The 288,358-nt window shown below is 39.7% G+C and overlaps 2 protein-coding genes across 3 annotated transcripts; one reads left to right on the forward strand and one right to left on the reverse strand.

The window, feature by feature from the left end:
- Positions 1-7,775: 7,775 nt before the first annotated feature.
- Positions 7,776-30,773, reverse strand: LOC308616892 (uncharacterized protein). Of its 2 annotated transcripts, XM_081233389.1 has the most exons (3): positions 29,898-30,773; positions 16,179-16,256; positions 7,776-7,851 (listed from the first exon to the last, which is right to left on the reverse strand). In XM_081233389.1, exons 1-2 carry the CDS (start codon positions 30,578-30,580, stop codon positions 16,205-16,207), a joined length of 735 nt encoding a protein of 244 aa, XP_081089515.1. In that variant the 5' UTR covers positions 30,581-30,773; the 3' UTR covers positions 7,776-7,851; positions 16,179-16,204. The 2 variants fall into 2 exon arrangements, with proteins under 2 accessions (XP_081089515.1, XP_081089516.1); XM_081233390.1 differs by lacking the exons at positions 7,776-7,851; positions 16,179-16,256 and adding an exon at positions 28,772-28,834 and having other exon boundaries at positions 29,898-30,772.
- A 92-nt stretch (positions 30,774-30,865) lies between these two features.
- Positions 30,866-240,513, forward strand: ZSWIM6 (zinc finger SWIM-type containing 6). The gene is made up of 14 exons (XM_081233380.1): positions 30,866-31,731; positions 162,441-162,797; positions 182,525-182,673; positions 186,241-186,391; positions 215,687-215,866; positions 220,767-220,943; positions 221,213-221,359; positions 224,541-224,687; positions 225,740-226,000; positions 229,915-230,050; positions 233,126-233,283; positions 233,917-234,080; positions 236,059-236,140; positions 237,780-240,513. Exons 1-14 carry the CDS (start codon positions 30,978-30,980, stop codon positions 238,640-238,642), a joined length of 3,726 nt encoding a protein of 1,241 aa, XP_081089506.1. The 5' UTR covers positions 30,866-30,977; the 3' UTR covers positions 238,643-240,513.
- The last annotated feature ends 47,845 nt before the right edge of the window (positions 240,514-288,358 follow it).

The following is a 288,358-nucleotide window of genomic DNA, read 5'->3' on the forward strand; positions in this document are numbered from 1 at the left end:
TCAGCTTTTGGGTGGAGGCCCAGAGAGCTCCACAAGGGGTGGTGTGTGTTTAAGAAACTCAGCTAAAGAAACAAACGGATCGCAAAGAGCTCTGAACCCAGAGTGTTGGGAAAATGCTGAGCATTGTAATTGGCCTCATGTTGCTCCCGTGAGAGATGCCATCTCCCTAGGCCTCCAAAGTTCTGGCAGGAATTTTAACTTTTCTCATCCAACTGATGACAGACGAATATTCCTCACTTCAACAGTTATGTGCAACCCCCAAAATGTTTCCTTGAGTCTGTCAAACATTCACTGGAAATGCCTACCAGCTCATCTTTGAAGATGGAAAAGCAGGCATGGTGACATCAGCAAATCCGGACCGAGGGCTGTAGGTTTCATCAAAAAGATAGCCTCTTAGACAGCGCTGGCCCCTGCTCCCTGAGCCGGGCTGTTGGTCCAGTTGTGACTCAGGAAGGAATGCCCCTGACAAGCTGCGGGCATGCCAGGGAATTACTCAGCACATGCCAACAAGTAACCTCATACGATAATCAAATGCGAGCCAATCTGCGAATGCTTTGCGTAACAGCGTATTTGGATTTGGGGCTTAGCTTTCAGGGCTTGAGTTTCACGTTTGCCTGAGCACACTCCCAGGGCCCCTCCTGTGTGCCCTGCCTCTGCGTGCGAGTGCAGACAGCAGTCCCACCCAGAGCCAGAGCTTGGCTCTCCCCTCGAGGTAATGCAGAGCCCTGCCAGGGAACAGCTGTCTCTCATCTGTCTGCACTCCTCACTCCGGCCTGCACTGCTTCTCCATATGCCCTGGTTCTTACCAGTTGGCTGGCAATGTGAGTGACGATGCCTCCTTTTCCTGTTGGGACACTTAAGAGTCATTCCTGGTATTGTCCTGGCCTTTGATGTACCTTACCAACAAGAGAGAGGTTCGTTGACTGACAACTGCTGATACAACAAAATTCTATCCAGTCCTGGCTGTAGGAATCGGCAAAATATTCCTGCATCAACAGGTCTTTGGGCTGTCGGACAGCCTCCAAAAGGACAAAGAAGCTTACAGATTTTTAAGGCCCCTCACTCCTGCATCTGGCGTTTCTCCTGCAGATATCGTGAGAACTAAGAGTTTGATGGATTTAATTTAGTATCCACGTGATGGTGATATGCTCTCTGCTTTTCTGCATGAGTTTGCTACAGAATAGCAGCCACAGTCTGGGATCCCCTTCAGCCAGAGGCCAGAGCCAAATGACATGGCTGGACCACCCATCTCATCAGTACCCCCTCGATGTATGTCAGAGTTTCCTCAAGGCCTTGGGTGTTCGTGTACTCAAGGTGATATTGAACATGAAGTGTTCAAACAGCAATACCTTAAATGAGAGACAAAGGCTGGTCAATGATCCTCGTCATAACTCTCCCACTGAAGGAAGCAGTTACATCAAACTCCAAGCAAGAAAAAATTGTTCCCATGAGATAGGGCTTTTAAATTGCCCCTGCCCTGGCCACAGTACTCTCAGAGAGAGAACGCTGATCTCACCAGGAGAATGTGGTTGTGACTGGAGTGCCCAGGTTAGAGATAGGAAGAGCTGCAAGTGACTCAGAAACAGCTATATTAGAGATGCAAAGTCTCCCCCTGGAATAAGTTGATAAGGACTGAATACCTAAACACAGTACTTTAAAAAAGAAACGAATCAGTAGTTAAAGATCCTGAAGGAAGAAGCTGACATTCCAAAACACACTTAATAATAAGACCCCATGGGATGTTCAAAAGTTCTCCAGAGTAGGTGTGAACAACTAGATTTTCCTTGCCCCATTAGTTAAGGGTTCCCCGCCTCTGTTTTTTTTTTTAATTAATTTAATTTAATTTATTTCTTTTTGGCTGTGTTGGGTCTTCGTTGCTGCATGTGGGCTTTCTCTAGATGTGGCGAGCAGGGGCTACTCTTCATTGCAGTGCACAGGCTTCTCATTGCGGTGGCTTCTCTTGTTGCGGAGCATGGGCTCCAGGCGCATGGGCTTCAGTAGTTGTGGCTCGTGGACTCAGTTGTTGTGGCTCGTGGGTTCTAGAGCGCAGGCTCAGTAGTTGTGGCACACAGGCTTAATTGCTCCACGGCATGTGGGATCTTCCTGGACCAGGGCTCGACCCCGTGTCCCCTGCATTGGCAGGCGGATTCTCAGCTACTGCGCCACCAGGGAAGCCCCACCCCCCCATTTTTTAATAAGGAAAAACTGACGGTTGATATCTGAACGCATTATATAATGGACTTATTACCAAATGTGGGTTCAGTAATTCTCAAAAAAAAAATTCCCATTCCTTTCAGAATGAAAGAGAACTCCTTTAACTTCTGTTAACTCTAGATATATTGGGGCTGGTAGAATCCTTACTGTGTCTCTAATTTTAAGCATGGATGGTAGAAAGCAAAGGGTACACAACCTAGGCAGCTATCAATACTTTTTGTAGCACTGGATATACCAGCAAGCCAAGGTCATTATGAAAGTAAAATTTCTTTCAAAGTAAAAAATGTACTACTAGTCTTTTACTAGTACAAGAGTAAAGCACAGGAGTTACCAGTGCTTTATTGGTAATTATAAGCCTCCAAAAGTCTCAACAAGTTGACCATACACTACCTATGTACAAGAACATATAGTGTGGCCTCCAGTGATAATAATGAAAGGAAAGAATAAATTTTGGAAATTCTTTACATGGTTTGTCATAAAAATTTATCAGTCCAAACTCCCAAATTATAAAGACAAGTTTTGAAGGGTTAAGAGGTGTGCTTCAAAGAGCTGTTTCCTTAATATGAACTTTGTGAAGATCATTAAAAATTTTAAAGTCACACAACATGTAAGAACACCTCAGGCTCACAAGGAAGGTTGTGGAGCTTAGGGTGAAAACCTTTGCTGATGATTTTTTTTCTAATTTAATTTTTATTTTATATTGGAGTATACTTGATTTACAATGTTGTGTTAGTTTCAGGTGTACAGCAAAGTGATTCAGTTATACATATACATATATCTATTCTATTTCAGATTCTTTTCCCATATAGTTTATTACAGATTATTGGGTAGAGTTCCCTATACTCTACAGTAGGTCCTTGTTGGTTATCTATTTTATATATCGTAGTGTGTATATGTTAATCCCAAACTCATAATTTATCCCCCCACCAACCTTTTCGCTTTGGTAACCAGAAGTTTGTTTTTGAAGTCTGTGAGTCTGTTTCTGTTTTGTAAGTAAGTTCATTTGTATCATTTTTTTAGATTCCACATATAAGTGATGTCATATGATATTTGTCTTTCTCTGTCTGACTTACTTCACTCAGTATGATAATCTCTAGGTCCATCCATGTTGCTGCTAATGGCATTATTTTGTCCTTTTTGTGGCTGAGTAATATTCCATTGTATATATGTACCACATCTTCTTTATCCATTCCTCTGTTGATGGACATTTAGGTTGCTTCCATGTCTTGGCAATTGTAAACAGGGCTGCAGTGAACATTGGGGTACATGTATCTTTTTTTTTTTTTTTCTTTTTGCGGTATGCGGGCCTCTCACTGTTGTGGCCTCTCCCGTTGCGGAGCACAGGCTCTGGATGCGCAGGCCCAGCGGCCATGGCTCACGGGCCCAGCCGCTCCGCGGCATGTGGGATCCTCCCAGACCGGGGCACGAACCCGTATCCCCTGCATCGGCAGGCGGACTCTCAACCACTGCGCCACCAGGGAGGCCCCATGTATCTTTTTGAATTATGTTTTTCTCCAGATATATACCCAGGAGTGGGATTGCTGGATCATATGGTAGCTCTAGTTTTAGTTTTTTAAGGAACCTCCAAACTGTTCTCCATAGTGGTTGTACCAATTTACATTCTCACCAACAGTGTAAGAGGGTTCCCTTTTCTCCACACCCTCTCCAGCATTTACTGTTTGTAGACTTTTTAATGATGGCCATTCTGACTGGCGTGAGGTGATACCTCATTGTAGTTTTGATTTGCATTTCTCTAATCATTACTCTGCTGCTGATTTCTGATGCTGACTGGGAAAGAGCAATTCCCAGGAAGAACCCAGCAGCACCTTGGAGTAGTGCTGCCCTCATAGGCAAATCTCAGCTTTGCCACACCTGCTGAAGAACTGTCTTCCATTGGTGGCAGGGTTGTCCCTGGAGTTCCTTCTCAGAGGTCATCAGGGGCATAGGTGTCCCAGTCATGTTACTCCGTGAGCTGTACTGTGAGGGCATCCTCAAAGCAATGCACTTTCCAATCCCATGCCCTTCCACTGAACGAAACCCTGCAAACATGAGCGCCTATCGGGAGCAAAACATGGTGCTGTCCCACCGCCACTCTGCTATTTATCTGCTTTTTTCCTTTTGCTTGGTCTCCAGCTCCAGGGAGCCAATGCGTATTTTATTTTTCCAATCTAAAGATGAATAAGGAGCCTGTCTTCTCTAGTCTGATGCACAAGATGAACTTTCTCAATTCATCCTCCTCAAGGAAAAGAAGTTGTTGGGTGAGCCCTGTGTGTGTTTCAGTTTATACACGTCTTAGAAATAGCATATACACACACAGATGCAGGGCCCCCTCTCTCAGGAAGCCTTTGCTCCTTTTATGTGTATCAAGTGATATAGAGGTTGCCATGGTTAGTATCTCTGTTTTGCTCATAGTGTTGGGGAAAAAGCACCCAAAATGGGCATATTGCAATTTAGAAAATTCCCTGGGTACTTTTAAAGCACTGGATCACAATGTACATTTTTTTAAGTGTCGTCAATGACAGCATGTTGGTTGTCATTTTTTGAACACTTCTTTGTGGAAGGACTCATCCATAGCTGGATCGCTGTTTCTATTTTCTTAGATGCCTGTTTGTTTCCCACATTTAGGATTCATTTGGATTATCTCAGGTAAATCTACTGACAAGGGTGGGAGGAGAATGAAAATCGGGGAGGGGAGGCGGTCAACATGGGAAAGGGATGAGAAAGGCAAGCTTGGATATTTAAAAGTGTCCATCATTCTTACTCATTTCCTGGGTCTGCCACCTTCTGTCTGTGTGACTTTGGGACCCTCTCTTCCTCAGTTGCCTCATCTGTAAAGCTGGGATGATAACAGGGCCAACTTCGGGGAGTTGTGAGGTGTAACAAGTTACTATTTAAGTGTTTAGAGCGCTGTCTAGCACATAGAAAGCATTCACTAAATGTCCCCATCCTTATTCATACTTCAGTCATTACATAAGGTGTTGGGGGCTGGGCCTTTGGAAGGAGAATGATTCTTCATATCAACACCCCCATCACACATTATTGAAATATTTTGGTGTGAATGGGGCCAACTGACACCCAGACTTCCCCTCCACTGCTATCCCCTCTCCTCTCTCCAGGTTCAGTAAGTTCCTTTATCTACTCTAAATCACAGATAACTTATCAACGTACTGCTCCTGGGGGAATCTGTATTTTAACAAAGATCAAAACCTTAAGTGAAAAGGTGTCAATTGGTGGAATTTCAGAAGGTGAGGGTGGAAGGAGGTTTCTAAAACCCTTCCAATCACACCCCAGGTGTGGTTGCTTCAGATGTCTACCAGTAGAAGCTGACTCTGGCAGGAAGTCACTTGCACTTTTCACTAATTGAGGTCCTGCTCTCCTGAATCTTGCAATCTAAAAAAGAGAACTTTGATCCAGAGTGATAATAGACCAAGTAAGTTACCCCTCTGTCCAGGTATTGGCTGGGAGGTGGAGGGGGGACAGTCAGGTGGCGCAAGAGCTCTTGTTGGGCTTCAAGAACTTCACAGTTTATTGGAAGGGACAAAACACATCAGATGGTGATAAGGAAATGTGTGTGAGTAAAAGGAAAAGAGGTGTGTTGACAGAAGACAGCCTGAGGAGTTTATAGAACAGGAATGTTTCTCAGGAACTTGAATGAGTTGGAGGTCTTTCTAAAGGGTTAGGATTACACTGCCTGGAGGCTGAGGTATGGCTTGGAAAGTGACTTAGCCCAGCCCTTCCTAGCTGGATGATTAACTGGCTGATCTAGCACAGGGATCTTCACTGGAGAGAAATGGGAGCTCAGTTTTGATGATTCATTCTCATCTACTTGACATCATTTTCAGATTTTCATTTAACTTTTCCCTTCCACATCAGATACCCCTAATTCTTGGGTGGTCTGCCACACCACTTCCTGCCAAGTCCCAGCTACTTTACTCTAGGTGGAGGGCTGGGGTACTGGATCTTATTTCAAAAGAAGAGAGGAAATTGAAACCAGAAAGTCTTTGTGATGAACTTTAAGAGATTCTTTTTTTCCTCCAATACAGGTTTCCCAAGGCTGCTATCTCTAGCTTAGGATATGGTCCCTTCTTTCCTTCTTTCTTCCTTCCTTCCTTCCTTTCTTTTCTTTCTTTTTGTGAGAGTTAACCATTCAAAATGGAAGTCTTTTTATAATTCGATCTAGTTATGCAAACATAGCCCATTGATGTTAACAAATAGAGATTGGATGCAAATAATCCACTCAAGCATAACATGGAATAATTAGTAGGAGCTAAAGCAAACTGTGTTTCTCCCCACCACCCTATTACCTCATAAGAATTCCTTCCATTTGGAAATGAGCAAGAGGGAAAGAAAAAAAAATGGGACCATTAAGATGTTTCAAACGGTCTTAAAATGACAGCAATAAGTTGCTTAGATCACACAAGATTGCCATGTAGACAACCGAAGTAACTTCACAGTTATGTGAAATTAGGCATGCATCCCTAAGAAAGGTTCAGTATCTCCATCTCATGAAGGCTAAATTAACTACCTCAGGAAATCAGATCCCAAATGGAGGTCACTGAATCAGTGATTCATAGCCAGGTGTGCAGAAGACTAGGTTCTCTGCAATTCATTGAGTAGGGCGTCACTGAATATAGTGAAATTTTATGACATTCCCTGGGGCACTGGCTGTTTTAACTATTCTGGATAGACAGCCAAGCAGTTGCTGGGTGAGGCTAGTACAAGGAATCCTAGAATGGTAGTGGTATTGCCATTTTCTGTAGAGAAGAAAGTTTCTGTTGAGTAAAAGGAGGTAGGTAATATAAACCAGTTCACAGCAAGTCCTCACACCTCTGAACTGGCTACCATTACTGCCTGCTTTTCTCAGCATGCCATTGCCTTATGAGTGGCTGTTTGATCAAGAGGCTGAAATCTTGACTGGTGCGGTGGGTCAGATTTTCTTTTAGAATAATTCTTGATTTGTAAAGCTTTTTTTTTTTTTGCAGGGTCCAGGACTGGGCCCTGTGAACCTTCATAGGTGGCAGAGAATAAGAAGAAAAGTTGGGAAAAAAGAGATAGCAATACTTCACGTTAGGGAAACACTCCAGAGAAGCATTTTAGTGAAATCTTCCCGATTTAGCTCTGTGACTGAATTACACACAAACCAAGAAATGCCCAGAAGGTCCTCAGTAAATGTTGGTAGAATGAATGTTGACCAAAACCCTGAAGCTCCTTCCATAAGATTCTCCAGAGCTTCGATGTTATTGACATCGAAGATGAACCTCAGTCCCTTCTCCAGCAACTGCAGCTCCTTTTCTCTCTTCTTACCCTGAGGAAAAACAGGGAAGATGCTGATATTGTTGTTCTTCTTATGTCTCTGTTAAATTTGCACATATTAAACCTGCCCTCAATTTTCCATATTGTGGACTAAATAACCCCAATTTTGAAAGCTTTTCCTTCAAAAAGGCAATTTCACAAACATTGCCATGTGCCCATCTTAAGAATTACAGGTGTTTAGAAGTAACTTACATATGAACATATAGATATACCCACACTGAGATAAATAATGTGCTTCATTCATAAAGGTCCCGTTTCCTGTTGAAATCCCTGCATCCTGGGCAGTTGGTGGCAGTGCTGTAGGCTTCTGTCTCTTCTGAGAGCCTAGAAGGAGGTGGTAGCTGATGAGCTAGACTTATAAGATGCAGCCTCATATTGATTAAACATCCATTTTCTTAGGGAAATGGCTGACAGAAGCAGGATAAAGCTGTGAGGAAGCTTGTAGCAATTTCCCACATCTACCACTACCAGTGAGCTTTATTTGTGTGCTTAGAGCAATTGTTAGCAAAACAATGGCTGGAAAATGTACTAGGGAGAAAATTAAGAAATGACAGACGTGCTTCTAAAAAGTAAGAATAAAGTTTCTTTTGTTAAGTTTTTCAAAGCAGAGAGTTTCCCTTTAGCTAGATATATCATCCAGCTCTGGCACCTGGGCAAGGAAAGTGACCAGGCAGCATGGGCTCCAGTTATCTGTGTGCAGGCTCTGACCTGAGCGGCCACTGCCCAGTTGGAAGCACAAGCTTGGGGCTCTCTACTGGGGAAGAGAAGCATGGTGCTGGCCTTAAAATCCTAAAGCCACTTGTGAACCACGGTGTAGGTACTGATGGGGTAGAGAGGGTATGCAGGAGTATGGTGGTGAACAGAGAAAGCTGTTGCCTTTAAAGAGTAATGGAAAGGACTCTGGCTAGGGCTGTGCTTTCCAGCACAATGGCCGGTAGCCACATGTGGGTATTGAGCACTTGCAGTGTGGCTGGTCTGACTGAGATGTGCTCTGAGTGTAAAATACGCACCAGAGCTCAAAGAATTAGTGTGAAAAAAAGAATGCAAAGTACATCATTTATCATCTTTAAGAGGGACTACATGTTGAAATGATATTTTGGATAGATTGAACTAAATAAAGTAAATGATTAAAGTGAATGCTACAACATGAGCAAAGCTTGAAACACAATGCTAAGTGAAAGAAGTCAGACACAAAGGCCACACGTTGTACGATTCCACTTATATGAGGTGGCCAAGAGGCAAAGCAACAGAGACAGAAGGTAGATGGTTGGTTGCTTAGGGCTGGGGGTTTTGGAGGGAAATGGGAAGTGAGTGCCGATGGGTATGGAATTTCTTTAAGGGGTGATGAAAATGTTCTAAAATTGATCATGGCACTGGTTGTACAGCTCTGTGAATATACTCAGTTGTACACTTTAAATGTGTAATTGTATGGTATGTGAGTTTTATCTCGATAAAGCTGTTTTAAATAACAAATTTGGATGCAAAAAAATTTTTTTACCTGTTTAAACTTTAAAAAAGGTAGCTAGTAGAAAATTTTAAATTACATAAGTGGCTGGCATTATATTCTGTTGAACCTGCTGGGCTAAGGGGACTGAGGGTGAAGAAGCTGGGAAAACCCAGGCTAGTGGTTCCCAAAGGGATGATCATAAACACCAGGCAGAAGAGCAGCCAGACGTGGTCACCTTTGGTTCAGGGCCAAGAGGAGTGAAGGGTGACGGAGAACCTAGCCTGGAAGGTTGGGGGGTTTTGAGGATAAGGATATAACTCCAGGACTGGAGCAGGCCTCTGCACCAAGTGCCAGCACGGGACTGATGGCAGACCCCAATTTCTGGCCCCAAGGCAAACAGGGGCCGCCGAGTTTGGTCACCTCTCCAGAACTCTTATCAGCCCAGCCCTACCTTTCACGAGTGGCTGCCCTGGCTGCCTCTGACCCAGGCTGGCAGCCTCTTGGGCTGAGAGGGTCCACATCTTGACGCACCTGTAACGCATTTGCATACCTGGAACCCAGTCTTGGTGAGCTATGGCAGGCAGACTGGGAAGCTCTGGCCTTGTCCTGGGGGATGGAAACTTCTTCAAAGAATATTGCCAAAGGAGCTTGTTAGGTCTGCTTATGAAATGTCATAAACAAACCCTTGAGTTGGTCAGAGGCTTGGCTGGATGCAGCATAAAGGGAAGCCTTGGGTGCCTTCTTGGCATCCTCTCCCCAACCCAGGTTTCATTCCAATTCGGTTCCCCTCCCCCTCAAAAAAAAAGCACAACAGTATTTCAAAGGACACAGCTCGGTGCATGATGGGTAAGGAAGCTACACTTAGGGCCTCCCAAAAGGAAAGATCCCATGACTTATCTCTGGAAACCAGAAAGATGATTGGACTGAAGGGTAGATTGGAGTGAATTAGCCAGATGAATTGAAACCCCAAAGGTCTAGTTCTGAAGGAGGGGGTCAATGCCCTAGAAAGGAGAGAGAAAATTAAATACACTGTATTTGTCAGTGGCTATTTAAATTTTAAAATTGCAAAGTGAGAATTTGGCATTATCCTGTGTCCTATCTAAGCTATGTCCCGAAATTTGCTCCAGTAGTAAATTTAGTTAGTTTCTCTCATGACTGACTGTGTACCAGGCTTCAGAGGATAGGGTGGTGATCAGAGAAAATGCGGTGGACAAAGTTCATGAACCTAGGAGTATTATCTGGGCAGAGTAAGAGCTCCTGTTTTCTTGCTGTGATGAAGTAACAGAAAGTTAACTGTTCATTGAAGGCTTGGGAGACATAGAGGTGAGCATCTTCTGTATGACTGGAAGCTCCTGAAGGGCAAGGTTATAAATTACTCATGTCTATATCTCCACCATAGGGACTGGCACATAGTAAATTCTTAAGGAATACTTGTAGCGTGGATGCTTGGATGGAGGGAGGGAGGGAGGGAGGGATATGACGCAGTAGATAATTGATTAACAGTTCTGTTATGTAATGATTTAGTGTTTTGGGTGGTGGATGATGAGGAAGAAGAACTTGAAAGATTTCATTTATGTGATGGGGAAATAAATTCTGAAAGTGTTAAACGAAAACATATGATAGCATATTGCATATTTGGTTTTGTCAGCTATCTGGTTTTTCCAAACAGTGCTTAGACATGTTGAATAAGAGTGTGGGTAGAAAGGGGAAAAAAATGCCTAGAATTACAGCTCATGGGCCTCCCTCTCTGGATCTTGGAAAATGCAAACCACTTAGGAGTGGACGAATGACTTAATGATGATGCTGTGAGGGCCCTCAGAATAAATATTGCCTTTTCCATTCCCACTGTTGGTACTACATAGTGCAGCTGGTGTATCATCAAGAGGCTGAGATCTCCTCATCCTTCTCTTCTGAGTCAGGCAGCATAAGGTGGTAAAAAAGTTGCTCAAGAATCATTTGAATCCTTCATCCCTTGTCCTTGCAAGGTGAGGCAATCCTTTCTGACCAAGGATCCTGTCCTATAAGTGAGTTGGCTTTTTGTGTTTGGCAGTTAGCAACCTATATTTTAAGTCAAGGTATTTAAAAGTCAGGACACAGAAAGAGTTTCTATCTCCAGAAAGTTCTATACCAGAGCTTAAAAGGCTCGTCTGGAATATTAGAGGGCAGGGAACTTCAAAGAAAACAAAACCATGTGTTATTTTCAGATTGAACTTAGATCTCTAAAAATTCTGTGAAACTCTCTTATGTGGGTCCGAGGCACGCCACTAATCGAGGTGGATGTGACCCTGGTAGGGTGAGCTAAGAAAGCTGGATTCTTTGAAGGAAGTAACTTTCTATGATATCATGTCGGGGACGTGCAGGTGCAGCTGGGTGGAAGCCCTTGGCACCAGGACTCCCTGTAATGGGTCCAAATCCCTGGTGCCCATACTCCTTGACTCAAGTCACTTCTGCTCATGAACCTGTACTATGACCCACAAGCAGCCAGCAGCAGCTGAAAGGAAATGATGTGGCAACTGTGTCCGAAGATGATGGTTAAATGTTGGAAACAGAAAAGAAAATCCATTTAAAAATATGCCGTTGTATTTTACAAAGGCTGTGCAAGATTTAGAAAGCATGTTTAGCATTCCAAGTATGCTCCCTTCTGTGTCTTTAGAGACTGGCTCTGAGAATGATTTTTTTGTTTATTTAACATTTAATCAAAAGAGACACGGACCCCACCAGCTTTTGAAGAATAGCTTCAGTAGCACTGCCTCTTTGCATTTAGTTTGAGGACAGAAACTTCAACCATACGGAGAATTTGGTGTCTGTAATATGTACTAAAAGATCAGCTGGTCTAACTTTACAGGGCTAATAAAAGGGAAGAATTTTCCTGTGCTCAGGTCTTTTATGAATTATAAATAACCATTCACTTTGGAAGATAGCATATCATAAAATTTTTTTTCACAAATATGCACAAATCCATTTTAAGATCCAAGAAAAAGGATGTTCAGAAGTCTCAGATGTACTCAGTTTTGATTTCGTGGGGAAACATATTCTTTTACCATATGGATGCTTTTAAAGGGACCTTCAACTGGGGCTCAATAATGACACCCTAGTGGCTAAATAAGGGATTTCTTTCCTTCTAACATTATTTCCCTGTTATTAAAGGTAGAAAAACCTTCCTCAAATAGCATACTATTAGAGTGCCTTAGGGGGTGTCCTGGGAATCAAGGTTATGTGTCTGCTCCAGAAATACTGTTGTCTGTAATTATCATTCCCCAGCGGTTCTGAGGATGCAGTCTTGGTGCTTTCATTAATTTCTTGATTCTACAACTCTGAAGCACTTGCCGGCTCTTGATATTCAATATTTTACAGTAGGAGTTTTTTGTGTGTGTGGGTTTTTTTTTAGGGTCACAGGTCTCTCTCCCTCCCTTCCTCCCATAATAACCGTTTCCTGGCTTCTTTTGTCTGCTACAATAAAAGGTATGAAAGACTAGATTTAAAAAGAAAAAGAAGTCAGATGTGAGATTCTTACAAACCCAAGGCTTCATCTTCTATATTTATAATCTAATATGAATATTAAAAGATAGAGTATTTAGATCTAACAAACAACTGAAGAGGGTCCATGGGTAAGACTAGCACATTTATTTTCTTCCCCCAACACTTTACTGTGAGTGTTTCCAAATATACACAAGATTTTACACAGCATTTTACAGTGAATACCCATATACCCACCATTTAATTGTAGAGTCTACCATTAACATTGTACTACGTTGCTTTATTGCATATCTATACATCCCTCCTCCATTAATCCTTCTTATCTTTCTCATGCTTTTGAAAGTAAATGGGGGCTTCCCTGGTGGCACAGTGGTTGGGAATCCGCTTGCCAATGCAGGGGACACAGGTTTGAGTCCTGGTCCGGGAAGATCCCACATGCCGCGGAGCAACTAAGCCTGTTCACCACAACTACTGAGCCCACGCGCCTAGAGCCTGAGCTCCGCTGCAAGAGAGGCCACCGCAAGGAGAAGCCCGCGCACCGCAACGTGGAGTAGCCCTTGCTCGCCGCAACTAGAGAAAGCCCACACGCAGCAACGGAGACCCAATGTAGCCAAAAAAAAAGTAAATGGCAGGGACTTCCCTGGCAGTCCAGTGGTTAAGACTCTGTGCCTCCACTGCAGGGGGCACAGCTTCGATCCCTGATGGGGAAACTAAGATCCTGCATGCCACAGGGCATGGCCAAAAAAAAGTAAATGGCAGGCATGAACCAAATTCCACCTAAAAACTTCAGTTTGATATTTACTTTTTTCTTCTGATGTAAAATTTATATATAATGAAATATAAAACCTTAAGTGTATACTTTCTGAGTTTTGTGTACCCAAAGTCCTATTAAGACATAGAACATCACCATTGCCCCAGAAAGTTCCCTCCCAGTTTCCTGTCAATCCTCGCCCCTACTCCCCTTCCCAGAGGCAAGCACTGTTTCAATTTTTTTCACTACAGATTAGTTTTGCCTATTCTAGAATTTCATATAAAAATGGAATCAAATAAAATAAACTCTTCCGAGTAAGACCTTTTTCACTCAGCTTACTGTCTATGAGATTGAGTCACGTTATTCTGTGTGAAAGTAGTTCATTCCTTTGTATTGTTGAGTAGTATTCCACTGTGTGACTATACCACAGTTTGTATGGTCATTCATCTGTTCATGGACACCTGGGATGTATCATTTTTGGCTATTGTGAATAAAGCTGTTGGGAACATTCTTATACAAGCCTTTTTATAGACATATGCTTTCATTTCCCTTGGGAAGAACCTACTTGCATAATTGTTAAATCACAGAGTAGATGTATGTTTAGTTTTGTTTTTTTTAATTTTTATTTTATATTGGAGTATAGTTGATTAACAATTTTGTGTTAGTTTTAGGTGTACAGCAAAGTGATTCAGTTATACATATACATGTATCTATTCTTTTTCAAATTCTTTTCCCATTTAGGTTATTACAGAATACTGAGCAGAGTTCCCTGTGCTATATAGTAGGTCCTTGTTGGTTATCTATTTTAAATATAGCAGTGTGTACATGTCAATCCCTAACTCCCAGTCTATCCCTCCCCTCCACCTTCCCCCCTGGTAACCATAAGTTTGTTCTCTAAGTCTGTTTCTCTTTTGTAAATATGTTCATTTGTATCATTTTTTTTTAGGTTACGCATATAAGCGATATCATATGATATTTGTCTTTGGTGTATGTTTAGTTTTTAAAGAAACTGCTATTCCTTTTTCAAAACAGATGTTCCACTTAATATACCCACCAACAATGTATGAGAGTTCCAGTTGCTCCGCATCCTAGCTTGCATTTAGCGTTGTCATCCTGGTGAGTACGTGGTGATATCTCATTGTGGGTTTAATTTCCATTTTCCTAATGACTAAGAACATTGAACACGTTACCATGTGCTTATTTGCCATTCATACATCTTTTGTGAAATGTCTTTTCAAATCCTATATCCATTCAAGCAATTTTTTTGTCTTTATTACTGAATAGGAGTTCTCTATATATTGTGGCTATCAGTCCTCTGTCGAGTTTATGTTTCACAATTATTTTCTTCCAGTCCATGGCTTGCCTATTCATTTTCTTAATGGTCTCTTTTGATGAGAAATTTTTAATTTCAACGAAGTCCATTTTATCAGTTTTTTTCTTTTATGGTTATGGCTTTCAGTGACCAAAACAAAGCACATTGATCTTAATAAATGGTGTTCCTAAAATCTCTTGTAGGCTCAGGGAAATTCAAAGCTTCACTGGGCTCATTGTAATAGCTGTTTTTGCCTAAAGAAACATCCGCTTATGTACATATTGGGAACAATTAAGGAAAACCTGGTGATCTGTCAACACTCACTCTCCAGAACATCCCAGAGAATGAAGCAAAGTCTAGATCTCCCTTTCCACTGTGCTTTTTATAATACCAAGCCTGCTGGAAAGAGTCACAACCAATAAAACCACCTGGTCATGGCCTTGTTATGGAATCAAGTCAGCCCTTCTGCTTATGAGCATCATAAGTGGCTTTTTTTTTTTCTTTTTTTTTTTTTTGTGGTACACGGGCCTCTCACTGTTGTGGCCTCTCCCATTGCGGAGCACATGCTCTGGACACGCAGGCTCAGCGGCCATGGCTCACGGGCCCAGCCGCTCCGCGGCATGTGGGATCTTCCCAGACCGGGGCACGAACCCGTGTCCCCTGCATCGGCAGGCGAACTCTCAACCACTGAGCCACCAGGGAAGCCCCCATAAGTGGTTTTTTTAATAAGTTAATCATATGTTATTGAAAAATCACATCTTAAATGGTTTGAATGTACAGCATGAATGAATGAAGAGTCTTCCCCAGAAGGCTTTAAAAAAAAAAAGAAAAGAAATCCACAGAGAGAGCCAGGTGTGAGCGTTGGCATGGGGTAAAATTAAGAGCAGACTGAAAGGGGGAATAGTGGGCAATGAGAAAAGCAGGACTTGGGGAAACAGAGGAGCTGGAAGGACTCTTCCCATCTGTCCTTAGGCTGCACACTGAGGCTTCCCCAAGATTTTACCCCTGACTCTTTGCCAACTGTTCTGCTTGTCACTGAAGCTGTTTGATTTCTCCCTTTGTTTCTCGTTTGGACCAAAGGGACACTCAATACGGACATGACATTTTGAAAACTAAAGTCACATCTTTTTCACCCTACCTTCATTGTTGTTCTGGCCTACTTTCTCTTAGACATTTTCTTGAGGGTGCAGGCTGAATGTGGTCTTTCAAACTTCATGTCAACTCCCTTGCCTGTCTCTCCCTTTTTGGTTTCATCTTCTCCCAATGATCATTAATGTTCTACAACTGCTTATTTACTTGTGGGTTATCCCAGGCCTTTTGCTTCTACTTTTTATCATTAAACAAAATTTCCCCTTTATTAGAGATGGTGATTCAGAAAAAGAAAGGGATGTAAGTTAAATGGATGACTTTTACTCTTTGATTATAGGATGAAATTAGCAGTCAAATTTTTGTTTTTCACTGATCCAGTAGGTTTTTATAACCTACCATTTTGGTTTCTGACTATATGATTCTCACTGGAAGTTGTCTTGAAATATAAACTGTGGAGAGAGAACACCAATTTGCAAAGCCCTGGGCAGTGCTAACCCTGGAGAATATTCACCGATGACTGTGTGGGGTGTGCCTGCCAGGCCAGAACAGGATCTAGGATAACTTTCCCAGCTTACCTGCCTGTCTTCATCCAGTGACTTGATTATGAAGAGTAGATGTGGGTGGTAAGTTTTTCTGGTCTCCTGGATCTGTTCCTGAAGAGAGCAGGTAAGGTCAGAATGAGAGAAAGCTAGGTTCTGAATTAGAAAAGTCAAGTAGGACTTCAGAGCCTCTGAAATAATAAAGCTATGCCCTAAGTCATTAATACACAAACATGACTGAAATAATCGGAAGGGAGAAAGAAATAGGGTTAAAGTCACAGGGCCACATGATAAATTATGCCTGGCTATGCAGGTGGGCTAAATCACTTCCTAAGATGTTGCCAACAGCACAAATATCTGCATTTAGCCTCACATGCAACAACAACAACAAAAATGAACCCAAAATACTAAGTTTCTTCCCCTTTGGAAAAGCTAGATACTGCTATTATAGTGTCTCCATTAAGACACAGGAGGATCTTGGGTAGAGTGAGCTTGGTGGGTCCCACTGGTCTGTGTGGGTAGAGTTAAGTGAGGAGCTTGGTGGAAAGGCTTGTGAAGGTGTACTTTCTCTAAGGCAGTCCTGTTGCCAATCCTCCTCATGAATATTCTTTTTTTTTTTACAACTTTATTGAGTATAATTGCTTCACAATGGTGTGTTAGTTTCTGCTTTATAACAAAGTGAATCAGGAATATTCTTCTTTACACCAGTGGAAGTGGAAGGTGAAATTGTCCAAAACTCAGTTGTGGAAGCTTATTCTTTTTTCTCGTTTTGAGTTACTTCAAAATGTATATAAAGTAAAATGCAGAATCCTGAAACACTGTTTCAGTCTGAAACTAAGCTCAAGCTCCTTGGCTTGAATGTAGGGTCCCTCTTGAGCAGAAGAGTCTGAGTTGGAAAGGGGAAATGAATAATAGGGGATGGGACCCATGGGAAACATACACTGATGTACCTTCTTTCATTCTCTTCCTTCTTTCTTTCCTCCCTTCCTTCCTTCCTTCCCTCCCTTAGTATTCTTGCATGGCTGCTCCATCTTTCTAAGGAACAGGTCTGAGAGCAAAGGGAGAGGCATGGCATGGAATGGAAGAAGACTAAAAAAACTTTTCTTGTGACTGAATAGAAACTGACAATAAAAATGCTAAAGTCCAGGGACTTCCCTGGTGGTTCAGTGGGTAAGACTCTGTGCTCCCAATGCAGGGGGCCCAGGTTCGATCCCTGGCCAGGGAACTAGATCACGCATGCATGCCGCAACGCAACTAAGAGTCCGCATGCCGCAACTAAGAAGTCTGCATGCCAAAACTAAAAATCCCGTGTGCCGTAACTAAGACCCGGAGCAGCCAAAATAAATAAATAAACATTTTAAAAATGTTCCAGAGAATTTTTAAAAATGCTAAAATTTGGTGATTATATTGATAACTGAATGGAAAATCAGTACTATACAGAAGCTTAACTTATCTTTCAGGCAAGATAATTCTGTTTGCTTTTGATGTATTGCCAGAGTTCTGCAGGAACATCTGGCTGACTGGCAGTTATGTTTTCTAAAGGGAGGGTTCAGCTGCTGCTACCATCAAGTACACTCTAACTTCCCTTAGTACCATAAGGTTTATCTGAATCTCAGAATATCTACAATCATGCAGGATCCAAATTTCCCTTCGAGCTGATGTTTGTCTTTCACTGTTTCCTAATTAGCATTCAGGTTTCAGCCCAAGAGTTCACTGCCAGAGGCATAACGTCTCCCTTGGTGGTGACCCCTGTTGTCATCCTTCTATAGTGAATTCATAGGACTGTTCTCTGATTTTCAACTTCGCTTTGTGGTACTAGGTCTGTGAATGTTTAGTTGACAATACGTGCGCGCCTTTCTCATTTCCTGTTTTTAAGGGCTGCACTTAATTTATTTGAAAGGGTGGAATATTTTAAATTACAATTCAGCAGTTTTACTAAGGAAGGCTGTAAAACACAATGAGCAAGGAGTTTTACTTCCTCCTTACAATTGCCACTGCCCTGTTTTGAAATCTTGATATCCTCCAATCAGTGGGAATGACTTTAACTTAGGCTGTAACATTTTGAAGAGCAACCACACCATGGCTGGAGCTGTCGAGGGGCATGGGACTCCTGCACACCATCATTACATTTTTCCAGACGCCTTGTTTGTACCCGGAATGTGTCTGCCTGTGCTTGATACTGCTCTATCGTGTTGAGTCCCCCTCCCACAGGCACAGTATTTGGATTGGTTACGGAATACAGTTGCTCAGCCAATCAAGTGTAACCTTTCTCCTGCAACCCTAGCAACACCTGACAATGGTCATTGACCAATGTTGAGAGCAAACCTGACAAATCCAACCAGCCATTGACAACGGTCCCCGTCCAGGGCAAACAGGGCTAGCCCTGCCCACAGAGCACTTTGTGTGGCCAGAGGAGTTAGTGGTTTGTGCCAGACCTGCAAAAGCAGAACCTGCATGTGGGAGCACAGGCTTGCACCCAGCACCCTACCCCAATTTGCTGCTACTCTGGCCAAGCTGACATTAGTTGGTCAAAGCCAGCACTGGAGCTGGCGTCTGTGGGGTGTGGGAGGGTCTCATCATCTCTCATACTAACCTAACCCACACAGCAACCCACCCCCCATACCTACCAGAGTCTTTTCCGTGGTTGGAGAAAGAGCCCACATAAAACTTTGGCTCCTGGGTCACACTTCCGGCTCTGATGCTAATTTGGCCCTCAGGGCAGGGCCAGAGGAGCAAAATACCTGGCTGTGTCCCCAGTGGCACCTTTCCAAGCTTCCTGGCTATGTATTTTTACCTCCCAGCCTGACTCTGAACCCTGCTGGGGTACAGTTGGCCTGTCTGCCTCAGCTGCGGGCACACTGGGACACTCCTCAGGACACTGCTGGACCTGAATGAGCTCTCACTTCTCTCTGGAAGGCTCTGAGACTGAGGGACCTGTAGGCAGACCTGGCAGAGGCTGGGTGGGGTGGGCTGGGGGCTGGGAACAGGATAAGAAGGGACCTGTCAAGAACATGCACAGACAATTCATAGGCAAATGCACGTTCCCACAAAGACATAATAGCTGTGTGTGTATGATGCCCTCCTGAAGTCCCCTTACACGATCATTCCTGTTAGTCTAGCCACCTTGAAGGCATATTTCAAACTGTGGTTGTGTAATCCACTGTGTGGTGATTAGCTGTTAATGAAGCTGAAAATACCTAAATCATCCAACAAGGAATCTGAATTAATTTTTTTATGGTTACCCTGCTAGACAAGTCGGTGTCATGACAAAGACAGACCTGGGGATATATACAGACATTGGCACACGTGGATAAACCTAGGCAAGAGGAACAAAGGTGGAACAAGGTGGGAAAAAAAAATAAAGAAAAAGGAAACTTCAAGGAGAGCCATACATTGAAGAGTGTGAAACCCAAGGTAACATTGTGAAATTAGTGAAGTTCATTCAGCAACCCCCTTCTTATTAGCACCACCCTATAGGGCCTGTCCTCAATTTAATTTTCCATGAGAGGTGGCAGAGGGGTTGGGATTAAACATTGATAATGGCTTCAAGTCTTAGCCCTTGGGGGGATATCGATATTTTTCAAAGGGGGCTCAAGAACTAAATCGCTAATGGTTGAATTGTAAATTGAGAGGAATAACTTTAGAGACTTGGCCTTGCTCAAACACACTTTTTGTTTGAATTTTATTTTTTATACAGCAGGTTCTTATTAGTTATCTATTTTATACATATCAGTGTATATATGTCAATCCCAATCTCCCAGTTCATCGCACCACCACCAGCCCCCGCCACCACTTTCCCCCCTTGGTGTCCATACGTTTGTTCTCTACGTCTGTGTCTCTATTTCTGCCCTGCAAACCGGTTCATCTACCACTTTTCTAGGTTCCACATACATGCGTTAACATACGGTATTTGTTTTTCTCTTTCTGACTTACTTCACCCTGTATGACAGTCTCTCGATCCATCCATGTCTCTACAAATGACCCAATTTTGTTCCTTTTTATGGCTAAGTAATATTCCATTGTATATATGTACCACATCTTCTTTATCCATTTGTCTGTTGATGGGCATTTAGGTTGCTTCCAGGACCTGGCTATTGTAAATAGTGCTGCAATGAACATTGGGGTGCATGTGTCTTTTTGAATTATGGTTTTCTCCAGGTATATGCCCAGGAGTGCGATTGCTGGGTCATATAGTAGTTCTATTTTTAGTTTTTTAAGGGACCTCCATACTGTTCTCCATAGTGGCTGTATCAATATACATTCCCACCAACAGTGCAAGAGGGTTCCCTTTTCTCCGCACCCTCTCCAGCATTTGTTGTTTGTAGATTTTCTGATGATGCCCATTCTAACTGGTGTGAGGTGATACCTCACTGTGGTTTTGATTTGCATTCCTCTAATAATTAGTGATGTTGAGCATCTTTTCATGTGCTTCTTGGCCATCTGTATGTCTTCTTTGGAGAAATGTCTCTTTAGGTCTTCTGGCCATTTTTGGATTGCGTTGTTTTTTTTTTAAATATTGAGCCGCATGAGCTGTCAAACACACTTTTAAGATAGAAGCCTCCTCTGGATATTCCTAAAGCCAGAATTAAGGCAAGAAAAAGTAGTCGGGGTGGGATGGGGAAGTGCAGTGGGAAGCAGTCCATCAGATGGATGCTTCACAGGAGGATGACACCTTAGGTGGAGAGGGAGGGGCAGCAGGCTAGCTTCCACACAGAAATGAGGCAGGAGGTGGTGTTAGAATCACCCATACCTGTCCTTCAGGGAACCTGGAAACTTGCTGGTGACATGAGATGTGGAAAATTACAACACAGGATATTCTATAATGTGTTAAAAACCAAGTCTTATACAGCCATATATACACACAGAGGTTCTAAGTTCAAAGTCTAAAAGAAATGAAGCCATTCTTACAGGATGTAAAATTGTAGGGATATTTGCCTCTTCAGCAGACAAGTAAACTATCTTCTTCCTTTTCCAGATTTTTCAAAATTTTCAGTTATTACTGGTCAAGTTTTCTGTGAAAGACTTATTAAGACTATAACTAATCAGACTACAGCTATTAAGACTACATACAGAACAACAAAAAAGAGGCAACATCTAATGTTTATTTCTTGCTCTGAAAGTTAAGAAATTTTTATCTTCCTCTGAAATAACGAAAGAAAAAATAAAACTGACAATGTATATCGTACGGTTCTTCGTAACCTAAGTTTCCCATGTGTCAGGAAGAACTTATAAAATGTCTGAAGTGTTATGAAGATGCTTAGAGGAAAGAAGGTAAAGGTTCTCACTTAGAGCTAATAGTTCATGTTCAGCAATTTGAACTTGGCTTAAGGATAAACCTAAGAGCCCCAGGAGAGGGCATAATGAATCTTTAATGTAACAGTTTGGAGTGAATATTTTTTCCCTCTTAACCTCTAAAAGATCATTGTTTCCTCTTTCCATGGTAACCAGAACACTTGAAATTGCCAAAACTTGAGACAAAACCCAGAAAAATAGAATTAACAGAAGACAAATGTTAAAGGGAGCATGTATCACAGCATTTTGAAATTTGTTTGGAAAGATTTTCTTCTTATTTCTTTGCTTGGAGTAAGGCCACGATGTCTAGAATGTAGTAGCAATAGCTTCAATGGCATGCTGCTGCATGTTCATTGAGTAGATTTTACTCTTTTCTTGAAAGGGAAGGAGAGACCCATGGGCCTTGACAGCAATCAAGTGAAGGTAAAATGTTGGCAGCTGCTCTCCGGGCAGGTCATGATGTTAACCACAGTGAGAAAGCCAGTCTGGCTGCAGTGCCCTTGCTCCCTCCCTTCCATGGAATGAACAAATACTTATTGAGCACCTACTATTTTCTAGGTAATCTGTCCTACACACAACTAAATGAAAAATTACAATTCTAGAAGGGCTTCTAGGGGAAGTACATGAACTACAAGAGTGTGTAATAGGCAGAGCTGACCTGTCAGAGCGGCCAGGCCTTCCTAAGGAAGTATGATTACGCTGAGTAGGAGGAAACTAGGCAGTGATTGCTGGGCCTGGGGAGAGAGAGCATTCCAGGCAGTGGGAACTCTGGGGCAAAGGCCCTCTGGGGGAAGTGAGCCTCAAGTGTTCAAGGAACCGAAAGCAGGCCGGAGCAGTCTGTGTTGGCAGAACCCCAGAGAGTGAGGGGAATGAACCTGGGACAAGGCCAGCTGGAAAGGTGAGCACCAACCAGTTCATTCCTAATGCATAGCCTTGAGTCTTGCCAGGCGGGCTTGTTGAGGATTTTGTTCTCTATCCCTCCTCATTCCAGGGTGAACTCAAGCTGTAACAGGAAGGCATGACAGGCCCTTCTTGTATGTGATGTGGGAACGGCAACTTCTGGTTTATCTGAAATCCGTTAGGATATTGTCATAAATTCCAGATGTGAACCACCAAGCTTCAAAGGATTATAATTTTATAAAGACTTTAAACCTATATCATACTCAAGATATATTATTTTATGTACGATCATTCAACAGGCACCTCAGAGCCATCACCGTGAGTTTCAATTATCATCATGTATTAACCCCTCAGAAGCCAGAGTTTGACCATCTAATAACCTTCCCTTTATCTGTGACCTACCTGGAATCCAGGAAGTCTGCAAGAAGCTGAAATAAATGTGACATAGACTGTGCATATTTTAACCATAGGGGATGTCCTCATTAAGAACTTAGTTGATTTTTATTTTACACACAATTCTAACAAGTGGGTTTTCTGGGTTCCAAAGCCACAGCAAATGGGAAGCAACAATTCAGAAAGGGAGGAGGAATGGGGTTATATGACAATAATTAAAAATAACAGGGGATAGCACAACTGTAGAGGAGAAGACCAAAAAAACTGAGGGAAAAAAGACATAAAAACTAAAAACTAAATAAAAAGTGAAAGGAAGGAAGGAAGAAAGGAAAGAAAGAATGAAAGAAGTCTAGAGTTTTTAGTTGTGGACAAACTGTCTTGCATGCCTTAGTAGCTCTTGAGGTCATCATTGTGTTTATAGTGAGACCCTATGCTTAAGAAGCCAAGGAAGTGCATCACGTTAGAAGATTTCTAGCTTTCAGGGTTAAGAATTTTTTTTAAAGTTTTGGTACTTAAGAAATAAATCTTCAGTTTTTTGGGGAAAATGTCTATTCAAGATGGTTCTTATAAAGGTTCTTATAACCATGGTTTTATTGTAGTGTAGTTCTGTGGACATGTTAGTTAATATAGATTTCAGGTTGAAAAAATATCTGACATACGAGCTTTTGCTGAGACTGCTTCATTTCACAAGATATTTAATTCTGGGTTTGAACGAAGTCATTGGAAGTGACGCTTTTCACATCTGAATTGTCATGATGCTATATTCTTGACAAGGAATGAGTTCTTGAATATTTAGAATATTGTAGGTGATAAAAATGTCCTTAATAAATGCATTATAAAGTTTGGCTTTCAGATTTTTAACTTTAATTTTCATGCTTGTCTCTTAAAAGCAAATAATCTTTTTCTAGGCATAAGGTGCCCCCAAAAGTTACTTGGTTGTCTGAATTGTATGTCTTTACTTCCTCCAGATGGGAATGAGAATGAATAAAATACTGTTTGATCACTTTGGAAAATGCTCATGCTGTATGTTTATGAAATGATTTGGGGGATGACATTATTTTCTGCAAATACATCCTTCATACATGTCAGAGCACGTTTTGACTCCCTAGAGAATATGTTCATACTGTAGCATTTAATGTCTTCAATGTGTTTTTCCCCTACCATCTCACCTACCAGAGATATGTGCAAAGAGTGAACTGGTAGATTGATGCAATTTTGAGGAAATCATTAATTTTCTAAGTTAAGATTTTTCTATAGTGCTACTTTTTCAGTGTTTAAAACTGGGAGTTCTTTTTCCAGTTGACATAGGTAAATAAATATGGAAGTAAATATTTTTTACATTATTCAATTAAATAGTATTCTTGTGTCTATCTTGTGACAAGCTTAACAAAATACTTACTAAAAAGTTACAGTTACAAATAACCCAATCAAAAAATGGGCGGAAGCTCTAAATAGACATTTCTCCAAAGAAGACATACAGATGGCCAAAAAGCACATGCAAAGATGCTCAACATCACTAATTATTAGAGAAACGAAAATCAAAACTACAATGAGGTATCACTTCACACCGGTCAGAATGGCCATCATCAAAAAATCTACAAACAATAAATGCTGGAGAGTGTGGGGAGAAAAGGGAACCCTCCTACACTGCTGGTGGGAATGTAAACTGGTGCAGCCACTATAGAGAACAGTATGCAGGTTACTTAAAAAACTAAAAATAGAACTACCATATGACCCAGCAGTCCCACTCCTGGGCATATACCTGGAGAAAACCATAATTCAAAAAGATACATGCACCCCAATGTTCACTGCATCACTATTTTACAATAGCCAGGACATGGAAGCAACCTAAATGTCCATCAACAGAGGAATGGATAAAGAAGATGTGGTACATACATACAATGGAATATTACTCAGCCCTAAAAAAGAACAAAATCATTCCATTTGCAGCAACATGGATGGACCTAGAGATTGTCATATTAAGTGAAGTAAGTCAGACGGAGAAAGACAAATAGCATATGATACTGCTTATATGCGGAATCTAAAAATAAAAGGGTACAAATGAACTTATTTACAAAACAGAAGTAGAGTCATGGATGTAGAAAACAAATTTATGGTTACCGGGGGTTGGGGGGAGGGATAAACTGAGAGATTGGGATTGAAATATACATACTGCTATATATAAAATAGGTAACTAGTAAGAACCTGCTGTAGAGCACGGGGAACTCTACTGGATACTCTGTAATGGCCTATATGGGAAAAGAATCTTAAAAAAAAAAAAAAAAGAGTAGATACATCTATATGTATATGTATAGCTGATTCACTTTGCTGTGCACCTGAAACTAACACAAAATTGTAAATCAACTGTACTCCAATAAAAACTTTTTAAAAAGTTACAGTTTTTTAAAAGGGGAAGGACTAAAAGCTATGATTAAATGTGGCATTTCCTATTTCTTTTGGCTATCACTAGGTTCTAAGTCATGTTGGAGGCTTGTTAAACATTCCGGTTCTGAGATGGTTTCATTTGATGCGATCTTCACCACTGCACTTTGAATTGGAACGAATAGACTATATTTACACTAAAATATTTTTGCTAAAAATTAACAAGAGTAGATTATCTAATATTTAACAAAAGCAAACACTTTTTTTACCTCTAGAGGGGGGAATTATTGTCCAAATTACAAAACTTGAAGCAAATTAATTTATAAGCAAATTGCCAACCTGATTTTTTGTATATGTTGAGATATAATGATTTATTTTTCAAAAACCCAGATTGTAACTTTAAAGACTTTTGTCTTAACAGAATACACTGCTCTCAGAAATAGGATGGAAAAGATTGGTTGGTTGATCAGTTGTTGAACACACTTTTTTATACTTATAGAAAATTCTAGAAAACCCGTGGGTAAGTGATAATGTGGCCGCTGAATTATGAATTATGATGTTTCCCAACTTGTCTTTTCTAAAGAATTATCCGGGGCATACATTAGAACAACAACAAAAACACAGATTCCAGGTCCCACCCCAGCCCTCTCCAGGGGAGAGGTAAAGGAAATCTAAATTTTAAACAAGTACACAGGGCTATTCTTATAATCTGGGCAAGTTTGGGAACTACTGGATAATGGGAAAAGTTCTGGCTTTATCATCAGACAGCCTGAACTTGAATCCCTGCTAGGCCAGATCAGAGCTGAATAAACTTTGATGAATTTCTCTGAGCCTCAGTTCCTTCATTCATTTCTTGTGCCAGGGCAGGGTGGGGAGGGGTGCTAAGGGGCACTGGGGACCAAATGAGTTACTGTTTATAAAAGACCTAGCACTGCATCTGCACCCACTCTCTAAACAATGATAATAGTGAAATATCAGTAGTTTCATTTTCTGGAATTTAACAAAGTTGAAATGGATCAAATTTTTCCCCTCTTCAAAGATAGAGCAATGGTTTTAATGCCCACTTCTTATTTTGCCCAAGGATCTATTTGGTGGAAACGACTGACCAGGGAGATTCTTTTGGCACTTTCCCTTGTTATTGGACATTTTGTCCTGATAAGTGTCATCTCTAATATCTCATTCTTTACTCTTTTTTTGGCACATAGAATTCTCTGTCATTCCACTGAAGGGGAGAATAAGCCTGATTCATAGGCTAACTGTGCTATTTTAGGCTTTTCTTTCTCTCTAAATAATTTAATTATATCCCAGGGAACATAATTGGCTTTGGTTATAATATAAAAAGTATACCCCAATATGAGGAAAAGCATGGAAGTGGGAATAACTTTGTGTCCATCTTCAAATGACTTAAAGTTCCTTAGATCTAATCTAATTCTCACATCTTGGAGTCTTCCTATTAATGGAAAATTATTCTTTTAATTAGCTGAGATGACTAGCAGTAATGATCAGGCAAAGCCATTTTTTTTCTTCTGCAGGCCTCCTCCTAAGTGCCAGGGCTGTGTGAAGTTCTTGCCACCAAAGGGTAGTTTTCAAACTTGACTGTAAAGAAGACTCACATGGGGAGTGAGTGTCAGTTTCCCAGCTCCAAAATTGTGTGCAGTGCTCTGGGGCACTCTAAGGATCTCTCTTTGAAAACCACTGCTCCAGGAATTTGATACATCTCTACTGAATTTAATTCAAATTTTCATTCTTAAAGACAGGTAGAGATGCCATGACAGATGTCTAGACAGGACTCTACTGCTCCTTTGAAATAAGTTCCTTAGCTATCCATCTATTGATGCATCTAACTGCAACAGGCCAGGTGATTGGTAAGGTGCTGGGGAGAGGGTGTCTCTCTTCTTTGTGGCTATCAGTTTAGCTACTGAGAGTCCTGTTTATGAAGTCTGCCTAAGAGCCTAGCTCCTGACCACACTGGCCGATGTGGTGTGGTGTGATTTGATATGATGAGTCACTGCATTTGGGAAGCTGTAGACTTTTTGTACTTTCATTTCCTACCATTGCCTAATGGTAAACATTGAAGCATAACCAGAGGCCTCTAGCCCTTATGTGGTCCCTACAGTAGGGGCTTGTTTGAAAAGGGCAATTGTAAGTAATTTAGTAACGATTTCTATGAACACCAGAAAAAAAAAAAAAAAAACACTGTAAATACCTCAGAAATGAGAGTAGCACAGTACCAGCCAAAGATGACATACTGTCACTTACTTCTTGACTCATGAGGGTAGCTGACCTCTGGGGAGACAGAAGCCTTGCAGTGCAGTGCTGGGCACCTGGCACTACAGAGATGGCTGAGGCATAATCTCAACCCTCAGAGAATTTCTAACCAGGGAAGAGAGAGAAGATGAATGGCTTGAGCAGGTGTTAACATAGCTGTGACCCTCGGCAGAATGGTATAAACGTCACGAGAAAGATCCAAAGCGTTACAGTGGCTCCAGGAGAGAGAGATCACACATCCAGGTGGCTTTTCCCAGAGGAAGCGGCATTTGAGCCAGTCCTGGAAGGAAGGGTAGGAATTTGACAAGTTACAAGGGAAGAGACAGTGTCTCTCTTACAGGCCACAGGAACATCTGGAGTAAATGTGCCGAGTGGGAAAGTTGGGATGACATCTGGGGAGCTGGGAGAGGTCCTGATGGGACCTAACAAAATTTCTGTTGGGGAACTGGAAGGTCTGCTACATTTTAGTGGAAGGTTAGGCTGGAAAGTTGGGTTTGGTCAAGATCGTATCTGAATTTGGACTTTTCCTAGTAGGTGGCAGGGAGTCATTTAAAGGGACTTGAGCAGGAGGGTGACACCATCAGAATTATACTTTAGGAAGCACAGCAGCTGGGTGGAGGAGGATTTGCAGGAGGAAAGGTTATACAGACACACCAGTGAGGAGGCTGTGCAGAGTGAAGAGGAGGAATAATTGACTGAGCGAGAGGGGCTGGGATAGATAATGCAGCAAGTAAACCTATATGGGAGTTGCAGGCAAAGGCAAAGAGGAAAAACTCTTGGGGGCTTATGAACAGGTGGCAATAGTAATAACAATCTAGGGGAAGGAAGAGAGTCTGGTTTCCAGGGAAATGTGGTACTTTTTGGGTTTGAGGTGGCAATGGAAAAGGGAGCTGGCCACCAGGAAGAAATGAGTGAGCTGGAGCAGAGACCATGGTTGGGAGTTGGGAACAGTGGAAACTCTCCCAAGGGGTGGGCCACTAAAAATGGAGAACAGGACCCTCATAGTCTATAGGGCAGGGTGTACCTTCAACAGTTGGGAGGAAGAGAAACCCCACAGTAAGTCAAGGAAAGATGAGTTGGAGACACTGAAGGGACAGGAGAGTGTCAGGGAAACCAGAGAGAGGACAGTTCAAGAAGGAGGGTGTGGTCTCAATGTAAGAGACTGCAGAGAGGGAAAATGGGGTTAGGCTGAGCTGGAGGCTCTAGATTCATCTTTGAACAGACAGTTTAATGAAATCCCTCCAATGTAGGATGATGCCTTAAATCCAGTCTCTTTGGTTCAATACAAAATCAAGATCTCTAAACATTAGGCACCTCCAAAGCTGTCTACTTTCCCGTTCAGTATGAATTAACTTCTTCCACTAACACCACGTAGGACCCTGAATGAGTCACTTACCCTGTCTGGGGGTATGAGTTTTGTCATCTTTAACTTTCCAGTTCAGCGATTCTGTCTGTACCTGTATGAAAATTCTTTGTAAGCTACACATTACACAAGCCTAAGTCCTATCATGACTGTGTTTGAAGACGGAATGGAACCCAAATTTTACTTTTTGACTTACTTTCTTCTCCTATCACCTATATTTTTAAAAAATTTAAAAACTTTTATTTTTTAAGAAACCCCGAAATAGAACTGGAGGAAAAATCTTCCCTCTCCCTTTTGCCCATAAAGATAGTCTTACAGTTTTCTACCCAGGCCTTTTCCTAAGCATTGAGGAGGTGCCCAGAAAAATACCAGATGGATATACAAAAACATAATGTCACCAACATTTTCCTAACTAGTAAGGCAGCTATGGAAAGTCTGCCAGCATCAGGTCCCCTGGGGACCTGCAGCCTGGGGCTCAGTGAGGCCTGAAGAGGAGAAGAGCCAAGACCTGGAGCTCGAGGTCTTCGGCCCTGAGTGGGCGATTTTCTTTAAAACTCGGGAGCACCCTTATCCCTTTAAATCCAGGCAACAAGGCGGGCAGGTGGGTATCAGCCAATAACCTTAAAAGATGCCAAAGTGTCAAAGGAGATACGGTTTATCTTTTACAATAGCTACAGTTATCAGTGACAGGGTTTACAGTAAAAACAGAAGGCAGGGCAAAGAGTAAGGATGTCTCTAACGTGGTAATTAAGTCTGTGTTTTGGACCCAGATTCAACCGAGCTCTGGAGAGTGCGAAGAACAATGTCCGCGGCGTTCCGGGTTCAGCCGGGACTCGCTACTTCGCCTTCACCGGAGCCCTAGCCCCAGCAAGCTGCGCTCTCCGCTCGACCGCCCCCCACGCTGCCTTGTCCCGGGAGGATGGGCCGTTCGGGCGCCGCCAGGGCGGCAGAGAGCGCGGCGTGTGTCCCGAGCGCCAGGGCTCCCCGCAGCCCGGCGCCCAGGGCGGACGCGAGCCGCAAATCTAAGTGCGCACCGAGCGCGCTCGCAGCCACCGTCCGCCGCCGAGCGGCCCGGGCGCGCTGTCTGCAGACGGCTGGGCTGTGCGCGCGCGCCCGTAGGGTGTGTGTGCGCGCGCGCCCGTGGCGTGTGTACTCACAAAGGTGTGTTTGCTAAATCCACTTCCCGGGTGTGCCCTCTACCCCGAGCCGGAGCACCCCCGGGCTTGGAGCGGGATCTCGGCAGAGCGGCCGCTGGGGCCAGTTCAAGTTCCCCAGCTCTGCGCCGGCGGGCGGGCCGGCTTCTCCGCCCGCGGGGCTGAAGGAGCACGAGGGCGGGGCGGCAGCGGCCAGCTCGAGACGCGCGTCGCACAGCTGCGGGACAGGTTCTGAGCGCTCTGCGCGTTTCCGGACACTTTGGCTGGCTCGGTATCCGAGACAGAGCGCACGCGGGGCTCGGGGCTGAGTGCGCAGCAGCCAAGAGGGGCAGCGGAGCTGGTGCTCTTCTTCTCCGCCTTGGTCTGCAAAAGTGAACTGGAAAACAGCCGCCTAACGCAGCCTCCTCCCTCTTCTCCGGCACCGCAGCCCGGGCAGGCGGTGGGGGGAGCTCCTCCGGGCTGACTGGAGGGGAAGCGGGCGGCCGGACGGCCTCAGCCGCACCTCCTCCGCCTTCCTCACCACCCCAGTCCCTCGGGTTCCACGCCGCATTTCTTTGTTTTGAAAGCACCTCCTCCGCCCAGAGGCTTTTCCCCCGGCGGTCAGGCTGTGACGGCGGGGTGGGGCATCGACCCGCGGGCCCCGCCCCCCGTTTAGCCCGGACCCCTCCCCCGTGCTCACCTCCCATCTCCCCTTCCCTCCCCGCTGCGACCCACTAGGCGCGTCCTCACTTACTGGATATCAAAGGGAGGCAGGGAATTGGAGGGGGAAGTTGAGTAGGCAGGGGGCGCAGAGACCCACCCACATTAGGCCAGGCCGGGCGGCCCGCCCCCTCCCCCGGGAACCCCGCCTGAGCCCCGCCCCCCGCGTCACAGCAGTCTGACATTCTCACAACCCTTCGGGCACCCAACCCCAGCGCCCCCGCTACCCCCGTGTCCGCTGAGCGCTCTATTTATGTTTCAGCCCAGCGATTTGCATAGACCCCGCCCTTGGCCCTAGGTTCCCCTATCGGGGCCCCGCCTCAGCCTCGACGTCACAGTGAAGGCCCCACCTCTTGTGCCCCTACAAGGAGCGGCGGGCCCTAGATGGCAGCGTGGCGTCGCGGCGGCGTGTGCGTGTCGCGCTTCCTTGTGCCGTTTATAGGGTCCTGGCACTTCCGCTGTCGGGTTAGAAGCGGCGCGGTCATGGCGGAGCGCGGACAGCAGCCTCCTCCCGCGAAACGGCTCTGCTGCCGGCCGGGCGGCGGAGGCGGCGGCGGCGGCGGGGCCAGCAGCGGCGGCGGAGGAGCGGGTGGCGGTTACAGCTCTGCCTGTCGGCCGGGCCCGCGGGCGGGCGGCGCGGCGGCGGCGGCGTGCGGGGGCGGCGCAGCGCTGGGGCTGCTGCCGCCCGGCAAGACCCAGAGCCCCGAGTCGCTGCTGGACATCGCGGCGCGCAAGGTGGCTGAGAAGTGGCCGTTCCAGCGCGTGGAGGAGCGCTTCGAGCGCATCCCGGAGCCGGTGCAGCGCCGCATCGTCTACTGGTCCTTCCCCCGCAGCGAGCGGGAGATCTGCATGTACTCGTCCTTCAACACCGGCGGCGGCGCCGCGGGCGGCCCCGGCGAAGACAGCGGCGGCCCCGGCGGCGCGGGCGGCGGCGCGGGCGGCGCAGGCGGCGGCGGCTCCTCGTCCTCGCCGGCCGCCACCTCGGCCGCCGCCGCCGCTGCCGCCGCCGCCGCTGGGGCCGGGGCCCCGTCGGCGGGGGCTGCCGGGTCGGCGGACGGCGGAGACGAGACACGGCTGCCCTTCCGCCGGGGCATCGCGCTGCTGGAGAGCGGCTGCGTCGACAACGTCCTGCAAGTCGGTGAGTCACGGGGCAGTCTCGGGGCCGTCAGTCCGTCCGTCAGTCCCTCGGGGGGGGCGCCCGCCCCCTCCCCTCCCGGCAGCCCCTCAGCCCAGCGCGCGCCTGCACCCCGCCCGGTGCCCTCACCGTCCCGGACAGTCCTCCCGAGCGGAGCGCCCATTTCCTCCCCGCCCTCCCCGCCCCCTGTCTCCCCGGACGGGCCAGCGCGAGGGGGAAATGAATCAGCAGGACGTGCCCCTCCGCGGGGTCCGCGGGGTGGGTGTCGGGTGCCCCCGGCCCGTTCGGTTCCCCGCCCTTCTTCCGGGGAGCACGTACTGGAGGGCTGCTCGCCTGTTTTGGGGGGTGAATGTGGACAAAGGCGCGGGCTGACGGCCGGGCTCCGGCGGAGGGTGTCTGTGGCGGGGCCGTGCGGGGCGGGGGAGGGAGCGCGGGCCGCACAGACAATGCCGGCCGGGGCCGAAACGGCGGCCGGGCCGCGTTCTGCGCTCTCCCTCCTCTCTCCCCTTGTCTGTCGCTCGCTCGTCTTTCTTTCTCCTCTTCCCCCCACTCCCCACCCCCCGCCCCTTCCATTTGAGGGAGGGAAATACATTTTAATGCCACTCGGCTGCCTCTTTTCTCCTGGCTTCGACGGGCTGGCGGCCGCGGAGCTTCGGGGGTCTCTGCGGCGTCTGGACTGGCCGGGGCGAGCTCCGCCGGCCGCCCCGGGATTTAAATGTCCTTTCCTCCGCGCCTCTCCGTCTCGGGGCCGCGCGGACGGTGGGCGGCGGGCTGGACCCATCTCCTGAGGGACCTCTCCCCGCGAGAACGCCCCCTAATTAAAGGGCGCGAGCCGGGCCGGGAGGGGCTGGCTCTTCCCCGTTCTTTGGGGCCGCGGCGTGCCCGGGGCTCCTGCCGCCGGAGTTCGGTTTGCGCCCGGGGGACCGGGGGTCGTGCTCTGTGCGATCCGTGGGGAGCGGTGACGGGCTTGGCGCTCTCGGCCGGCGGCTGCAGGAGCGTGAGGCGGAGGGGCTCCGCGGCCGCTCCCGCGTCCCTCCCTGCGCGACCGCCTGGCAGCCGGGCACGACCCCGCACTTTGTTCTCATTTTCAGGTTTATTTGTGCCCCTTTCAGTTTTCTGTCACCCTCCGAAAAGGGGAAACCAAACAAAAGAGTCTTTTTATTTCTTTTCGGGGCATGTAAAGTAGAAGGTATTTGACAAAGGCGAGAGTAGGACTTGTGGTTTAAAGCTGCACAGCCCTTCTTTTTCTGACAGACCATGAGAGTTTTCTCAAATACCGAATTTTAAAAGCTTTCCCTGTCCTCCCCCTCCCCCCACCCTCCAGTGTGTTTTTTCTGGTCAGATATTTTTTTCAGCTGTAGCGCTGGGGATGTTTGAGCTGCACGGAAAAGAACAATGCTATAGTGAAACTCCCCTTTCCCCGTATTTTTCTCCTGATTGCAAAACGACGTATTTTCTACCCCACTTCTCGTATTGCTGTCTATTTAAACTGTGGTGGTGAGCACGGTTCCTAATGAATGGGGAGAGGTTGGGAAGCATCACTGCCTCTGATTTTTAATTTAATCTTCTCTTTCCGTAGTCAGTTCCTTTTATCCCTTCTCTTTGGGAGTCGGGTGGGGGGCTGGGTGGGGACCCAAGAGAGACTTAAAGATTTGTTTTAATCTTATCTCATTACTTTGCATTCTGATGCAATCTGCAAACGTGATTTCCAGCATGGTCATTTATTTGTAAAGGCAGCCCCCAGTGTTGCCTTTTCTAGGTTAGATACCCCTTTCCTTATGTCTAGAGGGGGGTTTAACTTCTGAGGCCATCCATTCTTTAAAAAAAAAAAATCTAATGAACAGCCTTTCAAGTTATTACCCCCCCGCCTTGTTTCCTGCCTGGTTGAAATGGATTGAAGCACATCCATGGTTTCTCAGTATAACTAGTTTGTGAGTTTTTATGGCTTGGCTGGCAATGCTGAGTTTTTTTTTTTCCCCCTTCTGTGCTTGACTCTGCTTGCAAGCAATGAGGAATGACAGGAGAGCACATAGGGAGGGTTTCTTGGCTGATTGCATTTAAGCCAGGAATTCACTGTGAAAATAAAGCCAAGGGACGATAAATAAAAGATGCAATCTTCTCTAGGAGACAGACACACAGCGTGGGCTTTGCCTGCTTTCATTGGTGAAGAGGCCGGGGTGAGTTGTAAAAGAAAATAGTAACTTTCTGAATAGTCCCAGGAGGAGAAGGAGGCCACTGAATGGAGCTGGCAGTGGTTGATGTGAAGTAGATGCTTCTTATATAGTTTGAAGAGTTGACCACCCCTTTGGAAACACTTAACATACGTGCTAAACAAGTGCTGTACAAATTGTGGAAAATATTCTTTTTTCCCTTGTGAGTTCTGCCAATTTCCTTAACTTCCAAGTTGTATTACTTGTTGTGCCAGTCAGCTTAGAGATGGAAGGCTGTTAAATGCCTGGCAGCTGGCACTGTGAGATAGAAAACTTATGACCAAGATTTTTTTTTCTTAAAGAAGAACAGAGAGAGTGGCTAGATTAACCATCTAATTTAGCTCTAAGTGGTGGTTTGAATTGGAACTAACATGAAGCTTATTTTATAATTTTGTGATTTGAGGTAGAACCCTTTCACTTCATAACCTGAAATGGAAAAGAACAGAATACTGTGTTGATAGCATCATAAGCAATTTTCTGCTATTGCAAAATTACAAGTTTGTTTGTACAGGAAGTATTCTTTGACTTTTGTAGAGATGACTAAATTATAGATACGATACAGACAATCTAGTTGTTGGACTTTATTTTACACTTTACAATGTTGAAGATTATTTAAGGTTATTTTACACTTAAAATGTTGAAGATTATTTAAGGATTGAGGGACAGAGAATTGGGATTTCCCGGAAATTAAACATACTTGCTTAGTTATTTTTCAACTCCTAGATTTTAAGAAGAAATTTAAAGGAAAAAAAAATTAAACCTTTGATATAGCAGCTGTAAGCAATATTTAATTGGTACAGAGCTGTTCATCAGTTGATTATGGGAAGTTTTGGAGGAAATGTTGTTGGCTTATTGTTGTTAACTAATGATATATTGGGTGGGAGCTATTGCTGAAGGTGCTTGTTTGTAAATATTATGGACAACATTCCAGTAATGATTTAGAAGTCACATAAATTTTTCCAAAAATTTTGCCTGGGAGAGAGCAGGCAAATCCCTAATGGGACCTGGAACTTGAATTGTTAAGGAAGAGAGAGATATAAGTTACCTGATTTAAAAAAATCTAAAAGTTTCTGTAGGATTGAAAACATGATGAACCAAGTTAAGCAACTAACTGGGGCAAATATTTACCACCTGTTTGACCAAAGGCTGGCAGATAATTCCTAAAAATCGGGGGAAAAAAAGAGATGAATAACCTGGTAGAAAAATGGACAACACATTTCAGAAAGAAATGCAAATAATTTATAAGTGTATTTATCTTCACTAAGAGAGACACAAAAATGACATGCCATTTTCATCCACCACATTGGCACACGGGTAGACATTACCCAGAATTGATTGAGGAGGTGGGAGAATGGGATGCTGCCTCCCCTGATGGTTGGCACAATCTTTTTGTGTCATTTCTAAGAACTTATTCCATAGATATATTGATATTAGTGCACAGCGATGTTCATTACGGTGAGTGATGCTCATTGCAGTGTGGTTTGCAATACTGAAAACCTGGAATCAAGCTAAATTTCTATCAGAAGGGAAGTGGCTAAGTAGTACTCAATGGAATACTATGCAACCATGAAAAAACAAAGTAGATTTTTATATACTGACAAGAAGAGGTGACCAGCAAATTTCATGTAAAAACAAGTCAACTCTCTACTACAAAGCTACAGTAATCAAGACAGTATGGTACTGGCACAAAAGCAGAAATATAGATCAATGGAATAGGATAGAAAGCCCAGAGATAAACCCACGCACATATGGTCACCTTATTTTTTATAAAGGAGGCAAGAATATGCAATGGAGAAAAGACAGCCTCTTCAGTAAGTGGTGCTTGGAAAACTGGACAGCTACATGTAAAAGAATGAAATTAGAACACTCCCTAATACCATACACAAAAATAAACTCGAAATGGATTAAAGACCTAAATGTAAGGCCAGACACTCTCAAACCCTTAGAGGAAAACATAGGCAGAACATTCTATGACATAAATCACAGCAAGATCCTTTTAGACCCACCTCCTAGAGAAATGGAAATAAAAGCAAAAATAAACAAATGGGACCTAATGAAACTTCAAAGCTTTTGCACAGCAAAGGAAACCATAAACAAGACCAAAAGACAACCCTCAGAATGGGAGAAAATATTTGCAAATGAAGCAACTGACAAAGGATTCATCTCCAGAATTTACAAGCAGCTCATGCATCTCAATATCAAAAAAACAAACAACCCAATCCAAAAATGGGGCAGAAGACCTAAATAGACATTTCTCCAAAGAAGACATACAGATTGCCAACAAACACATGAAAGGATGATCAACATCACTAATCATTAGAGAAACGCAAATCAAAACTACAGTGAGGTATCACCTCACATCAGTCAGAATAGCCATCATCAAAAAATAAATAAATGCTGGAGAGGGTGTGGAGAAAAGGGAACCCTCTTGCACTGTTGGTGGGAATGTAAATTGATACAACCACTATGGAGAACAGTATGGAGGCTCCTTAAAAAACTAAAAATAGAACTACCATATGACCCAGCAATCCCACTACTGGGCATATACCCTGAGAAAACCATAATTCAAAAAGAGTCATGTACCAAAGTGTTCATTGCAGCTCTATTTACAATAGCCAGGACATGGAAGCAACCTAAGTGTCCATTGACAGATGAATGGATAAAGAAGGTGTGGCACATGTATACAATGGGATATTACTCAGTCATAAAAAGAAACGAAATTGAGTTATTTGTAGTGAGGAGGATGAACCTAGAGTCTGTCGTACAGAGTGAAGTAAGTCTAAAAGAGAAAAACAAATACCGTATATTAACACATATATATGGCATCTAAAAATAAGGGTTTTGAACAACCTAGGGGCAGGACAGGAATAAAGACGCAGATGTAGAGAATGGACTTGAGTACATGGGGTGGGGGAAGGGTAAGCTGGGATAAAGTGAGAGTGTGACATGGACTTATATATACTACCAAATGTAAAATAGCTAGCTAGTGGGAAGCAGCCGCATAGCACAGGGAGATCAGCACAGGGAGATCAGCTCAGGTGCTTTGTGTCCACCTAGAGGGGTGGGATAGAGAAAGTGGGAGGGAGATGCAAGAGGGAGGAGATATGCGGATATATGTATATGTATAGCTGATTCACTTTGTTATAAAGCAGAAACTAACACACCATTGTAGAGCAATTATACTCCAATAGAGATGTTTAAAAATAAAATACACAAAAAAAATAAAAACAACTCAACCGTTCATGGAGTATGCTGCAATTTCTGTTTAAAACAAAAAAGATGGACTTGCATATAGGTGTGTAAAAACGTGGAAAGGGTACACAAGCAACCATTGAATAGTGAGTATCTTTGGAGGAGGGCAGTCAAATGAATGGGCAAGGTTTTGGGGGGAATTTTACTTTTCATTGTTATTATGGTTGGATTTTTCTTAAAACTAGCAACATATACTTTTCTAATAAGAAATCTTAGGATAGTTATCCTTGTGTTTTTAATTAATGCATTATTTTTTGTTTTGGGGTGTGTGTGTGTGTGTGTGTGTGTGTGTGTCCCCTTTCTGAAGAACTGGTGTACACTCAAATTTTTTTTTTTTGGAAACACCATTTCCTTATTTGTGACTAAACAATCATTTAAAAGCAAGAAATGGCTAAACAAAACTAGAAACTAGTCTTTTGTAGGAGAAGGAAGGAGCTAGGTTTTGGGGGTTTTTTTCTGGTTACTTTTGGGAGAGAAATTCTGTTTATACTTTGTTAAACATTCTCATGGTCTTTTCAGATTTGTTACTTAAAATTTTATGATTTAGGGGGTAGCAAAGCAGTAAAAGGGGATCATTATTAGATTTAAGATAGTTAAAATTTTAATCAGCTAACTTAAGGCTAATTTGTTGGCCTTTGAGTATTTTGATTTTCTTTACAGACCAGAGATTATTATATAAAGATGTGATTCTAAATGCACTTTGAGAGTTAGGTGTTTTGTTTATTGATGATAATATAGTTAATTGAATGTAATTTTGAGATTAAGGTAATGATATAGAACAAATTTGAATCAGAGTCCTATGCTCGTTCTGTCTTTTGGTTAGTGAAAAATTACACAAAAGGAAAAGAAATTGAAACTAGTTGCATGCGTTTTTTTATTGTGGTTCTATCTGAGTTGAGATGTTTGATTTGCTTACAGTTGATTTTTGAAAGTATTGAGCATCTCAGATGTACTCAGCATTGTTCTGAGGGAGTTTCAATTTTAGGTGAAGCAATCTTGGCATTTTTTATGATACTTGGTTCTCCAACGGTTAGTACTGGTCCAATGAAGAAATCTAAAGTGTTTGGGAGACAGAATACTTTTCGTAGCCAGAATATTTCAACAATACTGGAAGGTGGAATTGCAGATTTGAATTAAGCAAATATTTCTACTCTTGCTTCAGTCTTTAATTTCCTGCCCTACACACTTGTATTCTGAGTACACCCTGGGATTGAGGAGGAAAAGGCCACCCACATTATTTTAACTGTGCATTGAGTTTCATCCTTTTTGCAGATGAGGGACTCGGATACCTTTCCTTCTTAAAACATCAGGATTCTGTGGAACGTGTTGTCTAAAGAACAATTATTGCAATTAATTGAACAATTGAAGTCAGTGTTGTCTTAAGTATGTCCTGGTCAACTGTTAAGATGTTTATCTGTTTATCCTTGGCTTCTGTTCTTTTCACAATGGGTCATCAGTTACTATCAGTTCCAACTCTAAATGTTTGGTCTGGAAAGACGCAGGGCAGCATGTCTCTTTTACTCACAATCATTTTAAGAGTTTACTTAAGAATGTGTGATTTTAGCTAGTAATATGTTCAGTGAACAGGATGGCAATGAAGGAATGACTGATGCTTTCGTTTAAGAAAGCTGTCCCTTTTAAAAATTATACGAACGGTCTGTACTAATTCCAAATGCTTACGTGCTTTATATTTTTGTGTTAGAAAATCGGTTTTCTTCAGTGATGCAAAATGAGTTTGGTACCTTTATTTTAAGAAGCTTATGTATACATATGATAAGACAAACCCGTGTTAGAAATTTTTATAGGGGCCATCATTAAACTTGAACTGCTGTTGACCTTTACCTGTTATATTTAAGAGGACAAATATCCTACAAGAGAAAGCAGATTATAGGTAAGTATAAACGTCTTAGAAACAAAGCAGATTATAGGCAACTATTTTTTAAATGGTAATAAACTACATGGAGCCCACAAAACCATTTTCAGTTACCTTTCAGATTACTATTATATAGTTTGAAAAATCATGCTTTCTCCCAATAAAAATATAATTAATTTTCTTGGTTTATTAATTTTTTGATGCATGTAAATATTTGGGGATTACTGTAAATTAGAAAACATGAGCTATTTCCTCCTTATAATGAATGGAAAGACTCATCTCTTTCTGAGAAATCAGTACCAAGTGGTAATTTGGAGAAATATGTTACATAGCTTGTCCCATGGAAAGAGACTTGTTTCTCAATCCTAGCCAGAGTCTCAAAAATATAGTGTGTTAGATTTATTTGAAAAATCTGAGTGTCTTTCCACTTTTTGCTTTCAGTGCCGTGTGTTCTGCTAAGAATTTGCTTTGTACATGGTTTTCAATTCTTTAAAAATGGGATGCTTCCTTTATTTTTTTGATCTAGAAAAGGTAGCCAAAGCAAGCTTTGGAGAGAACGCAGTGCAAAATCTGCTTTTCATTTTGAACTTAAAATTGACCTTCAGCTGATAGTAAGTGAAGTCTGTTGGAAAAGGGTATGCTAAGTGTTTTATATTTGTGGAATTCTTTAGTGATAATTAGTTTTTTGTCAGCATATGTTACATATATTTATTTATGTATTTATTTGTAACAAATTTGATGTTCCCAAGTGAGAGAAAAGGAGACAGGTGAACCTAGGTATCATTTGAGTATCATTACCCCAAGCATATTTCAGTGACCTCTGTGTACAGATGCACTCTTCTGTTTCTTCTTAAATATGCGAACGGATGAGATTCTGTTTTTACACAATACTCTTGCATGATAGTTATTATCTACCTGTAGAGCTCTGAATATTTGTAGAGATCGATTCCAGCTTCTCCCATTTTGCTCATGAGAAAACTGAGGCCCAGACATGTTGAGTAATTTGTCCAGACAGGCATAGTAAATTGCAAAGTTAAACGTGGAATCTCTGTTTTTCCACTACTCAGGCTGCCTCCTAATTTGCTGGGAATGTTTGGTAAACTTCAGAAGATCTCAGAAATCAGAACAAGCATATAATGAATGTAAATTGACTATGCTGCTGGAGAGATTATTTGGCTAACATTTCATTGAATGTTATAAAAGTATTTCTAGATAACATTTTAGTTTCAGGCCAGATTCTAATGGCTTCAGTTAAGCAGTGATTCTGGCGTGCTTAGTACATGCTAGTATAAAACATTTGTAGACATTTGGAAACTGTAGAGATGTTCTCTGATGAGATTAAAGTTCAGGAAAAGTTAGTTATGATTGCTAGCTGTATGAAACTCTATTACAGTTGGTGTGAGTACACATGACTGTACGCATACCCCCTTGTAATACAGAATTTACTAAAAGTTGAAAATACTACATACACAGGACGATAGAAGTCAATACCCAGTAAGAAATTTGTCTGTTCTGAACTTAGTATGTGTATGAAAACTTATTCAGTAGTGTCTGTTTGACCTGTTTTTGTACGTTTTTCAGTGTTTCTGTCAGTGTCACCCCACCCTCATCGCTAGTAACTAGTACTATATACATAACCCTTAGGTACACTTCTTTCACGTAATTGATGTGGCCTCAAAGCTTTATTAACATCTCTTTATAAAGACCTTGTATTATTTCGGGCTTTTCTTTATTGTACTGAGCATGATTTACAGCGAGTCTCTTAATACTGCTGCAACAACATCTCCAGTCAACACTTTCAGAGCACTTAACCATGTGCCAGATACTGCTCCAAGTACTTTATATTTCTTAACGGCCCTATGAGTTAGGTACTTCTATTATTGTCATTTCACAGATGAGAAAACTGAAGCATAGGGAAAAAACGCAAGTAACTTTTGCCCAAGGTCACACAGCCTGGTAAATTATGGAGCCAGACACAGCCTCTCTGGGCTGGTACTCTTACCCCCTAAATAATATTACTGGTGATGTGTCATCGTTAACTATTCTAGAAAGTTCATCTTCATGTTTATAGTCTCTTGGTACTTTTTAGGGTGATTTTTCACAGCAGCCAGAATTTTAAAGTGTGATCAGAGCTATGATTTTTAACATGTATTTTAAAGATTTGACTTGAAAAACTGCACTTTAAAAATACCTTTTGTGGGACCTACTGTATAGCACAGGGAACTCTGCTCAGTGTTATGTAGCAGGCTGGATGGAAGGGGAGTCTGGGGGAGAATGGATACGTGTATATGTGTGGCTGAGTCGCCTTGCTGTGCACCTGAAACTATCACAACATTGTCAATCGGTTGTACTCCAATATAAAACAAAAAGTTAAAAAAAGTGCCTTTTGTGAACGAATTTCAGCTTTGGAAGATGGTTGTGTGGGGTGATTTTGATCATCATTCATCAGACATTTTTAACTTTTTTTTTTTTTTTTTTTTGCGGTACGCGGGCCTCTCACTGCTGCGGCCTCTCCCGTTGCAGAGCACAGGCTCCGGACGTACAGGCTCAGCAGCCATGGCTCACGGGCCCAGCCACTCCACGGCACGTGGGATCCTCCCGGACTGGGGCACGAACCCATGACCCCTGCATCGGCAGGCGGACTCTCAACCACTGCGCCACCAGGAAAGCCCAGACATTTTTAACTTTTGAAAGAGGAATAACTTGCATGTTAGATCTAATTGCAATATATATGTCGCATATATACATTTATCTTGTACAACTTTTTGAATGTTATGGTTGAAAATTATACTATTTCTTGTGCTGAGAAAAAGATTTAATTTTCTTTGAAAGAGATAGGTAATTGGAAGGATGTTAATTGCAAGGATACAGTAGAACCTGTCAGTACATCTAAACGCTTACTAGCTGAAAAAGCTGATCAGATAAATTGGAAGCTCATTTAATGAATTAATGCGCTTAAAGTTCAGGTGACTCACTGCCTGGTCCTACGTTATTTAACAGTCTGTTTACTTAAAGCATTTTTCATTGTTAATTGGTGTCAGATCTCTAAAGTTAGAGGTATTATATGGAAAATATGCATAAGAAGATAGTACATAGAATGAGTCTACAGAAGCAAGATTTAAATTCTCTTGATTATGTTAGTACAATTTAGAATGCTACATGTGCCGTGTTGTAGCTGTTAAATATTTGCTGACAGTGATCAGTATTTTTATAAATGAAGTATAGGTATTTTATCATTTCACTGTAAAGGGCAGAGCCTGGAGCCTCTTCTGGTGTTACTGTTAGTCTTTTGGTAAAGGCTGGCAGAAGCTGAAGGTAGCACTGTAGCATTTGGTTACGTTGAACCTTTGTTCCTGCTACTGCTTTATATTAACTCACTTCTACAAAGAAGATGGCCATGATTTTTATAAATATTTGTCATAAAATAAACTGCTAAAACACAAATACCAGAAGTTTGTAATCAGATGTATGTGAGGACTTTAAAAAAAAAATAAGTTTACCTTATTTCTTTAGGACTTTGTTTTTTAATTTAATTTAATTTTTTAATTTTTAATTTTTTTTTGTCCATGCGGTGGGATTGAACCTGGGCCTTCAGCAGTGAAAACACTGGGTCCCAACCACTGGACCTCCAGGGAAGTCCCGATCTTTGTTTTTTTAAAGCATTCTTCAAGTTTCCTTAGCACTTAGGATTTTGAACTCCTGACACCATATTCTAGTTCTCTCTTGCTTCTCTCCTACAATTATCACCTGTGTAATTTTTGTCTTATATTTTCTCCAGACCATGGTAAAGCTGAGGACTGAAATGACCAATGGCTGCTTTGTGATGATGGCAGAATCAAGTGAGACTTGAGGGTAGGAGTGAAGGGAGCCTCTGAACCTAACCTGCCTCAGAGCTCAAGTATCTTTCTTTTCCCTCCTTCTCTAATGCCCATGCTCTTTCCCTTCCTTTCTTGGGCATGGGGGAATGGAGTGGGGGAGTGAGGAAGAGTAGAGAGTGGTAGGGAGAAAGGCAAGAAATCGGAAGAGGTAGGAAATACCAACCAAGAGAGTGTGTTCCATTCCTTTCTTTCCCAGCCACTGTCCCCTTCCCTTCAACCTCCCTTGATTTAGGGAAATAAAGCTGAGGTCACAAGGACCTATGTGTTCCAGCTGCTGCTTGGCTGCTATTTTTAGCCTGGCCCTCCATCAGGCTGGCACTAGGCCATGATGGCATAGGGCCAGCACGTTGTGGGACTGCTTGGCAAATGTCAAAAACTTAACTTTTCAGTTATTAAACTGAACTAATTTTTGTATATATTCTGTGTTATGATATTCTACTTACCTCTACTTTTTCGAAATGGGATGTGCATTTTTTAAAGAAAGGATTGATTTTTGATAGTAGGCATCATACTGTGATAACTATTTTAGATAGGAGAAAGATTTAAGAATTGCCTTATCAGGTCAGACATATATCCTGCTCAATCATTTTGGTTTTGCGGTAGCACCAAGAGGTGTGAGACTTGCCTGATTAATTTAAAATGCCTTGGGCATCTTTAAAATTGCCATTCCTGTTGAAGTTGTAGAGTCTGAATTGGTTTATATAATTATAGGTGTCATTAGACATTTAAAAAAACACATGTACTGTTTTTTTCTACAGTTGTCAGTATTCTCTCTGTGTGTTTAGTTTTGCTTAATGCTGTAAGAACATATTTAGCAAATAAAAAGCTTACTATTTATTCTAGTAGGGAGTGTAGGTGGGTTTTGGTCAAAGTAGCAGTATCTGGGTCTAGATTCTGTATACCCTAGAGCCAGTATCATGTGGATTGTATTTGCAAACTGAGTTTTAAACTTTTGGATGCACGTGTGAATTTAAGAATTTACTTGATTATCAGTTGTACTCAAAATGAAAAATATGTTGGATTTGTTCTTGTATAATTTTGGAAAGAAGTGAAAAGAATGTCACAGTGTGAATCTGTAGTATGTTTGGAAGGGACTTCGGTAAGAAGAACAGTATTTATATTCTTTCCATAGTAGTACATAAAAAAGCTGAGGGTATGTTAGGGATGATTTTCAGTGTACCATGGACCACACTGAATTTGAGTAGAAACAGGAATGATGATTATTATTCACTTATTCAATGAATTGTGGTATAATGTACTTAGATCTGTTGGATGTCAGGATAACATTTAGCTAGTGCATTGATGTGATGCCCTTCTTAAGGTAACAAAATAATTGGCCAAAATAACTAGAAATAGAATCAAATTGATTTTTTTCCCACTTTGTCTTTAAGGTAGTTTATTGGACAAATTTTGTTGCATTCACTTTTTGAAAAAAAGCTTAAGGTGAGGGATTTAGTGAAAGGTGACTTGCTGGTCTAATGGCTTAGAGAAGGCAGATGTTTCAGAGTTAATTTAAATTTTTACATCTTAAAATGAGATGCTTCCATTGTGGATAAGAGCAAGTTGGGCAGCTTACTCTTGCTGATCCAAGGATATTTTGTTTCTTAGAGTGAAAACAAAAATTTCATTAGGGAATATAATCAGAATGTCTTGGGGATAGAGTACCGAGTGCATTGAACTATATCACAGTGTATTAATTATACCATGTGGTGTCTTTCTGCAGTTAGAGGTTATGGTAGGTGTATTTTCCAAAAGTGGCTTGGAGATAGATCCACTGATATATCTATGTATATTTCTATAGATAGAGGTGTGTGTGTGTGTGTGTGTATGCACACATATATATATTTATAATATGCTTAGAACATTATAATCTACTGGATGGTAGTAGGTAAGTGACTATCTTATGGATCCTTAATGTAATTTAGATTTCACTTAGGTTAGTCATGTAAATGATGTCAGCTCCAGTTTAACTAATAAGCTTGATTAAAACCAAAGCCCAGATGGTAGTTTGACTAGTGCTGTTTAAAGTCTTATAAGCAAAGTGCTCAAATGATGTTCCTTATTGGAACTTGTGAGGGCAGTTTCTTTGCAGTTTTTGTGGATCTCTCTTAGCAACTTATTAAAAAGGCATTTTGTCTAAGCTATTTCATTAAATAGCAAGAAATTCCAGAGTATTGGATAGTATTGCATTTTTGCTTTCAATAAGGACTATTGCAATGGGGAAAAATTTTTTTTGAAACTCTTTATTCATTTTAACAATTTGTGGAAAAATACTTTTATTTTAAAATGGACAGATTTTTTTAAAAATTCTGTTTCAGGGCTTCCCTGGTGGCGCAGTGGTTGAGAGTCCGCCTGCCGATGCAGGGGACACGGGTTCGTGCCCCGGTCCGGGAAAATCCCACATGCCGTGGAGCGGCTGGGCCCGTGAGCCATGGCCGCTGAGCCTGCGCGTCCGGAGCCTGTGCTCCGCAACGGGAGAGGCCACAACAGTGAGAGGCCTGCGTACCGCAAAAAAAAAAAAAAAAAAAAAAAATTCTGTTTCAACAGTAATTTAAGTTTCATCCATGATTTTTCATGCTCATTTATTTTCCAGAATTTGTTTTCATAGTTTATAATTTTAGATGTGTTAGAAAAAAATTGGTGATGTAAGAGCCAGTGACTGAGTTTATTCAAAATTCAGTGTATGTATTAGGTCTGAACGTGCATTAGCTCATAGCTTAGCAGTGACATTGTCTTTTGATTTTGATAAATCACGAGACTTCAGAGTTCTTGTGCTCTTGTATGAAATTTATTTTTTGACACATAAGGATATGGTTTGTATTTTTTAAACCCTGTAACTGTGTGTATGTGTTGTGTGTGAACGCCTGTTTGTGCGCCTGCGTGCATATGCGTGCGTATTGGGGTCTTGGGAAAGAATGGTGGTAAAGATGGGCTAAGTGGTGGTGGGTTAAGGCCAGAAAAGCACAAAAAATTCAGGTAGCCATGTTCAGATATAGAGGGTCCCTTTCCTCTTCCCTTTTCCGGAATTTATATTTCACTGGGCTGCTTATTTAATGTTACAAAAACTGTATTTTTTACTTACCCCCCCCATTCTTCCTGTTAAAGATAGTAACAATTCAGAATGTAATGTGTGCAGTGTATAATGGCCAACTTATGGTGGTTTTATGGGTGGATTGGCTATTGCATCTCTAAAAGGCTAGTTTTTAAAATTTACTCCTTGAGTTGCAGTTCCCCTCTTTGATCCTTTACAGTTGTGGAGCAACTAGTGTTCTCTTTATTTTTGATTTGCCTTTTTAATTTTTAGAATTGAGCTTTGAACCTGGCTCTTTCAAGAAGCCTAATTTATTATTTAATCTAGAAAATTCTATGTCTTGACTCTTTGAATAAGCCTTACCCAGGAAATCTAGAACCGTCATACCATTTTTAAAAACGATATAATAGTAAAGCAAGTTCATAAGTATACTCTGGTTTTTTCTCAGTGAAGGTGGGTAGACCTTCTGACATTCTGCAAGGGGTTGTTGTAAAGACTGACACTGGCCTGTCTGATTCATGGCCCTTTCCAAACTTGAGAACACAGCTGTGGAACTCATCTTTAATGTGAAAGTTGGAGAAAATGAGGGATTGTTTCTTATGAGAAATTGCAGTGTGTAGGATTGTAGATTTCTAAGCATCTTTTATAGAGGGGAGCAATAGTTAGGCTATCAGACAACTCAGAATATGAAGTGCTAACAAATAAATGTAAAAATATTCTGCTATATACTGTTCTTTTAAGTAATATTTTATTTATTTACTTTTTAATATTTATTTATTTGGCTGTACTGAGTCGTAGTTGTGGCATGCGGGATCTTCATTGCAGCATGCGGGGCTTTTAGTTGCAGCATGCGGGATCTAGTTCCCTGACCAGGGATCGAACCTGGCCCCCCTGCATTGGGAGCCACAGAGTCTTAACCACTGGACCACCAGGGAAGTCCCTGCCATATACTGTTATAGGGTCATTTTGAGTTTGCTATTGTTTAGTAGATATTTCTAGCCTTGTTTTTTGGGGTGAGAATCACAGAGTATTTAAATAAAAAGTCCCTTTTTGGAGTTGAAAGATAAATCTGCTAGAGTGAAAAAAAATACTGGTAAATTTTAAATCCAGGACAGCCAACTATTAATAGTGTCAGTGCAGTGTGTGTATAGTAGACATTGAAATGTCCCTTGAATGAATGGTAGGCTTAGATTATATGTCAGTATTTGTGTGTACCTGTATGAAATTCTCTTAGTTGAAAAAAAATAGCTCCAAGTTCCAATTTCTGTTTGATTTTCTGAATCTGAGTTGTCCCTTAGGAGGTATTTTGAATAGGAATATGACCACAAGATAGGAAGTTTGGTTTTTGAGACTTTATTTATTACCAGCAGTACATTTATACAAATACCATGAAAGGTTTCTTTCTTCTTTTTCTTATTTGAGGGAACTTTTTCCTTCGAGCTTGTTAACTTGTTAACAGCATCAGCATCAGCCAAAAAAACTGTTCTGAAATTAGTTTATTTATTAGATGATTCCAGCGTCTACACAGAAAATAATTTGGGCATTCCTGTGTAGAACAGTACTTTTGGGTTACCAAAGCAAGTAACTTTGAATTTTAAATACCTTCGAGTGATTAAGAGATTGCTTTTTCCTTTTATTTGATACTTCAAATTTTTTTTTAAACAAGGTCATTGGAACACTATTTTTTTTTTAATTAATTAATTTATTTATTTTTGGCTGTGTTGGGTCTTCGTTTCTGTGCGAGGGCTTTCTCTAGTTGCAGTGAGCGGGGGCCACTCTTCACCTCGGTGCGCGGGCCTCTCACTGTCTCGGCCTTTCTTGTTGCGGAGCACAGGCTCCAGACGCGCCTAGTTGCACGGGCCTAGTTACTCCGCGGCATGTGGGACCTTCCCGGACCAGGGCTTGAACCCGTGTACCCTGCATTGGCAGGCAGATTCTCAACCACTGCGCCACCAGGGACGCCCCTGATACTTCAATTTTTAAAGAAGTTGGCAAAAATAAATTTAACTGGTTTCTTAAAACTTTTTTCAGACGGCTTGCAAAACCACATATAACTTAAAAACACCCCACAAGATCTTATGCATTGTAAAAAGACATTCACTAATTAGGAATGTTTATTAAACTGGTCTACAAAATGCTGATGACTTTCCCTTGATGTAGAATTTCCTTAAGACCCAGTATTGCATAAAATGGGACACACCAAGCAGTTTTTTTGAACAGTAAGGGTGTACTCCCAATGCTTGTTTCATGAGAGGAGGGATCCAGATACTGGGAGACTGCATGTTCCCATTTGCCCAGTCATTCTTGGTTTATGCCTCTTTTCCTAGCATAATCAGGAATAGTCACCTCTTTCACTCTTATAAATGTTCCGGTTCAGATGATAACATATATGGTTACCTAGCCATATATCTTGTTTTTCAGGAAGAAGGGGGCAATAAATAAACCAGTTTAAAATTATACTCTGTATGTTCGCACGGGCATATGCTACAGCGTGTGTGTAGGGAGACAGGAAGGGAGGGAGAGGAGAGTTGTTTGGGACGGCAAGAGCTTTGGTCTTTATCAGTGGGCTCCACTCACTCTCTTTCAGGTAGGAAATAGCTGATGTCTCTCTGCATTTGCATTCACACCAAAAGGAAGCAGTTAATTAAGAGATTCTCCATCTCCATGGGTTTGATGTGTATTCCCCCTCCCCCCCACTTTTTCCCTTTTTGGTAACTTAAAGATATGTAAATTTTCCTATCTTTACTTGATGTTGTAGTGCTCTAGCGTATATTTGTATTAATGATATAATTCTATTGTGCACATTTTCTTGCTTTTGATCGATGTTTGCAGGTACTGCTCATTTTAGGTGCTTGGAGTTAACTACTCCTGTATCATTTGCTGATCCCATGGCCACGAGCTGGAGAAGATGCCTGACCCATCAGGAGACTAGAATCCTCTTCGATGGGTCTTGTCTTACTGCCTTTGTACCCTTAGGCAGATCACATGGTGGCTCTGAATTTCCTTGAGTCTTTATAAAATGAAAATAACTGTACGTCTGTCGCCTCTGTCATGAGGCTGTTAAGAGACCTACATGGGAACACATGAAAGTACTTGAATTCTAAATAGTTACACAAAAGGGAAATATATTATTGTTCTGCCCCAGTTTTTCCCTGATTTTCTCTATTTATTAATATTTTCTTCTAGTTTTCTATATTTTCCCCAAACCCTACAATCATCATATCTCGATTTTGTAATCAGAGAAGGGAAACATTGTTTTTTTAAAAAAAAAACAAACTTTCATTACCATTAAAACATTGAAATTCACTCTCCAGAGATTAATTTCTGTTAATATTTTATTATCATTATAATTTTGTCTGATCTAGTGCAACTAAGCAGAACATATATTATTCAACAAAGTATGCCTTGGCTTTAGTGTCTTAATGCCTTTCTTGTTTTTGACCCCAATGATTGATGAATTTTGCCTTCACTGGAACTCTAGAATTATTCTCCTGAAAGTGGAGAGGGGCATGGCTAAGATCAATTCAATTCTATTCTTGAGTAGAATGGACAGTTTATGGATTAACCTAATCACTTGTGATTTAGTTTCTAGGCTTCCCTGAATATTTGCAATGGATAAGCAGAGGATGGAAGATAAAAGACACTCATTCAGATGCATTTCTGAGTTTCTCAAGTCATAGGAATGTATGTATAAGATCTGCATTCCCATCCTCTGGGGACTTGAATCAGTGAAAAGAGTTGATTAACCTTTCTCCTGATTTAAAGATTTACAAGTAAAGTATTCAGAAAAATAGTTTCAAGTTAATTTTTTTTTTTTTTTTTTTTTGTGGTAAGCAGGCCTCTCACTGTTGTGGCCTCTCCCGTTGCGGAGCACAGACTCCGGTCGCGCAGGCTCAGCAGCCATGGCTCACGGGCCCAGCCACTCCGCGGCATGTGGGATCCTCCCGGACCTGGGGCACGAACCCGTGTCCCCTGCCTCGGCAGGCGGACTCTCAACCACTGCGCCACCAGGGAAGCCCCTCAAGTTAAATTTTAAGAACTTAATATGAACTGAAATTTTGGTTGTGTATTTTTTTCAATTCTATTTTTGGGTGATCTCATATATCATTGCCCTTGAAAGCTGTGCTGATGTGACCTGGATGACCTACTCCACACTCGTTTCTAACTGTCCAGTGAAAGACCTGTTAATGGCCTTTGTATACTTCTAATATGTACCACAGAGCTTTTCATTTTCTTGTATGTGCTCTTCTCGTGTGTACATGCATTAAGAGTAAACTTCATGTATTTGTTAAGAGTGTTATAATCAGCTTGTGAACTTTGGACAGGCAAGGATCAGCTCTTATGATATGTATTGAAGGCAGGATGATGTTGCCTGTGATCTCCCTGTGCAGAACCTTCAGTGGCTTCCCTTTGTTCAGAGGACAGAAGTCATTCATGGGTGTGCAAGGCCTAGCGTGGTCCAGCCTGGTCCCTCAGGTGCCTTTTGCACACTGTTCTCCCTTGCCCTTCACTGCCTTTGCCCATGTTCTTTTTTTCTGCTTGGAATGCTCTTCTTTGCCCGATTCATGCCTTAATTGTCAGCTTGGCTTAGAGAAAGCTCCTGGCAAAGAGTTCTCTCCTTTGTAACCCTAATCATAGTTTCCTATGTGAATTTTTTGTCTCCCCCATTAGACTGTATGTGTGTATGTCTATATGTATGTATTTTCATATTCATAGTCCCAATAAAACCCTTTGCACATAGTTGACTCTCAAAAAAAGTTTGTTGAGTAAATGGATGAAGGCAGTGGTGTTTTACTTGGGAAATGTTTTTCTGACTCTCCAGGAAGAGGCAGTGCTTTTACTCAGTGGCTCGATCTACTAGCTGTCTCTCACCTGTCCCACAAAGAATATGTCAGTTTGAAAAACGTAGTCTAGTTTTACGTTTGTGGCCTCTTTTGGCCACTCCCCGACTACCCAAAGGTACTTTTTCATTTGTTTTTGCTGTTAGAGGGACTTCCTTAGAAGAGTTTGAGAAGCTCCCTAATCAAGGCCGATTGTATTCGTATGTGGGTTTATATAACATGGATTGAGAAATTCAGTTTGTCATACATGTTACCTGGAAAAAAACAAACAGCCGAAGGTTTTGAGAGGATGGTAGGGTGTGTAGTTAGAGCAGGAGACTCACCCACGTTTGTAGGTCAGTTCTCTTCTTCAGTCTTTTTCTCAGTTCTCTTGCATGAGAAGCTGTGTTCCATCTTGGTGGGCAGGGCACTGGCCTTGAACTGAGCTCACATGCAGGGTCACTGTGGGCCACACAGCAGGTCTGCATGCAGCATCTTGCTCTATTCATTATTCTGTGCATTCTTGCCCGCGCTTGAGCTTTTTCTCTTTCAATTTTTTTTGTCCTGTTAATCTTTGATTCAGTGTGTTAATCGAACTCAGAAGGAGCAGGCTAGAATGATGCATGTAAGGAATATCAAAAAAGTATCTTGCCACTTGAAGTTATTAAAGTGATCTTAGACAAACTTGAACTTTTTTCAGTATGTTGTTTGGGGTGGGGTTGGGGGTCAACTCTTATTTGAAACTTGTGTTCATTTGCTGTTTTATGTAGTTGCAGCTCATAATGTCATCCACTTTTGAACCAGCAGTTCTGTGCTTTACAAGCATGATCTCCAGCCCTCATAACAACTTTGGGAAGAAGGTATTCTCTTCGTTCTGTGGCTGAGGAAACTGAGACATGAGATGGCTAAGTCACTTGTGCAGGAGCACCCAGTGGGTCTTTGCTAGACGTCTTCTCAAGTGGGATTTTTTTCACTGACCCACCTTCTTTCTAAGCGTTGCTAAGGGCAGCTTCTCTGCCTGTCTGTGCATGAAGGAAACCATCCAGAGACCTCCTTGGTCTGTAACACCACTCAAAATCAGCTCCGACCTTTGAAAAGTGTTCCATGACTTCTGGAATGTGCTATGTTTTATTTTTTTCTCCTTGATAGTAGTAATGGTCTGATCCATAGTATCTTCTTGCTTCTTGGAGCTGATACTATAATGAGTTAAGTACGACTTTTTTCTTTGCCGAGCTTTAAAAAAAAGAGTTTCAGTCACAGTATTTGATGACATTAATAGTTTGGCTTGAAACAGTAACATTTTCTCTTTCATCACTTCCTTGATTTTAGTGGGAGACTTGGGGGCCATGGATATAGGAGATACTTCAAAGAGAAGTTTAGTATAATAGAAGCTGTGTGAGGCTGCTGAGGTGCACACAGCAGTGTTACTAGAAGGCAGTTTCAAGTGCTGGTGGGTTGTGTTAGCAGCCCTGTTGATGGAGAGATTTAGCGGTTTGCTGAAGTACGGGGACATTCTCTTCTTACTACTAAATTGTAGCCTGAAGACCTGTGTAACTCTTAGAGCAAGCCTTAAAATTTTCTTTCCTTCTTTTGTTTTTAGGAAACTCCTCTGTTTGCAGGTGAGGAAAGATTAGATATGTCTTTCCAGGCAACATCCAGGATCTTTCCCTTCTCCTATTCCCTCCTGAGTGTAACCATGAGACTATATAAAGGAACATTTCTGGAGGCTATTTAATCCACTAGCCTGAGATGCCAAGACCTGTATTTTTTGAGTTGAGAGTAGGTAGTGTAAGGGTGTGCATCCTGACTGACTAATAGAAGATAGTAAATAAAGTCAGGACACTATCCTTCCTTGTAAGACATGGATTATTAGATTTGCCTTCTTCTGACCTCATCCTGCTGCCCCCATACCCTCTCCTTGACTTAGTGAACTGCCTGTGGGTTCAGCTTTCATTCTATAGCTGGGTGTATCTGCAGCAATTATAGCTTACTGTGTAGACTGGTCACAAGTTAAAAGTTCAGTAAATCTTATGTAACTTGTCATAGTGTTAGCACTTTAACTTATTTAAGGTATATGTTTTGATTATCTGATTTACAAAAGTACCATATAAAAGTCCACCTATGCTGTATGATTGCTGAAATACTGAGTAGCTCTGCTTAATTATGACCAAGTTATAGGATGAGTACTCTCTAGAATGAATGGTTCAAAATGAAATAACTATATGCCTAAAGTGTGATATGACACCAGATGTGTTTAAGCCCCAAAGGTATGTAATTATCTCACTACTCTTGCACAGACACACACGTATATTTATGCTTATGGAAAGAGTTTTATGTGCAAAAGAAACCACTTTCTGATAAGTGAAGGAACAGTCCATTATTTTTGAGGGGCTCAGAGATTGTTTGATATTAGAGGCACCATTTCAATCTCCCTGTATTTCTTTAGTGTATAATTTAAATTCATACATCACTGGATTCTAGAGTAAACTGGTATCAAACTGTAAATTTCAAATATTAAGGATAATTTAAGGAGTTTCTCAAAGTACCATGTTTATGATTTATAGTCTGCCTCTGTACCCAGAGACTTGTTATATACCCCATTCTTAGAGTCTTATTTTGATTATCAGTTGTAATAATTAAAGGTAATAAATGTTGTACTGTGGCTTCCTACTGAAAATAACTCTTTTGTAGTCTACTTAAATTTTTAATTTTGTATGCAGGTTATATGTCTGGTCTCTTTCGATAGATCATGAAGAATTAAAGGTAGTACCTCAAGCTGATTTGTCCTTTCTATTTTTTTTAATAAACTTATTTATTTATTTTTGGCTGCGTTGGGTCTTTATTGCTGCGCACGGGCTTTCTCTACTTGCCGCGAGCGGGGGCTACTCTTCGTTGCGGCGCGCGGGCTTCTCATTATGGTGGCTTCTCTTGTTGCGGAGCACGGGCTCTAGGCCACGGGCTTCAGTTGTTGTGGCTCGCGGGCTCTAGAGCACAGGCTTAGTAGTTGTGGTGCACGGGCTTAGTTGCTCTGCAGCATGTGGGATATTCCCGGACCAGGGCTCGAACCTGTGTCCCTTGCATTGGCAGGCGGATTCTTAACCACTGCACCACCAGGGAAGTCCTGTCCTTTCTATTTTTAACTCAGTATTAAAATAATGTTTTAATCACGTTAAAAATGTGACTTAATATTTTTTGTTTATCACAAGTCTACTGTGCTGTTATTGAATAAAGTGATCAGGTTATATTAGTTTCCCCTGTCAAAGGACCAGATACTTCAGTGTGGGGGTTTGGTTGGTAGTTATGACTTAACTTCCTGTTCACAAACACAGGAGATGACAATTCATTCCTTAGCTTCGGGACTGGTGGAGGCCCATAGTGGCTGCTAGGGTTTCCCTTGGGCTGGAGAAAGGAGAGTTGAGATACTGCCAGCTTTGGGACTCCAAGTAAAATAGCAGTGATGGTAGCTGACCTGTTTACAATGAAATTCTCGAGAGGCTTTTTTTTTTTCAATACAATATTAAGTGGCAGGAGCCAAATGTTAACATAGTTTTGTAACTGTCTGAGATCCGTACAAACATTTAAAGCTTTAACTTCTTAAAAAATATAGTTCAGGGGCTTCCCTGGTGGCGCAGTGGTTGAGAGTACGCCTGCCGATGCAGGGGACATGGGTTCGTGCCCCGGTCCGGGAAGATCCCACATGCCGTGGAGCGGCTGGGCCCGTGGGCCATGGCCGCTGAGCCTGCGCGTCCGGAGCCTGTGCTCCGCAATGGGAGAGACCACAACAGTGAGAGGCCCGCATACCAAAACAAAAAACCAAAAAGAAACAAACAAACAAACAAAATATATATATATTTCACAAGTAATTTGTGAAAACAGCGTAGTAGAACACTGCCACTATGCTAAGTATCAATATGTCCAGTAAAACGACTGGTGAATTTCTATTCATCTGTATTTGTGCTGTCTGATGTGGTAGCATTTGAAATGTGGCCTGAAGTGTGATGTGCTGGGACTGTAACACATGCAACAGAGTTTGAAGACTTAGTGCAATAGAACGAATGTCAAATATATCATTAAGGGCTTCCCTGGTGGCGCAGTGGTTGAGAGTCCACCTGCCAATGCAGGGGACGCGAGTTCGTGCCCCGGTCCGGGAGGATCCCACATGCCGCGGAGCGGCTGGGCCAGTGAGCCATGGCTGCTGAGCCTGCGCGTCCAGAGCCTGTGCTCCGCAACGGGAGAGGCCACAACAGTGAGGGGCCCGAGTACCGGAAAAAAAAATATATATATATATATCATTAATAATTCGTTGAAATGAAAATATTTTGGGTATTGTGGGTTAAATGGAGTGTATTAATTGAAATCAATTTCACCTGTTTTTACCTTTTTTAAAGTGGTTACTAGAAAATTTTAAATTACATTTGTGGCTCACATTTTTCTATTAGTGCTGGTCTGTAGACCCTTTGGTCTCATAATAAGTTTTTTTGTGTGTGCACACAGTTCGGCTATGATTTGGTTGCATACTTGATTTTAACTTTTTGCCAACATAAATCTAAACACCGTATAGTGATTCTTTTTTAATTTATTTTTGGCTGTGCCGGGTCTTCGTTTCTGTGCGAGGGCTTTCTCTAGTTGTGGCAAGCGGGGGCCGCTCTTCATCGCGGTGCGCGGGCCTCTCACTGTCGCGGCCTCTCCTGTTGCGGAGCACAGGCTCCAGACGCGCAGGCTCAGTAGTTGTGGCTCACGGGCCCAGCCGCTCCGCGGCATGTGGGATCCTCCCGGACCAGGGCTCGAACCCGTGTCCCCTGCATTAGCAGGCGGACTCTCAACCACTGCGCCACCAGGGAAGCCCCTGTATAGTGATTCTTAAACCTTGGTTCCAAGACACTGTACTTTAATTGCCCTTCAAATTATTTGGGACTGTTGTTCAGTCTTAAATTTCTAAGGTAGAAGAACCATCTGCCAACTGATTGTTTTCTAGGTTTCAGATTTCATTGGCTAAGTTATTTCCAATAATCTGAGTCTATATCGATGTTTTCTTTATAGAAAAGTTCAGTGGATTCGTTCTGATATTTATAATTGAGATTTTATTTCTTGGTAAGGTATAAAGTAAGTGCTAAAATTCTGTTTTCTTTTAAAGACCATTTCTTAGAAACCTATTGGCCTCTGTAATAATGTAAGGAAACTGTCTTAAAAGTTTATTTTTTTCATACGAAGACAGGAGGGTGGGATTTCCTTGAATTTCACAGCGTGTTTTGGATTTTATTGTCAAATGAAAAAAGGCAGTAATGGTTGCACATATCTGTGAATATAATAAAAACCATCAAATTGTATACTTTAAATGGGTGAATTGTATGTATGGTATGTGAATTATATCTCAGGAAAGGTGTTAAAAGAAAAAAACAAAGAAAAAAAAGGCAGACCAACCAAAGATGGCCAGTTCTTTGTTTTGTCTGTTGTAGAAGTTTTCAGAGTGTGGTCCCTTGTTCAGTAGTGTCAGCATCACCTGGGAATTTCTTAGAAATGCACATTCCTGGCTCCACTTCAGATATACTGACTGGGAAATTCTGGAAGTGGGGCCCAGCATCTGGGTTTTAATAAGCTCCTCAGGTGATTCTGATACATGCAGAACCACTGGCTTAATATACTCCTTAGGGTCCGCCCAAGAAAAGGGAAACCACTCTTAAGTTTTAAAAATAGGAATTCAGTTCAGGGGGTTGGTTCCAGAGATGATGGAGGAGCTGAGACAGCAGGATAGGATGGTGAGGCAGCCTAGAGATTAACAGCAAGGGGAGGAGAACAGTATCGCTAATGGTAGGGTTATGGGAGCTCGGGAGCCAGAGTTACTCTGAGGAGATTGGAATCTCCTAGTAGGAGCAAGAGCCATGAAGGAAATACAGCCACTGCTGGGAACACTTCCTGAAGTAGAGAAGGAGGGAGAGAAATATCCTGGCTCCATTGTTCCTCCCACCTGCCCATTCTCCACCAGTGTTTCCCAAAGACTGAACCCAGAGAAAAGCCAGCTGACCTAGCTAGGAGCCTGAGAAATGATGTCTGCAGCGATCAACTCTCCTGAGATAAAGAGCTCTCATTGATCTGTGGGAATAGGCCCATGACTGGCACATCTGGTATTTACACTTTAAAACAAAATCATACTTTGACACAATTTTTAAAATTTAAAGGCATTTTAATACCAAAAAACACTCTCAGGATAGAGGATAATCTTCTTAATGGAATAAATTTAGCTTTATAAAAACTAAACTGTCCTTTTGTAATTTCACTGTTGGCCAGGCAAATCTTTTCAGGGACCAGCATCTGTGAGTGTGGGAAATGTTACCTTAAATATTTGAAAGTCTTTTTATTATCTGTTTAACTCAGGAGTTACCGAGCTGTCCTCGGTTGTTAGTGCCTCCTTGTGGCAGCTGTGGGAAGTTTGTTTCCTCAATTTTTCTGCCAACTTTTCCTGGAATAGTTTGGATGTTTTCCTTTTCATATTTTTTCTTTCACTTGTTGCCTAAAGCTTAGTTCTGCCTTTTTGTATGTCCTATTTGCCTCCAGTATTTAAAAATCCACCCCCCTTAATTTAACAGTGTTCTTTCTTCTTTATTGTTTCAACTGTAATTAAACTGTGGCTGATGGGAGAAGGGTAATTACAATGAGATGTCTCTAACAAGGAAAATTCAAGTTGTAGATTTTCTAAGTATAGGTAGAAATAGTGTCTTGGACCTTTTACGCTCTTGAAAGGATCCTGAATATCCCCTCAGAATCTCTACAAAAAGTCGTGCATTTCCTCATCCTTCTAAATTAATTTTTTTCCCAGACACCAGTATTTAACTGCTATTATTTGGAACAGTATTGGTTTATAGTATTTATAACAAATGGAAGCTATGAAGCTAACAGTTTTCCCCCTTGAGGGGGACTGTGTTCTGAATTCCAGTTGACTGGCTGTCTTAGAATTCAATTGTGTTTAATGGTCCAAAATAAAATCTAATATTTATGAATGCAAATGGGTCTGGAATATATATTTTTCTTATATTTGAAAGACCTGTGCTTTCATTCACTAACCTTCTTATGTTCACATTCCAAAAATTAAGAAAAAAGTTGTAGAAAGTGAGGAACTGGTATAGTTTTCACTTCACTTGTAAGTTTTTATAATAGGGAATGCTGCCATTAAAAACTTGGAAATGGAGCAGTTCTGTTTCATGAGGTTTGATGGAAGACTGGAGCTGTATGCAAGGTGCTGATCTGGCTGCTATAGAGCAGAGCTTCCAACCTCTTCCCCCTCATACCACACAGAAAAAAATACTCTGTACGGTAGGGGCAGGAGATTTCTAACAGTAGAAAAGCTGCTGCTGGGCTGGTGGGTGAAGACCACTGGCCTGGAGGCTGGCAGCCCCACCTGCCTGCTCCAAGAGCCGAGGTATCAATATCTCACAACTTTCAGCTCTCATACTGGGAAGCTCTGCTATATGGAGGACATGCAAGGGGTAAAGAATCTTAGTCTCCTGAGGAGCTCAGTACTTGCAACTTACAACACAAGCATGTGGCGCTAGGTAATAGTATTGGGTTGGTGAAATAGTATTGGGTTGGTGAAATGCTAGGGAGGCATAGAAGAGGTTAGTTCTGGTGAGGTAGAAGGGATCTAGCAAAGGCTCCGTGGGGCATGGAGGACATTCTATCCAGAGGGATTATCCTGTGCAAAAGTATGGAGGGACCAAAGGGCAAAGAAAGTTTGGAGGAGTGCCAAGGGTTTCTGATGTGGTTGGGGTGCAGGATTTGGGGATGTAAATAGGAAAGCAGTATGTTGGGAGCTCCTGTTAAGGAAGGAGGCAGGGGTTGACTTCAGGAAGGAAGGCCTTTGTGTGGTTGAATGGACTCGTGACCTTGGGCACCTTGGGTAGTGACAAGATCTGACACCTCCCCTCCTCCCTTTTGGAAAATCCTCCTGGTACAGTGTAGAATGAACTGGAGCCTGCAAGCAGATAAATCCCTGGGGAGGGGAAGACATTGATATAGGCTCAATAAGGAGTAATAAAGGCTTGCACCTGGAGATTCGGAGGGCTCCCTGCAGTGAGAACTGGCGGATTGTGTTTATTGACGAGAAGAAAGGTGACTCCGATTTGGAGCCTGGGTGAAGGAAAGGATGATGGGACCATTTTCAGAAATAGTCTGTATGCGGGACAAGGAACTTGATTTCAGACGCGGATTTTAAGATCCTTGCAGAGTAGCAGTTGTTAACATTTATAAAGTGCCTTCTAGGGTTCAGTTACTGATCCAAGCCTTTACTTAAAAAAAAAAACCTCATTTTATTCTCACAATAGCAATAAGAAGTAGGTGTTTATCAATTAGTGTCCAATCAGGAAAATAAAAATCACTTGATGTTTTAAGCACAGAAAGATTTAACGTAAGGAATTGGTTACAGTGTTAATTGGAAGGGCTGTGTTGGGGGTTTGGATGTTGGAGCAGAAAGGAGTGTGTGTGTGTGTGGGTGTGGGTGTGGGTGTGTGCGTGAATGTTGAAGAGCAAGAAGGGGAGGGGATGGTACTCAAATATCAGACAGCTGCCGCATAAACTGCCTGCTTTGCAGATTTGCTGGAGATCTTCATTGGTTCTGCTGCTTTGGAGCCACCACAGAAGCTGCTCGAGCCTGCGGTTGTCTGCTGCTGCTTTTGGAGTTACCAGTAGAAACAGGAAACAAAAGAAGACCTTTTTCTTTCTCTCACCTTGCAGTCTCGTTTCATTGTTTCCCATGGGCAATACCCAACGGGAATCTAGTTGGCAAGGGAGTTTGGAAGATGTAGTTTATAGACTTCTAGCCCCTTTTAATACAGAGAAGAGATGAGATCCAACGAAAAACCAGCCCAGTGGGTACTATTTTTATCCTTACTGTCTTTGGTGTGGAAACTGAGGCATGGAGAGGGTAACTCATTCTCCTAAGGTCACACAGCTACAACTTGGCAGAATTGAGATGTGACTCTAGATAAGCTGGTTTCAGAGCCTGTGTTCTTAGCTGCTACACTTTGATCTTCCCTTCACACATGGTTATTGTTTGATTTTTCTCCTTATTGTCAAGCACCTCAAATGAGTAGCTGTTTCCATTGATTTTGCTTATCCTGCACTTATTTTCCTTTTGGTATCTCTAACTAGCTTTAGTTTTTCACCTCTACTTCTGGAACCTCTCCTCATGATCACCACTGATTTTATAGACAGTGCAATGGGTTATTTCAGTTGTTATTTCTCCTTAATCTGTTTCTGGCTTTTGGTACTGACACCCACTTGTATGGACTTCCACCCCTGACCTCGGTGATGCCGACTTGCCTCATTTTCCTCTTACCTCACTGAGGCTCCTTGGTTTTCTTCTTTCTCTTTCCATTCCTTAAACCATTGCCATTACTTGGCTTGAGTTTGGATTTCAGTGTGTTATAAGAAGCTACTTAATGTTAATTTCATATTTAAACCAGAACCAATTGAGGCATTAAGTACACAATTCTGTGGTCTTTTTCTTTTGTGTGTTGTGAAGTCACAGAGGAGTCTGAGTAGCATCCCAGTTTGTGATCTGCCTTGTACAAGGAGGAAAAGAGAATGGGGACCAAGGGAGGGACTCACTTTGGGTACATTCTGTGTGCCCACAGTGTGCTAAGTGCTTTAAATGCATTGTTTCACTTAAATTCTCCTGCGTGAGATTGGTTGTTGTTACCCTTATTTTCCAGATGAAGACACTGACTTCTTGTGATGAACCACTAATAGAACTGGGGTTGAAACCTTCATCTGACTTGCTCTGACAGCCAGGTTCTCTCCTCGGGACCACCTGGGTCAAGCCCCCACTTTCTTATCTGTTAAGTGAAAGAACTGGGCAAGATAATTTTTAAGGTCCATTTCAGTACCATCATTCTGATTCTATTACAAACTAGCTGTCCTTAGCAGTAGTTGCTTCTAATATTGAAAAAGGAAGCTGCCATCCCACTCTAGGAAATGTCGTGTTTTATTAAGACCAAGAGTATTAACATGTGATTTGTAGAAGTTGTGAAGTAGGGCAAAGGCACTTAAAGCAGTCACGATGATAGATCTTCATATAAGTTTCAAGAGAGCCCCATTACCTCCAAATGAGGCTGCTGCCCAGAACATTAGAGGCTGTGGCTTTTGTTGACGGGCACAGGATAATAGGTTTGGAACAATTTCAGTCTAAACAAAGGGCAACGCTATTATTCCATTATACTCCCTGTTGAGAGTATTTGCTTCCAGAGTATTAGGAATCCCTTCTTTCTTTGAAGGGAATTTAGTGTGAGATTCGCAAGAAGATAGTGAAAATATATTTTAACGATAAGATTTATTGTAATGTGGTTTGACATCTTTAGAATGCCAATGGACAACCCTAAAATGATTAACTATCATGTGATTTGCCTACATGTTGTCTTCAAACATGTAAATAGGTGGTTTAAATGGATACCAACATCTTCTTTTGGTTTACAGTACCCACCATAAAATACCGAGCAAGTGTTCCTAGATATGTGTATATCTGCAGAGTAAGTACATTTCTAGGCTCTGTAGCATCTATAGCATCTATTTATTTTACCTTCTTTACTCAAAATCATCCTGCAGCTTTTCCTCATTCATGCCTTATTTTTGAAAAATGGGAAATTGAAAGGGAGATGCCTCTTTTTTTTTTGCGGTACGCAGGCCTCTCACTGTTGTGGCTTCTCCCGTTGCGGAGCACAGGCTCTGGACACGCAGGCTCAGCGGCCATGGCTCACAGGCCCAGCCGCTCCGCGGCATGTGGGATCTTCCCGGACCGGGGCACGAACCCGTGTCCCCTTCATCGGCAGGCGGACTCTCAACCACTGCGCCACCAGGGAAGCCCCGAGGTGCCTCTTTTTTTGACTTTTAGTTTTACTGGCTCTCCCTGCACGGGAAACCTCAGCTCCCCCGCTTTCCTACTGCCTCTCTGGCCACGCCTTCATTTGGTTTAGGTGATTCTTCCTCTGTCCAAGCTCTAAATGTTGATGCCCCCAGGGTTTGAGGCTGGGCTCTTCTTCTACCTCATGTCTTTTTCCTAGATAATGTCAAGTACCCCAAAGCTTCCTATGCTGTCAAGTAATGATAGCTTCCCAATTTTTGTTTCTAGGTCTGATTACTGTCCTGATTGCTTACTTATCTCATGTCTGTTTAGGTCTGGAAGGTATTTCAAGCTATTCTTAGATTACAACCCCCCCCCCTCAAAGTAAGACACTTTACATCACAACCCAGTACACACATACATTACTTTGAAAGAAACTAAAGTTTCCAAGATAGTAGTTACCCTTAAAACATAACGTTTGCTCATGTTTTCAAAGGTATTGATTCATTTAATTGAAAAATGCTGTCTGTAACCCACAACATTGGTCTCTGCCCTGTTAGTTGATTGTGAACCACTCTTTGAAAAACACTGTTTTTAAGCTGCAGTAGATATGTGAGATATTTCATGTTGTGGGGAGCCTGCCCACGTGTTTGGAGACCATAAATATTTAGAGTGCAGTAAATAATTATAAAATGAAAGAAGGCATGGACAGATTCCTTGCTTTTCCCTATATCAGGAAACCAGAATTTCTTGGGCTGTTTCTGCTCTTATCTAGGTCACTGATAGTCCAACCACTAGCTGGACGACCCTCCTAAGAAATTGCATTTTTGCCCTTTTTCTGTCTGAGCAAGATCTGGATAAATCGAATTTGAAATGAAACCAGTCAGAATTCCCAGGTCCAAAACACATGTCTGGTCCATTTATTTTTTTAATCTCCAGATGCTGACTTAAGAGATTTTGGTATCCCCAAACAAAATATGTGTGTTCTAAGTGAATCACTGATTTTCATATAACTGAGGTAAGTCACTCTGGTTTCAGTTTACCTCTTTTTTCCCCTGAGGTTCAAGATGAAAAGCTCTGTGTTTTTTGTTTGTTTGTTTGTTTGTTTAAACTACCTGTCCAGTCAGTAGATCTCTGACACCTGCTTGAGCAAAGTTGCTAAAATGAGGAAAAGTATTTTCTCTATTTTCAACTGTGTCCTCCTCTCCCCACACCACAGGGGACACTGCATACAGGGAAGGTGGTTGATTGGAGTTTTGTGCGGCCGACCAGATGGAAAAGGTTCATTACAGACAACACCACCAGTTGAAAAGCCTATCCCACATAAGGGGGTCACTATGGAATCAGAACAAGCTTTTGGTTATTCAGAATTGTTTATTATTTAGAGTTGGTAAGGATATGCTCAGTCATCTACTGACATGTGGAAATTGTTGGATTATATAGTACCAGGTTTGAATATAACCATTAACAGACCTCCCCTATAATAGGATTTTATAGGTACTTACCTTGCACGCTTCTCCTAAGCTCGCAGAAGGCTGACTAATCCATCGTTCTCAGAGCCTTGTCTCTAATCTCAGAGTATTCTTATATTTTAGACGCAACACAACATGTATTCTCATGAAGCTTCAGGAAATAGCTTTTATCATGCTATAGAAATTTACATTTGGCACTGTGACTTAATCATTAGTTGACTTCTGGAGGGCAGAGGAGACCCTAGCTATGCTAGGGTGGACCTGAAAATACTGTGCTAATAATATGAATGCTGCAGAGGTTTAAGTCATTCCCGAGGGAAGCTGAAATATGTTTAAAGGTTATTGAAAAGACACACTCTTATTTAACATTTTGGTATTAACTTTAGAAATCAGGATTTTAAAATAGTCTGTATATAGCCCATTTTCTATTTCAGAAGTACAGTAATGCATTGTTTAACCTATGGACTGTCCCATAACCCCCTCCAGATTCAAAGGGACTCTAATCTCAAAATTGCAGTTGATGGGGTTTTTTGTATTTCCCTTTTTTTTTTTAACAGAGTATCCTATATGAGGGATCAGAAAATTATGACCCATCTGCCAAATCTGGCCTGCCACCAGTTTTTATATAGCCTGCAAAAACTAAGAATGGTTTTTACATTATTTTAATAGGTGGGGAAAAAATCAAAAGAATAATGGTTTGTGACATGTGAAAATGATATGAAATTCAGATTGCGGAGTCCAGAAGTAAAATTTTATTGAACATATCCATGCTCATTAGTTTACATGTTGTCTATGGCTGCTTTTGTGGTACAAAGGCAGAGTTGAGTAGTTGAGAGAGAGTTTATGGCCTGCAAAGCCTACAACAGAAAAAACCCTTTACAGAAAAACTTTGCTCACCCCTGGCCCATATGTTTTGTAGCCTTTTGGAATGTAACATATTTCATCAATTATATCAGTGAACTTGATTATTTTAAGAAGTTCCAGTGTAGAATATCATGTTTATAAACATTGGTAATAAAAAGGGTTTGGAAATTATAAACATGACTTTATTCCTATTTGTATGTAGTTCGTATACCAGCTTCTTGGATAGGGAATGAATGACTTGCTGAATTTTGAAAAATGTTTGGAAATGGCAGAAATGCAGCAGTGCTTTATATAGTTGCTATGGTAAGAGTGGAATAGTCTAAACTTTGGTTCAGATTTGACAGTTTTTCTTTATTTTTGAGGTGTCTCAAATACATTTTGTATGATCACCTTCATTTCACCCTCCCTTGTGTGCTTCTGTTTTAATCCAGTGAAGACTTGTCTCACAGTAAATAGTGTGATTACGTTCTCTTCTAACACTTAGTGGTTTTTGGTACTTGTTTGTCCAGTAGGCTCATCGCTGAAAGTTGGAATCATTTCTCTTTGCTGCCTTGCTAGAGGGCAAGAGAGCACGTACGAATAGCATTGAGTTGGCAGAGTGTGGAGAAAAGTTGTTCCTACTGAATCACCACATTTGGCAGTACTTGGAGCGAATGTGTCTAAAATGAGGACCTCCATGTGATGAGACCTTAGTTCCTCTTCCGTCCAGTGCGTCAGACCCTAAACCCTACCTTGTTTTAGCTGTCACTTCTTACCTCTGCTAGCCCTTAGGTAGTAAGCCAGAGGAAAAGGATGGTCTATGCTTTTATGGACTGTTTGAGTAATTTGGTGTACTAGCCTGCGGCCACTTTCCCTCACTTTGTTTATCTGATTTGACAGAATAGTAGTAGTGCCACATTCTAGTATGCTCCAGCAAGATCATGTTTATCTATAGACCTAAAATGTATGGTATCTACAGCACTCTTCAAAACCCACAAAGACGCTGAATAAGCAAAAAGAACTCTGAAAAGCCAAAACCACATGTTACAAAGTCCATTCACTAAAGTTTTCCTCTTAACTAACTAGAGAGACCCTGGATCCTCCTTCAGAATCTAGATATTCTTACTTAGAAATCAGTTTAGAAAGTCTAGCGATTTAACCTTATAGTTTACAGCATATTTGAAAAAGTGTAGAAGAGGAGGAAAGAGAAGGGGATGCCCCCTATCGATACATCAGCAGCCAGGAGTGCCAGCTTGAGAAAATAAAACCTTAGGAAAAAAGATTTCGAGAACTCAACAGGAGCAGTTTGAAGCCGTTTGGCGTGGGACTAAAGCCCTAATAAACACCTCACTGTTCCTTGGAGGAACACTGCTATTGCTTACTGACGTTTTTGAGTCCTCATTGTGAGCCAGTTACTGTTTACTAGGCATTACATCATCTTCCCATAACAGTTCCATGATACAAGAATTATTATATCACCTCTTACATTTCTTTTGTAGCTGAGAAAAGGGAGATTTTCTCTAGTTTTTCCAAGATTCATCAGTAAGCATGGGAGCTAGGCTTTGAACCCAGAGAGTCAGATTCCAGAGCCCGTGCCTTTCCCACTATCTCCAACCCCTACAAGAGAACAGGGAGGCAATGTGGTGGTTAAACTTTCTAGCTTCAAATCCCAAGCCTGTTCCTTTCTGATTTGTTAACTAATATTCATTGCCTCCATTTCCACATTTATAAAATAGATGTTAAAGTTGTTTGTACTTTACATCATAGGGTTGTTGTGAGGATTCAGTGAGACTGTGTGAAAATAGCCCAGTGGCACAGCACATGGTTAAGAGCTCAAAACACGTTAGCTACTATATTTATGTAAAATATAATATTAAAGATTCAGAGTAGACACACCAGTAATTCTATATATTTAAGAAGATAGATGTTTAATAAACTCTAGAAACATTTTACTCAGTTTAAAATATTTTAGAAGTATTAATGCTTAAAAGGGGTCCTCATTTAAAGTAAGATAATTGGCATTGACATTTTAGATATTGAATTGTTGTCTTGTTTGATGTAAACAGCAGAAGAGAAGGGGAAACAAAACCCTTGAGAAGTCTGCCTTTGATATTCCTTTATGGTGTTTGCCCCTGAACTTTCAAATAAGTTCCTAAAAAATAAAAGTCTGGGCTTTGGCTCAGCAGGAGGCTTACCTTTTTAATTATCAGTTTGCCTTTTGGTTAAAGAACTGTGGGTTTTCTATTAGGTGTGTCAGTAGATGAAATAATAACTCTTACTGCTGGCTGGCTAGCAAGAAAGGATGTATGTCTGGGATGTCATCATATAATTTCCCTTTGATCACATTGCCTGCACAAAATGCAAGTTGGTCAGCTCTCTGATGGAGATCTGGCATGGGGAATAGAGGTCCTTCGCCCACAGTGTAGTTTCTGCTTTGCCATTTAACAGCTGTGTAAATTTGGCAAATCTCTTAAGCTTTCTGAGCCTTAGTTTCATCATTTATGATGGTGTAATTAATATCTGCCTTGCTTAACTTAAAAGATTGGTTTGAATGTGAAGTGGCATATAATGTGTGAAGGAAGCACCTTGAGAGCTATAAAGAAAGGTCTAGATATATTTTAGCTATCAAATAATATTTTATATATGATTCCCTTTTAAAACCATGAAGTGCTATACAAATGTTTGTTGGTGGTTTTAATGATGTATCATTACTTCCTTTGGTTCTGGATATAGATTCCTGTGTTGTTCTGATACCTGAAGACCCAGTGCTTTTAGTAACAAATTGGCAGCCCTGGTGAGCTAAATCTCTTATTCCCTGTTACAAACTTTATCTTATATAACAACAAAAAGGATCTTGGATCATAGGTAAGTGAAAGTCCAAGTTACTATTGCAGAATGAAACAATTTCATCATTGGATTAAACTCAAGTACATTCTTTTAACATGTGCTAATAAGTGAGCATTCTGTGTTAACCACTATTTTATATAATAGCTAAAAAAAAAACCCTCAAAATCTGTTGTAATAAGTGTGTGCTTTCTGGTTGGCTAAAATTGAGTCTTCCTGGCATCAGGCTTAGGTGACTTGGAGGCTAGGCAGAACTTAGGTGGTTTGGTCTTTTGGGCACCCAATTCTTTCAGAAACATTTTAATGTCTTACAAAGGTATCTTTGGACTTGGACAGCCCTATGTATGTCTGCTTACTTGATTGGTGATTTGTGATTTTCCTGACTTCGGAACGTTAGTTTTTCCCCTTGTATACCTCCTCAAGCACAGATCTGTATGCTTGTGTAAGAACCAGCCACCTTGCTAAATAAGGTACAATTCCTGTCTTCTTTCAGGAACTGTTAGTCTAGTAGGGGAGACCTTATTAAGATTTAAAATATTATTAAATATGAATTTTATCTAATAAAGTTATTTTTTAGATTAAGCAAGAGTCAGGTGGTATAAATGGTTCTTCTTTTTCCATCAAAGATTTTGTTAAGCATTTAGGATGCTAAATTTTACCAAAAGACCAGAAAACGGAAGCTGTAGCATAAATGAGGTAATAAAACACTCCAGCTTAAAACTCAAATGGCTATCCAATTGCATTTAAAATAAAATAGCTAATGAGATAACTTCTAAGGCCTAAGTAAGTTGACAATTTTTTTGTTTTGCAACTTCTATACACTGGAACTTGGGTCATATAGAACAGATTATCTGAGGCATCCGTATTGTTAGACCATTATTTTTCACTTTTGGAAAAAAATGTCAAAGAACCCTCAAAGTTTTGTTCTTATATTTTAAATTTGCAAATGCTTTGTGAACCACCCATTTTTCAAACCTTTATTAAAATAATAGAAGTAATTAAACCACATTATGAAAACATTTGCAAGTTAGTGGGGAAAAAAAATCATTCTATACTAGCACGTTAACCAACCATAGTCACAGTTTGAGTTTTTTTCCTTTCTGTAATTTATCTTTGCATTAAAAAAAGAGTTTCTAAAATCTGTACGGTTTTATATCCAGCCCTTTTTGGTTTGACATTGTATGAAAAGCATTTTTCATGTTCTAAACATTTTATAATTATTTATAATGACCAATGGATGTATCATATTTTACGTGATGTTTCTCTTATTTTGGACATACAGGTTGTTTCTAGGTTTTCACTTTATGAATAATTGTCAGATGAGGAACTTTGCACGTGGGCAGTGAGCAGCCCCCCCTACTCTGTTATATTTTAATTTCTTTTTACCTTAGTATAGAACTTCCAGAAGAGGAAATTGTGGGCCAAAGGGCATGTGGATGTTTTTATGGCTCATTTTGTGTAATGTCAAACCGCCTACCAGTTTCAAATACCTGTTACCAGCTCTAGATATTACCATAGTTTTATATTTTTGCCAATTTAACAGGTTACCAAAAGTTTGCCATAAACAGGTTACCTGTTTTAATGTGGAAAACTTAGGTTACTCAGGAAATTAAATATTTCCCCACATGTTTCCTTATTTGTCACATTTCCTATTTTATGAATTATATTCCTGCCCTCCTCTTCACCTGTTGGGAAAGGTCAGATAAGGGGGCACAGTGGTGGAGAGCATGTGCTCTGGAGACAGGAGGGCCCAGTCCACACCTCGCATCTGCCCCAAGAATGTGTGGGCAGGTGCTGGTACCTAGCTGAGATTTTAACTGCCATTTTGGGACATTTGGAAGATTTTTTTTTATTTTTAGAAATTCAAACTTTTTTTTTTCAACTGTGATCTCCTTTTTCTTTTTTTTTTGCGGTACGCGGGCCTCTCACTGTTGTGGCCTCTCCCGTTGCGGAGCACAGGCTCCGGACGCGCAGGCTCAGCGGCCATGGCTCACGGGCCCAGCCGCTCCACGGCATGTGGGATCTTCCCGGACCGGGGCACATACCCGTGTCCCCTGCATCATTAGGCGGACCCTCAACCACTGCGCCACCAGGGAAGTCCTGTGATTTCTAAATTTAGAGGACTTTGCTCACCTTTCCAGAAGTTTAATACTTAGTTTTATATTTTTTCTAGTTTAAAAATTCTTTTATCTCCTTCACTACCTAGATTTTATTTTACATTTTAAACTCTTTTAAAAATGATGACTTTCCCAAGTGTCTGTGCTTATTACGAAGACATTACACACATTGTTCAGGAATGAAATTTCTCATGTCTGAAACTTTAAAATTGACACTGTTATTTGTAGTACAACTAACTGTTCAGCAGTTTACTGGGATGATGATGTTGCTAAATAATATGTTTATTGCTTTACTTAAATTGCTTTTATTTTAGAGAGAACCAGGTCAGAATGTATTAGGTATATTGGCTAGTGTTTGGCATGGTGAATTATTAGATTTTGGATATTATAAACAGTTTTATTTGTTCAGAAATAGTTGGTGAGATATTTATCTTTGATTTTTTTTTTTCTAAAGATGAGCTTTATATAGGAATCTGCACCTCAGAATCACATGGCCTTGTGTACAGTTGTGTCCAGGGAGCAATTAGGAGGGCAATCTGTTAAATCTTTGCCTCAAGGCAAAACCATTAGGTGTGCTATGTATGAGCCTCAAGGGGTGTAAATAACCAAACCATTCATGTAATAGTCAGTTTCCTTTCATTTCAAGGCATCTGTAAAACCTTTAATCTGTGGAAGAATCAGAGTAAGTTGACCTATTGGATCCACAGATTATTCTCCCTTACCTGATTATTTTGAGAAAGTGTATTTCAGAATTTACAAATTACTGGTAAACGTTAGGCATATGAACTTTGAATTCCATTTTCCATTTTGATGTGAGCATCCTAAAGTTCTGTTATGATTTAAATGTAAGCAGATCGCTCTTATGAAATCATTTATGTCTGCATGAAGGATGTTTTTGGGTTTTTTTGTTTTTGTTGTTTTAAGGGATTTATTGTTAACTTTTTTTTTTTTTTTTTTTGCGGTACGCGGGCCTCTCACTGTTGTGGCCTCTCCCGTTGCGGAGCACAGGCTCCGGACGCGCAGACTCAGCGGCCATGGCTCACGGGCCCAGCCGCTCTGCGGCACGTGGGATCTTCCCGGACCGGGGCATGAACCCCTGTCTCCTTCATCGGCAGGCGGACTCTCAACCACTGCGCCACCAGGGAAGCCCTATTGTTAACTTTTTTGTTGCTGATTTATTAGAGACTATCTTTAGGGACAAATAATTGCCAGTTACGGATCGCTGAGTTTTCTCACTACCATAAGATCATCCTCAGAAATGAGCAGCTTTCCAGTTTTTTTCCTGTATTAATTTGGGGGCATTATTGAAAGGAAGGAATTATTTGTTTTCCTTAGTACTAGTGTTCATAAATACCATTTAAACATGGGGAAATCTCTTCCACCTTAAGAAAAATTCTCCTTTGACACAGGACTTTCCTGTTGCATTCTTTTCCTCAGTGACCTCCCCCCACCCCCATATTCAAATTTCTTGAAAGAGTGACCACACTCTATTTCTTCACTTCCCACTTCCCTCTCAGCCTCCTGCACTCTGGTCTCTGTCCCATCACTCCACTGCAGCTGTCCCTGTTAAGGGTACCAGTGTTACTAAATGCAGTGGGCTCGCTCTCCTCATTCTTCATCTTGTTTGACAGCACAACACTCAACAAAGCTGACAACTCTTTGTAGTAACACAGTCTTGACTTGGCTTTCATAAAATCCGAGCTCTCCTGGTTTTTTTCTTACCTCTCTGGTAAGTCCAGTCTTCTTTGCAGGGTCACTTTCCTCTACCTGCTTTTATGGGCCCCTTTTCTACTCTTATTTGCTCTCAAAACTCCACAGACCAGCTTTAAATCTTCACTTCTGAGCTCTAGACTCCTGTTGTCTAACTGTTCACTAGATGTCTTCACTTGCTTGTTACATTTGTACTTCAAACTTGTTATTTCCTTCCAAATCTGCCTTTCCCTATATGTTCACTAGTTCTGTAAGTGGCACCACCGTCCGTTGAGTTGTTTAAGCCCGGAAATCATCAGTGTCTTACCATTTCTACCTCTTGGATATCTCTTAAATGAATCCTTTATTCATCACGCTGCTACTACCCTAAGTCCAACCATCACTGGTCTGGTTCACTGCAATAACTTTTTCTCTATCTACCTTTGCCACACTGCATCTAACCCAGCCTCTGTACTGTACATCAGTGATTTTTAAAAAGCAGTTATGATCATATTCTTTCCCTATTTAAAATCCCTTTAAGGCCAAAGTTAAATTCTTTCTGTCGTTGCTCATGATCTGGCCTGCCTACATCTTTAATCTCATATTCCCCCCCACCCTTGAACAGAGAGAAGAACATGTTTCTCTTTTGATACCTAAGATTTGTAGCATTAAAATTACAGGACGTAGTAGACATGAATGTTTTAGTTTTAAAATATTACTTATAAAAATTATTGTTCTTCATTGTTATGTATTCTTTATTAATATGTAGGCAGCCCAATTTATGCATACATGTCAGATGAGATAGTGTATGTTAAGGTGTTTGTAAATTTTAAATATTAATGTAAAATATTTTTTCTACTTTTTGCTCCCATTCATCATTCCTTTTGCTTCCATCTACATGATGATACAATGTACTGTACATGTGGTAACAATTCTATAGGAATGTTGGGGGTAGAATGAACATGATTTTCCAATTTAGAGTGTCCTTTGAATTGGAAATTAGGAAACAGTCCATAAAATAAACTATTATGATAGGAGTGATGTGCTCAGAAGAAAAGGTTGCTTAGACCCTTGTCTGGATCATCTGTAGAGGTCTTTTTCAGTTCTTTACTCTTGTGTCTTTAGCTTTCATTTTAAGAAAACATATGGTGACCATGGAATTATTTTTTATTTATTTAATTTATGGATAAACTCAGTGAATATGCTATTTTAACAGTACTTATGGCATTCATACATTTTTCATACAACCCTTCTGGCTGCAAGAGGAAGGTTAATGCCAAACACCACTATTAACTCTCAGGAAGACCATTGTCTTGTGATTGGAGACATACTAATATGAAATATGATTGTCCTAGCTGAGTCATGAATCACAGCATTTGTATGCAGTGGAACAAAGTTGCCAGGTTTTAGGGTTGTTTCTTAAAGGTAAGTAAGCTCCCTAAGTTTGTCTGTAAATTGGAAATGATCCCAATAAAAACACTAACAGGATTTTTTTAGGCTTGACCAACCAATGCTGAAATAAATATAGGAACATGCATGCAATAACATTAGAAACATTCTGAAAAAGAAAAGTAATGAGAGATGAGAACATCCCTACAAGATATTAAAAGGTATTGTTAAGCCACATTCATTAAAACTGTGCGATGAAGGCAAAATGCATAGATTACAGATCAATGAAATAAAATATGAAGCCTGGAAAGGGACCCCCAAAACACACAGGACATGATAAAATTGGCATTTCAAATCAGTGATGAAATTTATTCAGTAAATGGTAACTGGGGAGCCATCTGGAAAAAAATAAAGTTGGATCTATAATTCATACCTCCACCAGAATGAATTTTAAGTGGATGAAATTTTAACTTTAAAAAGCAAAGTCACAAAAGAAATAGAACTAAATAGGGAAGAAAAGTTTTACAATTTAGAATGGAGGTTCTTCTAACTTTGACCTAAAACGGAAGCAATAAAAGAAAAATATTTATAAATTAGACTTAAAAAAAATAAAAATTTCTCCATATCAAAAACTAACACAAGCAAAGTCAAAGACAAGTTGAAAAACATTTACAACTCATCAAAGATAATGGGCAAATTTCCTTCATGTGTAAAAAATTCTACAAATCAATAAGAAAAAGACCAACAATTCAGTAGAAAAATGGGCAAAGGATATATATGAAGATTTCACAGAAATGAGATACCACTGGCTCTAAATCTGAAGTTGCTGAGTTGCTTATATAGTATTGTACATCACCTATACCTCAATAAAAAAATTAAAAGAAAATAAAGTTCCTCAGTTTGTAAGAGAAATGCAAATTAAAATTGTACCAGATGCCATTAAAAAAAAATCCTGTCACATGGATAAAAATAAAATAAAAATGTAACACGTTATTAGCCTGGGTGTGGGCATAGGCACTCATTCATGCATTGCTGGTGGGGGTATAAATTGGGACAGTCTTTATGGAGGATAATTTCACAGCATACGTTAAAATTATAAACACACAGATCTCTTTGACCTAACAGTTCTACATCCAGGAATGTATTCAGGATCTTATGCTAAGTTGAAATGAAGTAGTTTATTGAAGCATCGTTTATAGTAACAAAACTCTGGAAACAACCTAAATGTTCATCACAGAAGACTGGTTAAATGAATTATGGTCCATTCACATAATGGAATATGGTGCAGTAGTCAAAAAAGAATGAGGAAACTGTATCGATAGGGAATGATGTAGATATTTGTTAAATGAAAAAAAAAAGATGTAGTGTGTGTTACTATGTCATTTGAGAATAAATTTGTATTTGTAAGTTGCTTGTATATGCATATAACATCTTTGGAAGGATTCACAAGAAAGTCATAATCTTAACCTGCCTTGAGAGAGGCTGGGGTAAGCATACCCTTTCAAATTTTTTTATTTTTAAGTCATAAAAATTAAAGATAGAAGGGTAAATAAAGAACAGTTTGGAAGTTAACATTAAGTCTGTATCTCAGATTATCCAATTCAGAAATGTTTTTATTCCTTACTACAATTTCTTGGGCTAGACCTTGTCAAGGGAATTCTTTTTCTAACCTGGCAACGATCTTTTGGATTTGTGAAGTATGTTTTATTGCTTCTCTTTTCCTTCAAATCTTTATTGTCTAAATGACTGCACAGAAGTAGACTGTCATCTTAAAATTGTAGGGATTTAATTGTGGTCGAGCACTCCATTGCCTTTTACAGTTTTCATTTTTCCAGAGGGTCCTTTGACTAGTTCTGAGTTGATAACTGTATGGAGACAAAGAATTTGCTACCACAAAACACTGAAGCCCCCCCCCCTTTTTTTTTTTTTTGCGGTACGCGGGCCTCTTACTGTTGTGGCCTCTCCCGTTGCGGAGCACAGGCTCCGGACGCGCAGGCTCAGCGGCCATGGCTCACGGGCCCAGCCGCTCTGCGGCATGTGGGATCTTCCCGGACCAGGGCACGAACCCGTGTCCCCTGCATCGACAGGCGGACTCTCAACCACTGCGCCACCAGGGAAGCCCTGAAGCCCTTTTTTTTATTCTAGTGCATATTGGAAAAATGACTCTTTTAGGTTTTTGCCTTCTGAGGGATGTCTTTCATAAGGGATAAATTATATTTGGATCTACCCTTTATAGAATATCAAGTAAAAACTAGAACAAAGCAGGATGAACCTTCCTATATACAATACCTTCCCGAGAAAATAAATAACCCCCTCTAAAATTTTTTCTATTCTGATAATATATTCTGAACATGAAAATATGCTTATGTGCAGCTTGACATTATTAGCATGTCCAAGTCCTAGGGTAGGTAGGAGATCAGTTATTTCTATTCAAAAGGAACTAAAAGTGTTAACACACTTTGAAAAAGGATCATTAGCAATGCAAATGCAAAGCTACATCTGATAGATAGTAAACAAAATTAAGCCTCTTTGTGTGATATTTAAGATGAGAAAGTGGCTTTTTATTCTTTATGACTTTGAATAGCCTTGGAACTATTTTGTTCTGTTTATCACTATTCTCACACTAGGTTTGGTATAGCTTTAACTTCTCAGAATTTGGACTGTGTGGGGCTCCCAGAAAATGTTCCTAACGATTAGCATCTGTAGAATGTGTTTTTTTTTTCCCCCCACCATATTTAAATCTAGGTTTTGAAAATACTAGTACCGTAGTATCCATTCACTATTCTTAGGTCTTCAGATCTTGACAAAACTGAGGGTTTTGCATCAGGGACATCAGGGACAACATCCTCTGTATAGACTCTTGAGTCCTTTCTGTGTGTCAAGTCAGGAGGTAGAAGTGCAGGAAATGTGAGCCAGGTAGGATTGTCTGGAACATGGTAGACATTCAAGAAATGGTTGTTTATTGGAAAATGTTGACTGGAACCTAGGGAGATTATACTCCTGTGCACTGACCATTGAGTCTTCTTTGGTGGTGACTTTTGCTCTCTTTGGTTTTTGTCTCAGTGATTACCAGCCCCTGGTTTAGAATTATTATTGCAATCATAAACTCCTTCATGTGTTCATAGAAACTTATTGTTCTTTATAGTATGTAACAGATATATTTGTAGAATGGATCATTCTAGGACTTACTTTTATATTTAAAGAATACCATTGAAAATTCTTTTTTTAAAGTGAAAATCATCTCCAAATTTTTCTTTTGCATATGATGATATTGAATTTACTTTTAAAGTAAGGGTACATCTGTCCTGGACAAAGACTCAAAGTAACTAACATGGTGATGCATGTCATGCCTTCATCTTAAAGTACGAAGTCACACACATGCCTCAGTGGTGAGCAGTTATCTGTATCTGTAGTTTATTTTGTTTTAGTGTGTGACGTGTGGTCTCTTGGCTGTGGAAAACTAAGTACAGTATATTACCTCTTTGATCATTGGAGTGATATATTTTCCGCTGTTGTCCAGCTGGAACTCTATATAGTTAACTTTTTGAATGCCATGAGAAGGGCTTCTTTTCTCCTTTAGTAATTGAGGTATTCCTGCAGTGTGGAGTGAATAGATCCCTCCATCACAGTGCATTATGTCATTTACTGTGTGGATAAATGTAATGCAATCTATTCAAAACAAATATAAAATTTACTAGGGCGTTCCATGTATAAGTGGAATGTAGATATCTTTCTTGATATAACAGATGGATGAAGTTAGTTGTAGTTAACATGTGTTATACTAGTAAAGGTCCACCTGCTAAACTTTTTGTTCTTTGTTAAGGGATAGAAAGTAGAGTAATACAGATATGCGAGGAAAATGAGAACTGGAATGCAGGCCAAAAGCTAGTCTGTTCCAAATGAATGCTCCCAAGACTAAGTAGCATCGTGTTCCTCTGACAGACCAGCGTGGCTGGTGGTGGTTGGTGTCCTGCATGCTTTCTTACATGCATTCTCCTCGCGACTCATAGCTGCCAGTCATTTGGCGATAAAAATAGCCAGAATACATATCTTTTATATTTTGGAGCAGAAAGAGATAATCCTTTTCATCTCAACTTTTCTCTGATATTTTTGCAAAGGAATTATGTGAGTACCCTACTGCCCTTGACTTTGGCACTCTCATCAACATTCATAATCTCAAGAGATGTATTTTTATTTATGATTAGGTACTTGTCTTTAGTTATATAGCAATCAGTGACAAAATTAATTTGGACTCTAATGGAGTCAACAGTTCTCTCTTTAACAGTTTTTTCAGTTTCCCGAAAGTGCTACACCATAAGCAGTAAAGTCATGATGCCTTCAACAGAGAAAGAAATTTGCTATTTGAGGTGAGTGGGGAGAATGAAGGGAGCCGATTTGCAGTGAATTGAGATACAAGGTGTCCATAAAGTCAGGAAATGTGAGTGAGACTTATTTTCAAGCAGCATGTTTTACTTTCAAATAACATGCTCAGTATAATTTTCTTTAACCTCCAGACACCTTTCCAGGTGATGTTTCTCTGAATTCAAAGGAATGGATCCAGTTCTTAATCTGAAAGAAGTATAGTAAGTATAGTATTTCCAAAGTCTGGACACACAGGGAAAATAGTGTGCTTATTTTTTGAGCATATTACTGGAAATTGTAACTTACATACTATTTAAAAATAAGTTTATCTTATATATTTATTGATATATGTATGTATGTATGTTTTACACACCGTATATTTTCTTTCTGTTTAGGATTTCTTTTCAAGTTTCAGGCATAGTACCACAATAACTATCCAGTAAACAGACTAGGCAGCTGACAAGCAGTCACTTCCCATTAGGGTCAAGATCTTCTGGGCAGCTTGGAGCTGCACCTTAAATTTAGGATAGTGGGAGAATAATGAGAGGCAGATGATGAGAGTGGAGCACAGTGTGGCTGGCTTTCTTTTCACCCTACCAGCTGGCTGTAGTCATAATTGAAATCTCCATCTTGTTTTGAGAGAATGAAAGTCTGGAAAGGTTGATAACTGTAGCACATAACAATATTATTTTAACATTTCTTATTTTATTTTATTTACACATACATATATATATTTTAATATTTATTTGTTTACTTGGTTGCGCCAGGTCTTAGTTGCAGCGTGCGGACTCCCTAGTTGTGGCATGTGAACTCTTAGTCGTGGCATGCGAACTCTTGGTTGTGGCCTGCATGTCGGATCTAGTTCCCTGACCAAGGATCGAACCCAGGCCCCCTGCGTTAGGAGCGCAGAGTCTTAACCACTGCACCACCAGGAAGTCCCTAACATTTCTTATTTTAATCTGGTACCTAATGATGTATAAGAACCTTTTCTCATATATGCTAATAACGCCTTTGTGGTTGGTTTAAATAATATATCATCTTATTTAGAAAAACAAAAAAATGATGCTAAAGTCAGTAATATTTCTGAGGAAAACTACTATTTCAATGACACTTAAACTTTTTTTTTTTCTTCCAGTTTAAGGATCAGGTTTTCCACGTTAAAATGTTGCTCTCCTTGCTAAAACAGAGACTATCTGATTTTTATTGATAAAAAGTCTTCCAAACTCTGATGACAAGTTTTCAGAACCAGTATGGTAGTGAAAAGTGTACGTAGCTCTGCAAGTCTGGGCAGGCAGGAAAGAATGTTCAAATAGGGTGAAAGAATACCACTACCCTCAGGAGGCCTCACGAATAGTTGCCTTAATATTGTACAGTTGAATCCGAATTCACGAGGTTACAGGATTTAGAGAATGTTAAGATTGACAGGTGGCCAGTTTGGCAATGGTGGGTATGGAGCTCAGGTGTTGGTGGAATGACTGAATTTAGACGGATGTTGGAAACTTTGTGTTCCAAAAGCTGCTTAAATTTTTAGATCCATTGAGCCACACGCGAATGGGTTTCTTTTCATATTTTTAACATTTTAGCCTTGGGCAAATCTTATGAGGAACATCTTGTAGTCTCGGGATTTGACTAGGTGGTCTGTGTGGCCCCCTGCATCTCTGAGAGGAGTGCAGTCTCTCATCCCAAATGGTAGAACACTATGGACGTAGGACACACATTTACTGGTTAGTGGTGTTTGGTATGTTCTGTTCAAGAAGGCAGTTACATATTTTGAGAAAAATTTTCATCAAATTTACCATTTCATCAAATGATTAAAAATAGAAAAATTTTAGTGTTTAAAGGAGTTTGCCCAAGCCAGTCTGTACTGCTGGGTTGTCAGGAAAATGCTTAGTTCTCTTTTGAGTTTTAATCCATCTTTATAGATGGCCACAGTGGAGGCCTAACTATTTCAGAGAAACGTGATGATGGGAAAAATAATAAAAGGCATTATGATTTAATAGCAAGGACACTTGATTTGTAGTTAGGCAGATCTGGGTTTGGATTCTCATTCTATCCCTTACCAACTTTGCAACCTGGGAAAGTTATTTAACTTGTCTGGTCCTCAGTTGCATTAACTGAGATAATATATGGCAGGTATTTAGGCCAGTGCACAGGCACTTTATCAGGGTTAATGCTCTTTTCCTGCTTCATTGTTTCATGATGAATGCACGTATTTTGTACATAACATACTGTCTCACATAACCAGGCCCAGTAGTGTACTTTGCTCCACCATTGACAATCCACCTAGATCTTGGTTCTTTTGGGAGCCTGCTCTCAGCTGCTGTGCCCCAGGGGCAGAGGGCTGTGCATAACCGTGCTAGTCAAGGTGATCATGCCCACTTCACCGGGGTTTTATGGAGCAGCCAGCCTGGCTCTCTGTCTTTCAAATAGCAAACACCACAGACTGTTGGTGCCTCGTTGGATATAATTTATTGACAGCTCCAGATATGGGGGTTTGCACTTAGACTCAGGAGAGAGCCTTGCTCATAGCCAAACACTTGGAGTGGTGGGCACAAGTAAGGCACAGGAGATTACGGGAACAGTGGCACTGTGGCCCAGCAATTGAACGTTGCTAAGGATGAGAAAAATCTCAAGCTAAAGATGGGAAATATTTGAGGCCTAGTCTGCACTTGGCTTTCATGTTATTACGTACTAATTGAGAACACATTCTTATGCTTTGAAGTTGTGAAAGCTCTCCTGTCTGCATTCCAGATTGATGTCTGTCTGCCTTGAGTTTGCCGGTTATTGAAAATACTACATCAGGGAAACACAGACCTCTGAGAGGCCTTTGGTTTATCCCCTGTACATGAGTGGGCATTTCTCTTCCTGCTTCTGAGTGGTTCTGCCTTTGTCTTTGTGCCTTGGTAGGTGCCGCCCACTGCCCCACCCCTGCCCCCACTTTAAACAAGGATTAATACTTCCCTTTAGTTGAACTGGGGCTATTTTACATGGATTGGTAATTGTAAAGCTTTTTCTGAGCAGGTGTGGTGCAATGAATAGTCTTTTTAATTTCATTTTTTTGGATTTACATTTTTTATAACCTCTTCTGCAACAAATGGTGCAACTCCATGTCCACACTCTTTCAGTCAGTAGCTATGGTTTTTCCATACTTCCCAGCTGCTTATCATGGGCACAGCTGACAAACCAGAAGAGCCTTTCTAGTAAGGTGAGCTGAGCCGGCGTTCGAGTAAGACAAAGGACTTTAGTATAGAATTAGGGCTTTGACAAAGTGAACAAATGCAAGGGCAGCTGGAAACTTGAGTGTTGCTAATCAGGAATATATTTCGTGATTCTGAAGTTTCCATAACGTGTGTATGTAAAGAAAAATAATCCAACAACTTGTGGGTTAATAGATTTTCCTGTTTCAGAATCCCTTTGTGCGGATTTAAAAAATGTTTTTCATACCTTTGAATATCTTACTTTCTCAAAGAACATTACTAGCTCTCATTTTCTTATATTTTTGTATTACAACAAAAGTATGATTTACTTTTGAGGCTCTTTACCCATTTGCTCTTGCCAAATGCCCTCTATTCAACCCAATTACAGCAGATCCCTTTATCTCTAGTTGCTAAGACTCTTTGTAAGGAAGCATTTGCTTTTATTGTTTTATTTATGATATTGATAATGAGCACTCCGTAGAGTTCAAAAGGGCTTGTACTGATTACTAAGAATGTAACTTCTCTGCTGGTAGTTGCTTGTATCTGAAACAGCTTTCTACAGTAGATAGGCCGTCTGCTTTTGGGAGAGATCTACACTTACCTTCCAAATTAGCAAATGGGTAATAACAAAAATAAGTACAGTAAACCTGCTACTCCCCCAAAACAGCATATTTACATAAGTTGCCTGAAAATCAGGATTGTGTCCATTCCATGTTCTCTTCCATGCCTCATGCTGGAGAAACTTATGATTATTTTAATTACCATCACTGCAGTATTAAAAGTAATGAGGGCTTCCCTGGTGGCGCAGTAGTTGAGAGTCCGCCTGCCGATGCAGGGGACACGGGTTCGTGCCCCGCTCTGGGAGGATCCCACATGCCGCGGAGCGGCTGGGCCCGTGAGCCATGGCCGCTGAGCCTGCGCGTCCGGAGCCTGTGCTCCGCAGCGGGAGAGGCCACAACAGTGAGAGGCCCGCGTACCGCAAAAAAAAAAAAAAAAAAAAGTAAGATTTTAAATGTAGGAAATAGTGAAAAAGGGTAAAACAGCACTTGTGAGATTTCAAATGTAAAAATTATGTGGTAGGAAAGTCCTTTTTCAGTTAATTGGGTGCTTGTAACAGTCTATACTATAAAACTGTTAAGGCAGAAGCACTTCACATGTTGAATACTCTGCAGATATATTTAAGATTAGCTTGAATTAATGGCCTGTCAAAGCTACTCTTTGAAAAACAAAACAAAAGCACCTCCCAAACTGTCTCTTCCTTTTCCTTTTCTTCTTGAAAGATGGAAGAGGGAACAGTTCACATTTTACATCTTTACTTGATGGCTGTAACTCCTTGAAACACCACTCGAGCTGAAAAGTCCCCCACACACCAGAATGTTTTTTCAGATGTAGGAAACAGTTTGGATTTCTGCTGCCTTCTCAAATTGGGAAATAGTTGGAATGCTTTAGAGGTGACAGTCGTGTTCTAGGAGAGGTTCACTTGAGGTGCTCATGGAGACCTTCTGGACGATGATGATGATGATAGTAATAATGGTAAGAGTCATTATTATTACAGGAAGTGCTTCATACTGTCAGACCTGTACATATATTAATTTATTTAAATTACGAGATACATAAGGCAACTGAGGTACAGACGTTAGGTAACTTGCCCACTGTCACACACCTGCTAAATGAAAGAGTTGGAATTTGAGCCCACACAGGGGCTTAAAAAATTTATGCCCTCCACCACTTTGCTGTATAGTGACTGAGAGGCTTTAAGTTTTCTTGTGTTGGAATTGTGGCTTTGGGTATTTTGCTGCTAGGAAACCTTAAAATGGAAACCAATACTGTTTTATACAGAAGTGGGAATAATTGTGAATTGAAATTGGGAAATTCTGAGTTTGGTTCTGTAGTCAGCAAAATGACTGCCTTTATTTTTTGAATCATTCTAGATCAGTGTTTATTCTTTGTCACTTGAATATCTGTAAACGCATCTTGGCATACTGGGATACTTGTCCCCAAACTCCTGGGGAGGAGAAATGAGAAAAGAGACAAAAGGCATGAAAGTCACCATCTGTCAGTGAAACTTAGTCTGTTCTCCCGCCCTTGAGGCTTTCTCTCTGGTTCCTGTTCTGGAGAGCTCCTCCCATCTTGTTGGGCTCCTCCCTTGAGGAAGGCCCTCCTCGCCTGAGATTTGTCGTGGTACCACACTTATCCACTGAAGTGGAAGTGTACTTTTCTTAGAACTTCAACAACTCTTCAACTTGATGGAGAAGTTAGGGAAATGAAAAAGTCTGCAGTGATTCAAAGACTAAATGTATTTGGAAACCATCTTGTGAAGGAAAGAAAACCCAGTTGAAGAGTCTCAGAACACAGTTTTGGCATTTAAATCCATTCTGTGTCTGTCTGCTCTGTGTCTGTGTCGGTCTTCTGTGCAGCTTGTCAATGTTGTCATTACAGGTTATAGGGAGCCACAGATGTATCTTGATGCAGACATGCTGGGCTGAGAATAATTTCTTAGCCACATGCCATATATGCATTAGCCTTGATGTGCAAAAGGTGCATGTAGTTTTTGATCTGGAAACCAAAAAAGCAAGTGTTTGGCCAATCTGGGGAATTTCTATAATGAAATGTGCCATTAATGACATTTCCTGAGGGCATCTGTAACATGAGGCAGAACTGAATTTTTCTTTCTTTTTTTCTTCCATCTTATTTGCTGCAGAGCTCCCTTTCCTCCTCATCTTTATTTCCTATCTCGTTTCCTTAACTCTGTTGGGCAGCCTGCCTGCCAACCTGCCTGTCTAAGTATAGTATGTCCTGCCTTCCCCAAAGAATTCCAGTGCAGCTAGTCTGCTGTAATGAGGAGAGTATGACAGTTCAGAATTCTTTACCATATTTATTTTTTCAAGTTTTTTTTTCTTCTAGGGCTATTTATTTTGACTAAGAAGGTTATTATAATTAACAAACATTTCTTTATCCTTACACCTTTTATAAGGAGGAAAATTATTAGAATTCAGAAATAATGTGACTACCATTGTGCCCAAACCGCAATTTTTGTAGCTCAGATATTTTCAGATACTTTATTCTTCCAACCTTATTAAACCTGAGCTTATGACAAAGTAATATATTTTGTGTTTTTCAAAAATTTTTTTGAGTGAAAGTGTAAATTCTGATGCCCTGTGTTTCTTTTCCTCCCTTTATCTTTGCCTCGTGCTTTGGAGAGCCCACACATGATAAAACTTTTGTGAATGAGCAATGTCAGTCGGGGCAATCTCAGAAATTGTATTTTCAAAATTTCTTGGCTTCTTTTGACATCCAGTAGGCTTTTCTAGGGCCACCTCTATTTTGCATATATTTTTCTTCAGTATCGTTTCAGTATTGTTATTTCCCTCCGTGGTTGACATGCTAGTGTTTGTTTGTTTGTTTAACTTTAATTTTTTTATTGACATGTGGTTGATTTATGCCACTGTTTTAACATTGAAAATTTGTTGAAGTACTTCTTCCAGATAGAACTAAGAAACTATTTGAAGTTGATTGGGTGACTGGAGCTGTATGTAAGATATCCTTGTATATAAGTATTCTAGCTTTCAAAATTGTGTTTTCTAGTAAGTAGTACTGATGAATTTTGTAGTGATGAGTCTATAGCTATTTGCTGATTTCTCTGTTGTAGGAGATAGATGGAAAGCATGGTGATTGCATCCAGGCTAGCTACATACATGCACCTACTTGCCTTTCCCTCCCTTTTCTTTTATCCTGTAAAACAGTATTTGAGATGTATGTGCACATGCTGGAGTATATTTTTCAAAAATAATTTTTTCTCATTATATACAAGATCTGTGTTTCTGTAGAGAATTCAGACAATATAGAAAATTGTGAAGGAGCAAGAATCACAGTTAACAGTTTGATAATACAGGAATGTTCACTGTCAGCAGTTTGGTAATCAGCATGCATGTATGCCCATGTGCATATATGCAAGCATACACACATGTGCACCCTTGTGTAATGTGAGTGAACTTATATCACATGTGCTATTTACCAGCCTTTATTTTTTTACTTAATACTTTGTTGTGGTATCTTTCCATGTTAATGAATATGATGTTTTAAAATGGCTGAATTGTGTTCCATTTTAAGTATAGGTCATAATCTCTTTCTCATTACCGTTTTAATAGGTATTTAGTTTTCAGTTTTCCACTATTGTGAACAGTGCTACACTAAGCATATTGGTGTGTTTATCTTGCACATTTACATTTTGGGGGTAGATTTCTGTAAGTGGAATTGCTATTATTCATTTAAAATATAATTTTACTTTGTCTATGGCAGAATATTAAGAAGTGTATAGTTTTATAGGCAGCATTCCCAAAAAGCTGACAAATTTTGCCTTTAAGAACCTGAACTGTGCTCTTTTAGGTTGAATGTACTGAGCATCCAGACATACAGGGCCAAATGCTCCAGATTGCCAGACTTTGGGGTTCCTGGGCCTGGTTTTTGAAATAGCTTTTTTGTCTTCTTCGTTATGAAACTCTTTTCTCAAATGTGCTACTTTTAATCTGTAGGGAGCTTGAAAACAAGATAACCAACCTTATCATATGATGTATAAAATAAAAGCAAGCAGAGTCAATATCTATGGAGTGTTCCAGTTACAGGGGTAAGATAGAGAAGTTGTTGATTGGTTGACGTTAGGATAGTTAAGGAATTTTTTTTTTAGTTTGGTGCTATTATTTTATGTCCATGTTCTGCTGAATTAAATTATTTTTGTGATAAAGCAGCAATTTACTGCTGAATGTAGGAGGCAAGGCTATATAGAGTGAGATAAAAGGCAAGCATTTATGATTAGAAAATTCCCTGCCTTCAGTTGGTGGAAGTGCTGGTGGAACAACTGCCCCTCACTCGTCTCGGCCTGGCACAGCCCACTGATAGCACTCTTCCTTGGGACAGTGTGTCCTTGCCTCTGGGCATGCTCCCTGGGCTGCCAGCCCACTCACTATCTTCTCCAGGGCTGGTGGTGAGGGAGTCAGCCGGGACCTGACTGCTTGGGCCCTTGCAGCCCCTGCATGGGAAGAGTTTCCTGGGATAGCTGAGCCTTGGGTTGCTGAGCAGTACTGGTCCTCTCTCCATTCTGACTATTTGATTTGTGCCTGCACTGGTTGAGTACTGGGAATGCAAAGCTGAGTCAGACTTCTTCCCTGTCTTCTTGGAGCTCACTGGGTGGAAAGTAAGATGACTTCAAGGCATGTAACTTGATTGACAGCGCACGAAGTACACTCTGAGTAGTGTGTATGAGGGGGAGTTATCCATTCTTCCTGGGGATATGTGAAGGCTTCCAGAAGAGAAGGGGAAACTTGGAACCAGTGGTGGGAAATCGGAGGAATTGGCCAGGCAAATACAGTCAGGAGGGCGGGGAAGGGTAGTTGGTCAGAGGAGGGGGTATGGAAATACATTCTAGGCAGTCGATACAGCTCATGCATAAGTGTGGAGGTACAAAACAGTTATCTCCCTTTTGTGATTCAGAGTCTGCACTGCTTCAATGACTGGCACCAAGTGTTGGAGAAGGGTGGTGGTGGTGGTGGTGATAGGAGAGGAGATGGTAGAGGCAGGCCAGACTATGGAGGACCTTGTGTACCATAATGAGGAGTTGGGCTTGATCTTCTAGTGATAGTAGTGTGCCATCACGAGGCTTTGATTAGCCTTGATTCGTGGGCACAGTCATGAGGAGCCAATGAAAGCCTATCGTGCTCATTTCTTGGAGTCATAAAATCCCATTTATGAGTTGGGGGTGTACTAAACATTAGTACTAGAGGGAGTACCTTTATAATGTGACTTATCCCTTCAGCAAGGCCATCATGGCCTATAAGGTGACCAGAAAGACTCCTTTAATAAAAGGGACACCATTTCAGAGAGGTGGTATAACTGCTCAGTGCTGAGAAAACTTCTGTGCAGGCAGTCCTACCTGGTGGAGGGATATAGGTATAGAGGTGGCACCAAGTATGTCCTTGCACAGTCCTACCTGACAGCCCAATGCAGGATAGATGGCAGGCTATGCAGTACAAGAAAGACCATTTGCTGTACGTTGATCTCCGCCCTCCCCCTTCATCCCCGCACACAGATATGGATCTGTCAGGGTGTCATGTTTGAATACTAAGTTAAGCAATATCAGAGTTAAGATAAAAATCAGTGGTTTAATTGATTAAATGAGCATAGGGCTAGACACATGGTTATAACTCAGTAAAAATTGATTTTTTAAAGCAGCTTACTTTAAAACAAAATGGATTTCAAAAATTGAAAAACACTTGGTTAAAAAAATTCTGTTTTTTTAAAAAAATGTATCCAGAGAGATTAAGATTCAGAACTTCTAATTTATAAGTTAAGACATTTTATTCACTTGACCTTTTAAGCAAAGTTTTATAGGTAAGACATAATAGGCCATGGACTACATTAGTAATCTGATATTAAAGTGTTCTCAGAGAATTTATTTCTCTATAAATTATTCAGTGGAGTAAAGAAAATGGCTTTACTCAATGGAGGGCTGTCAACTTGAATATCTTGTTAAGCTTTATATGTTTTTTTGAGGGGTAGTTGTTGGTTTAGGCATTCTAAATCATAGTATTGCTTAGAAACAGAAAAAATCGGGAAAGTTTGTGTTTCTTTGCAAGTCTGCCATATACACTGAGCTCAGAAGGTACAGTCTGGTATTGGGAGGCAGACATGATCTTGGACAGCGTGGACCAGAAGGCCAAGTCTTCCACTTGTGCCTCTACCACTTCGAGCTGTGTGCCCTGAATGTCTTATTTATCTGTCACGTTATCTTCTTTTGCAAAATTGTCACATGACGCTTAACGCTCCTGACCATATAGGTTTATTGTGAGAATTGAATGTTTTCATTCAAACGTGAATGAAACATTTTATTTAGCTTGCAAAATGCTGTGCAAGTGTAAGAAGGGAGTGTTAGGTGTCAGATTTTTTAGTTTGTTTTAGTGGAATAGCATACTCTAACTTCAGTCAGATTAGTTTAAATAGTTCAAAGAAATTTAAAGAAAAGATTTAAGTGGTTTCGTTTAAATAGTTTAAAGAAAAGGAAAAAAATCTACATTCACAAACTAGTTAGACATTTTAAAATTTAAATTTTCGGTTAAAATTTTTACTGCTGCTGAATAAAAATCAGAAAACAGGGTTTTTGTGGGGGAGAGAGGGGAGGGCTTAAATGAATTATCTAATGTTTTCCAAATACTCCTTATTAAATGTTTGAACTAGAGATTGTTCACCTCTTAGGAACATTATAAATATCATAGCCATACATTTGCCGTTTAGAGTTTTAAAAAATTGCTGTTGTCAGGTTAGGGAACTGCTTCTCAGAGAGGTTAATGACTTACTCATGATTGCCCCGATAGTAAGTAGTAAGAGGAGACCTGGAATTAAAACCCAGGCTTTTTGATTTGTTGTCTTATTGTCAATATCTGAATTTGCGGTACAAAATAACCAGGTTATTCAGTTTGGGGCATTGATATAGACTTAATCTAAAAATCATTAAAGTAGTTTAGAATGTATTCTTACTCCCCAACGAAATATTATCTTAATTGTATGTAGTATATATCTTAAAATATCCTACAAAAATGTGTTTGTATAGCGCAATAATCAAAATTTTCTTTAACTTAAAAAAAATGTAGATCCATTGGATTTACCACTAACAAATTTGATCTTGAATCAAATTCACCTTGAGTGTAATATGGGGGAATCAGTGAAATGCTCTGAGGGGTGGCAGTTGTGACTAAATCCACATTTCAGGAGAAAAAGGCAGTTTGTTTTGTTGGTCTGCACGTGCTGTGAATCCTCAGCCCTGCAGCAGGGGCCCTCCAGGGACTATGGCACACGCAGCCCATCAGTGACAGCCAAACTGTTGTGAGGTGACATCTGAAGGAGACAGAGTCCTTGCTGCCTGTTTAGCTCACTAACTTTAAGTGTAGAGAATGGGCTTTATGGTCCAAATCCACTTAATCCACATTGAGAGGGAAAAGAGAAGGGGTTTGATCCCAGTGCCTAGTACAGAAAGCAGTAAAAATTTAGTCAGTATTAATGTTAACTATTAGAGGCCTTCCAGTTTACCTACAAAACAGAGGAAGTTGATTTTCATGTCTACACTTAATCCGTCTTGCTGCTGTTTAAGCCTCTGGTTACAGAAGAGCATCTCAACAGTATTTCACAGAATGGCCCAGTGCCGTCTGGTACCTGTGAAACTCTTGAGTGGACTTGGGCCCCACTTCCTTTGCATGGTTCCAGTTGTTGCTTGGAGCCCACAGCATCACTCTCCTTGAGCAAGTAGGCAGGCAGCATTGTATTGGTTAAGATTGGGGAGTCCTGAAGTTCAGAGTTAGAAGCCTGCTTGTAACACTTAGTATCTCTTGACCTTGGGCAATAAACTTAGTCTCTTGGAGTCTTGTTTTCTTCATTTGTAATGTGAGGATGATCATATTTACCTTATCAACATGCTGTAATGTACTAAGCACAGCATTTGGCACCTGGTCAGCCCCGGTAGTGGTTCATTAAGATTGTGATTTTTATGATTAAACCAAGCATTGTGTGATTTTAATCTTGAGAATAATTTTCTCTGAGTTAGGGAGCAAACTGAATTTGTTGACTGGTGTCATTAGGGTGCTTGTTTGTGAGAAGAGGAAGGATGACCTTAGGTTGGATGGCCGAATGGAAGTTTGGGAGGCTGAGGAGAGTGAGTTGTTCGGCTTTCTAAAAAGACAGTCAATGTCTGTTATTTGAAAATGCGTTTTGATTGAAAACATTGAGTTTGCCTGATTGTGGATTAAATCCTTATATGTGACTGGGCTGAGAAAATTACTGATATTGGCACTCCAGTTTCTCTTACACATTGAAACCTACTCTTTCTCTGCAAGTGCAGACTCCATCTCTGTCTTTTCAACTGAGGGAAAAAATAAGATCCTCTTTTGTTTTTTTCTAGAATCTATCGTCCCTTATTGAATTGGGTGGAAAGTTTGAGCAGTGAGTCATTCCTCTTTGGGGGATCACCTGAATCTTCTTGCTGCAACGCCCTCAGAGCTGAATTCTTAGTGGGAAAACACGTACAGCATCCATGTACATAAAGGATTGGTGCTTTCTGGGCTATTTGAGTAACTGAACATTACAGAAAGAACTGAAAAACAAGCAAAATCACTTGTCCCAAAGTGATTGGTTCTTCAAATCCCTACTTCCCAAGTCTGAATGAACTCTTAAGAAGAGAATGTTTTCTCTGTGAGTGAGGGTCAAAGTGACCTGATACTTAAAGTGAGAAGATGGAACAGAATGAAGAGCATGGATCACGAGTCCAGAAAACTGGCTCCTTGCCTTGCTATTTTATGGTTGTGATACCCTGAGCAAGGTGGTTCCCTTGTCTGGCTTCAGTTTTTTCACCTGTATGGTCAGGGGCTGTAGATGATCTCTAGGGTTATGGGTTGGAAGTAGCTTTGTACACCCTTCCTTAAGAGCATAGACAGACATCCTTGAAGCATCCTTGGCAGCTTGTCATTCCATGTCTATTGGGCTCTTTCATTCATTGGCTTGGCTTCTCTTCTAGAAATTCAGAATCCTTGATTTTCAAGGCAGTTTTGAAGAACTTAATGTTAGGTAGCTTTTCACGTTGGATGGATTCCTAGCCCTCCAGTAGTCGTAATTCTATCTTTTCCATCTTTCACATGACATATCTTCAGATATTGAACAAGAGTTATGTTGATTCTTCTCCGAGTTATGCTGCCAAAGCTCTTTCTACCATCCCTCTTTAATGTAGTTTCAGACTCTTTGTAATCATGCTAGCTTTCCTGAAATGTTCCCGTTTTTCATTGCCACTTTTAAAATGTGGTCCTCAGAAGAGCTTATAGTACTTCAAATAGGGTATGACCAGCATGGGGCATGCTAAGAAGGTTTAAAAATTGTGATTTCATTAGTATAGCCCAAGTTGATATGTTTTATTGGGTTTATTTTATAGACAGCCATGTCCTGTTTTAAACATGTATGTAACTGATCCTTGGTGTGTGGTTTTTCACGTGAATTGCTCATAGTAAGACCTTATGTTATAGATGAGCAGCTTTTGTTTTTACATCCAGTGTAGTACTTTATAGTTATCTTTCTTTTTGTGAGTTATTTTGTGTCTGTGTCTTGTCCTGGACTGCTAAATCCTTCTGAACCTTCCATCTTCCCTGGGTATTAGGGAGCCCCACAGGTTGTCTCCTCGTTCTAACTGATCCTGCCTCTGAGTACATACCAAGTTTGTCTGCTGATGAAAATGTTGACCAGGTATAGTCAAATACAGTCTCTCATGGCTTCCTGTTAGGGTCTTTCTGCTCTTTACATTTGACTTGTGGGGAAGCCTGACAGTGGTTTCAGGCTCCAATAGACAGTATATTTCATGGTTGGATGTAATTTGTCTTGGTTTGAAGCCTTGAATTCAAACAACTTTCTCATTAATTTACCATCTATCTTGAAAATTCTGTAAGTTTTAATTTTTGTATACATTTAGATTCCCAGTGCTAGCTTTTTTTCAGTTGTGCCCTAGTTAGCTTTTACTTTAGTGACCTCTAATAATTGCTCCCTAGCCCCCATCCTTTCTTTTCATTCAGTCTCCCCATGGTTTCCTGACCTCTGGAGTGCCCAGTACTGAGTGCTGAACAAGAGGGGGCTGGTGGAACAACAGAAGAGAAAATCTCTTATGTTAGCATTTCCAGTATTCTTCCAGAGGTACCAGTATGTGCACACAACAGTTTTTCAAAAGACTGTAACTTTAGACAGTTTAAATATAATCTGTGGGGAGATAAGGTTTAAAAAGCAGTGACAAGGAGAATATACTGAAATCTTATTCCAGATTTTCTGAGTGATGCTGTATGTTTTTATAGAAAATAAAGGATGTATACTGAGATAGGTTAAAAATGTGAATGAAATCTACCTGGCAAATAACTGGTAAAAACATTAGTTATGAGTATGTAATGGGATATTACTACATCAAAAATACCACAGAAGTTCTCTCTACTGATCTGTGTGAAGAGAAGTATTAGAGTTTGACATGGAGATAGTTATATAGATTGGCCACATCTGCATATTTTTTTTAATTCTGTGACTTATACTTTGTAATGGAATTTCCTTTGTTGCATCAATTTATATGACCTTTTCTTAGTTTGATATATTACAAAAGAAACTTTAGCATAAATGTTTCCAAAATAATATCACTGCCCAAATGTCCTATTAAGCCAGTCATTTTATGAATCAGCAAGACCAGTCTCATCTCGCCTTGCTACCATTTTTTTGGTCTTTCTCCCTTTCTTCCTCCTGCAAGTGAGCGCGTATCTATATGCTTAAGTATGTACCCACACTGATACCCACTCTCCTTTTTCTCAGCCCAGCTCCAGGGGTGAAAGGAAAGATTGTGAAAACATCTCAGAAGTCTTATGAAGATGGGACAAAATTTAAGGAATATCCTATCATTCTGTCACTCTTAAAATATTCTTTTATGGAACATGTACATCCCAAGTTATGGTAGCAATTAGTAGCTCTTTCTGTGTTTGAGATGCTCTTTAGTGTAAAGTATTAGCAGTAATAGAGCACACACTCTGTAGAGTTAAAGGATCTTATTTGTGAAGTTAGAAAAGATGACTGTATCAATTGTAAGTACAGTTGAGAATGGAGGACTCACCGTGAGAATGATTTTGAAGATGTATCTATAAATGCTTGAAATTTTAATATAATTATTAGTTTAAGTAGAACTTTTAAAACTACAATGGATTTGTCATTATATCACTATTATCATTGGAGTTTTGCTTTAGTTATATTTGGCTCCCAATTTATATAAAACCTTTATCATTTGGAGCATAAACTTAAACTTTTGCAGCATGGATTTTAGGAGCAGTATAGAGATGAATCTCCAGTGATTCTGTTTTTTATTACAGGAAATGTTATGTCCAGAAACTGTCCAAATGAAGGTGTTTTTAATGATTAAGTTTCTGCAAAGAACAAGATGCTGTATGGTTTCTAGATTACAGTGCTCTAGGGGGTACATGTAGAAATTGGAACTCTAATAGGATTCAGTTTTATTAAATACATAAGGTTTTTCACCTTAAAGGTTAAGTATCCAATTGCACCCAACTAGGAAATTCAAAATGATGATTTTCACAATTAACTGTTATGTTGCCCCTATGGGCAGATTTAGAATTTGCATTGTTGGGTGTAATGTATAGTTGATTCTTACATTTAATGAATGACAGAAATTAACTTCATTTTTCTGTGTGCTTTAATTTGGCAGTATTCATTAATCAGTAACAACTTGAACATATACTATGTGATACGCCCTGGGATATAGAAATGAAGAAATCAAACAAAAATACCCTGCTCTATGTTGTACTCTTAGATAATAGGGGGGAATGCAGGAATTTAACTCTGTGATCCCATGATAAAATTAAGGGAGTAATTGTGCATTGCACTAGAGGAATGCTTACACATGCTGCTTACAAATGATGTCACTTGCCAAGTTTACACATCTGATTCAGAGGAAACAAAGATTTCAGACTTAATTGAGGACACATGTCTTTGGTATCATTCTTTCAGTAACTCTTTCTAGTCCTTGAAGACTATCATGAAACCATCAATAGGACTTACTTTAAAAAACCTCTGGCTGAGGTAGCAATTTAAGATTGAGTGATTATTCACTGGGGCATGGTTTTCATATTACCAAATATCTAAAGGTTTTAAGGTTCAGACCTCTTTTGGGGCTGTTAAAGCTATGGTATTGTTCATAAAAATAAATATCTGAAATTAAAAATGGCCTGGGGTTTCTAAACCGTGTGCCATGTGGTCAGTTCAGTTTTTCTTGACATAGAGCAGGGAGCCATTGTAAACAGGACCATTCTAATCCATATGCAGCTGGCAGCTTCAGTCTTTCACAGACTAACAAGTAAGACCACTATGAGCTCTATAGCTTCTTTAGTTTTCGCATGGGTGCTTCATCACATGGAGGCCAGGGGAGGAGGAGCCAGGGAAAAGGAACACTTTGTCTTCAGACTTAGAAAGTACACTTGGAAAAGAAAAGAGAATCTTTTGAATAAAATCAGAAGGGAAAACATGCATACAAACAAGATTCTTGAATCCTACAAAATAATAACATACTCAAACTCTTTGCATGGGAGTTTTTTGGCCAAATTTTTTTGGCCAATGTAAGATTTTTGTCATAAAAGGAAGCAGTTTTTAATGCTCAGTTCTTAGTTTCCAATCTTGTGAGCTTCCTGACATTTAAACAGTATTTTTGACAATGAGAACAATTAAATTATATAGAAATTTAGCCCCTAAAATGTATTTTCCAGTGTCTTTCCCTGGATACTATTAGCTGTAATCTTGTCTACTAAGAGATGAATTAGGTGACCTCATAAAGTCTCTTTAGTACCTATCCTGGGAGATGTTTAAAAAATATTTTTTATATATACCACAGGATCCCTACCTCCTCATTCTCTCTGTCAGTTGAATTCTTAAAATGATTACACTTTTTCTTGTTCCCTGTGACTAAATTTTATTTATTTTCCAGTCTTTAGGCAAAGAATGGCATAAATTAGGGCAGGTAGAAAACCACAAAGAGCCTCCTCCACTCTCCTGAAGCTCATATTGTGTCCATCTCCTGTATGACTACCACCCACGAGGGGAAACTCCTATCCCTGTTCTGCTCTCTTTTGTTCATATTTATTGTTGGGCAGCAGACCTTAAGGTAGACAAGGGCGGGTGGGTTTTAAAGAGGAAACTCCTATTTAAACTCCTGTTTTTAAGAGGAAGTTCCCATTCCTGAGACTCTTGCTGTTATTTTCTCCCAGTAGCTGTCTCTTCTTTTTTTCAGGGGGGACATGGGAGAGAGAGATTAAATCCAAGAAAGCAGGGGGATTTCACTACCTCTTTTATCCTCCTTCATGGCCCTGCTCATCTTTTCCTTTTCCAGACTACTTCTTTACAAATCAGAGCTGGGGAGTTTTTTTTCCACAAAATAGATTCTGCTATCAGTTACTGTGCTTCAGGAAGTCTGGGGCTTGAGTCCTGAGAATCTCTATGTTTCTTGAGTTATGCAGGTGCCTTTGATGCCCAATTAGATTTGAGAACTGTTGGATACCTGTGCACCGCAGATACTTCAGGAGTTCTGAGTCCTAGGTCACAGGAGTCAATACCAGTGGGGCTTAGAGCATGGCAGATAGGTCCACAGGTATCGGGGGTTCGTGACCTGACAGCCAAAGCTTCAGAGTGAGAGTGCAGTTGAACTTAACTGAAATCATCCTGTTATGGGGGCTGGTGTTTACAGTGCCCTGTTTAAAGTTTATTAGAGAGGGGAGCTATCAAGATGGCGGAGGAGTAGGACGTGGAGCTCACCTCCTCCCACAAATACATCAGAAATATACCTACACATGGAAAAATTTGCACAGAACATATACTGAACACTGGCAGAAGAGCTCAGACTTCCAAAAGGTCAAGGAAACCTCCACGTAACTGCGTAGGACAAAAGAAGAAAGAAAAAGGGAAAGGAATCAGGATGGGACCTGCACCCCAGGGAGGGAGCTCTGAAAGAGGAAAGGTTCCCACACCTGGGAAGTCTGCTCGTGGGCAGGGAGATCAGCTTGGACAGAGGGGGGGCTTTGGAGCGTTGGAGGAGAGCACAGCAACCAGTTTGTGGTAGGCAAAATGGAGAGTAACCTGCACAGACGGTCAGTACCGCCACCCTGTGCTCCCCACCCTGGATGTTTGTCTGCCGGTACTGGCGGGGGCTGAGTGCTGAAGCTCAGGCTTCAGAAGTCAGACCCAGGGAGACGACCAGGGTTGGCCATGGGAGACAGCCAGACGAGGCTGGAGTGTGGCAACAGAGGGTATCCTTGGAAGAAGCCTGGGCCCACCAGAGATGCAAGGTGGCACCATTGTTGGGGAATGTGAGGAGAGGGGAGGCACTGCCATAGGAGCTTCTTTCCCTGTGTGTGCTCTCAAGCAACAGAATACCACCTGCACAAGCTTCTGGGATGGCCACGAGCCACTGCTGCCATTCTGGGCTCCGGAGGTGGGCACGGGCTGCCGCCACCACTGAGAGACCCACAAGCAGGCGCCAGTCACTTCCCCCGCTGTCCCAGGAGTGTGTGGGCTGCTGCTGCCACTACAAGACCTGTGAGCAGGCACCAGCCATGGCTCCTACCATCTGAGGAGAGTGCAGGGACAGCACATGGGCTGTGAGCAGGTGCCAATTGCTGCCCCTGCCATCCTGGCAGTGCCCACAGGCCGCTGCTGCACCTTCACACCCCTGCATGAAGGGGATGATGGCCAGCACATGCTGAGGAAAGAGGCAGCAAGCATCCAAACTAAAACCAGCCCCTTGATTCCAGACAAGATGGTTGAGTAGAAAGAGTTGAGCTCACCTCCTCTCAGAAAAACATAATCACAACTAACTGCTGAACAGCCATGGACAGAAAAGACTGGAACCTACCAAAAAAGATATTTTACATCCAAAGACAAAGAAGAAGCCACAGTAAGATGATAGGAGGGGTGCTTTCATGATGTAAACAAATCCCATACCCACTGTGTGGGCGACCCATAAACTGGAAAATAATTATATCGCAGAGGTTCTCCCAGAGGAGTGAGAGTTCTGAGCCTGATGTTAGGCTCCCCAGTCTGAGGGTCTGGAATTGGGAGGAGCCGCCCCCAGAGCATTTGGCTTTGAAGACCAGTGGGGCTTGAGTGCAAGCGCTCCACAGGGCCAGGGGAAATAGAGACTCTAGGATGGCACACACAAGGTTTCATGTGCACTGGGAACCCATCACAAAGCAGTGACTCCCTAGGAGGCTGGGCTAGACCTACTGGTGAATCTTTGAGGGTCTCCTGGGGAGAGTGGTTGGCTGTGGCTCACTGTAGGGGCAAGGACACTGGTGGCAGAGGCCCCAAGGATTATTGATCCGTGTGAGTGCCCTTGGAGGTCGCCATTTTGGCACGGAGACCTGGCCCAACCCAGCAGCCTGCAGACTCCACTGCTGGGACAACTCAGGGCAAACAACGAGGAGCGTGCTGCCCCATCAACAGACAGGCTGCCTAAAGTCGTATGGAGCTCACAGCCACCCCTAAACACACCACTTGGCATGGCCCCACCCACCAGGACAAGACCCAACTCCACCCACCAGTTGGCTGGCACCAGTCTCTCCCACCAGGAAGCCTGCATAAGCCCCTGGACCAACCTCACCAGAACCAGGAGGAACTACACCCCTGCAGTCTGCAGAAAGGAGACCAGAAACACGGAAAGTTAGACAAAGTGAGGGGGCAGAGAAATATGGTCCAGATGAAGGAACAAGACAAAAACCCAGAACGACAGCTAAGTGAAGTGGAAATAGGCAAGTCTACTTGCTAAAGAATTCAGAGTAATGATAGTAAAGATGATCCAAGGTCTCAGAAAAAGAAATAGAGGCACAGACTGAGAAGATAAAACAAATGTTTAACAAAGAGCTAGAAGGTTTAAAGAACAAACAGAGATGAACAATACAATAACTGAAATGAAAAATACACTAGAAGGAATACATAGGAGAATAAGTGAGGCAGAAGGATGAATAAGTGAGCTGGAAGACAGAGTGGTGGAAATCACTGCTGCAGAACAGAATAAAGAAAAAAAGTATGAAAAGAAATGAGGACAGTCTCAGAGACCTCTGGGACAACATTAAATGCACCAACATTTGCATTATAGGGGTCCCAGAAGGAGAAGAGAGAGAGAGAAGGCCTGAGAAAATATTTGAAGAGATTATAGCCAAAAACTTCCGTAACATGGGAAAGGAGACACTCAAGTCCAGGATGCTCAGAGAGTCCCATACAGGATAAACCCAAGGAGGAACATGCCAAGACACATAGTATCAAGCTGACAAAAATTAAAAACAGAGAAAATATTAAAAGCAAGAAATAACACACAAGGGAATCCCCATAAGGCCATCAGCTGATTTTTCAGTAGAAACTCTGCAGGCCAGAAGGGAGTGGCATGATAAGTGATGAAAGGGAAAAACCTACAACCAAGAATATGCTACTCAGCAAGGTTCTCATTCAGATTCCACAGAGAAATCGAAAGCTTACAGACAAGCAAAAGCTAAGAGAATTCAGCACCACCAAACAAGCTTTACAACAAATGCTAAGGGAATTTCTCCAGGTGGAAAAGAAAAGGAGACAACTAGAAACAAAATTACGAATGAGAAAGCTCACTGGTAAAGGCAAACATACAGTACAGTCAGGAAATCATCCACACAAAAGTATATCAAAACCAGCAGTCATGAGAAGAGGAGAGTACAAATACAGGATATTGGAAATGCAGTTGAAGAGACCAACCACTTAAAACAATCTTGTATGTTATAGAGTGCTATATCAAAACCTCACGGGAGGGACTTCCCTGGTGGTGCAGTGGTTAAGAATCCGCCTACCAATGCAGGGGACACAGGTTTGATCCCTGGTCCAGGATGATCACATGCCATGGAGCAACTAAGCCCATGTGCTACAACTCCTGAGCCTGTGCTCTAGAGCCCATGAGCCACAACTACTGCATGCCACAACTACTGAAGCCCACGTGCTCTGGGGCCCATGTGCCACAACTACTGCACCCACGTGCTACAACTACTGAAGCCCGTGTGCCTGGAGCCTGTGCTCTGCAACAAGCCACTGCAGTGAGAAGCCTGCACACTGCAATGAAGAATAGCCCCTGCTCACCACAGCTAGAGAAAGCCTGCGCACAGCAGAAAAGACCCAACGCAGGCAGAAAACCCCACCAAACCTCATGGGAACTGCAAACCAAAAATCTATAATAGATAAAAAACAAAAAAGAAAAAGCAATCCAAACAGAACACTAAAGATAGTCATCAAAACACAAGAGAAGAGAACAAAAGAGGAAGGGAAGAAAAAAAGACCTATGAAAACAAATCCAAAACAATTAACAGAATGGAATAAGAACATACATGTCGGTAATTACCTTAAATGTAAGTGGATTAAATGCTGCAACAAAAAGACACACTGGCTGAATGGATACAAAAAGAAGACCTGGGGCTTCCCTGGTGGCGCAGTGGTTGAGAGTCCGCCTGCCGATGCAGGGGACACGGGTTCGTGCCCCGGTCTGGGAAGATCCCACATGCCGCAGAGCGGCTAGGCCCGTGAGCCATGGCTGCTGAGCCTGCGCATCCGGAGCCTGTGCTCTGCAAGGGGAGAGGCCACAACAGTGAGAGGCCCGCCTACCGCAAAAAAAAAAAAAAAAAAAAAAAAAAGAAGACCTGTATATAGGCTGTGTACAAGAGACCCACTTCAGATCTAGGGACACATACAGACTGAAAATGAGGGGATGGAAAAAGGTATTCCATGCAAATGGAAATCAAAAGTAAGTGGGAGTGGAATTACTCATATCAGACAAAGTAGACTTTACAATAAACACTGTTACAAGAGACAAAGAAGGACACTACATAATGATCAAGGAATCAATCCAAGAAGAAGATACAATTGTAAATATATTTGTACCCAACGGAGCACCTCAATATATAAGGCAAATGCTAACAGCCATAAAAGGAGAACTTGACATAACACAATAATAATGGGAGACTTTAACACCCCACTTACATCAATGAACGGATCATCCAGACAGAAAATCAATAAGGAAACACAGGCCTTAAATGACCCATTAGACCAGATGGACTTAATTGATATTTATGGAGCATTCCATCCAAAAGCAGCAGAGTACACATTCTTCCCAAGTGCACACAGAACATTCTGCAGGATAGATCACATGCTGGGGCACAAAGCATGCCTTCGTAAATTTAACAAAATTGAAATCATATCAAGAATCTTTTCTGACCATAATGCTTTGAGCATAGAATCAATTACAAGAAAGAAACTGGGAAAAAAAAACACATGGAGGCTAAATAATATGTTAGTAACCAATGGATCACTGAAGAAATCAAAGAGGAAATCAAAAACATATCTAGAGACAAATGACAACAAAAACATGACAATGCAAAACCTATGGGATGCAGCAAAAGCAGTTCTAAGAGGGAAGTTTATAGCGATACAAGATTACCTCAGGAAACAAACAACCTAACCTTACACCTGAAGCAACTAGAGAAAGAAGAACAAACAAAATCCAAAGCTAATAGAAGGAAAGAAATCATAAAGATCAGAGCAGAAATAAATAAAAACAAAGAAAACAGTAACAAAGATAAATGAAACTAAAAGCTGGTTCTTTGAAAAGGTAAACAAAATTGATAAACCTCTAGCCAGACTCATCAAGAAAAAAAGGGAGAGGGCTCAAATCAATAAAATTTAAAAAGAAAAAGGAGAAGTTACAACTGACACCATAGAAATACAAAGGATCCTAAGAGACTACTACAGGCAACTACATGCAATAAAATGGACAACCTAGAAGAAATGGAGAAAGTTTTAGAAGGGAACAACCTTCCAAGACTGAACCAGGAAGAAATAGAAAATACGAACAGACCAATCACAAGTACTGAAATTGAATATGTGATTTTAAAAATTCCAATAAACAAAAGCCCAGGACCAGATGGCTTCACAGGCGAATTCTACCAAATATTTAGAGAATAGTTAATGCCTATCTTTTTGAAACTCTTCCAAAAAATTGCAGAGGAAGGAACACTCCCAAGCTCATTCTCTGAGGCCACCATCACTCTGATACTAAAATCAGACAAAGACACCACAAAAAAAAAAAAAAGAGAAAATTAGGGCTTCCCTGGTGGTGCGGTGGTTAAGAATCTGCCTGCCAATGCAGGGGACATGGGTTCGAGCCCTGGTCTGGGAAGATCCCACATGCTGTGGAGCAGCAAAGCCCGTACGCCACAACTACTGAGCCTGTGCTCTAGAGCTTGGGAGCCACAACTACTGAAGCCCCCGCACCTAGAGCCCGAGCTCCGCAACAAGAGAAGCCACCACAATGAGAAGCCTGCGCACTGCAACGAAGAGGAACCCCTGCTCTCTGCAACTAGAGAAAAAAGCCCGCATGCAGCAACAAAGACCCAATGTTGCCAAAAAAAAAAAAAAAAATCATGAAAAAGAAAATTACAGGCCAATATCACTGATGAACACAGATGGAAGAGTCCTCAACAAAATACTAGCAAACCCAATCAAACAATACATTAAAAGGATCATATGCTATAATCAAGTGGGATTTAGCCCAGGGATGCAAGTATTCTTCAATATCCACAAATCAATCAGAGTGATACACCACAGTAACAAACTGAAGAATACAAACCATATGATCATCACAATAGATGCAGAAAAAGCTTTTCACAAAATACAACACCCATTTATGATAAAAACTCTCCAGAACGTGAGCATAGAGGGAATCTACCTCAACTTAATAAAGGCCATGTATGACAAACCCACAGTTAACATAATTCTCAGCAGTGAAAAGCTGAAAGCATTTCCTCTTAAGATCAGGAACAAGACAAGGATGTCCCCACTCTCATCACTTTTATTCAACATAGTTTTGGAAGTCCTAACCATGGCAATCAGAGAAGAAAAAGAAAGAAAAGGAATCCAAATTGGAAAAGAAGAAGCAAAACTGTCACTCATTGCAGATAACATGATACTATACATAGAAAGTTCTAAAGATGTTACCAGAAAACTACTAGGGCTCATCAATGAATTCGGTAAAGTTGCAGGATACCAATGAATACACGGAAATCCCTTGCATTCCTATGTAGTAACAACAGAAGATTGGAAAGAAATTAAGGGAAAAAATCCCATTGACCATCACATCAAAAAGAATAAAGCACTTAGGAATAAACCTACTTAAGGAGGCAAAGACCTATTCTGTGAATACTGTAGGACACTGGTGAAGGAAATTGAAGATGACACAAACAGATGGAAAGATATACCATGTTCTTGGATTGGGAGAATCAATATTGTCAAAATGACTATGCTACTCCAGGCAGTCTACAGATTCAGTGCAATTCCTATCAAATGACCAATGGCATTTTTCACAGAACTGGAACAAAAAAATTTTAAATTTGTATGGAAACCCAAAAGACCCCAAATAGCTAAAACAGTCTTGAGACAGAAGAACAGAGGTGGAGGTATCAGGCTTCCTGACTTAAGACTATACTACAAAGCTACAGTCATCAAAACAGTATGGTACTGGCACAAAAACAGACACATAGATCAACAGAACAGGATAGAATGCCCAGAAATAAACCCAGGCAACTCTCGTCAATTAATCTACGACAAAGGAGGCAAGACTATACAGTGGAGAAAAGAAAGTTTCTTCAATAAGTGGTGCTGGGAAAACTGGTCAACTACATAAAAAAGAATGAAATTAGAACATTCTCTAACACCATACACAAAAATAAACTCAATATGGATTAAAGATGTAAAAATAAGACCAGATACTATAAAACTAGAGGGAAACATAGGCAGAACACTCTGACATAAATAGTAGCAATATCTTTTTGCATCCACCTCCTAGAGTCATGAAAATAAAAACAAAAATAAACAAATGGTACCTAATTAAACTTAAAAGCTTTTTCATAACAAAGGAGACCATAAACAAAACAAAAAGACAACCCACAGAATGGGAGAAAATATTTGCAACTGAAGTGACCGACAAGGCATTAATCTCCAAAATATACAAACAGCTCATGCTCATGCAGCTCAATATAAAAAAAAAAAAATCCAAAAATGGGCCGAGGATCTAAATAGACATTTCTCCAAAGAAGACATACAGATGGCCAAAAACCACTTGAAAAGATGCTCAACATTGCTAATTGTTAGAGAAATGCAACTGAAAACTACAATGAGGTATCACCTCACACTGGTCAGATGGCCATCATCAAAAAGTCTACAAACAACAAAGGCTGGAGAAGGGTGTGGGGAAAAGGGAACCCTCCTACACTCTCAGTGGCAGTGTAAATTGGTACAGCCACTATGGAGAACAGTATGGAGGTTCCTTATAAAGCTAGAAATAGAGCTACCATATGATCCAGCAATCCCACTCCTGGGCATATATCTGGAGAAAGCCATAATTTGAAAAGATACATGCACCCCAGTGTTCATTGCGGCACTGTTTACGATAGTCAGGACATAGAAGCAACTTAAATGTCCATCAACAGATGAATGGATAAAGAAGTGGTACATATATATGGAGAATATTACTCAGCCATAAAAAAGAATGAAATAATTCCATTTGCAGCAACATGGTTGGACCTAGAGATTATCAGTACTAAGTGATGTAAGTCAGACAGAGAAAGACAAGTATCATATGATTTCACTTACATGTGGAATCTAACAAAATGATGCAGGTCAACTTGTTTACTGAAGAGAAACAGACTCACAGAGGGCTACCTTTGGTTTCCATGGGGGAAAGGTGGGAGGGATGATGAATTGGGAGATTGGGATTGGCATATGCACACTACTATATGTAAAATAGATAATCAACAAGGACTTACTGTAGAGCACAGGGAACTATAGTCAATACTCTAATAACCTGTACGGGAAAAGAATCTGAGAAAAGAATAGATACCTGAATGTGTGTAACTAAATCCTTGCTCTACACCTGAAACTAACACAACATTGTCAGTCAACTATACTCCAATATAAAATAAAAAAAATTTTAAAAATCCAAATATCTTTCTGCGTTTTGCGAGAAAAAGATAAAGTATATTAGTTTTATACTCCTTTATATTCCTTTTAATTTGGAAGTTGATGGAAAGCTGCGCTTGAAGATGTAATAGGTAAGCTGACATCCTCACCCCTGCTCAAAGATGAAACTAATTAAAAATATATGCTTTGTTCACATAATTGATATATCTAAGTAGATTTTTTATAAAGAGGATCCACATTGTTTTTCTTCATAATGGTCCATCTTTTTAGTGGAATATAGTGTTTCCTTAGTGTCTTTTATCTTCATATTAATATGAGATTTAAAATAAATAAATTATTTATTTTTGGCTTCATTGGGTCTTCATTGCTATGCGGGGGCGTTTTCTAGTTGTGGTGAGCAGGGGCTACTCTTTGCTGCGGTGTGCGGGCTTCTCATTGCGGTGGCTTTCTCGTTGCGGAGCACAGGCTCTAGGCACACGGGCTTTAGTAGCTGCGGCACGCGGGCTCAGTAGTTGTGGCGCACAGGCTTAGTTGTTCTGCGGCATGTAGGATCTTCCCGGGCCACGGCTTGAACCCGTGTCCCTTGCATTGGCAGGTGTATTCTTAACCACTGTGCCACCAGAGAAGTCCCTAATATGAGAATTTTAAGCATGTATTTTGATGACATTTCTCTTTAACATTCTTCATCACCATCTGCATCATATTGGTATTCTCTGTTGTTGGAAGGATATTCCAGGTACAGGAAAATATGAGCAAAGTCAACAGGCATGTTTGAGAAACAGCAGGCCCTGCTCCCTTGGGGCCAAAGTGTAGGCTCCTTGAAAAAAGAGTGGTAGCATAGATTAGGGGCAGAGTGTCAGGAGCTTTAAAGTAATTTCTGTTTGGACTTTATTCTGTGTGTCATAGCTTTTATAGGGAAATGGGCTCAGAGTTTAAAATGGTAACTCCATAAATATAATTGTAGCACCACATCTTAGTTAGAATGATAATGTCTTATATTTGAGTTGCATTTCAGAACTTTAAAAACTGTATACTACATGCAGTATTTCTGTACCACACAAGGAAAATAGCTTTAAAAAGGCTTTCTCTTGACACAGTTTGTGGTCCTGTGACTCAGTGGCAGGCCTGTCCTGAGAGGACAGGGACCTGTGATGACTGTGAAATAAATGATAGCCTCATTGTACAGAGGACAGCCTGAGCTGCATTAGGATCTTCTTTGTCTCAGCGTTTGGGGCTTCTCCCTGCTTTGGCCAATCTATATTTTCCTCCTCATCCCTGCCCCCTGCTTCCTGCCCTCTCCTCCTCCATTAACATACTGGTGCTTTGAGCCTTAGGTCTGAAGGTCTCTATCATCTTGCTGTCCCTTTAGGGAAGCACATGCCTAACCTGATGAGGTCCTTTTCAAAATAGTAGATTATGCTGTGTTTTCAGCAACGGATGATTTTTGCATATTACAGTCTTTTAACATCTCCTTAAAGTTAAAACCATGTGCATTCTTAATAATTTATATGCTAAATAGAATAAGTAATTGTTTGTCAATATGGTGGGTTATATAAATATAAAACGTAGGAATTTCATATACACCTGGTGGAATAATCACTAACAGATATGGAAAGAAGGGCAAAAACGAGTTGAAAGGACTAGTTCATCCTCATTTGTCACCCATTTTTCTTTAAAGAGTACTAAAGGGTACATTAAAAGTCAAAGTTGGACTTCCCTGGTGGTCCAGTGGTTAAGACTCTGTGCTTCCACTGCAGGGGGCACGGGTTCAATCCCTGGTTGGAGAAGATCCTGAATGCTGCGTGGCAGGGCCAAAATAAAATAAAATTAAAACTGCATCAACAGTTTAAAAAAATCAAAGTTGTTTACAATCGGTATCAAAATTTTGTTTTAACAGTGTTTTCAACATTTTAAATCTTTCTGGTTATTATGTGAAGTCTTTATGAAGAGTAAAAGTACTTGCCATAATTAGTCAAGAGTGATGTTTCTGTATGGATATTTATTTTCAAAACATCAGTCACTTTGAAATCACATTAGATAGTATTTCAGTATACGTCTTTGAATGTAACAGAATGATGATATGCTTTAATTTATCCCAGAATTCCAGAAAAGGATTTAGTTTGGTTTAAAAATAAATAAAACTCAAATCTGAAATATATTTATTGAAACTGGATTTTGTTGCCTATACAGAACGTATATTTTTCCTAGTTTAAAAAATCACTGATGATAAATGCAGCATAAAAATCCTGTGAACCCAACTGACATAAAGTAATTTAGTAAATATAATAAGGGCACAATTTCAAAACAGTGAGTAAAGATAGATTATTCAACGGATAATGTTGGGACTAGTGGATATTCATCTAGGAAAAAACAAAGTACAAACTCCAAATACTGTAATGTAAAACTGAAAACATATAGTAAGTATTGGAAGAAACCATAGGATAATTCTTTTAGAAACTGCATGGGGAATGACAGTCTACATCTGATATAATAACCAGGAGCCATAAAAGAATAGATTGATAGCAATTCAGTTACATAAAATCTCTAAATTTCTGTGTGACAGAAACCACCAAGATTCACCTAACTGGAAAAACATTTTTGCAGCTCTTAACACAAAGGGCTAATTTCCTTAATATATAAAAAGTTCCTTCAAACTCTCATCACAGACAAAAGGCTGTTTTCTCCTACACATAAACCTGTATTTGTAATAGCAGAAAAATTGGAAATTGCCTAAATGCTCACATACAGGAGACTGGTAAATACTGTAAAGTGTGGTGGAATTCCTTGCAGTTCTAAAAAAGAAGGAAGCAACGGAGAAAGCACTTGTGGTGTTTACCATTTGGGTAAAAAGGGAGAAAATAGAATATATTTCTGTTTCCTTACATGTAACTATACTTCTGGGTGAATACAAGGGAAATAAATCACATTCATTTTCATGGAGTGAGAACTGGATGGCAGGGGGGCACAGGGTTGGAGGGAGGTTTTCCACTGCACATACCCTTTTCTTCTTGTTTGGATTTTTTTGAAGGTATCTCTTGAAAAAATAAGTTCTAAGAAATAAATTATTAAGGAAGGGTCTTGAAAAAATTGAACATTTAAATATATATATTTTTAATTGGAGTATAGTTGCTCTACAATGTTGTGTTAGTTTCTGCTGTACAGCAGTGTATCAGCCAGTGTATACATATATCCCCTCTTCCTTGGATTTCCTTCCCATTTAGGTCACCACAGAGCATTGAGTAGAGTTCCCTGTGCTATATACATAGGTTCTCATTAGTTATCTATTTTATACGTAGTAGTGTATATATTGTTTTAATAAAATGTTTTAGTTTCCTTGCTTGAAAAATAACATTATTCTAAGGGGCAAAAAGTGGACCGTTCAGGGGGAGCATGTATGTTTAATTAAAATGCCTCTTCAGCGGTATTAAAAATCAGTCAGTTGTGATTTGGGGCAGAGTACATTAAAACCTTGTGGGAGACCGAGTTTCGAAGTTTGCTTTGAACTTGGACCGGGAGGAGAAGGGGTTAAAGGTGCGAAGCAGGTAAAGGAAGGGTTAAAGGCATTATGCAAGCTGTTAAGTAAAAAGGAAGTGCATTACAAAATGCTGAGCTCAGGAGTCTGGCTGCCGGCCAAGCCTTTGCTTTCTTCACTACAGCTGAGGGCTTTCGAAGCTTCCCACCAGTAGGTTTGTCTGAACTGTTTAGGAATGCGGCCGCGGTCGCCAGCTGACGTCAGCGCCGCCGGTTCAGCCGGGGGCCAGAGCCGGGACTGACAGCGCGGGGGGCGGGGCGGCGTGTGTGTGACTGACACAGAGGAGGTGGTGCGAAGGTTTGAGGTTCCTTAATGAATATTAAATTCTGGTTATAGATTTTTCCTTGTAGGTGAAAGACTTTCTTCCTCCCATCGTTTTTGAAAGCCAGGGCTCTGTACAGCTTCAGTGTAAATAGTAAATATAAGCATAAAACTAAATATAACTTACATATCATACTCTCATATTTCATGGGCCTTTTTGTTTTTGTTTCTGAGAAAGAGAAACAGTAAAAACTACGGTGATTTTTAGCGGAGGAGGGGCTAAAGAGATGATTTTTACTGAGTATGAGGGTCTTGATTTTTCTTACCTAAAGTCCATTTTATTTCAGAATTGATACAGGAAAGAAATTGTAAAAACTCTCAAATGCAATTCTGTAAAACAGAAGATCAAAAAAGAAGAAATACTAATGTGGAAAACTGCCAATACTGAATATAACTATTAAAACCACCTATGGGCATGATAGGTTGGGGTTATTGCTGCTGATTCTTCGGCCCTTAAAGAAAAATGTGGGCATTTTTCTAGGGACATCTTACAAGGATCATGTTTAAAGCTGCATTTCCGCCATTATCTTCTGTTTTCATATGATTACTTTTACTTTTAACAACATGTGTTTTTCTCAACTATATTAATTAGATCATTTTGCTTAGTCATAGGCGAGAGTTTTGTTAATCTTCTGGTTCTTAGTTAATGTGAGTCATAGTTAGGAATGCAACTTATTGGCTTTACGTGTGTGTGGAGGGGGACCTGCGGGGGTTGAGAGGTGTGAGTGGTGAGTACGGAGTGCAATACAAGTTCATAAACAGGGGTCTAAAAAGAGCCGTTAAACTTCATGGAAAACTTTGTTACTTGACCCAGCCAATAAAGGAAGACTGTTTGGTGTGGCGTCTGAAGTTATCTGATATAGTTAATTTAATCAACTGTATTTGAGTAACTGTTTCAGGGACACCAAATTTATAAAATTATTGATATGTTATTATGACTTTCGATAGAGGAGGTTTTAGTCTTTCATGAAAGGAAAGCTTCTGCTTATTTGTCCTTCTTGTTAAGAAGCTGCTTCTGCATGATCTTGATCATTTCCTTAGGCATTGATGGCACTCACCTTCTGGAGTCAGTCACTATAATTACACTTATGTGTAGCAGCCCAGCTAAGGTGAAGTCAGCGTACAGATCAGGAGGAAACAAAGCAACAAAAAACCAGGACCTTCTTTGGCAAAAGATATGTTCAGCCCTAAATTGACAATTCCATAGAGTTTATGAGTGTTCTGAGTTTGTGAATAGTATCACAGTAATTGATATATTTTCTTTTTAAGGCATCAGGCTAGACTTTAAGAACCTGTGTTTTTTGCCTAGGTAACTTTGGCAAAATACACTTCATGCAGAATAATAATAAAAGTATAAAGAGCTATATAAGCTATTCTGTTATATTGGATTTAAATATTAAGGTTATTTCATTTAATACATGGAATATCCGACAGGAATATTTGATATATTGAACATTGAATTAGGAAAGAGGTTATGAATTCTTGCTTAGTCAGCAATTATATGACTGTCCACTCACTTTTAACCTCACTGTGTCTTGGTTTCTCCAGGGAGAAGTGCTTTTAATTAGTTCCTCCATAAGGGGACTCAAGGCGAAGAGGCTATTATCAAAACATAAAAACATGCTGAGTAATGATACAGTATGGTTGGGCTCCCTAGGAGTAGTAAGGCAGCAGAAGCAATGAAGACCTGGTATGCCCACTGGTCTCTCCATCTACCGGCTTGTATAAAGCAACCCAGCACCACTGATGTGAAGTCCTCACTGGCTCTACCCTCTCCTCTGGGAGTAAAGCCACGAGTGATTTGAGTATGGATTTAGAATTAGAATTTCCTTTCTTTGTTTTTGCAAAAATAGCTATTTCTTCTAAGATAAAACCTCTTCAAAATACAGAGTAAATGCTTATGTCTTGTTATTTGAGTCTATATTTGGACTCTGTAGAAGAAAAGTATGACTTAGTTAATCATCTGCTTTTTAAGCTCTTATAATATCGACTAAGGTGAGCATATTTTGGGTTGTAAAGGATGGGAACATGGCAAAAATTGCTGTCCCCCAGTCTTGATGTTAGTGAAGAAGGAGCTTCTTAATTGGAAGCTTTTGCCCAAAACTAGTGTGTTTTTGTTCCCCAAATACTATGATATATTTCAGGAAGCTTCAACCTTATCTTTAATAAGAACCCTTTAAAATTACTTTTGTCTACTTAACCCATGTTTTAAAAGATATTATCTGCAAATACACTTGCATCTGTAATTATTATGTCATTCAATTAAAAGAAAGACATTATAGCAGGGAATATCAAACAACTGCAAATAGCTAACATAACCACACTAAGTTGATTTAATTCCAGCTCACACGAAAAAGAAAAAAAGATGTTTATTAGCCTTGTAGCTTACCCTTAGTCAACCTTCAGTTTCTATTAGATGGTTTGAAAATTTGGGCAAAACATGTAGATCCTTTATTACCGTTTCCAGTGAACTGTAGGGGATTGAAACTGGGGCCTCTGCACTTGAAACCTCATGATTAAAAGAGGGAAGAACCTCACAAGAGATAGTTGGGCTACCTCACTGTGCAGGAATAGAACTATTGGGTAGGTCAGAATTTCAACTATCGTACTTCAGATCTAGCATCTTGTTTATTTGCAATGGGGTTGGGGGAAAGCAGCATCCTTGGTTCGATCCTGTGCATGCTGATGCTCAGGCATAGTATTATGGTTTCAGTACGTTTCAGAGCTTCAATTTAGCATTTTCCCCTCCTGTTTCCGTGCTTATCAGGAATTAGTGATGTGAAGGCATTTATTGTTTATGTTTTGGAGCAGCTGGCAGCACAGTTGTCTCTTAGTTCTGGTTAGTGTTTTAACTGTTTGCATATTCCTTTTATGGGCTACTTCTTGGCTTCTTTTAAGATAGAATTGAAAGAGATTCAGCAGTGAAAACAGATTGTCAAAACCAGAAAAGAGGCACATTGTGCTCAGTTTTCAAAACTCTTCTGTTAATCTCTGTTTTGGTTTCTAAGAGCATTGCTGAAGAATCTGTTTTCTTATGAGCGTCCATCTTGAATATTAAATTTAAAGTGGTTTATTTTGAATTTCCTCTCATTGAGGCTGGTTTCTCATATGGCTTCCATTGAAGGTGTTTGACATTAAAATTTATTTTCTGTTCCCATTCATTTATTCTTTTCGCATATATTCTTTGAACACCTATTGTGTGCCAGACTTTATCCAGGTGCTGGGTACTTACTGCTGAATAAAAGCAGTTCTCGCAGTCTAATGGAAATTAGCATTAGCTTGCAGTCTAATGGAAATTAGAGATAATAAAGTATGTCTGAAGGAAGTTCCTGAGGGCAGAAGGACCTGATGTATACAAGGAATTGAAAGGAGCCCACATGGGTGGTGAACTAGAGGAAGATGAGGGCAGAGTGATGCCTGATGGAGTAGGAGAAATGGTCAGGGCAAGATCCTGTAAGGTGTTCCTAGGGCAGCCGGTAAGGAATTGCCTTTTATTTCTGAGTGTAGTGGCAGGGCACCCACCAGTTGCTGTGTGGAGAATAGGTTGGTAAGGGCAAGAATAGAAGCAAGGCTTCCAGTAAAGAACATGGTTGCAGCAGTTCTGGCAGTATTAGCTTAGACTCCGTGTGGGGCAGTGGAGATGGAGAGCAATGGACACCTCAGCAGCGTTCAGTGATGGGATTGGATGGGGTGGGTGAAGAGGAGGAAAGAATTGGATTTGGATGAGCTGTTCAGAGAGGTCAGATAGGTAGAGTGGCTGAAATAAATCCTTTTTTCTTTTGTGCTATAGAATTAGTTATGTTTTTAAATTTTGAAAATACAGGATTTTAACTTCCACTTGTTGGGTGTCTTATTAACTCATACTGAATTACTTTAGTTTCCTCTGTGGAAAAAGAAATGTCTTGTAGTAGTTACAAATGCAACAAACAACCCCCAAACTAAAGGACTCAGCATGAAGGAACTCTGCTATGCTCATTAAATATGATTGGGGGGTAAATCAAATAAGGCTGTGTGTGTTTCAGAGGAGTGAGCACTCAATACCTCTTGTGATTAGTTGATTTTTAAGTGTTTCTTTTTATTTTTATATTATTTTTCCCTAAGGGATTTTGAGTGATTTAAAGAAAATGATATAATACAACAAAATAATAAAAATAGAAATAGAAAATTAGAAGTATAGAGATTTGCCAGCTGACTAGTTTAAGAAAATTAAAAATAGTGTACAGGTTTGTTTTTGGAATAGTGTTAAAATTGGGACATTGTTCCAATCTTCGTACATTTCTGTATTAGATAGAAGGTTGGAAAGTTGGTGGTTTATGATGTTATTTTTTATTTCTGCAGATGATGCCATTAACCTATATATAGTAGGACCTGCCCTTGACTTGTCTTTTTGGTACTGATATGTCCAGACATTCTCATGTGATTCTCCTGAAAACTAGTTACGCATTTATGATAGAGGTACTTAATATGTTTGTGGCTGTGGAACAGAACAAATAATGCTTTATTTGGCACTTTTCTCTTAAGTAGCTGAGATACCTGATTATATAGATTAGATTGGATTGAAAATGCTGGGTTTAGTCCAAGATAAGACTTTCTTGAAGCTGGTAACATGACAAATAGGATCATAGGATAATAGAACCAAAGACCTCTAGTAATGGAGAAAGAAGTGACCCAAATAATAGAAACTACAACAAAAGCTGAACACTGTGTGCCTTGCACTATGCTAATCCCTTTCTCTTCATTATTTTATTTAAATCTTAATCCTTACAAAGAGGCTGTGAAATAGTGTTTGAATCTTCACTTCATAGATGAGGAAACTGGGTTGTAGGGAGGTCATTACTTGTTCAAGGATATAGAGCTGCTAACAAATTCCAGAGTTGGGACTTGAACCCAGATTTCACTGGCTCCAAAACCCATGCTCTCATTTTAATGAGTAGCAAAGGAATACTTAAGATAGAAATACTTACTGATTCCTATGTAAGAGTATGTTTGTGTGTCGGAACGGATATGCGGTGAGAACTGGGCCCCATTTCTCCACAACTCACAAAGGTCACATTTAGAAGATAGCATCACTAGTCACCTAAAAGCTGTCTTTCAGTATATGTTGCTGGATGAGCTCAAGTCAGTTAAAGTATACACTACTTTCTACCTCAGAAGGAATAGTTCTATCTTTAGAACTTTTTTTCTTTTCCTTTCTTTTTCTTTTTCTTTTCCTTCTCCTTTCTTCCTTTCTTCCTTTCTTCCTTTCTCTCTTCCCTTTCCCTTTCCTTCCCTTCCCTTCCCTTCCTTTCTCTTTTTCTTCTTTTTTTTGATTCGTTTTAAACAACTGGGAACTTTAAGGGCAAAAACCTTCATAAAAAATTTACCAATGAAGGGTAATGGGAGCTTAAGTTATTCAAGATAAGCTTATCAGGGCTTGGAATACCAGCAGTCTGATTTTGCTGTAAAACTAAAAGCACAGATCATAATCTATGTCTAACCTTCTTACATGTGGGTTGGGTAGAGAAGAATACAGATCCTAGGAATCACTGGGGACAAAAAGGACAGATGGAAGTAAGCTCTCTGCACGTGAGCTTGTAGAACAAAAAGCGTTCCTTTGTTCTTCAATGAGTCCAAATGCTGGGAAGGAATGGTGAGAAAGGAAGCGGAAAGGCTTGATTCTCACAGTGCTTGCTGTTCTACCTGTTGATATCTCATGGAGACCTTCTTAAGATGAGTCAATTCTTGTTACCCTTGGGATTTCCCTACTAGTGAAGCCTCTCTTCATATAGCTTCATCTCCCCCCGTCCCCGAGAAACTATGAGACTTCTTGATAATTTTAATAAGGATTTTAGATACTCCAGCAGTAATTTCTAGGAGCCTCAGCTCCTGATTATCGTGTTGCTTTTCATCTTCCTCCTAGCTGATTATGTATCTGTCAGAGCTTATATACCTCTTAAAGCTTCCTAGAAATGTGATAGCATCCTGTTTCTTGATTCTCTCAGAAGTGATGAGTGACCAGCAGGTAGGCCTTTTAGCCGGGTGATAAGGACCTTATGCCAATGAGACTAAATCCCTGTAGGTCCGTCTCTGTGAGGGTGATTTAGTTTAGCTCTGCTGCCTCCTTTTGCCTCACAGAGCCCACGAGCATTAGCCTGCTACCACCCTTGGATCGCAGGACAGCATTAATTGAAATGATGTATTGTCAAGAACAAGTTACTGAGACTAGAAGACATAAAGCCCATGTGAAAGAGCAGAAGCCGAGGGAAGTGAACAGGTGTGAAGAGAATGAATGACAAGGATGGACAGAAGGAGTCAAAGAGATAGTGCTTACCTTTGTTAGCATGGGCCTGTGGATTAAGTGAAATTAAGTTGGAACACAGTTGTAGAAACGAGAAGGACTCAGTTCACAGGAGCTCACTGCCTATCTCTGCTAGAGGCTCCTGCCTCAGTACAAATTGCCTACATTGAACAGGTTTAGAAGATTACTCAACTATGCCGACTAAATGCCAGCTAAAATTACTCAAGTTCAGTTTCAGAAGTGGATTTTTTGAGTATAAATAAATCCAAGTTCCCAACAAAGCCTTCACATAGGTAGAAAAGCTGTTTGTTCTTTTCTTATGAAGAGTTTTTTTCAGGTACTGCTAGAGGAGACAGGTTCAGAGTTGTAGAACACAGGAGCTGGAAAGACAATCAGAGAGTGTGACTTCAGTGTGAGTGAGTACAGTTGCAGAGATAAATGAAAAGCAAAAAGTAATCCACGTTAGCATGTGCTTTATCCTGATGCTCCAGGTTGTTAATAGTATAAGTAATTAGATCCTTGCCTCTTGAATGTACTTTTAATTTGCACAGTTAGGAAGGATTTGTGTTTTGAAATACTAGAAATGAATGGCTTTTTCTGTAAGGAAAGAATTGGTATACTCAGAATTTTGGAGAATGGGTGGATTGTTGATCTGTGAATTTTTGAAGCAGATTGCACATATCACGGTTTTGGCTACATAAACCAAATATGTGACTTTCTTAATAATAGGAGGCTCTAAGAAAGACCTCGAACTCAACTGAAAACTATTGAGGATATCACAGAATGGTAGAGTATTACAGCTGGAAATTACTTTAGAGGTTGATCTAATCATCCCATCAATTTACAAACGAGGAAACTGAGGCAGTGTGAAGTTAAGTGGTTTGTAGAGGGCTAAACATCTAGTAGTCAAAGAGTCAGAACCAAGACCCCAGGCTCTTGACTTGGGGTTCAGTTCTGTTATCAGCACCAGTCAGGTAAAGCTAAAGGAAAAAGAAATGACAATTGCTTTTATTCTTGGGACTTACGAAACCTATCTAGGCGTTTTGAAAGTCTCAATAATTTTAACACAGAGAAGGATCTGATGCCAAACAAGTCTATCACTTTTAGTTAAATGAAACCTCTTAGTGCCTAGCTAGGTGAATGAGGGGCGAAGACGTGTTTTGGAAGGAAGTGGTACGGGTGGTGATAGACGTATAGATGTGATACTTACTGTAAGGGCAGAGACAAGGATGTGGCCTTTGAGATGCTTCTTTGAGTTCTTCAGTACTCGGATAAAGTATAATTAGAGGAATAATGCCTGATTTATTAAAGACACCTTGCTTTTCACATCCATCATCTATTTATAATTTATTTGGATTAGTTTCTTGTAGAGCGATGAGCTCTTTTTTCCCAGGAAACCCATTGTGGCCTATAGAATAATGTTGAGTTCCTTGCCCTGCATAGTTTATACTACTAGCAGGCCTGGACTTACATAGTCACTCATTAGATTTGGCTGACCAGAGAGTTTACAAAGATTGAAAGGTTATTCTATGATGATCTTTTGGTTGTATTACTTTTGATGGTATCGGATCCATTCTAGTTTCCATGAGCTAGTGATGCCCTCTCAGGTCATTATTTAATTGATTTTCTTTTTCATTTGTGCTTAAAGCTACAACATTAAAACCCTAAGTTCTGCTTCCAAGGTCAAACTGTGCTCCCCGTTAAGGTAGCCACTGGCCACACATAGCCATTTAAATTTAAATTAATTAGAATTAAAAAACATTAAAAGTGCAGTTTCTCAGTTATGCATTTCAAGTGCTCTGTAACCACATGGGGCTGGTGGCTAGTGTATTAAACAGCTCATGTGTAGAACAGTTCCGCCATTGGAGAAGGTTCTTTTAGACAGCACTGGTCTAGAGTGTCATTCTGCATCCACCTACTACAAGCCTCTCTGAAAGCCCCTCAGGATAATGGTAGTATATAGCCCCTGCCGTCTGGTTGGATTCATTACAGAAGAGAACATGCAGCAGACAGTGGGTTGATCTGGGCTAGAGTTAGGTGTGCAACTGAGGTAGCCATGGTTTCATTAATAGAAAGATCCTGGAAATTGCAGTTGGAGGATCTGGGTTGAGATCCAGCCCTGCTGGTTCCTGGCTATAGAGACTTGGGCTACTCATTTGATGTCTTTGAACTTTAGTTTCTTCACTTGTAAAATGAAGGTATCTCACAAGATTATTGTGAGTGTCAAATGAATTGGAAAGTACTGTGTAATTGTAAAATCTATACAAATATTTTTATGGTCTGTAGGAACGACATGCACCAGTAGTGTTAATTTGCAATAGTAATTTTTAAATTCTGTTATCCTTGCTCAGAAGGTATCACACTGAACTGACTGATAGAGAGCTGGACCATACAAAGAAGCCAACATGTGCTTTAGAGATCACCAAATTGTCTAATGACAATATAGGATTAAGTTACAGACCATGATAAAGACCTACAAAATTATACTAGTTCCCCAGCTTCTTACAGTATGTATATCTAAAAGTTCCAACAGTATTACAGACATTTCACTTGCTCCTGGAGCAGTAAGTGACTCATTTAACATCAGATGGAAAGAAAGATCACTTACAGTAAAGGTTATAAGTGTTCTTTATACAGCAGCTTCTACTATGTTACCAAAATACATATATATTTTTTCTGGTCTTACATAGCGTTGTGGCATATTAGGTACTATCCATGTTGTAATAGTGGGTCAAATAAGTTACAGTGGAACAAAGGCTGCTGGGGAGTGGGGTGGGGAGTGTGTGGGGAGGTATGTATTAGACCAGAATGACTTGGTCACTGATTATTAAGAAGCAGTTACAGAGATTGCATTTGTGCTAGTTTCTTACCTAAGATGAATAGAACTGAAGTACCTGAGGCAACCTATTGTTAGTGAAGAATACAAGTAAAATCTTCAGTAAGTGTTATTGCTTTGAATCAGATGGTACCACACAGATGGTAAGTTTCACTTTGTTTATTCCAACCCTACATTCCGCTGTCAGTAGGATGGTTATCTATGCATTCAGCACTGCACAAATTGTACAAGCCAATGAGCCTTCTGCCCAGAATCATAAAATGAAAGCAAGAATGTTAGAAACCAGAAACATTTCATATGTTTAGAAGTTCAGCTTTTTGTTTTTATAAAAATTTCCCCTCATTGTCATACTGAATTTTGACACTGGCTGACAGCACTTTACCCCTCGCAGTCCACCTCCTCTGTGAACTTTTACTCCTTCCCTCTCCCTCACCCTCTGTCCCCCACAAAGGAGCTGCCCTTTCTCTGTGTTTTCTTAGCACTTTGCTTATGTTTTCACTACTGCTAGCTGTTTCTGCCTCCGTTACTTCCGGTGATGGCAAGTTTTTGAAGCAGGCAGGGTGCCTATGAATTGCTATCTTAAGACTATAGTTTTCAAATAAAGACAAGGACTGTCACGAAGAAGAGGAATTAAAATTTGCTGTGCAGGTTCTAAGGGCAGATGTAGGATGGGGGGTGGAAATTAGGAGATGAACTTTAATATTAGGAGTATCTTTTCCCATCTTTCTAAAAATAAAAAGAACTGCTTAAGTGTTTGAGCTGAGGCTAGATAACTACTTACCAGCAATGATGTTACAGGGATTAAGATACAAGGCAGAGGGCTTGATTAGGTCATTTTTTGGTAATTTCTGAGAGAATTATGATTATATTCACTGGCAACTTCAGGACAAACCTAAGGGAGAAAATAAAGATGTGGAGAATGTGTCCTGAGGTGGCTGTAGAGAAGGAACTGGAACTCAGACCCAGGCCTCCTCCAGGGAGAATAGATGCTGACAAGGACTCTAGGCTCTCTCCTCTGGTATTTCAAGATCCATTTTAATTCACTGCCTCTAATCTTGAGCTTCATCCTGGCCATTTCACAGGATCCTGGTAACCTCAAAGAACAAGCCTTACTTTTGGATTTCTCCCAGCTCTGGTGCCAATAGCTCACGCATGCTACAGGATCACTCTTGTTGGGGAGAAGTGGATAAAGAGTGTGGATTCTGGGATCAGTTTGCCTGGAACCGAATCTTGACTGTCCTGTGCAACTTTCAGCAAGTTAAGTAATTCTCATTGGTGTCACAGTTTCCTCATCTATAAATATGAGGGAATGTATGGGAATAATACCATATTTTATCAAAACCAAGACCATTGATTATAAGATGTGCCATTGCTTTACCACTAAGAATGAAAAATATACTGTCCATTTGACAGTATACATTGTATCATTGATACATCCTAGTTTCAGAGAGGTTGAAACAGAGGAAAAACCTTCGTCTTAGGGTTGTTGTGAAGACTAAATTGATATTTGCAAAGCACTTTTTCTTATAGTATTTGATATAAATTAAGTATTCCAAGTGCTAGCCCTTGTTTAATGTTGAACCTGTCCTACTTAGAGAAGATAATTTAGTCATATTGTCAGTGTTTATGGAGCACTGTGCTTGGAAGACACTGCAGTTCTAGACCACAATCCCTGCTCTGAGAAACCTCATATTCTAGTTATGGAGAAGCTCAGGGCAAGAGAGAAATCCTCAGTCATACAGCCCAGGAGTAGGGACACAGTTCTGGGGGGAGCAGAGTAAGGCTGACTTCTGTTGGGAGAGTCAGCAAAGGGTTCACAGAGGCAGTGGCATTTAAGCTTAGTCAGGAAGCATGCGGAAGGGCTCACCAAAAAGAGAAGGCCGTCAGAGAAGGACATTCCAGGCAGAGGGAACAGCATGTGTAAAGGCACAGACAGGGCTTATAACAATGAGCATGACTGGAATGTTGAGGCGGTGTGTGTATGGGGGCATGGTGGCAGCAGATGGTAAATCTGAAGAGGTAAGCTTTCCAGATTTTGAAGAGTTTTGTATGCCGAGCTCCATAAGACATTCTGTCCAGTAGGAAATGGGCAGATAACTGGGGGTTTTTAACAGTGGAGTGATGTAAACAGAATAGTGCTTCTTTCCTTCTATTTTGTTATTACGTATTTATGCCTTGTAGATTTGCTCTTTTACATTTAGCTATGGAAATGTGGAGGATGCTTTTAAAGCCTTTTTTTTTTCTTTTTACTTAAAAAATTTTTTTTTCTTAATAATTATTCTTTATTTTAATAACTTTATTTTATTTTATCTTACTTTATTTTATACTCTTTCTTTCTTTCTATTTTTTCTCCCTTTTATTCTGAGCCATGTGGAGGACAGGCTCTTGCTGCTCCAGCTAGGTGTCAGGGCTGTGCCACTGAGGTGGGAGAGCCAGGTTCAGGACACTGGTCCACAAGAGACCTCCCAGCTCCACGTAATATCAAACGGCAAAACTCTCCCAGAGATCTCTATCTCAACGCCAAGACCCAGCTTCACTTGACGACCAGCAAGCTACAGTGCTGGACACCCTATGCCAAACAACTAGCAAGACAGGAACACAGCCCCATCCATTATCAGAGAGGCTGCCTAAAATCATAATAAGACTACAGACACCCCAAAACACACCACCAGATGTGGTCCTGCCCACCAGAAAGACAAGATCCAGCCTCATCCACCAGAACACAGGCACTAGTCCCCTCCACCAGGAAACATACACAACCCACTGAACCAAGCTTAGCCACTGGGGACAGACACAAAAAACAACGGGAACTACGAACCTGCAGCCTGTGAAAAGGAGACCCCAAACACAGTAAGATAAGCAAAATGAAAAGACAGAAAAACACACAGCAGATGAATGAGCAAGGTAAAAACCCACCAGACCTAACAAATGAAGAGGAAATAGGCAGTCTACCTGAAAAAGAATTCAGAATAATGATAGTAAAGATGATCCAAAGTCTTGGAAATAGAATAGAGAAAATGCAAGAAACATTAAACAAGGACCTAGAAGAACTAAAGAGGAAAACAAGCAATGATGAACAACACATTAAATGAAATTAAAAATACTCTAGAAGGGATCAATAGCAGAATAACTGAGGCAGAAGAATGGATAAGTGACCTGGAAGATAAAATAGTGGAAATAACTACTGCAGAGCAGAATAAAGAAAAAAGAATGAAAAGAATTGAGGACAGTCTCAGAGACCCCTGGGACAACACTAAACGCACCAACATTCGAATTACAGGGGTCCCAGAAGAAGAAGAGAAAAAGAAAGGGACTGAGAAAATATTTGAAGAGACTATAGTTGAAAACTTCCCTAATATGGGAAAGGAAAAAATTAATCAAGTACAGGAAGCACAGAGAGTCCCATAAAGGATAAATCCAAGGAGAAACACACCAAGACACATTAATCAAACTATCAAAAATTAAATACAAAGAAAACATTAAAAGCAGCAAGGGAAAAACAACAAATAACACACAAGGGAATCCCCAGAAGGTTAACAGCTGATCTTTCAGCAGAAACTCTGAAAGCCAGAAGGGAGTGGCAGGACATATTTAAAGTGATGAAGGAGAAAAACCTACAACCAAGATTACTCTACCCAGCAAGGATCTCATTCAGATTTGATGGAGAAATTAAAACCTTTACAGATAAACAAAAGCTGAGAGAGTTCAGCACCATCAAACCAGATTTACAACAAATGCTAGAGGAACTTCTCTAGGCCAGAAAGACAAGAGAAGGAAAAGACCTACAATAACAAACCCAAAACGATTAAGTAAATGGGAATAGGAACATACATATTGATAATTACCTTAAATGTAAATGGATTAAATGCTCCCACCAAAAGACACAGACTGGCTGAATGGATACCAAAACAAGACCTGTATATATGCTGTCTACAAGAGACCCACTTCAGACCTAGGGACACATACAGACTGAAAGTGAGGGGATGGAAAAAGATACTCCATGCAAAGGGAAATCAGAGGAAAGCTGGAGTAGCAATTCTCATATCAGACAAAATAGACTTTAAAATAAAGACTATTACAAGAGACAAAGAAGGACATTACATAATGATCAAGGGATCAATCCAAGAAGAAGATGTAACAATTGTAAATATTTATGCACCCAACATAGGAGCACCTCAATACATAAGGCAAATGTTAACAGCCATAAAAGGGGAAATCGACAGTAACACAATCAGAGTAGGGGACTTTAGCACCCCACTTTCACCAATGGACAGATCATCCAAAATGAAAATAAATAAGGAAACACAAGCTTTAAATGATACATTAAACAAGATGGACTTAATTGATATTAATAGGTCATTCCATCCAAAAACAACAGAATACACATTTTTCTCAAGTGCTCATGGAACATTCTCCAGGATAGATCATATCTTGGGTCACAAATCAAGCCTTGGTAAATTTAAGAAAATTGAAATTGTATCAAGTATCTTTTCTGACCACAACGCTATGAGACTAGATACCAATTACAGGAAAAGATCTGTAAAAAATACAAACACATGGAGGCTAAACAATACACTACTTAATAACGAAGTTATCACTGAAGAAATCAAAAAGGAAATCAAAAAATACCTAGAAACAAATGACAATGGAGACACCATGACCCAAAACCTATGGGATGCAGCAAAAGCAGTTCTAAGAGGGAAGTTTATAGCAATACAGTCCTACATTAAGAAATAGGAAACATCTCGAATAAACAACCTAACCTTGCACCTAAAGCAATTAGAGAAAGAAGAACAAAACCCCCCCAAATTTAGCAGAAGGAAAGAAATCATAGAGATCACATCAGAAATAAATGAAAAAGAAATGAAGGAAACGATAGCAAAGATCAATAAAACTAAAAGCTGTTTCTTTGAGAAGATAAACAAATTTGATGAACCATTAGCCAGACTCATCAAGAAAAAAAGGGAGGGCTTTCCTGGTGGTGCAGTGGTTGGGAGTCTGCTAATGCAGGGAACACAGGTTCGAACCCTGGTCTGGGAGGATCCCACATGCCGTGGAGCGACTGGGCACGTGGGCCACAACTGCTGAGTCTGCGCATCTGGAGCCTGTGCTCCACAACAGGAGAGGCTGCGATGGTGAGAGGCCCGTGCACCTCGATGAAGAGTGGTCCCCGCTTGCCACAACTAGAGAAAGCCCTCGCACAGAAACGAAGACCCAACACAGCATAAATAAATAAATTTTTTAAAAAAGGGAGAAGACTCAATAGAATTAGAAATGAAAAAGGAAAAGTAACAACTGACACTGCAGAAATACAAAAGATCATGAGAGATTACTACAAGCAACTCTATGCCAATAAAATGGACAACCTGGAAGAAATGGACAAATTCTTAGAAATGCACAACCTGCCAAGACTGAATCAGGAAGAAATAGAAAATATGAACAGACCAATCACAAGCACTGAAATTGAAACTGTGATAAAAAATCTTCCAACCAACAAAAGCCCAGGACCAGATGGCTTCACAGGCGAATTCTATCAAGCATTTAGAGAAGAGCTAACACCTATCCTTCTGAAACTCTTCCAAAATATAGCAGAGGGAGGAACACTCCCAAACTCATTCTACGAGGCCACCATCACCTTGATACCAAAACCAGACAAGGATGTCACAAAGAAAGAAAACTACAGGCCAATATCACTGATGAACATAGATGCAAAAATCCTCAACAAAATACTAGCAAACAGAATCCAACAGCACATTAAAAGGATCATACACCATGATCAAGTGGGGTTTATTCCTGGAAGGCAAGGATTCTTCAATATATGCAAATCAATCAACGTGATACACCATATTAACAAATTGAAGGAGAAAAACCATATGATCATCTCAATAGATGCAGAGAAAGCTTTCGACAAAATTCAACACCCATTTATGATAAAAACCCTGCAGAAAGTAGGCATAGAGGGAACTTTCCTCAACATAATAAAGGCCATATATGACAAACCCACAGCCAGCATCGTCCTCAATGGTGAAAAACTGAAACCATTTCCACTAAGATCAGGAACAAGACAAGGTTGCCCACTCTCACCACTCTCATCCAACATAGTTTTGGAAGTTCTAGCCACAGCAATCAGAGAAGAAAAAGAAATAAAAGGAATCCAAATCAGAAAAGAAGAAGTAAAGCTGTCACTGTTTGCAGATGACATGATACTATACATAGAGAATCCTAAAGATGCTACCAGAAAACTACAAGAGCTAATCAATGAATTTGGTAAAGTAGCAGGATACAAAATTTATGCACAGAAATCTCTGGCATTCCTATACACTAATGATGAAAAATCTGAAAGTGAAATTAAGAAATCACTGCCATTTACTATTGCAACAAAAAGAATAAAATATCTAGGAATAAACCTATCTAAGGAGACAAAAGACCTGTATGCAGAAAATTATAAGACACTGATGAAAGAAATTAAAGATGATACAAATAGATGGAGAGATATACCATGTTCTTGGATTGGAAGAATCAACATTGTGAAAATGACTCTACTACCCAAAGCAATCTACAGATTCAGTGCAATCCCTATCAAACTACCACTGGCATTTTTCACAGAACTAGAACAAAAAATTTCACAACTTGGATGGAAACACAAAAGACCCCGAATAGCCAAAGCAATCGTGAGAACGAAAAAAGGGAGCTGGAGGAATCAGGCTCCCTGACTTCAGACTATACTACAATGATACAGTAATCAAGACAGTATGGTACTGGCACAAAAACAGAAATATAGATCAATGGAACAAGATAGAAAGCCCAGAGATAAACCCACACCCATATGGTCACCTTATCTTTGATAAAGGAGGCAAGAATATACAGTGGAGAAAAGACAGCCTCTTCAATAAGTGGTGCTGGGAAACCTGGACAGGTACATGTAAAAGTATGAAATTAGAACACTCCATAACCATAACACCATACACAAAAATAAACTCAAAATGGATTAAAGACCTAAATGTAAGGCCAGACACTATCAAACTCTTAGAGAAAAACATAGGCAGAACGCTCTATGACATAAATCACAGCAAGATCCTTTTTGACCCACCTCCTAGAGAAATGGAAATAAAAACAAAAATAAACAAATGGGACCTAATGAAACTTAAAAGCTTTTGCACAGCAAAGGAAACCATAAACAAGACGAAAAGACAACCGTCAGAATGGGAGAAAATATGTACAAATGAAGCAACTGACAAAGGATTAATCTCCAAAATTTACAAGCAGCTCATGCAGCTCAATAACAAAAAAACAAACAACCCAATCCAAAAATGGGCAGAAGACCTAAACAGACATTTCTCCAAGGAAGTTATACAGATTTCCAACAAACACATGGAAGAATACTCAACATCATTAATCATTAGAGAAATGCAAATCAAAACTGCAATGAGATATCATCTCGCACCAGTCACAGTGACCATCATCAAAAAATCTAGAAACAATAAATGTGGGAGAGGGTGTGGAGCAAAGGGAACCCTCTTGCACTGTTGGTGGGAATGTCAATTGATACAGCCACTATGGAGAACAGTATGGAGGTTCCTTCAAAAACTACAAATAGAACTACCATACGACCCAGCAATCCCACTACTGGGCATATACCCTGAGAAAACCATAATTCAAAAAGAGTCATGTACCAGAATGTTCATTGCAGCTCTATTTACAACAGCCAGGACATGGAAGCAACCTAAGTGTCCATCAACAGATGAATGGATAAAGAAGATGTGGCACATATATACAATGGAATATTACTCAGCCTTTTACTAAAAAGAAATGAAATTGAGTTATTTGTAGTGAGGCAGATAGACCTAGAGTCTGTCATGCAGAGTGAAGTAAGTCAGAAAGAGAAAAACAAATACCATATGCTAATACATATATATGGAATCTAAGAAAAAAAAATGTCATGAAGAACCTAGGGGAAAGATGGGAATAAAGACACAGACCTACTAGAGAATGGACTTGAGGATATGGGGAAGGGTAAGGGTAAGCTGTGACAAATTGAGAGAGTGGCATGGCCATATATACACTACCAAACGTAAAATAGATGGCTAGTGGGAAGCAGCCGCATAGCACAGGGAGATCAGCTAGGTGGTTTGTGACCACCTAGAGGGGTGGGATAGGGAAGGTGGGAGGGAGGGAGGCGCAAGAGGGAAGAGATATGGGAACATATGTATATGTATAACTGATTCACTTTGTTATAAAGCAGAAACTAACACACCATTGTAAAGCAATTATACTCCAATAAGGATGTTAATAAATAAATAAATAAATAAATGAAGCCTTTTTTTTGACACGCGTACCCCTTCTCTTGACACTGAGGCTGTTCAGGCCAGTGTGTAATTTGTAAGGTTGTTAATTTAATAATATGATGAAGTCTTGTTTTCACAATGCTATTTTAAGATAAACACTGTATTTACCAAACTAAGTGGCAGAATACTGGAGTGAGGCATATAAACTTTTCATATTAAAATTTTTTTAATGTGATATTTCAAACTTACAGAAAAATCGTGCAAATAATAAGAGTATCTATAAACTTTTTGTCTCTATTCACTTGTTAACCTTTTAGCCAGTTCGCTTTATCATTTGAGTATTCTCCCTCTCCTTCTCCCTCTCTGTCTCCCCCACTGCCTCCCCTCTCCCCTCAACACACAATATTTTTTTCTGAACCACATGAGAGGGAGTTCCATGGGGATATTCTCTTTAAAAACCACAGTAGAGACAGTACCGCTGTCATCTTCCATAAATTTAATGTTGATAGAAACTTTACTGTCTATATTCCAATTTTGTTACTTGATCCAATAATATTCTTTATAGGATTTTCCCCCTCCTTCAGTAATGGGATTCATCTAGGTCAGGTATTGCATTTAGTACTCTTGTCTCTTTAGCCTCTTTTAATCTGGAATATTGCCAAAGATCTTATCTTTTATGATAATTTCCATTTTTAAAGAATAGAGTCTCCCCCTTTTTCTAATGGAACATTCCTTATTTTAGTGTTTTTCCGATGTTTTCTCATGATTAGATTCAGATTATGCATTTCCTACCAGAATGCTACATAAATAATGTGTCCTTAGGGTTTCACATCTCGAGGTACCTGAAACCCATCTGCCCCTCATTGGTAATATTAATTTTGATCATGACTTGGCCAAAGTGTTTTCCAATTTCTTCTCTATATTTATTACTAATTTTTCCCTTGGAACTAGTAAGCGATCTATGGGGAGACACTTTAAGACCATGAAAATATGCTCCTCATCAAAAACTCTCCCTAGACTTGGCATGTGTTGATGATTCATGCTTAAACTAATCTTTACTGCAATGGTTACAAAATATTTATACTGTCTATGTTTTTTAAAGTTTGATGTTTGTATTCTAATGTATATGTTTATTTTCTAATAGTAATCAAACAACTATTTTTAAAAATTCTTAAATTGTTAAACTTTTTATATTTATAATGATTCTTTCTGACTCTGTTCATAAAAATGGCGTCTTATTGTCCATACCATCTAGCCATTTTGAGAGTTCCTTTTCCAGCTACTGAAGATGGCTTCCTTAGTTCCTGTGTATGTTGACGATGGCTCCTGGAGGGTTAGGTATGAGCCTGTTAGATTTTAATATTATCAATGGAGTGGGTGCCACAGGGAGACTTCCTCATGTCTGCAACGGGCAGTATCTAAGGGAGCTCTGATTTACATAGAACTTTCTTAATCTTTTAGTTTCTGGTAAGGAACTTAAGAGACATTTGTTGTGACTCAAGTATTAAAAATGTCACATCTTTTTTGCAAAAAGGAGTAAGACACAGGCATGAGTGCTGCTGTGAACTAAAGCACTTGGCCTGGTTTGATTCTCCTAACTGGTATTAGTGCTCTAGTCATTTTCCTGCGTTATTAAAGCCATTTTGGTGGTTCTCTTAGGCTATTTTATTCTTCAAAGTTACAGGGATGCCAGAAATACTTGGAGGGATGGAGAACATGGCCCCGTTTCATTAGTGTCTTCATACTCTTGTAACTTCTGTTGCTCTGGCTTGTAGGTTTTCTGCTTAAAAAGAAATCCTTTCTTTCTGATCTGTTCTTCGTGATGGTCTTCACCTGTTTGCCTTCTGGGTGGCTTTGTGCTTTTCAAAGACTGTGGCCTGTGCTTCTCATTTTGGCTGACGGTGTTGGTGTTACTCTTAGTCATGAGGAGGGGAAGAGGCAACATTGTGAATGACTTAACTTCAGGCCCCTTGCTACCATGATAAAACTAATTCTCAGTAATTTAAAGAAAAAGGCACTTCATTTCTTGGGTTTGTTACATCTTTATCATTTTATGTTTTTTTTTGTTGTTGTTGTTGTTGTTGTTTTGCGGTACACGGGCCTCTCACTGTTGGGGCCTCTCCCGTTGCGGAGCACAGGCTCCGGACGCGCAGGCTCAGCGGCCATGGCTCACGGGCCCAGCCGCTCCGCGGCACGTGGGATCCTCCCAGACCAGGACACGAACCCGTGTCCCCTGCATCGGCAGGCGGACTCTCAACCACTGCACCACCAGGGAAGCCCCATTTTATGTTTTGAGACAACTGGGAAACCTCAGTTAAACACAACCCCTGTTTGTGAGTGAGAGGGACAGTCAAGTGTTGCCACAATTTGAGGTTCAAATTCTGAGACCTTTACTGAGTTCCTGCTTCACATGAAGCACTATTCATGCAAGGGGGTAGGGTTTGTTACAGAGAGATTGATGTTGTGCTTCTTGCCTTGATCAAGTGGCATGACTATCTTCCTTTTTTAATTGAAAGTTATTTCAATATTTTAGGTTTCAAAAACCTAAAAATAAACAGTTGAATTAATCAGCTGGTTTTAATTGGAATGTGTACATTAACATGGTTAATTAACAATATATTTGCATTAGAGTTGACCTGTTTCATATGACCCTGTTATAATAATTCTTTATGTGGGGATTTAATCGAGGAATATTTGTGTTTCTTGGATTTATTATAGACCATGACAACATTTATAAAGTGTGTGGGGGGGTAAAACTTGCGGTGGAGAATGTAGAGAAGGAGAGTAGAAGGGAGGTGGGGGCCACAATCCCTAGGCCCTCAGTTTTCTTACGGAGTACAGTCATAATTCTGAGATAGCATATGTTAGTCTTAACATAGGGGAATGCGGTGCTCCTTTCTGTGTTTCAGTGGCAATCTAGAGTGGAGTGGCAGATGGTGGAGGCAGGGTCCTCACCTGTTAAAATGGGAGGTGAAGTCTGGTTTAGAGAAAGGGCATTGGGAATTAAGGTGAGGCAATAGATATAGCAGAGAATGTAGAGGAAGGCCTTGGCAAAATTTGCTGTGGCCAAGATGAGGAAACTGCAGCGGTCTGATAGGGCCTGGAAGTGGTGCTGGTTTTGACAGGAGGTAAGTTGAGTGAGGTACTGGTGGATGTAAGTATGTATTGTCCATACGGAGATAGCGAGCAAACACATGGGCAGGGAAGACTGGTCATCAGAAGAAAACAGAGATGAAGATACAGTCTTGGGGGCTGTGTGTGCACGTGTGTGTTTTGTGGTAGAAGGTGTGGGAATGGATGCTGTTGTCCAGGTAGAGGAAGCCTTATCTGTGGTAAGGCCTGAGGGCAATCCAAGGACAGGGCCACTCCATTGCTAAACTCCGGTGGGTACCAATCACATTGTCATTTGTGTGAATGGCACCCCCAGGATTTGAGCATTGGGGCCAATCTGCAGGAAAGCCACTCAGATTTGGGATCATTTTGAGTCATGAATGATAAGTGAGTGGTACTGAGAAGAGATATTTTGAGAGGTGGTTAGAGAATCATGCCAGTGCAGTATTGCAGAAGCCAAGTCAAACGGTTTTACAGAACAGTGTCAGATGGTCAGAGAGGTCAAGGAGAATGAAGCCTGAGAGGAGGCCTTTGTGCCCTGCATTTATGAGATCATTAATTAATTACTCCCTGGAGAACCCTGACCATGGAATGCTTGGAATGGAAGCTAGACTGCAAGGAGTTAAGCAGTGAGAAGAGGAGTGGTGGGAGGTGGCTTGAGGAAGCAGCATCATTGAGACATTATTTTATGAACTAACTTTATAACATCATAGAATATTTCTAGATAAGGTGATTATTTTAAATTATTTTAAGAATTTTGTGTTTTAAAGATTATTTTGAATTGTTACAGTGATGTTTTTAAATTTTTCTCATTTTAAAAATTTTGTCAAAATTTTCTGTAGTATTTCAGGAAATTAGTAATATTCTCAAATTTTATTTCCGATATCTATATTATCTCATTAAATTACATATTAATTTTAAATATTACATTGTTTTATATTTCCCATAATATTATGGAAACTGGTTTGTGGTATTCCCAGTATACATCTGTAGAAAACAAGCTGTAATGAAAATGACTCACTTTTGTAAGGCTGTACAGTGAATTTCAGACTTCACATCCCTCAAGTCTTTCCAATGAAACCAGAGTATTTCCTGATCTTGAATGACTATATAGTTGAAGGTTGTAGCTAGTAATGATGATTCGTATTTCAAATATATATAGTGACATAGACTTGTGTTGGGAAGATAATATAGAAACCTAGGAAAAAAGATGTTGTGCTTGAACCAAGATAGTACTAAATAAATTGGGAGTTTAGTCTATACAGTCATTGCTGGTATTTGGACACAAGGGTTATGGATGAGAGGGAGGAACCTTATGATTTTCCAAAAAGCCATCTTATGATAATTAGTGATTTTTCTTCCTTACATTGCTTGAAAGTTTGACGATTTCAGCTACCTTCTTAATTCTTCTGTTAAAGAATGTAGCTTAATTAAGACAGAGTCGGCATGTGTTGACATGGACATAAAATCAGTGCTCAATTAAATAAATCAATTAAAATAAATCAATTAAAATGCTTATAAATTTCACAGGATGCTTTGCCTTAGGAAAGTTTTGTGTTTCCCTTTTCTGTTTTTGTTATTTTTCTTAGTCTTTTTTGGGACTAGGCTAAGACTGTAGTAGGTTTTTCTCCTTTCTGTTTTTCTGAACTGCATTAGCCATTCACAGAACAGAAGCAAATAGCCATTTTTAAAATTCATGTCTTCAAATGTTAATTTGATGCTTTGAGGCATAAATGACCTTTCTAGCCAGCCCAGACTTGTCAAACAAAGGAATGATAGGAACAAGCTGCTGTTTGTTCTAATACAACAGGCTGTTTTTCACAGAGAATTTCAAAACAATTTTGCTTCCCTCTCCTCCAAAACATTAAATTTAAACTGCGGCCTGTGCTAGGTTTGAATTTAGGAAGAATTGTATACACACAGGTGGTTAAAGTGGAATCCCAGCCACCTGTGCAAAATGCTTCAGCTTGTAAAATCTTCAAATGTGTGTAGTGCACCCCGGCTTCTCAGGCCCATATTGGGCTCAAACAAAGCTGAGCCACCGAGTTCATAGAGTGTTGGAGGAGAGAAAGAGAAAGGAAGACCTAAAAAGTAGATGAGCAGAGTGAGACACTGTACACAGCTCTGTATTACTCTCGTTGCAAATTAGTTGAAACTAGTGAAATGAACAGAGGCAGTATTTTGGAATGATTGCAGGTCTTTGGCACCAGAGGATTTGGGTGTTTTCCTCACTTCACAGCTGGCTTACTAGCCTTGGGCCCTGGTGTGTCATATAACCTCCATGAGTTTATCTGTCAAATGGGAATAATATTGCTTGTCCTGCTCCACTACCAACTCTGTACAAGGATGTTTGTTGAGAGGCACCTATGAATGATGGATGTAAAAGTGTAAAAACACTGTTGTGCATTTGTCTCAATAATTATGTTAACTTATTACCAGTTTGTTCTAGATGTCCACTGACACCAGCTCTTCTTTTCCTGGACATGATGTAAAGAAGTAGTGAAAGTTTTTTAATTTTGGGTTTTTCATTGGGTTCTCATGTTCTAAAATAAATGACCAGGAATCAGGAAGCCAACAGAACAAAAAATAGTTCACCTACAAATGCTATCAACCACCCCTTCTATAACCTGACCCCCAAATAATTTAATGTCCAGTTCTTTCCCTTGAAAGTTTAATATTCCATGTAGAGGAGTGAACACATGCTTTGTCTTTGGTGGATTGTTGGTTTATTTTTTCTTCTTAGATATCATGAAAAAGGAAGAAAGAAGGCCACAATTCATTTTTGTCAAAGCAAGGATAGTGGCTTATTAACCCAAATAAGTTTAAAATAGTCCCCATTATGCCCTGAAAATTTGTTTTTCTTAAGTATTATTAAAGAAATTGTTAGTACTATAACAACAAAAGATACATAGAGAGTACATTTGGCATATTGCCTTTTATTCCCCCTCTAAGCAATGCGGAGAGCATTTCTATATTAATTTATATTTGGGGATTAGGTTTGTTTCTTAGGGGGAAGGAGATCATTTGGAAGTTTGATAGTTCTAATTAGGAAAAGGCTTTCTATTTACAAGAAAGCACGCAGTGTGGCATATTGTTATGTTTTAATAGAAAGGGGAACATCAGCATGTGTGTAGGAGCTAAGAAATTACCTTTGGATCTAAAGTAATAGTTTAGCCTCTTGACCAGGGTAATATGATTGGTTTGTAGACTTAGTTTTTAATGGGAGGGGTTGAAGGAGGATGTGAAAAAGAAAGGGGAAAGTTTGTAAAATTAGAATTCTTATAAATTTCACAGGATGCTTTAAGCTCTTAACCCAGTTCTGAAACAAATATGTCAGGTTTCATAATTTATGATGAACTGTTATATTTTATGAAAATGATTAAAATAATTGTAACCTGCATTTATTAAATGGTATATTCCTTTGACAAAATTCTATTTTTAGGCCCTTGGGATTTGGTTGGAATAATTTTCTGAAAAGATTCTTGTGTTGGAAACCAGGGGAGATACCTATGTTCTGGACAGAGTCCAGCTACTAGCTAGTTGTTTAACCTTGGGTGTTTCACTTGACTTCCATTGACCTTCTTTCGTGTGATAAATGATTGAAAATATAAATAATGAAGTTAATGTCTCAAATACCAAAATTGTATTTGTAAATACAATTAACAAAAATGTAAAAAAAATACATTTTTACTGTTTTTGTCCTCGGGGAATGTTATTAGAACCAGTAGTGGAACTTATTTTAAGTATATATATTCAAAATGCTGTATTTGTTTTTCCCTTGAAGAGTTTTCATTTAGCCAAATGGATTGATTTAAAGTTTTTGACCACAGCTGCTATAGAAATGTGTGCACAGCTACTGTTTTGGTAAACACAGACTAGTAACCAGATGGTAGTAATACTCTAAAAAGTTGGGCTATATGGGCTGGGAACCATCCAAATGGAATTTTCAGTGTTTTGCCTAGGTACATTGGATTTAGTGTACACTAAATGAGTTTGAGTGTCTTTTATTTCTGCAGTGGCTAGAAAGAACAAATAGAGTATTATGTGGAATACAAATAATCCTTATTTAGCTTACAGTTGATTCCTTCTGATAGATGTTCCAAATTGCTGTCAGACTATACTTACTCATAAGCAGATGTGCTTTTGCTTTAAATCAGGATAACTATTGCAAACTTAGTTATGCATATTTTAAACAACTGTTAAGGGTTACATTTTAATATCATTGTTGATTAAATAAGCTGATTTATTATATTTTCTAAGGTTGTTGGTTTGGTGGTTGTTTTCAATGACAAAGAAGTTAATTTTGTGTTTTGAAATGCTGATTAAAGATGGGAAAAAATTTTTTTTCTGTTCTGCAGTTCAGTATGTATATCTAAGGTGAACAATTAAGTACTCTATTAAAAAAACGATAGTCCCTGTTATCAGCAAATGAGATGTTGATGGCAATTTGGACATCAGCTGACCTATGTTTTAACTAAACAATAAAGTAGTAGTAGTAATCTTAATCTTAAAATTTACAGGTTGGTAGTATTGGAGAATATTTTCTCCAGTTTTAGTTTTTTCTCCTACATGTATATTGTTGTTATGGTTTATTTAAGATCTTTGCTAGGTAGGTGCTATACTATTCATCAAATATATAAAGCTTCTCTAGTTTCAGATCCTGATATTAGTTGGACTGAGCTAACTTATTCATGGAAGCACTGGTCACTACCAACTTTTTTCTGGTTTGGTGATAGGTTCTGTCTACTTCAGTGGGTTTTGTATGATAGTTCCTACTATTTCTCAGATTACTTTTTTCTAGCATTGACGTGTGCGTGCATTCACTACAAATATTTGTTGAGTCATCATCATTAAGTATTAGACATTGTGCTAGAACAAATAGGTAACCCTCGTTCTCTGGAGCATGCTTGGGAGCTGGTAAATGGTGGTGTGGGGTTGGGTGGTCATGTACATGCACTTGTAAATTTATTTCCTTGGAGAATTAGAATCTAAACTTATGCATCTGAGAGGAAATAGATTAATCTTTTAAAGTTTATTACCAATTTTTAGGCCTCATGTTTTAGATTTGTGAGTAAATGCCAAATGGTACCTGTCATTTACCGTGGGCACCTCACATGGCCACTGTATCTGTATCACACCAGCAAGCTTACATGTAGCATCCAACTACACACAAAAACAAAATCCACTAGTCACCTTCTGTAACTAAAAGGTGTATTCACTAACAAGTGTGGATGATTTATAAAGCTAGAAAAACCTTATTAATCTGAGCAAGTCCTTAATCGCAGCAGTACTACTAACTGTGGTAAAGCAATCCAGATTATTGTGCCGGTGTGGTACTTGTAGTTCTGTTAACACAGGCATTAGTTCATTATTGTACATCTAGTATCACTTAGGTTTGATTAGTATAATACTGCCATTCATGGTGGTTCTTAAATATTGAACATTCCCAGCTTCCTGCTGAGTATGAGGGTTAATGAACAAAAGCAATTGTAATTTATGGTATGAGGACTGTATGTGATAGCTTAAAGCTTTCCCCCACCCCACCCCATTCAGAGGTTTATTCAATAACGTGTATCACCACAATTTACAAAAAAAAATGTGTCTTTAACATGGAATTAATTGCTGATGAGAGAGAAACATGCTAGAAATACGGCTTTTAACATAAATGTACAGATTTTCCAAAAGAACAATTCTAATACTCAAGGTTTACCAACGGCTGTTAATAATTTAACATTCCCTTATCGCAACCCCTCAACCTAATGTAAAACTGTATCGAGGAGTCAGGAGCCTCGGATATGAAGTAAATTATTAGTAATTGCCGGCCACAAACTTGTCATATTTGGTTACCTTACTCTGATTCATGATTTTTTGGTCTTCAGTATTCTGTATGGTGTTCATTTGGACCCTGTGTTACAGACAACACTAGGGAAGAGACCTAATACAAAGTCCCACATATTTCAAAGAGAATAATTTAGAATAATGCTACTTAAGAGTACCTAATATCAGAACAAACAGGCAATGAACAGCATATAATTCCACACATTATGCAGAGACATTAAATATACATATTAGTAAGGTAGCAGATGCTTTAGTTCTGAAATTGACATGTAAAATAGCAGTCTGTCTCTGCAGGGCTCCGCTCCAGCCAGCGCTCCTTCACATGTAATGAATAGCTAATTTCAGTCCGATGGTCCATAGGAGACTGACTGGGGAACTGGGAGGAGGAAAGCATTGCAGCTCTAAGAACAGCAGGATGTTCTGAGATGTGCTTTTTAATGGAGAAACATTTTAGAACTCTTGGGGGTAGATTCATAAAGAGGGTTGTGCATGTGTTTTTGTGTTTAAATTAAGGAATTATTAATAAGTTAGACAACCAGGAGTCTGGCAGCTGTACTGCAAAAGAGAAAAATCAGAATCTGGCTATTGAACTAACAGCTCAAAAATAACTTGCACTTTTGATAAAATATGTGCTAAAACTATCTTGTGTCCAATGGAGCCATTTATTAGAAATAGGCATTTGAGAATGTATTTAACTAGTTGAAATTCGGAGCTTACTAGTCTTTGCCTGTATACAGGAAAAGGGAAGTGACTTTTATTCTTTTGCTTCATGGAGATTTCTTTGTCATTTGAGATTTCCCTGTGTTCGTAATTCTTTCATCCATCTATCCAGTCAATATTTGTTGAGCATCTGCTATGTACCATGATGTTCTGGGAGCCCCCAGATGAATAAAATCAGACTTCACCCTCAAGCAGTTTATAGTCTTATGGAAAGACAGACTTATAAATGCTATAACTAAAATAAAGATAAGGATTTTATGTGTGGAAATTACAGTTTTGAAGCTAAAAGACTGCTTTTGTATTGTGAAGTAAAACATACATATTGAACAGTATATAAAACATGCCTACAGTTGAACAGATAGTTATAGAATTACACTTTATATATTCTTTGTACTTGCTTCTTTTTTTTTGTTTGTTTGTTTGTTTGTTTTTTTGCGGTACGCGGGCCTCTCACTGTTGTGGCCTCTCCCGTTGCGGAGCACAGGCTCCGGACGCGCAGGCCCAGCGGCCATGGCTCACGGGCCCAGCCGCTCCGCGGCATATGGGATCCTCCCAGACCGGGGCACGAACCCGTATCCCCTGCATCGGCAGGCGGACTCTCAACCACTGCGCCACCAGGGAGGCCCTGTACTTGCTTCTTTTATTTAACATTATGTGATTCATCTGTGTGGTTGCTTGTAGCATTCTCATTGCTGTATAGTAATCTATTTCATATCTCTACCATACTTTGTTTAGTCTTTCTACTGTCGGTGGACATTTGGGTTGCTTCCAGTTTTGGGGTATCATTAACAGTGATGCTAAGAGTGTTTTTGATTATGTGTCTTGGTATATATGTATATGCACTTCTTTAGTATATATTTGCCTAACAGTGGAATCGTTGGGTCATAGAGTATATGTACTTCAACTTTAAGGATAAACTATTATTTCTAAATGATTTGTTTCAGTGTAAAAAGACTTTTGAAGGATTTTTGGCATCGTTGGGTTTTAAAAAGTCAAATATTATAGGATTTGGTTTTCTCATGAGAATGTGGTGGGGATAGTTATATGTAGCTATATAGTTCAGACGTCCTTTCAGTCTAACCTGGATTGCAGGAATATGCTTGAAATGCCAAATCATGACTTAGTATTTTGCTCTGGTAATTGGAAAAGTCTTTAATGAATTGGAGAACATGGGAAAGATCTTTGAGGCTAGGAAGCATGCCACAGTTTTGATTAATGCTCTGAAGAAAAGGTGTGTGTAGGGGGTGGAAGCTAGAGTACATTAAGGGTACAGAAAGTTTAGTGGCCTTAAAACGTTGAGCTCCCATTTTGAAGTGTAATTCTATTTTAATCTCTTTCCTAATGGAAGAAGAAAGATGACTGATTTGGTAGGGTAATCTTCTTTGAAAAATTGACAGTTCTTTGGAATGAGGCCCAGCCCTCTTTTCAGATTTTGTGTGAAATAGGAAAATGGCAGTTTTTTAGGTGCTGTTGGTTGTGGGGATAAGGGGGTGTGTGTAGGGAGGAAGTACTAACTCTTGATATAGTCGGAGAGCAGATAATAGGGAGGTAGTGGATATTTCACATAAATCAATCCCTCTTATCTTCCCAAACAGGAGAAAGAATGTCATGAATATTAGAACAATTAGCAGAGCATTACTTTAAAGATACTGGGGACACACAATTTACTTCTTCTTAGCCTCCAAATCCATAAGAAATATGAAGCCTTTTTTAAAACTGCTTTTTTTTTTTTGTAAACTGATTTTTAAAATACCTTTCCCCCACAGGTCTCTCTGAGAACTGAATTTACAGGGTGCTTGAAGCTTGCTTTTGCCATCTAGTGCAGCAAAACACGTCTGAGTATGAGTGTTTGGGATGTTCAGACCCAAAGCTGTGTTGGTTGAGTGAAAGGGAAATGTTCTATTCTATTCAGTTCAATTCAGTGACCATTTAATGCATGCCAGCCATGTGCCTGGTCCTGGTAGGTACTGAGGACACAAAGATGAATAAAACAGCTTACAGTCCACTGGGACAGACAGGCATATAAACAATTCACCATAGTGTTGTGTGATAAGGGGCTGTAATAACAATCTGCAGAAAGTACTTTGGTGCACAAAAGATACAACAAATGCTTTTCTGTGTGTGTGATGAGTGGTGAGGTTCTAGGTGGTGGCCTTTCACTGCGAGGATGAATGTATTTGAAATAGGTCATACAGGTGACTAGGACTTCGAGAGAGAAGAAGGGACATATTTAGCAGAGGAAACTGCATGAGCTAAAGGGTTTATGTTGTTAATCTAGATTATGGATAATCTACATGAGATTATATTATGTGTAAAAGTTAAAATTTTGTGGCAATTTAGGCTGTGATCCCAAATTTGAAGTTGTTAGCTTTTCCTCTTTTGTTTTTGTAATCACTAAAATACACATACTCATAACATTTTTTTCTTTCAGGCAGAGTTCAGTAATTAGGCAGACTTACCTTGAAAACCCTTCCTGGATGTAAGGTAGTTTCATAGGTAGACTCTAGTCAGTTCATCTTTCATCATTCAGAGCTACTTACTAAATGCTTAAATGCAAATCATCTGTGTTCAGGAGAGTATAAGAAGACTTAGTCGTGGCTTAAACTTAGTCCTTGCTTTATAGGGTAGTGATTTCCAACCCTCCCCCTATATGTTTTATACATTGGTTAGAAAAAAAGTTAATCTATACAGTTGAATATTCCTTTCAGAAAGAAATAAAAGTATTGGTGGACATAACCTTAAAAATTATCTAGTCTTCCTCCCACGTTTTATATGTGGGAAACTAAGGCCTAATTGGGTAAGTGACTCATCCAAGAACACACAACACAGCCCATCTGTAGGCTGGGGCTGGTTGAGGAGATGAGGATATGTTAGGATCAGGTTATCTGATTGCCTAGACCCAGGCTTTTTTTTTTTTTTTTTTTTTGCGGTATGGGGGCCCTCTCCCGTTGCGGAGCACAGGCTCCGGACGTGCAGGCTCAGTGGCCATGGCTCATGGGCCCAGCCGCTCCGTGGCATGTGGGATCCTCCTGGACCGGGGCACGAACCCATGTCCCCTGCATCGGCAGGCGGACTCTCAACAATTGCACCACCAGGGAAGCCCCCAGGCTTTTTAATAGTTTCTGTCTGCCAGGATTTGAATATGTCACAGATCAGTCTTCTCATATTTACTGCAATTATGGATTAAAAAATTTATCTGATTAAGCTAGATTGGAGGCAACATGGTGTGGCAGAGTCAGATGAACTGCCTCTTAGCACATCAGCATCGTGTGCATCATCAACATCAACTCTTCTAGTTTCCTTTTCCTTATCTGTAACAAGGGGGAAAGTAATACGTATTTTATTGAGTTGTAAAAATTTTAAATATAAAAGCTCCTAACAGTGCTTGGCTATTAATTGCTACTAGTGTCTTTTCTTCTTTATATATGTGGATCAAATGAGATCACAGAACAGAAATTACTTTTCAAAGCATCTTGTTCTGAAGGAGGAGGGGCAGGATGGGGTGTAGGGGATTAAGAAGCGCAAACTACGGATAACTATATACCTGAAACTTGGTATAAAATTGTAAATCAACTATATACCTCAACCAAAAAAAGAAACCCCACGAAGTATCATGTTCTGTACAAATGAACACAGGCCTATTAAATTAGTTTCCTTAGAATATATAGTTTTTAAAATATATATATGTGTGTATATATATATATCTGAATCACTTTGCTGTACACCTGAAACTAACACAGCATTGTAAATTAATTATACTTCAATAAAAAGTTGAAAATAAATTTTCTTCTCATTCACTATTTAATTCTCTCCTCCATAACTAGTTTGTCTAATGGCAATATTACTTCATTAAAGTGATTATAAAACTTAATGTTTATTTTAGTAAATCCCATAATTCTCTAGTAAATGAGATAGTATATGTGAACAAAAAAGCCTCTGTTTGGGGGAGGAGAGATGATAGAGGTGTTGGTAGGCATTCTGAAAAAATTGTTCAAGGAATGCCTCACAGAGTCCTACTGGCTCTGATATGATGCACTTGGAGACATTAAAAAGAAAAAACAACAACATTGAACCAAGAAGTATATGGGAGTATGGTGAGAAGATTTATTTGTCAAAAGTAAGCATATATAGGAATGAAGAGAAAGGGTAAGGCCATACATAGTTCGGAGTGAAAGTTGAGTGAAACTAACCTTGACTGGAGATATTGAAGTAGTCCAAGAAAATCACAGTGCCAATAGGAGTAGAGAGTAATAGGTGTATATAGGATAGTTTGACATTATTTACTTGAAATGCCACCTACTAGGGGAATATGTTGGGAAGACTCATAAAACGGCAACACTGTTACCCTGGCAGTCTTTGTAATCAGAGCATCTTCTTTCCCTCTTTGAATCCCTTTGTTCATCCTGTAAGATTTCTTTTTGGCATTTACATCTTAACAATGTTGGTTCCTGGTGTTTTGTAAAGTCTTAGGTCCATCTTAATACTACAAAAGAGCAGTAAATTAGAAAATAGCACCAGTACCCGTAGGATATGCCCACTGTTTCTTTTCAGTCATGTTGGTTTCTCATTCTGGTTCACTCAAGCTGAATTTCAATTTATTTTCTTAAATTTCCAGAGGTTTAATACTTTCTTATTTGATTGTTTTTAATAGCCTAGGTTTGAATAAGGCCATTTATACCATCTCATAATTCTCCTCTGGTTAAATTATGCCACTCTGAACTCAAAAGGTGTTTAGGAGTTTGGTTTGTAGAAGTAGTAGTAGCAGTAGTAGTAGCAGCAGCAGCAGCAGCAGCAGCAGCAGCAGCAGCAGCAGTAGTAGTAGTAGTAGTAGTAGTAGTAGTAATAGTAGTAGTAGTAGTAGTAGTAGTAGTAGTAGTAGTAGTAGTAGTTTGCATGAGCTTTTGTTGTCATAATTCCGAGAGTCACATTCCCAGCATAGCTGGGATGGATGGGGATGCTGACTGTACAAAGCTTGTGGGGGACCCACTCTATCCCTTTCATAATCTTTGTCCCTGTCTGTCAGTGTGGATATTTTAGGACAGTAACAGGTGTGAAGCAGATGGGAAGTCAGTCTGAGTGAAACACCTGTCCCCTGATTGACCTCCAGGTGTGATTCAGGCAGTAACTAAAAAGGAAGGTTGACTGGAAATATAAATAATTGGTCCCCTCACTGCCAGCTTAACCAGAAAGGCACACACAGTTGGGCTGGGGTGCTGAGCAGTTTGGACTGATTCTGCTAAATGCTTCAATGGAATGAAAGAACAGCTTATTTTTTAGAAATATTATGTGTTCCAAATTAATATACCCCTATTTCTTCTTAGAAGCTCTGAACCTAGTAGCAACCCAGAAGCCTCCTGACGGGCTTCCCTGGTGGTGCAGTGGTTGAGAGTCCGCCTGCCGATGCAGGGGACACGGGTTTGTGCCCCGGTCTGGGAAGATCCCACATGCCGTGGAGCGGCTGGGCCCGTGAGCCATGGCCGCTGAGCCTGCGCGTCCGGAGCCTGTGCTCCGCAACGGGAGAGGCCACAACAGTGAGAGGCCCACGTACCGTAAAAAAAAAAAAAAAAAAAAAAAAAGCCTCCTGTCTCCTAACATCCTCAGCCGCTTCTTTCTCTCCCTCCTTTCTTTCTGCCCCTCTTCTTGGATCATCTTTCCACTAACCTTTCCCCTCCAACAATCTGGTAGTAGCAGAAAGTTGAGGGGAAAATGGTGATTTGTTCAAATTCTTCTTTGCCCCAAGTATGAAATAGGTATTGCTGAAAGCAGTGAAAATGGATGGCTGTAGTTTGATTTTGACCTATCAGCCTTCCCATTCTACTGGGAAGGGGAAGGGGTGGGACAAAATGAGAATGCATCCCAGGGACTCATGTACTCTTGCTTTAAGTGATTTCTCATTTGTATGATTTATTAAAAAAAAATAACTGATACACTAAATAAGGGCTGCTAAAAAGTATGCACTCCACTGAATTGCCACCTTAACACATTTCCCTTAAGTGGGTTAATAAAACCCTCTGACAGTTAAAGGTCACTGTTGGAGATTTTTGTCACTTCCTGGTGCCCTGATGGCTATACTTCTCTGAACTATGAATGCTTGACCTGCATAATCAGTTGATTATTATTGTTGTTACTAAATATTTACAGGACTCCAAAGTAGTAAATAGTAAACAAAGAAAATACTACCCTTACCCCATAAGCAAATGATTCATGAAGGTGAGGCTTGGGGCAGGGAAAAGCCTGCACTCAGGGGAGAAATAAATGAGGGCAGGGAGGAGGAACCTCAGGAACATTTGCCATTGGTCATTTTGGAAACACTTAAGTAGCCGAGTATATTTTTTAGGGCTATCTGCAGTTTTACTTCATTCAATTGAAGTTTATTTATTTAAGGATAATGTGGTTCCAAGAAGTCTGTTTCCAGGGACTATAGTTTGAAGCTCCTGTTACCTTAAAAAGTATGTCCTGATTCCTGAAGACTGACCTGACCGTCTGGTTAGTGTGGTTGTTGTCATTGTGATCCATAAAGACTGCTTTAATTTAGGAGTGATTTATCCTGAGTGTTAACTGCTTACAACTGCACAGAAGGGGCAGTAGTTCGAGTGTTGGCTCTTGCTCAGCTGAGGGAACTTGAGCTACCGTAGTCCTTTCAAAAAGCCTGACTGGGAAGCTGGCATCATGATAGGAATGTTGTAGTTAGATTCAGGAAATCAAGGTACAAATGTCAGAGTAACTTAGATTGACAGACTAACTAGGTTATTATTTTTAAAATCCAAATTGTGCTTTAAATGATAATCCTATTAAATACATTATTTAAAGTTTGTTATTCGTATATCAAGAGACCTGTAGGAAGTAATAAAACTTCCTATAACTTTTTTGTTTTCTTTTAATTTCTCCAGTGACCTTAGTTTTTCAACTTTATAGTTTTTCAAAAGCAAAATTTCACATTGCAATAAAATCCTCCCATGAAAGGAAATGTGGTTTTTAAGCTTTACCTTGGTTACTTTTATACCCTCTGGGTGTTTGGGGATTTTTGTTTTCCCCCTTTGAAATCAAAACTTGACTGGAAAGCATCATTAAGTAAATGATTATTTTCATGTGGAATCAAGTATTGCTCATTAAGTAAGAATATAGTAAACTTTGAGTTAACTTACATTAAAAAAATAGTTTAATAATGACCAAAGTTAGCTCTTTATAAGCATACTTTTGATGTCTTACAGCTCAGCCCTGTCATCATGATGGATTTTGGCCTATTTCCTCTCTTGGGAGCACTATATTTAGGTGTGTGTATTGAGCTTAGGGCCACTTTAGTGTTTTGTATTTAGAATAGACCTGCTGTTTTTATAATTATTATTGATCACAGGTATAATTTAAAAAGTTAAAGCCAGTATCTTTGCCTTGGTTTTTTATACTGTATTTTATACCTAAATGTGATAACTAACCTATGACAGTTACTCTAGGAATCTTTTATAAAAAAAACTTAATATTTAACCCAAACTTTATTTTGAGGGCATTTTATTAATAAATTGTAGATTTTGAATAATGAGATGCATAGAATATTTCAGAATCTGAAGATATTTTAATCAGAGTACTGAATTAACTTTGATCTGGCCATAAGGATGACAAGAGTATTCAGAATTATGTGATAACAGCTCAAGTGGGTTTCTCCTTATTATCTTTCCCAGCATGCACAAGCTTCTTGTTTTTGTGAAAGGTAAATAGTTTATCCTAGGATGGCAATAGAGGAAGGTTCTTTCTTTTTAAATGGAAGAAGGCAGACATCCCAGTGTAACACTGGACTTCATTAACTAAACTTGCTTTACATTGTAGTCTCTGAATGGATGACATACTTTCTCAGTGTTTTTAGAAATGGTTATTTTTCAAATTCAAAAAAGATGAAGTTTGGAATTTTATAGAGATTGAAAAGATTTCATCACCTAATGAATTACATTTAGTTGGCAGGATGTGTATCTGTTAAAGATGAACTTCTTCCTCACGCCTTTTATAATTAAAAATAAATATATAATGGATATAAAAGAATATTTATAATACATTTGTGACTTATAAAGCAAAAAACACAGGGAACACTTTGTGTGCCCTTCCCAGACACCTTTATTTCACTTCTTACTTCCCACCATCAGCAGAAGTTATCAGGTACCCTGAATTTTGTATTAAACATTTCCTTGCCTTAAAATAAAAAAAATTCCCATTTGATATTCTGCCTACTTCTTTATATACCGTAACTTGCTTTTCCAGTTTTTCCTCTCTAAAGTATTATATTTGAGATTCATTAAAACAGATGTGATTACATTTTTTACAGAAATAGAACAAACAATCTCAAGATATATGTGGAACCACAAAAGACCAAATAGCCAAAGCAATCTTGGAGGTATCATGGTCCCTGATTTTAAACTATATTACAAAGCTATAGTAATCAATACAGTATGACATTGGCATAAAAATAGACAAACATATCAATGGAACAGAATTGAGAGCCCAGAAATAAACCCACATGTGTGGTCAATTAATTTATGACAAAGGAGCCAAGAATATGCAATAGGGAAAGGACATCTCTTCAATAATTGGTGTTGAGAAACCTGGACAGCCATATATGAAAGAATGAAACTGGACTATTCTTTCATGTTGTTAGTTACTTGACGTCAGTCTTAGCGATGATTTTTTTTTTTTGATCTGACTCCAAAAGCAATGGCAGTGAAAGCAAAAGTAAACAAGTAGGACAACATTAACTGAAAAGCTTCTGCATAGCAAAGGAAATCATCAGCAAAATGAAAAGGCGACCTACTGAATGGGAGAAAATATTTGCAAATCATATTTCTGATAAGGGGTTAATATGTAAAATATAGAAAGAACTCATTCATCTCAATAGCAAAAAACCAAGGAATTCGAATAAAACATGGGCAGAAAATCTGAATAGACATTTTTTTCAAAGAAGACATACAGATGGCCAACAGGCACATGAAAAGATGCTCAACATCACTAATCATCAGGGAAATGTAAATCAAAATCACAATGAGATATATCACCTCACACCTGTTAAAATGGCTTTTATCAAAAAGACAAGAAATAACAAATGTTGGCAGGGATGTGGAGAAAGGGGTATCCTTATTCATTGTCGGTGGTAATTGCTGCAGCCACTATGGAAAAGAGTATGGAGGTTCATCAAAAAATTAAAAATAGAACTGCCATATGATCCAGCAATTCCATTTCTGGGTATTTATCCAAAGAAAATGAAAATACTTAACTTGAAAAGATATGTATACCCTTATGTTCATCGCAGCATTATTTACCATAGCCAGGATATGGAAACAACCTAAGTAAGTGTCCATGAATGGATGAATGGATTAAGAAAACTGTGGTATACAGTGGAATATTATTCAGCCATAAAATAGAATGAAATCGTACCATTTGCAACAACATGGATGGACCTTGAGGGCATTTACGCTAAGTGAAATAAGTCAGAGAAAGTCAGATACTGTATGATCTCACTTATACGTGGAATCTAAAACAAAACAAAACAGAAACCAAGCTCATAGATACAACAGATTGGTGGTTGCAGAAATGGTGATTAAAAGGTATAAACTTCCAAAAATAAATGGGTCATGTGGATATAATGTACAACATGGTAACTGTAGTTAGTAATACTGTATTGCACATTTGAGAGTTGCTAGAAGAGTGGATATTAAGAGTTCTCATGTAAGAAAAAAATTTTGTAACTGTGTATGGTGATGGATGTTATAAAATAGACTATTATGGTGATCATTTCTCAATGTATACAGATACAGAATAACTATGTTGTACACCTGAAACTAATACAATGTTATATGTCACTTATACCTCAATAAAAAAAAGAAAAAGAAACTAGATGTGATTGATTCTCACAGCTATAAAGTGTCCTACCATATGAGTATGTCACAGCTTAAGTCTGCTGCTGATAGATATTTGGGTTACCAGTTTTATATTACAAAGCTGCTGAATTATTATATTATGAAGCTGAATTATTTGTATGTCTCCTGGTACATATGTGCAAGTATTTCTCTAGAGTCCTCCTACCCTTTTTCTTGCTATGAAATATTATCTTAATCTTTAAATTGAAACATTAGAAATTTACCTTAAAGCAGCCCAAAGGATCTTTGTGGCTTAGATATTGGTGACCTGTTTGCTAAGTTCTAAGTAACCATACTAAGTAACTAGTAACCATATCAGATTCTTTTAAAAAAACTTTTTATTTTGAAATAATTTCAGATTTACAGAAAAGTTGAAAGATGTACAGAGAGTTTTCATAAGCCCTCTACCCAGCCTCCCCTAATGTTGACATCTTATACAACTGTGTATCAGAACTAAAGAAATTAACATTGGTCCAGTACTATTAACTACAGGCTTTATTCACATTTCCCCAGCGTTTCTCCTAATGTCCTTTTTGAGCATCCAGTCCAGGATATCATATTGTATTTAGTCATTATGTTTCCTAGTCTCTTCTAATTTGTGACAGTTTAGTGGTCTTTCTTTGTCTTTTATGACCTTGACACTTTTGAAGAATACTGGGCAGGTATTTTTGTAGAATGTCCCTTAATTTGAGTTGTCTGATGCTTTTCTCATGATTAGATTGAGGTTGTGCATTTTTTTGCAAGAATATCACAAAATAGTAATGTTCACTTCTCATTGCATCATTTCAGGGGGTACCTGATATCAACTCGACTTGCAGTTGGTTATGCTAACCGTGATCACTTGCTTAACTAACCGTGATCACTTGCTTAAGTGACAGGTTTCTCTGCTATAAAGCTACTGTTTTTTACTTTTCATTAGATGGGAGTTACTAAAGTCCAGTCCATACTCAAGGGGAGGAGAATTAAGCTCCACCTACTGGAGGGAGGAGCATCAAAGAATTTAAGTTACATATCTGGAGGGGAGATTCTTTGAGACTATGCAAATATTCTGTTTCTCTTTAAAGCTTTACCCACTAATTTTATCATTCATCAGTATATCCTGGCCTGCAGCAGATATTACTGTGGTGTTCTAATGATGATTTTTATTTCTCTCATCCTCTCTACATTTTTTTTTTTTTTTTTTTTTTTTTTTTTGCGGTACATGGGCCTCTCACTGTTGTGGCCCGCCAGTTGCGGAGCACAGGCTCCGGACGCGCAGGCTCAGCGGCCATGGCTCACGGGCCTAGCCGCTCCGCGGCATGTGGGATCTTCCCAGACCGGGGCACAAACCCGTGTCCCCTGCATCGGCAGGCGGACTCTCAACCACTGCGCCACCAGGGAAGCCCTCTCTACATTTTTTAATTGGAATTCTTCTATAAGGAAGATGTGTCCCTTCTTCTTCATTTATTTATTTATTCATTTAATAATTTTTATCAGTATGGACTCAGATATTTATTTTATTCTTTGTGTTATAATCCAATACTAATGTTATTTTGCTGCTCAAATAGTTGCATCCTGGCCATTGGGGACTCTTTCAGGATGAGACAGTTCCCTCAATTTTTTTTAAGCACTTTCTTTCTGGCATCAGTATTTTCTTCATCCCAACCCTAGAATCAGCCATTTTTTCCAAGAAGCTTTGGTTTCTTTTATTGGTATTTATAAACCAAGACCTGGGCGTATCTTGTTTTTTTAAATAGTGTTCTTCTTGAAAAAACATAGAGCCTTCTTATGTTAGACTTCTTATGTTAGATATGTTTATCCTGAAAGTTATTTTTTTATGTGTGAGAGAAAAGTGAGATTCATATGGTGACAGGTAGAAGAGTTAACCCTTTCTTATTAATATTGGTAGAAGTGATTAATCAGACATGTTACCACATCGCATATTTCTAGTAATGAGAAGTAATTTTAGAATTTACCTTTTCAAGTTCATGGCACTTTTGTGGAAAACTTAAAAAGTAGTTTATTCATTTTTCTCTAATTTTTACTTTCTCTCTGGGATATAATTGAGAACAATGAATCAAGGACAAAAGAAGAGCCCTTGAAACTGTGAAGCTACGTCCATCAATATCCCAAGACTCAAGTGTAAGCACTTAACTCATAGAAGAAAACCTGAGGCCTGTGCTCAGACCTCATTTAGTCTTATTTTTACACAGCTCTAAAAATGGTGGTTATCTAGTTTCCAAAGTCCTAGAAAGATGTAAGCCAACATTTTAGAAGAACTAGAGGGGATGCAGCTATTAGTCAAAATGTCAGCATGAGAAGGGGGCATTTGACTTCTGCAAGGAAGGAGAGAGAAAGAGCAGACCAGTACTCGGCCATCAGGGCAGTGCAGAAGCTCTTTAGCTAAAAGGCCAATAACCCGGCTGAGTAATGCTGTTGAGGGCATTGCTGGGAGGACATAATGCAGTAAATGTTCATCATGATAACCTTGAGTCATCAAGCAAGTGTTAAATTGGAGTTTTTTGATACCGTTTAGAAAGTTAAAATGTTCATACGTTTTTTGAAAGATTTTCATCAACCTGTTGAAGTGAACATGCTCCTTCCAGGGATAAATCTTCCCTCAGTTTTTCAGGCTAAACCTTTTGTTCTTAAGAATTACTAAGAGGTGAGACTTCCCTGGTGGTCCAGTGGTAAAGAATCCACCTTACAATGCAGGGGACGTGGGTTCAATCCATGGTCAGGGAACTAAGATCCCACATGCCATGGGGCAGCTAAGCCCACGTGCCACAACTACTGAGCTTGTGTGCCTCAACTAGAGAGCCTGCGTGCTGCAAACTGCAGAGCCCACACGCTCTGGAACCCACATGCCACAACTACAGAGCCCTCGCTCCCTGGAGCCTGCATGCCACAACTAGAGAAGAGAAAACCCGCACACCACAACTAGAGAGAAACCTGCGCGCTGCAACGAAGAGCCCATGCACCTCAATGAAGGTCCCACATGCCACAACTAAGACCCGATGCAGCCAAAAATAAAATAAATAAATGAATAATAAATAAATCTTTAAAAACAAAAAGAATTACTAAGAGCCAAATTTTTTGAGCATACAGAACTACTGTTTTAGTAAAGTCATGATCATGAAATCAGATCTTCATTTAATCTGATTAATACCAGCTTAGTGTTTGTTCCCTTAGGGTATTAACCTTTTGCTTCTGATTTTCCCCCTTAAAAATTATATCATTAGTATGGCTGTCATTGTTATACCAGGAAAATTCAGTTTCATAGAAAGATTTGATATATCAGAGGCCTTTTCAAAAAGAATGTGTAACTATAATTTTCATATATTTAGAGAAAAATATGTTTGAGGAAGAATCGTCAAAGAAAATGAAGTGGAATTCCTTAGCTTTTTTAGAAATTATTTTAAGGCTAATATTTCTTTGGCTTGCCTAGATTTTTTTTACCTTCTTGTTTAATAAAATGCTGAATTTTGATATATATATACTTTAAAAACTTAATAAACTTAGACTTGTGTTTCTAGTAGGCCTGTCAAGCTGTCCCCCAAGTAAAAAACTTTATTCTTGGCTCAGAATAACTGCAGATGTCCCCAGTTAGTTTATAAATGGTCTGGGCAGAGTTTGGAGTTGCTGGAGAGTATAGCTGCCACAGAAAACATTCTCTTAGCCTTTTCTAATGAATTCCCTCCTGCTGTGCATGTGTATATAAAGGTAATTTTGATAGTGGAGTGGAGGATAAGGGAGTGAGGCAAGGTACAATTGCGTTTAGTAAAGGGAAAAGTGTGGGAAGAATTTGAAGGAACAAATGTTAGGAGAGGGAGAGAAATGAAAGAGAAGGACCAGTTAGACCAGTAAAAGATACTGTGGTAGCTGTCACTCATCTCATCTTTACTCCTCTCCCTCTACCATGTTTTGTAGTGCTAACATTTATAGGTTTTCTGAAGCAGGGAAAAATAACTTTGTATTGGAGATGAGGGTTTTTCCAATTTCCGACAACCCTTCTAAGTAAAAGAAAAGAGGCAACTTTATTACAGTCTCAAGTAGTGGGGTTCATACTCAGCCAGAGAAATTAGTATGAATAATATGAAACATTTGTTAAGCTAATGTGCTTGATTTATAATGTATGGCCATAAGCTTTTTTCCTCAAAATTCCAAAGCCTGAAAACTAGCCACGTAGTTCATTTCTCAAGTTTTATTTTTTTGCTTTAAACTGTGGAATTTTCCTTGACTATCATATTTATGTTTTAGGCAATTAAAGTAGCTTTTTAAAACATAATAATTCTGATTGATTAAAGAAGTTGACCACATATCTTTTGATTGGTCTTTTATGTTGTTGAATTACTGTATTTTTATCTGCATTTAATATGTATGTTAGTTTTATGATGAAATAGAGTAGTAATCAGTCATTGGGTCCTATACATGATGCCAATTATTTATCATCATTTATCCTCCTTTAATTTCCATTATAAACCTGTTCTAGAACTACTGTTGTTTCATCATTTGGTGCTTAGTATTATGTGGGCTATAAATCCCCTATTCTCAAGAATGGATAATATAGTCTCTTGAACTTGGATAAGTATGGTTGCCTCCAAATAGGTGAGTACTTGGATAGGTATTCCAGTTGCCTGTAAACATCTTAGAAATAAACTGAATATACTTTTTAAAAACATTAAATTCTTTTTTAAAAAGCCCTTGAAAGTTCATTATAAACCAAAGAAAAAAATACTTTGAGCCAAAGTCTGGGTTTTCATCATGTATTTTGAATGTGAGTATATATATTTTGGTTGCCTTTGACTTGTTTAGAATCTAAGGTGTTGGAGTATAGGGAGATCTATAAGATTCTAAATAAGTGAATAGATAACAGATGCTGAACTACGAAATATTCTGCATAATTTTGTGCATATTTTGGGGGGAGCGTTTATTGCCCGTTCTTAGCTTGTCAAGAGATCTGTGCCAACCCCTGCTCCCTCTCCTCAAAAAAAAAAATAAGGGACCACTGACCCAGTCCTTTAGCCTCCTTTTGCAGATTTGAAAATAAAGCCACAGACTCAAGGTCAAACAGCTAGTTAGTAGCAGAGCTGGGATAAAAACCCAAGTCTCTCTCCCAGGTCAGTTCTCATTCCATTATACTGACAAGCCTCAGGCACATTATTTTGATTCTGCAACACAGGTTAAGCCATTGTATATGTAATTGCTACTTAATTAGCACTCTTTCATATCTGAAGCTGTTCGGGTTTATATTTCTTGTTTAAAATGAACAGTAGTCCTAAATTTGGCATAGAAGTTATCTATTTTAACTTATTCAAAATATTTTTTTTAAATCCTGAAGTTTGTTAACATCAGATCATCATTATTTGTAAACAGCATTAATGATTACTTGATATTGAAAGGAAAATTGTGGTTAGAGCCCTGAGCCAATACCTGCATTTTTCTGATTTTTTTCTATAATGTTACCATCACCACATCCAACAGAAATGCTCTTCTAGAAAGAAAAACGGAGCTGGAGGAATCAGGCGCCCTGACTTCAGACTATACTACAAAGCTACAGTAATCAAGGCAGTATGGTACTGGCACAAAAACAGAAATATAGATCAATGGAACAGGATAGAAAGCTCAGAGATAAACCCACGCACATATGGTCACCTTATCTTTGATAAAGGAGGCAAGAATATACAGTGGAGAAAAGATAGCCTCTTTCAATAAGTGGTGCTGGGAAAACTGGACAGCTACATGTAAAAGAATGAAGTTAGAACACTCTCTAACACCATACACAAAAATAAACTCAAAATGGGTTAAAGACCTAAATGTAAGGCCAGACACTATCAAACTCTTAGAGGGAGACATAGGCAGAACACTATGACATAAATCACAGCAAGATCCTTTTTGACCCACTTCCTAGAGAAATGGAAATAAAAACAAAAATAAACAAATGGGACCTAATGAAACTTAAAAGCTTTTGCACAGCAAAGGAGACCATAAACAAGACCAAAAGACAACCCTCAGAATGGGAGAAAATATTTGCAAATGAAGCAGCTGACAGAGTATTAATCTCCAAAATTTACAAGCAGCTCATGCAGCTCAATATCAAAAAAACAAACAACCCAATCCAAAAATGGGCAGAAGACCTAAATAGACATTTCTCCAAAGAAGATATACAGATTGCCAACAAACACATGAAAGAATGCTCAACATCATTAATCATTAGAGAAAAGCAAATCAAAACTACAATGAGATATCATCTCACACCAGTCAGAATGGCCATCATCAAAAAATCTAGAAACAGTAAATGCTGGAGAGGGTGTGGAGAAAAGGGAACCCTCTTGTGCTGTTGGTGGGAATGTCAATTGATACAGCCACTATGGAGAACAGTATGGAGGTTCCTTCAAAAACTACAAATAGAACTACCATATGACCCAGCAATCCCACTACTGGGCATATACCCTGAGAAAACCATAATTCAAAAAGAGTCATGTACCAGAGTGTTCATTGCAGCTCTATTTACAAAAGCCAGGACATGGTAGCAACCTAAGTGTCCATCAACAGGTGAATGGATAAAGAAGATGTGGCACATGTATACAATGGAATATTACTCAGCCATAAAAAGAAACAAAATTGCGTTATTTGTAGTGGGGTGGCTGGATCTAGAGTCTATCATACAGAGTGAAGCAAGTCAGAAAGAGAAAAACAAATACTGTATGCTAACACATATATATGGAATCTAAAAAAAAAAAAAAAAATGGTCATGAAGAACCTAGGGGCAAAACGGGAATAAAGACCCAGACCTACTAGAGAATGGACTTGAGGATACAGGAAGGGGGAAGGGTAAGCTGGGACAAAGTGAGAGAGTGGCATGGCCATATATACAGTACCAAACGTAAAATAGATAGCTAGTGGGAAGCAGCCGCATAGCACAGGGAAATCATCTCGGTGCTTTGTGACCACCTAGAGGGGTGGGAGGGAGGGAGACGCAAGAGGGAAGAGGTATGACAACATGTGTATATGTATAACTGATTCACTTTGCTATAAAGCAGAATCTAACACAACATTGTAAAGCAATTATACTCCAATAAAGATGTTAAAAAAATGTGCTCTTCTAGGCTAAAATGGAATATGTCTGTTCATTAACGTACTTTGCCTTCAGAAGAAATAAATAAAACCGAATTGCTTTTTGAAGTAGTGTATATTTATTATTAGCGGTACTTTTGTGAGATTTTGAAATAATCACACATAAACAGGGTTATTATCTACAATAAAAGTTTAATTCTTACTACTCTTGCACACACATATGCTTCCTGGGTAAGGCACATAGATAATTTGTTTTCAGATTTTTCTATCTTGTAGCTTCTAATTCATGCTAGAGCAATTTGGTAGAGTATTCAGATTTTATTTAACCTCTCTACTAAATAAAATTTTTACTTTTTCCTTCATTCGTTCATTTTCTCAGTAAATATTGAGCATGTGTCACATGCCAGGCACTGTTCTAGGTACTTATAAGTGCTACCAGGGTCTTATCAGTCCTTCTCTCATAGGACACCCCGATAAATACCTGTTAACATACATAGAACACAGTTTGGGAAATGAAGGTTTGTACTGTTTCTCTTTATTTCTGGAATCCACCGCTGATTTGACTTCTTAGCTATCAGTTGCCCAGTAATCCAGTGACTTCTCAGAACTGAAATCCTTGTGTTCATGGATGCTTCCCATAGAGACTTGTATATCACCTGTTAACCAAGTTAAGGGATTAGGGAAGTGGTTGTTCATAATATTTAATATTTCATAATACTTAATGGATAGTAGGGAAAGAATGCAGATATTTAGGTGGTGAAGGCAGGGCAGACAATATGATTCAATCCTTTCATTTCATTTTTAATGGGCTTTTATGTTTTTATATTATTTTGTATTTTATACATTCTGCGTAATAAACTTCACCTATATTTATGCAATCTGAGACTTTAAAGATTAGATTTAGGTTTTAGATATGAAAAATAACGAAAAGGTATGCCTTAAGAATCTCAGTTATAGACAGATGGCTGAAAATTATGTAGATAAAAATTAAATGTTTACTCACTTTCGTATTGAATTTCAAAACTTTAAAAAATTCTCCCCATATGCCAGTTACATATATGTGACTGCACCTATAGCAGTGTCTGTCCTTTTTCTCTCCCCTTCCCTGAGCCATAGCTTCCAAGTCCTTTGAGGTGAGCGTTGATTCAATTCTGTAGCAGCCAGGGCAGGTCAAAGGTCTTGTGTGAGTGATTGTGATAACTACCATCCTTCATCTTGTCTTGGGTAGCTCTCCATAACTCCTGCCTACCTACACACTTTTTTAAAAAAAATCTATTTCCTTTATTTAATAAATGAGGAAAGAAGAGAGAAGAAGAAATAGATGTTAATAAGTAACTTGCCTAAGAGGCTAACATTAGATAATGGCTGAAATTAGAACCAGGAGCCCAGTCTTTCTCTGCCTTGTCATACTGAGTGCTGTAATACATCTTCTCTGGAGTATGGCTGAGCCAAAAGAGGGCTGAGCATCCATGGGTTAAGGAGAGCCTGGGAGTGTCCTGTTGCCAAAATAGGCTGGGCCAGTCAGTAGGCAGAACTGCATTGAGGGCATTGATGACCCTTAGTGTTTAAACTTGGTGTGTGGTTATTGCCAGGCTCCCAGAATGTGTGCTGGACATCATTTATGTAGCAAATTCTTTACTTGGGAAGACTTTAAGCACTTTTTCAATTTTAGCCAAAGCACTTTTTTTTCTTCTAAGTAATTTATGTTCGTTGTAGAAATCTTAGATAAAACACTACCCCTACATCAACCAAAACAAGTTAAATAAACATTCATCTGTAATCACACTGCTCTGAGACATGGGTGGGAATGTCTTAGTATGTTTCATCCGCATTTTGAACCAAAGTCTCTTTGCTTCTCTTTTATCACTGTGTATTTAAGAAAAAAATGTACCTCTTAGCCAAAGTATCAGTACATCTACCTTGCTGTTCTTTTTTTTTCTTATTAAAGACTTGTTTGTTTGTTTATATTTTTTGGTAATAATTTTTTTTTTATTGAAGTATAGTTGATTTACAGTGTTGTGTTAGTTTCAGGTATAGAGCAAAGTGATTCAGTTTATACATATATAGCTTCACTTAGGGAAACTGGAAGTTGTTTGAGACAAAATGAAGTCTTCTCAGTCCCCTGCTTTTCTCTTCCATTTGGAGTCAACTCACATTTGAAGAATGTGCTATGTAAAATGGGAACAAATTTTTAAAAATCATAGCAGTTCCATTAATTTGGAAATATGTATATATTAGTATAGAATTACCACCACAACAGCAAACCCTTGTCCATTATTGTAATAGAAATGCTGGCATGCTCCTGGGAGCTTGACATTTCAAGCAGCACATGCACTCTTGCTAATGGACTAGGGTTTTAGTGCATGTGTTGGAAATGCTGTGCTTCCAAGAGCATGTGACATTTCTATTACAATAATGATGATAGCAGGCATTCCGTAGAAGGAATTCTTGTGGGGGTTTATATACCTTGTCAGTTCTTAACAGCAGTCCTACAAGATAGATATTATTAATCCTTTTTTAGATGAGAAAATTGAGGCTGTTACTTGCTTAAGTTTATTTAACAAAACAGATCTTATTTTAGAAGGTTCTAATTCTCTTTAAAATTCTGCCTCACTGTGTGTTATCCTGCATATTCTGTTGCCTCTGACTTTCTCATATAGGGTACATTTTGCCTTAGGCGAAAAATGTGTTACTAAAATAGTTGCCAGTAATTTTTTTTCCATTAATTGGATTGTTTTGAATACAGAAAGAACCTTCAATTATGAGGAATCCCATGGGACATTGTAAAACAATCTTTTTGTAAAAGTAAATACTCTGATCATTTAAAAATTTTTATATTTTAATTTAGATTTTTAATGAAGGTTTCACTTCAAATAGGATGGTATAGCTGTAAGTATTAACAATTATGATAGTAATACATTTTTGTTAATAAAGATTTTTTTCATTTATTTTTCTTTCTTAACGCTCAGACCAGTTTAATGTCTCATATCTGACTTCATGGAATTGGGAGCATTTAGGTTCCACGATAAGCAAGAAATTGTATACATTTTTTATATGAAAAATTACATATTCCTTACTATTCTGTTTACTGTGTTTACTTAAATGTATTTTTACTAGAAAAGCCTAGTTTAAGCTGAATTCTAATCATCTTAGGTCGGCGACCCTGGACCAACAGCCACAGCATCACCTGGGATGATGGGTGGGGCCCAGGAATCCTGATGCACATTCCAGTTTGAGACGCACCAAACTATATGTTCCACCTACCAAGAGATTAAGAGGGTTTGTGCGTTCTTTCACCTAACAAATGCTTCTTGAGTGTTTCCTCCAGGATAGTCCTCTGTGACAAGGGTGCTACAGAACTTGGCTGTCTCAGATGATGTCACAGCCCTCTGCTTCGAGCTTAACTCAATATAAGTGAGACATGAACGCTTAGAAATAGGCTTTATTTTAAAGTGGAGGGGTCAAGCCGGAGTTCCAGGGTGTGGGTGGAGGAATTTGGCTACCGAGGCCTGCATTCTCCCTTCTGGGGTCTGAGCACACTTTTCTTTTTTTTTTTTTTATTAGTTTCTGCTGTATAACAAAGTGAATCAGTCATACATATACATCTGTTCTCACATCCCTTCCCTCATGCATCTCCCTCCCTCCCACCCTCCCCATCCCACCCCTCCAGGCGGTCACAAAGCACCGAGCTGATCTCCCTGTGCTCTGCGGCTGCTTCCCACTATCTATCTACCTTACGTTTGGGAGTGTATATATGTCCATGCCTCTCTTTCGCTTTGTCACAGCTTACCCTTCCCACTCCCCATATCCTCAAGTCCATTCTCAAGTAGGTCTGTGTCTTTATTCCCGTTTTACCCCTAGGTTTTTCATTACATTTTTTTAATTAAAATTCCATATATATGTGTTAGCATACGGTATTTGTCTTTCTCTTTCTGACTTACTTCACTCTGTATGACAGACTCTAGGTCTATCCACCTCATTACAAATAGCTCAGTTTCGTTTCTTTTTATGACTGAGTAATATTCCATTGTATATATGTGCCACATCTTCTTTATCCATTCATCCGATGATGGACACTTAGGTTGTTTCCATCTCTGGGCTATTGTGAATAGAGCTGCAATGAACATTTTGGTACATGTCTCTTTTTGAATTATGGTGAATTGGTACAGCCACTTTGGAGAACAGTATGGAGGTTCCTTAAAAAACTACAAATAGAACTACCATATGACCCAGCAATCCCACTACTAGGCATATACCCTGAGAAAACCATAATTCAAAAAAATGAGCACACTTTTCTCCTTACCTCTTGGCTCTGGTAAACAGACTTAGTTTCCAGAGTTTGTCCTTCACCTCAGCTCCTAAAGCAAATAGCCAAGCATTTCTAAAGGTTGTTTTGCTGTAAGCAACAACGGGAAATAAACAAGTAAAAGGATCTTCTGTCCCCTTCCCCCTGAGGGGAAGTAAGACACAGGTGTGTAGAGGTGCTCGGAGTTGAACACCAAAAGGCTCTAATAAACTTTATCTGTACTTTAGAGGTTGGGCATCCAGGTGAGAGGCCAAGTGAGGGAGGGGAAGAGGAGGGAGCACTGAATTGTAGGGACGCCATTGGGGGCTATACAGATGGGGCAAGGGAGCCTGGCTGATCTGGTCTTTAGGAAAGGTGGAAGTCTGGAGCTGCTTTGCTTGTATTAGAGAAGGTTGGCATTAGAGAAAGTGGAATTTAAAAATTGGGGCAGATAATTTAAATTCCTAAGCACTTTGTGGCTTTATAGTTGTGCACATAACTCAAATTCTACCTAATTTGTTTATCACCCCTCCTCCCCCGGCTGCCCACCCAGAATCTGGGTCTGGGCAATGGTTGTTTCCCTCAAGTATGCATGTTAAAATACAGAAATACATTTTGGAAAATTACGTGACAGTAATGGGGGGAGGGGCTTATGTAGTTCAAGACTGGGGATGACAGAGTGATGTGATTTTTTTTTTTTTAATCCAACACAGTCTCCTTAAACTCAGCTTCTTCTAGGTGCTCATTACAGATGGCTAAATTAGTGGATAAGTGTCATTTTTTTTCAGGAATAATATTAAATAACTATGTAATGCCATTCATATCTAACACAGTTATTCTGATCATACGGGTCCTTGGATGAAGTGTTGTGAGGATCTGCATTAACGAGGAAACAAAACCAATACTGAACAGAGTGCCTCTGGGAACTCTTGATTGGGCCCATCCAGTGCATGCTCCGTAAATTTTTATGTTGTTTATATGGTGTGCTGTGGTTTACAGTCTGGTCTTTGCATTAATTTGCCATTGTCTTTCTCTCAAATATTAATGAAGTGTAGGAGCAATTCTAGTCCAAATAGGCATTTTGAAGGTGGACTTCAAAACAAAGCTCTTCCTTTAAAAAATAATTTTTCTGAAAGACGGAAACCACTTCATTAGTGATTGCCGGCAAAATCTCCTAATGTCTTTCCATAAGCTGTTTAAGCTTGGTGTTAGAAATTAGGGCTAGAGGATTTAATTAGCCAGCTCACAGGATGCAGTCTCTTTAATTTAGGATATCCCTTTGAGAAAATTACGTAGTTGAAGAAAGAATATCATATTTTAGACAAGTTGGTTTTGAGTTGAGTTTATTGCCTCTGTCTTGGTCCCCTAATGTGTCTGTACTGCTGATCTGGAAATTATGCTTGATTTGAATTAAAACTTTTTGTTTTTAGAATTGATAATTGCAGCATGGCATGTTGGATTGTGTGCAGTTCTCAGTTAGGAAAGGTAAAAGTTGGGTTTTGTGGGGCAATGATTAACATATATTTTACCAGGGACACATGATCACGTATTAGTTACTATACATTTAGCCAATGCACTGGGTTTAGCAAACCAATGAATGCTTTGTTATGAGAGTGGTTAACACTTCCGCAGTTTTAGACTTAGCTTTAGAAACTTAAAAGAAACCTCTTACAACCCTTGCCATCCTTTCAGCCATAACATTGCATTGCTTTGGTTTCTGCCTTTAATTTCCCCGGGGGTTCTTTTTATTTAGGAAAAGGGTGAAAGATGTATTTGTGTAAGTACTACACCAGTGCTTCTGTTAAATTCTTTTTCAACAAAAAATATGTTACTTGAGCACCTCATGCACAGGGTGCATATTTTTCTGAAAAGAATGTGCCCTGAAAGCAGTAGTTTTTAGTGTGTGTTTATTTCATGTCTACCAGTTTACTTTAGCTTAGACAATTTCTAATGTTTTCAGTTTGTTACCATTTTTCAGTTAACTGAGGACATACACATACATGCACAAAGTGGCCAAGCTTTAGAAATTCTTTGTGTATTTTAAAACAGTTGTCTCTCCAGTCTGATATCATGGGTCTCCTTGTCACCTTTAAAATGCAGCTAAAATCTAACCTTAGATATGGAAAATCAGCTTTCAAGGAAAGCTTATTTTTAGAATATCAGTGAAGAATTTAATATTTACTTTCTAGAAACCTTAATTCTCGTTAATGTGAAATTAATGTAGACGATTCAATTGTGTAGTTCACATGTGAGAAATTTGCCCCTTCGGTGTTTCCCTGCTAAGTCTTATAAACTACTGACCAAGTGCAAAAATGCAAAAGTTTTGAAAGCCTCTCTGGGAGCTATGGGTATCCCTGGATCATGCTTTGAGAATCATTGCATTATAATATTTTTGAAGTATCTATGGTTACTTAAAAAAAATCTCTCCCCGAACATTTTCTAGTTCTCTCAGTATGAAAGTAACACTTTCGCATTTATTTTCCAAGCTACTTCAAGAATGAGGTTCCTCCTTCCCCGCAAGATTCCAGTAGCCATAGAGGAAAAAAAAGTGTTATGGATAAAGGGAATGTTTCCAGCACCCCTCCTCCCTATTTCTCCAGCTGGGAAGGGAAGGAAAGGGAAATAAAATTTAATGAGCACTTTTACTACGTGCCAGGTGCTTTACATATGTTATTTCAGTTTAATCCCCAAAACAATCCTAGGAGGTATTTCTAGCCACATTTTGCACAAAATACAGCAAGTATCAGAAAGTTTAAACAATATGCCCATATCACATAGCATTTAAGTGGACAGAACCTGATCCGAATCAAAGTCTGTTACCAAGGCCTGTACAACACTGAGCCTTGGTTTCTGCTTTGTTTTTCTTTATTTCCTGCAGACTGAGAATGTGAATACTAACATTATATTGGGTGCTGTGGTGGCATGACGACAAAACGATTTGACTGCCCTGTGAGGTTTGCTTTTATGGAGTTAACTGTCTTTGACAGATTATATTTTGTAAAGTCAAATATATTTATTAAAAAAAGATTTATGTAGTTTCTTCAGTTTTAGTTCTTTGAAAATAAAACAGTTAATTATCCATGGTTTACCACAGAGCTCAGGATTACCCCTTTCTGTGTCCTCAGTTCTGTCATATCGAACAGCTGACTGTCCTAGAAGGAGATTTTTGCATTTACAATCCCAAAGCCGCTGGTCACCCGGGATTGTCAGAACTCCAGAAAGGCAAAATCCATTCTCAAGAACTTACTTTTTGTTTCAAGTCATGCAGTGCCTAAAGGATAAGACCACTGAGGGGTGCAGAGGAAGTAGTGGGGGAAGAATGTCTATAGGGACATCTCTAGTTATCTTTGAGAGAGGAGTATTCTCCTTGCTTCTCCTGTGAGTGCTATGGTATGATTTAGTACCCAGAGAGAGTGAGTTGGTGGAATTTCAGTTTCCTCAAATTGGAGAGGCCAAAATACACTACTACACAACCCTGAAGAGAGGCGTGATGGAACCTCCTGCATGTTGACTCAGTATTGCATTGTCTTAAAAACTAGTGTACCTGCTGTCCCCTCTGTGTGTATGTAATTTTCTTGTATCTAAAGTAAACCCACGGGCTTCCCTGGTGGTGCAGTGGTTGAGAGTCCGCCTGCCAATGCAGGGGACGTGGGTTCATGCTCCGGTCCGGGAAGATCCCACATGCCGCGGAGCGGCTGGGCCCGTGAGCCATGGCCGCTGAGCCTGCGCGTCCGGAGGCTGTGCTCCGCAACGGGAGAGGCCACAACAGTGAGAGGCCCGCGTACAGCAAAAAAAATAAAAAATAAATAAAAAATAAAATAAATAAATAAAGTAAAGCCTCTTACCTCTAGCAACATCAGCCATCCCAACCTAAAAGTAAGGAGGGAAAAACCCCCAATAGACCTCTGAATATTAAATAATTCCCACAAATCTAGTCAAATTAGAGGTGCAGCTGACCTGAGGGCAAAGAATTTTCTATGAAAAAGGATAGCAGTATAGGAGGGGAGTCATTGTGATTGCTGATAGTAGAGAAAAAAACAAGAGCCCGCTTAAAAAATACTGCCACCTGCAGTTGTCTCTTACAGGGAATGCTGTCCCATTCACTTGGTAATACCCTGAATGGTCAGCTGATTAGGGTGGCAAGGTAGAACTTACATTTAGAAATATTTCCAACAAAAATGGTTGGAACTTTAAAAGGAGTTTGGGTACTTGAAAGATAATCTAGAATTACTTGGAAAATGAACATTCATGAAATGCCTTAATCTTGATGATATTACATTAATGAAGTGTACTTTTATAAGACATGAATGTGTTTATTTGTGCCCTCACACATCTCTTGAGTTAATTTGTTTTGGAAGTCACAATATTTTATAGTTTGCTTTTTAAAAAATTTTATGAGAGTAGTAAATACTCAACGTAATATAATTGTATAGTAGGTGGGGTTTTCCCCCAGCATAATTGTACGATATCAGGATTCACTATACTTTACTTGTGACTTGTACAACTCACATGAATGAAGAAAACTCTGTTTTGCAAAACTATTTGAGGGCTTCGTTGGTTCTGCTAAGGTCTCTTCTCTCTTTTTTTTTTAAATTTTTATTGGAGTATAGCTGCTTTACAATGCTGTGTTAGTTTCTGCTGTACAGCAAAGTGAATCAGCTCTACGTATACATATATCCCCTCTTTTTTGGATTTCCTTCCCATTTAGGTCACTGCAGAGCACTGAGTAGAGTTCCCTGTGCTGTACTGTAGGTTCTCGTTAGCTATCTATTTTATATGTAGTATCAATAGTGTATATATGTCAATCCCCATCTCCCAATTCATCTCACCACCCCCTTCCCCCTTGGTATCCATACCTTTGTTCTCTACGTCTGTGTCTCTGTTTCTGCTTTGCAAATAAGACCATCTGTACCATTTTTCTAGATTCCACATATATGCGTTAATATACAACATTTGTTTTTCTCTTTCTGACTTACTTCACTCTGTATGACACTCTCTAGGCCCATCCAGGTCTCTACAAATGACCCAATTTCATTCCTTTTTATGGCTGAGTAATATTCTATTGTATATATGTACCACACCTTCTTTATCCATTACTCTGTTGATGGATATTTAGGTTGCTTCCATGTCCTGGCTATTGTAAATAGTGCTGCATTGAACATTGGGGTACCTGTGTCTTTTTGAATTATGGTTTTCTCAGGGTATATGCCCAGTAGTGGGATTGCTGGGTCATATGGTAGTTCTATTTTTAGTTTTTTAAGGAACCGCCGCCATACTGTTCTCCATAGTGGTTGTATCAATTTACATTCCCACCAACAGTGCAAGAGCGTTCCCTTTTCTCCACACCCTCTTCAGCATTTATTGTTTATAGAGTTTTTGATGGTGGCCATTTTGAGGTGATTTGTGAGGTGATAACCTCATTGTACTTTTGATTTGCATTTCTCTAATAATTAGTGATGTTGAGCATCTTTTTATGTGCCTCTTGGCCATCTGTATGTCTTCTTTAGAGAAATGTCTATTTAGGAAGGGCCTCTTCTTTGATAGTTAAATCAGTCTCTTTTGAAGCACCTCTTACACTATAGCCTTGCAGACTATTTAAATACTAACTAGTCTAACTCTTTTGGATTCTCAGTTGTCTTGGCTTTGCCTGTGATGGGAGTCCTTCAGTATCACTTTTGTGGAGAGACAAAGATGTTGACTTGGTGGATAAGGAGAAATAAAATAGTGTTAAGCTGGGAGAGATTGATTTTATAAATGGTTAGTTTATGATAACTATCTTCCTATAGTGACAACTAGTTTCTTTTGTACACATATATGTGACAGGTAGAAAACAGAACCTTTGCACTAAGTATACAGAATATACTTGGAAACTTTCTGGACTTATTTATCATCCATTGATCTTTTTCTTGTCTTAATCTGTGCCTGTCCCATGGACTTTTAATTATTGTAAGCTTTTAGTGCACTGGTATACAAGAAGACAAGACTGCTCTTATTATTCTTCATTTCTAAAATTTTCCTGGGTGTTTACTTTTTTTTTTTTTTTTTTTTTTTTTTTTTTGTGGTGTGCGGGTGTCTCACTGCTGTGGTCTCTCCCATTGCGGAGCACAGGCTCCGGACGCGCAGGCTCAGCGGCCATGGCTCACGGGCCTAGCCGCTCTGCGGCATGTGGGATCTTCCCGGACCGGGGCACGAACCCGTGTCCCCTGCATCCGCAGGTGGACTCTCAACCACTGCACCACCAGGGAAGCCCTGGGTGTTTACTTTTTATGTGATCTTTTTTTCTTGTGGGGAAATACATTAAATTTTTTAAAAATATGATTACATTTGCTATGTATCCTTTCTTTAATTGCGGTTTTCCAAAAAAACTTCTTGACCAAAAGAGATAGAGGAGGAGACTGGAATATCCATTTGAAAACAAGGATAATCTCTGTGGAAGAAAACCAGAGGTTAGCGTATTACGGTTATCAAAATTCCTTATTGTGAAGCAATAATAGTGACTTGATTTTTGGAAATGCACTTCTTAAATTGATAATCTGTTATAAAATATGACAACACTTTTCTCTTTCCACTGTGTTGCTGAATATGAATTATCAAGATGAAGTTACATTACTCTGAAAGATTTCTCGTAAGTTGAATAATGTTTCTCCCAGCGCCCTGGCCTAAAGGAACCCCTCTCTTGAAAGAGATAGTAAGTAGGGTTCAGATGCCCCACATGTGAACTCTAGGCATCATCTGGCTGTCATTCTCGTGTCACGTCTCTGTAGCTCCATGTGCAGCATCCTTCCCAGAGTTCCCACGTGGTGAAAAGATCCTTCTCTTTGTGATTGAAGGGGAACCTGGAGAAATAGTGGCCTGCTAGGTAAATTTTATTAAAGTAGCATAGGTAGTGGAAGGCTGAGAGAGTCAGAGGCTTCGTTACATTTCTAACATTCAAGTTTCTGTTGGGCACTTAATCCTGAGGTAAGTCTGTGCCCTGGAGTTTTCCCCTTAATGTTTATCACTGGCCCTCTGCATGTGGCTTTCAGAGAGGGTAGATGGAACTGAATGGTGTGCCAAAAAAAATTCAGGATAAGCTTCCACATATTTAGGGAAAAGGAGTGAGGGGGGTGTATGCCCTGGCCAAACAGGACAAGACTGACTGACTGGTGGCAGCGGCAGTGAGAGGCAGTTTTCATTGGCTGTGAGCTGTAGCTAGAGCTATCCAAGGAGCCGTTGCTGCCTGTGCGGGTCGAGTGTCTCATTTCTGGATCCTTCGAAGCAGCGGCCCAGTGCCGTTGGTCAGGGTGCAGTTTTCATTGGCTGTAAGTAAGCTGTAGCTAGAGCTATCCAAGGAGCCGTTGCTGCCTGTGCAGGTTGAGTGTCTCATTTCTGGATCCTTCGAAGCAGCAGCCAAGTGCCATTGGTCAGGGAGGTTGTGGAGGGTTCCTGTGTGGTTCTAAGTTGAGGCTACAAGGCCTCTAAGGCCCCTTGCCACTTGGTGATTTTGTGCACCCATGTGTGCATGTGAGCATGTTTAACAGCCTACCTCTGTACCAGCTTTACTCTGTATGATAGGAAAGAAAATAGTCATTGAGCTACTTCAGCTATGGTGTGCATGCGATTTGATGGGCTTTGCAGCTCCTCCAGCACATACTGCTCAGAGACGTTGCAATAGCGGGGCTGCCTGGAATAAAGGTGGAAGGAAGGGAGGAGTTTGTTGAGAGGAAAGCTGAGCTGGCCTGCTCTATTTTAAAAAGTTGTTTAAAAAAGGGTGGAATGCTGGGAGAGAAAACTACTGATCTAGGGGATTTTGGTCAGGTATATACCACACACAGATTTAGAACAGAGTAATGATGGCTTACTCTAGGTAAGCTATGATCTAGGTATAGGTATGATGTGGTGTATGAATATACATATATATAGGTGTGATGGTGGTATACTGCAGTAAGTGTTTTCGTATGGCTGTGTAATACACTACTTCAGCATGTCTGTTAAATAGCATTTATGTTTTATTTGTAAGGTGCAGGGAGAGGGAGGTTGGAGTGGCCTGAATGTTTTTACTTGAAAATAAAAGCTGTCATAGTTTTTTCTGGCAGCTGTCAAGCACTACGCATTTCAAAGAGTTAAAATATTTTGTAGCATCTGAATGCAGAAACTGAACTCTCCTCCCCTTCTTTCACATAGGTTTCCACTTGAGTGGCACAGTGACAGAACCTGCAATACAATCGGAGCCAGAAACTGTTTGTAACGTGGCCATCAGCTTTGATCGTTGCAAGATTACCTCAGTGACCTGCAGCTGTGGAAACAAGGACATATTTTATTGTGCCCATGTCGTGGCACTGTCTTTATACCGCATCCGCAAGCCAGACCAGGTCAAATTGCATCTTCCCATTTCAGAGACTCTCTTTCAAATGAATAGAGACCAACTACAAAAGTTTGTACAGTATTTGATCACAGTGCACCACACAGAAGTTTTGCCAACTGCTCAAAAATTGGCAGATGAAATTCTTTCCCAGAATTCAGAAATCAACCAAGTTCATGGTGAGTATAGATACTTATTCTATAGATTGCTTCTCTGGATTATTTTTCATTTATAAATTTAATTCTTTTGCATGAAAATGAATTAAATATGAATGAGATCATCAGCATCGCTCTTAGGCAGCTGAAGGTTTAAATTTAGTTTTGCATCCTAAAACATTTCTTTTGAAGTGTTTTGTACCTTCTACTAGATACCAAGTCTTTTCTGCTCAGAAAAATCTCTCATTTTTAAAGCTTGGCTCTTACGTGTTTGTTTTGTAAAATTTCATCAAATACTAGGGATCAGTTATAGTAAACACAAATTCACCTTTGTCAGCTGTTGTCAGTAAACTGACTTGCGCATATTGAGAATTTTTTTCATTTTCTTAAAACATTTATTTTCCAAGGCAGTAAGTTTCTGTTATGATGCCTCATATTAAGAAAGTAACTTATTCTTAGAAAAAGATGAGAATTTATATAGAGAGAGTTTAGGATATGACTATTATTGTGTGTAATAAATCTCAAAAAGGGTTTCTTTTAAGTCTTTTATACACTGAACTTGTTATCTCACTTATTTGTAAACACATGTATCAACTGTCAATATACAGTTGAAATATGGGACCAGTCAGTCACTCAACCCTATCCTTTTAGGTTTTCTTCAAAGTCCTTACTTGATGTAGCAAATATAAATGTTTAAGGAAAGCAGTTTGAGATCATTTCTTTAAAACTTTTAAAATTGTGAGATATAACACAGAAAAGTGCATAGAACATGTATGTGTAGATTAACAAAGTGAACCAACATCCAGGCCAAGAAATAGATGACTCTTGGCACTTTGGAGGGTTCCACATGCCCCCTTCCAGTCAGTCACAGGCTCCTTTCTGTGTCCCATGGTAACCATTGCCTGATTTTTTATGGTAATCACTTCTTTGGTGCTTTGTGTTTTAACGTTAACATCACTAAACACTGGTTTAGTCTTATCTGATTTTAAACGTTATGTATCTGACTTCTTTCATTCAAAATCGTGTTTATATGAGTTATTCATATTGTTTCATGTACCCTTAGTTCATTCATTTTCATTGCTCTAAAGCAACACTAGAAATACCAATAGAAGTACAGTGTGAGCCACATGTATACATTAAAATATCTTGTTAGCTTCACTTAAAAAGAAGCAAGTAAAATTAATGTTAATCATATTTTATTTATCTCAATATATCTAAAAAATCAATTCAACATATTCATATCATCCCAACATTCATAAATATCAATTCAACAAAAATATTGATATATTTCACTTCTTTTCCATATTAAGTCTTTGAAAATCTGTTGTCTGTTTTACACTTACAGCACATCTCACATCAAACTCTAGCCACATTGCAAGTATTCAATAGCCACATGGCTAGTGGCTACCTTATTGGACAGCACATACTCTATAGAGTATTCTAGGTATGAGGACACCACAATTTATTTGTCTCTTCCACTGTTGATGAACCTTGTTTTGAATAGAGCTGCTGTGAACATTCTTTCACAAGTCTCCTGGTATCTTATGATACTTTTAATATGTCTTTTATGTCGGGGGAAAATCCACATAGCCATATTTCTTCTAGTGCTCTCCATGTCAGTCTCAGCTTTATTAAAGTAGCTGTTATAAGGTGTGTAAAGCATTTTACCTGGTAGAGTCTGCCGGTGTTGAGTAACCGGATTGTAAACAACTCTGCCACAGAAGTACCCTGGACCCACCAAAAGCACATGCATGCAATGCAAGGACTTTTTAAGTAGGCTTCTGCTCTGTCATATCATCTGTCTTAATCATGTTACCTTGTGAAAATTCAGGCCAGCTAACAGTCATCTCAGAGATTTCTCAGGAGCCTATTTGTGGCTTCCTATTAAATCGCTCATTGAAGGCAGAAGAATAGCATATACCATTTCTTCAAACTTTTATGCACTCTCTCTTTTTCCTTTTTTAAAAATTCATATATTCCATTTGGTCATTTTGTCCTCTGAGTTTTAGTTTAACCAGAGGTCCACATCAACAGTAAGGTGTTTGTTCTGCATTTGTCTTCCTTGTTTTGAAGGATAGCAGCCCCCAAAGTTTCTTATGTAAAAGCTTTTAAAATGCATTTCTGTGTCGAAATAGTGGGACTAATGAAACAATCTAAACTAAACTTGGATGTGAGAAAGTGTTCACATGACATTATATTTCTCTCAGACTTTCTAAAATTAGAAGAAAAAGATATCTAAGGAAATATCAAGGACAGAATGCAGGTTAGCTTTAGACTCAATGTGATTTTCAAATAACTTTTGTATGAGAACAGCTTCACGAAAGCAGTGAACTTGAGAAGTTTATCCTGCCAGCTTTCTCTCCACTTAATTTATCATAAGATTTGCTCCTAGCCTGGAAATGGGCCAATTACACAAGCTGCCTTCCTGCCTTCCATTCTAGTGTGACAAGTGGCAAAAAAAGAAGAGAGGTAGAAAGCAGGCCATGACCTTAAGTGTTGAAATGGGAAATCTGCTCCCTGGAGGGTCTTATTTTTACTGTTAGATTGATGATTTAGTAGGGGGTGGGATTTAAAATGTTTTGCAGTTATTTGACTACATGGTCCCACCTGCCTCCAAACATCTGTACATTAAGCATTTTCTAACTCATTTTAAAAGCAGTATTTCCTTGTATGGTTTCGAGGGTGTGTTTTTTCTTTGAGAAGAATGTCTTGAACATGAATATTGGGAAGAGTTCATTTTTCTCTAAGGAAAAGCATCACTTTTACCTTGCTAGATAAATAGGGTTAGGATAAGATTTAGATTAGATTATCTTAATAGGTATCTTAAACAGAATGAGGTTTAGCTTATCTAAATCCTTTATAAGAGAAAGTCATAATATAATTTTTAAGTAAATACAAACTATGTTGATAACAGTAGGTTTTTCCTTTTCCTTGTGAACTTGTCCTAATGCTTCTTAAAATTCTATTAGTTGCTTTACTTACTGTTTTGAAATATTTTATTTTTAAAAGAATTTTATGCTGAGGAATTAAAAGCTTTTTCAAGTCTATTTCAGGTATATTGTTTCTCAAAATTTCCTTGTAAGCTACATATTGCAAATTTATAATTGTAATAGTTTCTAGACTAAGAAACCAAGGAGAATGGGTTAGTGACTTATCCAGGGTCACAGGTTGAGTGAAAGTAGTTGGAATATAGATGTAGTCATCATAATAGTTCAGTCCTTGTCAGTTTTTTACATTTCATTTTCTTTTCATAAAATTTCCTGCATAATTGTGATTAGATTAAATCAATCACTGTATGCTAAAAAGTGGGTGTAAGATAGTTAATGTTAATGGCCCTCCAAGAAGATTGCCAGTGGTAGTTTTGCATTGATAAGCAAAATTGTTTGTCTTGGTTTTATATTAAAATAAAACTTATGGGCTTCCCTAGTGGCGCAGTGTTTGAGAGTCCGCCTGCCGATGCAGGGGACATGGGTTCGTGCCCCGGTCCCGGAAGATCCCACATGCCACGGGGCGGCTGGGCCCGTGAGCCATGGCCGCTGAGCCTGCGCGTCCGGAGCCTGTGCTCCACAACAGGAGAGGCCACAACAGTGAGAGGCACGCGTACCACAAAAAACAAAACAAAACAAAACAAAACAAAACCAAAAAACTTTCTAGCTTCCATATTGTTAAGAAAAAGCTATTGTCTTTGCTAAGTATTTATTTGGAAATTTACTGATGTCTAAGTGCTCACCCACTCTCTTGATTAATTCAACTCAGCCTTTTTTGGTCTTTTATGCTTCTTATTAAAGGAGTGCATTATAAATTAGTAAATTGTGGTGTAGGGACAGAACATTGAATTTGAAACCTGGAGGCCTGGAGTACAGCATTGTCTCTTCTGTGTATTACCTGTGTGACCCTGGGTGAGACTCATTTTTTTCCTCATATTTAAAATGCTCATAATCTTCACTAACAGCGTTGGAAAAATTTTAGTCATATAATATATACATGTGTAAAATATTAAAGAAAAGAGAGAGTTTACCTTATGTTGGGGTACCCATAAGTAGTCATAGTTAAAAAGAAGAGGGAAGAAATCAATTGGGGGATGGATGATAATAGAGTTGTAGGTCAGCTTGCTGTGCTCTGACTCTCTGGCACATATTTCTTCCTCTTCTACTTTTTTTCCTTTTGATCTTTCTTTTAGTGACCTCCCTATGGGATAGCCAGTACTGGGTAAACTACAACAAAAAGGGACAGATTGAGTAGAAACTGTGGCATTGGTCTCTGCTTGGAACAGAGGGAAAGGGTGTCATTTCCGTGGCCCTTTTACTCCCAGAGCTTGAGTCAATCCCAAAAGTAGGCTAGATTCATCCCTCACTTCAGTGCCATGTGTCCAGAGATACTGTCTCAGTTAGCCAGATATAGAAGGGATATAAAGTTGACCCTGGAGCAACTTGGGGGTTAGGGGCATCAACCGTCTGCACAGTTGAAAATCCATGTGTAACTTATAGTCATTCGGTCCTGGGTACCTGCGGTCCTCTGTACCTGTGGTTCCTCATGCCCACAGTTCTTCTGTATCTGCAGTTCCACGTCTGTGGATTCAAATGGGGATTATGTAGTACTGTAGTATTTACTATTGAAAAAAAAAGTCCCTCTAAGTGGACCCATGTAATTCAAACCCAGTTGTTTAAGGGTCATTTGTATTCATGTCAGGTGAGGGTGGACACATGACATCTAAGATGTTTTCCACTCACAATTCTGTGACTCGTTGGTGATTGTATTTTTTACAGAGACACAGGAGGCACCTAGCATCCATACTCCAAAGATGTACCTCTTGTAGTTCTACCCAAGTGTGCATTTGTGTGTTGTTCTTTCATCAGACATTTCAATTTGTTTGAGGATGGTTCTTATAAAACTAGCACTATAAATTCCATTCATGCCTGCCTGTCCTGCTTAATTTAGCCTTCGAATGCTTCTGTGTCCCAGCCATCATATATATCAGTCTATTCAGTCTCTTCCAGATATTACCAAACAATCAAATCTATTCAGCCATCCCATGTCTGTTGTATAGCTTATGTTTACTTGATTGTAAGCTCCATCAGGGGTGAAACTATGACCTGTGTATTTTGCCATCCTCCCTAAGGACAATATTTAAGAAGTAATGGGCACACTGGAACTTCCCTGGGGACGCAGTGGTTAAGAATCCGCCTGCCAGTACAGAGGACACGGGTTTGAGACCTGGTCGGGGAAGATCCCACATGGCACGGAGCAACTAAGCCCATGCACCACAACTACTGAGCCTGTGCTCTAGAGCCTGTGAGCCACAACTACTTAGCCTGTGTGCCACAACTACTGAAGCCCACGCGCCTAGAGCCCGTGCTCCACAACAAGAGATGCCACCACAATGAGAAGCTCGCACACTGCAATGAGAAGCCTGCGCACCGCAGCAAAGAGTAGCCCCCACTCGCCGCAACTAGAAGAAGGCCCTCACGCAGCAACGAAGACCCAATGCAGCCCCAAAAAAAGAGTCCAGGACCAGATGGCTTCACAGGTGAAGTCTATCAAACATTTAGAGAAGAGCTAACACCTGTCCTTCTCAAACTTCCAAAAAACTGCAGAGGAAGGAACACTCCCCAATTCATTCTATGAGGCCACCATCACTCTGATACCAAAACCAGACAAAGATGTCACAAAAAGGAAAACTACAGGCCAATATCACTGATGAGCATAGATGCAAAAATCCTTAACAAAATACTAGCAACACATTAAATCCAACAGCACATTAAAAGGATCATACACCATGATCAAGTGGGATTTATCCCAGGGATGCAAGGATTCTTCAGTATACGCAAATCAATCAATGTGATACACCATATTAACAAATTGAAGAATAAAAACCATATGATCATCTCAATAGATGCAGAAAAAGCTTTTGACAAAATTCAACACCCATTTATGATACAGACTCTCCAGAAAGTGGGCATAGAGGGAACCTACCTCAACATAATAAAGGCCATATATGACAAACCCACAGCAGACATCATTCTCAATGGTGAAAACCTGAAAGCATTTCCTCTAAGATCAGGAATAAGACAAGGATGCCCACTCTTGCCACTATTATTCAACATAGTTTTGGAAGTCCTAGCCATAGCAATCAGAGAAGTAAATGAAATAAAAGGAATCCAAATTGGAAATGAAGAAGTAAAACTGTCACTGTTTGCAGATGACATGATACTATACATAGAAAAGTCCTAAAGATGCCACCAGAAAACTACTAGAGCTAATCAATGAATTTAGTAAAGTTGCATGATACAAAATTAATACACAGAAATCTCTTGCATTCCTATGTACTAACAACAAAAGATCAGAGAAAGAAATTAAGGAAACAATCCCATTTACCATCACAACAAAAAGAATAAAATACCAAGGAATAAACCTTAACTAAGGGGACAAAAGACCTGTATGCAGAAAACTATAAGATACTGATGAAAGAAATCAAAGACAACACAAACAGATGGAGAGATATACCATGTTCTTGGATTGGAAAATCAATATATATTTTTTAAATTTATTTTATTTATTCATTTTTGGCTGTGCCGGGTCTTTTTTGCTGCAAGTGGGCTTTCTCTGGTTGTGGTGCGCAGGCCTCCCACCGCCATGGACCCTCCTGCTGCGGAGCACGGGCTCTAGGCATGCAGGCCCCAGCAGTCGTGGCATGCAGCCTCAGTAGTTGTGTTGCGCAGGCACAGCAGTTGCGGCTTGCGAGCTCTAGGGTGCAGGCTCAGTAGCTGTGGCACATGGTCCCAGCCGCCCTGCGGCACGTGGGATCCCCCTGGACTAGGGATCAAACTCGTGTCCCCTGCACCGGCAGGCGGACTGTCAACCACTGCACTACTGGGGAAGCTCCAGAAGAATCAATATTTTGAAAATGACTGTTCTATCCAAGCAATCTACAGATTCAAAGCAATACCTATCAAATTACCAATGGCATTTTTCACAGAACTAGAACAAAAAATTTTTACAATTTGTATGGAAACACAAAAGACCCCAATAGCCAAAGCAATCTTGAGAAAGAAAAATGGAGCTGGAGGAATCAGGCTCCCTGACTTCAGACTATACTACAAAGCTACAGTAATCAAGGCAGTATGGTACTGGCACAAACACAGAAATATAGATCAATGGAACAGGATAGAAAGCCCAGAGATAAATCTACATGCCTGTGGTCACCTAATCTATGACAAAGGAGGCAAAAATACACAGTGGAGAAATGACAGCCTCTTCAATAAGTGGTGCTGGGAAAACTGGACAGCTACATGTAAAAGAATGAAATTAGAACACTTCCTAACACCATACACAAAAATAAACTGAAAATGGATTAAAGACCTAAATATAAGGCCAGACACTGTAAAACTCTTAGATGAAAACATAGGCAGAACACTCTTCGACACAAATCACAGCAAGATCTTTTTTGACCCACCTCCTAGAGAAATGAAGATAAAAACAAAAATAAACAAATGGGACCTAATGAAACTTAAAAGCTTTTGCACAGCAAAGGAAACCATAGACAAGACGAAAAGACAACCCTCAGAATGGGAGAAAATATTTGCAAATGAAGCAACGGGCAAAGGATTAAGCTCCAAAATTTACAAGCAGCTCATGCAGCTCAATATCAAAAAAGCAAACAACCCAATCCAAAAATGGGCAGAAGACCTATAAGTAGACATTTCTCCAAAGAAGACATACAGATGGCCAAGAGGCACATGAAAAGATGCTCAACATCACTAATTATTAGAGAAATGCAAATCAAAACTACAATGAGGCATCACCTCACACCGGTCAGAATGGCCATCATCAAAAAATCTATAAACAGTAAACGCTGGAGAGGGTGTGGAGAAAAGGGAACCCTCTTACACTGTTGGTGGAAATGTAAAGTGATACAGCCACTATGGAAAACAGTATGGAGGTTCCTTCAAAAACTAAAAATGGAACTACCATAGGACCCAGCAATCCCACTACTGCGTATATACCCAGAGAAAATCATAATACAGAAAGACCTGTGCACCCCGGTATTCGTAGTAGCACTATTTACAATAGCCAGGACATGGAAGCAACCTAAATGCCCATTGACAGATGAATGGATAAAGAAGATGTGGTACATATATACAACGGAATATTACTCAGCCATAAAAAGGAATGAAATTTGGTCATTTGTAGAGATGTGGATGGACCTAGCGAGTGTCATACAGAGTGAGGTAAGTCAGAAAGAGAAAAACAAATATCATATATTAACGCATATATGCGGAATTTAAAAAAATGGTATAGATGACCTTATTTGCCAAGCAGAAATAGAGACACAGACATAGAGAACAAATGTTATATGGATACCAAGGGGGAAAGGGGGAGGAATTGGGAGATTGGGATTAACAGATATACACTATTGGTACTATGTATAAAATAGACAACAATGGGAACATACTGTGTAGCAGAGGGAACTCTACTTAATGCACTGTGGTATCCTAAATGGGAGGGTAATCCAAAAGGGAGGGGATATATGTATATGTATGACTGATTCCTTTTGCTGTGCAGTAGAAGCCAAAACAACATTGTGGAAGCAACTGTACTCCAAAAATAAGTAAACAAATAAAAATTAAAAAAAAGAAAGAAGTAATGGGCACTCACAGTTTGTTAAACAAAAAGTAACAGTGTCCTTTATTATGTAGTAAAGATCATTTATGAGAAACCCATAGCTAAAATCATACTCAGTGGTGAAAAGCTGAAAGCCTTTCTTCCAAATTCAGAAACAAAACAAGGATGCCCACTCTCACCACTTCTATTTGACATAGTATTGGAAGACCTAGCCACAGCAATCAGACAAGAAAACCAAATAAAAGGCATCCAAATTGAAAGGGAAGAAGTAAAACTGTTATTATTTGCAGAGAAAGCCCTGAAGTCTCCACCCAAAAACTGGTAATTGAATTCAGTAAAGTTGCAGGGTGCAAGGTCAATATACAGAAATCTGTTGCATTTCTATACACTAACAGTGAAATATCAGAAAAAGAATGTAAAAAAAAGTCCTGTTAAAAATTGCATCAAAAAGAGTAAAATACTTAGGAATAAACTTAACCAAGTAGGTGAAAGACCTATATTCTGAAAACAATAAAACACTGATGAAGAAAATTAAAGATGATACAAAGAAATGGAAAGATAATCTCGTGCTCTTGAATTGGAAGAATTAGTATTGTTAAAATGGCTATACTACCCAAAGCAATCTACAGATTTGATGCAATCTCTATCAAAATACCCATGACATTTTCCACAAAACTAGGACAAAAAAATCCTAAAATTCATATGGAACCACAAAAGATCCAGAATTGCCAAAGCAATCTTGAGAGAAAAGAACAAAGCTGGAGCTATCACCCGCCCACACTTCAAACTATACTACAGAGCTACAGTAATCAAAACAGCATGGTACTGGTACAGAAACCAGACACATAGATCAGTGGAACAGAATAGAGAGCCCAGAAATAAACTCACACACCTATGGTCAATTAATCTACAACAAAGGGGTCAAGAATATACAATGGAGAGAAGACAGTCTCTTCAACTTGTGGTTCTGGGAAAGCTGGACAGCCACATGTGAAACAGATTAGAACATTTCCTCCCACCATAAACAAAAATAAATTCAAAATGGATTAAAGACTTAAATGTAGACCTTGAAACCATAAAACTTCTAGAAGAGAATATAGGTAGAACACTCCTTGACATAAATCATGGCAATATTTTTTTGGATCTGTCTTCTAAGGCAAAAGAAATAAAAGCAAAAATAAACAACTAGGACCTAATTAAACTTCGAAGCTTTTGCACAGCAAAGGAAACCATTGACAAAATGATAAGACAACCTATGGAATGGGAGAAAATATTTGCAAATGACATGACCGACAAGGGATTAATATCTAAAATATACAAACAGCTCATGCAACTCAATGTCAAAAAAAATAAACAACCCAATCAAAAAATGGGCAAAGACCTGAATAGACATTTTTTTCAGAGAAGACATACAGATGGCTAATAGACACATGAAAAGATGGTCAACATCACTAACTATCAGAGAAATGCAAATTAAAACAACAATGAGATATCACCTTACTCTGTCAGAGTGACAGTCATCAAAAAGTTTACAAATAACAAATGTTGGAGAGGATGTGGAGAAAAGGGAACCCTCATACACTGATGGTGGGAATGTAAATTATTGCAACCACTGTGGAAAACAGTATGGAGGTTCCTCCAAAAGAAAAACAAAACAACTAAAAATAGAAGTAACGGGACTTCCCTGGTGGTCCAGTGGCTAAGACTTCACACTCCCAATGCAGGGGGCCCGGCTTCGATCCCTGGTCAGGGAACTAGATCCCACATGTATGCCACAACTAAGAGTCCACATGCCGCAACTAAAAAAGATCCTTCATGCTGGAGCTAAGACCCAGAGCAGCCTAAATAAATAAATATTTAAAAAAAAATAGAACTAACATATGATCCACTCCTGAATATATATGCAGTAAAAATGAAAACACTAATTCTAAAAGATACTTGTACCCCAGTGTTCATAGCAGCACTATTTATCTAGAATAACCAAGATGTGGAAGCAACCCAAGTGTTCATCAACTGACAAATAGTTAAAGAGGTGGTATATAAATGCAGTGGAATACTACTTGGCCATATAAAAGAATGAAATTCTGCCACTTGTAGTAACATGGGTAGACCTAGAGACTATTTTGCTCAGTGAAGTAAGTCAGACAGGGAAGGACAAATACTATATGATATCACTGCTATGTGGAATCTAAAAAATAATAAAAACAAATGTATATAGCAAAACAGAAACAGACTTATGGACACAGAAAACAAATTAGTGTTACCAGAGGGGAGAGAGAAGGAAGGGAGGGGTAAATTAGGGGTATGAGATTAAGAGATACAAACTACTATGTATAAAATAGATAAGCAACAGGGATATATTGTATATAGCACAGGAAATTTATAACCATTATCTTGTAATAACCTTTGACAGAGTATAATCTGTAAAAATACTGAACCACTATGCTGTACACCTAAAACTAACATAATACTGTAAATCAGCTATACTTTTTAAAAAAGTAACTATCATTTTTTATTCCATTTTGTTCTTGGTAAGAACTTGGAGATTTATTCTTGTACACATACTTGTTCCAAATCTAGCAGTGAGTGACAGTTGGAGTTGTTTGATGGAGGCCTCATGTCACATCTCTCTTCATTTTGTTTCTCTGTGGAAGGTCACAGTCCTTGTAATTGGGCTTGCATTAGCAACTAGTTTGTGCAGTTATCCTAGGGAGATAATTTTATTATTACAGGCATTATCCTTTCTATTGTAGACCGTTCTGGTGTTGACAGTTGGTGAAGCAAAGGTTATGACCTACTACTGGTGGTCAATGTAATTAGCAAATCTATCTATAGGACAGAATTAAAGTTGCTTTAAATGTGCTACCTCAAAGTACGGTAGTGTGAAACTTAGAAGTAAAAAAAAAGAAAAAGAAGACTGCATGTTGAAAAGATGTATGGAAGTATAGAAGTATCTGAAGATAAAAAGACAAGAACTCACTGGCTCCCAACAGCTCCCCTGCCTTAGTCTCCAGTAGCTCCCTTATTCCCTGGCAACCATGGCTGACAGTGTGGTTTAGAATCTTCAGAGGCAAGTTTTCTTTGTGCACACACGTATGCAATTTTTAAAAAACAATTTTAAAAACTTTTTTTTGCAGTTTCTTTTTTCTTTTAATATATCATGAATATCTTGTTAGTAAAATAGGTCTTGTACTGTGTTAAGTGTTGCATGTAGTAATACATACTCTGGATATATTTAATCATTAACATACTGAAGGATTTTCAAGTTGTTTTCACTTTTTTCCTACTATGTGCAGTGCTGCTGTGACCATTCTTTGTGTATGTGTGGATTTGTGCAAATGCTTTTGAGGAATAGATTCTTAGTAGTAGAAATGCCAGAAAAATTGGTATCGGCATTTTGGGTTTTGTAATTGCTGCCAAATTTCCCTCCAAAAATTACCAGTTTTTCCGTTAAGTTTTAATTAGAACTTGATGTTTCCATAATATGATTTTTATTTTGTTCTAAAAAACTGTTGAAATATACAATCATGTACACATGATCATCTTCACATGAAAAAACATTTTAGCAAATGAGAAGTAATCTTAGGACTTCTGTCTCCTGATTGGGAGGAGTCACATCTCTGACACGTCATGTATTTGATAGGGTAATGCAGAGACAGCCAAGTTACTTTTAGCCCAATACCCTTTATCCTTTCTCTTTTTACCTCCAAATCTTGCCTTCCCTCACACCCTATAGCCATCTCGGACACTACCCCAACTCTCATAATTTTCAAAGAATTGTTACCAGCTGTGATCAGTTTCCTTGCCATCCCTGTCTCCTTTAACTGATCCTAAGTCTCCATGTTGGCTAGATGAGCTTATTATTCCCATCTCCCTCCCTGGAGGTTTCTCTTACCTCCCACTGTAAGAGTATTCAGAGTGTTTAAGAGCTTAGAAGTTAGACAGCCTACATTAGAATTCTGGTCCCTTTGCTTTCCAGCTCTTTGAGTGGAGGCAAGGAACTGAATCTCTTCAGGGCTTTGTTTTCTTATTTGTAAAACGTGGTTAGGAAAAGAGTGCCTATTCCATCAGGTTAGGAGGGTTAAAAAGGAGTAAATCTGAGTTGCTATTATCTCCATCATTGTGATGTAGCAGTTGACGTGAGTCTTCAAGACAGTTGAGGAAAATATTTGTGAACCTTTTTTTTTTTTTTTCTTTTTTTGCGGTACAGGGGCCTCTCACCGTTGTGGCCTCTCCCGTTGCGGAGCACAGGCTCCGGACGCGCAGGCTTAGCGGCCATGGCTCACGGTTCCAGCCGCTCCCGGGCACGTGGGATCCTCCCGCACCGGGACACGAACCCGCGTCCCCTGCATCGGCAGGCGGACTCTCAACCACTGCGCCACCAGGGAAGCCCCTGTGAACTTTTTTTAAAAAAAAATCTTTAAAAATAATCTGAGGGCTTCCCTGGTGGCACAGTGATTGAGAGTCCGCCTGCCGATATAAGGGACACGGGTTCGTGCCCCAGCCCGGGAAGATCCCACATGCTGTGGAGCGGCTAGGCCTGTGAGCCATGGCCGCTGAGCCTGCACGTCCGGAGCCTGTGCTCCGCAACGGGAAAGGCCACAGCAGTGAGAGGCCCGCATACCGCAAAAAAAATAAATAAATAATAATAATAATCTGAGCAAACCATTCTTGGACCTTGCAAACATAGTAGATCTCTTTTAATAAATCTGAAGAACCAGGTTATGTAAAAAAGACTTTCTGAGAACTGTGCATTTATTTATGTTTGTGTACCAGGTAATTGCTAATACATTAATACATTTGTTAGCTAAGTTATGGAAAATGACTTACCTCTTAAGCATAGAGTACTCTGAATTTTTTAAGTGAGCATTGGTGAATGTACAAATATTTTATTGCTTTTTATCCATATAAAATACATGATTATTTCTGTACATGAATAAGTATATCATTGAACTTCTGAAGTAAATTAAATGATAATAAGAGATGAGTAATAAAGTCAGGTGAGAGGAAAAGAATAGAAGAAGGGCTATAAACCCTGACGGGCCTATTTGAGTTCCCTGAAATATATCCTGATTACCGTGCTACTTATTTATTTCCTTGGAATTTAGCTAAAGGGAAGGTGGCTTGTTGAGGGTGCATGCCAGGGCTCCCTCTGTCATTAGCCTGCAGGCTAAGGAAAACAGGTTGTCCTCTAACAGCTCCTGGAGAGGACACCACACTGCATCATGGCAGTAGAATTACATGGACTGACCATTGAGAATAGGTGATAAAGGATCTGGCTCTTTTAGCCACCACAAAATTGTATATTGAAATGAAGGCATTAGTCACTACCTCGAAATGGGGATTTCAGTAAGAATAAAATTTAAAGCTCTTCTCAAGTGTGTGTTTATTCAATGCACATTATTTTTCAGTGGTCTTCTAGTTCTTATCCTCTCTAAAGAAAGATTTTTTTCTGAGCCTGAATCTCTAAAGTTTGCTGCCTTGCCTTTCCTCTCTTGGTGCCAATGGTTGATGTCAGGATTTTGCCTTCAGCTTATAAGACAGGTGTACTGGTGTCTTTGTAAGCCACAGACTTAATGTTTCCTATCTTTAACAGCAGGCACTAAAACTGTCGGAGATGGCATTCTTCTATAGGTCCTGCAAAAGAGGCTGAATTAATCACCTCTGCAGTGTAGACATCTGCTGCCTGCATTCTGCCTCTGTAGACTGAATTTGACAATTTAATTTTAACAAAAAAGAACACTGCTACATAAATATAAAACGCTTAAGGCATTGTTTGGACAATAGTGTTACTAAAGCAGTTAGGTCACAGTTAAGATGAACATGTAAACTAAAGCCTTTCACTTGTTTGAATTTGTTTTCCAGCAGTTTAAGAAAAAAAGAAAGCTTTAAGTTCCCCGTTAGAACCCAAAGCTGTGGATAATTCCACATACCAAACATAGTATAAGCCAGTTGTGAACATGTCTTAATATCTCAGTTTAAAATTTGCAGAATGATTTGGTGTTGCCCAGTGCTTAGAAGTGACTGTTTTTGTGACAAGAGACAGATATCTCAGTCAATATGTCCTAAATTTACTTTAGTCAGTACGCTGGAGAGGCGTCTGTCTGATGACTTAGGACCCTGAATACTTTTCAAAACTAAGATCCAAAATGTGCCACCATGTTTAAGATTCTCTCCAAATATAGACTAGTGTTTCCCAGCCACACTCCCCACCCCCACTGCCCTTGCCTTTTTACCTGTGGCAAAGATTCTGATTCAGTAGGTCTGAAGTGGTGCCTAAGCATCTGTTTTTCATGGTGTGCCTCTGGAGTTTTGATATACTCCTAATTTGGGGAACTGCTGGGGTAAGAGTTTTTGATATTGGGGTAAATCAAAACTAAATCTGAACCAAATCAAGTAGCAGGCAGGGAAAGCCAAAGACATGGACAGTAGTCCTTCTTGTCTCTGAACTCTCCTTTGCTCTTCTCCTGTGGCATTATGTAAGCAAGGTAGGAGGGTGAATCAAATCCACACACCCTTAACTGGGAGTGAGAGACAAACTGTTTCACTTTTTTCAACAGATAATTTCACTTTCTCTGAAGGCTTGAAACTTTGAAGAGTTAAGCCTCAGTAATAAAATGCTCACAAAGATTAATTATACACTTGTAAAAGTTATAGCATTTATAATTATAAATATAAATAAGGGTTAAAAACTATGATAGGTTTTAAAACACTTTAATGGATCATTTAATTTACATACACAGGTTCTGGTTCCTGCCCAACTGGGGGAATATCTAATAGCAAATGTATAAATATATGAATTATGATTCTCTTTGCATACCTTTCTCAAAGCTAAATGCTGAGAGGTTTGTCTTTGATTATAGACAGCTGTTAAAAGTAGAAATAAATTTTGCAAATCTACATTTTATACAAGGCTTGGGCAATACTTTAATGCATGTAATTAAGACATGTTAGGATTTAAGTGTTTAAACTTTGGCATTAAAGTTTAATAAATAGGACTTCCCTGGTGGCGCAGTGGTTGGGAATCTGCCTGCCAGTGCAGGAGACATAGGTTCGATCCCTGGTCCGGGAGGATCCCACATGCCACGGAGCAACTGGGCCCGTGCACCACAGCTGCTGAGCCTGCGGGAGCCACAACTACTGAAGCCCGCGCGCCTGGAGCCTGTGCTCCGCAACGAGAGGGGAGAGAGGCCACTGCAGTGGGAGGCCCGCGCACCGCGGCGAGGAGTAGCTCCCGCTCGCCTCAACTAGAGAAAGCCCGTGCATAGCAACGAAGACCCAACACAGCCAAAAAAAAAAAAAAGTTTAATAAATAAATTTGCTCTTTTGGGGGGGGTTGTTGTTGTAGACATTAATTTCCTGGTCTGTAATGTAAAGTGTACATGTCTTTATTCCTAAAATGTTGAGTTGTGTTTAGAGTAAATTTATGTTTTATTTATCAACTGATTACTTAATTTTTTATTCCTACATTATAGAAGTTTAGGGTTGAGGAAGTGGAGGCCTGTCTTTGTACAGTTGTATGTCTGTGTCTGTGAGTCTGTGTCTGTCTTTCTCTAGAATCAAAGGGATGAGCTAGATTAGGGGTTACAGATATAACCCCAGTAGTTAGTTAACTCTTCACAATGTTGTGTGTCCTTAAATTTTCCTGTAAAAGAGAAACACGCTAACAGATCTCAGTATCCTTCCTTAATTTATCTTTGATTTACGGTTGACAACTGCTGCCTTGATACCTTCAGGGTTAAATTTGAGCTCCAAGGTTCTGGGATATATTCTTCAGCAGGGGAGAGAAATGGGAGACCGGATTTGGCATTGTGGCTGTGGACAAGTCATAACCACTCTGAACGTGTTTCTCCTTCTGTAGAAAGGGGATCATAGCTATACTCACCTCCAGGGGACATTGTGAGAAGAAAATGAGATAAGGCATGTGAGGATACTTTAGCAGTGGTTCCTTTCTGTTCCTTTCTTACCTTTTCTTGGTAGGGGTGGAATGTATGCCTTTCTCTCTCCCTCTTTTCCCCCCGTTCCTCCCAGTACTTGATTGCCTGATAATGGCAAACACCGGCTAGGTGTTAGGAGGCAGTGGTGAACAGGGCAGATATAATCCTTGCTCTCTGGTAGCTTAAATAACTCCCTATTTGGAACAGCTTTCTCTGCCTTCTGGAAGAGCCAGTCTCTCCTGCTCTTCCTAATAGGCTACTCGTTCCCGTTGCTGTCCTTCCTCATTCTCTTGCCCAGCCTTTAAGTGTTGGCCTTCCTTAGGGTTCCATCTTAGACACTCTCTTTACCCTGTATTGCGTCCCATAGTACCAGCTCCCTACTTGAAATCCTGTCCCCTCTTCTTGGCCAGCTATCTCAGAGGTACTTGAAATTCACCATGTCTAAAACTGAACTCATGGACTTCCCTGGCGGTGCAGTGGTTAAGACTCCGCATTTCCACTGTAGGGGGTGTGGTTTCAATACCTGGTCAGGGAACTAAGATCCCGCATTCTGCGCAGTGCGGCCAAAAATTTTTTTTAAATAATAATAAAATTGAGCTTATGATCTAAACACTGCCCCTCCCTCCCCCGAAACTGATCCTGCTCTGGTGGTCTGTGTGTCAGTGAGTTGTCCAGTATTTAGTATTTCAATCCAGAAAACCATGTCTCTCTCAGCCCCCTGATCGCCCATATCTCATGTATCTACTTTTTCACCAAGTCCTTTGGCTTTTATATCCTAAATTTCTGTCAGGTTCTCCATTTCTGTTCTCACTGATGTTTTTTAAGCTACCATTATTATCCTTTCTATTACTGTATCATCAATATATCACCCTCACCGTTCCACTCTTAAATATTTTTGCTCCCTATCTATTCTCCACACTTTAGAGATATTTTTAGATACATGAATATATTCATGTGGTTTCAAGATTTTAAAAGTATGAAAAAGGTATTCAGTGAAGAACCTCCTTCCCTCATGTAACTGGGTTGCTCATTCTAATCATTCTTCTAAGATATTTTATGCATAGGTAAGGAAATACTAACACATAAGCTCTTTTAAATCTTCTTAATGTAAATCTTCATTTACATAAAAGGTGGCACAGTATGTATACTTTCCTTCACCTTGATTTTTTTTTTCATTCCGCAGTGTATCCTGGCTATCTTTCCATTGTAGTACGTAAAGAATCCTCACATTCATTTTTATGGCTGCATAATATTCCATGACAGGAATGTTGAAATTGACGTACGTCAGGACAGAACATCTTTTACTATCTAGAGTATTCCATCCTTCCACTTCGGATAACCTTGTCATGAATTCCCATTCATTACTTTTAGGGAGAGAAACTAAGCTCCTCACTTGTCAGGGCTCTCTGGCCTGGCAAGAGTTGTCCCTTCTCTTCTCCAGAGTTGTCTTGTATTGCTCTTCTTCCTTATCACCTACTTTTGGGTTGCATGGACATGGACTATCTTTTGTTTCATCCACATACCATGTTCCTTTATGCCCGAGACCTCTGCCTAAGCTCTTAGTCTCACATGCAGACCCAGTGCTTCCTTTTTCTGCCTTAATTTATCTTCTAATCTACCTAAGGCAGATCTCAGCTCAAATTCCATTTCCTCAAGGTATGCTTATTCTGCCAATTCAAGGGCGGGTCAGAGCTCTCTGATACGATCTCCTGGTACTTTGTCCTCTTCTGTAAACAATTAGTTCATTTATTATTATATATTTGTATGTGTGATTATTACATTTGATATTGATTTCACATACTTAAACCAGTGTTTCTCATAGAGTGGATTGCAACCCATTATACATTATGAAATCAGTTTTAAAAATTATGACAAGCCTTTTAAAAAAATGAAATAGTATAGAAAATATCAGACCTCTTCACTTACAATAAGGGTGTTTTTTCATCATACCTTTGCTTCAGATTAATAAATAGGCGTGATCATATAAGTGTCCAGGTACACAGGTGTATTGAGTATGATATAAATTATATTTCTTATTGTGGGTCTTAGTCAAAAAAGTTTGAAAGCCATTGAACTAGATGGTAAATTCTGTGAGGAGAGGAATTCTATTTTGTACCCCAGTCCATCCCCAAGTCTAGCAGAGGGCACTCACTCAGTAAATATGTCGGCTGAATGAATGAAAGCACACTTTTTCAGGGAGGTTCACAGACCCATTGTCTTCCTCCTAGGGACTAATGGACCCTGGTTCTAAGCACATGTTAGTGATTATTTCCTCGGCCAGTTGAGTCTGCATTAGATCATTAAAAGAAAAGAAGTGTAGAACCATACCTACACATGTATTTTTTTAAGGGTTGATAAGGCAATGAAACACTATTGAGAAGAGATTTTAGATTTAGTTTTTGTATTACTTATGAATCTTAGGCCTTAAGTACCATTTTATTTTATTAATAAATAATGAAACAATTTTCACCTGCCTAAATATCTGGGTAATTTTTGAGTTTCTAAGGTAGTCTACACACAGGGCTTGTTACATAGCTGTTATCTTTTATGCGTACTTCAGCAATAAAATATTTACGCAGTTTTGGCAAGGTGATACTACAACCTGGTTTAGTACAACAGCTGCACTGCCTGTTCCCATGTGGCTTGATTTCCCTTTTTAATCTTTGGTTTTCTGCAACTAAAGACTTATGTCAGCATGTAGTTTATACAGCAGCAGATAGTGGTGAAAGCTTCTTGAATTAACATAGTAAAGAGAAATACGCTGCTGAGTTTACTTTGTTTCATATTTTTCTGATGTCTCTGAAAAACATTTTACTAATGTGTCCTACACAGTAGAGCTTTTATAAACATCACATATTTACAATGAGACATTTTTGTGAATTTTTTTTTCTTTAGGAAACCTGTAAAGTCATCTCCAAAGGTATAGTCTCTGATCTTAAAAAAGGGAAACATCTCAGCTCTAAAGTCATCACCCTTTGGCTTAGCACAAATCAGCAAAGTTCTGGCAATAAAAGAATAATTTTTACATTTATTTTCGGTCATACATTTGTATGTATATTGAAATTGAGATTGGATTAAAAAGTGTTTAGGCAAAAAATACAGAACCTTAATTCTTTTCAAGTTTATTATCAGAGCCCTTTTAGCCCAGAGTTTTTCCTAGCATATGTGTTATTTTTTTCTTTCTATTTCTAGGTGCTCCTGATCCAACAGCAGGTGCTAGTATAGATGATGAAAACTGCTGGCACTTAGATGAAGAGCAGGTTCAAGAACAGGTTAAACTGTTCCTTTCCCAGGGCGGGTACCACGGATCAGGGAAGCAGCTTAATTTGCTCTTTGCAAAGGTATGACTTTTTATTTTTAAAGAAATATTCTAAATATATACATTTATAGAAAGTATATATGATCATGTTTACAATAGGATAAAGGCTTCTTTTTAAATTCTTATTTATTTTTTTAAGAACTGGAAATTCCCTGGCGTTCCAGTGGTTAGAACTTGGTGCTTTCATTGCCAGGGCCCCAGTTCAATCCTTGGTCGGGGAACTAAGATCCCGCAAGCCATGTGGCATGGCCGGGGCGGGGTGGGGGGAAGAATAGACTAAGTTATTATCAACCATTAGAGACTTCTGTGTTGCAATGCAAGCATTAATTTACTTAGGTATCTTTAGACAAGATATGGGCCATTTTTGTCTTTCTCAGCTCTTATTAATAAAATGGTGGCAATTTATACAATTTTGAAAAACTGTTCAGTACTAAAAATAAAATAGCTTAATGTTATTTGAAATGCCATCTTTTCAATTTTTTTCTTCTTCTAGTTAATTTTCCCAAGTAGAGCATACCTTTGAATATAGTCCTTAAGATGTGCTTTATATAATTAACTTAATGTCGATATCTTTAAATTAGTTTCAAGAGCATAAACTTTGGAGTCCAACAAACCTGGGTTTAAATCTCAGTTCTAAATCTTATTGAGTGTATGTACCTTGGCAAGTTATTTAAGTCAGTTTCCTCATCTATAAAATTAGCTAATAGTAGCATATCCATTCAAGTTGTTGTGATTATGGTGTTAAATGATAATGGTGTCTAACAGTAGTTGGGCCTTGGTAAATGTTAATTTTCATCACCAAAATTTGATAGCCTAAGAAACAAAGTTATCTTCATTATAAGTTCATTGTGAACAGAAGCTGTGTCTGTTGCTTTACACAGAACTCTTAGTACCATAAACACATGTCTAAATACTGGATAAAATGCTTTTTAAATAATATTAAAGCAATGTCTTTTCATTGGGGGTACAGCCATCTTTATAGATAATGTATTCAAATTGGTTTTAAGGGAACAGATAACTGTGTTCATTGATATTTCTGTTAAACAACTTCTCTAATATTCATAATAATTAAAAGCTTTTGTAGTTCAGAAGAATTAGAGTAAACTCTGTTACTGCTTATAGCCAAAAATTAGTGTACTCTGATTAATGAAAACCCTTTAAATGAAGATTTATCCTGGGACTTCCCTGGTGGTTCAGTGGTTAAAACTCCACGTTCCCAATGCAGGGGGCATGGGCTCAATCCCTGGTCCAGAAACTAAGATCCAGCATGCTGCGTGGTGCAGCCTTAAAAAAAAAAAACAAAGATTTATTCCATATACCATACTTAGATTGCCAATTTTTCAAGAATTAGATTACAGTAAAAATACATTTAACTCTAAAATTATTTCACATGATTTAATCATTCTTTGGTAATTCATAGGCACTTCAGACTCTTGTAATACCTCACAGTCAACAGTCTGAAAATTAATTACCATTAGGCTGTAATTAATGTATATGTATTTGAGTGTTGGTTAATAGTTCTGGTTTGTATGCTTAATAGTAAAGCATTTATTTTCATTGCTATTGCTAACTGAGTAGTAGGTTAGAAATTTATTAGGAAAATAAATACTAAATTAAATCCATGATATATAGAGGTAATATTAAAGTTTTGGTATATTTAGACACACAGGAAGTATTTCATAGATTCTAGTATCAGCAGAGAGTACACTGTGGCCTAGTGGAAGCAATGTGAAAGAGGTATTAGACTGGCCTGCAGTTGCTATATATATCCTTATATATGATGTACACATTGTATATACCATATGAAGTAAGAGCAACATCTAATTTTGGAAATGGTATAACTTCCAGAGTTAAGGCAGATCTGGGTTCTGATTCCAGTTGTTCCTCTTGTCCTTTGGACAAGTTACTTTACTTCTGAGGGATGGCTTTATAATTTGTAAAATGGGGATTATAATCTGGCCTACTTTATATGGTTGTTGTGAAGATTAAAAGGTAGATATGAATGTAAAACTCTTTAGCAAGACGTCCGATAAATGGCAACTCCATTTCTTTCTCCTTTTTAGTACTTCTTAAGATTACTCAAAAAACCCTCTGGGAAGCATACCCTTGTGATTCAGTGCAGAAGTACATTTGAGTTCTCTACAAGGCTCAAATTCTGAAGCCTGGTTTGGGGTGAGGGTTCCATTACTTGTCAGGGTACAGGACTGAGGCAGAACCTATTGATCTAGAGGTTTAGGCTGCTTTTTTGAATATCTGCTGTTTCCTCCTTCATGTGGCTTTCACATAGAAATAATTTTGAATAAAAGGACTCCCCTCTGCTTATCTACTACTTATGACCTTGCTCCACTAATTTTCTACACAGAGAACTGATGTTCAGCTGGGATTCCTATTCATTGAACACATAGCGGTACACACTTTAAGAATGGATGGATTCATTTAGGATTTCCTGTAGAGCAACTTAGTCTTGTGTTTCTTTTCTTGTTTTCTTGTTTATTTGGGAAATGTAACAGAAGAATAATGGACAGAGCTTGAGGTTCCAGCAGAGAAGCCAAGTTAACTTACTAGGTCAGTGGTTATGATTCCGCTTCAAGGATTGCTCATTTGGAGCAAGAGAGTTCTGAACCTACAGCCCTTTACATTTCCTCTTACCATTGCAAAAACAGTCCCATTTGAGTGAATAGAAGTATGCTGTTGCTCTTTACATGGAAATCCTCGGTGAGAAAGAATCTAGTGAAATTACTGATTTACCTCAAAAAATGAAGCACTTGTAGAACTTGTACTTGAATATACTAAAAACCACTGAAAGAGGTTTAAATTGTACAGTTTAAATTGGTGAATTGTATGTACGTGAATTATGTCTCAATAAAGCTTTTTTTTTAAAAAAAATGGAAGGACAGATGCTATTATTATAAACACTATCAGATCAATTCAGAAGATCTCTAAAGAGTTCTCAGTACAGTGCTTTAGACTCTACTACTCTGGTGGTAAGCGCAATCAGTTAGGGAGTCAGGAAGGTGCCCAGTGATTTGTCTTGTTTATTTTGGTATTAGTTTTCTGTAGGCTGACAAAAACATTTTGGGGGAAAATTGGGAAGTTACACAAATTTCTTTTCCTCGTGTGGATTCTAAAACATAATTTTAAAAAATCAATGGTCAGTTCTCTGATTAAATTGCCAGTTAGGACAGAGGCTCATTTTTTTTGTTTTTTTGTTTTCTTTTTTTTAAGGTTTTTTTTTTTTTGATGTGGACTTTTTTTTTTCTCTTTTTGAAGTCTTTATTGAATTTGTGACATTACTGCTTCTGTTTTATGTTTTGTTTTTTTGGCCACGAGGCATGTGGGACCTTAGCTCCCTGACCAGGGATTGAACCCTCACCCCCTGCATTGGAAGGTAAAGTCTTAACCACTGGGCCACCACGGAAGTCCCTCAGAGGCTCGTTTTTAACCACTTTTGTTTGCTTAAGAAGGATGGTATCAAGACTTCACCACCACCACCACCCCACCCTCCCTCCCCAAAGAAATAAAGTAGTCTGTCTCTGTATTGCTGTTCATTTTTTAACATTTTTCTGAAGGTCTGTTTTTTCCCCACTAGGTGCGGGAGATGTTGAAGATGAGGGACTCAAACGGGGCCCGAATGTTGACTTTGATAACAGAGCAGTTCATGGCCGACCCTCGTCTGTCACTTTGGAGGCAACAAGGCACCGCAATGACTGACAAATATAGGCAGCTCTGGGATGAGCTGGGTAAGTATAAATTTCCTGATGGATTGCCATTGAGTTGTGTGTGGACAAAGACCATGGTTGAATGTTTAAAGAGCATGGTCAGAGTACTGCAGAAGAGAGAGCTACTTTTATATGAACTTGTTGCCATTATACACTGGTTAGAAGAATAGGAAGAATGAGGCATTTGCAGGAACCAATCTTGGCAGTGTTTTGGGGGAATTGTCTGATGTTGAGGAAAGCAAGCACAGGATCTGCTTTTAAATATTTGAAAAAAAGAGCTATGTTTCAAAACAGGTATTTGGTATAATGGAACTGATTACTTATTTCTAGACTGATACTGTAATCAGTTCAGCTAAAATTTGGCTGTTTTCCCCTTTTGCCCACATTAAAAGTATCAAAAGTAGCTTGAATATTCATTTTATTTTTTTTGTTATTATTGACTTAGATGGACTGTTGATTGTCAGAATGGAAAAGACACGGCAAACTCTAATTTTTATTGCTTCCCAAATCCGTGGTGGTAAAGATATAAATATAGCAGGTGGTTGAAAAAATGAGAAATCTACTACTCATGTTTACTGGGAAGTTTGCGGGGGGATGACTCTTGTTACTCAGTGCTCATTGCTAGGGAAGTTAATAATGTATTTGTTATCTTGTCTATTAAGAAATCTATATGTGACAAATAGAATTTTTGGCAAATATTTTGTCAATGCCTGTATTAATTTTACGTTATGCATATATTTATTAGAAGATCCTAGTTTCAATGTAATTGAATAGTAGAAGTCTTCATACCTTCACCTTCTGTCTTCCTCTTGGCTAATGATGGACCTCATCATGCTATTGATCCCATGTCTTGACCAAGAGAGGCTGATGTCTGTGAAGATACCACATGATAATAATGCTTGGAAGGGGCCTTTGAGATGAACTGTTTACAGATAGGGAAACTGAAGTCTGAGGAGGTTAGAAGACTTCCACAAAATGACATAGTGTGACCTAGGGTTGTACAGCAGGTTGGTAGAGAATTGGACACCAAAGTTTCCTTTTTCCCATTAATAGGATGTATGTTCAGGAACTGGGCTGTGTATGACAACTCTTTTTTTTTTTTTTTTTTTTTTTTTTTTTTGCGGTACGCAGGCCTCTCACTGTTGTGGCCTCTCCCGTTGCGGAGCACAGGCTCCGGTCGCACAGGCTCAGTGGCCATGGCTCACGGGCCCAGCCGCTCCATGGCATGTGGGATCTTCCCGGACCGGGGCACGAACCCGTGTCCCCTGCATTGGCAGGCGGACTCTCAACCACTGCGCCACCAGGGAAGCCCGATGACAACTCTTGTTTGTTTTGTTGTTTGTTTTTTAACGTGTGTCTGCTATTTGCCAGCTGTTAGATATTTGTTGACCTTTTTCCCTAATATTTTTATTAAGTATCTTGTAATAACTTAATCTTAGTACTTCCCTTGGGTCACCTGAAGTAATGCTTAGTGGCCTTTCCCTCAATCAAAATTTAAATCAATCTGTAACTACAGTGGATCCTTTCAATGTATTGGAAGGAAATGTTTGGGGGCCCGGTGTGATGGTTGGAGAACACAAGTGTAATGCATGGTTTAAACAAAAATTTTTATAGAATACTGAGTGATTTACAAATAAAGACTCCTCAGTCTTGTAACTCTGTAGTAACTGTTGAATTGACTAGTTGGTTTATGGCAGTAAAAAGGATTAGCATTAAAAAAAATCTATTATTGGATTAATATTAAATGAATAAAATTTAAAGAGCTTTGGTACTTAAAGAAGCTTAGAATTAACAAATAACTAATTAGAAAGAAAATACCAACGAAATTTTTTGGTTACCAAAAAAATATATACAAGTGATATAGTTAAATAAAATTTTCAGGGTTTACATTTAATCCATTAGTCGTATTTCACTTTTGCAAGTTGGCTTTGAAAATTATGTACCTCAGCCCTCAATCAAAAGGATTAATTCTCATTAGGTGGAAGTTTCCACTAGTTAATGCTAGTTATACCCTCTGATGGACTACTTTTCTAGTTACGGACCAGGCTTTAAACAAGTTCTTTGATTTCAGTCCAGGATGAAGAATACATATTCTTGCCCTGTATTTTCTTTTTTCACAAATCACCCTCTCCCTCCCCGAACCCAATCATCACTACACTGCTATAAATTCTCCTACATGCTGTGATGGTGAGCAGAGGTCACTTGCCATTTTAATGAGTTCTAAGTTCTGTGAAGAATCTCGTGTAGGAGTAACAATAGTTATCACATCTTAATATTCATTCACCAAAAAAGTTAACTAAAAGTTGCTTCTGGACTTCAAAAGGAAAGAATTTTGCTTCTTAAGAAAATGGGGGAATTTGACTTTGTGCCCCTGTACAGGGCTCACATTGCTTCAAGGCTCTGCTTTGGAATTAAATGCTGAGCACTGCCAGATGCCAGACATTGAGAAGAGGCTGAGTTTTGTCGGCAAATGGGATCTGCAAGTTAATTGGTGTTTTCTGCAGGCTTCTGGCTGTGAAATGAAATTGGAAGCCCTTTAGCCACATGGATAATACAGGACCTGAATACAAATGTCACATGTCACCATCAGGACCCACTGTGAGACAATAGTGTTCCCACTCTAACACTGCACCATTACAGATCATTTAAATATGGGGATTACATTTAAACTAAAAGCCCCATTTGCCTTTTACTGCAATTTAAATGTCCTCTTAGCAAAAGCTAAGTGACAAATTAAATGAAAAAAGTGCCCACATTTTTAAAGCTGTAATGCAAAACAACCTTTTATTGCTTCTCATGTGCCACGAATGAATCATTATACTTGTCAACCCTAAACCAAGCCATAATTGGAGCAGCTACTGTTATCAAAGTAGGGCCGCTCTGTGACAGCTTAATAAAGCTAAAACTGTTAAATTAAATCTCAGATGCTTAACTCCTTAGCACCAGTAGATTCGATAGGTCCATTTCTGGCAATGGCCAGTACCCCAGGAGAAAAAAAAATTCCTGGCATGAAAACCTTAATCTGATGAAAGTGTACTAGTAAGAGTATCTTAGCCAAGTAACTGCTTCTTGGCAGAGAGATTTAGAGGCATCAGATTGTCAGCCAGATTACAAAATTGTATTTTTTCATAGGATCAGATATCCCCCTCCCCAAGATTTACAACTTTTTGAGTATATGTGATTTATTAAAATTTAAGTACCAATGTTTCAAAATTAGTTTTAAAAATAAAATATATTCATTTAACTCTTTCTTTCTTTCAAATAAAGATACACATACTTATTTGAGATAACAAAAGGCCCAATTTCTTTGCCCCATCCTCTGGCTAACAAAGGAATGATTATGCTCAGTTCTTTTCTAAAATAAATGCCTATGATATTCATTTGGTCTGAGTTAATTTTTCTGATTTACTCCCTGATTTTCATAATGTAGTGTGAAATAGATACAGATGCATACTATTAAGATCCTGTTTAGTGCATCTCATTTACAGATACATTTATCTTGAATGTGAATCAGTTTTTCATATATTAATTTTACTTTCTCTACATAATGTTCATTTTCCCAAACATATGGCAGTCTTCTGAAGATGAGTGTTGTTGTATCATGATCAGCTGTAAGAACATGTATATATTAAAATCTTAAGACAGCCCATTGCAACAGTAGAGGCTGCATATTTGGCAGTGGCTACACATCTTTGGTAGAGCTATAGAGTACATACCTTTTCAGTTGTGTTCTTTACTCCATGCAGATTTTCTGGTATACGGATCACAGAAATAACCCTTGGATCTCAAGGGTTATTTCAAGCCCAGTGCAGATTGGTGAGCACACCTACTGTTAGCCCTAATGGCTGTCTGTTCAGCACATTTAATTACCGTGGGGGTCTTTAGGGATGAGGGGATATATTGTAACCTCTCATCTGTGTTGATGGTTCTCTTTCCTTAAATGTCTTCCAAGACTGTAATTTTATTTTGCTTCATAAAACTATAGGTTGTGGCTGCCAGTCTATTAAAACCTAATTAAAATGGATGTCATTAGAGGAAACAGTTAAATAAGATTTAATTACAGTTTTAGCACAGGGAAAAATTCTTAAATTTTCATTTTCATAATATGTATTGCATAATATGTTTCTCCCCCCCCCCCACCCAAATTTTAAACACTTTTTTCTCTGAGTCATGTGTTTTGCTCTCTAGCATGTAACCTTGTTTCTTTGGGAGAGGCTGGGCTGCCATTGCAAGAGCCTTACTGCTCTGAGCTGTGCTCACTCAGTTCACAAGAACAAGGTGGCATCTCTGAGTTCTTTTCAAAGCTTTTGATACAGGTACCTCACTGTGTGTGAGCAGAAATAGCCATAGTTAGATGTTTCTTTCTAGTTTGCATTTCCTTATTAGGCAATAGATATAATATTCCTTGGTAGTGTGCTGGATAGATAGAGTGAGTATAAAGATTCAGGGGACTTGGAATCAGGATAAATCTACATTTAGCAATAGAGAACTTAGCCCACCCACTGGGACCACAGATATTGCAAAGTACTAAAAATTACCTACTCCATGGACCTAGAACCCTGTCCCAGCTATCACTGCAGATACAAGTATTGGCCTCTTTTGCACCCACCCACATTATTCTTGAATAAGGAAGAAAACATATGCTTAAGTCACACATTCAAAATGGTACTCTAAGTAACAGGAGGGCCTTTGTGCACAGCCAGAACTAAGATTATAAAGGCTCTGCTTTGGAGGTAACTGTGGAGAAATTTCTGGGATATGCCGTCTTACGTCTCCAAAAGCAAAAGGCTTAGTAATTCCCCCCACTGTTTGGAGCCCCTTACTTAGTTTTCTGTGGTAAATTCAAACTCAGGCTTTCCACATTTTGAAGTTGATGGTGGCTAGTGAATAGGCTAAGGAGTGACTGCTTCTCATTGAGAACTGGAAAGCATTCCAGTGTAGTTTGCCATATAAGTTGATACGTCTTTGCTAGTGCAGTGGAGAAAACAGCAATTCCCAGAGCCCCCTTGCAGCAAAAAGATGTCAGTACAGACTTGGAAACTTCCATGTAGCTGTAAGTGTAGTATGTAATCCTAATGAGCCACATATCAGGGAGTGCTTGTCACCTACCCGTTTGTCTTCCCTGGGTGCAAGGAGAATATAGCTTAACCACTTAAACCATTTCTATGCCTTCCTGTTAACGCTTCTTTCCAGAAGTCCTGTTGTGGTTTCCTGATCAGTATGTATTAAGCACTTGCTATGTCAAGGAGAATAGATGTATTAAATATTTGATTTTACCGTTGACGATGGTACCAGGAGTATGGGGGGAGTAGAGATACAATCATCAGGAGAAAGGAGAAATCAGAACAGGCTTGAATGAACTGCAGCGCACTTTGATAGAGTAATTTATTCACATATTAGTGAATAAGTAGACTGAACTTAACATGGTTTTACAGGAATGTTCGTGGAGGTGAGTTGTAGGGGAGAAGTAGTGAGAATACTACAGAAAGAAGGAATAACATGAATGAAGACAGGGAGAACTCAGTGGGGGATGGTGAAAAGGTTCAAACTCGTTATCCAAAATGTTGTCTTTAAGATTTTCAGTCCAACCTTGTTATTCTTCATTGTTACTTAACTTCAGGGGGAGGAGGAGGAGGAGGAGGAGGAGAGAGTAGACATTACAGGATCTAGATTTTTGCTTTATTTTCCATTTTGGTCCAGCTACTAAACATAATGCAGGTGCCAACAATTATTTATCAGGCACTATGCTAAGCACTTAAGGCATGCGTTATTTTATTTAATTCTTAAAACAACCCTGTGAGATAGGTAGTTCTGAGCCCCAGTTTTATAGCCAAGAAAACTGAGGTACAAGGAGGCCAGATAACTTGCCTAAGGTCACACAGCAGCAGAGCAGGAATTTGATCCTATGTGTCAGTGACTTCAAAGACTTAACCACTAAAACTAGATACCATCCTCAACTTATTTTAAAAGACTAATATGCCTCTCTTCCTGGCAGTCTCTCTCCTCAGAGGAGAACAGGGACAAAGTCAAGCTCACCTAGATGGCAGTGAATCCTGCAAAAGCTGCCTGTCCTGCCCTGGGTCCACCCGCCCCATGGTCCCACAGTCCTGATTGCAGTTGTCAGCAGAGCTTACCTAATCTAGTTGCCCATCTGTGTTCACAGGGGCTCTCTAACTTCAGACTCTGAAAAAAACACACTAATGTAGAGTAGCCAAATATATGCTATTGATTGAGAACTGTATTATGTAATAAGTGTATCATAATATACAGATACTACATACTGTAGATGGGGTACATTGAAGTTTTGGTCTCATTTTCCAGTCCCTTCTGTTATGGAGCCACTGAAAACCCTTAGGTCACTGTCTTTGTCCTGGCCTGTGTTTACCTCCTGTGGTCTGTAGGCTCTGCAGAGCCCCTCCTGCACATGGGCTAGGCCATCCTGCTCTGGGATGGGGTTGTATGCTCCTGTCTCAGCCTCTGTTTTTCCCCTCATTATTCGGAGCTCCCTCTAAATACAGAGGCTTTGTCAATTGTATTGCTCAGGAGGCTTTGCTTCCCTCCAGCACTGTTCTCAGAATGTCTATCTGCTGCTGGGTCCTCATTACTGGGGCCTGGTTTCTTTCTCTGTTGTGTGGTCCTACTGCTGTTTGTCTCTTAAAACTGAGACCTCTGTGTTCTTGGGTCAGAGGGCTCTGGGTTCTGTTCTGCTGTGGGGATGGGAAGAGGGGTTTATTCTCTGCTGCTTTAAGTCGGCAGAGTAATTTCTAGTTTGGGTCAGAAGTTAACCAAAAGAGAGAATGCATGTTTCTATATGGTGGGCAAATCTACGATAAATACTTCCTGTGTAGTACTATCAACCATCCTTCTCTTGACTGCAGCTGCTAGGCCTTAATTATCCATTCAATACCCTGTATGAGAAATAGTGAAAATAAAGAGAAAAATTAAAAATACATATTAATAGAAGATAGTAGATTCTTGGGATTAAAAGAGATCTTTACAGACGATTTGATCCTATTTAGCCAATTGGAGACTCTTAAGGATATTCACTGTCGAAATTATTTAGGTGTACAATTGAATAATTTTAACAACACTTGGGGATCAACCCCCTTGTGTGTTTTCATAAAACTCTTCTAAGTATAGACCACGGAGATTTGACTAGGAGTTAAGATGTAATACACTTTAGTGTTCTATATTATACATGTAGTGTGCTGGTAGCATTGTTTGTACCAAGAATAAATTCCAGTTACTCTCTTTTATGCTGCCTTTCTATTTATAACATGAGTCCATCAGTGGTAGATTTTGTTCTCACATTCGTGGCTAATAGGAATGTCAGAGCATTGGTATAATGTGTTCTTTTCTTCCTCACCACAATTTCAGAAAAGTTCTCTCCTTACTTTTCTCACTTCTTAAAAGTTAGTATTGCACTTGCCCTCAAGAAACTGCCGCCAAAGGGAGATCTGGCTGGGGGAGTCTCCTTCTTAGAATGTGGATCTCTAGAGCATCCCATCGTGGTAGAGCATAGGAGGAGTGAGGGAGTAAAAACGAAGAAAGACAGGCTGGGGATCATTTCCTTTCACCATTTCTTACCCTGAAGTAGCAGCATACAAAAATTAACGAGGTCTGAGAAGCCTCATTGTAAGCCATCTGCGATTCCCAGGGGCTTCACGGGGAGTCAAGGGTGCCAGGAGCTAGAATGAAAGAAGGGGAAGCCAAGGGAGGACTGCAGCAGCCACTTAGGCTGTTCTCTGCATGTGCTGGCACCTAGCAAGGTGCTTTGCAAATGTTGTCATGGTTCATTTAAGCTTAGGTGGGCTAATGAGGTCAGGGGAGAACCCAAGGAAAGGAATAATGGTTGTCACTCAGATGGGGAGTTCAGACCCTGCCTCGCAGAGCCCCCCTGGGGTGGGGCCTTCTCCTGCCGGTAGAGTGCCTCCTGCCTCTTTACACACTAGGCTTTCCACTCAGATTTCTCTAGGACAAAGGCTTCTGAGATTTAAAACACGTGCTTGGCAGTGACTATCTTCAGTAGGCTTTTAAACAGCCACTCATCTTAAGGGTATACCTGAGAATGACTTTTTTATTTATGTAAATAACTTTCCCTTATATATTTTAGGTGGAAGGCAGGCTGGCAAATGATTTGCGGTAGGTGAATCTTCGTGAGGCTGCCGTAAGCTTGTCTGATAACTTGGTAACATTGTTTTTAGTGTTCAGGTTCAAAGTTCCAAATTGAAATAAGGATAGGACTCTATGTAAAGTACAGGTGCCATCTGACATTAAATTGCCTGAATGAGTTAGTAGATCTTAGACTGATGAGTTACACTGATCTTAGGGCTATTTTCTCCGGCTCTGATCTAGAGATGAATTGCCAGGAGTAGTGGTAGTAGTGGTTATGCAAAATGTGGCTCGCTCCCTCAATACTATGAGCAGCGATAACCTTTGCAATGGAAATCCAAATCTCTGTGATTTTGAGCTATGACCAGCTGAGCCTTGTTGACCTCAGAGTGTGCTTCCCAGCCCCTTTTTGGGTAAGTTAGTAAATTTAAGAATTTGCTTCAGCAAACCTGGAGGAGAGAGAATCATTCATAAATTAGGAATCAGACTTAAGCAATAAACAATCTTGAAATAGCTTAGATTGGAAGCCACAGTCTTCCTTTGTGGCTGAGCAAGGGCTGAGGGGGTTCTATGGGAGGAGCCTAAACAGGACACTTGGGTCAAATATAAGCTGGGAACGGGGAGAAAATTCTGTTAGGAGGAATGCTTTCAAAATGCTGCCAAGAGCACAGAAGTCTTAATTCACCTCTCCCCCACCCTGTCTGCCCCCAACACACACACATTTAAAGATTTGATTAACATATCCAGCAACCTATTCACCATACATATTGATCATACCCAGAAACTGCTCTTTGCTAGACAATTAGGATCCTGTATAGACCAAGTAATCTGAGAGATTTTTTGTTTGTTTGGAAACCATTACACTACTCTCTGTGGTTAATATTAATAGTCTTCTTGTCAGTTGCTGTCTTTATTGGGGCATTTAAACTAATTTCATGGCCATCCTTGTTCGTCCCTGTATTAGTGTCCATTTAATAATCTCACCCTACTTTTTTCCTTCTTGTCTACCAATGGAACACTGAAAGTGATTCATTTTTTAAAAGTTAGTTTTCCAGTAAAGGTGAGAAGAAAAACATGCCTGGCATAGAGTTGGTGCTCAGTAAATACTTGTGAATAAAAAGTGAATGAATAATTGAAGTGTAATGCTAGACACCTATCTGGAAGCATTAAGAAGTAAGCTTTTTTGGTGTACTGAAAACAGTGATGGAAAGGCATTGATCTTCACTGTGTCCTCAGTTTTCCTTTCCTACCCTTCTGGTTTTTCCTCTCTTCTTGCCCATGTACAAGTGAATCTTCACGGATGTCTGTGTACTGAGGAACACACGTGCGCACACACAGATGCACACTGAAATATAAACACAGTTTAGGGTATGGAAGGGCAGTGATTCCCCCTTGCCATCAGTGCTGCAGGTAATCTATTGCATTAATCAGCTAGCCAGTGGGAAATGCAAGGGAAGTGATTATACTATCATACACAATACAATCAGCATGAAGCACTTGTCAAGACCAATACATCAAAGTTTAATTCAGTAATAGAATGAATTAGAGCAAAATGAAACATTCTGTTCTTCAAGAAATTCAGTACCCATCACAGATTCTTTCTGAACTCTATAGAAAAGTCAGTGTATTAAGAAATTGTTTTTAATGAGTAAAATTGCAGTTCCAATATGACAGAATACTATAAACCCATTTCCTTGGGGTTGTTACACAACTGTAGCTGAAGCGTTTACCTGTCATCAGTATTCTATAATCATAACCATTGGTAAATTCGATTATTTTTGGTAGGACTCCTGATTATCTGTTGTCCTAAATTAGTTCTCCATGGTAAAAGTGAAAGGAAGGTTGTTGTACTGGTAGATCAGGGAAGCACTTACCTGTAAATACGGTGGACAGTAGAGTGCCTTACCAGTGCAGCAGGCGGATTAATAAGAACCTACTGCTTATAGTGCCCTATGGTAGGCACTGCCATTGGGGAGCTTATAATCTAGTTAGAAAACAGAATACGTGAAAAATAAAAAGCAGCCCAAGTAAGACAACAGAAGAAGTGAGGTTATATAATGTAGGTTGTGTTTCAGAAAGTTTTGAGGTTAGATCTAATATATTTATACTGTAAGTCACAATTCTGTATCAATTTGTAATATATATTCAAAAGTAATTCTTTACCACACTTAACCAGGCATGTTTTTTCAAAGGGGCAAGTTGAGATAAGTTCTGTCTTAAACAGGATTGTTTCAGTGTTTAGAGCCTACAACTAGAATATAAAGAACAGGGTTCTTGGAGCCAGACGCTCTTTAAGTATGGATTCTGAGCCTCATATTCACTAACTGTGTAACCCTGGACAAGTTCCTTTTCTTAGATAGAACCCCAGTTTCCTTATCTGTAAAAAAGCCATAATGAGGATTTTTGAGGCCTAAGATAAGATAATGTAGATAATATTCAACACTTTCTTTCTCATCCCGGAAGTCCTTTGTCTATGCTGGGAAAGTGGGCCCAATGGGAAGCTTATAGGAGAGAGGCACCCTGAAGGCCTAAAGAGTATTTTCAGAACTAGATTTATATAGACTTGGAGTCATGACTGTTGGATGAATCGTGGCACTGTTTACGAAGACAGTTCAGTTAAGCAGCCAGTGCAGAGCACGTGGGAAGTGTTCTTACAGGTTACCACATTCCTTCTCCTCACTCTTGACTGCCCTCTTGTATCTCAAACTAAGACGCCACTGGTCATTGTGCCTTTTTCTCTTCTTTCTACCTTTCCTGGCTTTCCTTTCCTCCCTCCCTCAAAAAGGAGAAGGGTGGTGAGTGGTGGAGGAGCTGGCTCTGGTCATTTCCTATAGAACCAGGTTCCTCATGAGGTCAGCGTGTTTTTGATGAGCTGTGCATGTTGACCCAGTAGCACTTGAGCTGTGCATGTTGACCCAGTAGCACTGACAAGTCAAATGGGATGGAAAGGCTGCATATTAATTAGATGAGGGCCACAGGTTTGCCTGAAAGGAACATTATCCAGGATACCAGTTAGCTGTTTTGGAATATCTGTGGTTTATTTTCTTTCTTGACCACAAAAAGATTATTCTACTTCCATCTTTTCTCAGAGCCTGGGTAGATGATAACCAGTTGTATGCCGTTTTGCTGAGGGTTCAGCCCTGCTTGACCTAAGTAATCTCAAAAACTCTCTCTTTACAGTGTCCCTGAGGCTTTATTTTGAAATTTCCCCAGAAGTATTTTAGTGAATTAGGAACTAGCATACCAAATTTAAAGTAAAGAGAATGTTTTTACCAGTTAAACGTATTTTCCAAACATGGGTTACTAACATATTAAGACTGAATTATACTGAGAACGATACTATAATTAGGGTTGCAATTTTTGTGTGGTCTGACCCAAGAAATTTTGTGACTACAGTTTTGCTAGCACAACTAATTCTGCCAGTGATCTTCTATTTGTGACTGCAATTAGGCATTTCATGGCCTCTAAATAAGTATAATCAGTTAACTGGATCATGCATGAAATTCTAGCCTCTTATATAATAGCCTCTGAGAACGAAAATAAATATTATAAATATTATGAATTGTTTTATAACTATGGAACCCTGGGAAGTACCAAAAGTGATTGTTTTGTACTTTGCCTACTACTATTTCATAAGAATAAACATGATATTAAAAAGTAGAAATTAAATTTTCCATGTGAAAGTCTTCATTTTCCACCTTTGAGACAGAGGAAAAGGGAGTTACTGGCCTTTCTTCTTCTCACCTTTAGAGAAGGCGGTATTTGTTGCCCTGCCCCTTCGTCCCCCACTTCCCACTGCCACTGCCCCTGTGCTGACTCCAGTAGCATTATATACCTCGTATCTTCTGGAAACTAGGGAGAGGAGCACATTTATAAAGAATTCCAAAGTGTCTTTTATAAAAAATGTCTAGCTTTTATATTAATTACTGAATTGATTTGCATATTAACAAAAACTCATGGGGCTTCCTTGGTGGCGCAGTGGTTGAGAGTCCGCCTGCCCATGCAGGGGACACGGGTTCGTGCCTGGTCCGGAAAGATCCCACATGCCGCGGAGCGGCTGGGCCTGTGAGCCATGGCCGCTGAGCCTGCACGTCCGGAGCCTGTGCTCCGCAACGGGAGAGGCCACAACAGTGAGAGGCCCGCGTACCACACACACACACACACACACACACACACACAAAAGAACTCATGAAGTAGAAAGAACTTTAAAAACAAGTTATATTGATTATGGGGAATAGCAAGAGATAGAGAATGGCCAGCTGATTTATTCAGTCACAAATCATAATGCTCCACCCAGCAATACACCCAGCAGGCAAAGAGCACACTCAGTCACACACAAGTGCATTATCCCAGAAATGCTGATGTGACTCCACTCTAAGAGACCTCATATTAGTACATCATCATATTTTCAGAGAAAAGAGATTTCTTCTAACTTGAATAATCAATCTTGAATTGTAAGTTGAGCTTTTGATTGTTTATCTGCTGTTTTAATCTGCAGTGAAATTACTTATTTGCTATGCCTGTCAGTCCTGAAAAATACAGAGTTTTCATTTGTTTCATTAGATCTTTTTAGATGGACCTGTGGTAGGTTTTTGTTGGCTATGATTCCATTAATATATATGCAACATGTTCTAAGTATATGAGTAGGTGGTTAAATAAAGTACAGGGTTTATTAGCTGTACTTTTAGGGTACTTCATAATTTTCAACAATAATATACCATTTGTATTATACTGCTGAAATATGAGTGAGCGGATCAGTGATTCTGTCAAAAGACTAAAATTATTGATCTTAGAATTCATATATGCTAACTGCACATAGGAAGCCTCACTTACAGAGGTACTTTTTGACCATGTATCTAGGCAGAAGGCTAAACACCATAGTGTTTAAGAGTGTTAGTTTGGGGCTTCCCTGGTGGCGCAGTGGTTGAGAGTTCGCCTGCTGATGCAGAGGACAGGGGTTCGTGCCCCGGTCGGGGAGGATCCCACATGCCGCGGAACGGCTGGGCCCGTGAGCCATGGCCGCTGAGCCTGCGCGTCCGGAGCCTGTGCTCCACAATGGGAGAGGCCACAACAGTGAAAGGCCCGCGTACCGCAAAAAAAAAAAAAAAAAAAAGTGTGTTAGTTTGGGGGCAGGGGGGGATCATGGGCCTTGGTAACAAATCCTGGCTGCCATCTTTAATAGCAGCACAACATTTCTACTTGTCCCTGAACCTCAGTCTCCTTATTTGTAAAGTGAGTCTTTCTTTGAGGGTGAAATGTGATAATGTATGTAAAGTACTTCACATAGGTTTTGTGTGAAGTATATTCAATAAATGGCAGCAAGTGGATAAGTAAAGATGCCATTCACTTTCAGAAATATGTTAGCTGAACTAGATGGAGCGATCTTTGTACCCTAAAGACAAACATTTTAAAACTTTAAATGTAGACTCTATTTAGAAATCTAACATGGGTAACATGATATTGTTAGGATTTTCCTTGAAGGGATAGAAATTAACATACAAATCAGCACTTAACTGTGTGTTGGCATACCTTTTATGCTGTTTTCATGATGGCTTTTTTGTTTTTTGCTTGACTCGCAGCTCTTTTCATATGTTGAGTGGTTTGTTTGGATTTGATAATTTTAAATAACAACATTCTCATACCCATTGGTAAATACCTTCATTTTCCATTTTGTAATCTAGCTGAGTTACATTATTTCCAGGTAACAGTGATAGATTACAGTGGCCACAGATCCTTCGCTACTCTTTCATTGAGATGTGGGGTCTGTGTTCTCTCGTTTTTGTAGATGTTTGACCAACAAAATATGACAGTAGATGTTTCGGCCAGTTTCTGGGCCCAAGCCTTAAAAGTGACTGGCAGTGTCTACTTCCTGTCTCTTAGAAGGTTCTGTCCTAGGGCCCTGAGTTTTCATGTAAAAAGTCTGGCTATTCTGAGCCTTCCATGTTATGAGAAAGCTCACACTGTCTACGTAGAGAGGCTATGTTAGGGCAGGGGAAAGGTAAGGAGGAGAGAATCTCTGACCTACAGAATTATGAGATACAATGATACATTGTTATATTAAGCCAGTAAGTTTAGGGTAGTTCTTTTACATAGTAATAGGTAACCAGAACAGTGGTTATACATCTGACAATACTTCATGCGGTTTCTAATGGTTATCTTGCAAGGCTCTAGCAGTGTCGAATAGAATAATGTGTAAAAACGAAGTTCTCTTATTTCAGTTAACTTTATCCCTTATGGTGGACTAAGATGTTTGTCAAAGTTGAATCTGTATTACTAGGAAGTAGTGTAAAACAGTCCTAGAGTATTCTACATCGCCATTTCTAATATTTTTAAAGTAATTTTTCCTCACCTTCATAATCTCTTTATACCAAATTTCACCTGGTTTGACTTCCAGGTTTTTCCCCTCCAAAAATAAGAATTTGGGTTCCAGTAAGTTTCAATTTTGAGTTCCTGTAGAAGGCTGGAACCCTTGACACTAAAAAGGGACGGAGAGTGAATGGTAGACTAGATGTTTCGGCCGAGATTCTGAGGGGGGAGGGGGAGGGGAAGGGAGGCTGAGGAAGGAAGAGTCTGAACAGGCTTCAGCACTGCTCTTTATCCATCCTTTGGCATGAGGTTACCATGGGCAGAGAAGAAGTTATATAACCCTGTAGTGTTGGGGATGAGTTTGAGAAATGCCTCCTCCATTCGAGTAGGTAAGGATAAAATTACCCAAAGCATCTCAGACCTCTAAGTGACTGTGGGCCTTGGGTGGGGCCTGGGAGGCCTACTGGAAAATAAAACACATTTAAAAGCCTGTCTTTGAAACCAAGGGAAAAGAAGACACTAAAAGATGTTTCTAGCTAAAAACATATAGCAAGTGGAAATTAATTGCACAAGAACCCATTATTACTAGCCTAAGTGTTTAATGTCACTGATATTTTTTTGTTTAATATGTTCTCTTAATTGTTTTATTTTATTAAATGTAGAAATATTTATAACGGTATTCAGAGAATCACAAGCTGAGTCCTTCAATGTTGTTTTCACCTTTCGAGTCTCAATTTCCTCAACATCAAAGTCTTCTACACCGGGGTTTGCTGGAGTGCACCTTTTGGTGCTGGGTGGAACTCTACAGTTTTCAGAACATTTCTGCACGTATTATCTTACTTAAGTGTAAACAGCCCTACAAGGTAGGTAGGAATTATTTTCTCTATTGTTTAAATCAGGGACTGCCACCACAGAGAGACTAAGTGGCCTTGCCCAAGGTCTTGCAGCTGGTAATCCATATCTTGTCCTTTCCAGATCAGTTTGTGGATCAAACGTTTCTTCTAGTTGGAAATGTAAAACACTGGGTATGTGGGTCAAAATGGTGGTGATTTGTACATCGAAATGTTTGATGGACAAGACTGGCCTTCAGGACATTTAGAATTCATTAATTCTTGTTACCTACATTTGTTGGGAGTGTGGGTGCTTGTCCATTGGCAGTGTGACCAGTAGAATACAGAAGCGACTAAAAGGGCTTTTTGTACATGGAATCTAAGAAATGCGAGAAAGAAATGCATATAACAAAATAGCAATAGACTCAAAGAGAACAAATCAGCAGTTACCAGTGGGGAGAGTGAAGGGGTCTGGGAAAGATAGTAGTTTGTTTTTCTTAATCCAATACCTCTATGTAGAAAATAAAAAAACAAGGATCTATTGTACAACACAGGGAAATATAGACATTATTTTGTAATAACTTTTAGTGGAACATAATCTATAAATATATTGAATCCATACGTTATAAAAAATAAATAAAAATATTTAAAAACTAAAAAGGCTTTTGTGATGATTTGTCTTCTGTCTCCGTGTGATTCTGTCCATGTTAATTTGCCTATCTGGGTCAGGTATAGGATGCGAACAGATTTTAAGACCTCTGAGTGGATTGGAACCATCACCTTGTGCAAAAAAAAAAAAAAAAAAAGGCTTTGTTTTCCTTCATCCCACGGGAGTTGCCTTCCTTGTTTTGCTTTACTTTGACTTGTAGATTACAGCACATCTTTTTGCTGAAATCACTGAGTGCAGATTAGGTGGAGTAGTGGAAAGGAGAGTAAAATCATTCTGGGTGGTAGAGAAAAAGCTAGACTAGAGCTGAAATGTGCCATGGATAATTCAGAAACCAAATGATGCACACACTGGTGATTTGATAATTGCCTTTATATACTTTGAGGCATTGAAGCTAGGAAAGCAATTTAAAAGTATTGAATTTATTTTCATTGTACTTCATAGCAAATAATTAAGTGTCTTGTAAAAGAACCAGTAATACTCTCTAGATGCCAGGTCATCTGCTAGGTGCTGGAAATGCTAAGTTTTCACTGAGTGCTGTGTCCTATTTTTGGTTGAGACCTTTCAAAAGGGTTTGTATTTCTGAGGGACAGCAGAATGAAGTGTTTAATCCTCAAAGAGCTTTATTTTTAAAGCTACAAATGTTGCAGGAGTGTGTTGGAGGGGAAGGAGATAAATGCTCACAGTGGAACTCCAAATTAATAAAATTTGGAGGATGACTTACTCAATTTGGTTAACTTGGTTATTAAGGCTAATTACAGCTTTTGTAGTGGTGACTGTTCATATAAAAGACCATATCTATTATAGCTCTGAACTTGAATTTAACATTAAGAACATCCTTTCAAGATGAAACCTCTCTTTAGGGAGGTGAGCAATAAAAAAACATTACTGGCTTAAATTAATAAAGGCTTGGCTTTAAAAAATGTTTTCTCATTCTGTAACGGAAATTTTCTAATTAGAGAAATGTAAGCGTGAAAATCTAGTTTTATAGCTTTATTTTTTCCTTGAATCATAGAAATCACTGTTTAAAGTTTGCAAGAATATTTAGGATCTTGTTTTTAAGATCTTGTAATCTGTTTGCATTTTGGTTTTCTCATCTTTAAAGTGGATGTATTATTTCTGATCATGGAGGATTATTGTAATGAGTTAATGAAAAAAATGTTTGTAAAGCCCTAAGTATAGCGCCTATAGCACATGATAGGCACCCAAGAAATGGTGACTATTAGTGATAATAATGATTATTTAATTAAAGTTGTAATTGGTGTTCCTATATTTATTTCACCAAAAGAGCTTTTTTAAAAAGTAGAATTATATGGTTTTGTCAGTATTGTGCTGGCTTCTATAAGCTCTGAGTTTTCACCAAGTGAAAGTGAAGCTTACTGGATCATTATCACCTTGTCAGCTTCTTCAAATGCAAGTCAGTCAGTCCTTCAGCATTGTATACATTGGTTAGTATTTTCCTAATTTTATCTTTGAGTTACTTCAAAAGAACTAGTGCTTAGTATAAATTTGGTTTTTAATTCTATTTTTTAAACTTTGTGTAAAAAGAAAAAGAAATTGAATGTGAAAAACAATGGATTTGAGATACATATATATATGTTAGGATATATAATTTCTACACTTAAAAAAATTTTTTATTGGAGTATAGTTGCTTTATAATACTCTGTTAGTTTATACCATACAGCAAAGTGAATCAGCTATATGTATACATGTGTTTCCTCTTTTTTGGATTTCCATCTCATTTAGGTTGCCACAGAGCACTGAGTAGAGTTCCCAGTGCTATACAGTAGGTTCTCATTAGTTATCTATTTTATACATAGTATCAGTAGTGTATATATGTCAATCCCCATCTCCCAATTCATCCCCCCACTTTCCCCCTTGGTATCCATAGGTTTATCCTCTATGTCTGTGTCTCTGTTTCTGCTTTGTAAGTAAGATTGTCTATACCAGTGTTTTCAGATTCCACATATATGCATTAATACACAATATTTGTTTTTCTCTTTCTGACTTACTTCACTCTGTATGACCATCTCTAGGTCTATCCATGTCTCTACAAATGACCCAGCTCAGTTCCTTTTTATGGCTGAGTAATATTCCATTGTATATATATACCACATCTTCTTTATCCATTCCTCTGTTGATGGACATTTAGGTTGAAGTTAGTTCTATCTTAGCTTTTAGTTGACATGGTGGTGCTTTAAAGCTGATTTCCAAAATAAATTATAGTTCACACAGGTGGACTGAAATACAGAATTCTGAATTATAAAATAGACACATAGAAAATAAATAAACTTATTTTGGATAGACATTTACATATTATTTGTCCATATTAATTTACTTGGTTGCCCTTTTACACAGAACTTTGATGCTACACTAACAACCTGATAATGAAATTTCTAGTCTCACAGCACATCTTTCAGAGCAACTTTTTGATTTTAGTTTTATCTGTTAAAGTATCTAAGAGTAGTAGAATTATAAGACAAAAACATCTTGGAAGAAAAACACAAAAGATTCTTAATTCTGAAGCATTACCTGTTGAATATTATAATTTTATTTTTTAGAAAGATAATTTGATGATTTGGAAAATGACTTCAGTGTAGCCTTATAAATAGAAATGCCAATTTTTGATCCAATCTGTAGCATTCATTAGATTTAATTTAATTATTACCATGTAACTTATTTTGTGTTGTTATGTTGTCCATCAGTCCAAAATCTAAAGCCTGGTAAAGTTGTATCCCATTTTCCAATGGGATTCAGTAGGAAAGGCTGCCACTTACAGGTTCTTTAGACACCATTTTGATTTGTCTCTTGCTTTGTGACAGTGTGTGGTCATGTTTCATTTGAAGCTGTTTTTCCTGGTTCTTGGCATGGGAAACGCATACGATTAATAGGATGGTGATTTGTGCGATGTCCATTGGCTTGTAGATAAATCCTGCAGAGAGAGCACTCATACTTAGGTCTTTGGAATACCAGTAGATGAAATTGTTTGATCCATATATTAATTAGCAATTTTTAAAAATTTACTTTGTTACATACAATAAAATTCCAAACTATAGTGTAAAATACATACCATAAATACTTAACTATAAAAATACATACACCTGACATTTTTAGTGTATAATTTTGAGTTTAGACAAAGGCATAGAGTCATATGATCAATGAAGATATGGAATGGTTATATCGCCTCCAAAAATTCCCTCACACAGTCCCTTTATAATCAATTCATCACGTACTCCCTGTCCCTAGCATTGGTAGTCTATTCTCAGTCCATTTAGTTTTGCCTTTTCCAAAATGTCACATAAATGGAATAATAAAGTGTGTGTGTACACATATATACCCTTTTGATTCTGGCTTCCTTCACTTAGTATAATGCGTTTGTGATATTATGTGTATTTCAGTGGTCTGTTTCTTGTTGCTAAGTAGTAGTCTATTATATGAATGCACCAAGTTTGTTCATCCATTCACCAGTTGAAGGACATTCAGGTTGGATGTCTTTTGCATTTATGAATAAAACTGCTATAAACATTCTTGTAAAGTTTTTATGTGAACCTAAGTTTTCATTTCTCTTGGGCAAATCCCAAGAGGTAGGATTGTTGGGTCATAAGGTAAATGTTTAACTTCATGAGAAACTGCTGAACCATATTCCAAGGTAGCTATATCATTTTGCACTCGCAGCAGCAATTATGAGCATTCTGATTGCCAGCAGTATTTTCAGATTTTAAATTTCTTTTTCTAATTTTAACCCTTATAATAGGTGTGTAGTGGTATCTCATATGTTTTTTTTAATTGAAGTATAGTTGATGTACAATATTATATAAGTTATAGGTATGCAATATAGTGATTCACAATTTTTAAAGGTTATAGATAGTCCATTTATAGTTATTTATAAAATATTGTCTATATTCCCTGTGTTGTACAATATATCCTTGTAGCTTGTTTTTGTCATAATAGTTTGTACCTTTTACTCCCCTATTCCTATATTGCCCCTTCCCCCTTCCCTCTCCCCACTGGTAACTACTAGTTTGTTCTCTGTAAGTGTGCTTTTTTTATTATATTCATTAGTTTGTTATATTTTTTAGAGTCCACATATAAGTGATATCATACAATATTTGTCTTTCTCTGACTTATTTCACTTGACATGATACCCTCCAAGTCCATCCATGTTACTGCAAATGGGATTATTTCATTCTTTTTTATGGCTGAGTAGTATTCCATTCTGTGTATATACACTACATCTTCTTTATTCTTCTGTTCATGGACACTTAAGTTGCTTCCATACCTTGGCAGTTGTAAATAATGCTGCTGTGAACATTGGGGTGCATGTGTCTTTTTGAATTAGTGTTTTTGTTTTTTTCAGATGTATACCCAGGAGTAGAACTGATGGATCATATGGTCGTTCTATTTTTAGTTTTTTTGAGAAACCTGCATACTATTTTCCATAGTGGCTGCACCAATTTATATTCCCAGCAACAGTGTATGAGGGTTTCCCTTTCTCTACATCCTCGCCACATTTGTTATTTGTGTTCTTTTCGATGATAGCCCCTCTGACAGGTGTGAGATGATATCTCATTGTAGTTTTGATTTGCATTTCTCTGATGATTAGTACTATTGAGCATCTTTTCATATGCCTTGTTGGCTATCTGCATGCCTTTGGAAAAATGCCTATTCAGTTCTTCTGCCCAGTTTTTAATTGGGTTGTTTGTTATTTTGATTTTCTTCTCGTTTTGTCAGTGGTTTCCTTTGCTGTGCAAAAAGCTTTGCAGTTTAATTAAGTCCCATTTGTTTATTTTTCCTTTTATTTCCTTTGCTTTAGGAGACAGATCCCAAAAAATATTGCTATGATTTATGTCAAGGAGTGTTCTGCCCATATTTTCCTCTAGGAGTTTCATGGTTTCCGGTCTTACATTTAGGTCTTTAATCCATTTTGAGTTTATTTTTGCGTATGGTGTTAGAGAATGTTCTAATTTAATTCTTTTACATGTAGCTGTCTAGTTTCCAAGCACCACTTATTGGAGAGACCGTCTTTTCTCCATTGTATATTCTTTGTTGCAGAGTGATTGACCATAAGTGCATGGGTTTATGTCTGGACTCTATATTCTGTGCCGTTGATCTATGTGTCTGGTTTTTGTACCAGTACCATGCTATTTTTATTACTGTAGCTTTGTAGAATAGTCTGAAGTCAGGGAGTGTGATTCCTCTAGCTCTGTTCTTTCTCAAGGTTGTGTGGCTATTTGGGGTCTTTTGTGTTTCCATACAAATGCCATTGGTATTGTGATAGGGATTGCATTGAATCTGTAGATTGCCTTCGGTAATATGGTCATTTTAACAATATTAATTCTTCCAATCCAAGAACACGGTGTATTTTTCCATCTGCTTGTGTCATCTTCATTTACTTTCATTAGCATCTTACAGTTTTTCCAACTACAGGTCTTTTACCTCTTTAGGTAGGTTTATTCCTAGGTATTTTATTCTTTTTGATGTGATGGTAAATGAGATTATTTCCTTAATTTCTCTTTCTGATAGTTCATTGTTAGTGTATAGAGATGCAACAGATTTCTGTATATTAATTTTGTATCCTGCAACTTTTCTGAAATCATTGATAAGCTCTAGTAGTTTTCTGGTGGTGTCCTTAGGATTTTTTATGTATAGTATCATGTCATTTGCAAACAGTTTCCATTTTCATTTTCATAATGATTAATGATGTTCAGCATGTTTTCATCAGCAGTTTGCCATCTGTATATCTTCTTGAGTGAAGTGTCTTTTCCAAATTTTTTGCCCATTTGTAATAGGGTTATTCGTTTTCTTGATGAGTTTTGGGAGGATTTTACATATTCTACATACAAGTTCTTTGTCAGATGTATGATTTGCACATATTTTCTCCCAATCTGTGGCTTGTCTTTTCATTCTCTTTATATTGTTTTTTTGCAGCACAAAAGATATTAATGTTGATGAAGTTCACTTGATAAATTTTATCTTTTATGGATTATGCTTTTGATATTGCATCTCAGATTATCTCTGCCTAGCCCAAGGTCACAAAGATGTTTTCCAGAAGTTTTATGGTTTTACGTTTTATATCTAGGTCTGTGATCCATTTTGAGTTAGTTTTTAATAAGTTAGCTGAGTTAATTTTTAATAAACTGTGTGTTATAGATTTAAGTTCATTGTATATGAATATCCAATTGTAGTAGCACTAGTTTTTGAAAAGATATATCTTTTCTACATTGAATGGCTTTGAACCTTGAATTGACCCTATCTATGTAGGTCTGAGCTCCCTAATCTATACAGTGGTGTATGTACCTGTTCTTTCACAATCATACACTGTCTTGATTACGCTTAACTTTATACAAAGTCTCAAGATTAGGTGCTGGGGAACCTTCCAACTTTTTCCTTCTTTAAAATTGTTTGGCCATTCTATATTTTTGTCAGTATGTACACCAGTGCCTGCTAGGGTTTTGAGTAGGGTTATGTTGAATATATAGATCAATTTGGGGAGAATTGATATCTTAATGGTATTGAGGTTTCCAGTCTGCTTTTTAAGATTGTCTTTGATTTCTCTTGTCAGTGTTTTGCAGTTTTTAGCATAGAGACTCCATACATGTTTTGTTAGATTTATAACTTAAGTATTTCATGTTTTTTGATAGTATTATAATTGGTGCTTTTGGGGGGTAAATTTTGATCTGTAATTGTTCAATTTTAGTACATAGATATACAGTTGGTTTCTTGCTTTGAACTTGTATCATATGACCTTGCTAAACTTACTTACCTTTTTTGTAGGTTAGTTGTCTACAAATAGAGGCTATTTTATTTTTTCCTTTTAAATCTGTGTCATTAATCTCCGTTTCTTGCTTTATTGGCCTGGCTGGAACTTCCAGTGTGATGTTGAATAGGAGTGGTAGAGCAGACATCTTTGCCTTGTTTTTATCTTAGAGGAAAAACATTCAGTCTTTTTCCATTATCATATTAACTGTAGGTGTTTTTTTTTGCAGATGACCTTTATCAGGTAAGTTATCTTCTGTTCCTAGTTTGCTGAGCCTTTTATTTATTATGAAGGGATGTTGAATTTTGTCAGTTGCTTTTTCTGCATCTGTTGAAATGGTCATATGGTTCTTCTTCCTTAGTCTGCTATATAGTGAGTTACACTAATTTTTAATGTTGAACTGGCCTTGCATTCCTGGGATAAACCCTATTTAGTTGTGGTGTGTTTTCTTTATTTATGTATTTCTTAATTAGATTTACTAATATTTTGTTGTGGTGTTTTACTTTGACATGTAATTATATTTACTTGTAATGTTTTTTGTCTGGTTTTGCTATCAGGGTAATGCTGGCCTCATAAAATAAGTTGAAAACCTTCCCTTTCTTCTTTTTTCTGGAAGGTATTGTATGGAATTGGTGTTCTTTCTTTCTTTACTGTTTGGTAGAATTTTCCAGGGAAACATCTGGACGTGCATTGTTAGAGTTTTTAACTGCAGATTTAATTTCTTTGATAAATTTAAAGCTATTCAGGTTATTTCTTCTTGAGAGAACTGTGGTAGTTTGTGGTTTTTCAAGGAATTTGCCCATTTCATCTAAGCTGTAGAATTTATGGGAATAAGTTGTTCATAGTATTCCTTTATGAGCCTTTTAATGCCCCTAGGATCTATAATGATGTGCCCTTTTTTATTCCTGATACTCATAGTTTCTCCTTTCTTTTTTTGGTCAGACTGATTATAGCTTTATTAATCTTTTTAAAGAACTAGCTTGGACTTCCCTGGTGGTGCAGTGGTTGAGAGTCCACCTGCCGATGCAGGGGACACGGGTTCGTGCCCCGGTCCGGGAGGATCCCACATGCCACGGAGCTGCTGGGCCCATGAGCCATGGCTGCTGGGCCTGCGTGTCCAGAGCCTGTGCTCCACAATGGGAGAGGCCATGGCAGTGAGAGGCTCACGTACCGCAAAAAAAAAAAAAAAGAACTAGCTTTTGGTTTCATTAAAAAAAACTTAGGTGGTGGTTTTCCATTTAATTGATTTCTGATCTGTTATTTCCTTCTTTCTGCTTGCTTTGGCTTTGATTTCTCATTCTTTTTCTAGTTTCTTAAGGTGGATATTTAGATTATTGATTTGAATCTTTCCTTCTTTTCCAATACAAGCATTTAATACTATAAATTTCTAAACTCTTTTTAGCTGTAGATCACAAGTTTTGATATATTTTATTTGCATTTTCATTCAGAACAAAATATTTTCTGTTTTCTTTTATGACTTCTTTTACTCATGAGTTATTTGGAATTGTGTTGTTTAATTCCCAGATATTTGGGGATTTTCCAAATATCATCCTGTTACTTATTTCTAATTTAATTCTATTACATTAGAGAATATACTTTGTATGATTTCACTTCTTTAATATTTGTCAAAGTTTGTTTTATGGCCCAGAATATGGACTACCTTGGTAAATGTTCTTTGTGCATTTTAGAAAGTATAAGATTTTGTTTTGTTTTGTTTTTCTACTAATGCTAAGTGGAGTGTTCTATGAATGTTAGTTAGATTAAGTTGGTTGATAGTATTGTTTTAGATATTCTTTATCCTTGCTAATTTTCTGTCAGCTTGTTCTGTTAGTTATTGAGAGAGAAGTATTGAGATCTCCAAATGTAACTGTGGATTTGTGTGTTTCTCTTTTCAGCTCTGTCACTTTTTGCTTCATATATTTTGAAGTCTTAATGTTAGGTGCAGCATCCTCATTTAGGATTGTTATGTTTTTTGTAGAACTAACCCTTTTATCATGTTATGTTTCACTTTATCTGGTATAGCATTTCTTGTTCCAAAGTCTACTTTGTCTGATAATAATATGGCCACTCCAACTTTGTTTTGAAAGTGTTTGCATGGTGTATCTTTTTCCATCCTTTTCCATTTAATTTATCTATGTCATTATATTTGAAGAGGGTTTCTAGTACATAGCATAGAGTTGGGTCTTGTTTTTCAACCTGATTTCACCATCTCTTTTAATTGGTATGTTTAGATGATTTACATTTGCTATAATTATTGATGTAGTTCAGTGTAAGTCTACCATTTAATCATGTGTTTCCTATTTATCCTCTCTGTTTTTGTTCCTTTGTTCCCTCCCTCCTGCCTTCTTTTCTCCTTCTTTGGATTATTTTAAAACTTTTTTTTAGTATTTCATTTTAATTTATCTATTGTCCTTTTTGTTTGTATCTCCTTGTATTTTTTTAATGGTTTCAGTATTACAAGAAATATACCTAACCTTAAACAGTCTACTTTGAGTTTATACTTTGCCACTTAAAAAAGAATGTAGAATCTAACAACCATATAGGTCCCTTTACTCTCCCTCCTTTATGCTATAGTTTTCATGTGTATTACATCTACATATGTTTAAAATACCATAAGACAATGTTCACGTTTTTGCTTTCAGTAGTCATACTTATCTTAAAGAACTTAGAAGGACAAAAGTAGTCCATGACATTTACTTAGGTATTTATTATTTCTGTTCCTCTTCCTTTATTCATAGAGTTCCAAGTTTCCCTCTGGTATTATTTCTCTTCAGGTTTACTGACTTTTACCTCTGTCATATCCATTCTACTATTAATTCTATCTAGTGAATTTTTTTATTTCAGATATTGTTTTTTCAATTCTAACATTTCTATTTAGTTCTTTTTTTATAGTTCATATTCATTTCTGTCAGCAGTGTTTAGCATCAGGTCTCTTGAACAATCCATGTGTTAGTTTTTCCTGATCTGAGAAAGCCTTCATTTCACCATCATTCATGAATGATATTCTGCCAACTCTGGGTTGATATTTCCATTTCTTTTAACACTTTAAAGACATTGCTCCACTGTCTTCTGTCCTGTATAATTTCTGACAAGAATAATTATTTGAGTCATTCTCCTTTATACGGCATTTCATTTTTCTCTGTTTTCAATATTTTTTTCTTTTCGGTTTTCAGTGATTTGATTATCACTGGGCATGGATTTTTTGGTTAGCTCAGCTTCTTTGATCTGTAAATTCATATCTTCAATTTTGGGAAGTCTTCAGTAATTATTTCTTTTGAGTTTTTCTGTATCTATTTCTCATCTTCTTTGGATCTCCAATGATACAAATGTTACTTTTGATATTTTCCCACCTGTCTTAAGGCTCTGTTCATTTTCTTCTGATTGTTTCTCTCTCTTCTTCAGATGAGATCATTTCTATCTTCAAATTTACTAACTTTCACCTCTGTCATATCCATTCTACTATTAATCCTATCTAGTGAATTTTTTATTTCAGATATTGTTTTTTCAATTCTAACATTTCTATTTAGTTCTTTTTTTGTAGTTTGTATTCATTTCTGTCAATAGTGTTTATCTTCATCTGGTGGAACATAGTTATAACAGTTGCATAAAGTCTCTGATTGATAATTCTAACATCTGGTTCATTGTTTTTTCCCTTGAGAATTGATCACATTTCCCTTTTCTTTGTAAGCCAAGTAATTTTGGATCCTGAACATTTTAAATACTGAATTGTAAGAGTCTAGGTCCTATTATAATCCTCCAGAGAAATTTTTGTTTTTTTAAAGCATACATTCAATAGGATATATTCAGACTTTGAGTTCTGTTTTACCTTCTTTGGGTAATGTCAGTAAAGTTTTCAAAACCTTGTCTGTGCTGCGTTGGGGCAGTCTCATGCATGTGAGGTGTGACCAGTATTTATGCCTATTTTTGTACAGAATATCCAGGGATCTCCCTCTCTAGCTTCTGAGTGGCAGGGGGTTCCCTTTTCCCAATCCTCTCACCAGGTAAATGAGGTTTCTCTCAAGTTATTGCTCTATATGCCTTCTACATAGTTCCCCAAATGGGGCTAATCTTATGTGCAAGCCAGGAGAGAAGAGAGGGGGGGGAAGTAACAGGAAGTCACCCCCATATGACTTAAATTTCTTCAAGTTTTATTTCCACAAACCGCTTGCTGTTGTTTACTTTTCAGAGTCCTCAGATTGCTGCTTTTTGTATTTTGTCCAGTTTTTAATTGTAATTATGGGGAGAGATAAGCCATAGTGGGCTTTACTCCATCTTTATCTATCACATTTTTGTTTCTGACTGGCATTTTAAAATATAGAAATGTGAATTATAAATATCTGTGGCTTAGGTTGTGGCTATGTTTATTTTCTGTTGGTAAACATTATTTGATATTTAAAATAACAGAGTCTCTAATTGAAGAAGCTTGCTAATTTTAAATGTGGAAGAATGAAAAGCATCTCTTTTGGACAAACAAAACATAAACAGACCATTCTTACCTGTATTATTCACTTGGTTAACACAACTGATTAAAATAAACACAGATACACATACAAACCTTTTCAAAGAAGAAGTGTTGTGAATGACTTTGAAGTACTGGTATCTGTCTTGTTTTGAAATTGGTAAAGTAAAAACTTTTTTTTTGGCCACATGGCAAAGCTTGCAGGATCTTATCCATGCCCCCTGCAGTGGAAGCATGGAGTCCTGACCACTGGACCACCAGGGACTTCCCAAACTTGAACTTCTAAAACTTGTGAAATAGTTGCTTGAATTAGCTATCTTTTTGAAAAATGTAGAAAGGAATGATACATTTTATCAGTACCTTAATTTTTCAAATTATGAGTTATACCTTCTAAATTCATTAGGGCTTTTCCTTTGAAAAACAGGTGAACTTTTTAATTGAAGTATAGTTGATTTAAAATATTGTGTAAGTTTCAGGTGTACAGCAAAGTGATTTGGTTATATATATATAGAATCAAAAAATATATATACATATTTGATTCTTTTCTATTAAAGGTGTTTACAAGATACTGACTGTAGTTCCCTGTGCTATACAGTAAATCCGTGTTGTTTATTTTATATATGGTAGTGTGTATCTGTTAGTCCCATATTCCTAATTTATCCCTCCCTCCCTTTTCCCTTTGGTAATCATAAGTTTTCTATGTCTGTGAATCTGTTTGTTTTGTAAATAAGTTCATTTGTACTACTTATAGATCCCAAATGTGATATCATATAACATTGTGTCTTTCTCTGTCTGACTTTACTTCACTTCGTATGATAAACTCTAGGTCCATCCTTGTTGCTGCAAATGGCATCATTTCATTCTTTTTTTTATGGCTGACTAATATTCCATTGTGTGTGTATGTTTGTATGTATGTACATACCACATCTTTATCCACTCATCCGTTGGTGGACACTTAGGTTGCTTCCATGTCTTGGCCATTGTAAATAGTGCTGCTATGAACATTGGGGTGCATGTATCTTTTTGAATCTGAGTTGTCATATTTTCCAGATATATGCCCCGGAGTGGGATTGCTGTATCATATGGTAACTCTATTTTTAGTTTTTTAAGGAACCTCCATACTGTTTTCCATATGTGGCTGTACCAATTTACATTCTCACCAACAGTGTAGGAGGGTTCCCTTTTCTCCACACCTTCTCCAGCATTTACTATTTGTAGACTTTGATGATGGGCATTCTGACCAATGTGAGGTGATACTTCATTGTAGTTTTAATTTGCATTTCTCTGATGATTAGCGACATTAAGCATCTCTTCATGCCTGTTGGCCATCTGTATGTTTTCTTTGCAGAAATGTCTATTTAGGTCTTCTGCCCCTTTTTTGATTGGTTTGTTTTTTGTGTTTTTTTTTTTTTTTTGATATTGAGCTGTATGAGATATTTGTGTATTTTGGAAATTAAGCCCTCATCAGTCGCATTGTCTTGAAATATTTTCTTCAAGTCCACAGGTTGTCTTTTCATTTTAAAGCAAGTGAACTTTTGATAAATGTTTAGTGATTTCATTCACAAAAAGACATAAATTTAGTAATTTCATTTATATAAAGGTTAATTCCTAGTTAAATCATTTAGGGAAGCATGTTTAAGTAAATTTTATTTTTAAAAGATCTGTTGATATATGGATATGCATACTAATTAACGAGCATAATAAAGTTTGAAATGCTTATAAGGAGACTGGGAAATAGTTTATTTGTGTCCATTGTTATGCCTTTATGATTTTATTTTAAAAAGATACTCTTAAAAGTAAATTTAATTTTTGCACAGAAGAACCATTTAGAGTGGTTTGTTGCAGCATCCATGAATAAAATCTGCTTGTAAATTAAAGTAACAAATTGATCCTTAAGGTTGTATTCTTTATTGACTTTTGCCCAAAATGTCACACAAGTAGGAATGTGATTACAATTACCATTTGAAATATCTTTCATCTTTATATGTAACAGTGTTTGGATTCTTTGGCTCAAATTTGGGCTCTTTACATTAACCTCTGTGTGAGATTTGTTGCTTGGACGAGGGAGAATTGCATTATACAGCTGCAGACTTGGGTCCATTTTGAAAGGGTTTATCATTAGCTATTAGGATTGGACACTTGTAAACTTTTAAAAAATTTGCTTTCCTCTCTCCCTTTAAATTAGGTGCTCTGTGGATGTGTATAGTTTTAAATCCCCACTGCAAGTTGGAGCAGAAGGCCAGCTGGCTAAAACAGTTGAAAAAGTGGAATGGTGTTGATGTCTGTCCATGGGAAGATGGAAATCATGGCAGTGAATTACCTAACTTAACCAATGCTCTGCCTCAGGGTGCAAATGCTCACCAAGGTGAGTACACAGTGGTAGTCTGCTCACTTTGTATCTACCTAATTGTGCATCTGCGTTTATAACAGTAACTTACAATAGATTTGGGAAAATTATTTTACTCACTTAAGAACTTACCATAACTCACGGACTTAAAATATGTTTTGATATGAATGTGTGTGTGTGTTTTAATTTTTATGTGAGACCTTTCTATAACTTTTTTTCATATTCTCAGAATACAGATGGATATAATACATATACTACTAGTATGTGTTAAAATTGCCTATTAATTATTTAGTGTGAATATATTTTAAAAAATCATGGAATAGGTGGGTAGTATATTGTAAAACAAAATATTGAGAGGCTTGAGGAGCTGTGTGTTTTTATATCTGTTGGTCAGTTCATATTTGGGCTACTATACAATTTAATCAGTTAAAAATTCTTAGTTTTAGAATATAGCAAGTAAACATTTAATGACTGGGGCTGTAGGAGCATGGGGTGCTGCTGGCATTCAGACCAGGAAAATTCTTTATTGTGAAGGACTGTCTAGCATCCTTGTTCCCACCTACTGTAGGCTAATAGTGCCCTCCGGTCTTTGGACAACTAAGAAATGCTCCCAGACATTTTCAGATAGCCTCTTAAGAATCTTCTCTCATTTCTGTACTGGTTTTTGTTTGTTTGTTTGTTGTTGTTTTTAAGCTTCTCCCTCTCTATTGGACCCACCCATTTAGCTCAAGTCTCTCTCATGTTAAAAAATCTTTCCTTGCCCCCATCGTCCCCACTGGCTACCGCAGAATTTCTCCTCTCTTTCAGAACCAAATCTTTAAAGTAGTTAACTCTTGCAAATAAAAATTTCATTCACTAACTCTGTCACTCTTCTTGTGTAAGTTTGTGCTGCTGCTCCCCCTTTTTTGAGAAAACTTGGAAGACTTTAAAGTTATGATAGATGCAAGGTGAGAGTGAAATGACATCAGAAGGATTCAGGAATCAAGACTGTCATTCTGTTTTCTGGCCCCATCTGGAGTTGGTACTCCTAGAAAGAGCTGGACAATGTGCTGAGAATGAAATGTGATGTTAGCATAGTATTTTCAGTCTCTACAAAGAGAGAAAATAATATGTATTACTCCATAGGGACTTGTCCAATCAAAAAGAAGTTTCAGGCCTTGGGAAAGATGATTGTCTGGCTCTCCTTTGTCTAGAGATATTTGCCTTGGGAATTCAGTATTTGAAATCTGTCGTATCTTTATTGCCCATGATGATTTTATTTAATAACTTCAAAGAAAATAAATCTACCCCTTATACCCCAAGTTTTTTTCCAGAAGCTCAGAATTTTCAAGTTTAACAATTCAACATTTATTCTCTTCTATTGCTAGGAAAAGGTATGCTTACATCTCCATAGGCAATAAATTTGATTTTTTTAACTTTATTATATTTGGAGGTTTCTCTGTGTTTCACTCCCCACCTGCTTTTTTGACTGCCATCCTAACATTTTACAGTTTACTTTTTTACTTCCCATTTGGTTGCTTTCCCCTTGGTTAAATATGAATATTCCATAGGCTTTAGAAAACTCTTAGGAAGTGGTCCAGCCTCCGGAAAAAAAGAGTTCATTTCATTTATGGTTTGGCCCAGGGATATGAAGTCAGGACTGGTTTCTAAGGGCAATATTTATAGCTGTTGTGCTTAAAGGCACCAGGGCGCCTCCTTTTATCAGAACACCCACATTCTCCAGAGGGGCTGTCAGAAGATACATACCTACAGAGGGGCTCGGGTGCTCAGCCTGCAGTACTTCTGCTGGAGGGCTGAGCGGGCTGGCAGAGGGAGAGCCTTTGGTGACAGCAGAGCCCAGCGGCCATGCAGCTGGGCAGCGAGTGCATGTGGTACAGACCATGGGCAGAATTGCATGTGTTTGCACATCAGAGTGAAAGTGAAGCACAAATCAGGCCCTGTCTTCTCTGAGATTGTTAGAATTAATTGACAACATTAGAATCCACACCCTTAGAAAGAGTAGTGTGTTTGTTTTTTAAATATACCTGAATGACAGCCTTTTAAAAACTTTTTGGGTTAAAAAACTAATATTATTTTATACTTTATTTAAAATTTTTTACAAATTAGTGTTTATCATTTATTTGTTTGTTTGTTTGTTTGTTTATTTTGGCTGCGTTGGGTCTTCATTGCTGCACATGGGCTTTCTCTCTAGCTGTGGTGAGCAGGAGCTACTCTTCATTGTGGTGCGCGGGCTTCTCATTGCGGTGGCTTCTCTTGTTGCGGAGCACAGGCTCTAGGCATATGGGCTTCAGTAGTTGTGGCACACGGGCTCAGTAGTTGTGGCTCACGGGATCTAGAGCGCAGGCTCAGTAGTTGTGACGCATGGGCTTAGTTGCTCCACAGCATGTGGGATCTTCCTGGACCAGGGCTCGAACCCATGTCCCCTGCATTGGCAGGCGGATTCTTAACCACTGCACCACCAGGGATGTCCCTGTGTTTATCGTCTCAACAATTTGATTAAGATCATCTGTTTCTATTTTCTGTTATTGCAAAAGTCAAAAAAAAACAGATATCTAAGATAAAAATTGACCATAATTTTGATACTTAATCAAATCAATTTTTGTTTGTATATCTTTTCAGTCATTGTCTATGTAGGTTTTTTTTTTGTTTCCATGCTATTATAGAGCTTTGTATCTTACATTTTCGTTTAAATACCAATAGTATTTAGTCTTTTTTGTTACAGTTGGTTGTATCAGACTCTTAGAGCTAACCACTGTCCTGGTGTATGTCCTGTATGTTTCGTTATGCTCTTACAGTCACATACAAACATGAAAAGTTAAGATTTTAATTTTTTCAGTGGAATCATACCCACATCTTGCTTTTATTATTGATACCACAGTGGGTCAGACAGAACTCTCATTCTTTTAATAAGTGCATAATAATACGTTGCTTTCTAAATTCTCCTTTTAATTTTAAATTGTTTCTATGATTTGAGTTAAACAAAATAAATGAAATTAGAAAGCCATTTAAAAATACTTGTGTGAGGGCTTCCCTGGTGGCGCAGTGGTTGAGAGTCTGCCTGCCGATGCAGGGGACCACGGGTTCGTGCCCCAGTCCAGGAAGATCCCACATGCCGCAGAGCAGCTGGGCCCATGAGCCATGGCCGCTGAGCCTGCACATCTGGAGCCTGTGCTCCGCAGCGGGAGAGGCCACAACAGTGAGAGGCCCGCGTACTGCAAAAAAAAAAAAAAAAAAAAACGTGTGAGATTTGGACTTTGGAATATTTGCTTGATTGACTATAAGAAGTCATGGAACCAGTTTCTTGTTGAGTAGGGGTATATTTATTCTACTCTGCAAAAAGCCCTGGTAGGTTCCAAAGGCTATTAAATGTAGGGCCAACTCTTCCCATTTGCAAAGTGTCCCTCTGTCTGCTGCTAACAAGGAGTCTGGGCAGGGGCCAGAACAGATACATCAGTATTTAGGCCTCTCAAATTATGTCATCCATGCATTTTGATACGTCTGCCATTCAAATACAGATGTCTAAGTCCACCTGAGACCAAGCTGAAGTAATGTCTCTTTCTGTTAAAGACCATTCAAAAGCCTTTCAGAACAGCCTAAATAGCTGAATTTGGAGTGAGGTTATCTGTGTTTTGATCTTGACTGCCATTGTCTGGCAGTGTGACCTTGGCAAGTCACTTTACTTCTCTCAATTTTCAGTTCCATCAGCAGAATAGAGGGGTTGGTCTAGATGAGTTTTCAGAGCTCTTCTTGATTCAGTTGTATTTTGATTTCTATGATTTCCTTTATGTCTGTGCTTAGCCAAAGTTCCAGGGAGAGGAAGATAAAACTTTACCAACTAAGGAAGCTCCAGATTTTACTTCTCATTTAGTTAAGCCTCAGAACAGTGAGGGGTGATACTTGAGCTAAATAAAGCACACATAAATAAAAATAGTTTGTTACCCTGATTGTCAGCTGAGGCTCTTTCTAAGGTTTCTGCCACAGTTTAAGGTAAGTCTGGAGTTGGGGACCGAAGGGGTGGGAGTGCAGGTAGAATTTGAACGATTTTTTCCAGAAGAACTGAATAATCCCAGAGGCTGGGGTAAAAATACCCTTTATTCCCCAAACATTTCTTTTCTCTGTCAGGTCCTGAAACTTGAACCCTCTTCGGAGTGTGTGCTTCTGCTCTTTTGTGATGCCCTGGCATACACTATGCTGGGGACATCACACCAGTCATGGAACCTGCACAACAGTCAGGAGGCAGCCTGTAGGGGCAAGGTAAGTGCGCTGGTTTGTTTTGTAGCTATGTTGTGTGGCTTTGTGAAATGTTAAATATATGCATTTATGCCCTTTGGGATATAAAGTGACATTTAGTCATTATATCCCAAGAAGCATAATAGTTTTTAATTGTGCAAAACCGCACAATATAGTTAAAAAATACAACCAAAAGCACAACCCTTCTGCGTATTTTTAAAGGCTGATTGCATCTTCCTGAAAGGTTCCATGGCTGGTGTCTCATCTCTTGCATAGTGTTTGTGAGAGCTGTTGATCCCATCAGGGCAGTCCACCACAGCACCTCAGAAGTGGGGAGCAGTGAGTTTTCATGGGATTTTTGTGCCGAGTGCCTCCTTTCAGTGTATTTGGCATGGAAACTAGACTTGACGATTCTTTTTGCAGGATGCCTTTAACCTTAGCTCTGATGGCTGCAGAGTGTTTGTGTTTGATAAAACAAGTGAGTGAATGAATGGTGGCTCTTTGGTCTGATTTGCCTCCTAGTACTTAAGACATGAGAATATTCACCCTTCATCCTTCTGCTTAGCGGGTGCAGGACAATGTGTGTGGGTGTGTTCATGAACATCTGGCCACAGAATGGTATGGTATGACTGATTTATTCACATGTGAACAATAGCTGACACGGCTTTCTGAATTGTGGAAAAAACAGATTCATCGAACAGGCCACATCGGACAGTGTTCACCCGAGCCATCGAGGCGTGCGATCTCCACTGGCAGGATAGCCACTTGCAGCACATTATCAGCAGTGACCTGTACACCAACTACTGTTACCATGACGACGCTGAAAACTCCCTCTTTGACTCCCGCGGGTGGCCCCTCTGGCATGGTAAGTGGCTAAACCGGAAAGACATTTCCATGACTTACTTCTTTGTTTAGTTTCTATAGCATTATTGGAGTGGGAGGAGGAGAGTTGAGGGATTCAATGGGAGATGGATGAATGCTTGGCAATAGGAGTTTTTCATTCAAATCCAAGTTCAGAAATGGTTTCTTGTATCTTTTTAATAGTATTTCAGGGGAAAACATCTTACTGTTAAATCCTGTTTTTATAGATATATCTGATAATGGCAACCTTCCCCCCTTAACTTTCTGTTGTAGAACATGTTCCTACAGCCTGTGCACGAGTAGACGCATTACGTTCTCATGGGTACCCCAGAGAAGCACTGAGACTAGCAATAGCTATTGTTAACACGTTAAGACGGCAGCAACAGAAACAGCTGGAAATGTTCCGAACTCAAAAAAAAGGTAAATGTGTGAAGGAGTCTGTTTCCATTGGAATGGGATTCTTGGTGATGATGTCACTAGGTTTTATGCTCTTTTGGGAGAGAGAACTTTTAAAATTAGAGCCATGGTGATGGCTTTACTCACCACTCATTTGAAATATTTAATAGCTGATCTATGAGAAATGTTAGGCATCCCCCCACCCCCACCCGTTGAATGTTGTAAGAAATAAAATTTTTTTACAAGTTTCTTAGGTTGGTTAATTTTTTAAAGGGGAGGTTTTTTTTTTTTTTTTTTTTACTGTTTGAGTTATGTCGTATGTCGGAATTATCTAAAATGCAAGTTAGCCAGATATTTCATTTTGTGAAAGAGCATTTTAATTGTGATAGTAAGGGCTCTGGGGGTAGACTGCCTATGTTGGAATCCTGGCAGGAGGTCCCAGCTGGGAGACCTTAGGCATTGACTTGACTATGGAATGGGGCTCGGTTGAGGACCTGTCTCTTAGAGTTGTTGAAAAGATTAAACTAGTTAATTCCGGTAAGGCACTGAAAGCAGGGCCTGACAGAGTGTGGAAGCACTATAAAACAGTTTAATTGTAATAATTTGTACATCAGGACATGATATGTATTTAAAGCGATTAAACAGAACTCCTGGGGACTGCTCTGGTGGTCCAGTGGTTAAGACTTCGCCTTCCAATGCAGGGGGTGTGGGTTCAATCCCTGGTTGGGGAGCTGAGATCCCACATGCCTCATGGCCAAAAAACCAAAACGTAAAACAGAAGCAATATTGTAACAAGTTCAGTAAAGACTTTAAAAATGGTCCACATCAAAAAAAATCTTAAAAAAACCCCACTATACTCCAATGAAAGCTAAAAAAAAAAAAAACAGAACTGGATTTTTCAAATTCTGTAAAATAACATTCGATGAGCTGTCAACTGACAGGACACATTTAACTCCTCTTTATCTCAGTTTATTAATCTTTTAAATTTTAAGTAAGCATTACTTAGTAGTAGTAATTGCAAAAGGCTTGTAACGTGCATAGGCCCTGATCAAAAGAAAGATATATGTATGCTTTTTGTGATTAATCCGTGCACTTCTTTTTCTTCTGTAGGTGTAAATCTTTTAATTTTTGTTTGGTAGGATTGTTTTATTTTTACTCTGGAATTTTATATCTTATTCAGAGAGAAGTAGTTTTAGCTGTGGTGTTTTTTTGCTTATGTTTTTGTTTTATTCCTTGGGTGATTTTACACACATCAAGGGTACAGCTAAAAATTATCAGTTGTTGAAGTGGGCTGGAGATTGGAGCGAGTGTTTGTTGTAATTTTTGATATCCTCTATATTATTGGAAGTATTAAAAATGTTAACATTAGCATTTATATGATGAAAGAAAATTCCAAAGTTACCATTGGAACCAAGGAAGGGGGAGCTCAGATGGGATTGGAATGTGATATCCCCAACAATCATTACTTTGTCCAGTTCTTTGTGTTTGTCATATCATCACTGGTTACCAGCTGTATTTACAAAATATGTTGCTTGGCCCTTTGCAAAATTTTTCTGAAATCTCCCTCCCCCTAAACACACACAATCTATGGCCAAAAGACATTTACCTCTGAAAAGTATAAAAGATTGAAACACTCAGGCTAAGAGAGAGTGAAGTACTTTTTTTTTTTTTTTTTTTTTGCGGTATGCGGGCCTCTCACCGCTGTGGCCTCTCCCGTTGCGGAGCACAGGCTCCGGATGTGCAGGCCCAGCGGCCATGGCTCACGGGCCCGGCTGCTCCACGGCATGTGGGACCTTCCCGGACCGGGGCACGAACCCGTGTCCCCTGCATTGGCAGGCGGACTCTCAACCACTGCGCAACCAGGGAAGCCCAACAGTTATTTCTTATGGGGCCAAGATTAGTAAATGAAGTATCTTGTACATTTTCAATATTATTTGGCATGATATGTCAACTTTTTAAAAAATTGAGATATAATTGACATATAACATCTTAGTTTCATGTGTACAGCATAATGATTCCATATTTATATATTTTGAAATGATCACCACAGTAAGTCTATATATAAATATATATATGTGTTTAGAGAGAGAGAGAGAGAGAGAGAGAGAGAGAGAGACTTGTTCCTAAGAGTAATGCTCATATTTCTGTTTTCATCCTGGTTGTGTATATGAAAGCCAGTGACAGAAATTGAAGGGAAAGACCTTTCCAAGGAATCTAGTACCCACCTTCTATAAATTTTAATACATTGTGCTAGGCCATGCTTTATTTTTATGTACTAATAGTTGATAGTCCAAAATAGAAGACTTCTAAAGGAATACTGAACTTGCAGAATGGCTTTTTAGCTATTTACAAGCCAATATTTTTCTTGTATATTTTATATTATATATAGATTTTATTATAGTTTCCTTTAAGAAGGAACCACTATTATTTATAACTTTAGTAAACACTTAGATGTAAAGTATTGCATTGTTTACGATAATGGAATATACCTTAAAATATTTGCAGCTTTTCTCTCAGCACTCTAACTTGAGAACTTGAAAGTTCTAACATTACATGAAGAAAATGAAAAGGATATGTTTCATCCAAATTATATGTTATCTTCTGCTATAGTTCCCCTTTGTGGCAAAGGTCCTCTCTTAAATGACTTACAGATCCACGATAAGGAAGATTTTTATAAGATGATAGGGGAATAATTTAATAAATATTCATACAGAAGTTCAAGTCCGACCCAGGGTACAGCTGCCTTCTAGACTCCATTTTAGATAACCCAGTGAGCACTGACTCTGAGAGTATCTTCTTAACGTAGTTGTAGAGTTAGTTATCCAATGGTAATTCCAGGGGGACTTCTTAGTTCTCTCTAAAGCCACTCCTAGGAAGTGAGGAGAGTTGTCCTTAGCTTCTCAGGTAAAAATTTAGAATTCATTTTCCTCATACATCATAATTTAATAGTGTAAGTAGTAATGGACATATGAATTAAATAGATGTTTGAGAGCTGTCTTGGGAAGTTAGCACCATTTATATTGATTCACAGATGAACCTTTAGAACTTAAAATAGTTCACAAGTTGGGGATTTTATGTACCCTTGTTTTTTAATGAAAGAGGAATTTTAAATTGAATTTAGTATTAATTTGTCAGGATGCTGGAAATGGTAAAGCCTTTCTGTCCTCTACTTCTCTCCATGTCTCAATTCCCTTTTCTTACAAAGAGCTACCCCATAAAAGCATAACCTCAATAACCAATCTGGAGGGCTGGGTTGGACACCCCCTGGACCCCGTGGGCACTCTTTTCAGCAGCCTGATGGAAGCCTGCCGCACTGATGATGAAAGCTTCCCTGTGTTCTCAGATTTTACAGGTAAAACCATTGACATTTGTCTCATGTGCTTTTTTTCCCCTAAACCCTGAATGGCGTTCATCATTGGTCACTGTTTTTCTTCACAGTTTGTCTTATGAATCCATATAGTTAACAGTACTAGCAGTTAGCAAGAAAGGGTGCTCACACTTTTCAGGCAGGCTCCTACAAACTGGGAAAAGTCTTATTAGAGTTGACAATCGGCAGCATGTGTCAAGAACCTAAAAATATTTATTCCCTTCTAGTCAATGATTGTACATCTAAGAATTTATCTGCATTTATGACTATTTTCCAGCATAAAGATATAAAATAAGAATGTACATCATGTGGGAGGGAAGAAGGATTGTCCTTTCACTACTCCCATGGCTGGATTAGCTTGGAGAGTTAAGCATCTAGCCTGTGGTGGTTGCCTTCATGGATTATGGGTGACCCAAACTCTATCAGGAGGGTGAGGGTATGGTATGACTTTGAATTCACTTTTCTTGCGAGTTGGACAGTTGAAGTTTGTTAAGAATTTCTAATAGAAACACCTTAAGAGAGATAAGAGAATCCTCAAAGAATCCTTCTCTTGTAATAACTGATGACTCTTTGATAACAAAAAGGACCATGAAATTGAGTTACATATATGTTCTCTACTGTTCTTGTTATAAATTACAACATTGTGATAAAAGTATGGAAAAATGTTTTTAACGCCAGGCTTTAAAAAATTGATAACTATTGCAGTCATCATGTAATTTTACTCTTGTTTAATTAAAAATTTATTTACTCTTAGGTATGCTTAGTATCTCTTCTTAGATTTATAGTTTTCTTTGGTGATTCATCTTTAGGGAGAGAAAAATATTTGTAATATTCTATCCCCCAGAACATAAATGTTTAGTCATTCATGGTCATTTTTTAAAAGATATTGGAAAACTATGTACTTTAACCTAAGAAACATGGTTTTCTGGCTTTCTTGGAGTTAAGTCAATAATTTATTTAAGAGTACTAGGTAAAATAGATCGTACTTATCAGGGTACCTGCAAGTCATTTCTGAACTCTGATTTCTTTTGTGACAGAGAATATGGGACAGTGCAAGTCTCTGGAATACCAGCATCTACCTGCACACAAATTCTTAGAAGAAGGGGAATCCTATTTAACGCTAGCTGTGGAAGTAGCCCTAATAGGGCTGGGACAGCAGCGTATTATGCCTGATGGGCTGTATACCCAAGAGAAGGTTTGCCGGAATGAGGAGCAGCTCATTTCCAAGCTTCAGGAAATTGAATTGGATGACACACTGGTGAAAATTTTTCGCAAGCAAGCAGTCTTCCTATTAGAAGGTAGTATGATAAAGAACTTTCTCACTTGTTTAGCCCATTTTATTTAGCCACTCAGCTTTCTTATGTTGGGAGTACACTTAATATGGTGGTTATCTTGATTGGTATGGTCACTGAGTGTCATAGGCATGTTCACTTTGCAAATAATAGTATCACTTAATAAACAAGTTTAGATGTTTACATGTTTATCACTTGATTTAGGTGGTCATGTAAGATAACCTGCTAGAAATGAGCCCCATTTAAATGCCACCAGCTTTAAAAAGGACTTTTTATTCAGTCTGTGTTGTTCCTGAGATGAATGCAAGTTTGATATTTAGTGAGTTATTGCTGGTAGCCATATTCCTCTTTGCTTGATCAATTAAGTAATAAAATGGAAATTGGCTGGTATTCCTCCAAATTATTGGCTGTTACGTTGACGTCTAGGTTTTGAACATATCATTTGCACATGCTGACAAAGGACCAAAGACTGCAGAAGTGAATTTCCACTGCGCTAATTATTTCAGAGAATACATTAGGTATACATTCATCAAAGTAAAGGTTTCATAGAATCATTAAGGCAAAGTCTAGTTTTCTTCTTTCTATAAGGTCAAGAGCTAAAGGGCCTAACAAATTTTGGATGGCATTATTTTTTTTAATGTTTTTTTTTTCCTTGAAAAGAATAAGTGTAATTAATGTGGTAGCCTGATCTTTTACACAGATTTAGGTGATGTCAAATCTTTTAAACTGCTTCTGTCTCTCAAGTACATGTGTGTTATTTCTGTGGATTTCTCTGTGATTAATAAGCTCATACAGTATGGTATCTTCATCTTATATTCAGAATGGCTATATATAGGGAAGGGATTTAGAGAAAATAGCATTTCAAAACTTTTTATATGTCCAAACATCAAGATCTATTTGAAAAAAAATATTTTCATTAAATATATTATACATTTATGTGTTTTAGAAGTACACCTTAAAGGAGAAATATTCTTCTGAATAAAACATGCTTAATTTTGGTAAAAATTCCTAATAGTTTTTTTGAAGCACTCTCCTGAAGTTTTTTTTCCCTAAAGATAAAAGCCCATCTTGACAAAGTTCAAATGATCTTGATCCTTTCATTACTGTTTTAGTTTCCTGTCATATATTTCCTTTTGATACAAGCAATATCATTAGCCATAAACTTTTCTATGCTGGCTCTTAGTAACTCTTGGTAACTGCCTTTTGATTTTCATTATACTGAGGGAAAAGATGAGGATGTGTGGTTTTCAAAGTTGATAGTGTCTGATATCTGTTCATCACTTACCTTTTCAAATGTCTCCGTGTTTATTACTCATGAATATTTTTTAACTTTGTCTTAGTCTTTGATTAGTCCACACCTTCCCATTAAACATTTTACTGAGAACTGTGCTCTGTAAGGAGTGCTGATGACCCACCCCAGCCTCCTCTCTTTTCCCAACCTTGCTAGGCCCCAAAGAGTGGTTGGTGCAGGACAGGAAGAAGTCCAAGGGGAAGCCAAGGGACCATTTCTATAAACTCCAAAAGATAAGCGCTCCATGATTGAGATGACTGCACTGGGCACCAAGGTCTCCATACACTTATACTCTGTGAATTTCAGGGGCAAATTAGTTAGCAGACTCAGGTATCTGAAAAAGAGGAAGCAGTAACCCTGTCTTTTGTTGCTGAGTGTTAAATCACTTCTGGACACAGTATGGGCACATTGAATCAATTGGCATATTGGAAAAGCACTTCTGGGGAACTTAGATTTCAAATTTCAGTTTTTCATTTTTCAGTACACCAGAGTTCAGGCATTACACTGACTATTTTTTTTTTTCCATTTTTTTTTAAGTTTATTTATTTATTTTTTTAATTAGTTTCTGCTTTATAACAAAGTGAATCAGTCATACATATACATCTGTTCCCACATCCCTTCCCTCATGCATCTCCCTCCCTCCCACCCTCCCCAACACTGACTATTAATCAACAAATAATTCTGTGATACCTGACTGAATGTTTTGCTTGTTGGGAGGTGTTATTATGTTGATTATGCATCCTGGCCTTCCCTGCATAGTATAAAAAGGGAACTTGATGGTACAAGGGAAACACTGAAAGGAAATGGAAGAGAAATGAAGATGGAAAATATACAAGTTTGCTATAACTAGTCCTTAAAAAAATAGAGTTAATGTCTTAGTCTGCTCAGGCTGCCATTAAAAAATACTACAGGTTAGGTGGCTTAAACAATAGAAATTTATTTCTCACAGTTCTGGAGGCTGAGAAGTCCAAGGTCAAGGTGCTGGCTAATTCAGTTTCTGGTGAGGGCCCTCTTCCTGCCTTGCAGATGGCTGCCTTCTCCCTGAGCCCTCACAAGACAGAGACAGAGGTCACTCTTTCTGTCTCTTCTCATAGGTCACTAATTCTCTTGGACCAGGTCAAGGCCCCTATGATCTCATTTAACCTTAATTACCTCCATAAAGGCCTTATCTTCCAGTCACATTGACAGTTGTGGCTTTAACATATGAATTTGGGGGGAGGGCAAACATTCTATAATATAACAAATAATCTGGCCTCATTATATGAACTAAAGGTAAAACTGTAATGCCTTATCAGCTTTTGAAGAATATCAGATCGCTAAAACATTTTTAAATGTCTTAAAGACAAAAAAAGAAAAAAAGTTTAATAGATTTGATAAAATTAGAAATCTAGGATGGATTTTAGTTTGTCTAGGTAAAAAAATAAGTTATTTACATGACTTTCAAAGTACTTTAATAAGGAACAATTCAAAAATACCAACCAAAGAATAAAACAATGAAATTTAAAAACAACTTCTGTTAAAATTATCTAAAATGTATCATGCTCCTACTCAGTGCCCAATTCAGTAACTCCTCTCACCATTTCCTCTGAACTGCATTTCTTGCATTCTAAACTCTTCACCAGACTTATTTTTCTCATGGAAAACAAATGTGTTATGTCCTTTGAGCAGTAGTGTCATGATTCATAATTCTAGAAGTCATGAAACCGATGTTACCCAAAGGTGACATGGAAACTAATTTATAAAACACTTCACAGTCACAAAACCTCACAGCACCTAAGCGGAAGGTAGTTGAACTAACCACTGTGGTTTCCTTTCAAAATTTATTTTAAAAGTTGGTGTCGTCCTTCTTAGGGTAGCATTCAGAGAGCACACAGGGGAAGTCAGCTCTGCCGCCATGCCTGTCACAACTTACTAAGAAATGAATTTTGACAGTTTAAATATAATTTTACTTTTAAAATTGGTCTTTTGAAGCCCAAATAGTGGTAGAATCAGTTACTTTAATTTTTTTTTTCTTTTGCCTACGGTGAGTATTATTCTGGTCTTTTATTATTAATCCTTTATGAGAATTAATATCTATTTCTGCTTATTAGAAGCAACAATATTTAAAGTCTTTGTATTGGGATTTATGGTTCAGACTCCTCCCCATCCCTCCCCCTGAAACAGAGAACTCTTTTCTGGAAACCTGGCTTATTTGTGCCCCTAAGACTGACTGGGGCTGGGGCAGGTTCCAAAGTTAAGCTGTAGAGTCATCTGTGTATTTGAAAATCTGGATGCTCAGATATCACACACTGAGATAGGGTCTTTCTTAAATTCAGTGAGGTTTCCTGCTTTGGAGTGTTTATTTCTCTGAAGCAGTTATAATGTGAAAAAGTTCTGCCCCCATAGTTCTGTGATTCTCCTTTTAGCTGTGGCACAGGGAATTGTTCCTGAAGTGAATTTGATATCGTATACTCTACCCTGTAGAATCATTTTACTAAGAATTGTATTCGTTTCTACTATGTCACTTAGATTACATTCTTAACTAGATTAGCATTGTTTATAACTTTACATAAAAAATTTAAACTATACTTTACAAGAAGTCTTAGTTCCTTTTTTAGGAATGTAAAATGTGTATACTCTCTTCCTACAGCCGGACCATATAGTGGTTTAGGCGAAATAATCCATCGGGAGAGCGTTCCAATGCACACATTTGCCAAGTATCTCTTCACCTCTCTCCTACCTCATGATGCTGAATTGGCATACAAAATTGCACTGAGAGCAATGCGGTACGTATTCACAGCCCCGCCGGGCAGAGGCAATCCAAATCCCCCACTGGGAAAAATGGCTGTTAACTGACTTCTCATTCATTCATTTTTCTTGTAGGCAGCAGAAAGACTAAAACAAGCTTCTTGGGTTGTGGTGGTGGCGGTTTGTTGGCTTGTGTGGCTTTTGTTTTCAAGTGAGGGAAGAATGGTGTTCTCGTCTGCTGTCACTCATGTTCATGGTGGCTTTATCCTGCTTATTCTTGAAGCTAGAATTTGGGACTAGAGAACAACTTCAGGCCAAGTTTAACCACAAGGCAGCAACAGTTGAAACCTTCCTAAATAACGTAACTGTTTAGAAAAAAATAGATTTTTGAAGCAGTGGTAAATAACACGTATACTTGACTGAATATAGTAATTGAGAGAGGCCTTCACACCGGCTGTAATTACACATTCCATCAGTAGCTCAGGAAAGCCATCCTAGCACCGAAACACCTTTATGCTCCACTGGAGGATGAGAGAAGTTGGGAGCTGTATCTAGTGTTGAAGGCATCGCTATCTAGGGGTCTTCCAGCATTTGTTCGCCTCAGCTTTGTTTCCATCCGCCCCTCAGTCCCTCCTTTTCAGTAATAACAATTAGAACACATTCTCTGCTGCTGACCTTTCTGTTTTCACCCTCCTTTTAAAAAGTCAGTTCACAAAATAATTATTTTTATCACGAATTTGTTCTAGCTGAATATTTTTTAATGAACTCAAGATTAAATTTTTCAGTCTTATATATAGCCTTTTAAACTTTAAGGACCTGAAAGGAATATCTACCTTTCTTAAAACATGAGCTTTTTTCCTTTTGTCTTTTTTTTAAATTAACACACTTAAAAAAATTTTTTTTTTATTGTGGTAAAAGTCACATAATATAAAACATACCATTTCAACCATATTTAACTGTACAGTTCAGTGGCACTAAGTACATTTACATTGTTGTGCAACTCTTTAATTAACACACTTTTGTTAAAGTGCCGATTAGACCCTGTTATTGCCACCTAAAGACAAACCACCTACACACCTAAAAGCTTGAGGTGCTGGAGAACAGTTTGATTCCACAGAAACTTTTCATCGAAGATACTATCTCTGCAGCCAGTGTAATGGATTCAAAAACAATGCCTTTCCTGTATGAGTATAGCTTATAAGTTGCAGGAGGCCTCTTTTATGCAGCAATAGTGTGTTTGTATTTGTGTGTGTGTATATGTGTACCTGTGTGTCATTGTGTATTGAGGCTGACATCCTTTAATTTGACATGCTTTCCTTGGCAACATGAAATCTCATTAACATATCAGAGAAACCTTGAAAGTTCTCTCGTCTGTTTTTAAAATATCAAAAAATAAAATAACTAACATAAGCAAAAGTCCCCCACCAAATTACTTTATACCACTTGGTTTGTATTTTAGAGCACAATTTTATAAGTACATTCCTATTCCCATTTTGGGAAGCTGAAATGGAAGTTATCAGATGAAGACATGTTCAGCTCTGTACTTACTCAAATCCTAACAATTCTGCTCCTGTGGTAAAGGGAAGGGGATACTGTTATGATGCCACCAGATGCTATTGCTACAGTTACTGTAAAGTTTAAGGGTAAAATAGCTAAGGTTTCTCTGTGGTTCTGGCTCATGTGAAGGTATCTTTCAGGTGGGGAGGCTTGCTTTTCTAACACTCACAAGCTCATTTATGTCCACCCTTGGTTGCTGCCCAGGCAGTTCGTTCACGGGGGACACCAGCAGGACACAGGGGAATTGTTTTCCACCTCTTCTCTTCTGCCTGCCACACGCCCTCAGCCAAAGGATGGCCATGGGAGGGAGGTGGTGTGAACTACTAGAGCATCTCAAGGCAGCCAGGGGAATAGGAAGGAAAAGAGACAGGTAGCTTACTTGCCTCTTAGTCTTTCTAGAAAGAGAGGGGAGATACTGAAGAAGGGCATTTTCACAATCATTTTCTCATCTTTCCAGGGACGTTGACTAGTGTGCTCTACAGCAACTCTGGAAGGATCTGCCTGTGAACATAGGGATAGTCTGGGTTTTTAAAAAGCTAAATAGCAACCCCACCAAAATTCTTACTACTGAATTGCCACCATTCTAATGCTAACATCTCTGTCCCTAGATAAAAGGAAAAGGGAATGAGGGATTTGGCTTACCAGAGCAATAATTGCTGTTGGGTAGGGCCCCAAGCCCAGCATCACACCCTGACCATGCTAACTTCTCCTGGTCCCCAGCTCTTACTCCACAGTCCCTAACACTGGTGTACTTGAGGGAAGGTCAGTGTTTTGATGATTGTAAAAAAATTATTGCAGTTATAGCTACTCTACTAATCTCTTTGGTGCTTATTTATATTTGGAAGAGACCGCCAAGCATGTGCTTTGTTTCAATAGTTGTTCTTTATTTGTCAACATATTCTTAAAGATACATTGATTAAAGTAAGAAATCATGCTGAATTTATGCAAGACTGTCAAGGGACAAATACTTGGATCATTTGCATCCATCATCCCTGATATGATTGATAGAACATTTTCTAACTACAAATTTCTGAAGTAATGAGGAACTAATTATGCAGAAAGTATGAATATATGGAAAGAAGTCATTTTTGTTTTACTTTCCCTCTTACTTTGTTTTAATAAGTTAAACTTATTTGTCTCAGCTCTACACTGATTCCTAACGGTTGTAATCTCAGTTTTAAATATCCACTTGACTATCAGTTTCTTTTGATTTTTAATTTTTAATGAGTGAAAAGATTCAGAAATTTTACAGTAGGTAAACATTAAGACTTGTGTTTCAAACCTCTCCATTGTTACATGTCTTAATTTCCTTGAATGTTGCCGTTTTCTGAATGATGCTAAAGAAAGGAAACCTCTTAGGGTTAGGTGATGGGCAATTAACGAGGTAACTTTAGCATCCAGACAGCAAAGTGTAGCTGTACCAGCTCTTCCCTCACCGAGGACCCGAACAATCTCTCCCAGCATCTACCTGCTCCTCTGGCTTCTGGGCAGTCCCTGTGGCCAGGGTGATGGACAAGTGGTAACTAAGAGCCGCCTGCCTTGTCTTGTCATTACAGGTTGCTAGTGTTGGAATCCACTGCTCCAGCGGGAGACCTCACCCGTCCACACCACATGGCATCCGTTGTTCCCAACCGGTACCCTCGTTGGTTCACTCTAAGCCACATAGAATCCCAGCAGTGCGAGCTGGCATCCACTATGCTCACTGCAGCCAAAGGTACGGGGTTGTCCTGAGGCCTCATGATTATTTTGTTAGTTTGCCTTTTTATTTTAAGGGTCATGTTTTCCATCAGATTCTCAATAGTGGTGCTTATGTTGTAAGGGATCCTTTTCTTTAGATGTTAGCTTATGAAGCAAAACAGGTGCTACTCATGTGAGCCGACATTTTCCTTATTTAACTGCATCATTAAACTTGCTGCTGGCAGAGTTTGGGTTTAGTTACCATGCCATGTAAATGGTGGGTGAGCTTCAGAGGCAGATTAGAAAGTTGGGTTACATTTCTTCTCCCTGAAATATTCACCAGAAATAAAAAAGCAGGAACCTGAGAGAACTATTTGCTGTCTCATGTTGGTTCTGGTTCACATGAGCTTTCAGTCATGAGGGTGTGTCTCAGTGTATCTTTTTCCTGAAGCTGGGATTCACAGACATGCAATAACCTTGGGACACTTAGTTGTAACATCTGTGCCATCCATGAACATTTCATGTAAAGTAACTTGTACTTTGTGTTTTGTTCCTTTTTTAACTCCCTGTGTGTGTGTGTGTGTGTGTGTGTGTGGTTGTGTGATTTTTGTTGTTGTTGTTTTGCTTTGCCTTGCTTTGCTTTGATTTGGTTTCCCCTTGTTCATTGCAGGCGATGTTCGGAGGCTGGAAACAGTATTAGAATCCATCCAGAAAAACATTCACTCCTCATCCCACATCTTCAAGCTTGCCCAAGATGCATTTAAAATAGCAACTCTCATGGACAGTTTGCCAGACATCACTCTTTTGAAGGTGTCTCTGGAGCTGGGCCTGCAGGTATGTGACTATGGTCTTTCCTGGAGCACCAAGGACTGCTAAATAAAAGCATCATCCTACGGTGTTGCTGTTTGTTTGGATTTTTTAGTGCAGGTACATGACTCTTCGGTGCACAGATCTGTTAGACTTCAGGAGAGCACTGTGCTTCGCAGTTGTGGTCATTCCCACCTGAACCAGACTGCCGCCTCATGTGTAGGACTGTACCTTTAGAAGCCCTGTTTGTGTCTTTCAATAAAAAATCATCTTCTGTATTAGAGCCTTGACATCACTGTTTCTCCTTTAATGAATTGAAGAAGAGTTCTTCCTATACATGGCTTAAATAAAGCTCTCATGTATAGTAACGATTCATTTGTTAGGGTTAAATTTTTAGAGGAAGTACGGATATTTACTGATGTTTGCATTTTCATGATAGATGGACAGTTCTGACTCCTTTTTTATAACCCTGAGAAAATTAGGGTAAGTGGGGGGGGGGGCTTCCCTGGTGGCGCAGTGGTTGAGGGTTCGCCTGCCGATGCAGGGGATGCGGGTTCGTGCCCTGGTCTGGGAGGATCCCGCATGCCGTGGAGCGGCTGGGCCCGTGGGCCATGGCCGCTGGGCCTGCGCGTCCGGAGCCTGTGCTCCGCAACGGGAGAGGCCACAGCAGTGAGAGGCCCGCGTACCGCCAAAAAAAAAAAATAATAAAAAAATTAGGGTAAAGGAAGAGGGATTGGGCCGGGGTCCAGTTTCAGCTTCAGCAGGCCTTAGACATATCACCGAGGACATTTTGAGTTAGTCATGCAGATAGATGTTTGCTTCCTTATAGTATCTGAAAAGATTACTGTATAAACCAGGAACTGAAAAGTTTATATTTCTGCTTTTCTCAGGTAATCTCTATTAACAATTGTTTTTCCCTCCATAAAAAGCAGTGAAAGAAATTGTCATCTTCTAATTTTCTAAAGTATGGGGACTAGAATGCCCCAATTAGATGGTTAATATGGTTTTCTAGTTATGGCTTCTCCTTAACAGTGATTAATAAGGTTAAAGAATTAGACTGTAGAAAAATGCACTTGCCACTAACAGTACTCTACAAGCAGAGGGCATGGGAGATTGCATTTAAGCTATACAATGACATTTTAGAAATTTTCTTTTAAAAAATAAATTCTTGTTGTTTGGCTTATTTTTGTTATCATTTTCCTCTTAAAGGTATGATGCAGAAAGAACCATTAACATGAGTTTCCTGGGTATTTGGAATTCTGGCAGATTTTTTTGGTAAATGGCAGATTACTGAGAGCTTGCTCCCTGCCTCATTCTTCCTGGGACCCAGGAAGGAATCCCATAGGACCTTTCCAAGGCTTTAGGAGTATTATGTCCCTAGATGCTCTGAATCTTAAAAAATGAGGGAAGCAGGATGATATGGTTAATTTGATCTTGGAATCTATTAGAAAGTAAAAAACAAAATTAGATTGCTAATGATGCCAAAGGTGATTTCTTTCTATAGACCTGGGGTTATCTTCTTAATCACCAGGAAGGAACAACCAGAGATTGAAGGGATAACTAAAACAATTATTTAAAAAAAAAAAACCTCTTTGCCAACTGAGGGTTCCTAGTCAGAATTAATTCATGAGGTGGCTCAGAAATTTAGAACCATGGAATGTTAAAGCTGGAGAGGAGAAGAGGGCGTGGGCTGTGTTCAATGTGCCAGTCCAGCCCTTGGATTTTGCAGAGGAGAAAAGTGGTCGATTGAGTGACTTGCCCAGGTTGCCGCGTCTAGTCAGTTGGCCTACCAGGAGTAGAACACAGACCTCCTGCCTCCCAAGGCCAGCAAGGGGAGCTGTGGGTAAGTCCAAATTCATATGCACAGCTTTATTCCAAATAAGGCTCTCCATCCTCCTGGTAGTAGGGAGTCTGCCTAGTAATTTATACTTCGGAATGAATTGTTTTCTTTTTCCATTGACTTAGGGATAATCTTCCAAAACATTTTGTTATCCTGTCTTCATAGGTTATGCGAATGACACTGTCAACCTTAAACTGGCGCCGGCGGGAGATGGTCAGGTGGCTGGTAACGTGCGCTACTGAAGTGGGTACGTAAATCAGGGGCAGGGGCTCTCCAAGGTGCCTCGTGCTCAGATTTCACTTATTTCTGGGTACAGAGAAGAACATTTTCACTTCTTTACCTTGACTTCTCCAAGGCTCCTGCCCCTTCTGGCAACCTACAGGGGCTCTCTTCCCCGAACCCCACCGTCAGCCTTCAGTTATACACACTTGCACTGTTCCTGTCACATCTGTGGGGCTCCAACTCCTACTTAAAATGGATTAAGTCAGGGAGCAGACACTTTTTATTCAGCTGTTCTGTCACACTTAAGGTGCTTTCAGTAACTTTGTGTGATAATCAAGTTTACAGTTTCATATTCCAGAGTGACTCTTTGGTAGGCAGCAAACCATCTTTGGAACTAACTTTAGACTGTGGGTTAATGGTTCAGGTCACTTTAATTAAAACAATATAAAGTTATCTAGTTGCACTGAGTTTTTTCTTCACCATCTGAGGGCATTCGTCATAGTATCCAACAGAGCAATGACCACTGGGTGTGGTTTAGGTGAGCTTTGTGAGAATTTGTAGCAGCCATAAGAAGATCCCCGGTTGCCCATACAGTGCAATCTGTGAGACCCTTCAGTCAACTATTTCCCCTCTGCAGCAATAAATCATAACAAAAAACCCATACATTCCTGGCGAGAAGGCCAACACAAACAAAATGGTGGCTGTTGGAAATAAATGTGGGTTAAACTGTCTTCTTATTTGCATCAGAAAAGGATACACACCTCTTGCTGAGAAGACATGGCTACCTCAGTGCTTGTCTAAAGATGGACACAGCAGATACTGTAAAAGCATTTTTCTTGTTATTTTTCTTTTATTAATCTATAATGGTATGTTATCTTGGAAAAAGGGAAATTGGTCTCAGTATAAAAATTATATTACTGAAGTGATGCTTTAGTGAAGCAATACAAAGATAATACCAGTTCAAGAACTGCCACACCACTCTCCCTACCCCTGCACCAAGAAATAGGCCTAATTTCTCTTAGATTTAGTACCTGTGCTTTAAATGGCCCACGTTTAGGATTTTCCTACAGCTGGGGCATATTGCATCTGTGTACTTAAAATGGTTATTTTAAAGACCTTGTCATCCATTTCAAACATCTGAGTCGTCTGTATGTCTGCTTCTGTTGACTCTTTTCTCTTGATTATAGGTCACATTTTCCTTCTTCTTTGTGTGTTTAATCACTTTGTATCGTGTGTACTTTAAACCTACACACAGGCACACAGACCACATAAAAACTCCCCATTTTGGTGAGGGTTGTAGTTTTTCTGACTCAGATTCTGTGGTGGGTAACTGACAGGAGGCCCCAGTGAACTAGAACTCATTAGCAAAAAGCCATTGTCTGAGATGGCAAGCAAGCAGCAGCACAGTGCAAATACCAGCTACCGAGAGGATTAGTTCTTTATTACAGCAAGTTCATGTTCCTTTCAGGCATTTCACTGAATAGCAATCTATAATAACCTTATTCTAAAAGGTTGCTCCCAGGCACATTACCTTACAGGATTTTCTGACCTAGCTCATGTCCTGTGATGGTTAACAATGTAAGCATTGATTATAAAAGTGGAAATAAGGCAAGACCTCTGGGCAGCCTCTCGTCAGTAATGGGGCTTCTCTGTGCTCCTTGCAGGTGTTTATGCCCTGGACAGCATCATGCAGAGCTGGTTTACGCTTTTTACTCCCACTGAAGCCACAAGTATTGTTGCAACCACCGTGATGTCCAACAGCACCATCGTCCGCCTCCACCTGGACTGCCACCAGCAGGAAAAGCTGGCCAGCAGCGCCCGGACACTTGCATTGCAGTGCGCTATGAAGGACCCTCAGAACTGTGCCCTCTCCGCGCTGACCCTGTGTGAAAAGGATCACATAGCTTTTGAGACGGCGTACCAAATTGTTCTCGACGCTGCTACAACTGGTATGAGCTACACCCAGCTCTTTACAATAGCACGGTACATGGAGCACCGCGGGTACCCCATGAGGGCCTACAAGCTGGCCACCCTGGCCATGACCCATCTTAACCTGAGCTACAATCAGGACACGCACCCTGCCATTAATGACGTTTTGTGGGCCTGTGCGCTTAGCCACTCCCTTGGTAAAAATGAGCTTGCAGCTATAATACCTCTGGTGGTCAAGAGTGTCAAGTGTGCAACGGTACTGTCAGACATTTTGCGCAGATGCACTCTGACCACTCCTGGCATGGTGGGACTTCACGGAAGGAGGAACTCTGGTAAGCTCATGTCACTGGACAAAGCCCCCTTGAGGCAACTCTTGGATGCCACAATCGGGGCCTATATCAACACGACACACTCACGGCTCACACACATCAGTCCTCGGCACTATAGTGAGTTTATAGAGTTCCTCAGCAAGGCCCGAGAGACCTTCTTAATGGCGCATGATGGACACATTCAGTTTACACAGTTCATCGACAACCTGAAACAAATCTACAAAGGCAAAAAGAAACTGATGATGTTGGTTCGGGAGAGGTTTGGTTGATAGAACTTGTATGAATGGGGGTGGGGGTGGGAATGGGGGGGGACAGTTTGTTTTTACTTGAGCCTGCCTTTGTACCCTTTTTAACTTAAAGAACAGAGCCACACCGGTATTATATGTGTATAGTTATATTGCGTTTGCAGACTAAATTGTCATGTGAAAGTTTGTGTGTTTTTAATTTTCTTCCCTTTTTCTTTCTTTTTATTTTATTATTTTTCTTATTCTTTTTTTGTTTTGTTTTGTTTTTTTTGGTTTTGTGTGAGAGAGAGGTTAAAAAGGTTTGGTTTACACTGAGTATATGTTGTCAAGTGGCAAAAGTCCACATAGCTCTCCTGTTTTCTGTATACGTTCACAGCCTCAAAAAAAAAATAATTGAAATGGCTTTAAAAACCAAACAAAACACCTCCATCCTGTGATAAGTACCTCGAATGGATTCAGCTTTACTCCTTTGTAACTCATCTTTACATTTTCAGCATATTTAAACAAACCAACAAAACGAAAATACTAATAGTTAAAAGGCTGACCCACGTGGCTTTGCAGTGCTGTTCGTCCAGAAGCATGGCACACAATGCTTGTGCATGTGGAAACTTAGCGACTGTCAACATACATTCTCAGGGATTTATCAAAAAAATAAAAATAAAAAAAGAATGAGAGCATTTATTGTACTGTATATATATTATAGTATATGTCTGAATATTGAAAATATAACATTAACTAATTTATAAAAAATATTCTATGTAATGCAAAATACTTGAAGCTGCAGTAGCTTGGTTTTAAACAAAAACAAAAAAAAAACTGAGAGAAAACCTATCAGAAGGACTAAAAGCGCGCCTTGCTTCAGGGTTGGCTCAGGCGGTGAACTTCATGCTGGGCATCTATGCAGAGCCACCTTTTGGATTGCATGGTTTGACTGAGATCTATTGGGAGAAATTATATATGTATATATATTTATACAACTTATGTATACATATATATATGTATACACACAGACACAAGACACACCAACCACAACCACTACACCACACATGCTTGTAACAGGCACTAGAATAAAGAGGGGCAACAAAATACACAGCCAGAGCAGCAAGCCTTAGCATTAAGAATATACAGTATGCCGGAACTGGGGTTCGTGCCTCCTAGCCTAGGAAACTTAAAAGAAATATCCTTTTGACAAAACGCAAAATGTTTTCCAAAACAATTGACATCTGATACATTACGCCTTTGCAGTGAGCTAATAATAAGCTAACCTTTGTGCACAAATAACATTATATATATTATATATCTATTCTGCATAGGTATTTTGACTTTGTGCAGGACAGAAAGTTGTGTAGGTATGACTGTTCTACTTTTCAGTTTTCTTTCTTTTTTTTAAATATATTTTATTTTCTCTAGAATTACTCAAAACAAAAGCAGCCTTCTATCTTGCCTTGTCTTAATGCTTTAAAATAACCAAACTGGAGATCTAACTACCAAACTGTTCATTATATTATTAAATACCAACTTTGGTTACAGTATAGTGTCTTTACTTTAGCTGATGGTTCTGTAACCTTGTGCTTTTTAAAGCAATTTTTATGTTTTGGTGCAAAAGTTGTCCAGTGTCTCTTGTTCCCTTCATTAGAGAACATGCTAGAGGTATGTTTGTAGGTATTTTTGTTTAGAAGAACTATTTCATGCGCTCCATTTTATTTATTATAATAGGTAAAAAGAAAAAAAAAAGGTTGTACTTCATCACCCATGTAAACATGCTCATGAAGTTGAAAGTAATTAAGATTTGATACACTGATATCAATTTATTTATGTAACTAAATCACTGTTTTATAAACTTGTTAATGATCAACAATTTTTGTTTTGATTAAAATTAGTTTTTTGAAAGTTGATTCTGCCTCCTTTATGGTATATCTCTAATTACGCTTGAATTCAGTGATTATGGACGTGGGTGTTACCACATCTCCAAGTGTTTTAATACCATATTCATTCATTCGGTAAATATTTATGTACTGTTTTCTAGGCCCTGGAGATGTAATGGTGACTAAAACCAGACACTGGAGCTTACTTTTCTGCTTAGTGGAAAAGACAGACATAAATCAGATAATCACAGAGATAAAATATGGGACGGAAGAGCCAGTTTTTCTTCAGTCTGTACATTTGGTCATTCTTCCCTAATAAACTATTATTTACGATGCTCAGTACTTGATATATTTATTAAATGCTAAGCTTGTTAGAGGTTTTTGTGTGTGTGTGGTTTAAAGGAAATTACAATATAAGGGGTAAATGCTACATATACATTATAAACATCTGTCCCACCCCATCTCCATCAAAAATCTAAATGCAAAATGACACAAATATGTTTTTGGTGTGTGCGGTAAAACCACATCATAAAACGTACCACCTTAACCTTTTTTTAAGTGTTGTGTGTCGTGTTGAGTGTATTCACATTGTCATGAAACAGATCTCCAGGGCTTCCCCATCTTACAGAACTATATACCTAGCAAACAACAACTTATTCCTCCCTATCCCCCAGACCCTGGTAACTGCCATTCTGCTTTCCATTTCTGAGTTTGGTTGCCTTAGAGACTTTATGTAAGTGGAATTATTACAGTATTTGTCTTTATATGAGTGGCTTATTTCACTTAGTATGGTGTCCTCAAGTTTCATCCGTGTTGTAGCATATGAGAGGATTTCCTCCCTTTTTTAAAGTTGTGTAGTATTCCATTGTATGTGTATACCACATTTTGTTTATTCATCTGTCAGTGGACATTTGGGTTGCTTCCACTTGTAGGCTATTGTGAATAGTGCTGCTGTGAACACGGATGTGCAAATATCTCTTTGATACTCTGCTTTCAATTCCTGTGGATATATACCCAGAAGTAATACTGACAAATATGCTTTTTAAAGCTACAATTTTCAGAATATTCAATCCCTTGAAATATTTTAAAAGTTTCTCTTTGACATCCAGTCTTAAATGTGAAAAGGTTAATAAGTCAATGGGTGGAAGTTAAAATAAATGAATCCATGGTGACATATTAAAATCACATTAGTGCTAAGTAGAAATAAAAAAACTATAAAGTGGTATGAGGATTGGTTCTTTTTTGCAAGTTTATTCTTAGTGTTTTGAAAGTTGACATTGCCTAAGGGTAAATGTAAATTCATGTGGGTGCATTAAAACACCAGAACATTTCATAATGAAGTGGACCCTAAAAAGTCAGGAGAGTGGAATCATAGGAAGAACAAAGGTGACTTGTAGTAGTAAAGAGTTTGAGATCTTTGCTGATGGAAAATTAGCCGGTGTTCATTGACTGTGTTTGCTGAGAAATCTTAAAATTATCATGGGCCCTTAGAAAAGAGATGGAGACCAAGGATGTCAAGCAAGTGAACTCACAGTACTTTCTCACTCCCATTTTAGCCAACATTCTTGAACTACCAAGACTTCAACTCCTTGATTAGGACTATGGTCAAGTAGACATACTGATTTGATATGTACGTGTTCCCTCACCTTCCAATGGACCAGTGCTAGAAAAAGCCCTGATATTGTTAAAATTTGAATAGCAGGAAGGAGAAATGGAAGAAGTGACAAGCTTAGATAACTCAAAGGTGGCAGAATTTGTTCCTAATTGAATCCTGGACTCTCAATTTCTGATTTCATTTGAGAACAGAGGCTGTAGTTTCAGGGGGAAATGAATGTTTCATGACTTTCAAATATTAAGTCAGTTGAAAAAAAATTATTAAATTATTGTAGTCACAATATTATAATAGTACAATATAGTAGCAAAGAAGAACTGAGCTTTTTCCAAATGGCTGATAAAACTCTTAAGTGGCAGCTATTTCAGAACTTAATAAGTGGTCAGCAACAAGATAGGAAGATGTAGGAAAAAAGGAACTATCATTATGTAATCTGATACATCTTAGTGAAAGAAATGTGAGGTAAAATTTAAGTTGAACTGTTTGACACCAGTATGAGGACGGATTCAAGCTAGCTTGGGTAAAAGACATTGAAACGTGAGATGTACTGGAAGGATTCTGAATGGTTCGTTCTGAAAACACCTTTTGTGTGCCTCCCATGTGATAGACATGGTTCTAGGTGCTCAGACAAGCAATGAACAAAAAATGTCCTTCTTGTGGAGCATATATTCTAAGTTGGAGGAAGACATAAATAATGTATTAGCTGGTGATATGTATTATAAGGAAAAGCAGAGGAAAAGGCTACTACTTCCGGTAGAATGATCAGAGAAGACTTCTGGTGTGGTGAGATATGAAGAGATATGCCTGAAGGAAGTGAGGGAGGGAGGTGACCATGCTAACATCTGGCAGATGTGTATCTGAGGCAGAAGGAACAGCAAGTGCCAATCCCTGAGGTAGAAGTGTAGGGGTGTGCTTGCCTTGTCTGAGATCAGTGAAGGAAAGGGACCGTGGCTGGGGTAGAATGGGGTTAGGGGACGGTGAGGTGGGCAGAGAGATAGGAGGTAAGGCTGAAGACTAGGTAAGTTAGACTGAATAAGAACTAGTTTTTAAAATTTTTATTGCTATGAGGGCTTATAGTTCATCATGATGATTTTTACTCTGTATTTGAAGGATCCAAAGTAGAGAAAGGAATCTTATGACCTGACTTGTGAGATGAGAAGCCGTGGGGTCAGGAGGGCAAGAGGGAAGCAAGGAGACAAATTAGGAGGCTCTTCAAGTAATCCAGGCAAGTAACAATGGAGCTTGGGCGCTATGGCATCAGTGGACATGGTGACAAGTGGCTACAGTCTGCATATCTGGCAAGGATGAGCCATCTCTTGATATTAGATGCAGCATGTGAGAAAAAGAGGCATCAAAAATGACTCCAAGTGTTTGAACTTCAGCAACTGGAAGGAAGAAATTGCCAGTAACTGAAGTGGAGAATATGCCAGGGAACAGGTTTTTGAGAGGAAGATCAGGAGTTCAGTTTTGAACACATGAAATTTGAGATGCCTCCGAGACACCCAAGCGGTGCTTTTAAGTAGGAGTTAGCTCACTAGAAAGGTCAAGGAGTAAAGGAAGGTAATTTGACCCAAAATAGAGAGTCCTAAAAATGTTCATTTCATCTCCCTGATTGAATTGTGATTGTGACACAGACCTTTGCCAGTCCTTTCTCATCTTCCTGGCTTCTAATTGGTGGCTTTTGCTAGCACTCGGTCCTTTGAGTGCTTCTTATTTTTGTTCTCTATGTATTGACTTTATGCTCTTAAAATACTTTCACCACAGATAGGAAACATTCTGGTCCTCACAAATCACAGCTCTCCATCAGAGATGGACTGTCTTCTCTCAGTTCCAGTTTGGAAAATCCCAAGGAGGACCCCCCTCCTGACATGGACTGTGACATAAGGGGAAAGGTCAGAGGGCACAACATGGCCAAACAGGGGGTCCTGATTATTGGGGTATGGGGTTCCAGAGAAGAGAGATTTATTTTCAACTTTACAAGCATCATTTTTGGTGTCTTCTACATTAAGAACCATGATAGACCACTGATGGGCAACCTTATAAATATACAGCTGTGTAAATATAACCGCCTTATGAATATTCTGACTTGCTCCTACCCTGTGCTGTCTTTGGTAAGATTATAATACTTCCAACATTTTGGAGAACCGTGGGTTGCTTAAAAGTCAGATAAGGGACTTATGGTCCCCATCCCTCCTACTTTTATTTTTCTTGGGTTTTTCCCCAACTTTTTATTCTGAAATTTCCAAACATACAGAAGAATTGAAAGAGTAGTGGAAAATGTTACTTCCTAAATGTCCCCATAACCTGTGAAACTTGAAGCATGTTTTGATGATTCATGTTTGTAGATCTTGTGACTCAGTGTGATATGATATGAACTGCTCCTGTACCAGGAACCCAGTTCTAAATAGAAAAGGAAGAAAACAGCCTCTTTCCTCTTCTTTTTACATCAGAGCCAAAATGGAAACAACTTCCTATTCTATGTAGGGAAAAGTATGAAAAAAAAAATTTTTTTTTTTGCTTTTCAAAACAAACCTAATTTCAAACTATATTAACAATTAGGATAAACTTTCAGCTTTACTGATAAACCCTAATTTAAAGCATGTGGAACATTCTAATATAAAAAGGAATTTTGTTTTTCCTCCATGGATGTTTTTTAAATGGGCTGCTGCCTTGTAAGTGTGATCCTTTAAGTAATACAAAATGTAGAAAAGATGAAATATACTTCAGGGCAGTTTGAACATTGCTTCCATTTTAGAATAGTGCAATGTGCATATTCACAGAGGCTAAAACAGTATTAGGGACAAGTGCAAGGACACTTTGGTCCTATCATATAGTTTTGGTTATCATCACCATAACAACAATCATAATAATAATGATGGTGACCAGAAGAGATCTTCTACAACTAAAAACATAAAGAAGGAACCACAACAAGACGGGTAGGAGGTGCAGACTCGCATTATAATCAAAACCCATACCCCCCAGGGGCAGGCAACCCACAGACTGGAAAATAACTATATTGCAGAGGTTCTCCCACAGGAGTGAAACTTCTGAGCATCCGTCTCACCAACCCAGGGGTCCAGCACAGGGAAAAGGAGCCACCAGAGCATATGTCTCTGAAAGCCAATGAATGGGGCTTAATTGTAGGAGCTCCACAGGACTGGGGGAAACAGAGACTTCACTCTTAAAGGGCACACACAAAATCACGCACACCAGGACCAAGGGCAAAAGCAGTAATTTGATAGGAGCCTGGGACAGACCTACCTACTGGTCTTGAGGAGTCTCCTGGAGAGGTGGCGGGGGAGGGGGGGGTGACTGCGGCTCAATCTGGGGACATAGACACTGGTGTCAGACATACTGGGCAACATTCAGCCATGTAAACACAGGGGCTGCCATCTTGGCTCATTAGCACCAAGATCCTGGCCCCACCCAACAGCCTGTAGGCACAAGTGCTGGGACGCCTCAGGCCAAACAACGAACTGGGAAGGGACACAGCCCCACCCATCAGCAGCCAGGCTGCCTAAAGACTAAAGAGCCCACAGCAACCTCTAGATATGCCCCTAGATACAGCCCTGCCCACCAGAGGGCCAAGAACTAGCTCCACACACTAGGGAACAGGAACCGGCCCCTCCCACCAGGAAGCCCGAACAAGCCTCTAGACCAGCCTCACCCAACAGGGTGCAGACACCAGGAGAAAGAAAACTATGACCCCACAATGCAGGCCAGACCCTACCCTGGGACTAGCTGGGCCATGGGCCTGCCCACTAGAAGGAAAATGCAACCTTTAGGACACACTGGGCCCCATACCCAACATGCAACTGTGTCAGGAACTAAGCCCCTCTGCCCCCTCAATGATTTGAAACAAGCTCTAGGATCCCTGGGTCCTGCAGCCAGACTCCAGCAACAAGCTCTGCCTGCCAGTAGTCCAGCACTAACTCAAGGATCTGGCTTCACATGCCAGAGGGTGGGCAACAGCCCAAGAGTCTTCGGGACTCTGACTCCACCCACCAGCAAGACAGCACTAGCCCCGGGGGCCCCTAGGATTCCACAACCAGCCGAGTAATTACCAGGTCCCACTAAACAGCAGCCAGCAGCATCTATATGAGGCAGGGCCTGGCAACCAACTGGACTAGGGGCCAATCAGTGCTACCAGAATGCCCACATAGTCGGCCTACCACAACAGAAGGACCAACACAGACCTCTTAGAAGAGATCCCTAGAGCATATAGCTTGGGTGATGGGAGGGGAGTACACAGCTGGTACGCATCAGACGTCTTCTAAAGAGGGCCACTTCTCCAAGGTCAAGAAATATAACTAACCTACCACACACATAAAAATAGAAAAAGCAACTTAGACAAAATGAGGTGGCATAGGAATATGTTCCAGATGAAGGAACAAAATAAAACCCCAGAAGAATAACTAAGCAAAGTGGAGATACGCAATCTACCCAAGAAGGAAGGAGTGCAGAGTAATGATAGTAAAGATGATCAAAGAACTTGGGAGGAGAACGGATGCACAGAGGGAGCAGTTACAAGTTTTTAACAAAGAGTTAGAAAGCATGAAGAACTCTCATGAGAGATGAAGAATACAATAATTGAAATGAAAACTACATTAGAAGGAATCAATAGTAGACTAAATGATTCAGAAGAATGGATCAGTGAGCTGGAAGACAGAGTAGTGGAAAACACTGCTGCTGAACAAAAAAAAGAAAAAAGAATGAAAAGAAAAGAGGACAGTTTAAGAGACCTCTGGGACAACATCAAGTGAACTAATATTCACATTATAGGGGTCCCAGAAAGAGAAGAGAGAGAGAAAGGGCCCGAGAAACTTTGAAGAGATAATAGCTGAAAACTTTCCTAACTTGGGAAAGAGAACAGTCAACCAAGTCCAGGAGGCAGAGAGAGTCCCATACAGGATTAACCAAAAGAAGAACACACCAAGACACAGTTATCAAAATAACAAAAATCAAAGATAAAGAGAGAATACTAAAGGCAGCAAGGGGAAAGCACTAAATAATGTACAAGGGAACTGCCATAAGGCTATCAGCTGATTTTTTCAGTAGAAGCTCTGCATGCCAAAAGGGAGTGGCATGATATATTTAAAACGATGAAAGGGAAAAAACCTACAACCAAGAATACTCTACCCAGCGAGCCTCTGATTCAGATTAGATGGAGAAATCAAAATCTTTACAGATAAACAAAAGCTAAAAGCATTCAGCACCACAAAACAAGCTTTACGACAACTGTTAAAGAAACTTCTTTAGGTGGGAGACCTTCAAGATGGCAGAGGAGTAAGACACGGAGATCACCTTCCTCCCCACAGATACATCAGAAATTCATCTACACGTGGAACAACTCCTACAGAACACCTACTGAACGCTGGCAGAAGACCTCAGACCCCCCAAAAGGCAAGAAACTCCCCACATACCTGGGTAGGGCAAAAGGAAAAAGAATAAACAGAGACAAAAGGATAGGGACGGGACCTGCACCAGTGGGAGGGAGCCGTGAAGGAGGAAAGGTTTCCACACACTAGGAAGCCCCTTCACTGGCGGGGACAGGAGGTGGGCGGGGGAGAATCTTCAGAGCCATGGAGGCAAGCGCAGCAACAGGGGTGCAGAGGGCAAAGCAGAGAGATTCCCTCACAGAGGATCAATGCCGACCAGCACTCACCAACATGAGAGGCTTGCCTGCTCAGCTGCCAGGGCAGGTGGGAGCTGGGTGCCGAGGCTCGGGCTTTGGAAATCAGACCCTAGGGAGAGAACTGGGGTTAGCTGCATGAACACAGCCTGAAGGGGGCTAGTACACCACAGCTAGCCAGGAGGGAGTCCGGGAAAAAGTCGGGACGTGCCAGAGAGGCAAGAGACCTTTGTTTCAGTGTGCACGAGAAGAGGGGTTTCTTCCCAGGGTTCCCACAGAAGGCAGAGCACCGCCTAAACGAGCTCCAGAGACAGGCGTGCGCTGTGGCTGTCAGCTTGGACCCCAGAGACGGGCATGAGCTGCTAACACTTCTGCCACTGCCACCAAGAGCCTGTGTGCGAGCGCAGGTCACTGTCCACACAGCCCCCGGGGACCTGTGAAGCACGCTGCTGCCAGGGCGCCGTGATCCAGGGACAACTTCCCCGGGAGAACACATGGCACACCTCAGGCTGTTGCAATGTCATGCCGGCCTCTGCTGCCGCAGGCTCACCCCGCATTCCAATTATGACTACTGTACCCCTCCCTCCCCCAAGCCTCAGTGAGCAAGAGAGACCTAATCAGCTGCTGATTTAACCGCCTCCTGTCTGGGCAGGTAACAGATGCCTGAGGGTGGCCTACACGTAGAGGTGGGGCCACAACCAAAGCTGAACCCCAGGAGCTGTGAAAACAAAGAAGAGAAAGGGAAATCTCTCCCAGCAGCCTCAGGAGCAGCAGATTAAATCCCCACAATCAATTTGATAAACCCTGCATCTGAAGAATACCTGAATAGACAATGAATGTTCCCAAAACTGAGGCGGTGGACTTTGGGAGCAACTGTAGACTTGGGGTTTGCTGTCTGTGTCTAATTTGTTTTTGGTTTTAGGTTTATCTTAGTTTAGTATTTAGTGCTTATCATCACTGGTGGATTTGTTTATTGGTTTGGTTGCTCTCTTCCTTTATTTATATATATATATTTATCTCCTTTTTCTTTTTGTGATTGTGTACGTGTATGCTTCCTTCTGTGATTTTGTCTGTATAGGTTTGCTTTTACCATTTGACCTAGGGTTTTGCCTGTTCGTTTTTTTGTTTTTGTTTTTGTTTTCTTTCTTCCTTTTCTTCTGAGCCGTGTGGCTGGCAGGGTCTTGGTGCTCCAGCTGGGTGTCGGGCCTGAGACTCTGAGGAGGGAGGGCCGAATCCAGGACATTGGACCACCAGAAACCTTCCGGTCCCACGTAATATCAATTGGCAAGAGCTCTCGCAGAGATCATCTCAACACTGAGACTCAGTTCCACCCAACAGCCAGCAAGCTCCAGTGCTGGATGCCCCATGCCAAACAACTAGCAAGACAGGAACACAACCCCTCCCATTAGCAGAGAGGCTGTCTAAAGTCATACTAAGTTCCCAGACACTCCAAAACACAACACCGGATGTGGCCCTGCCCACCAGAAGGACAAGATACAGCCCCACCCAGCAGAACACAGGCACCAGTGCCCTCCACCAGGAAGCCTACACAAGCCACTGAACCAACCTCACCCAATGTGGGCAGACACCAAAAGTAATGGGAACTACAAACCTGCAGCCTGCGAAAAGGAGACCCCAAACACAGTAAGCTAAACAAAATGAGAAAACAGAGAAATATGCAGTAGATGAAGGAGCAAGGTAAAAACCCACCAGACCAAACAAATGAAGAGGAAATAGGCAGTCTACCTGAAAAAGAATTCAGAGTAATGATAGTAAAGATGATCCGAAATCTTGGAAATAGAAAGGAGAAAATACAAGAAACGTTTAACAAGGACCTAGAAGAACTAAAGAGCAAACAATGATGAACATCACAATAAATGAAATTTAAAATTCTCTAGAAAGAATCAATAGCAGAATAACTGAGGCAGAAGAACGAATAAGTGACCTGGAAGATAAAATAGTGGAAATAACTGCCAGGAGCAGAATAAAGAAAAAAGAATGAAAAGAATTGAAGACAGTCTCAGAGACCTCTGGGACAACATTAAACACATGAACATTTTAATTATAGGAGTCCCAGAACAAGAAGAGAAAAAGAAAGGGTCTGAAAAAATATTTGAAGAGATTATAGTGGAAAACTTCCCTAACATGGGAAAGGAAATAGTCAATCAAGTCCAGGAAGCTCAGAGAGTGCCATACAAGATAAACCCAAGGAGACACACGCCAAGACACATATTATCAAACTATCAAAAATTAAATACAAAGAAAACATATAAAAAGCAGCAAGGGAAAAGCAACAAATAACATACAAGGGAATCCCCATAAGGTTAACAGCTGATCTTTCAGCAGAAATTCTGAAAGCCAGAAGGGAGTGGCAGGACATATTTAAAGTGATAAAAGGGAAAAACCTACAACCAAGATTACTCTACCCAGCAAGGATCTCACTCAGATTCGGAGAAATTAAAAACTTTACAAACTAGCAAAAGTTAAGAGAATTCAGCACCACCAAACCAGCTTTACATCAAATGCTAAAAGAACTTCTCTAGGCAGGAAACACAAGAGAAGGAAAAGACCTTAAAAACACAAACCCCGAACAATTAAGAAAATGGCAACAAGAACAACATATTGATAATCATATTAAATGAAAATGGATTAAATGCTCCAACCAAAAGACATAGACTGGCTGAATACAAAAACAAGACCCGTATATATGCTGTCTACAAGAGACCCACTTCAGACTTAGGGACACATACAGACTGAAAGTGAGGGGATGGAAAAAGCTATTCCATGAAAATGGAAATCAAAAAAAAAGCTGGAGTAGCAATTTTCGTATCAAACAAAATAGACTTTAATATAAAGACTATTACAAGAGACAAAGAAGGACACTACATACTGATCAAGAAATCAATCCAAGAAGAATATATAACAACTGGAAATATTTATGCACCCAACATAGGAGCACCTTAATACATAAGGCAAATGCTAACAGCCATAAAAGGGGAAATCGACAGTAACACAACAGTAGTAGGGTACTTTAACACCCCACTTTCACCAATGGACAGATATCATAGGAGATGAAAATAAATAAGGCAACACAAACTTTTTAAAAGACACATTAGACCAGATAGACTTAATTGATATTTATAGGACATTCCATCCAAAAACAACAGAATACACTTTCTTCTCAAGTGCTCATGGAACATTCTCCAGGATAGACCATATCTTGGGTCACAAATCAAGACTTGGTAAATTTAAGAAAACTGAAATCATATCAAGTATCTTTCCTGACCACAACGCTATAAGACTAGATATCAACTACAGGAAAAAACTGTAAAAAATACAAACACATGGAGGCTAAACTATACACTATTAAATAACCAAGATATCACTGAAGAAAGCAAAGAGGAAATCAAAAGATACCTAGGAACATATGACAATGAAAACTTGATGACCCAAAACCTATGGGATGCAGCAAAAGCAGTTCTAAGAGGGAAGTTTATAGCAATATAATACAATCTCAAGAAACGAGAAACATCTCAAATAAACAACCTAATCTTACACCTAAATCAAGTAGAGAAAAAACCCCAAGTTAGCAGAAGGAAAGAATCATAAAGATCAGATCAGAAATAAATGAAAAGGAAATGAAGGAAATAATAGCAAAGATCAATAAAACTAAAAGCTGGTTCTTTGAGAAGTTAAACAAAATTGATAAACCATTAGCCAGACTCATCAAGAAAAAAAGGGAGAAGATTCAAATCAACAGAATTAGAAATGAAAAAGGAGAAGTAACAACTGACACTGCAGAAATACAAAGGATCATGAGAGACTACTACAAAAAACTATATGCCAATAAAATGGACAAGCTGGAAGAAATGGACAAATTTTTAGAAAACTACAACTTTCCAAGACAGAACTAGGAAGAAATAGAAAATATAAACAGACCAATCACAAGTAATGAAATTGAAACTGTGATTAAAAATCATCCAGCAAACAAAAGCCCAGGATCAGATGGCTTCACAGGCAAATACTATCAAACATTTAGAGAAGAACTAACACCTATCCTCCTCAAACTCTTCCAAAATATAGCAGAGGGAGGAACACTCCCAAACTTATTCTATGAGGCCACCATCACCCTGATACCAAAACCAGACAAAGATGTCACAAAAAAAGAACACTAAAGACCAATATCACTGATGAACATAGATGCAAAAATCCACAACAAAATACTAGCAAACAGAATCCAACAACACCTTAAAAGGATCATACACTATGATCAAGTGGGATTTATTGCAGGGATGCAAGAATTATTCAAAATATGCAAATCAATCAATGTGATATACTATATTAACAAACTGAAGGATAAAAACCATATAATAATCTCAAGAGATGCAGAAAAAGCTTTCAACAAAATTCAACACCCATTTATGATAAAAACTCTCCAGAAAGTGGGCATAGAGGGAACCTACCTGAACATAATATAGGCCATATATGAAAAACCCACAGCCAACATCGTTCGCAATGGTGAAAAACTGAAAGCATTTCCTCTAAGATCAGGAAGAAGACAGGGTTGTCCACTCTCACCACTATTATTCAACATAGTTTTGGAAGTTTTAGCCACAGCAATCAGAGAATAAAAAGAAATAAAAGGAATCCAAATTGGAAAAGAAGTAGTAAAACTGTCACTGTTTGCAGATGACATGATACTATACATAGAGAATCCTAAAGATGCTACCAGAAAACCACTAGAGCTAATCAATGAATTTGGTAAAGTAACAGGATACAAAATTAATGCACGGAAATCTCTTGCATTCCTATACACTAATGATGAAAAATCTGAAAGAGAAATTAAGGAAACACTCCCATTTACTACTGCAACAAAAAGAATAAAATACCTAGGAATAAACCTTCCTAAGTAGACAAAAGACCTGTATGCAGAAAACTATGAGACACTGATGAAAGAAATTAAGGATGATACAAACAGATGGAGAGATATACCATGTTCTTGGATTGGAAGAATCAACATTGTGAAAATGACTCTACTACCCAAAGTAATCTACAGATTCAATGCAATCCCTAACAAGTTACCAATGGCATTTTTCACAGAACTAGAACAAAAAATTTTACAATTTGTATGGAAACACAGACACCGAATAGCCAAAGTAATCTTGAGAAAGAAAAAGGGAGCTGGAGGAATCAGGCTTCCGGACTTCAGACTATACTACAAAGCTACAGTAATCAAGACAGTATGGTACTGGCACAAAAGGATAGAAACCCCAGAGATAAACCGATGCACATATGGCCACCTTATCTTTGACAAAGGAGGCAAGAATATAAAATAGAGAAAAGACAGCCTGTTTAATAAGTGGTGCTGGGAAAACTGGACAGCTACATGTAAAACAATGTAATTAGAACACTTCCTAACACTGTACACAAAAATAAACTCAAAATGGATTAAAGACCTAAATGTAAGGCCCGACACTATCAAACTTTTGCAAGAAAACATAGGCAGAACACTCTATGACTAAATCACAGCAAGATCCTTTTTGGCCCACCTCCTAGAGAAATGGAAACAAACAAACAAACAAACAAATGGGACCTAATGAAACTTCAGAGCTTTTGCATAGCAAAGGAAACCATAAACAAGACAAAAAGACAACCCTCAGAATGGGAGAACATATTTGCAAATAAAGAAACTGACAAAGGATTAATCACCAAAATATACAAGCAGCTCATGCAGCTCAATATCAAAAAAACAGACAACCCAATCCAAAAATGGACAGGAAGATCTAAACAGACATTTCTCCAAAGAAGATATACAGACTGCCACCAAACACATGAAAGGATGGATGCTCAACATCACTAATCATTAGAGAAATGCAAATCAACACCACAATGAGGTATCACCTCACACTGGTCAGAATGGCCATCATGAAAAAATCTACAAACAATAAATGCTGGAGAGGGTGTGGAGAAAAGGGAACCCTCTTGCACTGTTGGTGGGAATGTAAATTGATACAGCCACTATGGAGAACAGTATGGAGGTTCCTTAAAAAATGAAAAATAGGGCTTCCCTGGTGGCGCAGTGGTTGAGAGTCCGCCTGCCGATGCAGGGGACGAGCGTTTGTGACCAGGTCTGGGAGGATCCCGTGTGCCGCGGAGCAGCTGGGCCCGTGGGCCGTGGCCGCTGGGCCTGCGCACCTGGAGCCTGTGTTCTGCAGCGGGAAAGGCTGCAGCAGTGAGAGGCTTGCGTACCGAAAAAAAAAAAAAAGAAAAATAGAACTACCATGTGACCCAGCAATCCCACTCATGGGCATATACCCTGAGAAAACCATAATTCAAAAAGAGACATGTCCCACAATGTTCATTGCAGTACTATTTACAATAGACAGGACATGGAAGCAACCTAAGTGTCCATCAACAGATGAATGGATAAAGAAGATGAGGCACATATTCACAATGGAATATTATTCAGCCATAAAAAGAAACAAAACTGAGTTATTTGTAGTGAGGTGGATGGACCTAGAGTCTGTCATACAGAGTGAAGTCAGAAAGAGAAAAACAAATACTGTAAGCTAAAACATACATATGCAATCTAAAAAAAAAAAAAAAGGTTCTGATGAACCTAGGGGCAGGACGGGAATAAAGATGCAGATGTAGAGAATGGACTTGAGGACCTGGGGAGGGGGAAGGGTAAGCTGGGATGAAGTGAGAGAGTAGCACTGACAATATATGCACTACCAGATGTAAAACAGATAGCTAGTGGGAAGCAGCCGCATAGCACAGGGAGATCAGCTCGGTGCTTTGTGACCACCTAGAGGGGTGGGATAGGGAGGGTGGGAGGGAGGCTCAAGAGGGAGGGGATATGGGGATATATATATGCATATAGCTAATTCATTTTGTTATACAGGAGAAATAACACAGCATTGTAAAGCAATTATACTCCAATAAAGGTGTTAAAAAATAAAAATAAAATAAATAAAAACAATACTGACTTAAGGGAAAAAAAAAAGAAAAACTTCTTTAGGCAAAAGGGAAAAGGCCACAACTAGAAACAAGAAAATTATAGAATGTAAAAGCTCGCCACTAAAGGCAAACATTAAGTAAATGTAGGAATTCCTCCAAACACAAAGCTAGTAGGGAGGTTAGTATACAAAAGTAGTAAAATCATCTGTGTCCACAATAAGTAGGTAAGGGATACATGAAACGTGTAAAATATGGTATCAAGAACAATAATCATGAGGGGAGGAGAGTATAAATGCAGGGTTTTTAAAAAGCATTTGATATTAAGAGATCAGCAACTTAAAACAATCACAAATGTATATAGACTGCTATACAAAACCTCATGATAACTGCAAACCAAGACTCTAAAATAGATACACACTTAAAAAAGGAAAAGGAATCCAAACATAACACTAAAGATAGTCAGCAAATCACAAGAGAACAAAAGAAGAAAAAAAAAGACCTACAAAAAGAAATACAAAACAATTAACAAAATGGCAATAAGAACATACATATCGATAATTACCTTAAATGTAAATGGACTAAATGCTCCATCCAAAAGACATAGGCTTGCTGAATGGATACAAAAACAAGACCCATATATATGCTGCTTACAAGGGACTCACTTCAGATCTAGAGACACATACAGACTGAAAGTGAGGGGATGAAAAAAGGTACTCCATGCAAATGGAAATCAAAAGAAAGCCAGAGTACCAATACTTATATCAGACAAAATAGTCTTTAAAGACTGTCACAAGAGACAAAGAAGGACACTACATAATGATCAAGGGATCAATCCAAGAAGAAGATATAACAATTGTAAATATATATGCACCCAACATAGGGGCACCTCAATATATAATGCAAATAATAACAGGCATAAAGGGAGAAACTGACAGTAATACAATAATAGCGGGGGAGTTTAATACCCCATTTACATCAATAGACAGATCATCCAGACAGAAAATCAAAACCCTCCAGAAAGTAGGCATACAGGGAACTTACCTCAACATAATAAAGGCCATATATGACAAACCCACAGCCAACATTGTTCTCAATGGTGAAAAAGTGAAACCATTTCCACTAAGATGAGGAACAAAGCAAGGACGCCCACTCTCATCACTTTTATTCAACATAGTTTTGGAAGTCCTAGCCACAGCAATCAGAGAAGAAAAACAAATAAAATGTATCCAAATTGGAAGGGAAGAAGTAAAACTGTCACTGTTTGCAGATGCCATGATACGATACACAGAAAATCCTAAAGATGCCATCAGGAAACTACTAGAGCACATCAATGAATTCAGTAAAGTTGCAGGATACAACATTAATATACAGAAATCTGTTGCATTTCCATACACTAACAGCAAAATGTCAGAAAGAGAAATTCAGGAAACGATTCCATTTACCATCTTATCAAAAAGAATAACATACCTAGGAATAAACCTACTAAGGAGGCAAAATGCCTGTGCTCTGAAAACTATAAGATGCTGATGAAAGAAATTGAAGACAACACAAACAGATGGAATGATATACTGTGTTCTTGGATTGGAAGAATCGGTATTATTAAAATGACCATACTACCCAAGGATATCTATAGATTCAATGCAATCCCTATCAAATTACCAATGGCAATTTTCACAGAACTAGAACAAATAATTTTAAAATTTGTATGGAAACACAAAGTACCCCAAATAGTTAAAACAATCTTGAGAAAGAAGAATGGAGCTGGAGGAATCATGCTCCCTGACTTCAGATTATACTACAAAGCTACAGTGATCAAAACACTTTGGTAATGGCACAAAACAGACACATAGATCAATGGAACAGGGTAGGAAGCCCAAAAATAAATCCACACACTTATGGTCAATTAATCTACGACAAAAGAGGCAAGACTATACAATGGAGAAAAGACAGTCTCTTTAATAAGTGGTGCTGGGGAAACTGGACTGCTACATGTAAAAGAATGATATTAGATCATTCCTTAACACAATACACAAAAATAAACTCAAAATGGATTAAAGACCTAAATGTAAGGATACTATAAAACTCCTAGAGGAAAACATATGCAGAACACATTTTGATGTAAATTGCAACAATTTTGGGGGATCTGTCCCCTAGAGTAATGGAAATGGAAACAAAAATAAAGAAACTGGACCTAATTAAGCTTAAAAGCTTTTGCACAGCAAAGGAAACCATAAACAAAATGAAAAGACAACCTACAGAATGGGAGAAAATATTTGCAAATGATTCAACCAACACGGGATTAATTTCCAAAATATACAAACAGCTCAAACAACTCAATATCAAAATAACATACAAACCAATCAAAAAATGGGCAGAAGAACTGAATAGAGATTTTTCCAAAGAAGACATACAGATGTCCAACAGGCACAGGAAAAGATGTTCAACATCACTAATTATTAGAGAAATACAAGTCAAAACTACAATGAGGTATCACCTCGCACCAGTCAGAATGGCCACCATCAAAAAGTCTACAAATAATAAATGCTGGAGAGCATGTGGAGAAAAGGGAACCCTGCTACACTGTTGGTCAGAATATAAATTGGTGCAGCCACTATGGAGAACAGTATGGAGGTTTCCGAAAAAAAAAAAAAAAAAACGTGTTACCATATGATCCAGCAATTACACTCCTGGACATACAACTGGAAAACATGAAATTGCTGATTGAAAAGTTACTTGCACCCCACTGTTCATCACAGCACTATTTACAACAACTAAGACATGGAAACAACCTAAATGTCTGTTGACAGATGACTGGATAAAGAAGATGTGGTATATAATCACAATGGAATATTAGCCATAAAAAGGAATGAAATAATGCCATTTGCAGCAACATGGATGGGCCTAGAGATTATCATAGTAAGTGAAGTAAATCAGACAGAGAAAGATAAATATCATATGATATCACTTATATGTGGAATCTAAAAAATGATACAAACTTGTTTACAAAACAGATATAAACTCACAGACATAGAAAACAAACTTATGGCTACCAATGGAGAAAGTGGTTGGTGGTGGAGGGATAAATTAGGAGTTTGGGATTAACAGATGCACACTGTTAATACATATAAAATAGATAAGCAACAAGGTCCTACTGTATAGCACAGGGAAGTGTATTCATTATCTTGTAATAACCTATGATAGAAAAGAATCTGAAAAAGAACACATGTGTATATATATACATATATATATACACACATATATACGTATGTATAAATGAATCACTTTTCTATACACCTGAAACTAACACAACATTGTAAATCAACTATACTTCAATTTTAAAAAATTTGCCAATTAGGACATACTAGTACACACCACCACCTGTAAAAATGAAATAAAGTAATAGTACCACTAACAAAAAGAAAGAGAAAGAAGGACATTAGGAATCTGGAAAAGACATCAACAATAGGTACATTTTAATATCAAGGCAAGATGCTTAAATAAGCCATTAGTCCACTGGATTAAAAATGATGAAAAAAATGCTTTAAAAAATATTCATAACGTCACTGAACTAATACATTATATTTGCAAAATGCTACGGCACATTTTATTGGCCTCTTGCTCAAGCTAATTACTACTATAACTTTTAAAATATATATTACTCTTAAGCTTTAAAATAACAATTTATGAGAGACCTGAAGAACACTTTACCCACTTTCATATTTTTGGCTTGGCCCAAGGAGGAGAGAAGTTTTGCACTCCTTCACAGTGTTTCTATTGATTTTTTTTTTTTTTTTTTTTTTGCGGTACACGGACCTCTCTCACTGTTGTGGCCTCTCCCGTTGCGGAGCACAGGCTCCGGACGTGCAGGCTCAGCGGCCATGGCTCATGGGCCTAGCCGCTCCGTGGCATGTGGGATCTTCCCGGACCGGGGCACGAACCCGTGTCCCCTGCATTGGCAGGCGGACTCTCTCCATCGCTGCACCACCAGGGAAGCCCTCTATTGATATTTTATCTTATACTTAATTCACCCCATAGGATAAGGAAACATAATTTGATTAGTCAGATAGCCATATTTTATTTGTAGGTGGTTTCTGTGCCTAAATGCATTAAGGCAAGTGCAAAACTTAGTCTAAAAATTTGGAAAATTAATTAATATTAAAAACATTTTTAAAATAAATTAACTCTTACTTTCCACTCTCCTTCTAGGCATGAACAATTTCACTGGAAGATATAAACAACAAAAGTTACACAGCAGAAAAAATTTTATTATGCTGAAAGTATGCATGCACAGAAAAACCAAATAATATCTAAATGCAAGAAAAAGAAAATCTAAAAAAAGGAAAATATAGTTGAATGTCTCTGCATTCCATTACCAAAGTATTACAGAAAAAAGTGGACAATAATAACCGTATGGTGCTCAATCAGGAGAATTCTGCTTCTCGTACACAGACACTAGTAATTTTTAAAAGCTCTGTTTCAAAACATCTAGAATGCTTACTAATATACAACGAACATATTTTTAAATGCATTTTTGAGCTCATAACAAATAAGAATGACCTAAAAAAAAATGATGATGGCAAGCACACTTAGTACTTACTATGTATCATGCAGTGTTCCATGTAATTTATATTAACTAATTTATTCCTTACAACAATCCTATGAGGCATGTATTATTATTATCCTTCCCACTTTTACTGATGAAGATGCTGAGTCAGATGACAGAATGGTCATCCAAAGCCACACAGCCAATAAGCGGCAGATTCAAACCCAGGCAACTGGCTCCAAAATCAGGCTCACAAGCCACCCTGGAGTTATTACTGCTGTTATTACTATTGTTTCTCATAGAATTAATTATTGTATTTATTGAGCATGTACCATGGTTTTAACTGTAGAGAGGACACAAAGAAATAAAAGACATAGTTCTGATCCTCAAGAAGAAAAATGCCACAATGAAGTTTAAAATAGATGAAGTAAGGTAGATAGAACTCTTCAACACCTACTTTGAATTTTCACTCAACAGAATAACATGACGTGATCAACTTTATCTTCATTTGAACAAAGGAAACACAATTGTGTGTGTGTGTGTGTGTGTGTGTGTGTGTGTTTGAAAACCTAACAGTCCAGAGAGAGGCAGCCCAGAGCACATCCACATTTTCTGTCTCTGGGTCCAACTTCACTAATCTCCATCCTGCTATCCTATCACCAGTGAGTGGTTAGGAGTAGGTAGTGGAAGGGGAGGACAAGCCCATTAATTTTTTTTTCACTGTAATAAAACACACTTTATTCTCCTCATTCTATGAATCATCTAATATAGCAGTGTTTATCAGAGCATGGTCCATGGACCACCTATATTAGAACCACCGCAGGGGCTGTCAGACATGCAAACTCCTGGACCCCAACCCAGACCCAATGATTCTGACCTCTTAGGAGGGGACCCAGGAACATGGGTAAGGAAGCCCAGTTTCAAGGCTGATTTTTATTTTGTCTTCCCATCCTACACTCCCAGGTCTACGTGAAGGGTCCACTATAAAACAAGGCAGACAAGAAGGACCAGGCTTGGAGGATGGGCTTCTGGCAAGCTGGGCCACGCCCCAGCCATCAGGACCCTGCTTCCTTCTCTGTCCGCAGCTCTTGGCAGGGGCACTCTGATCCCCATGTGTCGCCAGAAAAACAGCGTTTATCATCATGGTCAGGGAAGAGCTGCCACACATAGATGCAACATATGACAACCTGAGAATACCTATGGGCTCGAGGCTGGGTGAGCTCTCTCTGGGTGAGAACCAGTAGAGACAGAAAACAATCAACAAAAGAGCTCTCTTGGAACAAAATTAGAGATAGCTTCTCATGGCAATCAATCCATTAGCCCATATACACATCACTTAAAAAAACAAACAACAAAGAAACGAGCGTGAAGAAAATTAGGCAGTAAACTTGGAAGACATGAGCCCTTCCTAACATCACACTAAGTGGTCCAAACAGTTTCACCGGGCGCTGCCAGCTCCGGCTCCCAGAGCTGAAAGGGCAGCCATGTCTACTTTTAAGCCATTTAATTGTGCCAGATGATCAAATGCTTTTTTTCTTTTACATGTCATATCTCAAACCCTCAGATCCCCTCACTGGCTGCGAGACAAAGCCACTGAGCTTCCATACTGGGAACCAGTAAACTTAATTTGTGGATGAAGTTCCCCACATCAATTTTGATTGCGGTCACTTTAGGAGATTTGGAAGACTCAGAGGCTGTGTGAAAACTCTTCTTTAAACGGCTGGGCAGAGAAGCCACGCTCAAGGTCTGCTTGCCCTTCAGGTCCCCTGGGTCTTCATGACGATCCTGCCAGTGGTTCAGGTGGAACTGAAGTGGGGGTGGGACATTTCTCTCTATCTTGACGACCTTCTCAAGGGTCTCTTTCTCTGAGCCCTTGGTCTGACAGCCCCGAAGTTCCACCACATGCTTTATAAAGGCCACATCTTTGAGGCAGCGGTTTGTCCCCTCTGAGGCCTTCCTGGTGGGACTTGGTTGTGCCGTGCACAAGAACTCCTGTGGAGAAAGTGGCTTCTTGTATTTGTAAGGTGTTTCCAACCAGCTGTTCTCAGGCCAGGTCACAAGTGACATTCTGCCTCGCTGACTTGGTGACTCAGGAGTCCCTGCCTGACCCTGCTCAAGTGCAGTCAACAGGAAACCAGGTAAGGTCTCAGATGCTTTTTTTTTCTTCTTTTAATTAAGGAGACATTTAAACATATCTGACTGTTACCCACCAGTTGGTGCTTGTGGTTTTGGTAACTCCAGGGGGAGAAAGCCTCGGTGCCTGCTGGTCAGTGGGTGGATATAACCTTTTTACAACAAATCACCAAAAAGAAGTGCCTGGTTCATCTTGCTCCTCCAAATTAAAGCCATGACAGCTTGTAAGCCTAATACAGAGATTGTATGGTGTGGTAAAGTGCTTTATTTCACCAAGAGCCGGACTCAAATCTCTGAGACCATGTGAAGCTGAGGTGAGGTGGGCTTTGCCCCTCAGGAAAGGTGTGCCAAAAGCATGAGGCCTTTCCCTGGCTCACTGAGTCCTCAGGGCCTCCCTCCCTCCGCTGAGGCTGCATTGTGGAGTCTGAACTCCTCATGAACGCTGTTGGAGAGAGAGGCACAGCTAGGCCTCTGCCCTCTCCTCTGACAAGCCAGGAAAGCCACAACCCTACCAGAAGCAGAGAAGGAAATCAAGAAGCAGAAACTCATATTCCATCTTAGACGATGTTGCAAGGCATCCTGTGACCCCGACCATAATATATGAGGAAGAGCTATAAATGGAGCAAAGCCCCTTGGCGGCACAGGAAGACCTGAGGGAAGAAGTGTCCATCTGCAGGTCTCAGACAAGCCTGGAAGAACAGAGTCCTCTCACCACACCCCAAAGGGCTCAACTGCCCATCCCCTGCTTGAATCAGAGGCATTAGGGTACATCAGCGGGTGGTGGGAGCTTCCCTGGCGTCTGTTTGATACCAGCAAGTGGCAGAGGTGTGAGGCCAACAGAGCAGCACACAAAAATCATCTTTGAAAGAGGCGATTTGTTGGAGAGGATGGGGAAGAGAGACTCAACAGTACACAGACTTGTAAACTGTGGATTTCTCACATACACGACTGTGATCTCGAAGACTATTTCCGCTGGTCTGAAAACCAGACTGGCTTGCCCAAGGGAATCTCCTTCAAAGGGCTGGTCCAAGAAGAACTAGCCTCACTGAAAGATAAGGAATACTTTTAAAAAGAACGAGTACAGGATCTATACAAACTTGTTACAAGCAAAACATGAGGAAAGGAGTAAGAAAAACAAATGTTAAGAAACAGGCAGCAGAAATATGTGGCCACGAGGTAGGTGAAAATTATGACATCACCGTGAATTCAAAAAAATGTTACAGGTTGATTTAAGAGCTCAAAGCAGAAACATAAGAGCTCAGGGAAGAACCAGCTATAATAATAATAATTATTATTATTAATATTACTACCATCATCATCATCATCTCCTTTTGCTAATTTACAAAGCGACCTTAAAATATGCCCATAGTGGTTGAGAGTGCTTTTAGGTATTAACTTATCAATCCTTACGACAGCCCTGTAAGGGAGATGCTCTTATTTTACTCAATTTAATATGAGGTAACCAAAAGTCAAGTAACTGAACAAGAGTTACGTTGTGGTAGGTGGAATCAAACCTTGACTTCAGAACCCTCACTTTTAACCACTAGACTGTCCCCAGGAGCTGGGCGAGGCCAGGGAGGACACAAAGAGAAATTAAACCTGCACTGGAATAAGCACAAAAAGGAAGAAACACTGATGAAAATATAAGAAGGACACAAAGGAAAAGATTGAAAAGCAAGCAAAATGAGCTGGAAATGAAAAGCTGGACAAGAATAATATGAAAATAATAGAGACATCAGTCCAAAGAGATCCACAAATAGTATCCCCATTGAAAAGAACCAAGCAAATAGAAGAAAATACTCAATATTATTCAAGAATATTTCCAGAAATAAAAAAGACTTGTATGAAAAGGTATATCACGTGCCAAGAAAAACTGATACACTAAGCATCAAATCATAGTAAAGTAACTAGACTTCAAAGATAAAGAAAGAAGCCTGTGAGCATTCTAACCAAGAGGAAAATCTGCCTACACAGGGAAAAACATCAGGCTAATTTAACTTCTCCACAGGAATGGTCAACACTTTTTCAAATCATGGAAGGAAAATGTGAGGAATCCAAGAATTTTATACTCAGCAAACATGTTGATCAAGTATAAAAGCAGAAGACACACATTTTCAAATATGTAAGACCAGCAGCAATGTTTTTTTTTAACATCTTTATTGGAGTATAATTGCTTTATAACAAAGTGAACCAGCTATACATATATGTATGTCCCCTTGTCTCCTCCCTCTTGCATCTCCCTCCCACCCTCCCTATCCCACCCCTCTAGGTGGTCACAAAGCACAGAGCTGATCTCCCTGTGCTATGTGGCTGCTTCTCACTAGCTATCTATTTCACATTTTGTAGTATATATAAGTCCATGCCACTCTCTCACTTTGTCCCAGCTTACCCTTCCCCATCCCCATGTCCACAAGTCCATTCTCTACAAGACCAGCAGCAATGTTGACCACTTTTTGAAGAAACTACAACAAGGCAAATTTCTGTCAACCAAGAGATCAGGGGAGAAACCCTGGCAAAAAGAATGGCGGTGAGGGACTTCCCTGGTGGTCCAGTGGGTAAGACTCTACATTCCCAATGCAGGGGGTCCAGGTTCGATCCCTGGTCAGGGAGCTAGATCCTGCATGCATGCCGCAACTAAGAAGTCTGCATGCTGCAACTAAAAGATCCCACATGCCACGACTAAGACCCAGCGCAGCCAAAATAAATAAATAAAATAAAATAAAATAAATATTTAAAAAAAAGAATGGTGGTGAGCATTGAATCCATATAGCTGTAGGACTAAGAATTAAGGCATTGGTGGAAATTATGGTTGTTAATACAGAATGCAAGCGTCATACACTATTTCAATGTAGAAATAATATATTTCACCAAGGTTCTGGAAGGAAAAAAGAAAGCAAACACACTGATTTCCAAACATTTTAGAGCTGGAGGTCAAATAATACTTTTTAAAGAAGTTAAGTGATGGTAATATAAATATGTTTAATCATAAATAATTAGAACTATTGAATAGTTCCCTAGATATATTAAGCAGAGAAAAAGCAAGTCAGAACAATATGTACAGTATACTAAATACCATCTATAGGGTAGGGAATATGTGATATATATAAACATATTCTTGTAGGTACAAAGCTTATCTCGCAAAGAATATACACAAAATTGTTAATAATGCTTACTCAGTGGGAGGAGGGGGATCTGCTTGGTTAGGTTACAGGTTCAGAGGGAGACTCACTTTTCACTCTTCAGAATTTCATACCATGTGCTTACATTAGCTCATCAGTAAGTTGTTTGTTTGTTTGTTTGTTTGTTTTACAATACGCGGGCCTCTCACCGCTGTGGCCTCTCCTGTTGTGGAGCACAGGCTCCGGACGCACAGGCCCAGAGGCCATGGCTCACAGGCCCAGCCGCTCCGCGGCATGTGGGATCCTCCCAGACCAGGGCACAAACCCGCGTCCCCTGCATCGGCAGGCGGACTCTCAACCACTGCGCCACCAGGGAAGCCCAGTAAGTTATTTTTAACCCAGGGTTTGATACATCTTTATGAGCCTCAAGTTCACACCATTTTTTCTTTAACTATTTTTATGGGTTGCTCCATTTTGGCATATTTAGCTCGGCTCTGAGCTCCCTTTGCTGGTCTCCAGGTTATTATGCTAAGCCTGTCTGAAGAGACACGCACTAGTCTCTTCTCATCATAGAACGTTTAAGGCCCTGGTGAGAATCACCTTTTTTAAAAAAGATGTCCTCCCTGGTCCCCATCCCTACTTCACCCCACCACCTCACCTCTTGCCTCTTGCCAGGTACTCTTTGCCTTGATATAAAAGTCTCTCCTCTCTGACTTCTGAGATGAATGTGCACAACTGGTGAGAGAAAAGCTTGTCATCAAAGAAGGTTGGGGAAAATCTGAGGCCCACAAAGAGGGTCAATAAAAGTGGCTGTCTTTTTTCTCTGCAGACAACCTGCAACCCACTGAGGCAGGAACAACCTACACAAAGGACTTGAGTTGTAAACAGTGGCCTCTTTCTTTATTATTGAATCTAAGGGCTCACTAGAAGCCTCAGACTGAGACAGGAGAAGAGTTGGCTGGTGAATCATTCCAAATCACTGCATTTCTATGTGCCTTGCAGAATTCTGGATTTTCTGAATGGTCTGGATGAGTTAGCAGCTGCTGAGTCAAATATTGGTGATCAGTATTGGGTGTTTAGTCCCCTCTCATATTTGTAAACGCATGCATCTGGGTGCATCCATGCAATCTCCTGCCAGGTTGACCAGTTCCCCCAGTAGAGAATCTGGCTTCCTACTGATGGCAACCTGGGGGTGGTGTTTTCTCCCACTGGAAGTTTCCACCCAGGACAGAACCTATCTCAGTTCTGGGGTCTGGAGCCAAAATTGCCCTTGGCATGAGGTTGCCAGACTAAGCCACCTCCATGTCCAATAGCTCTCCTCTGGCTTTTTCCACACTGGGGTCTTCTGGGCCCTTCCATGCCCTGGCATGCACCTGGCCTCTTCTCAATCACATCTTGGCTATCTGATGCCCCCCACCCTGGGAAAAAATGTGGGGCAGGATCTGTGACTGTGCTAATCACTGTGTAAAGTGCTTCACTTTTCCTACTTACTAGTAGTCCTATTATTGAGGACTACTAATGCCAGACACTGCACTAGGCATTTTACAAGTAATATTTCATAACAGCCTTTTGAAGTTGGTGTTGGAGGTTTGAAAAAGTTTCAGACATAGGCATATTTCTACATGACTCCAAATCTACAATTTGTTCAACTGGGTCACCATCTTATTCTATCTGCATAGTGATCCTATGAGGTACTTATTATTATCTATATTTCTCCTACATCAATAAGCATGGTAGTTTTCCTGAATCTTAAGTGGGATCCTGAATTGAAAAATCAAGAGCTTAGGTTTTAACTATACAACTATATATTTTTTCTCTTCCTTCTTTGTCTCTCCTTCAAAAACAGATAAGTGCTGAAGACACTGTAGAAGAAAGGATTGGCAGGTTTGTTGACTGAATGTAGAGGCACTGCTTCCTCTTTGGCACTCTAAGATCTGGGGGACAAGGAATGTTCTGGGGCCATTGGCCTAGAATTTGGATTTGGGAATGAGAATCTTTGGGCATAAATGAGACGAAAAGTTGTGAAGCTGTAGATAATCTAAGTAGGGTCACTTTCTTTCTCCCATTTACATGACATTTTTTGAACCATTCCATAAGAATAAAATAGGTCTTTATAGATTCACATCGCCATTTGGGATGTGGACAGTCTTCAAAGGACTGGGATTTCTCATGTCTCTCTGACTTACTTTGAAAATATCCCACCTTGCAGGCCTGCTTCTGAAGTCCCCCACTCCCTACAGCATAACCTCCACAACTTCCTCAGGTCTTCCATACATTGCAGAACGAGGCATGACCAGGGCAAAGAGGTGTTGAATATCTCAAGGTCCTGAGGCTCAGCATCATTGCTTAGTGGTTGACTGGACTCACATCTTGAATTTCAGAGTTGTTACTGAAGCTGAGTCCTTACTATGGGCTGCAGGAGTTATGCCAGGCTTCAGCTTTATCCATATTCCTAAATTCCTATTGTGGTCTTATGACTCTTACCCTCATCCCTTTCCAGGGCTATGCCCCTGGCTTGTTCTTTTAACTCCCCCTTCTAGGAAATGGGAGTATATAATTAACATATATTCCACCACAAGTCTGTAAAGACATTATCCCATTTTACCTCCATAGAAGTCTTAGTAATTGGCACAGAAGGACTAAATAACTGCTTAAGGTCACACAAGTCCAGATCTTCCTGTTACCAGAGCTCTGTGCTTTCTACCACACACATAGATAACCCGGGTTTTGTTCTTTTTGGTAAAGCAGACTTAAACACTAAATTCAAAGGTGACTTTACAGGCACAATTATCACTTAGGGTTCACCCAGCCATGATATTTTTTTAAAGACAGTCTTAGTGAGGTGTAATTTACGTGCCATAAAATTCATCCATTTAGAGTGTACAATTCAATGATTTTAGTGTATTTTACAGAGTTGTGAACTATCACCATAATCTTAAAATATTTTAAATCACTCCAAAAAGTAACCCCACACCCATTAATAGTCACTTCCAATTCTCCCCATCCTCTGCTCAAGGTAACCACTAATCTGCTTTCTCTACATATAGATTTACTTATTCTGGACATTTCATGAAAATGGAATCAAATGTGTTTTTTTGTGTCTGGCTTCTCTCACTTAGTATTATAATTTCTACGTTCATCCATTTTGTATGTATCAGAATTTCACCCCTTTTTATTGCTGAATAATATTCTATTGCATGGATATATCACATGCTTTTAACCATTCTTCAGTTCATGGACATTTGGATTGTTTCTACTTTAGGCTATTATGAGTAATGCTGCTATGAACATTTATGTACAGGTGTTTGTGTAGACACGTGTTTTCAATTCTCTTGGGCATATACCTATGAGTAGAATTGCTGGGTCATATGGTAACTCTATGTTTGACATTTTGAGAAGCTGTCAGACTGTTTTCAAAGTGGCTGCACCATCTGACATTCCTATTAGTATGAGGATTCTAGCCATGGGTTTTTAAAAAGTCATTTTGGGGCTTCCCTGGTGGCGCAGTGGTTGAGAGTCCGCCTGCCGATGCAGGGGACACGGGTTCGTGCCCCGGTCTGGGAAGATCCCACATGCCGCAGAGCGGCTAGGCCCGTGAGCCATGGCTGCTGAGCCTGCACGTCCGGAGCCTGTGCTCTGCAAGGGGAGAGGCCACAACAGTGAGAGGCCCGCCTACCGCAAAAAAAAAAAAAAAAAAAAGTCATTTTGATAATCTGTTTCTTTATCCACAAAATGGAGCTAACAATATCCACCCCACCTAGTTCTGGTGAGGCTTGAAGAGCATAATGTATAAAGAGGGACTCTCTCTCAGGCTCTGGAATAGAGGAGGTGTCAGTAAATGGAGGCATTTGATTCCCAAGCAACGGGTATGGCTCACATGCAGCAGCCATAAGAAGTTTTGTGTGTTCAAGACTTTTTCAGGCTTCAGTTTTTCTTTGGCTAAAGATGGTTTAATGAAAGCTCCTATCATGTCAAGAAATGGAGACGCCTCAGTCACCTGAGAAGTGTTGATTGTGGAGGTCCACCCAGACTGGACTGGTTGTCAGGAATTGAGGTAGCTCATGGGCCAGTTTTCTTCTCTAATATAATTGGGCAGCTAGGCAGCTGGGCTTCTTTGGTCTTTCTCTGTCACTGAGACACTGCGTGAGCCCCAGTTGGTGTGGCCTGAGGGGGTTCTTGGGTAACAGTGAGCTTCCTGTTGGTTTTATTCATTGGGAACGGTTTAGAAGCGAATTCTAGAGCTCTCAACTGTCTGGGAATGCCATGTATCTCCATACTCGCTTCTGCCACCATTGGGCCTGGAGACCCACACCCACCAGAGCAGAAACCTGGGTGGGTGCTGCATCCCAGGTCCAGCACCGAAGTCTGTTATCTGCCTGAGGAGGCCCAGGGGGAGCCAGGTCTGGTAGTTGGAATTCCTACCCATGGATCCAAGATTTAACAATGAAGACATGAAAATGATTCACGGCACAGAATTTGACTAGCATTGCAAGTTGGCAAGGTGCATATTTCATTTCCAGCAGTGTAGTTCAGCCAGACAACCTAGCAACAAGTTTGAACCTCTCCCAATCTGAGCAGCCTCAATCTGAACTCTTGTCTTTATCCCTTTAACTTCTTCTATGGCAGCTGCTCCCTGGTCCCCGGACTCTTGCTTTGAGTTGGCCCCTTGGTCCTCCCTTGGTTATGGCATGTGTGGAATATGGCTTGGAAGAAGCCCCAGTTGTATTTCTTCAGACATTTACATGGTGTTATTATCATGTCTGACTTAGAGGCCAGAACTGTCCTAGGGGGCCTGGAGATCATCTCTGCACAGAGGCTTTCTAAAGGGCTGACAGTTGGGAGGATCGGAGGCCTCAGGAGACTGGGACCATGTCCAGTATTCCTCATCATTCACCAGTCAGAGGATGTGAAAGTTACACTAATGAAATCAGCAGATAATGACAGGATACTGGGGTCTTCCCAGGCCTGTAGAAGCATCTACGTCCTAGTGGCACAATCAGTGATATTAACACATTGGATGGAGACACAAGGGGAGATTAGTCTGCAAGGGAACTCAGAAAAAGGGGTCCCCTGTGGAGGAATGGGCTGTGTGGTTCCCCTGAACAGAGGAGAGAGAGCCTCAGAACTGGGACATCAGCATCTCAAATAGTGTCTTCTGAGACCTCCAGACACTGGGAAGGGACCGCCCCTTTCTCGCCCAACCTCTCCCCTTGGTATCAACACATTGGCAGCCTGGCTTATCCATGGGCCACCTGTGACTATACTTGGATTAAGTCATCATCACTGAGGGAGTTCACTGAGGTTGCAAGAGAAGACTGATTGTAAAGCCAGAAGGACAACAACCAGCCTTTGGGCTGTGGGTCTACTGGTGACAGGGCTGACAGCGTCCGGCCCTGACAACACCCTACACTGGCCACAGGCTGTTTTTCTAACTCCACCCATGGCCTTTGGAGGATATCCAACAGGATGATGAGCTGAGAGGCACGCTGGCATAAAGTGGGGCGACCAAGGAAGGCTTCCCAGACACTTGGGGCTTTGATTTTAAGCTGAGCAACATTTACTTCATGTGCTATCAGTCATTTCCATACGTTCTTATCTAATGGTGCGAACAACTCCCTGAGTTTCACGCCACTAACCTTACTTTGTAGATGAAGGGATTGAGATTCAGAAATGTGAAGTCACTTCCCCACCGTCATACTGCTGGTTAAAATAAGAGACTCAGTTTTGACTTTCAGTGGAGGCCACTGTTGAAAGTCTGGAGGTATCTGACTGCAAGCCCTGGTGCCTCCTGCCCACGCTCCTGACCTCCCCAATCCAAGCCCTGCCCTGGGATTGTGCAGCTGCGGCCCTGCAGGGACAAAGGGGATTTCCACTCATACCCAAGCCATTCACTGAGCACTAAGCTGGCCAGTTCCTGCCTTGTTGGGACAAAAGTGGCCCCAGGCATTGTTCTCACAGGGCCCAGAATAGATGGGGCCTCCATGAGGAGAGATACGCAGCAGCTATTCTGGTATCAAGGCAAGGAATTCGTCTGTGAAGGCATCAGCTTCCCTGGGAAGGAAATACACACTCCAAAGGCTCACTGCCAACAAATCCTCATCAGCACGAGGGGGAAGAAAGGCTGTTTCCACTCAGATCTCCGTGTGGGAAGGGAGGAAAGCAAACATCCTCTCCAGGAGGGAAGCTTGGGCCGAGTCTCCCTGTGCTGTGTTGTGGTCACAAGGCCCATGGGCCTTCAGCTCCGTTATGAAACCGAGGACTATCCTTCTGGAGAGCCTAGCCCAGGCTCTCATCTTTATCATCAAAAGGCCCAGTGACATGGTTTCTGGGTGGGGTCTCTGACACTGAGAGCCCAAGACGTATCCCAGGACATGGGGCCCACTCCTTCCAACACTGGGCTGGCCCTTCCTCTGCTCCAGTGCCTGGCCAGGACAGGACCAGCCCAGTAGGAGCCCTGGGCTTCTATGAGTAAATGTAATTAGCTTATCGACTGAGCTGGCCTTGATAAAGTGTAAATCTGTGCTCTACCTTGGGTCTTCCTTCCACGGCTCTGGATCATCACATGACTTTTCCACTCAAGCTCATTTTCATTATCCAAAATTAGTTTAATTATTCAGAAACATTAAAAATCTAGTGCATCTAAATCAAAGCTCTACTCACTCATACGTTTCACAACTTTGCCCTTGCCTGCCCCCCACAACTCCGTACACACAAACACAGACACATACACAAACACACATGCATGCCCCTTCCTGGCCTGGCTTGGTCTCGGAAGCCTGCAGTGGGGAAGGTCGCTTCCTTGTCCCACCTCCTGTCTTACTCTCCCTGCTGCTGTTCTTTTGGACCTTTCAGGGTCTAGCCTAGAGGAAAGGGGGCCTCTGAGAAAAAGAGCACAGAATCCAAATGATGAGGTTATAATCTGGAGTCAGGGCACTCTTGGGATTATCCCAAATGTGGGATGCTTTTATGTATTTTTGGGGGGGATCTCCCATTTGCAGTGACTCACCATGGGCAATGCCTTCCCTAGCATGCTTTCTTCCACCTCCTGGTTTCCAGAAGCCCATCCATCTGTTGGCATCCCCTCCTCTCTTCCTGCCTTCTCAGGCTGGTGCCATTCTTAGGGCCCATCGGAAGGCAGACACCACCTCACCTTGCCAAAGCTCTGCCTCTGGCTCAGCCACCTTCCATTTTCAAGGCAGGAATCAGTCTCGACATCCTCCCTAATTCCAGGAGACATGAATCAAGCTCCCCTCTAGAAAGATTTCCTCAAGGACCTCCTCACTTGCCCCTTCACTCACCTCACCCTCAACACCCCTAGATAGCTGGCGCTAAAGAAATCCTTCCTACTAGCCTTTTCAACTTCCTGAACTCCAAACCGGTTCTCCAGCATTCACCCATCATCACCTCCAGGCTACGGATAAGAGAAGGCTGTGTGCTAGATGACCCAACACCTCACTCTAGAGGGTGGGGGTTTGAGCATCTATTGTTCTCAGTTTGGGGGCCTCAGGCAACACTCACAGACAGGAAGAGTCCTGTTTAACAACTGGTTAGACAAGAAAACGCCCAGGGAAACCGTATCACCCACAATGTCAGCCTTCATGTCCCGTCTGAAGGCTGGCAGATTGGCTGTGCCCTCTCACTGGTGGAATTACCAGGCCTCGTCCTGAACTTGTCTTTGCTTCCTGGATGGATGTCAGTCTCCCTGAGAGCCTGGCATTTTCGGTTATGACCTCACTGTGGGAGAAGAGATGAAGTGGGGCTGAAATGCTTCCTAATCTAGCCCAAGCTGTCCTGGCCAGAGAACCGGTCAAGGTGAGACAGGAGGGAAAGGGGTAGGACACAACCACTAGATAAATGAAGAAGGGGCCCAGTTATTGGGATGCGATAAAGACCAGCTGGAACCAGCTGAAACCAAGAGAGAATAGTCCAGTCATTGACCTTTAGCTCATTATACCTTCACTGTAATATTAAACATCACGCCCCCTTATGCCATGACAGTTCTGAAATGGACCATAAAAGGCCAAAAAGTGGGCAGTGGCCCAAGTCCTGGGAAATCCCCACCCTTCCTCGAATAGTAAGAATATTCCTCCCACTCGTTAGCGAATGAAATTACTTTAGCCCATAAAAACCAACAACCCCATGCCCTGGGGCGGCTCTCACTAAATAAACTAATTTCACTTTTCTTTGGCTCACTCTTGAATTCCTTCCTCCGGGAAGCCAAGGACCCTCACTTGGTGGTCTGTCCTAAGGATTCCTGTGGACCCCAGAACATGATATTTCCCTTTCCTGTAACATCTTTTGTGGTGACCACGCAGGGACATCAAAAGGCATCATCTCAACCCGTCTACTGGGCTACGGCTCCCATCCTCCATGGAGGATGGCTGGGACTTGGCCTGAATCATGAAAACCAAACAGCCCCTTAGGTGGTGGCAGATGCTGCCCATGGGATCTGGCAGAGACCAGCTCTCTGGCCGTGAAGGAGCCAGCCGAGCCTGAGGCTTGTCTCTGCTGGCTCTCTCTCCTCCTTTCTCATCTTCTGGTTATATAACTCTATCCCTTTGGAACTGAGAAGATCCACGAGACAACCACCCGGACTTCCAAATTAAGACCACAGCATATAACTGGTGACCTGGTTCCCCTCTATGGCTCCTCGACCCTGATTCCCCTTTGTTACTCATTCCCAGTCTCAGTCCAATTCTGGGACCCGGAACTGTGTTAGGGGGCCCAAGTAGGGGGCCCAAGGAAGTCCTCCACTAGATTTGTGGCCCGGCCCTCCCCGAGTGCTTCTCGGGACTCATGGTCTCATTGCACCCCTGAGTGGAAGTCACGAGCGGTCACTTTCCTGACGGGGGTCACAAGCTTATATTCCCTAGTCTAGTTTGGATTTATAAAATCCATCACCCTGGATTTTCCCCTCCTCCTCCTCCTCTCAACCCCTCCTAACTTCTTAGACTGTCTACTGGTCCTTGGGCCCCCTTGCTGACTTTGCCAACAGGTTGGGTGTTGCCTCTGTTTCATGGCTGTACAGAGGTATCCCTCTTCAGCCTCCCCTCAGGTCGAGACCTACTGTTACCCCGAGTTCCTGGCTGCTTTTCACCTGGTTGGATGTTTGATCCGACATTGTTACGCTAAACATCATAAAGGTATCATCCTGAAGGGAACTTTTTCCTTGTTTTACTAACATCACATCCCCTTGTGGCATTCCAGCCCTATCCTTTGCTCTATCTGCTTCTTTTCTTCTTTTGCAGGATGATGAAGATTATTCCTTTAGCTGATTCAGGGCCTAGATCTCCTCCCTCCCTCTCTGAAGGATTTAGGCCTCGGGATTCTGGTTGCTTTTTCTCCTGCTGGCTCTTATTCCTCTCCTTAACTGACCTGGGGACTATGCTTAGGCTTGCTGAACAGGCAGAGTTCAGGTGCTCACAGGGATCTCACTGCTGCCTTTGCCAAACAAACCCTTTTTTAAGGCCAGATGGCCACAAGCCCAGTTTGCCCTGCTTAATTAAACACCTCTTCTTCTGAATTCCCTACCCTGGAGTCAGGGGCCATCACAGATCCAGCCTATTATACTGTCTTTTTAACTGCCATCAGAACTTAATTCCACAATACCCCCTTGAGGGGGTCCATCCACTGAAGTCCCTAGCTGTACACTCCCATCTTATGTTTCTGGGATATCAGGGACACTAGGAGAGCACCAGGACAGTTAACTACCTTTTGGCCAGGATCTGTCAGACCCCTGTCTTATCACAAAGTCCTAACCAAAAATAGGGTTGACTACAAGCACCCCGAAGGACTCCCCGTTAGAATGTACATTAGCTGACTGGGATAAATTTAGACAGGATGGCTTAAGAAAAAAGAAATTAATTTTCTTTTGCAATACTGCATGGCCCCAATACAAACTAGGGGACCAAGAGATCTGGCCAGAAAATGGGTCACTGAACTACAATAGCATCTTGCAGCTAGACCTATTTTGTAAAAGGGAAGGTAAATGGAGGGATGTCATGTACATCTAAATGTTCATGACCCTATTCCAAGATCCAGATCTAAAAAAATCCTGCTGCGTATGCCTGGCTCACAACCCCTTCCAAGTGCCTTCTTCCTCCACAGGAGCCCGGTGTTTTAGACGATCCCTTTATGTGTCCACCTCCTTGAGGTCCACAACTGGGAACTCTTATCCCCCCAGTTCTGAGGGGAGACAGTCTTCTGGACCATCTACCCTTAGCGCCTCATCTGGACTGCTGGAAATCCCACCACCTTCTCCCTCCAGCCCAGTCCTGTATCCTTCATTACCGGAGGTGAGTTCTGCCAGTACTACACAAAGTGAGGCTACCATTGGCCTCCCAATACCAAACTCTGTCCCTTAAGAGAAGGGCTGGCTGGTGACAGAAAAACAATCAGAGTCCATGTCCCTCTTCCTATGGCTGACCTAGTTACTTGCAAAGAGAAATTTGGACATTTTTTCAAGGACCCCAGTTTGTAGAGGAATTCACCAAGCTGACAATGTCCTATGAACTTACTTGGGATGACCTACAGGTCCTCCTTTCTACATGCTGCACCTTTGAAGAGAAAAGCTGGATCCTTGGTGCAGCCTGGGCACATGCCAACGAATTGCCAGTGAGAATCAAGGACATATAATCTACATTACAGGAGGGGATGAAATCTCCAGCCAAGACCCCCTACTGGGACTTACAACAGGGAGGTAGAGGGCTTGAACACAAGAACCACATGATAACTTGTCTCATAGAAGGGATGAAAAGGTATGTTGTTAAGCCTGTTAATTATGACAAAGTCAGAAAAGTAACACGGGAAAAAATGAGAATCCTGCCCTCTTCCAGGGCTGCCTGGAGGAAGCCTTTAGAAAATATACCAGTATTAATCCTGACATCTCAAAGGGCAAGTTCCAGTAAATACCCATTTTATCACTTAATCTGCCCCAGACATTAGGAGAAAATTACAGAAGGCAGCTATGGGACCCCAAAACCCCATGTATTAGCTCATGGACTTGGCCTTTGGAGTATTTAACAATAGAGATAAGGTTGAGGAAGCAAAAAGGATTCAGGGACAACAATGAAAGGCACAATTATTGACGGCAGCCCTAGCCCCCGCATCACCTCAGGGTTACCCCCTCACTCCCTTGCACGAGCCCATGGTGGGGACAAGATCTAGAAAATCTGGATCAGAGCCACTGCCTCACTGAGAAGGGACTTGTTTTAAATGCAGTCATGAGGCACTGGAAGGATAAATGCCCCCTGTATGGAAAAAGTCCACCAGGACCCTGCCATATATGCAAATGAGAGGGCCACTGGAAATGGGACTGCCCCCACGAAGAAAGGCCAGCTAGGCCATAGTCAGCCTGTAACAATTGTTGAGTCTGGAGCACTACCATCTAACACTTTTGCCCAAAAGGCCGAATGGATTGCCTTGATCAGAGCACTCCAGCTAGGAAAGGGATTAAGAATCAATATATAGAGAAAAGCAGCCCAGACGGCAGAGCAGAAAGACTCTGAGCTCACTTCCTCTCACAAGCACAGCAAAATCACAAATATCTGAAAAAACCACCACCGATGAAAAAAAACTGGAACCTACCAAAAAAGATCTAGAACTAAAGACATAAAGAAGGAACCACAGCAAGATGGGTGGGAGGTGCAGACTCGCAATAGAATCAAATCCCATACCCCCCTGGGGTGGGTGACCCACAAACTGGAAAATAATTATATTGCAGAGGTTCTCCCACAGGAGTGAGAGTTCTGATCCTCACATCATGCTCCTCAGCCCAGGGGTCCAACACGGGGAAGAGGAGTCCCCAGAGCATTTGGCTTTGAAGGCCAGAGGAGCTTAATTATAGGAGCCCCATAGGACTGGGGAAAATAGAGACTTCAACTTAAAGGGCGCACACAAATTCTCATGCACACTAGGACCAAGAGCAAAAGCAGTAATTTGATAGAAGCCTGGGCCAGACCTACCTGTTGGTCTTAGAGAGTCTCCTGCAGAGGTGGGGGGGGGGGCGTGACTATAGCTCAATCTGGGGACATAGACACTGGTGTCAGACACACTGGGCAACATTCAACCATGTGAACTCAGGGGCTGCCATCTTGACTCATTACACCAAGACCTGGCCACATCCAACTGGCGCGAGTGCTGGGATGCCTCAGGTCAAACTAACTGGAAGGGACACAGCCCCACCCATCAGCAGTCAGGCTGCCTAAAGACTAAAGAGCCCACAGCCACCTCTAGATACGCCCCTAGATACAGCCCTGCCCACCGGAGGGCCAAGACCTAGCTCCACTCATCAGGGGACAGAAACCAGCCCTTCCCACCGGGAAGCCTGAACAAGCCTCTAGACCAGCCTCACCCACCAGGGTGCAGACACCAGGAGAAAACTATTACCCCACACTGCAGATCAGACGCTACACTAGGACTAGCTGGGCCCTGGCCTTGCCCACTAGCAGGAAAATGCAACCTTTGGGACACCTTGGGCCCCATACCCAACAGCCAACCAACGGTGTCTGGAATTGCCCCCTCTGCCCCCCTCAACAATCTGATAAGCTCTGGGATCCCTGGGCCCCACAGGCAGACTCCAGGAACCAGCTCTGCCTGCCAGTAGTCCAGCAGTAACCCCAAGATCAGGCTTCACCTGCCAGAGGGTAGGCAAAAGCTCCAGAGTCTTTGGGACTCTGACTCCACCCACCAGTAAGCCAGCACTAGCCCCATGGTCCCCTAGGATTCTGCAACCAGCCATCTTATGACCATGCTGTACTAAACAGCAGGCAGCAGTATCTGCAGAAGGCAGGGCCTGGCAACCAATAGGACTAGGGGCCAATCAAGGCTACCAGAATGCCCACAGTCAGCCCACCACAACAGAAGGACCCACACAGACTTCTTTGGAGGAACCCCTAGAGCATATAGCTTGGGTGACGACAGGTGAGTAAACTGCTGGGATGCATAGGATGCCTCCTAGAGAGGGCCAGTTCTCCAAGATTAAGGAACGTAACTAATCTATCACATACATATAACTACAACTAGCAACTTAGACAAAATGAGGTGGTGGAGGAATATGTTCCAAATGAAGGAACAAAATAAAACCCCAGAAGAAGAACTAAGTGAAGTGGAGATAGGCAATCTACCCAAGAAAGTGTTCAGAGTAGTAATAAAGATGATCAAAGAACTTGAGAGGAGAATGGATGCACAGAAGGAGCAGTCACAAGTTGTTTTTTTGTTTTGTTTTGTTTTTTATGCAAAGTCTGGTTAACATCTATCACCATACATAGTTACAATTTTTTTCTCTTGTGATGAGAACTTTCAAGATTTGCTCTGTGACTTTTAACTATCTTTGCTGGGGCCACAACTTCTACCAGGAGTCTGACAGTTGAGTTATGACTTAAAATTCCAATTTTAATGGTTTTCCTCTCATTCCCAGTGTGGAATGTGTTGGAAAAATAGGCCACGTTCCTCTACCCAATGTCACATACAACTTCTTCCCTTGCTGACTAGGATTTTCTAAGCTTTTTCCAATGAGAACAGGGTGAGGAAGGCATGGTGGTCGAAACAAGTTTTTAACAAAGTTAGAAAGCATGAAGAACAACCAGAGATGAAGAATACAAAAACTTAAATAAAAAATACAGTAGAAGAAATCAATAGTAGGCTAAATGATTCAGATGACTGGATCAGTGGGCTGGAAGACAGAATAGTGGAAATCACTGCCACTAAACAGAGAAAAGAAAAAAGAATGAGGGCTTCCCTGGTGGCACAGTGGTTAAGGATCCACCTGCCAATGCAGGGGACACGGGATCAAGCCCTCGTCTGGGAAGATCCCACATGCCACGGAGCAACTAAGCCCATGTGCCACAACTACTGAGCCTGTGCTCTAGAGCCCGTGAGCCACAACTACTGAAGCCCGTGCACCTAGAGCCCATGCTCTGCAACAAGAGAAGCCACTGCAATGAGAAGCCCGTGAACTGCAACAAAGAGTAGCCCCTGCTCACCACAACTAGAGAAAGCCTACGTGCAGCAACGAAGACCCAATGTAGCCAAAAATAAATAAGTAAAATAAATAAATAAATAAAATTAATTTTTAAAAAAAGAATGAAAACAAATGAGGACAGTTTAAGAGACTGCCTAGTATAATATCAAGTGCACTAATATTCACATTATGGGGTCCCAGAAGGAGAAGAGCCAGGGAAAGGGCCTGAGAAAGTATTTGAAGAGATAACAGCTGAAAACTTCCCTAATCTGGGAAAAAAAAGAGTCACCCAAGTCCAGGAAGCACAGAGTCCCATACAGGATTAACCCAAAGAGGGACACACCAAGTTACATTGTAATCAAAATGAGAAAAATTAAAGATAAAGAGAGAATACTAAAAGCAGCAAGGGGAAAGCAACAAATAATCTACAAGGGAACTCCCATAAGGCTATCAGCTGATTTTTCAGCAGAAGATCTGCAGGCCAGAAGGGAGTGGCATGATATATTTACAATGAAGAAAGGAAAAATATCAAGAAACAAGAATAGTCTACTCAGAAATCCTCTGATTCAGATTTCATGGAGAAATAAAAACTTTACAGACAAGCAAAAGCTAAAAGTATCCAGCACCACCAAACCAGCTCTACATCAAATTAGGAAATTATCTAGGCAAAAGAGAAGAGGTCACAACTAGAAATGAGAAAATTACAGACTGAAAAATCTCACCAGTTTAGGTAAACATACAATAAAGGTAGGAAACCATCCACACACAAATCTAGTAGGGAAGTTAAAAGACAAAAGTAGTAAAATCGTCTGTATCCACAATAAGCAGAGATACACAAAACAATTAAATGTAAAATATGATATCAAAAAGAGTAATAATGAGGGGAGAAGAGTACAAATGCAAGGTTTAAAAAAAACTTTTGAAATTAAGAAATCAGCAACTTAAAACAATTATGTATATATAGACTACTATACAAAAACCTCATGGTAAGTGCAAACCAAGACTATAATAGATATACACACAGAAAAGGAAAAGGAATCCAAACATAACACTATAGATAGCAAATCAAAAGAGAAGGGAACAAAAAAAGGAAGGGGGGAAAAAAAGACCTACAAAAAGAAATCCAAAACAATTAACAAAATGGCAATAGGGACATACATATTAATAATTACATTAAATGTAAATGGACTAAATGTTGCCTACAAGAGACTCACTTCAGATCTTGAGACACATACAGACTGAAAGTGAGGGGATGGAAAAAGATATTCCACGTGAATGGAAATCAGAAGAAAGCTGGAGCAGCAATACCTATATCAGACAAAATAGTCTTTAAAGTAAAGACTGGTACAAGAGACAAAGAAGGACACCACACAGTGATCAAGGGATCGATCCAAGAAGAAGATATAACAATTGTAAATATATTCAATATATGCACCCAACATAGAAGCACCTCAATATATAAGGCAAATGTTAGCAGACATAAAAGGGGAAATTGACAGTACACATCCGAAAGCAGCAGAATGCACATTCTTTTCAAGTGCACATGGAACATTCTTCAGGATAGATCACATGCTAGGCCACAAAATGAACATCAGTAAATTTAAGAAAATGAAAATCATATCAAGCATCTTTTCCAACCACAACGCGATGAGTCTAGAAATCAACTACAATAGAAAAACTGCAAAAAACATCTAAAAAATATGCTCCTAAACAATGAATTGATCACTGAAGAAATCAAAGAGGAAATTTAAAAATACTTAGAGATAAATGACAATGAAAACATGACAATCCAAAACCTATGGGGCACTGCAAAAGCAGTTCTAAGAGGGAAGTTTATAGAGATACACACTTACCTCAGAAAACAAGAAAAATCTCAAATAGACAACCTAACCTTACACCTAAAACAACTAGAGAAAGAAGAACAAAATCCAAAGTTAACAGAAAGAAAGGAATCATAAATATCAGAGCAGAAATAATTCAAATAGAGACTTAAAAAAAGATCAATTAAAATAAAAGTTGATTCTTTGAAAAGATAAAAATGTTGATAAACCATCAGCCAGATTCATCAAGAAAAAAAAGGGAGAGGGCCCAAATAAAATCAGAAATGAAAATGGAGAAGTTGCAATGGACACGACAGAACTACAAAGGATCATAAGAGACTATTATAAGCAACTTTACACCAATAAAATGGACAACCTAGAAGAAATGGACGAATTCTTAGAAAGACACAATCTCCCAAGATTGAACCAGGAAGAAAAAAAAATACAAAGAGACTGATTACCAGTACTGAAATTGAATCAGTAATTTTAAAACTCCCAACTAACAAAGGTCCAGGACCAGATGGCTTCACAGGTGAATTCTACCAAACATTTAGAGAATAGTTTAACATTTAACCTCCTCAAACTATTCCAAAAAATTGTAGAGGAAGGAACACTTCCAAACTTATTCTATGAGGCCACCATCACCCTGATATCAAAACCTTCAAAGATATCACTCAAAAAGAAAATTACAGGCTAACATCACTGATGAACATTGATGCAAAAATCCTCAACAAAATACTAGTGAACTGAATCCAACAATACCTTGAAAGGATCATATATCATGATCAAGTGGGATTTAGCCCAGAGATGCAAGGACTTTTCAATATCCACAAGTCACTCAATGTGATACACCACAGCTACAAATTGAAGAATAAAAACCATATGATCATCTCAATAGATGCACAAAAGGTTTTGATAAAATTCAACATCCATTTATGATAAAAACTCTCCAGAAAGTGGGCATAGAGGGAACATACCTCAACATAATGAGTTCCATATACAACAAGCCCATAGCTAACATCATACTCAAGAGTAAAAAGCTGAAACATTTCCTTTAAGATAAGGAACAAAGCAAGGATTCCCACTCTCGCCACTTTTATTCAACATAATTTTGGAATTCTTAGCCACAGCAATCAGAGAAGATAAACAAAGAAATGTATCCAATTGGAAAGGAAGAAGTAAAACTGTCACTGTTGGCAGATGATATGACACCATACATAGGAAATCCTAAAGACTCCACAAGAAAACCACTAGAGCTCAATGAATTTGGTAAAGTTTCAGGATACAAAATTAATATACAGAAATCTGTTGCATTTTTAGACACTAACAATGACATACCCGAAAGAGAAATTAAGGAAACAATCCCATTTACCACTGCACCAAAAAGAATTTAATACCTAAGAATAAACCTATTTGAGGAGGCAAAAGATCTGTACTCTGAAAACTGTAAGATGCTGATGAAAGAAATTGAAAATGACACAAACAGATGGAAAGATATACCATGTTCTTGGATTGGGAGAATTAATATTGTTAAAATGAACATCCTACCCAAGGCATTCTACAGATTCAATGCAATCACTATCAAATTACCAATGGCATTTTTCACAGAACTGGAACAAAATATTTTAAAATTTGTATGGAAACACAAAAGATTCCGAATAGCCAAAGCAGTCTTGGGAAAGAAGAACAGAGCCGGAGTCAGCTGGCTCCCTGACTTTCATACTACAAAGCTACAGTAATCAGAACAGTATGGTACTGGCACAAAAACAGATACATTCCCTCAATGGAACAGGAGAGAAAGCCCAGAAATAAACACACACATATATCATTAATTAATCTATGACAAAGGAGGCAAGAATGTACAATGGAGAAAGACAGTCTCTTCAAGAAGTGGTGTTGGGAAAACTGGACAGCTACATGTAAAAGAATGAAATTAGAACATTCTCTAATGCCATATAGAAAAATAACCTAAAAATGGATTAAAGATGTAAGTGTATGATCAGATACTATAAAACTCATAGAGGAAAACACAGGCAGAACACTCTGACATAAATTGCAGTAATATGTTTTTGGATCCGTCTCCTAGAGCAATGCAAATAAAAGCAAAAATAAACAAATGGGACCTGATTAAACTTAAAAGCTTTTTCAAAGCATAGGAAACCATAAACAAAACAAGATGACAACCTACAGACTGGAATAAAATATTTGCAAACAATGCAACTGACAAGGGATTAATTTCCATATACAAACAGCTCATACAGCTCAATATAAAAAAAATATAAAACCAAACAACCCAGTCAAAAACTGGGGAGAAGACCTAAATAGACATTTGTCCAAAGATGACATCCAGATGGCTACAGGCACATGAAAAGATGCTCAACATATCTAATTATAGGAGAAATGCAAGTCAAAACTACAATGGGGTATCACATCATATCAGTCAGAATGGCCGTCATCAACAAGTCTACAAGTAATCATTGCTGGAGAGGGTTTGGAGAAAAGTGAACCCTCCTACACTGTTGGTGGTATTGTAAGCTGACATAGCCACTGTGGAGAACAGTGTGGAGGTTGTTTAAAAAATAAAAATAGAGTTACCATATGATTCAGCAATCCCACTCCTGCACATATATCTGGAAAAGACGAAAACTCTAATTTGAAAAGATACATGCACCACAATGTTCATAGCAGCAATATTTAAAATAGCCAAGACATGGAAGCAAACTAAATGTCCATCAACAGATGAATGGATAAAGATATGATATGTATAATATATATATTCAGTGGAATATTACTCAGCCATAAAAAGGGTGGAATAATGTTATTTGCAGCAAAATGGATGGACCTAGAGATTATTATACTAAGTAAAGTAAGTCAGAGAGAGAAAGACAAATATCATATGATATCACTCATATGTGGAACCAAAAAAATGATACAAATGAAATTATTTAGAAATCAGAAGCTGACTCACAGACATAGAACATAAACTATGGTTACCAAAGGGGAAGGGGGGTGGGTGGGAGAAATTAGGAATCTGGGATTAACAGATACACACTACTATATATAAAATAAATAAATAACAAGGACCTACTGTATAGCACAGGGAACTATATTCAGTATCTTGTAATAACCTATAATATAAAAGAATCCGAAAAAGAATATATATATGTATATGTATAACTGAATTACATTTCTGTACACCTGAAACATTGTAAATGAACTATACTTCAAATAAATAAAAAGACTTTTGTTAGGAATTGATGTTAAATTTTATCAAATGCCTTTTCAACATCTATTGACATGATCATATTTTTTCTTTTTTGCGTTATTAGCATAGTAAATTATGTTAATAAGTTTCCTAATATTTTTAAAAAAAGAATCAATATATATTTACTGATTCCAAGTAAGGATTTCTAGTGCTACTTGCCCATGCTGCCACACTGAAAGAAAGGGACTACTCATAGCTAAAGGGTCCCCTATGAAACACCAGTTAGAAATTCTAGAACTCCTGTAAGTGGTCCAGCTTCCAAAGGAGGTTGCCGTCATTCATTGTAGAGGTCACCAAAGGGTCAACACCTTCCTTATAAGGGGAAATGTCCTGGCCGACAAGGCCGCTAAGACTGCAGCCAAAGAACAGCCAGCCCTACAGGCTGCAGCTCTCATACCTGACACTCCACCCTTCCTGACTGTGCCATCTTTTATACCTGAAGAAATTGAGTGGGCTAAATACAGGGGACTGGAAAGAGACCTCTCAGGATGGCAGACAGAAGATGACAAGCTTCTCATTGCTGGGGCGGAGCAATGGAACATAATTAAGCACTCCCACAAATCTTCCCACTGAGGGTGGGACTCCTTACTCAAACTGTTTACTCAAGTGTTCCTCGGTGAAGGGCTGTCCCAAACTATTAAAAATGTCAACAGAGGGCTTCCCTGGTGGCGCAGTGGTTGAGAGTCCGCCTGCCGATGCAGGGGACACGGGTTCGTGCCCCGGTCTGGGAGGATCCCACATGCCGCGGAGCGGCTGGGCCCGTGGGCCATGGCTGCTGAGCCTGCGCGTCCGGAGCCTGTGCTCTGCAAGGGGAGAGGCCACAACAGTGAGAGGCCCACCTACCGCAAAAAAAAAAAAAAAAAAAATGTCAACAGGGTTTCTAAGCTTTGTGCCCGCAGTGACCAGGAAGCCTCCACCCCTAACTTGGCCCATACAACATTGGTGAACCTATCCAGGGAAAGATTGGCAAATGGGCTTTACCCAGATGCCCCCATGTAGGGGATGAAAATACCTATTGGTATTCACAGACACTTTTACAGGGTGGATAGAAGCTTTCCCTGCTAGAACTGAAAAGGCAATAGAAGTATCCAAATATCTGCTTAAAGAGATAATTCCAAGATTCAGATTACCCAAAACTTACAGAGTGATAACGAACCTTCCTTCACTGCCAAGGTGACCCAAGAGGTTTCCTCAGCTCTAGGTACTCACTACCACCTCTACTGCTCCTGGAAGCCCCATCCCTCAGGCAAGGTAGAAAAGCAAATCATGTTCTAGAAAGAACGCTGGCTAAACTATGCCAAGAGACTTCAGAAACCTGCATCTCCCTGCTGCCTGTAGCCCTCTACAGACCAGGATGGCCCCAAAGGGAATTTTAAAACTTAGCCCCATTGAAATGACCTATGGAAGGCCCTTTTTGACTTCAGTTCTCTTGTTTGATGAGGAAACCCACCAACTGGTCTCCCACATTGAAGCCAAATTGAAAGGGCCCTCCAAGAATAAGGAAACAAAGTGCTGCCTACCCCCCAGAAAAGAAAAGGTCGAAGTCTCCATCCAGTCAGGGGACTCTGTCCTACAAAGAACTTGGAAGGAAAGGTCCCCCTGAGGACCAGCTACAACCAAACTGGAAGGGACCATTATCAAGTGTTACTAAGTACCCAACTGCTGTCAAGCTACCAAGAATTTCTAGTTGGGTATATCTGTCTAGAATAAAACGTGTAACTTATAAGTCCCAAAAGGAACAAGAAGAGCTATGAGCCAGTGGAAGACCTCAGATACCTGTCCCAGAGAATAGGTGACTTCACTTGGCTGTGGTGGGTTGGCCTAGTAATCCTTGTGTTTTTAACTATCATGCTCTTATTCTGCTGCTTTTCAGAACCCCCTCCCCTTCATAAATATCTTCTTTGCCCCTGCTGGGTCTGAGAAAAAAATGTAGTAATATGATGTCAAAAGCCATGATACTCCTAGTAGTACTTCTCACGATGGTCACGGCTCAGGGGGAATGGGAAAATAATGCTTTAGTAAACATATCTAAAATAGTTGCCTAAGGAGAAAAACTAGTTAATTGTTGTTGGGTCTGCCATAAAAACTCTGGCTCACAACAATCATTTACAGGCACAAATAGGTACATGGATACCCCACCTCCCCTGCCACTGATAGGAGCGCCATGGGAAATACCCTCGTCAGGCCCGATACCTTGCCTGTGCTTAACTCTTTTTAAAGAGGTGACATAACTTTTCTGTTAATCATGGCTACTTTTGTTATCCAGAAAACCAGTCAAGCTTCCAAGGCCACTACACCTCTTATGGTTCTTTTGGCTATGGTGAGCCTCTTTGGAACAATCCCTGGCTACCAGATGGTAATATCACTGCAGTGTTTTGGAACCCAGACCCACACTGCATTCCCATGAATGCCTCCACTCTGTGTGCTTATAATAAAGCCCAGACTGAAGGTGCCTATGGGATAGGGATGAAATGGACTAAAAATTGGGCTAAAAACTGTCGGGCTCTATGGAAATGGTGGGTAAAATCTCTTACATCAGTATCTCATCTAAGCCAAGGGCATGGAATACTCCTGAACTTAACTATTTTGTATATACTAATGGGCTCCTGTCCCCACATTGTGTTCACAACTTGTCCCTTCCATGGATCCAGACAGCTGCTTCCTTGTTAAATTCTTCTGTTCCCAGATCTCTTGCTGCACCTTCAGGATATGGCTGGATATGTGGCACTCCCCAGAATGAGGGCCCAAAGACAAGTGCACTCCAGGGGAAATTTGGCCCCTATGTAAATGCTTATCCTCATATCAATAATGTGTGGCACTGGGGAGCCTGTACATTAGAACATTGGGTCCCACTCACAGTCACAATACATAATAATACTCAATATCATCCCAGGAAGGCCACTGGATTAATATTGGCAGGAATAGGACTGGCAGGGGATTGTCAGCTCCATGGGGTGGCTTTGCCTACAATGAGGTAACCCTAGAAAATCTCACCAACACTTTAGAGAGCTTAGCATTGACCATGGGAGATGCCCTAAAAAGACTTTCAACTTCTTTAAACTCATTGGCCAGTGTGGTCATGGACAATAGACTGGCCTTGGATTATTTGCTGGCTGAGCAGGGTGGCATTTGTGCAGTCATAAACGAAACCTACTGTACCTATGTCAATAAGTCAGGCCAGACCAAGATGGACCACAAAAAGATTTATGAACAAGCATCATGGTTACACTGCTACAACAAGGTCAGACCCTAATACCATCTGGTCCACCATTAAGAGCGCCCTCCCTAGCCTTACTTGGTTCCTGCCCCTCCTGGGCCAGTAATGATCATACTCCTATTCCTCCTCTTTAGACCCTGTGTCTTTAACCTCTTGGTAAAGTTTGTGTCTTCCAGGTTACAACAGTTCCACATCAAAATGATGGCTATGCGAGTACTCCAGCCCATACTGCCCTCCGACTTAAAACAAGAAGCTGTCCTGCCCCTGGGATTCCTAGACCAGGCATCCAGAGATATTTACTCCCTGACAGGCAGGGTCGACACCCCCTACTCATCCCTGAAGCAGCTACAGAAGATGGAGTGTCGCCCCTCGGCTTCTCATAAGAATACGGGAGTAAAATCTCTGAGGAGGGAATGAAACAGGAGGGAGAGGGGCAGGACACAGCTGCTAGATAAATGAAGAGGGGGCTCAGTTGTTGGGACGCGATGAAGACCGGCTGGAACCAGCTGAAACCAAGGTGGCTTTGAGAATAGTCTGCTCATTATACTTTCATTGTAATACTAAAAATCACTCCCCCTATGCCACGACAGTTCCGAGGCGGACAATAAAAGGCCAAAAAATGGGCAGTGGCCCACTTCCTGGGAAATTTCCTCTCTTGCCTGAAACAGCAAGAATATTTCTCCCACTTGTTAGCAGTGTGAAATTAGCCCACAAAAACCAACAACCCCATTCCCTGGGGCCACTCTCACTTTCTGAGATGGTCCCCATTCTGCCTATGGAGTGTGTAGCCCTCTGAATAAACTTGCTTTCACTTTTCTTTGGCTTGCTCTTGAAATATTTCCTGGGCAAAGCCAAGGACCCTCACTTGGTGGTCCGTCCTAAGGACACCTGTGGGTAACAGGACATGACATTTCCCTCTCCTGCAACGAAGGTCAGTGCCTCAATTTGAGGGGTGTGAAATCTGGAGGGAGGATGCAAGGTAGGGGTCTGTCTTTGCTGTCTTTTGTTCAGGGCTGGAGTTTTCGGATTCGTTTTGGCTGAATGACTAACAGCTGGCAGACCTTGGCAAATGCCTTAAGGGCTTCACCTGTAAAATGGAGCTGGGAACAAACAAGTCTGAGGGCTCTACCAGCAACAAAGTTAAAGTGGAGTAGATAGGAGTAGGAAAAGGTGGCTTGTTGCCGGGTTTCTTCGGCGTGTCACGGGCCCAAAGTGAGCTGGCACCTCCACGCGCTAGAAAGCTGTCTCAGAGGAGGCCTGATGGTGCCACTCTGAGCCCCAGTTTGCTCTTCCTCTGGCATCCCCAATCCTGGAAACAGAAACCATCAGGGCCCCGACTTCTCCCCACTCACCCATGACAACAAGCCTTACAAAATCGCGGATTCTACCTCCCAAATTTACATTGAATTGGCTCATCCTCTCTTTTGCTTTGCCCAGAAAAGACTTACCTTATCTCTTGGCTGGAGTCTTCATCTTCCTGACGGTTGGCTTAAACCTTTCTTTGTCACCGACCTTCCTGAGTCAATCCCCAACAAGGGTCCTCCTTCCTGGTATCCTTCGAGCAAATAACGAGACCAAATTTGGTTCAGAAGCAAAGGGAAGCTTTCTTCTGTG

The sequence above is a fragment of the Mesoplodon bidens genome, assembly GCF_964165515.1.
Source record: "Mesoplodon bidens genome assembly, chromosome: 4".
NCBI lineage: Eukaryota > Metazoa > Chordata > Mammalia > Artiodactyla > Ziphiidae > Mesoplodon > Mesoplodon bidens.

What these genes read in the sequence shown, in the direction of transcription:
- LOC308616892 (XM_081233389.1), bottom strand. Translation starts at nt 30,580, where the DNA reads ATGGGAGGTGAGCACGGGGGAGGGGTCCGGGCTAAACGGGGGGCGGGG. An exon ending in GATTTAGCAAACACACCTTT is followed by an intron (nt 16,257 to 29,897) that starts GTGAGTACACAC and finishes TGCTCTCTTCAG; the next exon opens with GAACAGATCCAGGAGACCAG.
- ZSWIM6 (XM_081233380.1), top strand. Translation starts at nt 30,978, where the DNA reads ATGGCAGCGTGGCGTCGCGGCGGCGTGTGCGTGTCGCGCTTCCTTGTG. An exon ending in AGAAATCAACCAAGTTCATG is followed by an intron (nt 162,798 to 182,524) that starts GTGAGTATAGAT and finishes TTCTATTTCTAG; the next exon opens with GTGCTCCTGATCCAACAGCA. An exon ending in TATGCTCACTGCAGCCAAAG is followed by an intron (nt 233,284 to 233,916) that starts GTACGGGGTTGT and finishes TGTTCATTGCAG; the next exon opens with GCGATGTTCGGAGGCTGGAA.